The following is a 274,696-nucleotide window of genomic DNA, read 5'->3' as shown; positions in this document are numbered from 1 at the left end:
CTGGTGCGACGAGCAGGTAGGGCCAGCTGGAGCAACAAGATGACGCAATAAGATTTTGCAACAAGATGATGCAACAAGAGATGCCGGGAGGAAAAACACAATGAGAGACAAGCAAAGCAGGGAGCAGAGGCGGCTCAAGCAATTAAGTACCTCCCTCCCACATCAGAGGTCCTGGGTTCAGCTTCCAGGGCCTCCTAAAGAAGCAAGATTGATGAACAGACACAGAAAGTGAAAAACAACAAGGGGGTGGGGAGAAATAAATAAATAGAAAAAATCTTAAAAAAAAAATGCCCAGAGCCTCACCTCAGGAAATTCACCATCCAATAAAGAAGGGAGACATTCAGCCAAATCATAATAATGACAACAACAATAATAAAGCAAATCATATGAGGAATTAATTGTATTTAACTGTGATAATGTGATCAGAGGGAAAAGTCCAGAGTGCCATAAAAATACTCCCCATTAATCTGACAAACTGAAAATGTCCTCTCTAGTCATGGTGCTAACTCTGACCAATGCAGGGAGAAAGAAGGGGAAAGGATAGAGCACTTACTGAGCACTTGATATTTTCCAGGTAGTATATGCACTGACAATTCAACAGTGACCAAAATGCTAAAGTCCCTGCCTTCATGCAACTTACAGCCTAGTGAGGGATACAATGAATTAATAAAAATGCACTACATAGCATTTATACAGAATATGTAAATTATAATTTACACAGAATTTATAATTTCTATTATGATGACATATTATGAAGGAGACATACAGGGTGCTGTGATGGTATTTATCGGGGAGAACCAACCACATCAGAGGAGTTAAAAAAGCCTTCCCCAAGGAAGTGACGTTTCAGCTATGATCTGAAGGAGTCTAGGTGTGTTGGGAATGAAGACATTGGAGAGAAGGGGCAATGTTTCAGGATATTGAAAAAGCAATGGCAAAGGTTCTGAGGCTGGAAGTAGCTTGGAAAATTGCATGAAATGAAGAGTAGGTAGGCCAGTGTTTTGCAAGTAAGAGTGTGGACGGAATCCATGAACTAGGAGTAGGACAGGTAGGGGCAAGTGGCATGCTGGCAAATGTTTAACAGTCTGCTCTCTGGGGAGGGCTTGCGGGGGAGGGATTACACACAGTTTATTTTAAATTTTACTGCTATACCAAATGTGTAAGATATGTTTTATAATAATAAAACATACAATTTTGTCTATTGTAAATTCCATATAGCCAATTAACTTTTACAAAATGCTTTCATTGAGTTTTGCTGAACTCTTGTATTGGGAACCAACTTATGGCTGCAGTTCAACCATGATGTGACAAATGGAATTGCATTCCAATTCATTTCCCCATAAACGTATCCTCATTTAATTTTATATGGGATCTATTGTTAAACTGTTATTTATCTGCATACAAATTATATTCATTAAAGTGAACCATCTTTCATCTCTAACGCTATGTATGTTGAAAATTCACTCATCTATCAGTGAAGAAAGCAGCTTCTTTGCCAAATCAAATCATGGTTTTTGAAAACAAGAGGAATATTTCTTCAATTATATTGTACTCTTCACAAACAACACAAACAATACATGCTTTTTAAGTTTAATCTGCATAATTCAAATTTTCTCCATCACTTAGACCAGGGACCAGCAAACTTTTTCTCTAAAGGGCTGAACTGCAAATATTTTAGGTTTTGTGGGCCACATCTGATCTGTATGACATAAATACAGATGTAGATAGATAAATAGAAAGATATCATCTATCTCTCCATTCATCCATCCATACATCCATCTCTCTCTATTTATATCTCTTTTAAAATGCAAAAACTATTCTTAGATTGCAGACCACATACAGAAATATCCATGGGCCAAATTTAACCATCCAGTCTTAGTTTGCCAACCCCTTAGACCAGTATTTCTCAGGGGGGACAGGGGAGTGGTTTTGCTCACTGGGTGACATTTAGTAATGTTGGGAGCTAGTTATTATAGCTCTCATGGTTGGGGAGGAGAGTGCTGCTGGTATCGAGAGGGTAAAGGCAAGGAATGCCACTAAGCTTCCTATAATGCACAAAACATCACTCCACAACAAAGAATTATCTGGTCCAAAATGTAGTAATGCCAAGGCCTGAGAAACCCTGTCTTAGACAATAAAATAATAGATCAAGCGCTGATTTGTAGAGCTTGCTAATTTCCATTGATGAAATATTCCCATCAAGGCCAATTTCAAGCTACCAAAGTGATGCCACTGAACACAGAGTTGGAAAAGTTTGCAGTGGCACACTATTACATTGTAGTTTCACCATATAGATACAACAGCTATAAATAACCTCAAAAACAGAGATCACTGTAAAATGTAAAATAAGCAGCATATAATGAATTTTGAGTACTTGTTATCTTTGTTTTTAAAATGTATTTATTATAAATTACTATAATTTAATTTCTAATAATGGTTGTGTTAAACAACTAGCTCAGAAATTCCTGAAATTTTAGCAATTGGTTCTCATGGGCCAGGACAAGCTGGCTCCAGGACACCGCTGGGAGCATGGAAGCTTCTTCCATTCAGTCCTTACAAGCCGGGAGCGAGGTAGTATTATCTCCATTTTACAAATGAAGAAACTAAACCTGAGATATTCAGTGACTTGTCAAAATGACAAAGCTGGACTTTAAATTCAGGTTTATTTTTCCTCCAATGCTGATACATCTTCTCTATATTTTACACTAGTAACAATCTGGGCAAAGTAGAATCAAAATTTCATTCTTGTGAAATGCTTATCAGGAATGGGATATTTTAATTAATTGCTGAATAGAAATTAAGATGAAGGTAGTTATTAATATCTTGCTAGTGATCAATGCCAGTATAATATTAGATTCTTTGCAGAAAAGTCTTCCTTCCAATAAATGTCTCCTTCTCTAGAAATGTGTGTGTGATTTCTGTTTGTTCGTTTGCTTTGTTTTTGAGGTACTAGGGCTGGCACTCAACCACTGAGCCACATTAGCTCTCCTGAGTGGGTTTTTTCATTTGTTTGCTTTTTGTTTTTTGTTTCTTAGGAGGCGTAGGGAACTGAAACTGGGACCTCCCAAGTGGGAAGCAGAGGCTCAACTGCTTGAGCCACATCCGCTCCTCTGTGTGTGATTATTGTTTTGACTTTAACTCCTCCAGATTTCCCCTTTGAACTGAAAATTCTGCCCCCCTCATCCTAATGAATTAGCTCATTACTGATTAGAGGCCATAAAAGATGCTGAAATAATTGATAACCTTTGAATAGTAGTCTGGGGCAGGAGCCTGGGTGATTCACTACTAATGGGGGCAGGTCAGTGCACTTGACTTCATCAGAGGGTGACCACAAGTAGACAATGAAATAGACAAAGGGAAGGAAGAAAGGAGGACATGGATAATCAAGCTGGCCTCTTTCCTCATTGGTGCAAACCTGGGTGTGAGCATAAATCTCTATCACAATAGCAAATTAATCTATCAGAAAGTAATATCTGCAGTTTTGAATAACTCCTTTCTTCTGATTAGATGTCACAACCCTCAAGAAGCTTCATTCCCAGAACCAGAAAGAACTTCCAGGATCTTCAGGCAATAGGCCTTCAAGTCAGGGGGCCAAGGCTTCCATCCTGACTCTGGTTTTATCATGTGAATTTGGGCACATCAATCTTTGACCTTTAGTTTTCTCATAAAAAAAAAAAAAAAATCACAATAGGAAAAGGACGACTACCTCATTGTTATTGTGAAGTTCAACATGAAATACCATATGAAAATGCAGTTGTTTAAAAAAAAAACAACCAACCAAAAACGGCAAAGGAAGCATCTGCTGGGCTCACCTAATATCTGAGCCAGACCCATATCCAGGCCCCGCCCAACTCTCTGTAATCAGTCGTTGTGAGTGAGTCACCAAAGTCCCTGGGCCACACCGTGGAGATAATCCTCTCCAAGAGCGGTGAAGAACCCAGCCAAACCGTCATCTGAGTCCCGATTGGCCAGACCTAACACCAGAACCTTTTTAAAAGAAAGTATTCACAACTTGCTTTTTTGAATAGGGATCCATGAGGAAAAAACTTTACTACATTGTATGTAGGAAATCTCAAATGCATTTCTTCACTTGTCCTAGATTGAATGCACTTTGCTTTCTTTTTCTTCCTCTCCCCTATCTTTGGGATTTTGAAGGAATCCTTTATTATTATTATTATTATTATTTTAATTCTCAAATAGTACATGGTCATTGTTGGAAAATGCAAATAATCAAAAAGAAGAATGTAAAATTCACCTATAATCTCACAACCCATAAATTCACCAGAACACACTATGAATAGTTTGAGGTCTCTTTCCCAAAACTTTTTAATGCCAGTAGATATATCCATGTCTTCTTTCTTCATAAAAAATCATATCATACTGGTGTCGGATTTTCTCTAGGTTCTTGGCTAAGCCATAAGAAATGAATTTCCAGGGAAGTAGACGTGGCTCAACTGATAGAGTGTTCGTCTACCATATTGAGGGTCCAGGGTTTGATCCCCAGGGCCTCCTGACCTGTGTGGTGAGCTGGCCCACGTGCAGTGGTGCTGCACGCAAGGAGTGCCCTGCCAGGCAGGGGCACCCCTGTGTAGGGGTGTCCCACACAAGGAGTGTGCCCCACAAGGAGAGCCACCCCACGTGAAAAAACACAGCCTGCCCAGAGTGGTGCCACACACACAGAGAGTTGGTGCAGCAAGATGACAAAACAGAAAAGAGATACAGTTTCTGAGTGCTGCCATATAATGTGAGTGGACGCAGAAGAACACACAGCGAAAGGACACAGAGAGAAGACAATGGTGGGGAAGGGGAGAGAAATAAATAAAATAAATCTTTAAAAAAAAAAGAAAGAAATTTCCAGAGCAAGCTGGGTTAGTCTAATAATTTATTAAGGAAGGGAGGGAAGAGAAATGGGAGAAAATAACAGCTCCTGGGTCCCATGTAGAGAGGAAGGGGCTGGAAAGTGATAAAGAGGGCTGATTTACAGACTATAGTTCCCCGTTACAGATCACAAATGCCCAGATCTACTTGTGTGCTCATCATCACAGGAGGGGGAAGGTTAAGGTAAGAGCAAAGGGAAAAGGGAAGAATGGGGCCGGTTTGATTTCTCGCTTGCCCTTTAAACCATTAATTATTCCGCCTCTTTGATAATGACAGGGGAAGAATGTCAGCTGTTTGTTGTTTTGATTGATTACCCCACCCATCTATCCCCCAGGAGGGCCCAATGGTAAGACCCCTGGAGAATATCCAGGGCTTCTCCTGGCTTCCAGAGGAAATCTCGTTCTGAATGGCGGAATCTTGCATGTTCTTCCAGCAGCCATCTTGGGGGTACCAAAAGCCATGTGTTTAATGGTGGCGGTTTTTCTGCCAGGTTCCAGGTTTGTCTATTAATTCCCTAACTAGCCTGCTTCAATGCAGTCTATACTGTATTGTGACTGCTTTCCTCATTAATATATCATAAAGACACTATAGGCAGGGCAGACAATCTCAGGAATTTGGCACCCTGTCAGCGGGCCTTCCTTTGGAATATATGCTCCAAATAACATAATAACAGAGTTAGAATCATTTACAATCTCTGTGCACATGGTTCTTCTGCCTCTTTTATTTGAACCTATAATTAGAACTATACTCATTAAATATATGCTCCAAAGACTTAAATCTTTGGTCTTTTCGTGTGCTGGTTGAGCCTTGAGTCTTGGCAGAGTTGGAACACTACTCTCTAGTTCACTGGACTCACCCAGGACAACCAACAAAAGGATGATGAAGGACAACACCCATCCCAAAAAAGCAGAGTATCTACAGCTGCAAGCAAGACAGTTCCATCCATCTGCCCCACGGGATCTAAGCCCCTCTCAACAGAAACAGTGTGAACATCACCATCCCCACATCCTCAAGACTGAAGAATGAACAAACGTAAGGGGGAAATGCAATTATGTACTTAAGTGGTCTTATGATTATTCTAGCAATGGAAGAACCTATATTATTGATATAAAGGCAGTGGCCACCAGAGGTTCTAAGGAGGAGAGGAAAGAATTGGTATAACATGGGGTACTATGGGGACACTGTAATTGTTATGAATGACATTGTAATGACAGATGCAGGCCATCATACATTTTGTCAAAACCTATAAAACTGTGCAGTGCAAAGGGTAAACTACAATGTAAACTGTCACCCACAGTCAGTAGCAATGCTTTAATATGTGTTCATGAATTGTAACATATGTACCACAATAATGAAAGATGTTGTTAATGGGGGAAAGTGTAGGAAGGAGAGGCAGTGGGGTATATGGGAATGCCTTATATTTTTTATGTAACATTTATGTAATCTAAATCTTCTTTAAAAATAAAAAATCTATTCAAAAATATCATAAACATTTTATTATTAAATCTTTGATTACATATGACATAAGTTAATGATCGTGTAATATTCCAATTCACTATGCGCATGTGTATGTATATACACACGCATCACTTGACCAATCCCTTACAGTTGAACATTTAACTTGTTTTCAATTTTTCTCCATTATAAATGATATTGCAGTGATTGTTTTTAGTTTGCCAAAGGGGTGTTGATGCAAAGTACCAGAAATGGACTGGCTTTTATAAAGAAGATTTATTTGGGGTAAAGCTGACAGTTCCAAGGCCATGAAATATCCAAATTAAGGCATCATCAGAGGTGCTTTCTCAACACAGTCAGCTACCGTCGATTTGTTGTCTGGCCATGCGGCAAATCAAGATGGCCACCGACACTGCAAAGGTCTCTGCCTTGCCCTCCAGGGCCGCTTCCCTCAGAGCCCAGCTCCTGGAGCTCAGCTGTGAGCAACCAGGCATAGGGCGTGTCTCGTTCCTGGCCTCCTCTGTCAGTCTTGGCTGCTCCACTTTCTTCCTGAGTTCAGCTGCTAGCTAACAGGCATATGGCGTGTCTCTCCTTGGGCCTCAGCTCCTTGAACCTCCCAGGCTCCTCTTCTCGCAGCTCAGTGATGGGCGAAACTGGAGTCCTTTCTCTCACATGGCGGGATCAAACATGCTGGCTCCCTTTGCCTGTGTCTCCGTTTTTACCAGACCCAGCAAGAGGGCAGAGACTCAACCCGAGTCACGCCTCACTGACTAGTCCAATTAACAGGGTCTCATACCCACAAGAATGGATTAGTTCACAAGCATAATCTTTCTCTTTTCGGGATTCATAAAATAATTTCAAACTGCACAGTGATCATCCTTTGTAGCTAGATCTTTGCCTACATGTTTGATTCCTCGGCCTGATTTTCTAGAGGTGGAATTGCTGGATTACAGTGAATACATTTTTAAGACTCTACAGGGAACATTTGGAAACTGCTTCAGAAATGTGGTGCCAGTCTGTATTCCCCCAATAGGGTATAAATGTATCTGTTTCATGCCCCTTCAGCAGCATGCCAGGGATTGGAGGATTCTTCTTTCTTCAAGGGAGCCTTCCTGTGAGATGCCCCGAGTCCTCACCCTACACCCCCCAACAAAGAGGCAGCACAGAAACTCAAATATTGTTGATTGAACTGTAGGACATGACCTATTAGTGGTCCATAAAATCAATTTAGTGGGTAGTCGACAGAATTTGTTTGCATTTATTGAAATAGTCTATAAAAGAGTAGCAGCATTTGGGATTTGGGAATTGTCCTGAAGGATGTTGCAGTGAGGGATACAAGCCATTATATACATATAAAAAATATATATATATTTATAACTTACAAAAATGTGTGGGAGAGAGTTTAACCTTTACTGTAAATTATAATCCACACTTAGTGGCAATGATCCAATGTGTGTTCAGCAATTGTAACAAATGTGCTGCTCTAATGAAAGAAGTTGTTAATGTGAGAAAGGGTGGGAGGGGTAGGGAGTGAGCATATGAGAATCCCCTACATTTTTTATATAACATTTGTGTAATCTAAGCATCTTTAAAAAAAATAGCAGTAAATATTTCCATTGCAAGTAGAAAAGTAAGTACTGACTAATGGAGCTCTTTGTTTCACTTGTACATGTGGGTGTCAGTGAGCCCTGGATTTCAACATAAGTTTACACTTTTAAAAAGTTGAAATGCACTTGGTTTGTCCAAAATTCATTGAAGTGAATCCCAAGAGACTTGGATCCTGGACATAATTTGGTGGGTAAGAAAGCCAGAGGTACAGGTAAAGAGCATGCCTTCCCTGGTGGAAAAGTGTTGTTGATGGAAATGAGATAGAATTCTTAAAGGTTCACAAAATTAGGTACTAAAAGAAAATACATAACCATATGTCATGGTTTTATAATAGAGGAAATGATAAATTTCAGGGTGTAACTCCCTTCACATACTTTGGTCTTACTATATCTATGGTCGTAAGCTTGACTCTTACTCTTCACAGCTGTTGTGTTTTTGGTTTTGGTTTTGGCTCTTTTCTGGGGGGGGCGGGGTAGAGGTAGGCAAACTAATCCCACTAAGCTTCAGTTTCCCCACCTGCAAGATGAGGCTATTCAACTGGGATGAAACCCAAGGTCCGTTCCACATCAGTGAACCTGGGAGTGTGGTGGAGGGATGGTAGGATTGCGTGTGCAGTACTGATCCCTTGCAGACTCCTGCAATCCATTAATAGGGCCACTTCATGAGTGTGTGAACTTTGTGCTTGTACAGGAGCCTGTACTTAGAAGGCCCTGGCCCTTCTTTTAATGCTCTATTATTGTCCTGAAATTTTAAATTTTGAATAAAGGGTCCTGTGTGTTCATTTTGCACTGGGCCCTGCAAATTAGGTAGCCAGTCCTGTTCACTAATTCAGATAACTTAAAGTCTTCATGACAGGTAAGTGGGATTCTTTTTTTTTTTTTGGCATTGCTGAATGCTGAAGCAGTAACTCTCAATTGTGGTGGATAAGAAACCACCTGCTTAGAGGGTGTATTACATTCACGATTTCAAAGTGTCAGCTCAGTACATAAGGGAATCCCTACCTGTTTAAAACTTTTGTTCTGCCCAAGTCTTGTATTCCATTGTTCTGGCTCCAGCTGGAATAGACTGTCTAAACTGCACTCAAGTCTTGCAAAAAAATAGTCTCAAAATAGGATGACCCACTTAATGCCATGTGCTGCTGTAATGGGTTAATTGGATATGAAACATTTCACAGCAGGTTCTCAATAAAAAATATAATAAAAAGATGAAGTTTTTGTTGTTCCTGAGTCCAATCTGCATTTAAACCTCAAAGGTTGCTTAAAGATTATGAAGAGGTAGAACAAAGGATCATATTTGGGGACATGCCCCATTTTATGTTTGGAAAGAACCCAGACTATTTGGGAAATTTAGCTGATAGCTCATTGGTAAACTCTCTTTCTTTAACTGAGTTAGAGCGACTTGTCATCAGAAAATTATGTGTTTAGAGCTTGGCAGTTGTCGTGGATGTCTTCACACTATGCCCTTTGTGTTTCTGTGAGACTTGTCAGGGATAGGTCTAAGCTGACCATGGATCGGAATCAGTTATGATGAAAATCATCATGCCTTAGACAGAGGAATCAATCTGGTTCTTTTTTTTTTTTTTTTAAAGATTTATTTATTTCTCTCCCCTTCCCCCCCACCCCGGTTGTCTGCTCTCTCTATTTGCCGCGTCTTCTTTGTCCGCTTCTGATGTTGTCAGCGGCACGGGAATCTGTGTTTCTTTTAGTTGCATCATCTTGCTGTGTCAGCTCTCCATGTGTGCGGCGCCATTCCTGGGCAGGCTGCACTTTCTTTCGCGCTGGACGGCTCTCCTTACTGAGCGCACTCCTTGTGCATGGGGCTTCCCTACGCGGGGGACAACCCTGCGTGGCAGGGCACTCCTTGCGCGCATCAGCACTGCGCATGGGCCAGCTCCGCATGGGTCGAGGAGGCCCGGGGTTTGAACCGAGGACCTCCCTTGTGGTAGACGGACGCCCTAACCACTGGGCCAAGTCCACTGCCCTCAATCTGGTTCTTAAAACATCAGTCTTTACATATAGACTAGGCATTTATTAAGCATCTACTACTCAAAGGCATTGTATATCCTTTACAGAATTCACCAATCAGATATGTCCACATAAATGTTCTCTCTTCTCTGAGCTCTCGAAGCACACCATGCTCAGGGTTTCTCAAAGCACTTTTCATTCTTTATTGCAATTGCTGCTCTTCTTAATTGTCTCTTTTACTAGTTTGTAGGTTCCTTGAAGGTAGGTACTATGTTGTTGTTTTTTAAACTCCCTGCCCTCAAACTCATTGTCGGTGCTCAATAAATCTCAATAGTTAAGAATGAATGGCATGTAATATATGGCGAACACTGAAAAATTAATAAGAAAAAGCCCAACAACCCAAAAGGAGAATAGGTAAAGCAAACAAAAAGACAGTTCACAGAAAAAGAAGTATATGTTAAACATATGAAGAAACATTCAAACAATCACAATAAGAAGTATAATAAGCAACAGAAAAGAAAGTATAAATATCTGGTAAACACATAAAAAGATATTCAAACTCAATCACAGTAAGAGAAATGCAAGTTAAAACCATACTGAGATATAATTTTTCACCTCTCAGAAGGGCAAAGAAAAAAAATTTGTTAACATAGCGTGCTAGCGAGAGTGAAGAAATAGACATTTCACATATTGCTGGTCCTTCTAAGGAGGACAATTTGTTGATCTGTATCCAAATTGCAAATGTACGTGCCCTTTGAGTTATCAGTTCCACTTCCAGGAATTTATCCTAAAAGATATATGTACATATATTTGAAATGATGTTTCAACACAGAGCTAAATTCACCTGGTATGCTCCAGAATTGCTGTCCTGGTTGTTAAAATATTGAAATGCTTACTTATTTGTTGGTAAAGACTACTGTCCCAACTCCACCCAAAATCCCATTGCCATCCTGCCATCTCGCCCCTCCTGAAGCATCTCCAGACCTTGTGACAACCCAGTAGCTCAAGAGGTATGCTGAATCCTACAGGGGGTCTCCAGACCAGCAGCATTCTGACGGTTTGGTACCCATGCATCATGGTTGTTAGATTTTTGGATATCACTCCTATATTCAAGGTTTTTCACTGCAGCACCGAATGCCATGCAAAACTTGGGAAACAACCTGATCAAGGGCTAACACTACTTGGCAGCTTGCTACGTGCTCTAAATACTTTACATATTAACATAGGTCATCCCCACACCAACTCTGTGAAGGAGGTATGACTGTAATTCCCATTTTACAGAAGAGAAAACTGAGGCACAGAGAAGGTAGCTAAGTTTCCCAAATTTATGCTGCTAATAAGTGGTTGATTCAAAATTCTATCAAATAGTCAGATTCCAAAGCTTCTATTCTTAATACCAAATTTCCTTCAGTAGGGGATTTTTAAAATAAAGTGGGTTATGGCCACAGAACGGAATGTTATACAGCCATAAATAAGAGTGAAGAAGCTCTTTATAAACTCATCTATTGTCTAAACTATTCTACTAATCAAAAAGAAAAGTAGAGGGAAAATGTATGAAGTAGTTATCAGTTACCCAATTTGTGAGATACACACACATATAATCTCACAAATTGGATGTGTATACATAGGATATATTTGTAAGTTTATATAACAAACTAGAAAACATTTATTGCCTGCCTCTGGAAGACAGAGTATTAAGAAAAAAATTTGCCATATGTGCCTTTTATACTTTAAACATTTTATACCATGTGTAAATATTACTTATTTTTTTTAAAACGAACTACATTTTTTTTAGATTGGCATGGCATGTTTACAAAAACTCTGAGGCAGAAGTAAAAAGAGCTTAGACACAGAAAATCCTTGAAACTTGTCAGAGGTGGTGAAGATTCAATGTTTCTCATCATTAGGAAGAACTGAACACTTGAGCAGAGCCTTAAAGATGGGGAAGTTGTGAGGATATTTGAAGAGCAGGGAGGAGTTAAGGAGGCTGTGACAAATTTTTAAAATTGTGAGCCACAAATGAGATGAAGGTCACTGGAATATGTGTGTCCTGTTTAAGTAGACTCTTAAAAACTAAAATCTGAGTGTGGAGGGTTCCAGGAAGATGTACGAGGTCCCCAAAGCTGAATGCAGATTGGAAATGAGCCCAGTAGCAGCCATTAGAGAACTTCAGAGGAATATAAATCAGACGCACCCGAATCTCATCCTATATCCCCAGGTCCAGGACTGATAAGAATTTAATCTGTAGAGCCATCACCAAAGAACTGGGCAAGAAACAAAGAAATAATTGAAGGGTTGGGGGAAAAGAGGGCTGGGGAAAAATGGTTCAAGGAGTTGAGATTGTTGGTTCTGAAGGAGGACAATTACTGTCCCCTGCTTGATGATGTATCATTGTCAGGGGGATGAGGACCAGCTGTTCTCTGCCACCACAAAGGAGACAAAGAGAGAAAAGGCTTCAACTTCAGCATGAGCAATTAAATGAGATTCAGAGAACATATTTCTGTCAGAGAAAATCAAGTTGTTAAATAGCGAGGGAACAGATGCTGAGGAAAGATGTGGAGTCGCTCTCTTCCTCTAGATAGACTTACAGAAACAGACCTAGGTCTGAATTTCCACTCAGCTAGGCACATCATTCACCTTTTCGGTATTGCCGTGTCTTCATCCAAAACCAATCTCATAACGTTGTTATAAAGATTAAAAAAGAGATCCTGCATGAAAAGCATTTAGATCAGAGCCTAACCCGGAGTAAAGTCTCATTAAATAGCAGCTGTTGTCTGTTGTAGTAAAGGAGATAGTGTCAATTAACCATGATTATCTTAGGATTTATATGGTTACTTAGGTAGATGGTTCAGAAAAGTCTTTTTGATTCAAGAAAATATCCCAAGTGGCTTCATCACTTCATTTTATATACACAGTACTGCTCTAAAATTTTAACTTTTCTGAAGTAGTTAAATCTGAGATCTTTCATATCATCTCCTTGGAGTCAGCCTTTTTCCCAGAAATCAAATTTCTGACAAACTCGCCCTCTAGAGATGTACAGTGCAGGGCAGGGTTTTTAAGATCAGTTTGGACTGTGACCCCACTATAATGAATAAATTTCATCCACAATGCAATATGTATACACATGAATATTCATAAATGTGTAAATGTGTAACTGAAAGTTCACAAGCACTTACATAGGCTTTCTATGTCATCTCTTCTATTTTCTACTCTGTTTTACTTTATTTCGTTTTTTTAAAAACACTGGTCAAGACCCACTAGACTGCTTTCATGGCCCACCAATGGAATATATGGAAAACTTGGATAAAGTCTAAGAGCTGTGACTTCTGTCTACACTGGGCAAAATTAGGCAAGTTTCTTAACCAAAAGGAGATTAAATTACCTGTATTTTAGTTTCTCTTCAAGTTTACTTTAGGATATCAAGTGCATTGTACCTGACGTTTATTTAATAGACCCTCTTCAATAAAAGTTAGTTAGAAGTAAATGAGAGAAGTCTTCCATCATTAAAATAGCTGCCACAAAGCCCCTGCCCTGAAGTTTGACTTAGAGCTCAGTTCGGAGCCTGGTTAGCTGTAATTAGTAGATGTCCTCATCAGTCTTGGTGCTTGGTTTCCCCATCAGAGTCATGTGATCATCAGCAAGCCAGCAATGCTGATGAGAACTTCAGAGCAAAGCAAGATGTGGCCATATTGGAAGAGATCAAGGGTTCAAGAGCTGCAGCAAGAAGGCAAAAGGTGTTCTTAGTGTCCATTTAAAATGCAAGGTAGAATAGAATGTATTTTAGAAAAAAATCCATTTCAAGTGGTAAAACTATAAAAAATAGCTCCATATTTTTTTCTTAAAAGAATACATCTTGGGGAAGAGGATGTGGCTCAACTCATAGTGTGTCCACCTACCATATAGGAGGGTTCAATACCCAGGGCTTCCCGACCTGTGTGGTGAGCTGGCCCACACACAGTGCTACTGCGTACAAGGAGTGCTGCACCACACAGGGCTGCCCCCCAGACAAGGGTGCCCCCCATGCAAGGGAGTGCCCCTTGCAAGGAGAGTTGCTCTATGCAAAAGAGCAGTCTGCCCAGGAGTGATGCTGCACAAGCGGAGAGCTGATGCAGCAAGATGATGCAACAAAAAAGAGACACAGATTCCCGATGCTGCCTGATGAGAATGTAAGTGGACACGGAAGAACACACAGTGAATGGACGCAGACAGCAGACAATGGGGGCAGGGGGAGAAATAAATAAATCTTTTTTAAAAAAATACATCTTAGATGTTAAAAAAAATTAATGTGAAAGATTTCTTTCTCTAGGACAAATGAAATAAATTCTCAGACATGATTAGCAGCACTGAGTTATATATTTGCATGTGGCTAGAAGGGGATATTTTAGATTGTATATGTGTTACCAGAATAAAAATTAAAGAAAAAAGAGCTGCCATAGGCCTCTACAACACTAACAGTGAAGCCTAATGTAAACCATGGGCTGGAGTTAATAGTACAATTTTAATATATTTTCATCAATAGTAACAAATGCACCACACTGCTAATCATGGGGGGGTATATGAGAACTCTCTATTTTCTGCATGGTTTTTCTGTAAACTTACTTCTCTAATAATAATAATAATAAATAATAAAAATGACATCGTTAGAAAAAAGAGTTGGGCACTTCACTTATAAGAATACATTGTACAGGTCGTCTTTAACCTTGGCAGCCTTAATTTCTAGCTTTGGTCCCAAATGACCTAAATACAGACACTTTACAGTTTGCTTCCCATCATGTTTATGACGTCTAACCATGATCACTGAAGCAAGATGTTAATGGAATGATAACTTGCATGTGTTATTTTCCCTCTTCTCTCCAGGCTCCCCCCAAAAGGGCCACCACCCTAACGCAGGTAGACAGATTGTTTGTATTTCCTTTTCTCAGCCACACACACTCAGATGTGACATGCATACCCCAATTGAGAAGAATGAAGAAGCTACTGGAAGATAGTCCTCTTAGAAGAGATTGTACTGGAAACCCGAGAGTAGGGAGGGAGGGAAGTGCCTTCCAGGTGAGAGTAAGACTTTTAGAGACCCTCTAGAAAATAATATGGTACTTAACACCACTGCCTTCCATACATAATTCAAAATAGAAACAATACTAATTCATAGCATAAGTAAAAAGAAATCCAATTAAATTTAAATTTTTTTATTTTAATACGTAAAATTAGTTTTTGGAATATCAATTTTTTTTCCAAAAGCTTCTCTGAGTGTTCGAGTATATGCATTCATACCTTTATTGCTAGTGCCCTAATTGACTTTTTCTTTTCTTTAGGAAGTGCTGGGGATTGAACCCAGGACCTTGTACATTGGAAGCAGGTGCTCAACCACTGAGCTACATATACTCCCCAATGAGAGTTGGTTTTTTCATTTGTTTGTTTTTAGGAGGTACCAGAGGACTCGACTCTGGAAACTTGTACATGGAAAGCAGGCACTCAACCACTTGAGCTACATCTGCTCCTCCCTAATTGAATTTTATTCTGCCTTTGGGTTCATCTAGTATTTAGTGCTTAAGCAGCTACAGAAAGAGGGAAGATAGTCGTAGACCTGGGAAGTAGAATAAAATGAGTGAGAACTCCTGCCCCGTTCTGCCTTTGATAGTGGGGAAGATTTCAGAAGGAATGGCTCCAAGGTGTTTCTGGGAGGATTGCGCTCTAGACCTGTGGATTCTAAGTCTTGCCCATTGAGCTGCAAGGCCCACTCAGGCTGGGACGAGAGGCACTCCATCGTGAATCCTGTGAGTGGTGTCCCTTGGTTGGCAAAGCTTTGGCTTTGTGTGAGATCTTGACCCAAACCTGGAGCAGAACCCTAATAATGACCAAGATTAATTTCTTGCCACTTTGGCAGAAAGACAAATAGGATTATTCTTCACTGAGTTGAGTTTCTTGCCTGAGAGTTCAACCTGCTCACTCCTTGGACCCAACACCTTGGTGGCACTTCTTCAGTTATGACAGACTTTTCCTTCCTGGACCAGGCTGTGGTCTTTGAGAGCCTTCCTTCTCCCACATCAGGTTAATGTCTCCCCTAGTCCAGCCTAGCCAAGAATGTCTATATCTTGGGTATAGGCCCCGAGGTTGGTGTCTCACAAGCAGGACTGAAACAATAGGCGAAAGTTTAGTTGAATATCCATGTTGATATCTGGGGTTTTATGTTTCAGAAATAAACAATTACTGGGTTTAGTTTTGTTTAATGCCTCCTCCTTTAATTTTCTTTCTCAAAAGAAAATTCTTGGAAGTTTCTCCCACCCTCCCTGATTTATTATTGTTATTGATCTCTGCATATCAAATACCTGGTTTTCTCACATTTTTTCTTAATTAATTTTTCAAATTCAGTTCTAAACACCAGCCTCGAAGAATCATTCTGGCAATAACGTCTCTGTGAATCCATAGCCATGATCAAATACAACTAGTCATGAGCTTTTTCATTAATAGATAGTCTGTTAAAGTATTGCTTTTATAGCATAATTATTACACCACCTATCAGCACATGTGGGTTTCCCTGAGCTTCATTGATGAGGGTACTATATTGAAAAAGCAAAGCCATTATCTACATGACAAAATGGGCAGAAAGTGTCGACAGCAACCACATATGAAGTTGAAAGTTATAATCAGTCCAGGAGTTCATCTTCTGCCACTTGAAGTATAAAAGAAAATAAGGTAGAAAAGGGATTATGAAACCAAACTCTCAGCAATAGCTGGAAAAGGGGCCTGTGAATAATGATCAGGTTTTAGATCCCTATGGGTTTAGATCCCTCAGTCCATTCAAAAACAGAAGCTCCCACGCTCAGGTACAATATCAGAAGGACTGTTCGTTTTTTTATAAAGATTTATTTTTTATTTATTTCTCCCCCTTGCTCCCCCCATTGTCTGCTCTCTGTGTCCATTTGCTGTGTGTTTTTCTGTGTCTGCTTGTATTCTCATTAGCCAGCTTTAGGAAACCGATCCTGGGAACTTCCGAAGTGGGAGAGGCGATTACTCCCTTGTGCCTCCTCAGCTCCCTGTTCTGGTATGTCTTCTTATTTTCTCTCGTCTGTGTCTCTTGTTGCATCAGCTTGCCGTGCCAGCTCTCTGTGTTGGCCAGCACTCCTGCACAGGGCAGCTTTCCCATGCTTGGCGGCGTTTCCACACAGGGTGGCACTCCTGCATGGTGTGACGTTCCCATGTGGGCCAGCTCACCACGTGGGCCAGCTTGCCCTCACCAGGGGACCCTGGGCATTGAGCCCTGGACCTTCCATATGGTAGATGGGAGCCCAATTGGTTGAGCCACATCCGTTTCCAAGAAGGACTGTTTTTACAATGAAAAACTGGGATGGGTAATGTGGTAAGGAGGAGGGTCCTCGCCACATCACTGTAATTCACTCATGCACACAGTCACTGAATTATCCTTTTGATACCTACTTACTGAGCCCCTGAATTGGGCATGCAATAGTGCACAAGACTGGTACATTTCTTATTTTCAGAAAGTTTTTTGTTTAGTAAATGATAAACCTACTTTACAAGAACAAAGCACAAGAAAACATAGAGGCAAGTAGAAAATAGCTCAAGAGAAGTGAGGTAAGTTTATATTTAAGCCTCCATGGTTGGAAATAGAGGAGTCAAAGAAACAAAGAAAATGAGATAATAATCATCATACCTACCACTTTTCATATAATTACTCTAATAAAACTGGCAGATCTTGCTCCCTTCTTCATAGCCGAGGAAGCTGAAGGCTACAAAGTCCAAATAGTGGGGTTGGAACCAAGCTCCCAAGGCCATCATCTTGCAACACTGCACTCTTTCCCTACACAGCGAAGTCTTCTCTGGGTAGAGGGCTTTTTCTCTATGAGGAATCACTGAGTGTTCTAGAGTGGCTACTGGGCTTGAGGACACGGCTATTCTCTAGCAGTTTAGGCACAAGAACCACAGTTAATACACACAAGACAGTGCCCCTCACCACGTACTGGGCTGCAGCATCTACAATGGTCCCATCTGTCTGTCCGCCATGAAGGCATCTCTTAATGGCCCATCTGAGTAGGTCCCATCCACTTTCCCTGTCACACACAGAAAAGCTGGTGTGGTAGCTGGGTTGTGAGAAGGCATGAGCATTTCCTTCTTTACTAGGTGGCAGAGATGAGTATAAGCTCCTCAGGCACAAGAGCCCTTCTCAGTGATCCTGGTATCTGTCCCTGGGTTTAGCATCTTTGTGCACAGCCCAGATGCTCAAGTAAATAGAAGATGAGGGGGTAGAAGAAGAGAAGGGGAAAGCAAATAGAAGTGCAAAGTGCGAGTAGGTCTGGAACTTGGTCATGGATCAACCCACCCACGAGTCTCTCATGGCAGGTTCCACCACTCATGGGCAGCAGGTCTTTGGGAGTTTCTATTTTCTGTCTCTCAAATCTCATGCTTCTATGATCTCTGGGCTCAACGGTTGTTTCAAATTAACAAAACAAAAGGAGGCACACGCAGAGCCTATTAACTTAGAAATACTTCATGAAGTTAAAGTGTAAGGATTTACCATCAGCTTTTTAATGGCCCTAGGAAAAAATTTGTACAAATAAGTCATTTCTGTATCTTCTGAAATACTGCTGCTGATGACATCATCATTTTTGTTTCCCCTGTTATTAAAGTCTGCACTATAAATTGTTCAGCTAAGGTTATAGGCTTCCTTAAATTAGATATATGACCCATTAAGTTTCTCCTTTTCTTTTAAAGATTTCATTTATTTATTTATTTATTTCTCCCCCCCCTGCCCCCTGCCACCCCTCATTGTTTTGCACTCACTGTCTGCTCTCTGTGTCTGTTTATTGCATGCTCATCTTCCTCTTAGGAGGCACCAGGAATCGAACCCAGGACCTCCCATGTGGGAGGGAGGTGCCCAATCAATAGCCTGAGCCACCTCCACTCCCTATGTTTGTCCTTTTGCTCTAGCTTTTAGGAACATCCAAGTTTAAAATCTCTAATTTTAGTTTAATTTATTCATTTGTTCATTCAAAAAACATTCATTGAGAATAGTTTGATTACTTTGCACCTGTCTCAAAAATGGCACTTTTAAAAAAACTTTTTATTGTAGAAACATATCTACATTTCAAACTTCCCATCTTAACCACTTTCAGGTATACAGTTCAGTGATACTGGCTATATTCACAATATTGTTCTACCATCATCACTAGCCAATCACCACCAACCATTAACCGCACTCTTTCATCATCCCAAACAGAAACTCAATCCATTAAGCAATAGCTCCTTATCTCCCCTCCCTTTTCCTTTATATTTTTATTGTACTGCTTTTTAAAATACATATTGTTATTATAATCTACTTTCTTACATATGTTTTTTAAAGGTAGTCAGGAGGGTAAAAATGTAAATAATAAATAATAAATTAGTTTTAACTGATAGAATCTGGGACACAATGTATCATGGTGACTAAGTGCATAGGGCTTGGAAATCTCATAGACAATGGGTTCAAATCCTAGTTCTGCTCCACTAGCAATGAAAACTAAGACAAATTATGCTCTCTGAGCCTCAGTTTACCCTTCTGCAAATGGGGTTAAGAATTCTACCCCCATGAGGTGTTTATAAATATTAAATAAGGAGAAGTGGATTTGGCTCAATGGATAGAATGTCTGTCTACTACATGGGAGGTCCAGGGTTCAAACCCAGGGCCTCCTGACCCATGTGGTGAGCTGGCCCACACTCAGTGCTGATGCGTGCAAGGAGTGCCGTGCCACACAGGGGTGTCCCCCGTGTAGGGGAGCCCATGTGCAAGGAGTGCGCCCCATAAAGAGAGCTGCCCAGCGTGAAAAAAATGCAGCCTGCCCAGGAGTGGCGCTGCACACATGGAGAACTGACACAGCAAGATGCTGCAACAAAAAAAGACAGATTCCCGGTGCCACTGACAAGAATATAAGCAGACAAAGAAGAACACACAGCGAATGGACACAGAGAGCAGACCACTGGGAGGTAGGGTGGGAAAGGGGAGAGAAATTAAAAATAAATAAATAAATAAATCTTTAAAAAAAAGATTAAATAAGATAATGTATTTGAAGCACCTAACACTGCCTGACACAAAGTAAGTGTTTAATAGTCACTACTTATGATTAAGTGGGTAAATATTGAACAAGTAATTCCATCTGTCAATATCCAGTCTCTGAGGTGGAGTTAGGTTGCCATGGGCAATAAATATATATATATTTTAACCCTCAAATTTAAATTAATTTTGAACAGTTTCCCTTTGGTTTTCTCCAAGATTCTTGGCAATATTTCATCACCCCTTGTTGTTAAGCGCTCTTGTCTAATTATAAACTAAATTCTGGCTTGTTAGCAGGGAAGATTTTTCTCAGGCTCTGTCCTGTAAACAATACCAGAGAAGTCACAGATACTTTAAAAAGTGGGAGGACTCTCCCAGTCCTGCAGTTGCTTTTTTGCTTTGTTTTGTTTTATTTTGTTTTGTTTTCATTTTAAGGACCCCACAAATGACCCTGGCTTTAATGGTTGTGGTTTTGCCATGAATAAGCAAAGCACTTTAAGCCGTCCTCTTCTATAATAGGCATCATGCTATGTTGTAAAATTGTTTATTTCCGTGTCTGCTCACCCATAGTAAACTCCCTGGTGACTGGCAGCAGATCTCATTCCACCTTCATCCCCATTCCCAGTGGCAGGCACATAGAAAGTGCTCAATAAATATCTGTTGAATTGATGAATGAACCAATCAATTAATGAAAAGGTACATGAAAGCAGGGACCATATCCTATGCATAGTGTTATCCTTCACAGCAGTTATCCTAGTGAATGAATGAATGAATGAATACCGTTTAGCTAAGTCCACTGGGAAAACAAATACCTTTTTAAATAATAGCAAATGAAACAATTTTCTATCTTGACCCACAAAATAATAACTTTTAACAAGATTGGAGTCTATTTTTAGAGAACTTTCAAAACCATGCCCAGTATTTAAGAGTTTGAACTTTTCCAGAACTATTAGTCACCAAAATTCTCAAACAAATTTTGTTACATTCTCAGTGTTCTGTTTGGTGTCTTGATGTTGTGCTTTCTCTTTTAGTGATAAGGGAAGCTTGGCAAGAGAGAGGTGAATGGATTCCCCCAAGATCACACTAAGTTTAACAAAACCCACAGCTGGACCCTGGGTTGTGTTCTTGGGACTTAGGCATATTAAGAAAATAGATGATGAAGGCCTTCCAGGCGTTCACTCTCTACGAAACTCAGGAGACGCTTGGGAAAGAACTCTTCCAAAATTGTGTTCAAGGACAGTGAGCCAGAGTGAGGCTAAGGGCTATTTCTGAGTCCTTCCATTTGCAGATAATTCACTTTTTCGAATTGCTCTCCCTGTCATAAATTATATTGGCTCATACATGAAACCCAACCCCTTTCCTGGATTTCTACACACAAACCCCTGCATAAAACCCAATCTTGGGAAGCAGATGTGGCTCAAGAAGTTGGGCACCTGCTTAGCACATGGGAGGTCCCTGGTTCAGGTCCCAGTGCCTCCCAAAGAAGATGAGCAGTCAGCAAGCTGATGCAACAAGATGACACCATGAGATGATGCAATGAGGAGACACAATGAGAGAACACAATGAGAGACACAACAAGCAGGGAGAGGAGATGGGTCAAGTGATTGGGTGCCTTCCTCCCACATGGGAGGTCCTAGGTTTGGTTCCCAGTTCCTCCTAAAAAGAAGATGAGCACACAGTGAACAGACACAGAGAACAGACAACAAGTGCAAACAACGATGAGGGGAGAGAAATAAATAAATAAAATACATCTTTTAAAAACTCACAAAGCCTTTCTTTCTGATTTTGATAAAAGTTTGTGGGAGTCAGACTACTGTCATGTAACTTGGTGCCCCTCTTTGTAGAAAAAAGTCCAAATACTTTCATTTACCCATGCAAAGAAATATTCAGACTCCTTTTGTGCTACTTCTCTTTCTAGTTTTTGCTTTGCTGTTTATAGTTTCAATGACTCATAAAGATCTTTCCCTAAACAAAAGATATCTCCTTTCCTGCGAGGAATTCCATGCTGTTGTTAAATAATTATTTTTACACTTGAACAGAGATTCCTAATTATTTCCCAGTCTCCATTCTCTTTTGTTGGCTTAGAAATAGAAATTTTAGCTGAGTATATGAACATTCAGAATAAAAACTGTCTTTCTTAGTTTTGCAATTAGATGTAGTCATGCACTAAATTCTGGCCAATGGTATATTAGCAGCACCAATGTGAGCAACTTTCTAGACATATCTTTACAGGGAAGAGCTTGTCCTCCACTTTCTTTTGACCTCCTTCTTGCTGGACGAAATGTAAACATTATGGTTGAAGCAGTCTGATATCGTTATGAATTCCAAAAATAGGTATTGGATTATGTTTGTAAACTGATCTGTACCTGGGTGTGATTAAATTATGATTAGGGCCTTGACTGGGCTACTTCAGTCGGTCAGGTGTTGAGTCCCTGCCCCTTGGGCGGGGGGGGGGGGGGGCGGTTGGGAACTCACAAATAAAAAACATGGCAAAGGACAGAGTTGGAGTTTTTGATGTTGGAGTCTTGAGCTCGAACCCTGGGAAGCAAGCACACAGAGGAGCTTGGTTGTGAGGAAAGAGAAACAAGTCCTGGGAAGAGAAGAACCCTGAGCCTGGAATGAAGCAAGCCACAGGAAGAGAGGAACCCAAAAAGCCTGAACTCTTGGCAGATGTCAGCAGCCATCTTGCCCCATAACATGGCAATAGACTTTGGTGAGAAAAGTAGCTTATGCTTTATGGCCTGGTAAGTGTAAGCTTCTACCCCAAATAAATAACCTTTATAAAAACCAGCAGATTTCTGGTATTTTACATCAGCACCCCTTTGGTTGACTAATACAATGGTGAAAACTGGATCTACCATCCTAAACCATGAGATGGAGGCTACATGTTGAGAGTGACAAAGCAACAGCTTGGAAGGAGTCTTGACCCCTAACATTGTAGAGCTGCCATTTCAGTCCTAGGCTGTTATGCTAAGACTATTATGTGTGAGAAAAATAGACTCTTCTCCAACCTACTTTTAATTTGGTTCTTTGTGACAGCTACTTTAAAGATATTGTGGCAAATACATACCCTCCAGTTCATTGGACTCGCTCAAGACAACAAAATGATGATAGACAACCTCCATCCCCAAAACAGAGTATTTACAACTGAAAACAAAACAGCTTCTTCCATCTGTCCTACATGATCTAAGCCTGTTCTCAATCTGAGGCAGAACAGGCATCACCACCCCCAAATCCTCAAGGTTGAGGAATGACCAAACATGGGGAGGTGGGGGTGTGGGTGGAAATGCAACCATGGACAAAGTAAACTTATTAATATTATAGTAATGAAAGAACATATAACAATGATATAAATATAGTGGTTACCAGGGGTTCTGAGGGGAGGGGAAGGGAAGAATAGGTGGAACAGGGGGCATTTTTAAGGCATTGGAATTAAGTGTAAACCACAATGTAAACTATAGACCTTGGTTAGTAGCAGTGCTTCAATATTTATTCATCAATTGTAACAAATGTACCACACTATTGTAAGATGTTATTAATAGGGGAAGATGTGGGAGGGAGAGGGGTAGATTATATGGGAATCCCTTATACTTTCAATGTGACTTTTCTGCAATCTAAAACCTCTTTAAAAATAGTTTATTATTAAAAAAAAAAAGAATATTTGGACCATGCAAAAAAATTATATCCTAATATACCACCTTACACAGATATTGGCAAACATCAGCAGCATCAGTGAATACTGTGACAGGCATTCTAATCAGATAATCCATTAGAGTAAGTAGGCCCTGCTCATTTCCTCCCTATTGCATTTTTTATTTTCCTCTTTCATGTAAAATCATTCTGCCGACTGTCAACAAGTCAACAGAACTCCATTGTCTTTTATTATAAATCAAAATTTTAGCATTTTATATGTGATGGAATTTTTTCAACCAATTCTAGTTGAAATTGTATGTTTCTAAATTTAATTTTAGTTTATACTTAAATTTAAACTTTCTATTTAAATTTCTTTAAGTTTATAATTCTGATTTCTTTTTTGTTTGTTTCTTTTTGAAATGTTTTTAGTATGAAGTCTTCAAAATACAGAAAAACATAGAGGATATTTAAGTATATATATATATCCTCTTTTAGTGATTAGGGACGCTATATATAGATATAGATTACAAATATCTTAAAAACCCTTTCATATAGTTGAGCCCTGTATAGCCTTCCATGATTCCATTATTCTTCCTTCCTCCCTAAAAGTAGCCACTTAACTATAATAGAGTGGTGTGTTTTCATTCCCCTGCATATTTTTATACTTTTACTGCATATACCTAATCATAAACCATGTATAATATTCTTCTGTGAGTTTCAAATGTTAAATAAATTATATATATAATTCTACAACTTGATTTTTTTAAATTCAATGAGAGATTCTAGAACATTTGTTTTAATTCCATTTTAGAATTCTTCTTCATTGTATCTGCTCTCCCATTGATAAACATTTGCTTTGTTTAGTTTTTCTTATCCCTACTACTTCAAACAGTGCTGCAATGAACATTCTCAGTCTGTATCCAGGTGCACAGATTTGAGTGTTTTCTGGGATATGTGCCTAGAAATGAAAATTGCACTATTGTAATGTACACACATTTTCAACTTTATTATATTTTGCTAAATTGTTCTCCAATTTATTCATTTTTCCATATCTTCATCAAGATATGATATTGCCAGACTTTTTTGTTTTTGCCTTTCTAATGGATGTGAAAAGGTATCTCATTATCATTTTCACTTGTATTTCCCTTATTACTGGTTAGATTTATTTGCCATTCAATTTTCCTATTCTGTGAGTTTCCTCTTGATATTCTTTGCTAATTTTATTATCTGGTTTTTGGGCTTTTTTATTGATCTGAAGCCATTCTTTATATATTTTGGATCTTAGATATTTTCCAGGTATACACACTGCAAACATCCTCTCCCACTCTCTAGTCTGACTTCTAACTGTCATGTACAGAATTTAAACATTTTAATATCAAAACTTTCTCTAGGGAAATGGACTTTGGCCCAGTGGTTAGGGCGCCCGTCTACCACATGGGAGGTCCGCGGTTCAAGCCCCGGGCCTCCTTGACCCGTCTGGAGCTGGCCTATGTGCAGTGCTGATGTGCGCAAGGAGTGCCATGCCACACAGGGGTGTCCCCCGCGTAGGAGAGCCCCACGTGCAAGGAGTGCGCCCATAAGGAGAGCCGCCCAGCGCGAAAGAAAAGTGCAGCCTGCCCAGGAATGGCGCTGCCCACACTTCCCATGCCGCTGACGACAACAGAAGCGGACAAAGAAACAAGACGCAGCAAAAAGACACAGAAAACAGACAACCGGGGGAGGGGAGGGGAATTAAATAAATAAAAAATAAATCTTAAAAAAAAAAAAACTTTCTCTATGCACTGTGATTTTGTTTTCTAATTAATAAATATTTTCCTATCAAAAATCATAAAAAATATTCTCCTATTCTTACTATAATAAACATAAAGTTTTACTTTTCCAATATAGGTCTTCAATCTATGTAGAAGTGAATAAAAATTTAAATTTAAATGTTTTAATTCTGGGAATACCAAATTTTGCTTTTGTGTCAGAGGGATTGCTAGAAGAAAAAAGAAAGTGATCGAAGTTTTAAAAAGCAGAAATAACATTCAGAAGTATCCAGAAAAATATCAGAAGTAACCGAAAGAATTCTGTCACATATATTTTCCTTTTGTCAGTTTTTAAGTACTTTGAAGATCTTTCCACCAATTTCTCATGCAGCATATGATCCTTAGTTTATGAAACAAGCCCTGTTTTTGCACTGTTCCAGACCGCTCATTCTCATACACCCTCCAGCCTTGGCCACTTGCCTTTCTTCCCAGGCTGGAGCAGTTCCAGAGATGGCACACATCCCAGCTGCTGCCACCATCACCTCATATGCTAACATCTCTGATTTTCTCAGTTTCCCCAGGGATGAAGACTGGGCTTAGGCATGGACTCCTCTGTGCCAGCTTCATGGGAGTTGCTGCAGAGCCAGTGTGCAGATCCAACCTGACTGAATCCCATGGAGTCTCTGATTTTCCCAGCCAGTGATTGCCCAAAGGAGCTGGGCAATAAAACCTGCAAGTGAAGGAGACTCAATGCCCTGTAGGGCAGGCTTCATCAATGAGACAGAAGATGGAAATAAGCTTGCAAATAAACTGCTCACCTTCCTTCTTCCATAATGGAATTTTCTGAGAAGCAGAACCACTCAGGAAATAACTCCCATGGGCTAATAACCAGTTGTATTTTCTTGACAAGGTATGCCTAATCTTGGCAACATACTGACTTGCTATTGCTTTCCCACCTTCTATGCCTTATTTCCTGTGGTGGTTTGAAGCTTGTATGTACCCCAGTAAAATATGTTCTTGAACCTAATCTATTCCTGTGGTCGTGAACCCATTGTAAGTGGGAATTTTTGATCAGGTTACTTCAGTTAATCAGGATGGGTCTTAATCCTACTACTGGAGTCCTTCATAAGCAGAATAAAATTCAGACAGAGAGAGAGAGAAAGCCACAGAGGGAGCAGTCAGAAGCTGAACATCAACATAACCCAGAACAGAAGGGAGCGTTAGGAGGTGCCGCCATGTGCCTTGCTAAGAACAAACTAAGAACCAAGGATAACCAGCAGCCAGCCCCAGAATGCCAGTCTTTGGGGAGAAAGCACAGCCCTGATGTCGCCTTGATTTAGACTTTTTTACAGCTTCAAACTATGAGAGAATAGTTTAACCTGACCCATTGACTCACTTCTGTGGAAGGAAAGATTAAGAGAAGTGCAAAGTTCTGAGTGGTATTTAGAAGCTACAATGAATAGGAATTTGTTATTGACTGAATGTGAGGGTTGAGGAGAGGCAATGTTAAGGATTACACCTAGGTTTCTGTTTTGGGCAACTGGTAAATGACAATACCATTCATTTCATTAAGGCTGAAGGAAATGTTTGTGAATGGTAGACAGAGCCCAGAGATTTAGGCAGAGGACAGGCAGGGGAGACAATGAGTTGATGGATACTGAGGAGCCTTCAATATTTTGTAGGTATTTACATAAATGGATCTAGCCCTCATAATGTAGATCTGGGTTGGAGTCTTTAATGTTTGCGTGTTTTAGTTAGCACTACTGATTGAGAATCCAACAACATTACTCCCCTCTTCCTTGCTAACTACAGTTTTGTTCAGGCAGTGATATGAGAAGTCAATTCACCTAGGGGATGAATAAAAACTGGTGAGGTCAACCACACTAACCCCATTTTTCTGTGTCTCTGGTTGAGGTTGCACACCTGACCCATTTCCAACCAATGAGATGGGGGCGAAGTTTACGGGGGAACTTGTAGGAAATGTATTACTCCCTGATAAAACAGAGAGCAGCATGAGGAGAAAGCTCTCTTCTGCCTTCAAAGCCCCCTTTCATCCCATGTTAAATGTATTATGTCAGAACCTGAGGCTTGGAGTTTTAACCACCACTTTGAAACTATGAGGAGGCTCTGAGAATGGCAGAACTGAGAGGTAGAAAGGTGGGACCTGATGATATCTCTGAGCCCCTGGACAAGGCTGAAACAGACTATCCCCAGACTTCTTGTTATGTGAGATAATTAGGCATCATTATTTTTGGCCATTATTAGGTACTCTGATATTTGCAGCTGAAGTCTCCTTAAACAACAGACAGCATTTGCACATCCCTGGGTAATTGGAGCCATAGTTGTATATGAGACCAACCAAAAGAGACCAGCAGAGAAGGCCTTGGATAGAATTTTGAGAAATGCCAATGTTAGATGTGAGGGCAGACAGAGGAGAGAGGACTTTACCAAGGGGTCTGAGAAGGACTAGCCTAGGAGATGTTAATAATCTCTTACATAAAAGGAGAAGAGTAGTGATAATCTAGCAGCACCACAGGGGAAAAAAATAAAAAGCAATGTTAGCCAAAACCATCAATTTATCTCTTTATTTACTTGCAAATCTGTTCAAATACTATGCAAAATATAAGGAGGAAAACACAATTCAAAGGTTTTAACTAAAGGTTTTTAAAAATTCTGAGCTTCTTGTTCTTTTTTTCACCATATTATTCCAATCAATATTAGTTTAGATTCATCCATTGATAGATATAGTGAACATATCTTCAAATCCCATACTTTAGAGTTTCTATGGGTTTGGGTCATGAAATTCACTTGGCCCTGGAGAAATAATTGCTTGTCAGCATGAAGCTAGGCTGATGAATAATTTTGACAACACCGCACACCAAATTAATGAACTGGCCAACTTCAAATTTCTCTCTAACGACAGTTTTGCAAGTGTTTAATCATGAATGGACTTTCCTAAGGCTATCCCTTCACTCAGAATAAATATTTGTAGAATCACTGGCATGACACTATCCCTACAATACATCTATCCTTTCATTGTGTTATTGGTGTGTATTAGTCAGCAAAAGGGGTGCTGATGCAAAATACCAGAACTCTGTTGACTTTTATAAGGGCTATTTATTTGAGACAGAAGCTTACATTCATAAAGCCATAAAGTGTAAGTTACTTCTGTTGCCACATGTTGGAGCAAGATGGCTGCCAACATCTACAAGGGTTCAGGCCTCCTCTTCCTCTTCAGGCTCCGTGGTCCCAGCTTCTTTCAATATCAGCTGTGGGCTAGAATAAGACTCGTGTCTTCCCTGGGGCTCATTTCTTTCTGGGCTCAGCTGCTCTGTTCTCTCCACAAGGCCAACTATAAACTATCAGGTGAACAACTAGTCTCTCTTTCTGGGGCCTCTGCCATGTCTAATGGAGCCTTCTGTCTTTTCTCACATATCTGCTTCTCCAGATATTTACTTCCTGGGGTTCCAGCATTAAAACTTCAACTGTCTTCTCTGCCTTGTCATTTTCTCTGTGAGTCTCTGCCCACCAAAGGGACAGGGAGTTGACATCCTACTAACAAGGTCCAATCAAAGGCCTAGTCATAATTTAATCAAGTAAAAGTGAAACCTCTGGATTCAATATAATCTAAGGGCATCACTAACCCAGAGGAATATACCAGTTTACAAACATAATCAGTATTTCTTTCTGGAATTCCAGAATTCATCAATAATATCAAACTGCCATACTCTACCCTCTGAATTCCAAAAAGACATTACAATATTCAAAAAATCCTAAATCAGTAACAATGCTAAGTCCAAAATCATATCTCAATCAGTTTAAAGAAATACAACATGTCTTGGGGCAAAGTCCCATCTGGCTGTAGACCTCTGAAACTTACAAAACAATTTATCTGCTTCCAATACACAAATGAGCAGACAAAAATAAACGTTTCACTACCAAAAGGAGAAATTGGGAGGGAAACATGAGTCATGGGTCCTCTATAGTTCAGTAAACCTGCAGGTCATACGCCATTTGACTTCAAAGTCTGAGAGTCATTCTTAAGACGATGATGTCTTCTCCCTGGGCCTTATGAGGACACACTCTTTCCACAGGCTTGCCTAACAGCCATTTTCTTAGTTCATCCTCATCAAGCATCTGGGTGGCGATCAAGCTCCAGACCTCACCCACCAGTTGTCTTGGGCTGATGGCCACACCTTCCCTGACCTCTGGGGTAAAGTCTTAGCCCACCTCCTACAGTGAAGTAAAGACAACATCCTCCTAACCTTTGACATACAGGCCCAACCTTCCATGAGCAACAAGTTTGTGACCTGGCCTTCCCTAATCCATGGGGACAGGCACACCCCTCTGAGACCTACGGGGTGAGGACTTTAACCTCCCTAATCTTGGGGAATGTGCTCTACCCTCTCTGTAATGTGGGGTGACAAAACTCTTCCCGAACAGTGGACAGGAACATCCATCCTTTTCAACTGCTGGGGAAATTCACCCTCTCTGTATACATGTGTGGGGTTCCTCTCTTGGCCCAAGGAGATGTCTTAATTCCATATCTCAGCTTCCATGGTTTTCCTCTCAGAGCAGTTTCCCCTTTAATCTCTCCCTTCCATGTCCCTTTGATTCCAGGATGACAGTAATTTTGTTTATATGACTCTCTCAAAAAGTTTGTTGGTTTAGTATGCAGGAAGTAAGGGTCCAAACCATCAGACAGTAAGACCTTCCACAAGTCTTTCCTAGATAACTGCATTTTCAATCCTGATGTATAAGTTCCAAGTTTAGTTAAGTCCTCAAATGGGGCACTATCTTCTAGGGGCTTGATTTCCAGAGGCTTAGAATTTCTGGAATAAGTTTCTGGTTTCTTTGTGCCCAACAATTCAGTCCTCAGCTTATCTCTCATGTAGCATTTTGCCATAAGCTACAAGGAGAAGCCAAGCTGCATTCTCCAAGTTTACTTAGGAAAGTTCTTAAATTAAATGCCTAGGCTCACCATTTTCAAATTCTACCTTCCATAAAACATCAGGAGTTAATCTTGCTAAGTTCTCTGCAACTTTAAAACATGAATACCTGTCCTCCAGTTTCCAATAATAGTTTGATCGTTTACTTCTAAGTCATCATAAAGTCTCTTCAAAGCACTCTAGGCCTCTTCCATCAAACATCTCACAATTCCTCCAAAAAGTACCCCTTACCCATTTATAAAACCATTCCAGCATTTCGGTAATTCCAAAAGCATGACCCTACTCTCTGGTACCAAATTCTGTATTAGGCAGCCAAAGGGGTGCTGATGCAAAATACCAGAACTCTGTTGACTTTTTTTTCTTGCTCCTTCCTATCAGTTTTATTTTATTTTTTATTTTTAAAGTAGCTTTGGATTACATAAATGTTACAAAAAGAATATAAGAGATTCCCATATGCCCCCACCCCCTCTCCCTCCCATACTTTCCCACATCAACAACATCCTCATTAGTGTAGTACATTATTTACAATTGATGAACACATATTGAGGCATTGCTACTAATAGAGTGTAAACTATCAGATTTGACATGTCATATTGTAATTATTAGTACTATATCTTTCTTTCTATTTTTTGTCTTTATTTTTTTAATGTTACATTCAAAAAATATGAGGTCCCCATATACCCCCTACCCCCCTCACCCCACTCCTCTGCCCATAACAACAACCTCCTCAATCATCATGAGACATTCATTGCACTTGGTGAATACATCTCTGAGCACCACTGCACCTCATGGTCAATGGTCCACACCATAGCACACACTCTTCCACAGTCCACCCAGTGGGCCATGGGAGGACATACGATGTCCGGTAACTGTCCCTGCAGCACCACCCAGGACAACTCCAACCCCAAAAAATGGCCCCACATCACATCTCTTCCTCCCACTCCCTACCCCCAGCAGCCACCATGGCCATTTTCTCCACACCAATGTCACATTTTCTTTGATTACTAATCACAATAGTTCATGAATAGAATATCAGTAAGTCCACTCTAATCCATACTCTATTCCTCCATCCTGTGGACCTTAGAATGGTTGTGTCCACTCCACATCTATATCAAGAGGGGGCTTAGATTCCACATGGATGCTGGATGCAATTCTCCTGCTTTCAGTTGTAGGTACTCTTGGCTTCCTGGTGTGGTGGTTGACCTTCTTCACCTCCATGTTAGCTGAGTGGGGTAAGTCCAATAAACCAGAGTGTAGGAGTTGCAAGTCTGTTGAGGTTCAGGGCCTGGCTATCACATGGTCAGTCCAGTCTGTTGACTTTTATAAAGGGTTTTATTTGAGGTAGAAACTTACATTCACAAGGCCGTAAAGCATAAGTTACTTCCCTCACCAAAGTCTGTTGCCATGTGTTGGAGCAAGATGGCTGCTGATATCTACAAGGGTTCAGGCTTCCTTCTCTTAAGGCTCCATGGTCCCAGCTTCTTCCAATATCAGCTAAAGGCTGGGATAAGTCTCATCTCTCTCCTGGGGTTCATTTCTTTCCAGGTTCACCTGCTCTGCTCTCTTCACAAGGTCAGGTATAAACTATCAGGTGAACAGCTTGTCTCTCTTCCTGGGGCCTCTGCCATGTCTAATGGAGCCCTCTGTCTTTCCTCACATATCTACTTCTCCATGTATTTACTTCCTGCGGCTCCAGCATTAAAACTCCATTTTCTCTATGAGTCCACATCCACCAAGGGGGCAGGGTCTTGATGTTCTACTGACGTGGCCCAATCAAAATCATTTAATAATTTAATGAAGTAAAAGTGAAACCTCTGAATTCAATACAATCTAAGGGTATCACTAGTACAGAGAAATGGACCAGTTTATAAACATAATCAGTATTTCTTTTTGGAATTCATCAATAATGTCAAACTGCCACATGGTGGTTTCAGGACATAATATCCTGCAGTACCAGAGCATAGAGGAGGTCAGGGAATGTTTCATGTGAGATAATAGTTCAGTTTTAGAAATGCTCAAGATAAATTAATGTAGCAAAAGGAAGAGGAAAGAGCATGGTAAAGAGTGCTAAATTCAGACAGATTTGGTATTGAATTTTGGCTCCACCACTTATAAATTGTGAGAAATTAAGGAAGCTGCTTAAACTTTCTGAGTCTCAGTTTTTCATCTGCCAGTTGGAAATAATAATAACCTGTTAGAGTTGTTTTGAGCACTAAATCACATCTGCAAAGAATACAGTGCCTGGCTCATAGAAAACATTATTGACAAGTAACTAAAAGTTCTTTTTCAATACATTTAGGGAATGTTTTTAACATTGGAAAAGGTTGTTGGGTTAAATATCAGTTAAAATATTCTCCCAAACAATCATGTATTATAGTATCTTTCTCTGGGCAAAAATTTCCCATTTTTGTGCTGTGACGTCTGTCCTTTTTTCTCTTTATGTCTTGCTCAGGAAAGTCTTTCTCATTTGAAGATTTAAATAAAATTATCCTGTATTTTTTCCTAATATTTTCTTAAATATATGATATTAATCAAAACCTTGATGTTAGATTATGATTGAACTTTATCTTATTTCCTAATAGCCAATAATCATTGTTTTCCACCCACTATTGAAATTACACCCTTATCAAAGATTAAATGCCAGAAGCACATACCTTTGTTTCTAAATTGTCTTCTGTTTCATTGATTGATTTTTCTATCTACATAAGTATCATATTGCTTTAACTAATATTGCCTTTGATATCTAAGAAGGCAAGTGTCCCATCAATTTTCTTTCTTAAAACATTTTTATTCTAGCTCATTTTTTTCAAGTGAATTTTGCAATCAGTTTATGGGAGTTTTCCTTATAAATTCCATCTGTAATTGTTATTGACATGAGATGGAATTTATAAAGTAATTGGGGTAGAATTGATATTTATGAAAATATTTATCAAAAATATCAATTCTTCCTCAATTACTTTACAAATTCCTTTATAAATTGATAAAAGAAGTCTTCTGATTTGGATCTATTCATTTACAACTTCTTTTATGTCCTTTATAAAGAAAGCTGTCTGTACATTTGTTAGGTTTATTCTTAAATATTTAATAGTTTTTATTACTAACATGAATAGGAGTTTTATATTTCTTTTTTTTTTAAAGATTTGTTTTTGTTTATTTCTCCCCACCCCCTCATTGTTTGCACTTGCTGTGTCTGTTCATCTTCTCTGCTTCTTTAGGAAGCACTGGGAAGTGAACCTGGGACCTTTGATGTGGAGGGAGGTGCCTAATCACTTGAGCCACCTCTGTTCCCTGCTTTGTGGTGTCTCTCATTATGTTCTTCCTCTTGTGTCTCTTGTAGAGCATCTTGTTGTGTTAGGTTGCCATGCCTACCTGTTGCACCAGCTTGCTGTCTTCTTTAGGAGGCACCAGAACCAAACCATGGAATTATGCGGGAACTCAATCACTGGCACCACATCCGCTTCCTTATATTTCTTATTTGGACACCCCCTAATATAGGAAAATTATGGTTTCTGTATTGATCATTATGTGTCCTGAATTTTTATATTAGTTTCACTAGTTGTCAACTCTTTTTCTTGGAGTTTTAAAAATAGTTTCACACTTTTGCCAAAAAAAAGTGGCAATATTATCTCTGTTACTCAAATATTTATTCTTTCTTTTTCTTGTTAAGTTTATTTTTAAGCCCTCTAGTATAATGTTGAATAGTAGCAATGACAATAGGCATCCTTGTCTTGTTTCTAACAGTTATAGGAAATTTTCTGGCGTTTCACCATTAAGTACAATTTTTTTTCTAACTCTCGTTTCGCTAAGAGGTTTTCCTGCCACCCGCGCTCGGGCGATAATATGTTCCCCTGAAGGACAGAGAACGGCAGCCGGCCCTGGACCAGGAGCCGAGATGTTTGCACCCGGCAGGGGTGCGCCGCCTTCCTGGACCCGCGAGGAATTGGCTGAAATTCAATGAGTATGTCACCACCTTTGCAGGAGGAGGATCAATACTTGAACCATAGGATGCTGGTAGTTTAATAACATTTGGGAACACAGAGGTGACTTAAGGAATGCCCATTAGGTTTTTGAAAATATGATCTACTAAGTAAATTTCCTGGATTTGAAATTTTCAGGAGCCTGAGAAATATTGAAATAATTGCCATTGGATAATCATAAAGTAGATATCTAAAACAAAGAGGATACTAATACATATTTTGTTTAATGTAAAAACAAAACAAAAAGAATAGGCATTGAATTTCACCAAATATTTTTCCAATATCTATTTCCATCTCTTAATGTACTGGATCACATAAATAGCTTTCTGAATGCTGAAGCATCCTTGTATTCCTGGAATAAAGTCTACTTTGCTGTAATATTTTTAACACTGCTGATTCAATTTGTTAATGCTTCTTTTAATGGGATGGTCATAAATATTCCTTTGTGTGAACTCTCCTTGCCAGTTATTAAGTCATTGTGTCTCAGCTCCAAACCCATCCTTCTCTGCTTTGATTTGTGATGCTAGAGCTGGAACTCTGCAAACCACATTTCTGCTTTTCCAACCGGCTTCTTAGTCCACTCTTCCTAACCAAGGAGACTACAGAGCTAGAAGGGAAGATGAGTGTTGCTCCTTCCCGCCTGCTTGCTGTGATCTGTTTCCTTTTTCTGTGTGCAATATCTCAGCAACATGTTTTCACCCTGGCAGCAGCAGTTCCTTTCCATAGCAACAGCTCAATCTGGTTGGTGAGTTTCCCAGCACTTGTAGGACCAGTCTCCTCATGCCCCCCACTCAGAGAACCAGCACTGGCCAGGCAGCATCCCCTCCTCAGCAATCTGAATTTCAGCTCCATGGGGCCCCTCCTTCAAACTTCTTTATTTTAATAATTCCAACTTCTTTCCTTTATCCTTCAGCCTAGAGATAGAAGTTACGTTTTGCAGCTGCTATGATTGTGATACTTTAGAGTTCTCTTTCTGCCTTTTCAGTTATCTGGTTAACATCTCCATTTTCATGTAACTATTCTTTTTATTATTTTATCTTTGTTCAATAACTGGTATAGTTTCTGTTTCCTGACTGGATTAACACTGGCACACTATCCTTGACTAGGCTCAGTAATAGGATTCACTAACCTCTTTGAATGAGTTAGAGAGTTTTCTACATTTTTCTGTCTATTCCTTGAAGTTCAATAAAACTGTCGTATAGATACTTCTTTGTCTTGTGCATTTTTACTTGATAGATATTTAAATTAGTTTTCAATGTCTATGTCTACTTAATTTCTCTATCATCTTGAGTCAATTTTAGTAGTTTATGTTTTCCAAGAAAATCACCTATTTCAAGTTTATTTTCAAATGCGTTGCTATTAAGCTGTTCATAGCATTCTCCTACATTTTTAATATGACTCAGTCTATTCTATTTTCATATTCAGGTTCAAAATCAAATTCTTTCAGGTCTTTAAAACTTTGTTCCATTGTCTTTTAGCATTCTGCCAATGAGAAGTCTGTTACTATTCATCTTCGCTTTTTTTTTGTAGAGAAAGCTACACTTTCTCTTGTAGATTCGTCTCTACAGAAGCTCTCTACATTTTTTTCTTCGTTCTTAGATTTAAGAATTTTACTAGGTGGATTTTGTTTCTTTCACTCTGCATAAAACTCTCTATACCCTTCCTTTCATTCTAAAGCTATATATCTTTTCAGCATTAAATTTTTTTCCTATTACTTTGATAATCTTTGATTATTTCCTGTCTCTGGAACTCTTATGAAATGAATATTGGACCAACTTCCACTTTCTCCTATAATAGAGTACCAGGACTGGATTTATGCATTTGCCTTAAAAATGATGAAACTGGACAGAACATATGAAAAAATGGTTTGTAGATAATGGATGATAGGTGTATTAGTCAGCCAAAGGGGTGCTGATGCAAACTACCAGAAATCTGTTGGCTTTTATAAAGGGTATTTGTTTGGGGTAGACACTTACAGTTACCAGGCCCTAAGGAGTCCAACTCTAGGTTACTTCCTTACCAAACTCTGTTGTCATGTGTTGAAACAAGATGGTGGCTGATATCTGTGAGGGTTCAGCCTTCCTTCTTCCTATTAAGGCTCCATGGTCCCAGCTTCTTCTGTTCTCAGCCATAGGCTAGCATAAGTCTTGCTTCTCTCCCCAGAACTCGTTTCTTTCTGGGCTCAGCTGCTCTGTTTTCTTCACAAGGCCAGTTGTAAACTATCAGGCGAAGAGCTCATCTCTCTTCCCAGGGCCTCTACCATGTCTATGGAGCTGTCTCTCTTCCACTACATATCTTCTGTGTATCTAAGTCTGTGTTCTTGATTGAGCATCTGTTTACATATCCCATCAAGGGAGTGGAGACTCAACACTGCGTGCCCTAATGACATGGTCGAATCAAAGCTCTAATCTTGATTTGATCAAACAAACTTAAAGCCTTTGAATTTAAATAAATCAAAGGGTGTCATGCCCAGAGGAAAAGACCAGTTTACAAACATAATCATTAGAAAAAGAAAATAAATTAGAAGTTATCAGGGGCCAGGAGAAGACAGGTGGAAAATTATTGCCTAATGGGTATAGAGTTTCTGTTGGGAATGATGAAAAAGGTTTTGGTAATGAATGGTAATGAAAGTTTTGGTAATGAATGATTGTAACACAAAATTGTGAATGTAATTAATACCACTGAATAGTACATTTGAAATGTTTAAAATTAGAAATTTTACTCAGAGGGGATCTCTTTTCACAAGACTTGCATGCTACTTTATTGAAATTGTAGTTGGTGCTGAGTTTAAGATATATGTAGGGGATTTGAATCTCTGGACTGATAATATGACAACCAGGCCCAGAGCCTCAACAGACTTCAGCTCCTACACTTTGACTTATTGGACTTACTCCACTCAGCTAACATGGAGTTGAAGAAGGTCAACCACCACAACATGGAGCCTAGAGTGTCTACAACTAGAAGCGGGAAGAGTGCATCCAGTACCCATGTGGAATCTAAGCCCTCACTTGACATAGGTGTGCAATGGACACAACCAATCCAATGTCCACAGAGAAAATGTGGAATGGGTGTGGGAACGGTAGCCATGGGGGCTGCTGGGTGTGGGGAACGGGAGGAAGAGATGAGATGTGGAGGCGTTTTCGGGACGTGGAGTTGTCCTGGATAGTGCTTCACGGACAATTACGGGACACTGTAGATCCCCCCAGGGCCCACTGGATGGAATGTGAGAGAGTCTGGGCTATGATGTGGACCATTGACTATGGGGTGCAGTGATGCTCAGAGATGAACTTACCAGGTGCAATGGATGTATCACGATGATGGGAGAGAGTGTTGCTGTGGGGGGAGTGGGGGGCGGGGGCGGTGGGGTTGAATGGGACCTCATATATTTTTTTAATGTAATTAAAAAATAATAATAAATAAATTTTTTTTTAAAAATTAGAAATTTTATGTTATATATATGTCACCATAATAACAATTTTTAATATTGTCTTTTCTCTTGAATGGATAAATAAATTGTGATATACATATACAATGGAATATTATTCTACCACACACATGCATAAAAGAATGATAATGCTTGATACAATGTGGATGAACCTCAAAAACTTTAGAGTGAGTGAAAGAAGCCAGACTCAAAAAGTCACATATTGTATGTTTCCACTTATTTAACATATCCAGAAAAGGAAAGTCCATAGAACAGAAAGCAGATTGGTGGTTGCCAGAGGCTTGGGGGAGGGGGAAATGGGAAGTGACTGCTTAATGGGCTTGGGGTTTTATTTTGGAGTGATGGAAATGTTTTGAAGCTAGATAGGTAGAGTAGTTACACAACATTGCAAATGCACTAAATGCCACTAAACTGTTCACTTTAAAATGGTTAATGTTATGTGAATTTCACCTCAATTAATTAAAATATGTACATTTATATTTTTCAAATCCATTCAGTGGCATGGGGACATTCTCAGAATATTAGAAAATAATGCAACAGGGAAGTTTGACTGTGTTATGCTGCCAGCTAACTGAAAATGTTGATATCAATAGTACAGAGGTATTTTCATTATAAGTTAGAAACAAGCAAGATCAATATGTAGCCTGCACAGCTAAAGCAATATAGATATACATATTACATATATGCACAAAAGAAAAGAAAAATGACTAAAAGGAAACACACCCAAATATTAACAATGATTATTTCTAGGGTATGAGAATGGTGGGCAATTATTATTTTCATTATTTTCTAGATATTCTGTATTAAACATATGTTACTTTTACTGATTCTTTACTTCCTATTGCTCAGGCAGAAATCTTGGACCCATTCATTCTTCACCTCCTTGGTTTCTCTAAGGCCCTATATCCAATCCATCAGCAAACCTATCACCTCTGCCTTCAGAAATATCCTGCTCATCCACCTCCTTCTCACTACTTCCATTTACCACCGTGGTCCAAATCACTGCTAATGGTTGCCTGGATTTCAACTACAGCCTCCTTACTGGGCTGTTTGCTTCCAAACTTGCCTCCCACCACCTAGTTTCTAGAAGGACACAGAAGAAGGGATTTTAAGTGAAAATTATGAGAAGTAAAAAGTAGTCCCATTTAGAGAGCAAGAAGCCAAAGCCTAAACAGGACACCTATAGTAGGGGAATTGGAATGGGTTGAAACATTTCAAAGGATACTGAAGTCTGGCATTGCCTAGGAAGTTGTTTCCTGCTTTGTACTTTAATTGCCTACTCCATGTCCTGTTACCCACACAAAACACATGGTAGAAATCTCTTATCCTTAGGAACCTTGGGTTAGTGGTGGTTTGGGGTTGCTTGTGGCAAATTTAGACAGATCACAGAGAAAGTCAGAGATGATGACAAATGAAGAGCAACTGGAACGCTCAGAAATCTTAGACGGGAGGCACTGAATTTCCCACAGTACATAAACAGAGGCCAGAGCCATTCTATTTGGAAATGAAGAGAAAAGGTCAACACAGAAGTCTGGGGAAGTTAATGACATCCACCCAGGCATTTATGTTACATGAATATAATATCAAGAAACAATGGGTTGGATAGATGCCACTGCCACATTGTTTTCTAACCAGTTTCATGCGAACATCTCATGAGCAGGGGCAATATCTCATTCCTCATCTTATCTCCTGACCTACTACAGGACCTGGCACAAAACAGGTATGAGCAAACATTACTAAAATTAGTGGATTAGGGAAGGAAGAGAGGAAGGGAGGGAGGGAAGGAAGAAGGGAAGGGGGAGGGAAGAAGGGAAGGAGGGAGGAAGGAGGAAAGGAAGGAAGGAAAGAGGAAAGGAGGAAGAATGGGAAAAAGAGGAAGAAGGAAGGGAGGGAGAAAAAGTAGGAGGGAGGGGAGGAAAGAGAAGAACAATAAACATACAGGTAATTATAAGACTATCTCCTACTCCTTGAGCAATTACTATAGCTAGACGCTGTTCTAAGTGCCTTCATGTATCAACTCATTCACCTGAAATTAGAATTCAGTTTCTCCTGACATTGTGTATCTTTTATATGTTCATTGTCAGCTTTGCCAGTGATCAGATTCATGGTGCAAAGAAAATCTCTAATTAGAATGATAAGGAAAAAAGCAGATGTCCTTAATTGAAAATAGGAAGATCATCAAAGCTGTTTTCACGTAAGTTGTCCAGTGTGCGATTGGCTTATGAAAATGCTTGTGAGCACCAGAGGCTAGGAGCTCTGCGGGGATGTCCTCATTATTCCATTGAACGAACAACCAGAAATGCCAGGCTGAGTCAAAGCAGAGTAATTATCCTATGGAGTTAGACGGCCCCCAAAACTGGTTCTCTCAGCAGTTGCCTTCATTTGCTAATAATAAACCCAACATCGATTTATGTATTTTTCCCAAGGGTCTTTGAGATACATTCTCTTTCATTTAGTCATCCAACAACTATTTATTGAGCACCTACTGGTACTGGGCACCGTACCAGGAATTCCAAACAAAGTTATTGCTCTCGTGAAATTCCATACTCCACAACTGAGGCAGCAGCACAGTAACCGCCATTCTATGGAAAAGGAAATTGAGGTTTAGAGAGGTTAAGTGACTTGCATGGGTCAAAAGGAGAGATAACGGTACTAGATTTTGATTCTTGTTACTTCATATTTTAAAAAACTAGAACCTTATACAGTCATCATTTTAATGAAATAGTTTACACTATTTTTACGTTTTGAGATGTAAAATATTAGCGTGTGCTCTCTCTTTCCCTCTCTCTCCTCTCTCTTTCTCTCTCTCACACACACAAACACACACACACACACACACACATATACCATGAAGGTTTTTGAATCCTCTGTTCCCTTGTGGCAGGGTGGCTTAGAGGATTCAATGGGGAGAGAGGTAGAACCCTTGTAGGAAACTTAGAGTCATCCTTGAATCCTCTCTCTCCCAAACCCCCACTCACTCTCAGCAAATCTTATTGGCTGTACTCTCAAAATTTATCCAGAACCTGATCACCTCCATTGCTATCACCCTGGTCAAGCCGTCATCATCTCTCATCTAAATTATTGCATAGACGGTCTGCCCGTCCTCTCCTCCTTCTCTTCCAGCAACATAGCAGCCCGAGGAGTCCTCTTAACATGTAAGTCAGATCCTGTCACTCCTCTGCCCAAAACCCACCAAACACTCCCCCACTGCACTCAGAGTGAAAGCAAAGGGCTTTACAATGGCCCCCAGGGCCCTGCACAATCTGACCCCTCATTTTACCCAATCCCATCTCCTAACATTCTCCTCTTTCTTTTTTTTTTCCTTTCTAGTCACACTGAGGTTCTTGCTGTTCTTTAACCCACAGGGCCTGTTCCCACGCTCGGCCTTCTTGCACTAGTCCTTCTTTCTGCCTCACACATTTTGCCCCCGTTGCTACATCCTCACATCCTTCAAGTCTTTGCTCGAGTGTTACCGTCTTAGCGAAGCCTGTCCCAACCACCCTATTTGAATTTGCCACATCCTCAGACACTTCCAATCTCCCCATCCTACTCTATTTATTTTCCTCATTGCACTTCTCACCCTGTATCAATTGCTTATATATTGTGTTGTCTTTCTTCCCCCACAAGGGCATGAATTTTTCTCTTTTTCACATAGGTATTCCCAGAGCCTAGAATAATGACTGGTATTTAGTAGGCACCCAGTAAGTATGTGTTATCTTTCTCATTATTATTATCATCATCATTATTATTTGTAAATGTCAAGGGGCAGAAACTATTAGACCTTTGTAAAAGGAGATTTTCCCATGGGGAAACATCTGACTTCACAGAAAGAGATAAAAAAATTCTGTAGTCAAAGGGAACTGGATTTGAATCCCAGCTCTGCTATTTATTTGGAACCTTGGGAAAGTTACTTAGCCTCTGTGAATAGCAGGTCTCCTGCATGTAAGATGAGAAAAACAATACTTGCCTTATAAAGCAACAGTACTAATGGAGGTGACTGGTATTAATATAATCAGAGCATAATTAAAATTAGCCCTCTCAAATTAGTAGTCGTGTTTTAGTGTGGTTGGATTCTTATTTACCAGTGAGGTTTTGAAGACCTCCCTTCCCCTCTTTGGGCCTCAGTTCACACGGCTATACAATGAAAGGGTTGCTTGGGATGTCACTCTCCATAGGAGGCCCTGACCCTGGCCTGGAGATTCCAAGGGGGCTGGAGGGAACCTTAAGACATTGCTTCACCCTTGCCAGTGTGTTAGCTAATCTGTTACTTGTCATTACTGAGTCCTTTAAAAGTCAACAGATAATGAGAGGAGATAAATAAAACCTTTGTCACTTACGGCTGCCTCAGTTTTACACAAGCGCTGGCAAAATGAGTTGCAACAAGAACCTTTGAACAGAAAGACCAGTTGAATGGTATGTGCTGATAAACGTTTGTTTAGAATGCAGCGTTTCTTTTTTTTCCTGGAATTTCTCAGTAATTAACCAAATGCACTAACCAAAACTCTCTTATTCAGCTGTTTAGAGTAATTATTCCCAAACTTCCAATCACCAGGCATTCTCTTCCCCCCCCCAATCCTCTCACATATATCCCAAATTTTGAAAAATTTTCCTACCAAATTAACTGCATGCATCAAGTGGAAATTCCTGTTTTTGGCTTCTTTTTCTCTTTAGGAGGTACTGGAGATTGAACCCAGGACGTCGTACATGGGAAGCAGGTGCTCAACCACTGAGCTACATCTGTTCCCCAATGAGAGTTGGTTTTTCTGTTTCTTTGTTTAGTGTTTAGGAGGGACCAGGGATTGAACCTGGGACCTCGTATACGGGAAGCAGGTGCTCAACCACTTGAGGTACATCTGCCCCCCTGTATTTTTTTTTAGTTAGCCAAACTAATGAGCTTTGGCAAAGACTCATGCTCATTGAAATCTCTGATCAGCATGTCAGGCAGACTTACACTTGGTTTCATTTCCAACCCAAAGTAGAGAAATTAGATGTTTCAGATAGTCTAGGAAGCCTAATTTAAAGCATATTCATTCATTCATTCATTCATTCATTCATCTACTCATCATATATTTAATGAACATCTCTCATCTGCCAGGAACTATTCTGAGTTCTGGGGGAATAGCAGTGAAAAAAAGACAGACAAAAATTCCTACCTTCATAGAGCTTGCATGCTAGTGGAGAAGACAGATAAATAAATAAAATATAGAGATAGAATAAGTTCTAAGGGAAGCAGTAAAGCAGGAAGGGAGATGGGATATGCAAAGCACAGTAAGGGTGGAGGGCTATTTTTGTAAAATTGTGAGGTCAGAAAAGGTCTGACGGAGAAGGTGATATTTGGGCAAAGCCCCAAAGGAGCTGAGGAAACAGTCTGTGGCGATCCCGAGAGGAAGAGAGACAGAGAGTACAAAGGCCCTGCAGAGGGAGCATGCCCAGAGTGTCCGAGATCAACCAGAAGGCCAGCGTGGCTGAAACAGGGGATGCAGTTAGGGGAGTAAGAGCGGAAACAGCCCAAATGACTAGATAAACAAAATGTGAGCTATCCAGACAATGCACTATTAGTCATAAAAAGGAATGAAGTACCAATATATGGATGAACCCAGAAAACGTTATGCTAAGTGAAAGGAGTCATATACAAAAAACCACTTACTGTATGGTTTTATTTCTATGAAATGTCCAGAATAGGCAAACCTACAGCGACGGAAAGTACATTAGTGATTGCCAGCAGCCAGGGGGAGGAGGGGATGAGGAGTGACTGCTTCATAGGTATGGGACTTCTTTTGCAGGGAGGAAAATGTTCTGGATTAGATAGTTATGGTGGTCGCACAACCTTGTGAATATACCAATAACCACTAAATTGTGCACTTTAAAAAGTTGAATTTTATAGTATGTGAATTATATTAAACAAATGCAGGGCATAGGCCAATGGAAACTAGTGCCAGAAAAAACAGCTCTTTCTCTCTGCTCTTTGCCCTGTCACTCTCCTCTCCTCAGGTAACACACAGCACTATGTGAAACGAATTCCGTTAAATCGATCAATGTAAATATCAATATCAAGCAGAACAATTTGACCCCAAAGGATAAGCACGTCCTTCTCTTATAGCCATGACACAACTGACCCATCATCATGGGCTTTGACAGCTTCTTTCCTCCAAAGACCTCTCATACCTGCCCTTGACTTTATGTCCCTGTCACCGTGACCCTTACCCCCATCACCTGGATAAATGCATCAGCCTGGCTGGGTACCTACCTCTTTCCTTTTCTCACCTCTAATCCCTAACCCGTTCTAACAGAACAATCACTATATACCACACTCATCACTTCTGTGTCTAACTTAAAAATCTAAAGTGGCTCCCTTGAGACATTTCCCATATCAGGGACCATATTTTCTGAAAGAAAAAAGCTTTGTTTCATTTGGTTTTTAGGTTGCATCTGCCTTTGAAATTGAGCTTGGATGCTGACATATTAAAAGGCATTTATGTTGAGTTATGAAAAAAAAACAAAGTATTTCAAATCAGAGCTAGCTTGGAAAATTTAGGAATAATAGTTGATGAGCATATTTTAAATATAAAATAATTTCAGATGATGATAATTAAAATAGATAATGATTTGTGGTAATAAAATAAAGAGCAAATAAAGTGAGGAGGGCATTTTAACCAGAGCAACTTTAAATATTCTGAGGTAGTGACATTTTAATTAAAACCTGATGGATGAGAAGGAGCCAAGATGTGAGGAGTGAGCACTTCCGACCGAGGGAACAGCGAGGTAGGTAGGTTTGAGGAACAAAGAAACCCAGTCAGCAAGGGAAGCCAGACTGGAAAGGGAAGCAGGCATCAGATGAGGTAGGGTCTTGTAGTCCATGGAAAAAATTTTATTTTTATTCTAATTGAGGTGAGAAACTGTGGTTGATGGTTTGCAAAGATGACTACAACAATTCCTCTCATCCTTTATAGAAGTTCCTTTGCGATGTAACTTTGCTTCCCCTCCCATCAAGAGGCGAATTCTATTTTCTTTCCCCTTGATTCAGTCCTGGCCCTGAAACCGAGAGGATGTGGAAAAAGGGACATTGTGGGACCTCTGAGACTTGGCCTCAAGAGGCTGTGTGGCTTCCATTCGCTCCCCTTTACAATGTGGCCCTGAGACTGCCATGTAAAGAAGCCCCATCTGGCAGACTGGAGGATGAGAGGGCACGTGGTGGAGAACCAGGGCACCCTACTCTACAACTACCAACTGTCAGTGAGGCCATCAGACCACCCAGCACCAGACAAGCCACAAGGAGGCTGCAGCCACATGAGTGACCCCAGGTGAGACCAGTGGAAGAACCACTTGGCTGGGCCCAACCCAAATTGCTGACCCATAGAATTGTGAGAAATAAATTATTTCACATTTTTAAAACATAAAAATTTAGGGTGGTTTGTTATGCAGGAGTGGACAAGTAATACAGAAACCTTTAGAGTTTTAAATAAGGAATGAAATAAACATTTTTTATGTTTTAAAGACTGCTTTAGTCCCAAAACATTGGTCAATCCATTGAAAAGAACTATGGTCTTCAATCTTCTTTAAAAAGATAAAAATATTATGACCTTCATCATAGAGGAAGTGCAACTCAGAGGGCTAAGCTGGATACTGAAGCCTTAAACTCTTCTCTTCAAAATGAAATTTTATCTTCAGGCATATTAAAACTGTCTGAAGCCACAAACAATAACCAAAAAAGAGCCAAAAGTCGTTTGATTCTTTACCCCTATTTCAGCTAAGAATATAATTTTTAAAATTCTGATGAAAACCAGTATCACATTTTAGGCCAGAATTCATTATGAAATGTGTTCCTAAAGAAGATTAAAAAGGAAGTAACTGTGAACTCTAAACTGTGGTTTTTCGATTCTGTTATGCTGAAATAATCAAGAAAGCATTACATCATCCTTAAAAATGTGGAAGATAATCTTTGAGCATGCAATCTTGGAAACATCTAGCACTCTTAAAAATTTTTTTAAAGAACTGTTTTGTAAAAAACTCTGTAATTAGTAAAGCCAGGATGCTTGCTCTTGCTGTGTTAATGATTTGATTGGCAGAGAAAAGGGATTCATTTGGTTCTATAAATAGAACCATTTTTAAATGGTTCTTTAAAAAAAAATATTTAGCCAGGCTTTATGACTATTTATTCACAGTACCTCATAGTATTTTCCATTGATTTCTCAAGGATATTAACATTATCTTCTTGGGGTGTTCGTTATCATGCTTTATCACATATTATGGTAAAATGTTAGATGGCTTGGGAGGAAACTATGCAAGTATTTTCAAAATTAGTAATCTATTTAATTCTAATATAGTCACTACTGTAAGATATTATAGTAGTGGGAAAATATAGTAGAGAAATAAACTGGAGATGTCCTACCTACCCATCCTACCACCATAAGCCAATTTCTTTCAATTCATTATCATGTTAGAAAAAAGAAGGGAGGTGTATTAGTTAGCCAAAGGGGTGCTGATGCAAAATACCAGAAATTGGTTGGTTTTTATAAAGGATATTTATTTGGGGTAGGAGCTTACAGATACCAGGCCATAAAGCATAAGTTACTTCCCTCACCAAAGTCTATTTGGAGCAAGATGGCTGATGACGTATGTGAGGGTTCAGGCTTCCTGGGTTCCTCTGGCCTCAGCTCCTCTGTTTTCTCCACAAGGACAGCTATAGAATATGAGGCTCTATAGGCTTTGCCTCTCTCCACAAGTCAGCTGTAGACTATCAGGCCAACGGCTCTGTCTCTTTCCCTGGGGCTCCAGCTTTAGACTTCAGCATCAAAACTCCAACATTAAGAAACTTCGCGTTGGGAAACCGACTTTGGCCCAGTGGTTAGGGCGTCGGTCTACCACATGGGAGGGCCGCGGTTCAAGCCCCGGGCCTCCTTGACCCGTGTGGAGCTGGCCCATGCGCAGTGCTGATGCGCGCAAGGAGTGCCCTGCTACACAGGGGTGTCCCCCGCGTAGGGGAGCCCCACGCGCAAGGAGTGCACCCATAAGGAGAGCCGCCCAGCGCGAAGGAGGGAGCAGCCTGCCGAGGAATGGCGCCGCCCACACTTCCCGTGCCGCTGACGACAACAGAAGTGGACAAAGAAACAAGACGCAGCAAAAAGACACAGAAAACAGACCCCCGGGGGAGGGGAGGGGAATTAAATAAATGAAAATAAAAATCTTTAAAAAAACTTCGCGTCAAAAGCGCCAACTCTGTTTTGCCTTGCTTTTTATCTATGAGTCCCCACCAACCAAGATCAGATTACAAGCATAATCCAATATCTATTTTTGGAATTCATTACCATACCAAACTGCTACAGGAGGTATGGAAAGGGATAAGGAATTGAAAGAATCCAAGTAAACAAAGAAGTTAAGATGGGGGAAATGTTGAAGATGAGATGCTTGATTCTGAGTAGTTTGTCCTTGATCCCCCAAAATGAAGAGGAACAGGCTTCCTTCCACAACGGGCAGAGCTAGAAGTCACCCACTGTCTTCTTTCCTTTCTCATCACAGACAGTGACTTCAAAGGCACTGTAAGATTATTAGGTTTTCTTCAACTTTACACATAATCTGTAGTCCACTCTGGGTAAACCTTAACCTCTTTTGAGTCATGGACATTTGAGAAAATGATGACTGCTATAGAAGATAGAGATAGACCCTCTCTGCAGGAAAAAGTCAACATATACACACACTATTAAGTTCATAGTTTCTGAGGGTGTTCCATAAACCCCTTGAAGTCTACCCTTAGATTCCAAATTAAGAAGTCTAAGGATTTCAGCTCAACACATTTGGGAAGCTACTTCCACTCCACACCAACCCTATCCAGAACAACAGCGCTTTGCTCCGATTCCAGATCTGACTCTAATCACCCTTCTTCCTTGTGATATTCTTTCTATATAAAAATTGTGGCAAAGTGGGAGCTCCACCAGAAAAGTTCTGACCTCCCTCTCCCAACCCAGTCTGCATAAAAGGTTGATTCTGTTCTGCCAGAAATCCTGGCTGGAAGATGGTGACACCAACCCCATTGGGCAAAAGTTAAAGAGGAGAGGCAAATGGATCCACCCGGCAGCTCTTCTAAAGCCAGAATGCCATGTTTCTACAAATGCTACCATCCAGATGGCTGAAAGCGCTGAAATCGGATTGGTATATCTAACTTTTTTGACATTTGACTTAACTCAACCTTTATTTCAGAATCCAGACATTATGAGTGTAAATGTGTGTGTGTGTGGAGAGAGAGAAAGGGAGAGGGAGAGGGAGAGGGAGAGGGAGAGGGAGAGGGAGAGGGAGAGGGAGAGGGAGAGGGAGAGGGAGAGGGAGAGGGAGAGGGAGAGGGAGAGGGAGAGGGAGAGGGAGAGGGAGAGGGAGAGGGAGAGGGAGAGGGAGAGGGAGAGGGAGAGGGAGAGGGAGAGGGAGAGGGAGAGGGAGAGGGAGAGGGAGAGGGAGAGGGAGAGGGAGAGGGAGAGGGAGAGGGAGAGGGAGAGGAGGAAAGGGGGATAATATTAACTTGTGATATTCCAGTGTTTGAAATGCTTCCAAGCCCTGGAATTTCTATCATCTATCCACTTTAAATGTAATAACTAAAGAAATTCATTTCAAAGCCACCTAAGAATTGTTTTCTAGACAGCCACACTTGTTCATTAACTATTTTTTATTGTTGCTAATAAATTTAACCAGTTATTTATTGAATGATAGACACTATAGAAATGAAAAGGCTGTTTAATTCTCCCTTGAAAATATCTCTTGCAGATGAAAAAAAAAAACTTACAATCAAGACTTCATCACTATTATTTTAATAGTGAAAATTAAAAACTGCCTAAACATAATAAGTGAGAAATGGCCATGGTACATAATATCAAATAATGCCATTCAGCCAATAAAAATCACATTCTCATGCAGTAATTTGAACTTGCTTTCATAAGATGGTAGGAAAATAAAATGGTACAAACACTATGGAAAAGTTTTGAATATACACTTAGTGTTACAACCCAGCAATTTCACTCCTAGAGAAATGTAAAGATATGTCCACAAAAAAAGAAAAGAATGTTTATAGCAGCTTTGTTCATAATAACCACATACACACAAAAATGACCATCAGTAGCAGAATGAATAAACAAAATTTGGAAAATCCATACAATCTAATCCTGCACAGCAATAAAAAAGTACTACATATAACAATATAGACCAATTTTTAAAAACATTATTTTGAGCAAAAAAGCCAGATTCAAAAGATTAGATTCTATAAGTTTCCATTCATATGAAGTTAAAGAAGAGACAAAGTTAATCTGGGGAGTGGTTAAACAGGGCTGTGCATATGTAAGTAAAAATCTAGTTGCAATCTTAAGATTTGTGCATTGTACTGTATACAAATTATACCTCAATGAATTTTTTAAAAATTATGTTCTCAAACACTATTTAAAGGCATGGGAATTCATTACATAAGCTTAAGTGCAAAAAACTGATAGGGAAGTGGACTTGGCCCAATGGATAGGGCATCCACCTACCACATGGGAGGTCCACAGTTCAAACCCCGGGCCTCCTTGACCCTTGTGGAGCTGGCCCATGCGCAGTGCTAATGTGCGCAAGACGTGCCCTGCCATGCAGGGGTGTCCCCCGCGTAGGGAAACCCCATGCACAAGGAGTGCTCCCATAAGGAGAGCCCAGGGTGAAAGTGCAGCCTGCCCAAGAATGGCGCCACATACACTGAGAGCTGACACAGCAAGATGACACAACAAAGAGAAACAGATTCCCAGTGCCGCCGATAAGGATAGAAGCGGCCACAGAAGAACACACAGTGAGTGGACACAGAAACGGGGGGCGGGGGGTACATTAAAAAAAAAACTTGATATAAAACTGTATATACAGGGAAACGGACTTTGGCCCAGTGGTTAGGGCGTCCGTCTACCACATGGGAGGTCCGCGGTTCAAACCCCGGGCCTCCTTGACCCGTGTGGAGCTGGCCATGCGCAGTGCTGATGCGCGCAAGGAGTGCCGCGCCACGCAAGGGTGTCCCCCGCGTGGGGGAGCCCCACGCGCAAGGAGTGCGCCCGTGAGGAAAGCCGCCCAGCGTGAAAAGAAAGTGCAGCCTGCCCAGGAATGGCGCCGCCCACACTTCCCGTGCCGCTGACGACAACAGAAGCGGACAAAGAAACAAGACGCAGCAAATGGACACCAAGAACAGACAACCAGGGGAGGGGGGGAAATTAAATAAATAAATAAATCTTTAAAAAAAAAAAAAAAAAGAAGAACTGTATATACAGTTTTCAAAACTTGTTCAAAATTTCATTTAAAAAACATGTATAAAAAAAGGACTGGAAAGATATTTGCCTGAATGTTAAGAATAATTAAATATGTTGTAATATTATAGGTAACTTTTATTCCCTTCAATACCTTTTTATATATTTTAAAATGTTTCTACAAAGATCATGTATGACATTTTTTTTTTAATATTTTTTAAAACTTTTCTTTAACTACCCTCTCTTCTCTGTTTCTATTTCCTCAATCACTGGTCTAGGCCATTATTTCTAAATTATTGTAATAGACTCCTAACTGACCTCCTAGTCTCAGTTTCTTTCCATCTAGCCCCATCTGCTTATTCTCCGGATAGTTCTTCTTGTTTGAAAACCATATAATTCTATTTTTGTCTCACACATGCTATATCTTCTCTTCTCTTTTGAACTGAGGTTTACTCCACTCCTTGCATTGTCTGGATTTCAAAAAGTGCCTTTCTTCTTGTTTGGTGGCCTCTGTCTTTTGTGTTGGAAACTTTCCTCAACTCTCTCACAACCCTTGACTATCTGTTTATATGTAAAAGGAAGGTGATCGAAAGCCCACTATTTATTGAACACACTTCGTTTGGGGTTTGGTCACCACCACTATATCAGAACTGCTCTTGTCAAGGTCTCCAATGACTCCATGCTGCTAAACCCAAAGATCTCCTCATCTTTCTTGACCTAGCAGCAGCTTTGACACAATTGATCATGCTCTCCTCCACACTTGGCCACAGGATGCCATTGCCTCTAGGTTCTCCTCCCACCTCTCCAGCTGCTCCTTTTCCATCTCTTCTGCTGGTTCTTTCTTTTCTTCCTGATCACTCTATATTGGAATGACCCAGGGCTCAGTCATATTCCCCTTCTTTACACTCATTCCTTGAAGATTTCATCTAGTCTCATGGCTTTAAATTTCATCTATGTAATGATGACACATAAATGTACAGCTCCAGCTGACCTCTGCCCTGAACTGCAGACTTGTATTTCAACTGCCCATCTAATTTCATCACTTTAGAGAACAGTAGGCAAGTAAAAAACTCCAAAATCAAATATATCCAAAGTTCCTGTTTCTTTCCCCCACCTATCCTGATACTCCCCAGTCTTCTGCCTCTCATTAAAGGTTGGATTTTCCTTCACAATAGATCCAGAACTGCATGTTCTTTAAATATGCCAAACATGTTCCCACTTTGGAGCCTTCGTACTTGCTTTTCCTTCTGCTTGAAATCCTTTGCCCAATATGCTCCTGACTTGTTCCCTCATTGCCTTTAATTCTCTGCTCAAAGATCACTTTAACCCTGAAGAATGCAACATAAATACCGACACCCACCCTCCCTAAGACCCCTTATCCTATTTTATGTTTGTTCTTAGCACTTATCACCCTCCAGCATGCTATCTACTGCTTATTTTATGGGTCTGCCCTCTGGAATGTAAGCTCCATTTAAGAGCTGGACTTATATTGTTCACTTATTTTGTATCCCTAGTGCCTGGAACATTACAAGGGCTCAATAATTGAGGTGCTCATTATAGATGCTAAATAATTGTTGAATGAATGCATGAATGGGTGAATGAATGAATGGAATTCCTACTCTTATGAGCAGGGTTTGATAGGTGGATCTCACAGGGAGTGGTTGGACAGGGATCCACTTAATTTGAAACCCCAAATATCAATTGTTTTAAGCCCTTTCCCTTAGAGTTCCCACCCCTCAGCCCCCTAATCCTACAATCTTCTGTCTAGAAGATATATGCCTGAACACTAGCACTTTGGAAGTCCAGCCCAAGAAAGTGACTGGAAGTTTTCTGTGTTCAGTATGCAGACTTTTAATTAATTTCACTGTGTTCAGCAAAGTTCCTTCCTTCCTTCCTTCCTTCCTTTAACAAATATTTACTGAGTAACTATTAAATTGTTCTAGGTACTTTGGGGTATGTCAGGGGCTAAATAGACTAAATTCTCATCCTTTGGGGGTTTATATTTAGTTATACCAAGTCCCCTTGAGTCCAGAGTATCTCTAATTAAACCTGTCCAGAAAATAAATCTCCCATCTTCCTCTATGTATGGGGAGGGGCAGTTTCCTGGTTGAGCTGGTAGAAGAGAAATTCTTGAATTATTAACTATGTCTTATCTCCGCTTTCAGCAGGGTTGCTAAATCTCACAGCCCTAACTTGCCACCAGTTCCCTTGTTTTGGCCCCCCTTTTCTAATCCCCCATTGCACACCCCCTCTCCCTGACATTTAGAGATACCTTGTGCTGATACCTTCAATTTTACAGCTTTCCTGGGTGCTGCAACACGAAACAACGTACTTTCTTTTTCATTCAGATCTGCTAAAGCCACTAATACTCATTCATGTCCATTCTCACCTTCCTAAATCAAACTTTTCTCTCCTTTTCCCTCCGTCCTTGCAGGCTTATGTGTTCTTTGATTCCTTTATTATCATTTTAGAAAACAAAGAAAATTACCTGCATTTAATCTGCCATATTTAATTACTCAACCTGAATATCATCACCAGCATAATCTTCCTTAAATACCACATCAGATTTTTAAGAATGTATCCACTTAGCACTTATTCTATGCAGGTCATCTAGTGGGAGACTCGGCAGTGCTTTTTTGTTCCCATACCAGGGATGCCTGGGAAAAATTCAGTCCTTTGGCACACTCTCCCCATCCCCAAAGCACAACCAGTAATCATTGGGTTTAATAGTCCTATCTTACCTATAGGTATGGCCAGAGAATTGGGGAAAATACAATTGCCTTACTTCTTAGTCTCACTCTAGTCCATCAGTTGGTGACAAGAAGGATCTCACCTAATGTATTAGTCAGCCAAAGGGGTGCTGATGCAAAATACAGGAAATCAAGTGCTTTTTTGGGGTAGAAGCTTACAGTCACAAGGCCCTAAAGTTCCAACCCAAGGTACCATAAGAGGTACTTTCTCACCCAAAGTCTGTTGCCCACCATCTTATGTCAACACATGGCATTAGACTTTGGTGAGGGGAAGTATCTTATACTTTATGGCCTTGTGATTGTAAGCATCTACCCCAATAATTACTGGTTATGTACTGGGGAGTGGGGAGAGGGTGCCAAAGGACTGAATTTTTCCCAGGCATCCCTGGTGCCAAAAACACTGTCCAAATTCCAAGACGGCAGGTGATGTCTGCAAGGGTTCAATCTTCTTCATGCTCCCCAGACTCCATGGTTCCAGCTTCTTCCAATCTAAGCCTGGGACAGAGCTTGTCTTTCTCCTGGGCTCATTTGTCTCTGGGTTCAGCTGCTCTACTCTCTCCACAGGGCCAGCTGTAAACTGCCAGGTGAACAGCTCATCTCTCTTCCCAGAGCCTCTGCAGTATCTAGTGGAGCCTTCACTCTTTCCTCATGCATCTGCTTCTCTGTGTGCTTATTTTCAGGGTTCCAGGATCAAAAACTCCAACTGTCTCTCCTCTGCCATGTCATTGTCTCTGTGAGTCCCTGCTTACCAATGGGGTGGGGACTCAACATCCTGCTGATATGGCCCAATCAAAGCCTTAAACATAATTACAATCAAATAAGAACGAAACCTCTGAATCCAATATAATCTAATGTGCCCCAGAGGAACAGGTCAATTTACAAACATAATCGAATATCTCTTTTTAGAATTCATAAATATCAAACTACTACACCTACTTATTTGATTTTTAACCTGTCTTTAAATTTGGGTATGGACTAAACTTCCAGGGCTAATTCCATGAGTTTGAACATACCTCCCTGATATAACTGGTATACTCTTCTGATTTTGAGAATCAACATCGTCTGAAATCACTGCAGCCAGAAGAAGCCATAGAGAACAGATTAAGAACTAAGATCAAGATTTAATTAAGGGAAGCGAACTTGGCCCAATGGATAGGGCATCCACCTACCACACGGGAGGTCCGTGGTTCAAACCCCGGGCCTCCTTGACCCGTGTGGAACTGGTCCACGCGCAGTGCTGATGCGCGCAAGGAGTGCCATGCCTCGCAGGGGTGTCCCCCGCATAGGGGAGCCCCATGCACAAGGAATGCGCTCCATAAGGAGAGCCGCTCAGCGCGAAAGAAAGTGCAGCCTACCCAGGAATGGTGCCACACACATGGAGAGCTGACACAACAAGATGATGCAACAAAAAGAGACACGGATTCCCAGTGCCACTGACAAGAATAGAAACGGACACAGAAGAACACACAGCAAATGGACACAGAGAGCAGACAATGGGATGGGGGGGTGGGAATAAGTAAATAAATAAATAAATAAATAAGATTTAATTAAAAATTAAGATTAATAATATGGCCTTTAGAGTCTAGAGTTTTAGTTCTGGTCCAAAATACCACTTATTTATTAAATATTTGGGTATAAATAATTGAACTTTCTTCACTGGGTTGCCATGAAAATTCAATGAGATTAAGTCTGGAAAGTGTTTAGCACTTAATAAATGTAATCTAAGGAAAAGTTCAACTTCCCTGCCTCTTCACATTGATTCATGTGGTTAGTAACTCAAGTTTGAATCAAGCCACAATCAGTTCTACACTAATGAATTGATATCTTTGTGCTGTGGGCCACTGTTCTTTCCTGGAGCAAATACAAATCTCTGTGTCATACATGATTTGCTCCCTACAACCTAATTCAGATCTTCCAGAATGCCAGATGGCAAGGTCATTTCATTTATGACATTTGTTTGACCTGCCAACTGAGAGTTCATAAGACTCTGAGCCAAGGCTAGAGTAGAGTGGCAAATCAAATTTTTGCCCACTCAATAACCCATGTGCTTCCCTTTATTCCCCAACCATTCTTGCAGTTAGATTGGGACTATGGGCTACTGTAGGTCAATGGACTAGGAGAAATGAAGATGTCATTTTCAAGTGAAGCAGTGAAAAGCCAGTGTGCCTCCTACTCCCCTCCCTTTTCATGGTGATATCAGAGGTTATATGTTCCAAGTGGGGAGCGACATAGTGGTGAGTGGAGAAGAAAAGTCTGAATCCCTGAATGACTGTGTGGACCCAAACCATATTCAACTTATAACACAAGAGAAAAATAAACATTTGTAGTGTTAAGTCACTGCAATCTGAGGTTTAATTTATTACCACATCAAGAAACTGAAAAATAGGTCAAAATAAATCTAAAATGACATGTGATGAGGTAAAAGCCTGGAAAATAAAAAAGCAATGATGAGAGGCATGTACATAGTCTAGTTTAACTGGACTCCTAGAAGAAAAGTAGAAAGGGGATAAAGCAGAAGCAATATCTTAAGAGATAATGGCCAAGAATTTTCCAAAACTGCTGTAGACATTTATTCACAGAATGAAAATAAATAAAATACTCTTGGTAGGAAGAGAGAGAGAGAGTTTTGGTTGTTTGTTTGTTTGTTTAAATCAAAGATGACTCCAACATTTTTAGCTTGATGTCATTAACTGAGATAGGAAACAGAGTAGAAAGATCAGGTTTACTGGGGTTGGGAAAGCAGTGTGAAATATAAATGGTAGGTTCCAATATTCACTTTTGAGTTTAACATCCAGGCAGAGGGGGTTTTTGAATAATCGTTTTTCTTGTCATATTCAGTAGTCTCCAAAACTTTCGTTCTTTGGAAAGGATTAGTCAAACTTTTATTGTCTGAAGAATCCACCACTTTCAGGGCACCTTCCCTTCCTACTAGAACATACTGTTTGTTTCAAAAGGTTGCTCTACAAATGAGCATTTGCAGCAAAATGTGTGCTGGCTTGCAAATTATATCTGCCTAGTGCTCAAATGTAATTATCTGTCTGACAAACATTCAGAGAGCAAAACACATAACAACAGAATAATGTATTTTCTAGATTTTAATGTCAGGACCCAGGGCTCCATTTTTTTTTTTTAATACTATGAGAACAAGGTATAGGTACCCTAAGTCTGCATACAACACTGATTTTAAATGATGTAGTAAACTACAATTTGTGTCACAATCTACAATATTACCCTAAGGATTATTGTGAAGTTTCTGAAAATAGTTATTTGACATTAATACTTTATTAAAAATGAAACATGAGCAATCATAAATATCCCATATTTTTCCAGGAAAACAGCATGATTTTCACAATAAACTCTTCCTGTGGTTAATGGATGAAAATGACATATGCTTTCTTTTCAACTGAAAAGCTCACCCAGAAGTTTGGAAGATGGTAATGATGATGATGGCTAATATTTATAGAGCACTTTCTACATGCCAGGAACTGTTCTAAGGAACTTACATGGATCCACTTATTAAAGATACTTAAAGATGTCTGACAACATAAATTATATACCAGTGTTATAAAGAGTATTTTTTAATGGAGAACTAGACAATTTTTCTGAAAATTATTCTCTTTAAAAAATATACTAAAACTCTTCTGGTACAACCAGGGACCAGAAATAATATATGACAGATATTAGAAAAAACACCTTACTACAATAAACTACAAGCAAACATAAATTTTTATCCATGATACTATATTTTTCTTCTGAAAGTAGAAATAAATTTTCAAAAACAATGAACAGGAAAATAATTTTATTTTCTTAACTCTACATGCCAACATTAAATTTTTAAACATATCTGGAAAGTATCCATGTTATTGCCTTATACAATCAAAGATGAAGTTTTCAACACTTTGGTTCTAGTTGTCCAGATATTTTTCATTCTAGCAGCAGTTACCTATATAACTATTGCTATATTATTGTGATTTCCCTGAAAATCACTCTAGATAGAGTCATTAGGAATATTTCAATCATAATTGTATATTTTGATCATATTTCCTAATGTAATCACCAGCAGAAAGACTAATGACATTTTTTTAACAGAACACTCTTTCAGGAGATTTTTACCTAATGTAATTCATGAATCTACTTCTTAAATTATTAAATGTTTTAAAGTTTATAAGCAATTTGGACATTGTTTGATCACATTCATGATATTAGGAAAAAGTTGAAATTTAATAACCATACCCTTGTTTACTTCTTTCAGGCCATTTAGACCATCAGATTCCTGGAAATGAGGTTATGTTAATTAACATTTTGCTTTTTTTTTTAAGCAATTTGAATCTCATACAATCTGTGACACTTATTATTTTAAAAGTTATGAATTCACAGAATCAATTGACTCTTTGGATCATATAAAATTCTAAGGGTCTTTGAATCCAGACCCTCATACAATGTCTGAATCTCCTCAAGCCTTGTCATCACCACCTCTGCCAAAATAAGGACTTACTCACAAGACAACCCATTCCGCTTCCAGACAACTTCATTTTTAGAAAGTTCTTCCCTACTCTGAGCTGAAATCATCTGCCAAACTGCCAACTACCATGGGAACCATCAAAGCCAGCACTGCCCCTGAGAGGATGACCTTACGCAAGTTCATCTCTTGTTGTTGCCCGCCTCTCACCTGGGAAGTCCCAGGTTCAGTTCAGGTGCTTCCTGGAAAAATAAAAGCAAACAACAAGCAAAACAAATGGAACACCAACTCAGGGAAGATGACAGGACACAGTGGTTGACTGCTGGCTTCCCACATATGCCAGCTGAACTTTTCCTGGGTTCAATCCCAGCCCTCAGTACCTCAAAAACAAAACAAACAAACAAACAAAAATCCTCACATCTTTCAGGTGTGTAAAGATTAAATGATACTGTTTATAAAGCTCCTGGTCCAACCCAGGGCCTCCATGAGCAGCAGCCTTTATTCGAAATGGGAAACCCTGAAATGCATAGCTCCCTTTAGAGATACCAAGGCAACTAAGTTTACATTTCTCCAGGCCAAATATCCCATTTCCTTCCAAGTTTCTTTGAACATCATGGTATTGTTTCCCTTGTTCTTCTAATCAGTCCTTTCTGAATGAGTTCATTTTTTAAAGAAAAAGGCCAGCTGCCAATCAAAAAAAGCAACAACAAAAAAATCAAAACATATATTCCTATCACATCAATTGAGATGAAACACCATACCCGTAAGTGTAAGGGCAAGATAATATTTCTCTTTTCTCCATTGTTGACTGAATCTCCTCCCTTCCTTAACTACCTCCAGTTGTCCTTATATTTAGCCCTCTGGCAAGCCAAGCTATGGGGAAGGCAATAGATATGGATACTTTCTGGTTTTACAGTAAGGAGAAGATGGGGGGAGTTGCCCTTCAGATACTAAGATGGATCTGGGAAGTTTCCTTCTTCACTCTGGTAGGAGGTCAGCTCTTCCTCAAAGAGGGTTGCTCCTCTCTGCCCTCTCCATTCCTTCTTCCGTACTTCACAATTCTGGGTGGTGGCCCCATAAGATATCTTCTTTTTGGGACTTGCAAAATTCTCATTGTTGAGTTCTGTCTCCTCAGCTAATTCATCTTGGTCAATAATTCCACATTTCTCCTCAGAGAGATTCTCGGGGTCAGCCCAATCTTGTTTCTCCCCAGAAGCAAAGACTCCATAGAAAATCACGCCACTGTAGTGAACCAAGGCAGCTATGAGGAACACATTCTGCCATTCCTCGCGGGTCTAAACAAGGAAATAAAGCACCAATTAAGGCTTTAACCAAAACCAGAGATTAACACTATGTTCTAGAGGACAAAAGTACCCATCCACCTCTAAGACAATGATCTGCTTCATGTCAGAAGGAGCATCTAGGATCCATAAATGGGTGAACAGAATATGAGTATTTTAAAAATGAAAACTTGGGAGACATCAACAAATATGCATTTTTTTTATTTAAAAATTATGTTTAAAAATAAACAACATGTAAAAACACATGCAGCATCACCTCCAAGATGTTCTATATATAAAAATGGAGTTTCTTCTCGCATAGTAGGCTAAGTTAAATTTGCTTTAGGAACCCACCATTTTAAAGATCAGAAGTCTCCTTGCTTTCCATTAGATGCATATTTGTACCCTTAAAATGGTTATCCTTGACTGCCAATAACTCATTTATAAACTTAATTTCTGTGTAAGATACAATAAATAAAAAATAATTGGAATTTGTGTTAAAAGTTGCCACCTTCCTTTTCTATCAAAAAGGTAGAAAAGTCACTCCACGTCTTCTTCTCCAAGAAGCTAAAAGAATTTATGAAGTCTTATTTGTAGTAAACAATCCAACTAAGAAAACAGTATTGGAGTAAACGTTCTTATTTACAGAAAGTCTTAAAACTTTTCCAATGACAAAGATAAAGGAACCTTGTGAGCCTTGATTGGCTACTGGCTGGATCACGGCTTGTCCTCATTACCCACCCTAGTTCTCATACACAGAGGTTCAGTGACTATTGGAGGCCACACCCTTGTAGGCTCTGAGACGGGTTCTAACGCCTTTCTTATTTCCTTCAGAGCAAGGAAGTATAAGAGCACTAATGATTTTTGGCTAGAATATGCTAAGCAACTAAATGGAAATGGGCTTATAAAGTTTTGCTACTTAGAATTATAAACCGTCTTGAGAAATTCCCTTATCCTCAGTTGATTACTTGAGTTTCTTCTAACAGTCTCTATAGCATTCACCCTCCCCTAAATTTTATTCCTTGGCAGAGGAAACTGTGGTTTCAAATAATAATCAGCCCTGTTGCCGTCATCAAACATTCAACAATAATTTTTAAAATGGAAAGAAAGAAAAAAAAAAGAAGAGTTTCAACCAATGCAGCCAGTGTCAAAGACACACACTCCACCTACTAGCAGGCTGACATGGGTCCCCGAGATTGCAAGTTGTGGGTCCAGCACTTCAGTCCTCTGACCCTGTAGCCCACAATCCCAAAGGTAACCATTACCTTGTGCTTGGTCATTGCACCGACAATGAGCGGGCAGACCATGCCGGAGAGGGTTCCCACTCCGTTTGAGATCCCCATGAGAATGCTGGCATAGCGGGGGGCAATGTCCAGGTGGTTGACATTAAAACCTGTGGCAAAACAAAAATAACAGAATGAATAAATAAATAAATAAACAAATCCTACAACAAAGCCAAAACCTCAAAGTCAAAGTCAAGAACAGAATTCCAGTTACACTTTGGAAAAGGTTTCGCTTCCCCAACTTCCATTCATCTATTTGGCTTCTTCTTGCTTATGACTAAATGGGTACCTCTACCCAGGAGGCTGGGTTGAGAATCATCAGGCTGTGTCCGGACATGGCAGGAAAATGTTCTGTGATTGACCATCATGGGTTCTCCATGGGGAGAATTCCTGTGGTTTGTAGGTTCAGAACCCAAATATGGTGTTTGAGACAATAGTGAACAGCCCTACTGCCTGAACCAGATTTCTTCCAAGTAAACAAACACACAATCACATGTAGTGTGATTAGAAGCAAAGCCTGCCTCATAATGCCCTCCCTACAAGTCCTCTACTCATTCCTGTAAAAACCAATATAAGTAAGTCATGCCTTAGTGTCCACATGGCATGATGGTGAAAATGCTTTTTTTTTTTAAGTAATAAACATTTGCACTAATATTGGCAGAACCTTCTGAAATTTACAAAACACTTCCACATGCCTACTTGATTTGGAGCCTGTAAATCTGTAAACCAAATAAGAGTTGAATTTTATTTCCATCATTTAAGTAATTTTTAGGCCTTTGTTTTGTAATCTGTAATGGGGTAATATTGCAAATTACCTCATAAAGATGCTGTGTTATGAGGCTCAGGAAATATATAAGTGAGCCTTTGCCAAATAGCTAAGCTATACTAACTACTGCTGCTGCTACAATAGCACTGCTCTTAGCAGTCATCTAGCAAAAGAAAATCTCACTGGGAATAGTAAAATAGTAATACATCACCTACACCTCACTGTTAATCTGTTTATCAGTAGGGAAGAGCAAGTGGAATGAATGGGAGAAGAGAGGGCAGAGAGAGGGCGAGGCTATGAAAGAGGAGGCTAAGGGTGCTGGAAACCAACTTTGCCAATATCGCCCAGGATTGCATGTTTGAGTCCGACAGCTGGCAGCTCTGCAGCTTAAGTGAGATGCAAACCTAGACAAAAGATTTAAGTATTTTTACATCTCAGTTTTTTCATCTGTAAACTGAAGATGGTCATTCTTATAAAATTGTTGTAAGAATTAAGTTAAATAATGTATGTTAATTACATGGGACATAGAGGTGAAAAGCAAGAGGTATGCTCTTTACAAGGAGAGGAGGACATCTTATTTGTCTTGTTTTCTCCTTTCTTCCCTGAACTGGCTAAGTGTCTGGCACAGAGTAAGTGCTCAATAAATATTTGATTAATTAATTACCAACTTGAGTTCTTTAAATTATAGCAGGAGGGGGTATAGGTTTTTGTTTTGTTTTAGTTTGCTTTTTAAAACTCTAGTCCAGGCAATGAACCTGAAAATAGGATTGAAAAATTCTTTTATTAATCTGGAATATTGGCCAGTGGTTTTTGCTACCTCCTTTCAAAGTTCTTGAGAAAACCTCTTTTTATTTTATTTTATTTTATTTTATTTTATTTTATTTTATTTTTTTAGATTCAACAATTTTAATACCTTGCTATAAGTATATGTGTGTGAGTATTTTGCTGGACCATGGCACTTTATTAGTAAATACTTTAGCATATGTCTCTTAAAAATAAAGGTATTCTTTTATATTTATAAAATAGCATTATAACAATGAGGAATATGAGGAAAAAATATCTACTAACGAAAACCTCTTTTTAAATAGGCATACCTTCTCTTTCAGAACCAAGTGATAATCAGAATATAAAGCATCTGGTAGATTAATCTTACTGCTGATTTGAACATGATAAATACTTTATTAGAAAAGAACCCAAAGATAAGAAGCAATTAACAGGATTGTCAAGTATTATGCTCTGATACAAAGCTTAGGCCCATGTGCTTATTCAGCTAGACTTGATGTAAGAAAAGCCACTCAGGTTTCTAGCTGCACAATCCTGGCACTCAGGGTGTGGGTGGGGAAATCACAGAGAAACTGCAATATTGATAGATTTTTGCAGCAGATGCAAAAAACAAAAAAATCGCCCATAAATTGGGAGGGTCTGTCTACTCTTCACCAGACATTTCCCAAAGCAGGCATCCTTCATATCTCTTGAACTTGGCCTACCTGGCAATAATCAACTTGCCTGTCTTCTAAATAATCAACTCCTAAACTGTACCAGCCAGTCTTCCTGAGCATCCCCATTTGCTTGCTATAAATTGGCAGACAGCAAATCCTGAGGAATCATTGCCCAGTGGCCACAAGTCTCTCCCATGGTGTTACTGTTGGGTCAGAGAGACCTCTGTTCCAATCCCAGCCACTTACTGTGTAGCCTTGAGCAAATTAAGTCACCTCTCTGAGCCTCAGTTTCCTCATCAGTAAAATGAACAGAGCAATACCCACCTCATCTGGTAACCCCCGGGAGTTAAATGAGCTTGTGCTTGGAAAGTACTGAATAAATGGCAGCTGCTGTGGTTTGAACTATTGGGCTTCTCTCCTCATTGTTCGGTGACTTAATTGGCAATTGGGGGACAGGAAGCAATAGAAACCTGAACATTTCGATATCTCTGGGCACAGGATATGAATCTCTTTTGCATCACAGAGTTATAAAGAAAAGATGTTCCTCAGTATCCTTCTAGAGACAAGTCATGATTGCTCTATCCTTGCTATTCAAAGATGAATCAGCAGCATGGGTATCACAGGGGAGCTTGCTAGAAATGCCGAATCTCAGTCCCCACTTTGGACCTGCTGAATCAGAACCTGCATTTTAACAAGATCCTCAGGTAATTTAAATGCACATTAAAGTTTGAAAAGCCCTGGGCTAGAGTGAATAATATAAGAACAATAACAGAAAATACTTAACTGGTTTGGTCATGCATCTGACCCTGTGCTAAGTGCTTGGAATGCTTCTGTCTCTATTGGAATGTAAGCTCTGAAATATTGTCAGTGCCAAGAACTTTGCCAGGTCAATGGTGTGAGTGGGTGCAAGAATTTTCTCAGTTTATTTTCCCAAAACACCACGCGCTTGTGGTTAATCTCTCCAATCCCTGTACGAGGAAACTGAGACTTAAGAATTTTTAGAACTTAGCAAAATTTTCTTTTATAAATAGTAAGTAGTAAAGTGGGACTCAAACCCAGGTCTATACACCTCCAAATTCAAGTTGTTAGCTGCAAGCTACTTTTAAAGTAGATTTTTAAAAAAATTTAACTATTCATCAGCTCTATTTATTTTGAAAGATCAAGCCCCTATTTTAGAATGACTTAGACCAGAGATTCCATATTTTTCTTTTGCAGGACATTATCATCTGTCTGGTCTCGAAGGCAGCCTGGAAGAGTGGAAAGAGCAGAGGTTTGGAGAACTGTGCTTTAAAACTTCCTTTGCCACTAACTGTGTGAATTTAGGAAATTACTCATTTTTTCTGAGCTTTATGTTCCTTATCAGCAATACAGTGATATTACTATTTGATCCACAGTGTTGTAGGGAAGATGCAATATATGTAAAACATTCCATAACTGACAATTATTATTATTATTATACAATATTTTTTTGAAGGTAGAAAAACAACTGAATTTTACATTTGCATCCAGTTTTACATAGAGAACTTCTGAAGACTTAATGACAGCTCTCTGGCCTCTCACACACAGTAGTCTGGCTTCTACTCCTGTAAAATGGGGAACCTAAGAGCACCAATAACCCCTGGGGTAGTTGTAAGAATTACAAGGGTCAGTACAAAGAGAGGGCTTTGAACAGGTCCTGACACACAGTCCACGCTTGATAAACATTATTATTACCACTATTATTATTATTATTGCTACTACTACTATTGCCTGCTCTCCCCTGCTCAGCAAGTCACTTCGCCTCTCTGGACCTCCGTGCCCTTGCTTGGGATGAAGGCAACGGAATAGGCGAAAGCTAGAGAAGCCTTCCATTCTTAAAAACTTCCGTTTCTATGACTAAATACATGGAGCTAAAAATCAGCAGTTGTCTAGTAGGGGCGGAGGATTGAAAAGATCACAAGAGCCTCCATTAGGTAGGGTGACCTGCTGACAAGGTACTAAAGTGCCATCTGACCCAGGACTTGGGCTTGGCCCCTGCCCTCCGCCTCAGGGGCATCGCCCACACTTCGCATCTTTTTTTGTGATGAGAAAATAGGGACAATTCCACCTTGGCCAGGTCCCTAAGCCCCTTCTCAGTGATTTTTACAAAGTCACCCCCAGCAGATAGAATTCTCTGGTCAGTGGCCCAGCTCCTTGGGGATGGCCGGGCAACTGAAAAAAGGGCTACAATGCCCTTGCCCTTCCTTCCTCCCAAGACTTGCTGAATCTGTGGACAAGATTTGGAAGCACAAAGGACACTTTACCTGAAATAGCAAAGCCGCTAAATCCGACTGCAAGCACAAGAAAGGAGATAGCCACCCCTTTGGTATGGGAAAAGCCAACTACCAGGAGTAAGGTTGCCTCCATGCCAAAACCTGCAAATGGAAACAGCAGGGAAAATGTCATTTTCATGTCAGCCTCATTTATCATAAGAATTTATTTACTCATATTTCCCCAGGCCTAAGTTTTCAGGGCATAAATTCTGGCACAGTGCTTACAATAACACCCATGTTATGCTCACATAACCCAGGCATTTGGTGAACCTTCTAATCTTATCCTGGTACAACACCTAATGGTCCCAGTACAGACCAGTGACACTCCTGAGGTGAGGGGTGCTTATTATCAGGTGCTTTCATTGGTAGTTAGCCCTGCCATTTCTAAATATTAAAGCTTTCCTGTAGACTTTGAACGACTCCCCTTTGACCACCTACGTTATGACTTTTCACACCAAAATGAAATGAGGAGACTAATAATAACTACAGAGTGACTTGAAAGCTGTATGTAGTGAATATCTGACACAAAACGCAACATCTTGCGGCTTATAAAGCACAAAGGTAAAATGCTTCTCTTTCAGAAGTTTTCCAACTCTTGGGTCTCTTTATAAAATCCCTGAGCTATTTTCTCAGAAAAGTCAGCAGGACAAAAGTACTTTCTGTTACTTTCTTTCAGGAAAAGTGAGTCCAATACAATGAAAAAGGATGAGGAAATTATGAAGTTCCTTCTCACCAAACAAGCCCAGCAAACAGCAGACAGAAAGATGATGCAATCCTTTTCTGCTCTCTCTAACTCTTCCTCCTTGGATCCATTCTCCATAGTACTCTCTTTCCAAACCACAAATCTATCAGTTGCTCTTTTGGCTTAAAACTTTTGTCAAGGGTCCCACATCATCAAGACAGAATTATACAGTAAGTGTCTCCTGCTTTTCCAAGTTCATTGCCTGCCATGCCCTCACCTCCCTGCCCACAGCCCATCCTATACATATAATCCTCTATGTCACAGTCACATGGATCTATTAGCTATTTTCAAATCATGCAACACTGTTTCATGCCTGTACATATTTTCATGCTGGACCTTTGTCTGGGATACTCTTCTCCCACCACCTTCTCTTTTTCTGGAAAGATCTTACCATTCTTCAAAGTCTCGCTCAAATACTGCTTCCTGTAGGAAGCTTCCCTTACAACCCTCCTCCCTGCCACCAGTGACGGTAGCATCTCCTTTTTCTTATTTATTTTCTAGAACTTTTCAACTTGTCTCACAACTTTTTATTTGTGCTTTTGCCTCCCCTACAAACTCTATTATCCTGGGAAAGTACCATGCATCTAGCACAGAACTTAGCTAGCATGTAGTAGGCTCTTAATAAATGACACTTAGTGAATTAATGCAAAGGGAAGAATATGGGACCCAGACTGAAGGCAAATGGGTTGAAGTACACACTAAAGCACTTATTGTAAGACCTCGGTTAAGTTGCTCTACTGTTTAAGCCCATAGCCTCAAAATTAACAGGGCAAGCATTAAAAATTATTTTACATGGTCATCATGAGGATCAAAGGAAATTATGGAAGCAGCAGTGATTTTTAAACTGCAGGATTTTATTCCATTGCTACTTGTTATTAATTTCATTTCAACATTTTATATTATACATTGGGGAAATTTGCTAGTGATTTGCATACTAACTAGATGTGTTTTAGAAGTGGCCTATCTTACTAATGACTATGCTTGTTAGCCTATATGCCTGAAATAAGAACAAGGTCTAGAGCAGCACTGTGCCTAGGAGTTTCCTCCTGACAGCCTTCATGTTACTCAAATGTGGCCAGTCTCAAAGCCAAACTCAGCATGTAAATGCAATGCCTTCCCCCCAGCATGGGACATGACACCCGGGGATGAGCCTCCCTGGCACCGAGGGATCACTGCCAAGTACCAACTGATGATGCAACTAGAAAATGACTTTGAATTAAAGGTTCAATGCGGACCAGCAGAATATTCCTGTCTACATATAATAACAGGAGTTAAAAATGCTGTTTGACCTAAATTAAGGGGGAAATGGAAAGGACAAATGAGTTTATATGGCTATGAGTCTCTAAAAAAGAGTCTGGAGGATGTCAGAAGGATGCCCTTAAGCACACCTGAGCAGAGTCTCAGAGACAGATAAAGTATATACAACCCCAGGTATTGGTTCTTTTGAGGGCTAAAGAGACCCACAGGTTCTATGGTCATGGCAGATGGGGTTCATTGCCATGTCAGTTGGCCCTTCTTTGGAGCTGGTGTTTCTGTGTGATGGAGCTGGACACAGATGGGATCTCTTTTCACAAGGCTTTCATGCTACTTTACTGGAATTGTAGTTGGTGCTGGGGTTTAAGATATATCTAGGAGATTTGAATCTCTGGACTGACAATATGATAGCCAGGCCCAGAGCCTCAACAGACTTCAACTCCTACACTCTGATTTATTGGACTTACCCCACTCAACTAACATGGAGTTGAAGATTGTCAACCACCACACCATGGAGCCTAGAGTGCCTACAACTGAAAGCAGGAGGATTGCATCAAGTATCAATGTGGAATCTAAGCCTCCTCTTAACATAGATGTGCAATGGACACAACCAATCCAAGGTCCACAGAGAAAATGTGGCATTGGTGTGGGAAAAGTGGCCATGATGGCTGATGGGTGCAGGGAATGGGAGGAAGAGATGAGATGTGGAGGCGTTTTCGGGACTTGGAGTTGTCCTGGGTGGTGCTTCAGGGACAATTACCGGACATTGTAGATCCTCCCAGGGCCCACTGGATGGAACGTGGGAGAGTATGGGCTATGATGTGGACCATTGACCATGAGGTGCAGCGATGCCCAGAGATATACTTGCCAAATGCAATGGATATGTCATGATGATGGGAGAGAGTGTTGCTGGGGGCGGGGGGGGAGTGGTGGGGTGGGGGTGGTGGGGTTGAATGGGACCTCATATTTTTTGAATGTAATATTTTTACAAAATGAATTTAAAAATTGAAAAAAAAAAAAAAGAAGTGGCCTATCTTAAATAAAAAGGTAACTAACTGAAATCTCTCTCTATCTCTCTCTTTGGTAATACTCTCAACAAAGGTTGTACCAAAAAGTCAATTCCCCCAAACTATTATGTTCTGGTGAATCTCAGACATGGGGAAAATGCATTTTTTTGTGCTCTTATTCCTCCATGTTCAGAAACAAGATTTCTTCAACAAGTCATTCCCAGATGAAGACATTCTATGAAGAATAAAATTTACAGATGGAAAGAAATTGTAATTCTTGTACATTCTTGGTGGATTATAAAATGGTGCAGCCCTGGAAATTAGTTTGACATTTTCTCAGGAAATTGAACATAGAATTGACATATGACTTGGAAATCCCACTGCTTGGTATAAACACCAAAAAATTGAAATCAGGGACTTGTACAGATATTTTATACCAATGTTCATAGCAGCTTTAGTCACAATAGCCAACAAGTGGCAGTAACCCAAGGGTCCATGAACAGATAATTGAGTAAACAAAATGTGGTATATATACACAATGGAATATATTATTCTGCCATCAAAAAAGGAATAAAGTTCTATACAGCTACAACATGGATGAAACTTGAAGACATCATGCTGAGTGAAATAAGCCAATCTCAAAAATACAAATATTAAATGACCTTACTTATAAGAAACGTCCAGAATAAGGAAATTCATAGATAGAATACAATAAATTACCGGGGCCTTGGTGATAAGGGTAAGAGGCAGTTTTTGTGTATTGGGTAGAGGTACTGCTTGAGGTAATGAAAAGTTGGGGTAATGGATGTGGTGATAGTAACACAATATTGTGACTGTAATTAATACCATTGAATTGAATGCGGTTAAAGTGGGAAATTTTCAGTTGCGTATATGTTACTATAAAATTTTTTTTTAAAACGTCAACTCATATAACTGTTAAAATGTGCATGTAAATGACAAGGTCAAATGGAATTATTTCATAAATAGTTAAAAAAGAAAAAAACTTACAAATGATACATCATTTTATATTGAAAAAAAAGAGCCTATATAGTCAGCAGATTTGCAAAGAAAGAAAAAATATTTAAGGGCTAAAATGATCCCTATCTACAGTTAAAATGCTAAAAAGAGAACTGTAGGTTTCAGGAAAATAAGGATAAAATTTTAACCTCAGGCATAACCAAGAGATCCTTAAAATTGAACTATTCAGTTTCAACAAGAGAACCAGAATCAGGATTTAAAGCCCTGAGAAAATTTTCATTTCATATTAAAACAATCTGAGGTTCACCCAGACAACCGATTCAGTCAGATCTGATTTTTTTTAACTGTCACACTTTATAAGAACTATAGAAGGTAGCACAAGAATTTGAGGATTTCTGTCTTTGAGAATGTTGGAAATTATGATTCAGCATGAACTAGAACAGAACGTATGTCTTAAGGTGATCTGTTTCTTTCAAATGATTTTAGCAGCACATATTCCTAACCTATGGAAAGAAAAAAAGGTGACAGATTCTGAGATATGCGTGATCCTTCTCAAATGAGAAATGTCCTCTATAATTCTTTTTAGGAAACATGAAACAAACTAAAATTCTCTCTAAGGTCATGTTTAAGTGCCTCATCACATCCAAATCAATCTGGATTATTCAGTGATGGGATGAAACTGTTTTCATATATTTATCTCTAGTCTAACATTTATTTAAGCAGGCAAAGGGGATAACTGTAGTCTTTCTTTTTAAATAAAAAAATTTCCATGTAGAACTCACTGGTTCTGCTATATAAAAATGATATGAGAGGGGAAAAAAATTTTTTAGATGACTTGAAGACATGTGAAGAGATATTAAAAGAAGCTCCAAAATGTATTCAACATATGCAGTGAATGTGCCACAATGATGAAAGAGGTTGTTGATATGGGAGGAGTGAGGGGTATGCAGTGTGGGGTATATGGGAACCTCTTATATTTTTTAATGTAACATTTTTTGTGATCTATGTTTTTTTTTTAAAGACAATTAAAAAAATAAAATAAAAAAAGAAGATGGAAGAGAGGCTGGGGAGATTCCATACATGCATTCTAGTATCTGTAGAAAAAAGAATTTACTCTCAAGAGGTACTTTGTTAACACTTAAAAATCTTTTGAGTTATCAGCACTACCACCCAAGGCCATCACTATCAATGACAGAGAAACCACAGCAGCGGTGACTGGGGCAGAATTAAATATGAACAAGACATTCCCACCATGTATGTTCAGTGTCTTCAAGGCATCTGGCTTTAGAAGAGATTGTACAAGTAGAGTTTAAGCCCAAAACTTTCTTTCAAATTCTAAGTTTAGAGGATGCATATTTTTGGAATGGAACTGTGATTGAATAGTAGATATTTAATGGTGCCTCCATTAAAAAAAGTTCTGTATTGTCTGTGTCTTGAACAGATGAGAAGACAAAGGCACTGTTTGTTAACAATTTTCTATAAACTGAACACCATGCTAGGTGAATTTTATACATTGTCTCACTTAACCCTTGTAAAAATCATCTGAGGTAAATATTATTAACCAAATTTTAAAGATAAGAAAATTTAGGCTCAGAGAATTTAAACATTCACCGACCTCTCTCCACTTCCATTGCCACTGCTTTACTTAGCTCAAGCCACCATCTTCTCTTGCCAGGATGCTGAAATTGCTTCCCAACTGCTCTCTCCTCTTTTATTCCCATGGCCTATGTATTAGTCAGCCAAAGAGGTGCTGATGCAAAGAACCAGAAATCTGTTGGCTTTTATAAAGCATATTTATTTGGGGTAAAAGCTTACAGTTACAAGGCCCAAAAGAGTCTAACTCAAGCTTACTTTTCCAACCAAAGTCTGTTGCCACATGTTGAAGAAAGATGGCAGGCAATGTCTGCATGGGTTCAGCCTTCCTCTCTTTCTCTTAAGGCTCCATGGGCCTAGGTTCTTCCAATCTCAGGTATAGGCTAGAGGGCTTGTTTCTTTCTGGGTTTTCTTAGCCACTCAGGGCTCTGGTCTCAGCAACTGCAAACTATCAGGCGAATAGCTTATCCTTCTCTGGGGCCCCAGGATCAAGTTCTCTCTGCCATGTCTATGGAGCTCCCTCTATTTCCGTGTATCTTTTTTTATGTTCTCCTTGAGTGAGTGTCTGTTTATATAGCCTACTAAGGGGGTGGGGACTCAACTCTGCATGTCCTAATGAAGTGGTCGAATCAAAGTCCTAATCTTAACATAGTAAGTAAATGTAAAGCCTTTGAATTTAAATCAATCAAAGGGTATCATGCCCAGAGGAACAGACCAGCTTACAAACATAATGAATACCTCTTTTTGGAATTCATAAATAATAGCAAACTGTCACACTCTACCCTCTGATTTCCAAAAAGACATTACAATATTCAAAAAACCTTATTTCAGTAGCAATGCTAAGTACAAAATTATATCACAATCAGTTTATCGAAGTACAGTTTGTCTTAGGGCAAAGTCCCCTCTGGCTGTAGACCTGTGAAACCCACAGAAAATTCATCAGTTTTCAATATACAAAGGAACAGACAAAGAAAAGCATTTGCATTACTATAAGGAGAATTCAGGAAGTAAAATGAGCCACTGGTCCCCTACAGTTCCAAAAACCTGCAGGACATACTTCATTAGATTTCAAAGATGGGGAGTCATTCTCAAGATGATGGTTTCTTCTTATCCTTGGGTCTCATGGGGACCCACCCTTTCCACAGGTGATTTTCTTGGTTCCACCTTCATCAAGCTCTGGGTGACAACCCAGATCTAACTTCACTCTCCAAGAATGTTGCAGTGTACACTTCACCCAATCTCAGGGATAGAGTTTCAACCCTTAGTAGAGTGAAGTGGGGGAAACATTCTTCCTAATCTCTTGTGTACAGGCTCAACCCTCTCAGAACAATGAGTTGGCAATCTGGCCTTCCCTAATCTCTGGGGACAGGCCCACCCCTCTCAGACATATAAAGTATCAACCTCACTCTCCCCAACCCTTGGGGAGTGTGTTCCACCCTCTCTGTATCCTGGGACAGCAAAAACTCTCCCTGAAGAGTGGACTAGAACATCTATCCTCTTCAACTGCTGGGACAAACTCACCCTCTTTGTACACATAGGTGGGGTCCTCTCTTGACCCAAAGAGATGTCTAAATTCCAGACCTCAGCTTCCATGGTTTTCCTCTTAAAGTTGTTTTCCCTTTCATCTCTCCCCTCCATGTCCCTTATAGTCCAGGCTGACAATGGTTTTGTTCATACAGTTCTCTCAAAAAGCTTGTTGGTTTAGCATGCCAGAAACAGGGGTCCAAACCACTGGACAGTAAAACTTCACAAGTCTTTCCTAGGTAGCTGCATTTTCAATCCTGACTTACAAGTTCCAAGTTTAGCTAATCCTCAAATGGTTCACGATCATCTGGGGGCTTGATTTCCAGAGGCTTGGAATTTCTGGAATCAATTTCTGTTTTCTTTGTGCCCAACAGTTTAATTCAGTTATCAGCTTATCTCTTTCCTTTAGCAGTTTTCTCTAAGCTGCAAGGAGAAGCCAGGCTGCATTTTTCACATTTAGTTTGGAAATCTCCTTGGCTAAATGTTTTCAAATTCTTGTAGTTTTCTAATTCTGCTTTCCATAAAACATCAGGAGTCAATATTGCTAATATCTCTATGACTTGAAAACATGGCTAACCCTTCCTCCAGTTTCCAATAATAGTTTCATCATTCACTTCTAAGGCCTCATCAAAAGTCTCTTCAGTGTCCATATTCCTACCAACAGTCTCTTCAAAGCAATCTAGGCCTTTTCAATCCAGCGTCTCACAATTCCTCCAAAAAATACCTCTTACCCATTTATAAAGCCATTCCAGCATTTTGGTAATTGCAAAAGCACCACCCCACTCCTGTTACCAAATTCTATATTCCATTTTCCAGATTTGAAAACATTAATCAGATCATGTCACTTCCCTGCTTTCAACCCACCATGTGCATCACAATGCACTTCAGATAAAGCATAAACCCTGTGCCATGCCTGCTCGGTCTCCTATCATCTTGTCTAGCTGAGCATAATAATCTCATCTCTCATAAACTCTCCACCACATTTACTAGGGTCCCAGAAATCAGACCTTCCTTTCTTCTGTTCTCAAACATGCCACATTCAAGCCTAACTCAGGGCCATTGCATATGTTATCCTCTCTCACTAAAATATTTTCCTCCCAAGGTGTAATAAGACTGTACATAATGAATCATTATCCAAGTGATATTGACAGTACTGGAGGCTGACATGGAATTAATAAAACACATTTTTTTAAGTGAACATGGAAGGATGTGTAGTGAAACTTTGGGCAAGAGGTGAAGGTGAGCAGAACTCACAGTTAAGGGAAAGGAAGTGAGCAAAGTCAGAGACAGAAGTGTCCAGGGCCTGATGTGGAGGTCTGTTTAGCAGGAATAATTTGATAGAGAAGTGAGACATTGACTACAGTATTAGTTTCCAGTTGCTGCTGCAAGAAATTACCACAAACTTAGTGGTTTAAAGCCATGCACATTTGCTGTTGTAACTTCCTGGGAGTAAGAAGTCTAAATGGGTCTTAGCAGGCTAACATCAAGATGTCAGCAGAGCTGCATTCAGTCTGGAAGTGCTGGAAGAGAATCCATTCCTTGCCTTTTCCAGCTTGTGGCCACCTCACTCTGACCTCTGCTTTCACAGTCACATCTCCTTTTTTGACTCTCACCTTCCTGTCTGCCTCTTATAAGGACCTGTGTGATTTCACACAGGGTCTGACAAATATTCCAGGGTAATGTCTCCATGTCAAGATTAATAATTTAATCACAGCTGCAAAGTCTCTTTTGCCATGTAAGGCAATATTCCCAGGTTTAGGGAATTAGGATCTTTGGAGGGCTGTTATTTTGGCTTGCACCATCACCTTGGGGAGGACCGTGAATATGATGTCCTAGACATGAAGCCTCAAGCCAAAGGCAGGTCCAAACCTTCCCACCTGGCACGAGCAGTTAAACTGCTGTTAGAGTAGATGCTGACTGTTCCCAATCTCCCTGGTCAGACTCTATTCACTGGATGTTGGGGGACAGATCAGGCTGAGCCCTCATCTTCCTTATATTCTTCACTTCTAAATGGCCTACTAATCTGGAGTCAGAGTATACCTACTGCCTCCTTTTCAATTTAATATCCCATCTGTGGCCTCTTGACTATAGATGGCGCTATCCCCTTTCTCCCACCCCACCTGTCTAGCTTCCTGTCCCTAGAGAGGTAGCAGCCAAGAGTAACTAAGCACATTGACAATGGGCTTAGACAGATCTGGGACCTCCGCAAGTTTCTCTATTTTACCTGCTACCTCATTGAAAATTGCATACTATAGTAGTACCTGCTCCACAAGGCAGCTATGAGGATTAATTAAGATAATGTATGTAAAGGGCCTAGCTTAGTGTCTGGCCGAGAAAGCAATCATTAAATGCTAATTTTAAAAACAAGAAAGTGGAGAGGTTTTTAAAAAGAGGTAAACTGTCATGAAAGTTGTAGGGATTCAAGATTACCTTCACCAACTCCTGTTGGGATATCACCCAACTTTCCTTTTGTCTTTGCAAAATCAGGACATAAACAGGGAAATAAAGTAGGAAAAAAGTTGGTGTGTGTGTGCACCCAGGCAAAGGCATATGTGGGGAGGAAAGAAGACTATTCAGAGAAAATTCTTTCTTAGTTTTCTTACCAAAACATATATATGTGTAGAAAAAGATAAAGGAAATTAGGGAATAAACTACTTAAGCAAACAATAAATGTGGAAGGAGGTGAGGCAAGGATAAACAGCTATGTAATGAAATCCATGCTGCTTTGGCTGAAGAGTAGATGAAAGAAGCATTCCTGTAGTTAGATGCATATTGACTGATCAGCCACCAACTAAGATGTCTTAGGTTGTGCAAGTACCAGCTGGGTGACCACTTGGCAGGAGTGTAATGGACAACACTCCACGATCTGGGGGGATGGCCTTAGGACCTTCCAGGTCTATTCCCTTGATTAGAATCACTTCCAAAATGTGCTCTGCAGTTGAATTTACTCTTATTTTACAATAACTGCGTCAACCACTTATGAAATTCACAGTACCTCCACAGTTCATGATTTTTCTGACAGCAGTTGTGGTCAAAATTTCTCTGCTTCTTAAATAATCAGCCAATTGTCCTCCAATAGGCACAATGATTGTCATAACCATGTGTGGAACTGCAGACAAGAGACCCACCTGTAATGAAAAGAAACAATGAATTCTTTTTAGCTATTTCTAAGAAATGTCCTTCCCTACTCATCACACCCCCTGCCACCCCACCACCACATAATTTAGTCATCTAATTATTCAGGATCAAAGTAGGCTTGCATTTTGTAATTCATGAATAATTAATAATTTGTTAATGAGTTTCAGTGTAGAGCTATCTGTCTTCTCCACCAGACTGGAAACTCTTTGAGCACAGAGATAACTTCAGTTCATCACAGAAACCCCAGCAACCAGCATTGGGCCTGGCACATAGTATGTGATGGTTCATGTTATGCATCAGCTTGGCTGAGTTATGGTATCCAGTCATTTGGTCAAACACGGGTCTGTAATGCTGTGAAGGTGTTTTGCTGATCTGATTAGCATTTACAATCAGTTAACTATAATGTGGGTGGGCCTCTCCCAATCAGTTGAAGGTCTTGAGAGGAAGAACTGTGGTTTCCAGGAGAAGAAATTCTGCCTCAAGGACTACACCCTCTGCGCCTCTCTGAGTTCCGGCCTGCTGGGCTCCCTATGGATTATGGACTCAAGACTTCAACATCATCTTACCATAATTTCCAGCCTGCCTGACAGAATACAGACTTGCCAGTCCCTATAATCATGTGGGCCAATTCCTTACAACAAATCTGTTTATATGTTATGTGTACAAATGTGTATAGATACACACATGTATATATTGTGTGTAAATATTAATATATGAATGTGTGCACCTATACACACACACATTTGATACATACACATACATCCTGTTGGTTCTGTTTCTCTGGAGAACCCTGACTCATATAGCAGCAAGTCAAGCACTTGGCCCAGAGTGAGTGCTCCTTGGTGGCAGCCACTGCTACCTCCCTGGGCTAGCTCTTCCACAGTCATTTCTGACACTGCCTCTAGATACGCGGGCATCAGCTTCTGTTAGGAGCTGCTCTCTCCCTTGCAGAAAGAAGCCTTAGTTCTTTTATGATGATGGTTGTCAGTCTGTCATCTACACTCTTCCTCCCCTAAGCACAGACTTATGGTTATGATTCAGACTTGGGAACATTGAGAGAGGTTCTTTATAAACCTTCCCAAGCAGTGATAGTCATTTCTATAACCACTATTATGGAATTAGGGCTGTCTTCAAATTGAGTATTACAGTTCTTATTGTTACTCACTGAGTAGTTTATAGGAAGAAAAAAATCCTGTACCTCAAATCTTTTTACCCTTGCCGAATATGCAACCCCTGAGTTAGCTTCAAAAACACTTTAAGACTGGGTAGAATAAAAATCTTAAAAAGCAGCTTAATGCAGCTCTGATCCTTTCTAAAGACAAATAAATAAGTATGTATATTATGCATAGAACTGATAACTTGTCTGCTCCAAACTATTAGGTGTCAGTGTTAGGAAAGTTATGAATTATGATCAGTAATTTAATTATTTTATCCTGCAAAACTATTTTCAGTGGAATCAAGAGATTTAAAGTTCAGGAATAGGGAAACGGACTTGGCCCAGTGATTAGGGCATCCGTCAACCAAATGGTAGGTCTGTGGTTCAAATCCTGGGCCTCCTAGACCCTTGTGGAGCTGGCCCATGCGCAGTGTTGATGTGCGCAAGGAGTACCCTGCCACGCAGGGGTGTCCCCCACATAGGGGAGCCCCATGCCCAAAGAGTGTGCCCAGTAAGGAGAGCCGCCCAGCACGAAAGAAAGTGCAGCCTGCCCAGGAATGGAGCCACACACACGGAGAGCTGACACAACAAGATGACGCAACTAAAAGAAACACAGATTCCCGTGCCGCCGACAACAACAGAAGCAGACAAAGACGACGCAGCAAATAGACATAGAGAACAGACAACTGGGGTGGGGGGAGGGGAGAGAAATAAATAAATAAATAAATCTTTTTAAAAATAAATAAAGTTCAGGAATATTTGAAGCATCTATGTGTTTACCTTACTTATTGCAAATCCAAAGACCTCTTCAAAATAAGCAGGCTGGCTTATTAACAGCAAATAAAAGGTCCAGCTTCGACAAAAATTTGCCACAATGATTGCATAAACTGGCAACGATGTGAAAAATTTTTTCCACGGTGTATTAAATTTCTAGGGTGTAAAAATACCACAGGATTTTTCATGAGGATATTAACATCTTATTTTTCTTAAGAGGACAACACAATCATTAAAAGATACTCGTAGAAAAGAGGAAAGTCTTCATCTGTCCATTTATACTTACACTCAGACTAGCTAAGTTGACTCCTTCTCCTATACTTGTCTCTATATAGGTCCTCTCCTCATTGGATATTGTTGGGTGAGCTGCTGGGCACTCATAGGCCTGCAACAGCCAAAATATGTACCAAATAATTCCAAACATACCTGCAGTCAGATTAAAAAAAAAAAAGAAGGCTTGATGATAATGGTATTGTTTTCGTCCAACTCTAAATTTTTCAGTTTTCAAACTCTTCCCAAATGGTGCTATATTCAGGTAGGAGAAAATAGATTGCTGACTTTTCAGTTGTGATTGTCAACTGGTATATAAAGAAAGATAATGTTCTGTCCATTACAAAAAGTCAACTTTAATATAAAGTTTAAATGAATCATAGGTAGACAGGTATTCCATTGACATGATATACTTTTGTGAGTGATCTCTATTTTCATATAGTAAAATCTTAGCCAAACCCGTGATACAGTAAAATACCATCTGGAGAAGCCGCCCGTGTAAACTCATGAAGTCAGACCACTCACCATAAATATAAAAGACGGAGGACCACCCGATGTACTGCACCAACACCCCAGCCAGGGGCATGGCCACCACGGCCCCTGCATAGGAACCTGAGGAGGAGAAAAGACTGAGAGAAACGCACCCATCAGGCAAGTCCTTTCAACCCACTTAGAGCTCACGAGGTAAAACTGGGGCCAAGCAGACTGAACAGGGTCAGACCACCTCCGTGTGGAGGCTGAGGCAGTGCCCCAGGATGACTTCCAATAGGGCTTCCGGGAGAGGAAGGTCACCAGGTTGTCCTGTAGCATCATGCAGGAACCACACAGGCAGAGGCAAAAATTGCACAGGCACCATGACTTGGATTACATGAGTGCAATCAGAAGATGAGAAAACTCCAAGAGGAATTTTAAAAATTCAACCTGGGACACTATACGTGCTGAAGACATCGAGAGAAGGAGCATGTGGAATCTGTCAGAACTCATGGTTGGGAAGGATTATCATCTGGATCTTTAAATGAAGGACAATGAACCATTAAGAGGATCATGCTTTTTATCTTCTAGATTCAGGGGCTCTTAACCTTTTTTTGTTCCACGGACCCCCTTGCCAGTCAAGTGAAAAACCACAGACCGCTTACTAAGTTCACACTCTACTGTGTATTATTTAATAAATATCATACCTGCACCAACACGTCCCCACAAGAATGTTTTTTTGAAGTTCAATGCAAGCTCACAGACCCCTTGTTAAGAACCCCTGTTCTAGATTAAAAAAAAAAAAAAATCAGGAAACAGTTAAACTCCAGGATGGCAGTAGGGGCTGCTATCTCCACCTTGTAAATTCCTACCTATGTGTGGATGTTTATCTTGTCTAGACAAGGTAATGAGGACTGGAGACTGACCTGGCACCACTATCTTCTTCAACCTCATGATATCTGGTAAGGAAACACGGGCCCTATGAACTCCCAATAAACATTAACTGAATTGAAAAGTTACTTTCTGAAGTTCCCCCTGGACTGTGCGTGGAAAAAATTACTGGCTTCAGAAAAAGCAAGCAGCAAGAGGAAATTCTAAAGGAATTTCTAAAGGAAATTCAAAAGGAAACGGGAGCATAGAGATCTTCCAAATAAATGGATGGAATCACATCTTTCCCCAAGCTGGGCCCGATCTGCCTCACCTGGGAGCACAAAGCTGAACATCATGACACCCAAGGAAAACTCTCAGTCTCTCCAGGCCTCATTTTTTTTTTGCAAATACAAGATGGGAATGAAATATCGATCTGGGGGAGCAGATATAGCCCAATGGTTGAGCACCTGCTTCCCAAGTACAAGGTCCTGGGCTCAATCCCCAGTACCTCCTAAAAAATAAATTAATTTAATTTAATATTTGAAAAAGAACTATAGATCTGACAGGGTTGTTGTGAAGATCAAATAAAACTGTAGAAGTGAAGATGCTTTGTAAGCTATAAAATGAAACACAAAGACCAACTAGTACTGCTATTATCATGCACAGAATAACAAAGCACCTTTTTTTTTTAACCTCAGAGTTCCTCAAACCAATAAGGCAAGCAGATCATGGGCATATAGTTTTAAAAGGGCTGCATGTCTGACTGCAGAGAAAGTGGTCTTTTTCTCCCTTAGGGGTAGGTTCTGGCTTAGGAGTCGTAAAGGAATGGTTGGGGCAGGGAAGGTTAAGGACGTGGAATAATGCCCCTACCTTTAAGGTGTATTGAGGGCTCTCTGTGTGCCAGGTACTGTGCTAAGTATTCTGTCCTATGGTTTTATTTAATCCTCTTTTCGAACTGATTGGGTGGTTACCAATATTATCCCCACTTTACCGGAGAAAAGCTAGCCTGGGGAAGGGGGTGTAAATTGCCTGAGGTCACACAGGGGTAAGTGACAGGGCCTGCAGAGGAACGCAGGGCAGTGGAAGTCCAAGGCCCTTGTTCTTAACTATTTGATCATTCAGTCCTGCCTCCACTCAAAACGTCCAATGATGTCCCATAGTACGAAGCAGTCCTTTGATAAGGAAATTTTACAACTCGGCTTAAACTGCCGTTCTTCCCTAGTTGTCATTAGACAAACCCTTCCTCGTCCTTCCAGACATGGCACAAATGGAAGATCCTATTGTACCCACAGCCCCTGAAACATATCTCTGGCCGGGCATCCAGCCCAGATGGCGAGTTGGCTGCCATCAGCTGCCCTTGGGAGCGGAATGAGTCTGAGTCCTTTTCGTGTGCTCACAACCAAGCAGAAGTACTTGCTTAGGGGTGGAGGTGGGGAGAGCCTCCAGTTCTCTTCTCACTTGCTACAAGAATTTCAGTCTTTTCTTCCTCCTTGAGCCTCGGTTTCCCCAACTATAAAACAAGGCAGTGTGACTAGCTGTTTTCTAAAGTCCATTCCAACCCTGACATATTTTGAGTTAAAGAATTGATTAGACCCAAACCTGGGTTTCCTTGCCTTGACTTTCTGCTGAAATCAAGACCACACCTTAGCTGGTAAATGAAATAAGACCTGTGTCCTTCATCAAGTAGCTTCTTGAGAGTCAAACCCTTGGAATTCTTAGATCAGCCCTTCCAAGACTTTAAAGACACACTAAGAATGAGGACAGGCTGCATTCTCATTTTGCTAGCAAATCAAAATGAAAGACCTTACAAATAAACCATCCAAAGAAAATAATGCCAATGATATAACAATCCACATTGTTGGCCAGAGCAGAGTCTTACATTTGCCAGAGTTGATGTAAGGACAGTAGTGGAGGGAGAGATAATCTTGAACTACAAACGAGAGGACAAAAATGGTCTCTAAGGATAACAAAGGATAAAGACACAAAAACACCCTAACTGTGCATGTACTTCTACACACAAAATAGGCACATCTGTGAATATTTTACACAAGATTCTCAGGAATGCTTTATTGTTATTATTATTATTTAAAAGAGGTAAAGGGAGAGCAACAGAGATAAATAAAAACCTTCATAAAGTGAATGGATGTAGCTTAAGTGGTTGAACGCCTTATTCCCATGTACAAGGTCCCGGGTTCTATCCCTGGTACCGCCTAAAAAATAAACAAAACAAACAAACAAAAACCCAACTCTCATTGGGGAGTGGATGTATTAATAGCTCAGTGGTTGAGCACCTGCTTAGCATGTACAAGGTCCTGGGTTCAATCCCCAGTACTTCCTAAAAAAAAAAAAATCTTCACAGAAATAAAGAGGAAACTTTTCTCCCCTTCGCTAAGAAGCACAAGTTAGCTTCTCTTAGAAAGGTGAACAACATAGTGCTCAGCCAAACCAGCTTGAAAAATCAGACAGACCTAAGCTCCAATCTCTGCCTGGGCAAGCAACAGTAATGGCTGGAGGTACTTTTGCCTTCACGGGCCCCTTCCTCCATTAAAGGAAAAGATTTTAAAAATACATTTTACAACTGTGTTGATACAGCAGCTGGTATTGTTTTCCTATTGTTGATTGGTACATAGCAGAACCTTCAGGACACTTTTACTCCCAGAAATACATCGAGGGGCCGGTTTCAAAGGAATGGCTTGGAGTGAGTGAAATTTGGAAAATCAGGGAGTAAAGTCACATCACCACTTCAGGGCCACTAATTTACTTCCAGGTAAGAGGGATGATGGTCTCCACCTATTTTTATCTGGAATATAGTGGGGGCGGGGAAAAGCACATTAAAATGTCTTTATAACAATGTGTATGTGGTAGAAGTATGTAATGAGGAAAGATCTGGATCAAGAATCAGGTGATCTAGCTCCAGCTCCACAGTTTAGTGTTCGTGCAACCTTGGGCAAGTCAGTGAACTTCATTTTCAGTTTCTTTGTCTGTAAAAAGAAGAGTGAGCTTGAGAATCACATCTCTTTCACTTTTGACCTCAGCAAATATCATTTGTTGGCTAATCCAACAACTATTTCCAACTCCTTCCCTCTTACCCCCCTCTACTGGAGAGACTGGAAAAGCTGGGCACTTGCCTTGCCCACCTTCTCTGCAGTTAATAAAGTATATGACGCAATCATGGGCAAGGAGTGGTAAGGGAAAGTCTGCCAGAGGTCTATGAGAAAGGTTTTGCCTTGCTGATGAAAGGGAAAGATGTGGTTAAGACCCCCTCCCCATTCCTTCCTGCCTTGACTGTGGTCTTGATACCTGGAGCTATGGCAGCTATCTTGTGAAACTTGAAGACGTATGATAGTAAAAAGCTATCACTCTGACGATGATGGAGTGGAAAGTCAGAACATGCCTAGGTTCTTGATGGATTATTAAGCAGCAGAAATAACACCAGCAGCCATTACCTTTGGACTTCTGTTACGTGGGGGGAAAAAATGCTAATTTTGGCTTGTGGTTATTTAAAGGCAAAAACATTCCTAAATGAAACCTGTATGATTCTAATACACTCACCACAAAAAGAGGTTGTGGCCAGTCGACTTCTCTCCAAAGGTGGTGCCCACTTACTCCACATCCCATGGCAGGCTGGGTAGGTCACACCCTGGCAAAAGGGTTGAAAATAGACTATTTGCTTGGACTCCAGTTTCTGTTTAAAATGTGGCTTCTGCTTCTTCTACACAATTTATAGACACTAGATAGTGTGATTCAATATTTTAACTCACAAGACAGATACTGAAATTCTAATACAATTCAAATATTAGCATGGTAGGGAATGGGGAGGGGAGTCCATATTTCATATTCTTATAGAATATCAGTGCAGGGAGGCACTTCCAGATCAGCTGGTCCAGACCCTGAATTCAAGATATTGAACCTGAAGCTCAGATCCATCAACCGACTGCACCCTGGCCTTGATGACTGTCAATACCCTGTCCTTTCCAACACATCAGTATTTCCCAAAGTGTGGTCTGTGCCCCTCTTGGGGCTTTAGAGTTAGATTTGAGGTAGTACAACAATAATGACAATTGTAATTATCTAATATGGTTTAGCATATTAATGTAATATGGTTTAGAAAAATATAACTTCAAACCCATGATTTTCAAAGGTATTGCTGTTAAGTATGGGTTTTGTTTTTTTTAAGTGAATTGCTCTTAGGGAAAACAATAGGTAAATAACTGTACAAACTGTACATGGATATGTCAAAGGTCACGAAGGTGAGAGGTGAACGACCGAAGCTTGGGAAGCACTGCTGTGCCTAAACGCTTGACCTGTGCTTCAAATGTGATACATAGACTACAGTCAGCCTGCTGTCTGTTTTGTACAATTCACGGACTAAGAACGGTTTTTACATTTTTAAATGGCTGGGGAAAACTTTTTTTTTTAAGAATAATATTTTTTTGGCATGTGAAAGTGATGAGAAATTCACATTTCAACACCCATAATTAAAGTTTTACTAACCCAGCCACACCCAATCATTTACTACTGCGCCTGACAGCATTTGCCCTGCAACAGCAGAGCCGAGGAGTAGCCACGGAGACCTTCCAGCCTGCAGGCCCCAAATCGTTACTACCTGGCTCTACACCGTGCTGCCTTCTTCACAGGGTTAAATCTCTGCGTCAGCTCTGCCCTTGGACATTTACAGATCTGTTAGTAAAGCCATCTACATGTTTCAGCGGGAAGAGCCTGTGCTGCGTGAACTTTGGGTTTGGGGGCTTCAAGTTTCATTGTCTATTAAAATGAAGGGATTGAATTAGATTATCTCTAAGATGATTTCTGGCTTTGAAGTTCTATGCTTCTATGAAATGATTCTTTATTGTGTGTCAATTTGGGATCACACAAGGCATTTTAATTAAAATATGCATAACTGTAGCCATAACCTGAGTGTCAAGATAGCAGGACAAGGTGGAAGAGAAAATTGAGTAAAGGGTAGTTTTTTCCCCTAAGAAACTAAATTTTCTAAAGGACTTCTGTGGTGGTCTGGGGCTTTATACCCCAGGAAAACATGTTCTTCAACTTAATCCATTCCTGTGCTGTATGTACCCATTGGAAGAAGGACGTTTTGAGGAAGTTACTTCAGTTAAGTGTGGCCCAACCAAACCAGGATCTGTCTTAATCCTATTACTGAAGGTCTTAGACCAGGGGTTCTTAACCTTTTTTGTTCCACAGACCCCTTTGCCGGTAGGTGAAAACCACAGACCCTTACTAAGTCCACACTATACTCTGTATTATTTAATAGATATATCACGCCTGCACCGACACATCCCCACAGAATAATGTTTTTTTTTAATTTCAGTTCAAGCTCACGGACTCCTTGTTATGAACCCCTGCTTACAGGGAAGGCCACAGACAGAAAAAGTCATGGGCTGGAAGTCAGTGAAACCCAGAGAAGTCAGGAGAGGCTGGCGAGTGCATTGCCATGTGACAGAGGAGCCAAGGCCCAAAGATCACAGAAGCCAGCCCCACAATGCCAGTCTTCAGGAAGAAAGCACTGCCTTACTGACACCTCAATTTTGGACTTCTCTTAGCCTCAAAACTGTGAGTCAATAAATTCCTGTTGTTTAGGCCGACCCATTGCATGGTATTTGTTTTGGCAGCTGGGAAACTGAAACAACTATGTTGTCTCCTGAAATCCTGAAATCTGTAAAGAAAGCATTTCCTACCTCCACTAGACCTTGCAAAATCCTCACACACATGACACAACCGTAATGGACTCTGGCCGCAGAAGGAATGAACATGTTCAAAGTCGAAGTTAAGAAAATGGCTGCTCCAAAGACCCTGAGGGACCAAAACATGGTGTTATTGGGTAAGCCCACTGATGGATGTGACACTTGCATTAAACCTAATGAACCCCAAGTTCATGGACAACCACTACGGAAATTAACAGAAATAAATTCAGAGACATAGATGTGTTCAGGTCTGGTATGCACCAAGTTAAGTCAGGCCTGCTTTGATTTCTGAGCACCAGTCGCTAGGCCAATTATGGGCACCTTTTTAGCAGCACGGGGATTTCCTGCCTGGATGAGGTCCTGGAAAGCTAGAGATGGGCCACCATGATGTAAGCTTCCTGGGGAACCGCTGTCTGCTCCTACCCAATGCCAGGCTCCATTCTGACTCTGACCCGAGGGCTTCTGCGTGATTAGCATTGTGTCTCCTCCTTCCCCACTCTGTTCTAACTTTACCAGAGCCAGTACTGACTGTCTGGGAAGTTGCTTGGTCCTGGGACCAGCCAAGCCCAGGACAGGTGGGGTATCTGCCTTAGCCCCCCACTTCCTGCCCAGGGCCCTTTTCCTCTCCTCCCTGCCTGCCTGGGTATCGTGGGAAAAGGGAGCATCCAGCACATTTTAATGATGTTTCAGTCCTTTTTATATGTTGGGAAATATTATATGTGTGATTTTTTTTTTTTTAAGTCAGAGGTGTAAGAAGTAACCCAGGAGATTGGAAAGCAACCCTTATTTTATCACTTTTTTATGAAGAATACAATAGATAAGTAACAAATAAAGGGCACAAATTAGGCAAGAACATTAGTAACAACAATCAGGCTTATACATATTTAGAACTTATGGTGGTGTCTTTTAAATCTTTTGACCTTGACCCATAAAATGAAAATTTTATATTGCAATCTAGTACACTGTCATACACACATATGTAACCGAAACAAGTTTCATGAACCAATACTCACCCTTACGTTTGCAGTTCCCTTGGATGTTCTCTATTTTATTTGATTAGCCTCTATTGTCTCTCTTTCTCTTTTAAAAAATGCTCCTTAGGAAATCACTATATTGATTTCACAACCCATTGCACGGTATTTGTTGTGGCAAATTTGTGTTGGAAGTATAAAATGTAATGTACTTCATAAAATCCATTAATGTAAAGTCATACAAGAAATACAATTGGAAGGATCTGAGGGTATTTAATGCATTTCTTTCTGGTACATGAATTCATTCTACAATGTCTCCCCCAAGTGGCCAGCCTCTTCTACTTGAATACCTCTATTGATAGAGAACTCACTGCTTCTTTAGGCAGCTCATTCTGTTCTTGGACACTTGCAATTGCTCAAATACCTACAATAGAATTACAAGTGTATTAAAGACATATCATGCAATCCATAGGTGAGTGAGACCTTACTACTTGTATAATGAAAGTTTTATGGTATTGGATGATATTAAGGTTAAGTGCATAGGATTACAGAATGCCACTGGTGAAAGGGAACAGAAATGAAGCCAATGCTTCATTTCACAGATGAGGAAACTGAGGCCCAGAAAGGGAAAGTGACTTCACAGAGCTCACAGTGAGTCAGTCGGGGACCAGGAACTATGTCCCAACCCAGAGCCAATGGCTCTTTTTACTACCTAATCTCTTAAAGTGTGGCCAGATAAATTAGATTGCATAGAAAAGTAAATTAAAAAGAGACTTTCAAGAACAGGATCATGTGGGATCATTAGCTGTGAGTCTCATCTATCCGGATGGCCCCTGCCCTTCATCTTCCACCTCCAAGTTGAGAGTCAACTGTACCGATGTTGTAAAAGCACGAAGCCATGCTGTAATCTGTGCAGCACTCGAGTTCAACCAGTTTATCTTACCTGTTAGCAGCAAATTTGTTGGAAATGAAACCACCTGGAATTTGTGTCACAATATAACCCCAGAAAAAAGATCCATGGATAAGGCCCACCGTCTCTGGATCCCAGTTAAATGGTGCTGCCTGGAAACAAGAAATCAAATAGCTGTGTTTGTAAAAACAAAAAACTTCACCACCTTTTGTCACTGATGATTCTACACAATAATTCCACGAAGTCCTTCCTTGCTTCCTTTATTCACTAAATAATTATGGAGCACGTACTAAGTGCTCAGGATATAGCAGTGAACAAAGCAAACTCCTTGCCTCCATGGAGTTCCCATTCTAGTAGGAGAATAAGAGGTTATGTACAATTGTGGTGCACCAAATAGTTATGAATGCTAAGGAGAAAACAAAGCAGCATGGAAGAAAAGAAAAACTAAGTTCTGGTTTTATTAGGTTGTTTATTAGGTTATTCAGTTACAATTTAATCAGAGAACAGAATGGTCCTCAGAGCCATAAATCTCTCATTTCTCAATAAGGATGATAAAACTCATTCTACCTATGTATAGGATGTGTGAAGATAAACAGCATGTATGTTCATAATATGTTATTCCTCTGCTTAGAGATTTGGTGTATGGCACATTAGCCTCGTGTCTGGAACATACTGTGGACTCAATCAAGGTTAGCAACCATCACTGGTATGACAATGACAAAAACAACAACACACAGTTCCACAACTCTTGGGCCATTGAAAATGTGATTCTCTATGCTGGAGTTCCTTTCCTCACTCTCTTCCCCTGGCAAAATGGCTCATCTTCTCAGAATCGTTGCCAATATCCCTTCCTCTGGAGAAACTTCCCAACTTCCCCATGTTGAACTGGTCACTTTGTCCTGGGCTGGCCCCAAAGACTTCTGGCCTTATAGTCATAACATCCATACTATGTGCAGTAGGTCGAGTTATGTACCCCAAGGGGGGAAAAAAGTTCTTAAACTTAATCCAAATTCTTGTGGATATGAACCCACTAGAAACAGGACCTCTTGAAGGTGACATTTTTTGGTTAAGGTGTGGTCCAACTGCATGAGGGCGGGTCTTAATTTGGCTTAATTGAAGATTTATAAAGAGGAGCTGGAAATTGCAGAAGTACAAAAGGAGAGGACATGAGAGAGAAAAGCCAAGGAGAGCAATGGCCAGCACCAGAATGCTCCGGTCTTCGGGGAGAAGGCACACCTTATGATATCTTGATTTTAGATGTCTTCTAGCCTCAAAACCATGGATCAAAAAATTCCTGTTGTTTAAACCAAGCCATTGCATGGTATTTGTGATAGCAGCTCTGCAACACTAAGACATTTCCCATACTAGACAGCGAGCAACTCTAAGGCAAGGCCATGTCTCATATGTCTCTATAGCCTCAGGACCTAAAGCAAACCTGGGAACATACAAGGTGCAAGTAAATATTTACCAAACGAATGATTAAATATTTTGGATTTGTAAAGCATTGATATAAAAACGCAAGGGGTTACTATTACTGAGCAAATGTTTCTAATTATCATCACACTATGTTTCAAACTTTCATCACAGTTTATTTTCCTATCACAAACTGTTACGCATTTATTTGCTTATTTATTCAACATTCCCTGAGTGCCTCCTGCCTGTCTGATCAGGTGCTAGACAGTGTAAATACTAACTCTAAGAAATCGTCCTTGCCTCTGAGGAGATCTCAGTCCAGGTAATACTGGCCTCTCTATTATGTAACCATAATTACTCTATTATGGTTCCCCTTTCACAGAGTAAGAAGTTGAAGCTCAAGGGTAAAATGAACTAACAATCATTCATTCAAATCAGCTCACCAAATTTTTATTTTGTGCCTATTATGTGTCACGCATTATTCTACATACTAGGGATACAGCAGTAAACAAAGATAGCAGTTCCTACTTTCATGAAGATTATTGTGGGGTTGGCAAATAAACAAGTATATACTATGATAGATGGTGACCAGTGATGAGAAGAAAAAATAAAGCAGGAAAGGGGATATGAAGTGTTGGGGAGGAGGAATTATGGCATGAAATATCATATAGAAAGGGCATATAAGGCCTCACTGAGAAGGTGATTTTTTAGTAAATACTTGAAGGATGAGAGGGAGCAAGTCCTGTGGTATTCTGAGAGGAGAGCTTTCCAGGCAGAGAAATAGCAAGTGCAAAGGTCCTGAGGTAGGGGCATATCTTGTATATCAGAGGAACTACAGGAGGTCAGTATAACTACAGGGTATTGAGTAAATGGGAGAGGAGTAGGATTTAAAGTAAAAGAGGTAGTTAGGGATATAAATAAGACAAATTCTCAGTTGTCAGGACCTAGGCTTGTACTCAAAGACAGGTAGAAACGATTGGAAGTTTTGAGCAGAAGATACGATTTCATTAGGGCACTTTCCATATATTTCCTCCCTTAATCCTCCAACCCTCTGAGGTAATACCTATTGGTTCTATTTTTCAAGTAAGGAAACAGAGGCTTGGAGAGGCTAATTTACTTGTCCAAGGTCAAATAACCAGTTGCAAGAAAAGCTGAGATCAAAACCCATCATCTATTTAACCCCAAAAAATACATAATTTCTACTGCTTGTAGAGACTTGTCTTTCTCACTAAGACCAAATGTCTTGCTCTAAACCACACAATAACCCCAGGATCCAACAGCAAAGGGAGACCCAGACTCAGTCTCTAAGTCCCACTTCATCCAGCTGCTAATTGTCAGTTGCATCAGAACTTGTCCACGGTTTTCTCTCCAAGGGGACGGTGCTTCCACCAGTTTCCTAACAGCAGTGATCCATGAAGACACTTAGGCCTGCTGAGGATTAACTTTCACCATCATGTGAGCCCCAATAAAGTCATAATGGCCTGTCTGTGCATATGTGGTTCAGTTAAGGCTGTTTTGGTAAGATAGGCTGGATTGTTCTGGTCATCCCTAAATCCAATGGCAAGGGTCCTTACAAGAGAAAGGCAGAGGGAGATTTGAGACAGTCGGAGGTAAAAAAGACAGGCAGGGCGAAGACGGCCACATGAAGATGGAGGCAGAGTTATGTAGCCACAAACCAAGGAATGCCAGGAGCCCTCAGAAGCTGGAAGAAGCAAGGAAGGAGTCTCCCCTAGGGCCTTTCAGGGAGCATGGCTCTGCTGCCACCTTGGTTTCAAACTTCTGGCCCCCAGAACTGTGAGAGAATCATTTCTGCAGTAATTTGTTAGAGCAGCCCTAGGAAATTAATACAGGTACTTAATATAAATTATTTCATCTGATCTGCACAGCCACCCCGTTATCACCATCTCAGAATAAGGACACTGAGGGTCAGCAAAAAAAAAAAAAAAGCTAGAAATGTCAGTTACTGCCTGACTGCTCACTCTTCCTGCTAAGAGTATTTTTGCCCAGCCACAGAATCTGGTTCCCTGTTTGTGCCATGGGTCTCTGCCCTGCTGGAACTCATCCACCCCAGCTGACTGGACACCTACATAGAGAGCTTAGCCAGTCAGCCTCTGTGTGTGTGTGTGCCTCTCTCTGTCTCAGGAACTTGAATCCAGAGATTCCAGTTGGACAACAGTGGGCACTTGAACTAAAACAAGTCCGATGGAGTCAGGGTAAAGTAAATCAGCTGTGAAGGGTAGAGAAAAGCCATGGAAAAGGAAAGAAAGTAGTCTTTGGAGAAGCACCAGAAGATAGAGCAGACTCAGAGAATCTGACACACTGAATAGGATTTTTGTCATCAGCTTGAACAAGCTCAGCTGATATCTAAGCCATGTTCTATTTGGACAAGAAAGAAATGACCCACTATAAATTGTGCTAGAGCTTCTGAAATGCTACTAAATTCCTGATCTTGAGGCCAGAGAAGATGATGTAAAGCATATTTTAGATTTTAATCAGTTTCTGCAAGACTCTAGAGGGCAAAACCATGGAAACACAGACCTCACACCAGCATTGTTTCTTGGGTTTATCAAAAATGTCTTTTCCATATGCCTCAAAGCAGACTCTATTGACCCAGACCTATCTTTTCAGGCAACAAACAAACGCAAAACAGCATCTCATTTTGATCTAAGCCTCAGCAGACAAGTTTTAATTAGCAAGCCTTGCTCACAAAAGGCTGAAAGAACGCATGTGATACACATCTGAAACTTGCTATATACATCATTCTTTATTTAAAAATGCATGACATACTGTCCCCCCACCCAACACACACACACACAACCAACCAACCAACCATGATATCCTCTAAGGACAGATTCATCTATGGCATCAAAAACAGACTGTTTAGGAGAATCTCCATGGTGCTATTTTCCTGTAACAGAATAATCTCTTGGTTTTAAAAAAACAAAACCAAACAAAAACCCTGTAAGCCAACTAAAGACTTCTGTTTAATGGATTGAAATGAAATTTTCCCAAACCAGTGCTTGGCAGGAGGCTGTTGCAGGTGCTGCTAATAGATGTGGCATGAAAGAAAATGTTCTTAAAATACCATGACTTTAAAATGCTGTTTGACCTAAAGTAAGGGGGAAATGAAAAGGAGAAATGAGTTTATATGGCTACGAGTTTCTAAAAAAGAGTCTGGAGGCTGGCAGAAGGATTGCCCTCATGCACAACTGAGCAGAGTCAGAGAGACAGATAAAGCAGATACAACCCCCAGATATTGGTTCCTTTGAGGGCTAAAGAGACCCATGGGAGTTATGGTCATGGCCGATGGGGTTAACTACCAGGGCAGATGGCCCCTCTTTGGAAATGGTGTTTATGTGTGATGAATCTGGACTCAGATGGGATCTTCCTTCATAAGACTTTCATGCTAATGTGCTGGAGGTGCAGTTAATGTTGGGGTTTAAGATATATTTAGGGGATTTGAATCTCTGGACTGACAATGTGATAGCCAGGTCCTGAGCCTCAACAGACTCCAGCACCTACAATCTGATCTATTGGACTTACCACACTCAGCTAAGATGGAGTTGAAGAAGGACAACCACCACACAATGGAGCCTAGAGTGATTACAACTGAAAATGGGAGGATTGCATCCAGCATCCATGTGGAATCTGAGCCTCCTCTTGACATAGAGGTGCAATGGACACAACCAATCCAATGTCCACATAGAAGAGGTGGCATTGGATTGGGAAAAGTGGACATGGTGGACGATGGGTATGGGGAAAGGCAGGAAGAGATGAGAGGTGGAGGCGTCTTTGGGACATGGAGCTGCCCTGGATGGTGCTTCAGAGGTAATCACCGGACATTGTAAATCCTCACAGGGCCCACTGGATGGAATGGAGGAGAGTATGGGCCATGATGTGAACCATTGTCTATGAGGTGCAGAGGTGCCCAAAGATGTACTTACCAAATCCAATGGATATGTCATGATGATGGGAACGAGTGTTGTTGGGGGGGGGGAGAGGGGGGGGTGGGGGGGTGGGGTTGAATGGGACCTCACATATATATTTTTAATGTAATATTATTACAAAGTCAATAAAATAAATAAATAAATAAATAAATAAATAAATAAAAAGAAAGAAAATGTTCTATGATCAAGTCAGTCCAGGAAATATTGCATACCATGTGTTTTGTTTTGTTTTTTGGAGAATCAATGGACTCCACCAAGAAAAGGTTCTAGAGATGCTGAAGAAAAAATACTCAGTTAATTTATATGATCCATTTCATAAAACACCTTCTTCATAGCACAGCCTATAGAACAGTGATTTCCCAGATACCAGCATGTGAAATTCTGATCTAAATAATTCTCCAAACGTAAGCAGGGTCCAAGGAACTATTCAAGATGCCTCTCTGCAAATGGATGAATTTCCACATGAGCTGTTCCATTGCATGGGTTCAGTTCAATGAAATGGGTCTTGATTGGGTGTCCACTGGGCATACATTTCAGTTTTTTTTTCTCTCTCCATAACCTCAATACTTCTCCAGTTCTGCCATTTAAAAAACAAACTAGATATGATCATTCCAGTGATTCATAAAACCTATACCACTTAAGCCACATCAGAAGAATGCTTGTTTTATGACTATAACAGCCTCTGGATTGGACCTCCTGCCTCCACTCTTATCCAAATCCAATCTGGCCTCCTTCCCATTGGGCAGCCATCATTCTGGAGCACAGATGTGATCATATATCCTATCTGCTTAAAGCCCATCTGTGGCTCCCTACATGACTCACCAGCTGTTACACAATCTGGCCTGTTTACCTTGCTGACTCCAACTCTTGATATTCGCTCCCACACTCCACCCTCCTAACTGGGGGGTCTCTTGATGGAAACTTGTGGATCTGAAAATTTGGATATAAAAATATTGGTGTCTTATTTTTCATTGCTAACTGAAATGTGTGCAGGTCTCTCTCTCTCTCTCTCTCTCTCTCTCTCTCTCTCTCTCTCTCTCTCTCTCCCCCCCCCCACCCCTCTCTCTCTCCCTCTCTCCCTCTCTCTCTCTCTCTTTCTCTCTTTCTCTCTCCTACAGTCCTGTACATATGTTGATTCCTTCTTCTTCATTCTTTGCTCCCCATCAAAACCCTCTCCCTGGAAAATACCTCCTCATCCTTCATCCAGTCATTGCTTTCTCTGGGAATCGTTCACAGTATCAGTCAGGTTAGGTCCCCTGCTCTATGACTCTGAGCATACTATACACCCCGCCAGAGCACCTAAATCCCAATTCGTTGTAAGTGCTTACTCATACATCTCTGAAGACAGCGGCCTGGTCTATGTGGTTCGCCATCCTATTCCCATTTCCTTGCACGTTGCCTGGCACATGGCAGTCGCTCTACCTTTTTATCACATCAGTGAATGAATTACAGTGTTTTCTTTCACATGGTGAAGGACACAGCTGTGGCTAAAAGAGCTTCCACCATAGACTGGCACTGACCTGAATTTCTGGTTTTCCATCAACATAAACAGTGCTGTTGTTGACCATTTCCACTATGGCAACTCCAAGATTGCACCGAATCCCAAAGGAAATGCAGAACCCCAGTCCGCTCATGATAGCAATAATGTAACGCTTGGGGACCCCACAGCAGTGGCAGTCGCAGAGTGGGGGGCGTGGCCTGGATGCCTGCACTGGCCTTCCTTCTTCATTCAGCTCAAGGTTATCTTCTTCCTCATTGGTCCCATCAACTTTTCTACATTGGAATAAGAATGGACAGAGAAGAAAGGCCAGGATTAAGAAAAAGAAAAAAAAGGGGGAGGGAGGGGGAAGGAAAACCACCCAAAATAGGATGCAACCTGAATTTTAAAAATTATTCTTTATTTCTTGTTATTATTTATTATTATTCTCTAAATAAATCATAATGGCTAACATTACTGATGTTCTGGATATTGTGTTGAACTTTTATAGGCACTAAATCATTTAAATCTCATAATATCCACATGAAGTTTTTATCATGACCATTTTAAGTCACTTGAGGTAGGATTCAAGCTCAAATCCAGAGTGTGTGTCTTTAATAGTATACTGTACCGAATTTCCTGGTGAAAGAATGTTGATAGACTTCATCCACATTATATAACTCAGTACTTCCAATGGTTGGCCTTACTTTTGGCATCCCCAGGAGCTTGCCAAAAGGATATACAGAATATTCACCCATTGGAAAATTATTTTCTCTCTCTTTTTCTCTAAGTATTAATAAAATGCTAGGTGGAGGCGGGGGTACATTTTCTATCACAGCACACACTCTGTATTCTTTTCTCCTTAGGTTCCTTTGAGGAGTTGATCTGCAGGCACATTTTATCCAGATGGAAGAACTTTTCACTGAGCTCTATAGGTTCAAATTACAGCATGTCCATTACAATGAATCTACTTCTTTAAAAAAAGAATTAATCAAACTGAACACTCTGACTGTTATAAAAGGAGTTGTTTGCATCTTCTCATATATTGTTACCCTTCTAAGGATGCTGCTATGGCCCAATAAAAGCTGAAGTCTTTGTAAAAATCAGCAAAACTGATGAGATTTCATGAACATTAAGTTCAGTCATAAATAGCTAATACAGTGGTTAACAGAATAGATTGAAACACAAATAATTTGTCAATCAACCTATAAAGAGCATATTCTTGGCAGCTCCTCACGCTTCAAGCAAAATCAGGTTTAAAGCATAAGGATAGAGAAACAAATACACTGGATCCAATTCAGTTCACCAGATATATATTGAATTCTTACTGTGTGTGTCAGGTAGTGTTAAGAGTGGGGGAAGAGGGAAGCGGATGTGGCTCAACTGATACAGCGTATGACTACCATATGGGAGGATCCAGGGTTCAATACGCAGGGCCTCCTGACCCATGTGGTGAGCTGGCCCATGTGCAGAGCTGTGGCATGCAAGGAGTGCTGTGCCACGCAGGGGCGCCCCGGTGTGGGGGTGCCCCACAAGCAAGCAGTACACCCTGCAAGGAGTGCGCCCTGAAAGTAGAGTACCCTGCAAGAAGAGCTGCCCTGTGTGAAAAAGAGCGCAGCCCACCCAGGAGTGGCACCACACACATGGAGAGCTGACGCAACAAGATGATGCAACAAAAAGAGAAGCAGTTTCCCTGTGCCGCCGAGGATGCAAGCAGACAAGAAGAACACATGGAATGGACACAGAGAGCAGACATGGGGGGAAGGGGGAGAGAAACAAATAAAATAAATCTTAAAAAAAAAAGTGGGGGAAGAGAAAAGAATTCTCCGCCCTCCTCCATCTCATAGGCTGGTAGGGTAGAAATACACTTATACAAGCTGCTATAATTACTGGATGAAGCAGGCTTTGTTGAAACAGTGAAGAGCAATGGTGAAACAGAGGAAGGAGCTTTCAATTTCAGCTTGTGGGCTCAGTGAAAGCTTAATAAATGTTCAAGAACACTGATGTAATCAGAAGAGAGCTTCAACACTCTCCCACCATAGCCTGCCTGCATTGAGGCAGATGTATTATACTTTCTCTTCTAAATTGTCCATGCTTCTAGCCAAGGCTAACATCCTACCTGGACACTAATTTCTATCCCCTCTCATCTATGCATGGAATTTTTTCCAGAATGTCCCCCCTCCCCCATACCTAATTTTCAATTATTTTCAACTCTCTACTAGAGCATTACCATTATTCTATTCTTTTGCCCATATTAAAATAAAATTTAAAAATCTACTTTGTCCTCCAGCCAATCCCCCTAATTCTCATTTTCCCTTTTTGGAAAAACTCCTTGAAAGAGGTGTCTGAAGTTGCTATCTTCAATTCTGCTCCTTCCATCTTCTCTTGGACCCACTCCAATCAGATGTTCTCCTGCCACCACACCCAACCCTCCCACCTTTCCTCTACCCTCACCCTGCCATCAAGTCCTACCCCACCAGCCCCACCCACCCAAACTGCTCTTCTTAGGACATCAATATCCTCCACAACACTTAATCTGAAGGTCATTTTCTGCCTCATCCATTTGACCTATCAGCAGCATTTGTTCCAGGTGATCCCTTGGCCTTCTTTGACCATTTTATTTTCATCCAGGAAACCACACTCACCTGGTTTTTCTGCTGCTTGTCATTTCTTCTGTTTTGTCTCTTTTGCTGATTTCTTATTTTCCCAACCTGTAAATACTGGAATGCCCCATCATTCAGTTCTCAGACTTCTTTTATTATCTTTCTGTACTCTCTAGGCATTGTTGTCCAGTCTCTGGGCTTTAAATAGCGTGCATGTGCTAAAAGGCCCCAAATTGCACATCCAGACTATTTGACGTCTCCTTGGACACAAATACACATCTCAAACTTAACATTCCCAAATTGAGTTCCTCCTAAAAAAATAATAATAATAAACTCCTGAAGTCTTTCCCAACCCAAGTAACAATAATTCCATTATTTCCATTACTTCTATTACTCAGATAAAAATCTTGAAGTCATCCTAGATGCTTTGTTTCTTCTCCAAGTCTATGTCCAATTTAGGAGCCCACGTGCCTGGGTTTGAATGCTGACTCTTCCACTTAGTTGTGTGACTCTGACCTAATTATTTAACCTCCCTGAGCTTCGGTTTCTTCATCTTTAAAATAGGAATTATAATAATAGTTTCTTCCTAATGGGGTTGGTCTGAGGATTATCAAATAAATTATTATATTTAGATGATTTAGAACAGCACTTGACACATAGTAAAAACTCAGTCTACGCCAGCTTTTTTAATCCCCCCTTGTCGCTTTTTTTTGCTTGCTGTCTGCTCTCTGTGTCCATTTGCTGTGCATTCTTATGTGTCTTGTATTTATTTATTCCCCTCCCCCTTGCCGCTTGCTTGTTGTCTGCTCTCTGTGTCCATTCGCTATGCACTCTTCTGTGATTTTGCTTGTCTCCCTTTTTGTTGCATCACCTTGCTGAGTCGGCTCTCTGCGGCACTTGCGGGCCAGATGGCGCTCCGTGCCGCTGGTGGGTCGGGTGGCACTCCGCATATGCCAGCTACTTTTAATACATCAGTCCTCACATATTTCAGTGAGTCCCCTCTGCTAGACTGAGCACTGATGTTGTTGGCCTACTCATTTGGATGGCAGGCCTTTTATACTGTGCAGCCCCAGGGGTCTCCAGGAATTAATGGCATGAAAACATATGTAATTTGAATAGCATGGAAAACTGATGTTCTAATATTGAAACATCTTCATAATAGCGTTATTAGTATTCACTAAAATATGGATAATTTACAACAACCACACTAATGTTTGTAGGATGTAAATTCAGTTCTTTCCTTCCACCCTTCCCTCTCTCCACACTTTCACGTAATTTTCTTATCCGATTGTCATAACAGCTCAGTGAGACATAAGAAATCTAGTGCTCCCAGGTGACGTGGAATATTGCTGTAATTCCCAGAGCAAGAAGGTATTACCCAACATTACACAGCCTAGACAGTAGAGGGAAGGTGTGAAATCTTTTTCCTTGTTGTCCAGACTCCTGATTCCCTTTGATACATGTTTTTCAATAGGCAAGTTTGTGTTCTTTCTCAATTAAATTCGAGTCACTTTGTCATCTGCACCTGTTACTTTATAACCCTTGCCCAGACATCATGGAAGACCCAATACAGGTGAATGTTTAAGGGAATGGACTCTGGAGTCAGAGATATTGAAAGTTTCTTTTACCGTGTGCTAACTCCATGAATTTGGCTGAGTAATTTGAATTTTCCAAGTTGTAATATACCTCTCTCTAAACTGGGACTAATAATAATAATAGCTATCACACAAGGCTGGTTAATGATTAAATAGTATGATGCATTTAAATGATTTAGTGCTATGGCTGATACTTAAAAGAGTGTTACATTAACAAACAGTGAGAACTATTATTATTGTTATCAATAAAATTACATTGCTAATCACAAATTTACCATCTCTCTATGCACATGGAAATGCTTTAAACGAATAAGAACAATACAGACTAATATTTTGGGGGCACAGTGAGGCCTCAGCTCTCCTTCTTTGAGGAGCTTAATTGAAGACAGCCTCAGCTGCTGTGCTCTGAATCCGCAATGGCTTTGGCCATGCTTCTCGCAAGCTGTTCCCAACCAAGGACTGAGCACAGGAGGGATATAAGGCAGGCCTGTTTCTCAAGATGCAGGACTTCTTTGACATTGGCTCCAGTTGACATTGACAATGCCCCAGTGATCTTGCAGAAACTTCCAAGTGCTGCAGTATAGTCTGAGACTCTTCCTACTCAAACTTTCTTCCTTCACTCTCTCCTCCAAAGACAGCGTCATGGTGAGGATGCTCTCCCAGCCTCTTCCAGCATCTTCCCCAATCAACATCTTGTGTGTCTGAGAAGAAGTCTTGGAGTCTGCTTCTCTGACAACTCCAACCAACACAAACCCCCTCTGCATCCAGAGATATCCAGAGAATTCCCAGAGGGTGGGCACAACAGCATGGATGGTGAGGAGGGAGGAAGAGGTATTGTTAAAGGGGAAACATTCCCAAAGAAAGGAGGTCTGAGCTCCCCAGGTAGCAGGACCAATTGCTGCCTGACCTGAAGCCACCCCCGTACAGCACCCCTCCCCCATTGGAGACATGATTTAAGGCAGATGTGGGGAAGAGGGCTGGGTACTGGGTCTCTGGCTTTGGCAAGTTTCCCTTGCCCAAGGTGACAGCTTGAGTCACCCACCAGATTTCAAGGGACACAGGACCAGTTTTTAAAAACTGAGAAGTAGATTTGGCTCAAGCAATTGGGTGCCTGACTACCACATGGGAGGTCCTGGGTTCAGTTCCCAGTGCCTTTTTTTTTTTTTCAAGATTTATTTATATAGTCACCCCCTCCCCCCATTGTCTGCTCTCTGTGTCCATTTGCTCTGTGTTCTTCTGTGTCTGCTTGTATTCTCATCAGGCAGCACTGGGGATCTGTGTCTCTTTTTGTTGCATCATCTTGCTGTGGGGCAGCTCTCCTCGCACAGGGGCCACTCCTTTCATGGGGGACACCCTTATGCCAGGCCATCCCTGCATGGGTTGGCACTCCTTGTACACAGCAGCCCTGCGTGTGGGCCAGCTCACCACACAAGCCAGGAAGTCCTGGGTATCGAACCCTTGGACCTCCTATATGGCAGGCAGACGCTCTATCTGTTGAGCCATATCTGCTTCCCCCCTGTGCCTCTTAAAGAAGATAAGCAAGACAGTGAGCTGACATGATGGGCTAACGCTGTGAGCTGACACAATGAGATGACGCAATGAAGAGACACAAGGAAATACAATGAGAGACACAACAAGCAGAGATCCCGGTGCTTCCTAAAAAAGAAGACAAGCACACAATAAACAGACAGCAAGTGCAACAATGGGGCAGGAAGAAATAAATAAATCTTTAAAAAAAATACATATACACTAAAATAACAAGACATTTCTGGCATCGTCAAGCTCAGAGATAAAGACTCAGGACTGTAGGATGAAACACATCAGACTTTGCCGCAGTCAAATAACCAGGTTTGGGAGGACATTATGCTGGGTGAAGCAAGCCAGACACAAAAGAACAAGTACTGTATGATTGCATTACTATGAATCAATATTCATATCACAATATATTGTGTAATATATTGTATGATTCAAAAAAAATTTATATGTATCCAGTACAAAAACAAAACAACAACAGCAACAAATAACCAGGTTTGATCTTATTTACCAGCTGTGTGATTTGGCCACATAACTAGGCATTTCTGAACTTCAGATTTCCTTAACTGCAAAATGAATATAGCATTCATCTCCCAGAGCTGTTGCTAAGATTAAATGAGCCTTCACAAGAAAGAGTAAAATATTACCACCATTTAATGAGGAGCCCTATACCATCCCTGGTGTTTTCTTAAGCATTTTATACATTTCTCTGGTACAGCGCTTATCACACTGAATTATAGTTATTTGTTTTCATCAGCACAGTAGGTGTTGAATAACTATTTGATTTGAGTACATGAGTGAAGGCAGTTCTTCCCAGTAGATTGAGGGAACTTGAGAGCAGGAGTCATTTCTTATTCATCTTTCCTGCCAGAGGCCAGCTTAGTGCCTGGCACACAGGAAGGACACAATGAATCCTTAATTTTACTGAATGGAGTTGGTGGATCAATTCCAGACATCACTCCCCACTTGGAGCACTTTACAGACAGGAGTTAAGATCTATCATCCCTGCCCAGAAACCAGTTTTTGTGTTTTGTTTTGTTTTAAGAAGAAAATAAGCCATAGAAGAATAAAGGAGGAAAAAAGAACCCCTTTTCCTAAGAAGTAAAAGACTTTAATTATCTGAAACATTTGTTTATTCTGCTCCATTTTCTTTAGGTGCATGACTGCAGTTGGTCTTTTAAATCTAAGAATCTTCATTCTCTCCAGGGTGACAGCCCAACACTGTTGTTTCTCCAAATATAGGTAGCTGCAGACTATGGACCACTTTTACTTGCTACAAGTGTAAATGCCCATTGTTCACAGACACAATTATCTGGTCAAACATGCGAGCCCCAGGGGCTAATTGCTTAAAATATGCTAACTAGCCTTCAGTCGCTTCTTGAACTATTTACTTCCAGTTCAAATGTCCCCAGTAATAGTAGAGAAAGTTTTGTTTTGTTTTGTTAGGCAATAGCACCAACTTTAGAATTACAAAGTGAGAAAGGAGAATTACAGATAATTTTATGATCTTTTTTTTTTTGATTACTTATAATGGATGTTCTAATTTACCTCCCCAGAAAGGGTCACGTTTAGCTCAGATTGCTTTTTAAGCAATCATTGTATTGTTTTTCTCCTGGAAGAAGGAAGGAAATTGAAGTTCATTGACTACCTCATACTCCAGGGGGCTGTATGAGGCTTTATATATATATATATACATTCTGTCTCTTAATCCTCAAAACAATCTTTTTTTACATCCACAAATGATCCCTTTATTACTTGTGCAGAATAAAGAATCCAGAAAAGGTAAATAATCTCCTCGCTTATACATCACAAAGAGCAGAGGAAGAAATCCCGTCATGGATGGTCTCCCAGGGTGGCCAAAACTGTCCTAGGCTGAGAGATGGCAGCTCCGTGTACCCCACTTTGCACTGGAGAAGAGAGACCAATCTATTCTGTTTGAGTGTGGGTTTTATCCACCTCAGGAACAGGGAGCCCCACCACTGAGAATTCCTGCTCTGATACGCCTCTGGACTACTTCTTCCCACTTCCAGGTTTAAGGTCTGGTGGGGCCTTTTTATTAGACTTAACATTCACCCCAGCTCCTCAAAACAGTCTTGAGAAGAAGAAGGACTTATCTCCATTTTACAGCCTGAGAGACTGAGCCTCAGAACAGTTCAGAAATTTGCCCAAGAGCTACCCAGCTGCAATGACGTGAGGACACAACCCGGATTTGCTCAAGCCTGCTCCTACCAGTACCCACAGGAACTAATTAGAAAGCCCCTTAAATACCAAGAACTTCACCTAAAAAGGTTAAGGGGAGACAATGCTGAAGAGGGATTAAGATAACATATTCTGGAGTCAGACAGTTCTGGAATCAAAATCTTACTTTGGCATTTATTAGCTCTGTGATCTCTAGCAAGTTATTTAACCTCTCTGAACCTCAGTTTCTTCACTTTTGAAAAGAGGATAGGACTATTTAGCATGAACATTAAATGGGATAAAGTTTGTAAAGCACTTTGCACAATTCCTGGCACTTGATAAATAATCAATAAATGGCAATTTTGAAAGAAAAGGGAGGGAACTTAAAATCTGACCCCCAGAGCTCTTTTGGAATTTAAAATAGTGCACCAGACCCAAAGGATCTCAATAAAATGCATCTGGCCAACTCTCACCCAGTCAGTGCTCTTACCCATAGATATATACTTTGTTAAGGTAATATTTGTCTCCTCCAGTCGACTACAATCTCCATGAAGTCTGGAACCAAATAGCCCTAGCATCCAGCACAGTTTCACATATTTTGAGGGGTTAACCTGTGCTGTTTTGTTTTCTTCCTAGTAATTTCACCCTTTCTCCTCTCATTCAAGCAGTGAGTCAGTACTAGTTGCCTCAGAGGGGAATGACAAGATGGACAGCAGAAGGCAAAAAAAAAAAAGACTTACTCTCTATAGGGCTTTTTTATTCCATAAACTTAAGCCAGAAGTGACAAACTGATGACCTAAGGACCACAGAAGCCCATAGACAGGTCTAAATTGTATGGTATGATGTGTGTGTATGTATGTTCAATACAGACGCATTTTCTGAATTTAAAAATCAGGACATTGCTGAACACATACACACAAAATAACTTAGATTTCTGGCTTCTTTTGAAAACAGTGAAGATCTGGCGTTATTATGCTCACATTCTCTCATGGCTGCAATTGACTCTCAAGTTTACTACAGTCCCCACCACTCCCTATTCATCTCCAATGTCAAAATCTATTGCCATTGAACATTATACTTGCACTGTTGTTGTTCTTATAGTTAAGAGGAAAGAAAAATGTTTCATACCATGTCTCTATCAAAAGTAGAATAATAATAATCACATTAGGAGCAAACATTTACAGCCAACAGCATATACAGTAGATAACCACAATTTGGGCTGCCTTACCATAATTTGGTGGCAGTTATGTTTTATCTAAAACAGTCTAATCATACAGTATAATATTTTATTTGCTGCTTTTCTTCTGGATGAAGAGCATCCATACCTGGTTCCCTGTTCTTCCGAGAGAGTCTGAGAGATTCCTAACATGCTTTACTAAATCTCCTTCCCCTTAAATGAGCTAGAGTTTAAACGCCATCAATGCTTTGAAGACTAAAAAAAGACAGGATCTAGGCAACCAACCACCAGTTTAAAGGACATTTAAAGAACGCTCCGTATCCTGCCCTTGGAGGGAGGAATGGTCACAGCGCAGAGGAGACCACATGATGATAAAATGCAATGTGGTATCCTGGATTGGATCCTGCAACAGAAAAAGGACATTAGTGGAAAACTAGTGAAATAGTAATAAAGTGGGGAGTTTAGTTTATAATACAGTAAAGTACCATGTTGTTGCCTTACTTTTAATAAATGTACCATGGTAATTTAAGAGGGTAACATTAGAGGAAACTGGAAATACACAGGATCTCTTTGTACTATCCTCGTAACTTTTCTGTAAATCTAAAATTATTCCAAAATCAGACGATTATTTTAAAAAATAGGAGAGGGAGGGCGGCGGACTTGGCCCAGTGGTTAGGGCGTCCGTCTACCACATGGGAGGTCCGCGGTTCAAACCCCGGGCCTCCTTGACCCGTGTGCAGCTGGCCCATGTGCAGTGCTGATGTGCGCAAGGAGTGCCCTGCCACGCAGGGGTGTCCCCCACGTAGGGGAGCCCCACGTACAAGGAGTGCGCCCTGTAAGGAGAGCCGCCCAGCGCAAAAGAAAGTGCAACCTGCCCAGGAATGGTGTTGCACACACGGAGAACTGACACAACAAGATGACACAACAAAAAGAAACACAGATTCCTGTGCCGCTGACAACAGAAGCGGACAAAGAAGAAGACTCAGCAAACAGACACAGAGAACAGACAACTGGGGCCAGGGGGGCGGGGGGAGAGAAATAAAAAAATAAATAAATAAATCTTTTAAAAAAAATAGGAGAGGGATGGCTCAAGAGATTGAGCCCCTGCCTACCAAATGGGAGGCCTGTGGTTTGGTTCCCAGTTCTCCTAAAGAGGACAGTGAGCTGGCATGACAGGAAGGCCTGGCAAGCTGATGCAACAAGGTGATGCAATAAGAGCCACAAGAAGAAAAACATAATGAAACAAAACAAAGCAGGAAGTGGAAGTGGTTCAAGCAATGAGGCACCTCCTTCCCACATTAGTGGTCCTGGGTTCAGTTCTCAGTGCTTCCTAAAGAAACAAGGAAGACGAACAGACAGAGCAAGTGCAATCAATGAGGAGGTAGGGAGAAGTAAATAAATAAATAAAATATATCTTAAAAAAAAATAGCAGAACTCAGAGATGAGATTCTGAGTTTAGGTAGGTCTCATATACCAGCCAGAGCCCTGATCGTGAAGGAATAGACCTGAGGCCTCAGAATAAGGGATAGAAACACTTGAACATGCTAAATTAGCCCCAGATTTTGCTAAACCCTCTGGGTGTGCAGAAGTGGCCTGTGCCCCCATGTTGGAAGACAGATGTCCTTTCTCCCCTTACTTGGAAACTACACAAAGGTCTCAAATAAGGCAGGTGACTTACAAGAAAATGCTGACCCTCCTCAGGATGTTCTCCCACCTCCCTCTCTGACCACCAGACCAACAGCTAGAATGAAAGCCCAGCATGAACCAGACTGGGCAAGTGTCCATCCTCCCAACTGATCAGTATTTACCAGCAGGAAGCAAGGAAGTATGCTTGGGAATGGCATCCAAATATGCTGGGTTTGTGGAGGGCAGGGGGAATAATAAAGCTGGATAAGAGGTGTTTGTCAATATGAAGGGTATTCTCCCATGACATTGGACTTAACATCCTGGCAAAAGCCTAGGGAAATGACTCTATGAGCTGCTGTGGTGGCTCTTGGAAGCTTACACAAAGTAGAGATGCCAAGTGGAAACTGATGACTCCTTTTTTTATATAACTGTGTACTAATTTCTAATCATTATTCCATTGTGGGCAGAGATTATGACCACTATGACTTTTTTTTTTTCAATAACTTGAGAGTTTCTTGTGGTTCAGTAATTGAGCCAAGTACATCCTCAAAATGGATTTGACTATCAGTAACTTTAGCCTTTGAACCTTGTCATCAGTACTTTCTCCCTTTGAATAAACACCTGACGATAGATACATGATGAAGTCAGGCCATGGCCTAATAGGCGGGTCCAACATCATCCCTCTTGCTGTTTCTATTCATTCCAAGAGAGAACACTCAAGGTCATAAGAATATCCTTTCTTTGGTCCAGGAGTTTACTTCCTCTTTTTTCCTTCATTGCCCAATAAACCTAATTTATAGCCTATTTCATTTTTTAATGCCTGATATATAGATCATTCAATTTGGGAAGCAATTTGGCTCAATTGATAAGAGAGTCTGCCTACCACATGGGAGTTCCGGTTTCAAACCCCGGGCCTCCTGACCCATGTGGTGAGCTCGTCCATGCTTAGTGCTGATGCGTACAAGGAGTGCCGTGCCACTCAGGAGTGTGTCCCACGTAGGGGAGCCCACGTGAAAGGAGTGCAGCCTGCCCAGGAGTGGCACCACACACATGGAGAGCTGACACAGCAAGATGACACAACAAAAAGAAACACAGGTTCCTGGTGCCACTAACAAGGATGCAAAAGAAACAGAAGAACACACAGTGAATGGACACAGAGAGCAGACAATGGGGGGAAGGGGACAGAAAGGGGGAAGAAATAAATAAAATTTGAGCTATCCCCAATAGTGATGATTAAATTGGCTATCTTCTATTCCTTTAACTAAAGTTTTGATCTCTGTTGTTTCAGTTATAAAAATTTGTGACATTTCCAAAGTGGATCATATTCTTAATTAATAAAAAGGTCCCTCTTTAATAATTTTTTAAAGAGAGATGCCAGAACTGTTATGACAGTTGGTAGGGAAAGGGATTAAAAGGGTCAAAGAAATAGTTACGGTATAATGGCTTTACTGTATAAGACTAGAAAGCCCACAAGCTAACTATATTCCTCAGGAGCCATAAGGATTTTCCCTTTACCAAGGATATAAAGAATGCAGTTGTGAAGGTACCACTAGCACCATTGAAAGTAAGAAATGCTGTTATGGAAATAGCCTCCATAACGGCATAGGATGCTAGATTTCTAGGTTAGCAGAGGCCAGTGGCAGAAATTAACCATCAGAGGAAAGAGCAGCAAATTCAGAATGGCATTTGGGGGAATCTGAATCACAGGAATATACAGAGGTCACTGACAGAATGTGGTTTTCTTAGGGGCAAAGTAAATGGGAAGCCAACGAGGGTACTGCTTAATATATATAGTTAGATGAGATCAAGAATGGATGAGCTTGTTTGGTTTTTATTTATTATTACTATTGAAATAATGAAAACGCTTCTAATGATGATTGAGGTGATAAATGCACAACTCTGTGATTATACCAAATACCACTCTTTGTACACTTTGGATGAATATTGTATGCTTTATTAATTTGTATCAATAAAATTGATTTGTTAAAAAAAAAAAGTGGATAAGCATCAGGTTGTCAGCCATCCAAATGGAATATCACAATCTCTCATCCAGTTTCTAGACCAGAATTCAATGACTAAAGGAAAATTTGGGTCTCCATGAAAAAAAACCTTACAATTCCACAGTTAGAAAATACAGTAGGGGTTCCCCCAGTCTTTCCCCAAAGGAACTTAAAGCTATTTATTTGTGTATAAACACACACTGAAGAAAGGAGAATGTCTAAGCTTTTTAGCTTTGATGGAAAAAGGTGAGCTGATGGTGATCGTCAGGGACCTACAATGCCATCATGGCTCTCCTATTAAAGACAATAATACGTGGAGTCCTGCTGTAGGTCCATCACATGGTGGGTCCGCTGGGTCCTTGATCTCTGTAGTAATTTGAGTCTTTTATATGGACCCCAGAAAATTATGTTCTTAAATTGAAACTATTGTGATTCTTTAATTAGATGAGATCAGTTAAGGGCTATTTGATTAGATTAATCCAGCAAGGCGTAGACCAGGGTAGAACTTAATCCTCTGACTGGGGTCCTTCATAAAAAGAGGAATAGTCACAGTGACAGAAAGCAGGCCACAGTGACAGAGAGAAGCCTCCAGAGGTTGAAATCAGTGAAACCAGGAGACAGAAAAGCCCCAGAATGAAGCCCAAAACAGAACTAGCAACAAAGACAGGAGAAGAGAGGAGAGACAAATGAATGCCACCATTATGCCCTGCCATGTGCCTGATTGCCCACAGCTGAGCTCAGAGACAACATAAGCCTGGAGGAGAAGGCACAGACTGGCAAAGCCACCATTGTGCCTTGCCAGGAGATAGGAGTCCAAGATGGCCAGCAGCCGACCTTCAAGGAGAGATCTTCACCTGATGCCTTTCTTTGGATGTTTTCCCCAGCCTTGGAACTGTAAGTGTTTAACTTAATAATTTCCACTGTAAAAAACCAACCCATTTCTTGTATACTGCATTGGCTGCCTTAAGCAATTTAAAACAGACCCATCCAGTAGTCATTTCTAGAAAGAAATAGCCATAATTGGACCCATCCAGCTATGATTATATATAGCACTTGTGAAGATCTTTAGACTGCACATGAACACGCACTAAAGAGCATCCTCTTGGAAAAGGAACTATACAATCAATGGACAAAATGACACTGATGTTAGTCAGTTTTTGTCCTCAGTCACACAGTGAACTTATGAATGGTGTAACCATTGTAGAAGAAATAGAAGTTGTGTGTGGGCTCCCATTCATCAAGGCTGGCTATTTCTGCTGTAAGCAAGAAAACCATGTTGAGTTCCCAACAACTACACAATCCCTCCAGGAGACAAACCAGCCTCTTGACAGAAAATTTTATCACATCTCTTCCATCCTTGAAAGCGTAGTAAACCCTCCTGACTGGGTTTGACACATATTCCACTTGAGTTTGTCTTTTAAGCTAGTATCACTATCCAAGGACTTGGATTAACATACCTGATCATGGTAAAGGAAGTGCAGCAGTAGCACATGAAGATGGGACCCATTGGCCATACCACCTGCCACATTATCTAGGAGCTGATAGCCAGCAGGGGGTAAGATAGCCATACAAAGATACAGCTGAGGAGATGAACCCCTGTGAGGAGAGGGTGCTGGCCTTCAGGAATCTACAACTGGATTATATGGTACTATGTCTCCAACAGGTAGAATGCATGGTTGTGAGAAACAAGGGGTGGAAGTAGAAATGGCCCCACTCACCATCATTCCCACAGACCCCCATCACTGTAACTTTGGACTAGAAGTCCTGATTCCCAAGGAAGAGAGGCTTCCATTAGGGAGCACAGTACGAATCCCACTAAATATAAAAATGATTGCTGCCTTGTCACTTCAGGGTCTTCATGCTAAGACAAGAAATCAAGTCAAGGATTCACCATAGCGGCAAATGTAATTGATCTTGATCTTCAGAAAGAAGTAAGAAATACAATGGGAGAAGGAAGAAATATGTTTGGCACTTGGGTGATCCACAGATCATCTGTGGATACTGTCGTGCACAGTTTTTAGCTGTGAATGGGCCAATACAGCAACTATGATTTGATAAGGGTGTGTTAACCCAAGGTTCAAAACTCTCAAGGGTGAAGGACTGGCTCAACCCACCAGGCAGGCCAGAGGAAGTCCTAGCTGAGAGTGAGGGGAGTCGAGAATGGGTGGAGAAGGGGGGCCAGCTGTAGGGGTAGAGCTAGAGTCCCTTCCACTAACTCTTCTCTTAAAGATTTCTCAGGAACTGTGACCACAGAATCTTGGAGCTGCTCTACATGGATGGAACGAATTTATGTGAGAAGCAAGGAGATCTGAGTGTGCAATGAATGGGCAGACTATGGTAGGCACTGTGGTACCGCCCAGATCCATTTTATCAGGCCAGCATTTTTGGAGCTGCTTCTTTCTTGGGAGAAGTGGCCTCTGTTGTATACCCCTCAATTCTTCTAGGGCAGTGCACAGGCAATGACTGACTGATGCAAAGATATCAAAGGGATGGCTCAGAGCAGTTTCTATTCCACAGCCCAGCACTGTGGATTTGACTCCTGTAGATTACCAGAAAGCACATCCTGGGTCCCTCTCCCTCACAATTTTTTGGGAAGTGCTCCCCCTTAATACATCACATCCTAGACTTACTCACATCCCTCTCCCAGGCTTTGCCTTTAGGTAGCTCCACACAAGATGGAGGTGGAGTGAAATAAAGCCATGGAACCAAATAAAGCAGGGATGATGAATAGGGAGGTAAGGAAGAGGAAAGAGGGTGAGCTTAATCTTTAAATAGAATGGTTGGGAAAGTCCTCTCTGGGAAGGTGACCTTTGAAAGGAGACTCGAAGAAAGTGAGGGAATGAGCTATCATGGTGTTTGGGATAAAAGTGCTTGGGCAGAGGGAACAGCTAGGGCATAAGTAGAGACAGGAGTAGGTCTGGGTTGTTCCAATAACATCAAGAAGTCCCAAGTGGTTGGAAATGTGTAAGGCAAGAAAAGAAAGGCAGAGACCTCTTAGATCATGCACAGGGTTGATGGCCATCAGAAGGATGTTGGCTTTGATTCTGAATGAGGTAGGAAATCACGGGGATGTTTTGAGCAGGGGAGAGATCTGATCTGATTTTGTTTGAATAGAATCACCCCTGTTGCAAGGGCAGAAGTAAGTTGCCTGAGGTCATGTAGGAAAGAAGTAAATGATGGTGCAGCAATTAGAACCAGGGCTTACCTGATCTCAGAGCTGCCTTCTAACACACCTGCCTTCGTCTATGAAACAGGAAGTACATATCTGGTACATATGTTCAGTAAACAACCACTGTGTGCTGGGAATGGACAGATTGCAGGGATGGTTCCATCTCTCTAGGGCGAAGACATAAATACCTCTAAGGAGACCAGACTCACCCCTCAGCCTGCCTTGGAAAGGGCCTCAGTATTACAACTGATTAGGAGAAAGCCCATACTTGCTATAAAGTTCAGAGTTGCTTGCTATATTACAGCCCAAGTAACTCCCTTGGTTACTCCAATAATGCTCCAATAATGGACTATAAGTGAACACATCTTCTTTCTTCCTACACATCTAAAATATTGTACCTTTACCTGATTAATGGTTCAGCAGCTTTTTATCAATGACTATTCTGCAGGAAGGCTAATAATGCCTGATTTGTAATTGGCTCCACGTGAGGGCTCTCAAATGCTTCCTCATGAACTTGCCACTCCCCTAACCATGAAGAACACCCTGTGATTAAAAAGCACCTGAAGAATTCCATTTAGATAATGTCTTCATTCTCAAGCATTATTAGACACATCACATCCAGTCATTCATTATGGCATTTATGCTTTAAGCTGCCAGCTAAGTTAGATTTCTAACTTCTAACTTCTGGATGCTTTTGTTTCTTACAAAACGGAAAACAGTACTTTGTGATTTTTTTTTCATTGCATTCTATCAAGTATTTTTATGTGGAAATCAACAAAGTGAGGGAATGCCCTTTATGGGCCATACTCAGGGCAAGGCATTTTACATCCAATTATCACATTTGATCCTTGCCCGATGAAATGTGTGCCATTATGCCCATTATTGACTTGAGGTTAACACCGAGTCAGTGATAAAGCTGGCTCCCCTGGCAGAACCACAATTACAGAACTCTGTGCAAAGACAACTAGAGCCGAGGATGAACTTGGATTTCAGTCAAGTAATTCCTTTATTTCCTTCCTCTGCTAATAACTCTCTCTAATGATTACTAAAAGGAGGGGTTTGAGTTTGGACTTGGTTTTTCTAATGCCATTCTACAATTATGGCAACAACAACAATTACCTCATAGTATTTATTTAGTGTGTTCTATACTTCAAATATTATGTTCATAATTTTCCTAGTGCTCTGTGATGCAATTCAAGGAAACTGTTCAAAGAATCCTATAAACATAGCTCAATTTTTGTTTAAGGTTACAAAATTTGGAAATTACTAATTTCGTTAAATCCCTAAACAAGCCAATCTTTTGCAAACAAAAGGAACTTCAAGTGGTTCATCCATTCAAACATAGCAATACCCGCTCTTAGGATGCCTCCTATTGAAAAAGAGCATTTAAGCCTCAAACAAAGCAATTAAGCTTAAGTTTTGAAAATAAAATTCCCAAGTTTTTCTGGTTGAATCTTTTACAAAATAAGGCAGAGTTTGCTGCTTATATGGGTGGCTGTGGTCCAAAGTCATGCTTTCATTCCTGATTCTGTCAGATTCCTTTGTCAACACTTAAATAAACCAATTAAGCTATTGTGCCTTCTTTTTGCATTTTTAATCAGATGAACAACATTACAATATGACATTACCTGGGGAGTGTTCAACAGGACAAAACGCTCTTAAAAGAAAACGTTATTATAATCGTTTCCTATGTTTATCTTGCAGTCGCGGCACTAGGTGTTCGTCTATATATGATAATTAAATGTAGGTCTGATTGAAATTTTTTGTTTTTAATTACTAAATTAATAAGGTATTTAACCCAATTCTCTTATTAGGAAAGCTCATCAAAAGCGACACAACGGAAAATTCAAAGCTGACCGGAGTATGTGTGCCATAAAACATAAGAAATGGAATGGGTCCATTTGCCTTTTAGTCTTTCCACCGCAAAAGTGTTTAAATTTAAGAGATGACATAGACAGAAAAGTTAAAAGGAGACACCAGGTGGCATTTCAATCACAAGTATTAGAAATAATCATCCAAAAACATAAAAAGCTTATCAATGGTATTCACATTTATTTTTATCAGAAAGATAAAGGAGTCATTTTACCTTGTACACAAAGACCACTTATTCATTTATCTATAAAACCTAAAAAGGTATTTATTGTGTCTATAAAAATTCACAAATTTAAATGTCACACCATTCATTTATGGCAAACTCTCCTTCCAATAAAAATATAACTTACTTTTAAAAGATTTATTTTTTGGCTTGGGCATAAACCTTAATATCATCAATTCAATGATATTATTTAACATTTTCCTACTGTAACCATGTGAGATTTTCTCCTATAAAGATTACTGACTTTTTTAAGTTACCTTCCTTAAACTACCGTGTAAGGATAAACTACCTTCTCTTTGAAAAGTGTACAGCCAGGAATCACTTACATAGTTTATACATAAAGCTAAACATTTCTCAGAAATTTAATTATCATTTGTAGTGGAAAATAAAGTGGAAAGTCTTAAGTATGTTTGCTCAAAGCATAGCCATATTTGTCATTAGTATTTAATTAAAATAAAATATTATCTCCCTAAACCTTTTCTAGTTCAGAGTCAGACATATTCTATACAATACGACCATCACCAGGGAGTGCTAATCCTGCAACATAAGCAGAACATTCCTCTTGGTATTTTCCTAATTCACCCTCTACTTTTGATACATTTTATTTTCCTCCAGGCACAAACTGTCAGAGCTGGCAGGTGCTTTAGAGGCCACATAATCTGACTCATGCCCTCTTCATTAAAATGTGGTTTTTCAAAAGTAACACAAAGTCTCTCAAACTGAGGATGTGAAGCTACTCAGAAATAAAGCAAAAGTTTGCATTCAAACTTTACCTTTGTAAAATCCCCAACGAATCTCCCACGGCATTCTTCACTCCTTCTTTTCCAGGTTTCAAAAAGTTCTCTTTGAAGGCATTGATCGCTTTAAGAGGCATTTTGAATGGTGGTCACCTCCACGCTGTTAACAGTCAGTCTCGGAAACTGTCCTCCTTTCTCATTCCCAGCATGGGGACCACTCTGTTTCCTCTGACAAACACCCTAAGTCCGTTCTCACGGAGGTAACTACTTATTATCAAAAAGGAGATGAAATCCTGTTTAGATCTTTCAAGATGAGAAACCCCCCCACCCCAACCCCCCCAAAAAAGCAAGGTCAAGGTTGTCTGTCGGGGAACCCAGCTCCTCCAGCAGCTTCCAGTTCAGCAGAGCCTCAGACCGAGCGCAGCCTCTCTCCCTCCCCGGGGCTGCCGCTGGAGAAGCTGAAGGGAGCTCCAGCCCACGGGGAGTGCCGAGACCAGCAGCCGCCTCTGCGGCCTGCCTCCAGCCCCTCCTGCCGCTTCTGACCGCAGCCCCTTCCTGCCTTCCCGGAGCTCAGCTGTGGCTTCGCACAGTGATGCTTTCCAAGGTGATGCTATAGTAACGGGCACAATACCTGCCCTCTGCCACCCGGCTTATTAATGGGCTCTCACCCAGAGTGAAGTTGATTAAACATTTACAGGTCCTCTGCTTTCCTGAGGTCTGTTCCTGCAGATAGGCTCTCAGCCACCACTTTATGCCTTTTTATCCTCTCTCGGGAGCCATGAAACCGTTTTTCAGCTACATTGCTAGTGTGGATGAGGTCCCTGGCGGAGCACTTGCACGGGAGTAGGCTGAATGCAAACCCCAGACTACAAACATCTAGGAGAGCATCTCTTTGCTCATGATCAACAGAGCAGGATGTCTCAAGGTGGGTGCATGAGAGCCACTGGGCCCATCTAACTGAAGATTAACTGACTGGTCATTGAACTGGCCCTCAGGAGAAATCCAAGTTCTTTATCACAGTCCACAACCTCCCCCACCACCCCACCTAACCTGGAGCCTTACTTCTCGTCATTCTGCTCTCTACATCGGCAGTTCACTCCACTCAGCATGCTCCCTGTTTCCTCCAGCACTTTACTCAAGCTGCACCCTCTGCCAGGGAAACACTTCTCATTCACTTCACCTGGGTAACTTCTAGGGATCCTTAAACTTCAGAGACAATCACTTTAGAAAAACTCATAGACAAGATTAAGTATCCCTCTTCCATGCCTTTGCTCTGATGCCCCTCTCCTCAGAGCCTATCCCCAAACCTTTCGCTATGCCACCCCCCCAACCACAGCCAGACTCCCAAGCCGATCCAGCTCAGCTTTCTGCATTCCTGATCCCAGAAAGTGCTGAAGGGTCTTTCTTGTGGGTTGGAAAAAAAAAACCGGTCCCTATGTCAGAAAGACTTTAGGATGGCATGCAAGCAGGAGACACCCAGGACCCAAAGGGATAAACATTCTTAGGAAAGATTTTAAAGGGATGCCTTTAAATGGTAAACACACATGTGTCTCTTTTACTATCATCTGTTTTGGAAAATTAAGCTTAAGAAGTCTTACACAATTAATGCAAAACATTTGAGTTGATCTGAAAAATGTTTGGAGTTTAAAAAGAAACTCAAGAAAAGGCAATGAACTTGACTTTGCTGGATTACAAAAGAGTGACAGCTTACTGTTAGGATCTTACTAAGGGAATTTGGGAGTGCATTATGTCAGATGGCAGATTGTGGAACCTCTCTGAACCTCAGTTCCTTCCTCTGTAGAATGGGGAGGATTGGCCACATGAAGTGATTAGCTCTGTGCTCTGCATCTCAAGCATGCTTGGCAGAAAGCAGTGATGTTGGTGATGATAGAATTATGAGAAGGATATGTCTATCATTATGCCAGTACCACATTGTCTTGATGACTATAGCTTTAGCTTTAGAGTAAAGTGGGTTTTTTCTGTTGTTTGTTTGTTTGTTTGGGGAGATACTAATGAACTCAGGACCTTGTACATGGGAAGCAGGTGCTCAACCACTTGAGCTACATCTGCTCCCCTGGAGCAAGGTTTGAAATTTGGAAGTGAAAGTCCAAATTTGGACTTTGTTCTTTTTCAAAATTGTTTTGATCTTTTCATTTCCTTATTTAGATCGATAAAAGCTTCTTGGTTGTGATTTAGATCATTGATAATAATAATAATAATAAACAACATTGATTGAGCACTTGCTAGGTACCAGGCTTTAGGCACTTAACCTTTTTCAATGCACTTAATCCCTACAGCAATCCTCTTAAGTAGGCCTCATCATGATACCATCTACAGATAAGGAAATTGAGGCACGAAGAGGCTACATAAACATGCTTAAGATCACAAAAACAGTGAACTGAACAGAGATTGGATATGAACTCAGAAATCTGGAATCAGAGCCTGTTCTCTTCCACACTATAGCTATTGATAACAGAGACAAGAAAATATGAAGGCAAACTTTCTAACATTGAGACTCACTTCATTTTTCTTTTCATTCATTCCAGTTCTTGAGTGTCTTTTATGTGGCAGTCCCTATTGTGGCACTGGTGACACAGGATTAAACTGTGATATTCCCTTTGAAGAAACAAACCAGAAAATGAATGAGTCCATCAGTGTAGTGAGTGCCACAATAAGGGGTTATGGGACGACAGTCAAGGCCGCCTAAGTTAGCCTACTGATGGAGAGAGCTTCCTGGATGAAGAGATGGTAGTGTAAGCCTTTAGGGACAAGAAAGAGAGACGCAAACAAAAGAAGTAAAAAATGTGAGAGCAAAGATACGCATGAGAGAGTATGGCACCTGGGGGAACCTTACATAGTTTCAAACAGTTGGATACACCCATGTGGTGAGAGACAAGGCTGGAGAGGTGATCTCAAGTTCTGTAGAATTCAGTTGTTATGAAAGAACATAAAAATATTTTTTGCTCCTCACCTCAAAATATCAAATGCAGCAAAAACAGAAGAAACCATGTGTAGTTCAGAACCCCTTGAGGACCCTGAAACAAAAGTTTTGGTCCATTGGGAAGTGGATTTGGCACAATGGTTAGAGCGTCTGCCTACTACATGGGAGGACCAGGGTTCAAACCTGACTCATGTGGTGAACTGACCCAAGCGCAGCGCTGATGCATGCAAGGAGTGCCGTGACACGCAGGGGTGTCCCCTGCATAAGGGAGCCTCACACGCAAGGAGTACGCCCTGTAAGGAGAGCTGCCCAGAGTGGAAAAAGTGCAGCCTGCCAAGGAGTGGTGCTGCACACACAGAGAGCTGACGCAGCAAGATGATGCAACAAAAAGAGACACAGATTCCCGGTGCTGCTGACAAGAATACAAGTGGACACAGAAGAACACACGGCAAATGGACACGGAGAGCAGGCAAATGGGGGCAGGGGGAAGGGGAGAGAAATTTAAAAATTTAAAAATCTAAAAGAGAAAAAAGAAAAGTTTAAGTCCATGCTGGTGATAGGCAGACCGCATGTACAGATATATAAAGATAAGCATCCAATCATTGGCAAATATTTGAAGACTTTGTTTGCTACTAAATAAGCCTCTACCCTTAGAGAAAATAATATTAACTAACCACTTTAGAAGTGCTTGCCCACATCACAGCAATTCATCATTCTCAGGGAACTTCCAGTGCCCCCAACCCTCTTTCCAGTTCCTGTCTCTTAGATTCAGTTATCCTTCTAACTTTTGGTTCCATGAAATACCCTCAACTGTATAACAAATTGCCCTCTTCTTGTTTACTCTTGCTAAGATGGTTTGTCCTACCACAAAAAAAGAATTTTCATTAATACAATTATTTAAAAACCAAATCTTGTAATGCCGAAACTGCCTATACCTGAAACCAAGTGGGCCAGCCTGACTGTCCAGTTCAACAATAGGTAGACTCTAGTGCTCAACAGTGAAACAAGTGCAGTTCACAGGCTGGTTGTGGGCCTGGTAATGAGTCAAGATGCTAGAAGCTGCCACCTAGAAAAAAAATGAAATCAAATCCCAGAAAACCCTAAGATGATATTTATTCAAGAAAATAATTGCATCAAATTCAACCTAATTATTAGGAAGAGAATTTGAACCAGGCTCAGAGGTAAGGATCAAATTATTCATTTGATTGGATAAGAGGCTTCTTAAAGGAAATAAAGGTTAAGGAAAGAACTAATAATTTTGGAGTTCCATCTTTCCTGAATTCCACAGCAGCCTTTCCAGCCAATTCCATCCCCCATCCCAATTCCATACTCCTATACACCCCATAACATACCAAGACTAAGATAAAAATTCCCATTTATCTAGGACTTCTCTCAATCCTTTAAAATTTGTACAGGCCATTATATATTTTGTCATAACTTATAAAATTGTGCAGGACAAAGTGTAAATTATAATGTAAACTGTAGCTATGGTGAAGAAAGGCACAATGTCAAAAATATTTTTAATTTTTTAATTTTTAAATTTTATTTAGTTTTCTGGCTTTGTTTTTGGGGCAGTTTTGGATTGCAGAAGAGTTGCAACTGTGGCTGGGGAGGATAACTGGTGTGGGGAGTCAGTGGTGGGAGGATATATGGGAAGGGGTGCACCTGGGGCATGCCTCTATGGAAGATAAAGGTGTTCATGTGGTCACAGGGTATTGTCTCAGTAGTGGAGACCCACACAATAACCAAGAGAAAGTTGAATTTCCATCCTGGGGGCTTCTGACACATTCTCTAATAAAGTGGGAAGAATCTCTAGAGTACATGGGTAATGCCTAGTGAAGGAGGACAAACCAACATGCCAGGCCTTTGATATTGATGGTTATACTTATGAACTTTGTTCTTATGAAATGGAAACTTAGCCTAGTAATATATATTGCCTAAGAGTTACCTCCTGAAAACCTCCATGTTGCTCAAATTGGGCTTTCTCTATGTCAAATTCAGCCTATAAACTCATTACCTTCCCCCTGACATGGGACATAACTCCCAGGACTGAGCCTCCCTGGCACCAAGGGATTATTACCAAGTGTCAACTAGCAATGCATTTGGAAAAAAGACCTTGACCAAAATGGGGAAAGAATTAAGATAAATGAGTTTATATGGCTAAGAGACTTCAAAGTGAATCAGGAGGTCATTCCAGAGGTTGCACTTAAGCACATCTCAGGAGGATCTCATTGACTGCCACAGTAAACAGTGCCTCAAGCAAGGATACTTCTAGAGACATCTAGACATAATTGGCAGAACATACCACCCCAGGAAATAAGCACTCTGTCAGTGGGTCTTACAGTGAAATATATGAAGCCTATCTCCCCAATGTATCAGAGTTAGACTCTTTATAATTTTCCTACAAATTGTTCTTCTGCCCCTTTTATCTGAACCTATAATTAGCAATATACTCATTAAACGTATGTTCCAGAGACTTAAATCTTCTCTGTTCATATGCCAGTCGAACCCTGTATCTTAGCAGAGTTGCAGCCAACACATACTCTCCTGTTCATCAGACTCACCCAGGATAACTAACAAAAGGATTATGATGGATGACACCCATTCAAAAAACTGAGAATATCTACAACTGCATGCAATCAACAGTTCCATCCATCTGTTCCATGGGATGTAAGCCCTCTCTCAATCAGAAGCAGAGTGGGCATTACCATTCCCAAATCCTCAAGATTGAGGAAAAAGCAAACATAGGGTGGAAATGCAACTATGGACTAAAGTAGACTAGTAATGGAAGAACTTGTAAAATTGATATAAAGACAGTAGTCACCAGAGGCTCTGAGGGAAGAGATAGGGAAGAATAAGTGTAACATGGGGCATTTTGGGGACATTGAAATTGTTCTGCATTATATTACAATGATGGATACAAGCCATTATACATTTTGTCAAAACCCATAAAATTGTGCAGTGCAAGGTGTTAAACCATGATGTAAACTATAGACCATGGTTAATATCAATGCTTCAATACATGTTCATCAGTTCTAAGAAACACACCACACTAATGAAAAGATGTTGTTAATGGGGGAAAGTGTGGTAGGGGAAGGGGTGGGGTATATGGGGATCCCCTATATTTTTTATGTGACATTTATGTGATCTAGGACTTCTTTAAAAATAAAGAAAAAATGGTCAAATAATCCAAATACACATATTAATGATATCTTTAAATACACAGTATAAAATCATTCTGTTAAATATTTCATGCTTATCATAGAAGTTCAGAATTTACTTATGACACAGATTCCTTATATTTATGAAACACTTTTAAACTTCATTCTTCACTGCCCCTATGAGTCTTCTCATTACCTGGAGAGTTAGGTTGGTCTGACTACTTCACCTTAGTCAAAGGCATGGAGAAGACCATGGTTCTTTTGAGGTATGAGGAATGCTGGGGCTAGAAATCAACCTATATGCCTGCCATTACTGCTAACCTATAACAAATTATCATTTCATCTTGAGGATTCCACTGCACACCACCCCCAAAGTAAGACACTTACTGTCAAAATTAGAGTCTATTTTCTGGCTGTACAGACAATAGATTTATTTTTCTTTAACATATGTTACTACCTGAATGCTCTGATAATGTAACATTTAAGATTTAGTCTGAAGTCCCTCTTTGTGAAAGACTCTTCTTAACATTTTTGTAAGGAATTGGGAGAATATTGGCTCCTTTCATCCAGCGTGGAAACACTTCAGTTTTGCTTTCTGGTGACTTGAAAAATGATTCAAGGCTTACTGAGGTTGTGTCCAAGACCAAAATATCATAGAAAATGTGATGATTTAGTAAATGCAGTTGTATCATAATAATGCAACCTGAGAATGTGGGAGGAAGTCAAGATCAGAGAGGATATTTGGAGTATTTCTAACTACCTTCACTTTCTTCAAAGTGCAGATGAGACCATGAGAGACCAAATAATTTCATTATATGGGGTAGTGAACAGGGTTTATATTTAGCACAAAGATGGAAAAAACCCACAAACCTTCAGCAAGTATTTCTTGTGAGGCCACATAATTTTCACAGATTTAATACCACAAGCTAGAAATTCTTATTCTATGTTTCACAGTTGTATTTTTAAAATGTACCTTTAATAAAGGCAGCGTAATGGATGGTTACTTGGAAGACAGTGACATCTTCTGGTAGTTTATAGACTAAGTACAGTACTTTTATGCCAGGTAGTCCCCCCCACAGAAACTAGTCACTGTTTTAACAGAATGGAATTACCCATTCGATATATATGTATTGAATCCTTAAGTGGAGATTCTTAAATTTTTTAAATGTTCAATAAACTAAAGTATAAATTATTAGCTAAAATAACATTATACCACACTTATTTTGCTCCTTGCTTTGTAGTTGTCTCTGGCTCTAACAGAAAATGTTTTAAGCGGCTGTTATTGTAATTCCACTTTTTTTCCTGGTTGTCAAGTTATTTGACCAAACTTTCTTTAATCTGGGCAGTTTTCATATACCCTCAGAATTAAAAAGACCTTGGAATTTATCTGCAGTAACCCTCTCCCCAGTGTGTCCAGCTTAATTTGGGAAAACATGTTTCCAAAGCAATCATCTGATAGTAACAAAAAACATTTTCAAAAGGCTCTATGCCTCTTCTAAGGTCCCACCTCCTCCAAGCAGGCTTCCTGACTCTCGGTCTCATTTGGGCACCCCTCATATATATATCTCTATATAGTATATGTTTTACTGTTTTGTAATTGGCTACTTACTTAGTGCTCTTTATAAGAAGAGTGCAAATGTCTTGAGGGCAAGATCTGTATCTCATTCTTATTTGTGCCCCAAGACTTTCACATTGCAAAGCCCATAACATATTTTCTGAGGAATGAATGTATTCAAATCATGCTAGGTGAGGTATCTGTTCTTCATCCATGCAGGCTATTTCAGAGATCTTGGTTCATTGTAAGGAAAACGGAAATATCTGTTGAGCACCTGCCATGTGTCAGGAGCTTTGTCCAGTACTTTTCAGACTTTAACGCTATTTAATCCTAATAAACCTGGAAGGCATGATCCATATTTCATAGCTGGGAAAAGTTGTTCTGATTACAAAGCTAGTTGGTAAAGAAATAATATTCAGATTCATTCATTTCAAATGTTTATTAATACTCTGCCTCATTGCAAAATGAGATGAGAGATTCTAAGAACATGGGAGAAAAAAAATTTCTTTTGAGGTACAAAGGTCAGGAATTCAACTCAGGACCTTGTATGTGGGATGCCAAAGCTCAACCACTGAGCCACATGGGCTCCCCTGAATTTGTTTTTTTCATTTGTTTTCTTGTTTGTTTTTTTAATTGTTGTTGTTGTTTAGGAGACACTGGGAACTGAACCCAGGATCTCCCATGTAGGAAGCAGGCATACAACTGCTTGAGCCACATCCACTCCCAGAAAAATTTTTTAAAGGAAAAAAAGAAAGGAATTCAAATGATCAATAAGGATAAATTTTAAAATCAGATAAAGCTAGAAGGTAAGTAAAATACCACACAGTGCATACCATTAACTTCCTATACTCTGTTACAAGTAGACCACAAATTTGTCTGAACTTCCTATGTGTCAATATATGATTATTACAGAGACCTTAAAAGATAAGAGCCAACTTCCAGGAAAACGGCACCAAAGTAGGTAGGCAGAGTCTCACAAAAAAAGTGGAGAAAAGGGAGGAACCTATCTAAAGGAGCTGCTTTAGATATATATTTAGAAGGGGACGGTGTTTTGAGTCATCTAGGAGAGTACTGGAAAGATAAAGAAGCCAAAGGAAAACCATGCGTTGCTCACCCCTTTGGCTGGAAGAGCACATACAACCTGCCCTTAGGGCAAGTAACCTCAGTGGAACCCCTGGCTCGATGCTGCCAATGGACAGGGAGGGAATGTTCCCTGGGAGGAAGAGGGGTCTCACAGGGAGTGGAGAATGGTTTCTCTGCAGTGAGTTTGGCCAGCTGAGCCCCCTTTGAAACTCGGAAGGGACCCAAGCCCGTCAGGGAGAGGGGAGGGGGATCTACTCAGGCAAGCTGTCATGCCCAGCCGCCTGGGGGGAGAGAGGAACCAGATTAGAGAGGGGGCAGGAACAGGTGCCTAATCAGCAGGACTCTAGCAAATTGTAGGAGACTAAAACACCAGGGGAAATGGGGCAGACAGCTTTCTGAAGCCTAATTAACCTAAGGAGACAATTTAGCTCAGTGGAGGAATTCCCACATTGCACATACAAGGCCCCTGGTTCAATTCCTGGGTCTCCTTAGAGAAGTGATCACTGGGTTATCAGGCATCCAGCTGATACCTTATGAGAGGGAATGTATAGAGACATTCTTTTTGTTTTAGGCTTTCTTGGATCTGTTTTGTTGTTGTTGTTGTTGTTAAGTTCCCTCCCTCTTCCCCCTTATTTTACTCACAGAAGCCAGGTGCCTCACCTGAAGAGGGCAGGCTGCAGGGTGAGTGATTGATGAACACAGCCAGCCCTGAGGAGATGCTGTTTTGTTTGTTTTTGGTGTTTTTTTGTTTTGTTTTGGGTTTTGTTTTTTGGTTTTTTTTAGTTGCTGTTGTTTTGTTTCTTGATTGTTGTGTTTCCCCTTTTTTCATTTACCTATTTTTTCTACCTATGTTACTTTTCTTTCCTTCATTTTCCTATCTTCTGTTTTCTGCTTTATTTCTTTCATTCCACCTGTTTTTGTTTGGTCTTCAATTTTTTTTTGTTTTTGTTTTTATTTCTCTCATTCTTTTTTCTCTCTTCTTTCTTTTTTACTTTTTTCTTTTCTGTTGGTTTTTTCTCTTTCTTTTCCTCTCTTCTTATCATTTCAGCCTTTTAATTCATTCTATACATTTTTCTCTATTTTGTTTCTCATTTCATTTTTTTCTCCTTCATGTTTTTATTCTTATTTCTCCATACTTCTTATGATTTTTTACTCATGATAATTATGTATTTCCCTAGGCATTCTATGGCTCCTCTTCTACATTTTAAAAAATTATTATTACTATTATTTTTTTTCTCTCCTTATCTCTTTCCTTTTCTCTGATCCTAATTTTTTCCCCAAGGAAACATAGGCATTTGCAAGGAAATAGAACAAGAGGAAAAAAGTGTCAAAGTGAAACCTTACCACACACACAAAAACAACAACAAAATAAAACCTTAGAGTAGAAAGAGAAGCTAACCAACTGAATGAATCCATCAAAGTAGACAGATGCCTAGACACCAAAAAAAATTACAAGCCATACTTAGAAACAGGAAGAAATGGCCCAGTCAAATGAATAAACAAGAAAAACAAAAGAAGATGCAGAACATGAAACAACTAATCAGAGATGTCAAACAAATATCATGAATCAACTTAATGAAGTGAAGGAAGAGTTTAAGGACATTAAGAAGACACTAGGAGAACAGACCAAAAAATTGTAAACATACATAAAAAGATAACAGATATAATGGTGATGAATGGCACAATGCAATAAATCAAAAATACACTGGAAGCACATAACAGCAGATTTGAACAGGCAGAGGAAAGAATCAGTGACATGGAAGACAGAACATCTGAAATCAGACAGTAGAAGAGATAGATAAAAAGGTTGAAAAAATTCAGCAGGGACTTAGGGACTTGAATGACAACACAAAATGCACAAACATAAGCATTATAGTAATCCCAGAGGGAGAAGAGAAGGGAAAGGAGGAAGAAGGAGTGCTGGAGGAAATAAAGGCTGAAAATTTCCCAACTCTATTGAGGAACATCAACGTACATGTCCAGTAAGCACAGAGCACTCCAACCAGTATAAATCCTAACAGGTCTACCCCAAGACACATACTTCTCAAATTGTCCAATGCTCAAGACAAGGAGAATACTGAGCGCAGCAGGAGAAAAGAGATCCATCAGATACAAGGGAAGTTTGATAAGATTAAATGCTGATTTCCCATCTGAAACCATGGAGGCAAGAAGGCAGTGGTATGACATAGTTAAGGTGCTAGAAGAAAAACTCTTCCAGCCAAGAATTCTCTATCCAGTAAACCTGGCATTCAAAAATGAGGGAGAGTTCAAAATATGCACAAATAAACAGAAATTAAGACAGTTTATCAAAAAGAAACCTGTCCTTCAAAAAATACTAAAGGGAGTTCTGTAGGTTGAAAGGAAAAAACAGGAGAGAGAGAGTTGGAGGAGAGTGTAGGACTAAATAAAAAGATAAAAAGGGAAATAAAAACAAGATCTGACATATATAAACCTAAAGAAAATATGGCTACTGTAATTCCTTGACTGGAATAACAGTGAATGTTAATGGATTAAACTCTCCAATCAAGAGACACAGATTGGCAGAATAGATAAGGAAATATGACCCATCTATATGCTGTCTACAAGAAACTCACCTTAGACCCAGGGATGCAGTGAGACTAAAAGTGAAAGGTTGGAAAACAGTTTTATATGCAAACCATAAACCAAAAAGGTGGGAGTAGCTATACTAATAATGGACAAAATAGACTTTAAATGCAAAACTATTGTATGAGACAAAGAAGGACACTATATATTAATAAAAGGGGTAATCTATCAAGAACAAAGAACAATCATGAACAGTTATGCACCTAACCAGGGTGCCTCAAAATACATGAGGTAGGAACTGTGGGAACATGACATTGCATTAGGCATTTAAGGCTCAGCCTTCACAAAAACAATGGAGAAAGAGCCAAAGGCTGCCCAAAGGACCTGCTTTGGGGATCAGGAGACCAGGACAGTGCTTCTCACTCCCAGAAGAGTGAGGGACAGAGAGACTAAGAAGCCAAAACAACAAACTGTCAGTTACTAAACCTCCTGGCTGCCAGGAAGGGCTCCCTCCCCCACCCCCAAGATATTCATGGGGAGAAACCCCTGTCTCATTTCAGCTGACTGAAAGGAGAGCAGATGTCTTCCTCCCTGCCAGCTGTTACAAGAGAAAGGGGAGGAGTGTTGGGGACTTTTCTTCAGTGAATTCAGACAGTGGAGCCCACTTTGAGCCTCAGCTCTGGTCAAATGAAGACAAAGTAAAACCAAGAGAGATACACCTCTGTGGTGTATCTGCTGACCCATCTGGAAATTCCATGGCTAGAAACTGCTTTTAGAGGTCTCTTTACCCCACCCCTGGGAGAAAGTCTATGCCCCATTAGTGAGTCCCTGGCATGATTTTGATAACTTAAGCTGGGTTATTTTAAAGACTTAGGAGAAGTTGAATCAAATATTAAAGAGCTGTGAGAGAATAATAACAATAGGTAAGAGAGAGAAATTGAACATCAGAGTAAATTCACTAGCATATCAAATGCCTAGACATCAGCAAAAAAATTACAAGCCATGCAAGGAAACAGGGAAGAGATGGCTCAGCCAAAGGAGCAAACCTAATATCATGAGGAGATTCAGAATTTAAGACAATTAGTCAATGATGATCACACAACTCTCCTAAATCATTTTAAAGAATTAAAAGAAAATATGACTAAAGATAAAGGATATTAAGAAGACACTGGGTGAGCATAAAGGACAATTTGAAAGTCTGCACAGAAAAGTAAGAGACCTTATGGCTATGAAAGACATGATGGATGAAAAAATCCATTAGAGGAAGCAGGTTTTGCTCAATGGATAGAGTGTCTACCTACCACATGGGAGGTTCAGGGTTCAAACCCAGGGCCTCCTGACCTGTGTGGTGAGCTGGCCCATGTGCAGTGCTGATGTGTGCAAGGAGTGCTTTGCCACACAGGAGTGTCCCCCATGTAGGGGAAACCCACACACAAGGAGTGTGCCCCATAAGGAGAGCCACCCTGCGTGAAAGAAAGTCCAACCTGCCCAGGAGTGGCACCACACACATAGAGAGCTGACACAGCAAGATGATGCAACAAAAAGAGACACAGAATCCCCATGCCTCTGACAAGAATACAAGCAGATACAGAAGAACACACAGCTAATGGACACAGAGAGCAGACAACTTGGGGGGAGGGGCAAGGGGAGAGGAATAAAAAAATAAAATAAAAATACATTAGAGACACATAAGAGCAGATCTGAACTGCTTAAAGACAAAATTAGTGATTTTGCAGGAGAACAGAAAGAGAAGAGAATGGAAAAAATGGAACAGGGTCTCAGGGAATTGCATGACAATGCAAAATGCAAAAACAGGCACATTATTGGCATTATTGGTATCTCACAAGAAGAAAATGGAAAAGGGGCAGAAAGAATACTTGAGGAAATAATGACTGAACACTTCCCTACACTTATGAAAGACATAGATATCAATATCCAAGAAGGACAATGCACCCCAAACAGAATAAACACGAACAGACCTACCCGAGACACCTACTATTCAGAATGACAAATATCAGAGATAAAGAGAAGATTTTGAAAGCTGCAAGAGAAAAGCAAAGCATCACATACAAGGGAAACTCAATAAGGTTAAGTGCCAACCTCTCATCAGAAACCATAAAGGAGAGAAGAAAGTGGTATGATGTATCTAAAGTATTGAAAGAGAAAAACTTCCAGTCAAGAATTCTGTATCTGGCAAAGCTGTCCTTCAAAAATGAAAAGAAGGGAAGTGGATGTGGCTCAAGTGATTGAGGTCCTACCTACCACATGGGAAGTCCTAGGTTCAGTTCCCAGTGCCTCCTGAAGAAGACAAGCAACAGAGCAAGCTGGTGTGATGGGCTGGTGTGGTGAGCTGATGCAACAAGATAACACAGCAAGGAGACACAAAGAGGAAACACAACAAGAGACACAACCAAGCAGGGAGTAGAGGTGGCTTAAGCAATCGAGTGCCTTTCTCCTACATGGGAGGTCCCAGGTTTGGTTTCTGGTGTCTCTTAAAGAGAAGATGAGCAGACACAGATCACAGCAAATGGATACAGAGAGAAGACAGCAAGTGTGAAACAACAAGGGAGGGGGGAATAAATACATAAAATAAATCTTAAAAACAATGAAGGGGAGTTCAAAGTCTTCACAGACAAACAAAAACTGATAGAATGTTACCAAAAGACCAGAATTACAAAAGATACTAAAGGGAGTACTGCAGCCTGAATGGAAAAATAAAAAGGGTGAGAGGCTTGGAGAAGCATGTAGAATGAAGAATATTAGAAAGGGTAAAAAGATAAAATATAGTATGATATGACAAAAGAAAGCCAAAAGTCAAAATGGATGAAGTAAGTAATGCCTTTACAGTTATAACATTGATTGTTTTTGTTTGTTTGTTTTGTAAAGATTCATTTTTTATTTCTCTCCCCTTCCCCTGCCCCTGCCTCCCATTGTCTGCTCTCTGTGTCCATTCTCTGTGTGTTCTCTGTGTCCGCTTGCATTCTTGTCAGCGGCACCAGGAATCTGTGTCTCTTTTTGTTTTGTCATCTTGCTGTGTCAGCTCTCCATGTGTGTGGCACCATTCATAGGTGGGCTGTGCTTTTTTCTCATGGGATGGCTCTCTTTGCAGGGTGTACTCCTTGTGCATGGGGCTTCCCTTTGTGGGGGACAACCCTGCATGGCATGGCACTCCTTGTGTGCATCAGCACTGCACGTGGGTCAGCTCACCACATGGGTCAGGAGGCCCTGGGTTTGAACCCTGGACCTCCCATATGGGAGGTCTATCAGTCATATGCTCTATCAGTTGAGCCAAACCCGCTTTCCACATTGATTGTTAGTGGCTTGAACTCCCCAATCAAAAGACACAGACTGATAGAAAGGAATTAACAGTATGAGCCTTCTATATGTTGTCTACAAGAGAATCACCTCAGACATAAGGACACAACCCAGTTAAAATTGAAGGATTGGAAAAAGATAGTCCATGCAAATAGTAACCAAAAAAGAGTTCAAATAGTGATACTAATATCAAACAAAATAGATTTTAAGTGAAAAATTGTTACAAGGAATGAAGAAGGTCATTATATATTAATAAAAGGAGAAATTCAATAAGAAGAAATAACTTGAGAGTCTGGGCTATGATGTGGACCATTGACTATGGGGTGCAGTGATGCTCAGAGATGAACTTACCAGGTGCAATGGATGTGTCATGATGATGGAAGAGAGTGTTGCTGTGGGGGGAGTGGGGGGCGGGGGCGGTGGGGTTGAATGGGACCTCATTTTTTTTTAATGTAATTTAAAAAAATAATAATAAATAAATAATTTTTTTAAAAAAGAAGAAATAACTATACTAAATATTTATGCACCTAACCTTAGTGCCCCAAGATACATGAGGCACACACTGGCAAAAGTGAAGGGAAAAATAGATGTCTCTACAATAATAGCTGAAGACTTCAGTACATAACTCTCAGTATTGGATAGAACACATGGACAGAGGATAAATAAATAAACAGAGAACTTGAATAACATGATAAATGAACTAGATGTAACAGACATCTATAGAGATGTCTATAGACATCTTTTTTTTTTTTTTTTTTTTTTTTTAAAGATTTATTTATTTATTTAATTCCCCCCCCTCCCCTGGTTGTCTGTTCTTGGTGTCTATTTGCTGCGTCTTGTTTCTTTGTCCGCTTCTGTTGTCGTCAGCGGCATGGGAAGTGTGGGCGGCGCCATTCCTGGGCAGGCTGCTCTCTCCTTTCACGCTGGGCGGCTTTCCTCATGGGCGCACTCCTTGCGCGTGGGGCTCCCCCACGCGGGGGACACCCCTGCGTGGCACAGCACTCCTTGCGCGCATCAGCACCGCGCATGGCCAGCTCCACACGGGTCAAGGAGGCCCGGGGTTTGAACCGCGGACCTCCCATATGGTAGACGGACGCCCTAACCACTGGGCCAAAGTCCGTTTCCCTATAGACATCTTTATACTCTATAGAGTATAAAGGATCTACTCTTTTAAAGTGCTCATGGATCCTTCTCCAAGATAGATCATATGTTGTATCACAAGACAAGTCTCAATAAATTTTAAAAGATTGAAATTATACAAAACACTTTCTCTGATCATAACAGATTGAAGCTGGAAATCAATAGTGGACAAAAAAAGGAAAATTCATAAATATGAGATTAACAACACACTCTTAAAAAATCAGTGTGTCAAAGAAGAAATTGCAAAAGAATTCAGCAAAAATCTTCAGACAACTGAAAATGAGAGTTAACATCTCAAAACATGTGGGACACCACAAAGGCAGTACTGAGAAAGAAATTTATAGCCCTCAATGCTTACATTAAAAAAGAAGAAAGCTAAAATTGATTATCTAACTGTACACCAGGAAGAACTAGAAAAAGAAATGCAAACTAATCCCAAACCAAGCCAAAGGAAAGAAAGAGTAAAGATCAGAGCAGAAATAAATGAAATCAAGAACAAAAAACAACACTAGAGAGAATCAACAAAATAAAAATTTGGATAAACAAATTGTGGAATGTACATATGATGGAATATTGTGCAGCATTAAGGAGAAATGAAGTCATGAAACATAAGACAATATGGATGAACCTGGAGGGCATTATGTTAAATGCAGCAAGCCTGACACAAAAAGACAAATACTGTATGATTGCCCTATTATGAATGAAATATATTATGAGAAATATAAATATATTATGTGAAATATGAATATGGGTAGAATTGCATATATGACTTTTTCTTTGAAATCGAACAAATTTTGAGTTAATTGTATAAAATGTAATATCAGACAACAACAACAACAAAAAAATTTATACTCAGTAAAGGAGACCAGACCCAGAGGACTACATATTGTATGATTCCATTTATATAAAATGTAAATAAAAATCAGTTTATAAAGATGAAAGGAGATTAATGGTTACTTAGGCCTGAGGAAGGAATGCTAAAGGGTGTGGATTCTTTCTTTTTGGAGTAATGAAATTGTTCAAAAATTTTTGAGATGATGAATATAAAACATTGTAATTATACAAAAAGCCATTGATTATGTACTTAGCATAATATAGCCAGAAACAGCAGCTATGTACAGTGGCAGAAGCATAGAGAGATTGTGAGGTAAGGGACTTTCTTGTTTGTCTGTTTTCTATTTATTATTATTATTATTGAAATAATGAAAATTCTCTAATAATGATTGAAGTGATGAAAACACAACTATGTGATTATAGCAAATAACATTGATTGTACTCTTTGAATGAATTTTATGTTTATTAATATGTATCAATAAAATCTATTTGTTAAAAATAGTGGCAAAATAGAAAAAACTAAGTGGAGAAATCAATGCCTCTACAATTATAGTGTGGTCTTTAATGCACCACTATCACCATTAGACAGAACATCTTGACAGAGAATCAACAAAGAAAGAGAGACCTTGAGTTATACATTAGAGGATCTGAACCTAATAGACATATACAAAACATTACACCCAAAATACAGTGGGATATACATGCTTCTCAAGTGCACATTGAACATTCTCCTGGTTAGACCACATGCTAGACCACAGAATAACTCTCAATGAAATCAGAATGATTGAAATTATACAAAGTAATTTCTCTGACCACAATGGAATGAAGTTGGAAATCAGTAAGGGGCAGAAAACAAGATTAGGCACAAAGATATGGAAGTTAAACAACACACTCTTAGACAATCAGAGTGTAAAGGAGGAAATTACAAGATAAATCAGTAACTACCTTGAAATGAATGAAAAGACAACAGAATGTATCAAAACCTATGGGATGCAGCAAAAGCCATACTGAGAGGGAAATTCATAGCCATAAATGCCTATATTAAAAAAAGAAGAAAATCAAAAATCTAAATGAACACCTGAAGAAATTAGAAAAAGAACAACAAACTCATCTCAAAGCAAATAGAAAGAAGTAAATAACAAAAATTAGAGAGGAGCTAAATGAAATTGAAAATAAGAAAGCACTAGAAAAAATTAACAAAACCATAAACTGGTTCTTTGAGAAGATTAATAAAATCAACAAACCCTTAGCTAGGTGAACAAAGAAAAAAGGGAGAAGATGTAAATACATAAAATAAGAAACAAGGAAGGGGATATCACCACTTACCCCACAGAAATAAAGAGTATCATATAAAAGGATACTTTGAGTGTTTAAAACTGCTTTTTCACCTTAAATAAAAGGGGGAAATGGCAAAGACAAATGAGTTCATATGGCTAAGAGTCTTCCAAAAAGAGTCAGGAGGTCATCAGAGAGGTCGTGCTTACGCACACCTCAGCAGGACCCCAGAAAAATTCAAAGTGGTTATAACCCTAGGTACTGGTTCTCCTAAAGGCTATGGAGATCCACAGGGTATATGGTCATGGCAGATGGATTTGGAGTTCTGTGCCATGTCTGAGGGTCCTACTTTGGAATTCGTGCTCCTGAGTGTGATGGAGCTGGACTCAGGTGTGACTTTTCTACACATGCCTCTTCTGTCACTTTTACTGAACCTGTGGTTGGTGCTAGGGATGGTGCATACTCAGGAGACTTGAATCTCTGGACTGCCCATGTGCCAGCTGGGCCCTGAGTCTCAGCAGAGTGGTGATTCCTACTCTCTGGTTCGTTGGTCTTACCCAGGTCATCTAAGAAGGAGGAGAAGATGGTCAACCACCACACCAGGCAATCAAGAGTGCCAATAACAAAAGCAGAAGAATTGCATCCATCATCCATGTGGAATCTAAGCCCCTCTTGATCTAGAGGTGGAGAGGGCATCACCATACCAGGGTCCACAGAATGAAGGAATAAAATATGGACTAGAGTGGACTTACAGATATTCTACTATAAAACTATTGTTAGCAGTAATAGAAGAAATTTTAACATCAAGGTGGAGAAAATGGCCACAGTATTTGCTGAGGGCAGGGAGAGGGAAGAAGAGATGTGATGTGGGGGCATATTTGGGATTTTAAGTTGTTCTAAATGATATTTCAGGGTCAGATGCTGGACTTTACATATTCTGCCATAACCCACTGAATGTACTGGGGGAGAGTGTGAACTACAGGATAAACTATTATCTATGTAGTGCCCCAGTGCCCCAAAATGTGTTCACCGATGGCAGTGGAGTTGGCCCAGTGTTAGGGCATCTGTCTACCACATGGGAGGTCCACGGTTCAAACCCCGGGCCTCCTTGACCAGTGTGGAGCTGGCCCATGCACAGTGCTGATGCGCGCAAGGAGTGCCGTGCCACGCAGGGGTGTCCCCTGCATAAGGAAGCCCCACACACAAGGAGTGCACCCCGTAAGGAGAGCCGCCCAGCATGAAAGAAAGTGCAGCCTGCCCAGGAACGGTGCCGCACACACGGAGAGCTGACCAAACAAGATGACACAACAGAAAGAAACACAGATTCCCGTGCCGCTGACAACAGCAGAAGCGGACAAAGAAGATGCAGCAAATAGACACAGAGAACAGACAACCGGGGTGGGGGGGAAGAGGAGAGAAATAAATAAATAAATAAATAAATCTTTTTTTAAAAAATGTGTTCACCGAGTGCGATGAGCATGCCACAGTGATGGGGGAGGTTGTTGGTGTGGGAGGAGTGGGGTGGGGGTTTGGGGGGTATACAGGAACCTCTTATATTTTTTAATGTAACTTTTTTTGTGTGATATATATATCTTCCAAAAAATACAATTTACAAAAATGATGAAGGTGGGAGAATGGGGAGTGGGTTATATGGGAACCTCTTATGTTTTTTGTGTGTTTTTTTAAATGTTTTTTAATGTAACATTCTTTGTGATCTATTAACTTTAACTAAAAAAATAACATAGAAAAAAAGGATACTTTGAAAAATTGTATGCCAATAAGATGGATAAGTTGGAAGAAATGCACAAATTCCTAGAAACACACAAGCAGCCTACATAGACAAAAGAAGAAATTGATTAATTCAACAGACCAATCATGAAGAATAAGATTGAATTAGTCATCAAAAACCTCCCAACTAAGATTGCTTCACAGGTGAATTCTATCAAACATTCCAGAAAGAACTAACACCAATCTTGCTCAAACTCTTCCAAAAAAATAGAAGTGGAGGGAACATTGCCTAACTCATTTGGTGATGCCAACATCACCCTAAAACCAAAGCCAAACAAAGATGCCAGGGGAAAGGAAAACTACAGATCAATCTCTCTAATGAAACTTGATGCTAAAATCCTCAACAAAATACTTGCTACTTGTATTCAACCACACATCAAATGAATTACACCCCATGACCAAGTAGGTTTCATCCCTGGTATGCAAGGATGGTTCAGACTTAAGAAAATTAATCAGGGAAATGGACTTTGGCCCAGTGGTTAGGGCGTCCGTCTACCACATGGGAGGTCCGCGGTTCAAGCCCCGGGCCTCCTTGACCCGTGTGGAGCTGGCCCATGCGCAGTGCTGATGCGCGCAAGGAGTGCCGTGCTACACAGGGGTGTCCCCCGCATATGGGAGCCCCACGCGCAAGGAGTGCACCCGTAAGGAGAGCCGCCCAGCGGGAAGGAGGGAGCAGCCTGCCGAGGAATGGCGCTGCCCACACTTCCCGTGCTGCTGACGACAACAGAAGTGGACAAAGAAACAAGACGCAGCAAAAAAGACACAGAAAACAGACAACGAGGGGAGGGGAATTAAATAAATAAAAATAAATCTTTAAAGAAAAAAAGAAAGAAAATCAATCAGTGTAATACACCACATAAACAGATCAAAAGAAAAAAAATCACATGAAAATCTCTATAGATACAGAAAAAGCATTTGACAAAATACAGCACCCTTTCCTGATAAAAAACACTTCAAAAGATAGGAATAGAAGGAAACTTCCTCAACAAGATAAAGGGTATACATGAAAAACCCAGTTAACATCCTAGTCATTGGTAAAATCCTAAAAGTTTTCCCTCTAAGATTTGGAACAAGAAAAGGATGCCCACTGTCACTGCTCTTATTTGACACTGTGTTAGAAGTACTTGCACTAGCACTTAGGGAAGAAAAAGATATAAAACACATCCAAACTGGAAAGGAAGAATTAAAATTTCACTATTTGCAGATGACATGATCCTATACAAAGAAAGCCCTGAGAAATCGACAACAAAGTATCTATAGCTTATAAATGAGTTCAGTAAAGTAGCAGGTAATAAGATTAATGGGAAAGATCAGTATCATTTCTGTACACCCATAATGAACAATCTGAGGAGGAAATCAAGAAAAAAATCCCATTTACAATAGCAATTCAAAGAATCGAATACCTAGAAATAAATTTATTGATGTAAATGACTTGTATGCAGAAATCTACACAACACTCTCAAAGAAGAACTAAATAAATGGAGGAATATTTCCTGTTCATGGACAGGAATACTAAACATCATTAAGATGCCTATTCTACCCAAACTGATTTACAGAGTTAATGCAATCCCAATAAAAACATTTTTTTAATATATATATATTTATTTATTTCTCTCCCCTTCCCCCCACCCCGGTTGTCTGTTCTCTGTGTCTATTTGCTGCATCTTCTTTGTCCACTTCTGTTGTTCTCAGCAGCACGGGAATCTGTGTTTCTTTTTGTTGCATCATCTTGTTTGGTCAGCTCTCCGTGTGTGCGGCACTGTTCCTGGGCAGGCTGCACTTTCTTTCGCACTGGGCAGCTCTCCTTATGGGGTGCATTCCTTGTGCGTGGGGGTCCCCTATGCGGGGGACACCCCTGCGTGGCACAGCACTCCTTGCACGCATCAGCACTGTGCATGGGCCAGCTCCACACGGGTCAAGGAGGCCCGGGGTTTGAACCGCGGACCTCCCATGTGGTAGACAGATGCCCTAACCACTGGGCCAAGTCCACTGCCCCCAATAAAAATTACCACAGCATTTTTTACTGAATTGGAAAAGCTAACTATGAAATTTATTTTGAAGGGAAAGCGGCCCTGAATAGTCAAAGACGTATTGAAAAAGAAAAATGAAATCAGAGAAATCATACTACCAGACTTTAAAACATACTACAAAGCTACGGTGGTCAAAACTGCATAGTATTGGCAAAAAGATCAACTTACTGACCGATGGAACCAAACTGAGACTTCTGATACAGATCCTCACTTATACAATCATATGATATTCAAACAGGCCACCAAACCCACTCAATTGAGAGAGAATAGCTTCTTCAACAAGTAGTGCTTGGAGAACTGGATATCCATATCCAAAAGATTGAGAGAGGGAAACAATCTCACACCTTATACAAAAATTAACTCGAGATGGATCAAAGATCTAAATATAAGAGCCAAGACCATAAATCTCCTGGAAGATAAAGTAGGGAAGCATCTACAAATTCTTGTAGTAGGAAATCATTTCATAAACTTTACACCCAATACATGAGCAACAAAAGAAAAAGTAGATAAATGGGCTCTCCTCAAAATTAAAAATTTTGCACCTCAAAGGAGTTTGTCAAGAAAGTGAAAATGAAAAGCCTACTCAATGGGAGAAAATATTTGGTACCCATGTATCTGATAGGGGCCTAATATCCGGCATATACAAAGAAATCCTGCATCTTGAATATAAAAAGACAAACAACCCATTTAAAAAATGGGCAAGTCATTTGAATAGACACTTGTCCAAAGAAGAAATAGAAATGGCTAAAACGCACATGAAAATGTGCTCAACTTTACTAGTTGTTAGGGAAAGGCAAATCAAAGTTACAATGAGGGAAGTGGAAGTGACTCAACTGATAGAGCATCAGTCAACCATATGGAGGGTCCAGGGTTCAATCCCCAGGGCTCCTGACCCATGTGGTAAGCTGGCCCACACACAGTGCTGCCATGTGCAAGGAGTGCTGTGCCACACAGGGGTGCTCCCACGTAAGGGTGCCCCCATGCAAGGCATGCACCCTGCAAGGAGAACCACCCTGCATGAAAAAAAGAGCAGCCCACCCAGGAGTGGTGCCGCATACATGGAGAACAGATGCAGCAAGATGAAACAACAAAAAAAAGAGACACAATTTCCCAGTGCTGCCTGATAATGCAAGTGGACACAGAAGAACATGCCAGTGAATGGACACAGAAAGCAGACAAAGGGGGGAAAGGGGAGAGAAATAAATAAATCTTTTTAAAAAACCTACAATGAGATAATCATCTTACACCCATTAGCAGTGGCTATTAAAACAGAGAACTAAAACTGTTGGAGAGGATGTAGGAGGAATGGGAACCCTTATCTCCTGCTGGTGGGAATGCAGAATGGTGCAACCATTATGGAGGCCAGTCTAGCAGCTCCTCAGGAAGCTAATATATAGAACTACCATATGATCCAACAATCCCCCTATTGCGTATATATCCAGAATTGAAAACAGGAGCACAAGCAAATATATGCACACCGATGTTAATATGACATTATTCAGTCTTGCCAAAATTTGGAAACAACCCAAACTCTCCGTCAACAGATAAATGGATAAGCAAACTCTGGTATATACATACAATGGAATATTACTCAGCTGTAAGAAGGAATGCAATATTAGCACATGGGATAACATAGATGAAACTTGAAGACCTTATGTTGAGTGAAGCAAGCCAGGTACTGAAGGACTAATATTACATGACCTCACTGATATGAATTAAGCAAATTGAGCAGACTCACCAAGCTAGATAGATCTCTGGATAGATCTAGAGTCTCCTAGAGTCTAGAAGATAGGTTTACAGGAGACAGAAAGGAAGTAGAGGGGTGTGAGTCAATGCCCATATGGGCAAAATTTACGATAAGGGGGAAGGATGTAGTTGTGCAGTGGATGGGTATGACAGTGGTGCAGTGTGCTTTTGGGTTGGGCAGTGCTGGGCTATGAGGGTGGTATGGTTGGGCGGTTGCACTGTCCATGGAACTGGGAAGAGGAAACAGATGAACTCAGGGGATTTGTGGGTATGTGGTTGAAAATACAATGTCGGGAATGTTTTTTTGGCAAATACAGCAGGGGAGGGTTACTGGTTTAGGGTGTTGGATGTCGGGGCATGCAGGACAGGGTGCACCTGGGGCAAGCTTCCAGGGAGTATGTGAGCATTCATCCTGTCATAGTACATTGTATCAGTGGATTTAGACCCACACAATGAATGGGAATGTGTTGAACTCCCATTCTGGGCAGTCTTGCTATGTTCTCAAATAGAGGAGTGGGAGTCTCTCAAGAGCATAGGCAGTGCCTTAAAGGGGAGGACAGGCCAATTTGTCAAGGCCTCAATGCTGTTGCAAGGAACTATGAATCTTGTTCTTCAAGGAGTGAAGCTTGATGGTTGCTGTGGGCCCTGAGGGGAGGGGGAGGGAGGAATAGAATAGATGGAACATGGGGCATTTTTGGGGTGTTGGAACTGCTCTACGTGATCTTGCAATGGTGGATACAGGCCATGTTAAATGTTGTCAAAATTTATAAAAGTGTATGGTCTAAAATCTGAACCATAATGTAAATCATTGGCCATGGTTAGTATTAATAGCAATGCTTCAGTATTTGTACAATAATTGTAGCAAATGTACCACCCACATGTAAAATGTTATTAATAGCAGACAGGGAAAGGATGTTGGGTATATGGGAATCCCCTATATTCTGTATGTGACTTTTCTGTAACCTAAAGCTTCTTTGAAGAGAAAAAAAAAAAAAAGACACGGGGAATAAATGGAAGAAAACTTCACTGTATATACAAGACAACAGATCTTACAGTGATGAAAGACATAATACCAAATTTTATTTCAAATTCTTTTTAATTTTTATATTTTGTCATTTTTAAAACTATTGTTATTCCATTTTCTTAATAATTTTATTCAGTTATTTTGTTGGCTTCATTTTTGAAGAAGTTTTGGATCACAGAAGGGTTACAACTGTAGCAGAGGAGGATCATTGGTGTGGGGTGTCAGTGATGGGGGATGCATGGGAGGAGGTTCACCCAGGGCATACCTGTAACACATATGAAAGAGTTCAGGTGTTCATGCTGCATTGTCATGGGGGTGGAGATAGACACGATAACCAAAAGAATATCCAATTCCCATCCTGGGGAGTTCTGCCTCATTCTCTAATAGGCAGCAAGAACACCCTGAGTACAGGAGCAATAACTAATGGAGGATGAACCATTGACAGGCCCTTGATAATGATGACTGTACTTATGAACCTTTCCTTTGATATTGAAACTTAGCCTAGTATACTATAGGTTGCCTAATAGTTATCTCCTGAGAACCTCCTTGTTGCTCACATGTGGCCTCTTCTAAGCCAAACTCAGCTTATAAGTGCATTAACTTCCCCCCGGCATGGGACATGATACCTGGGGATGAGTCTCCCTGGTACCAAGGGATTACACCAAGCACCAACTAGCAATGCAACTGGAAAAAGACCTTGACCAAAAGGGGGAAAGGGTTAAGACAAGTGAGTTTTAATGGTTAAGAGATTTCAAAGTGAGTTGGAAGGTCATTCCAGAGGTTACACTTATGCACATTTCAGCAGGACCTCATTGACTGCCACAATAAATATTGCCTCAAATAGTGGGGCTCCTGAGGACTCTGGAGACATCCAGACACTATTGGCAGGGCTGAGAACTCAGGCATTTGGCACCATGTCAATGGGCCCTACTTTCGAATTTATGCTCCCCAGTGTGACAGAGTTGGACTCACTTGTGGTTTCCCTACACATGGCTCTTCTGCCCCTTATATGTGAATCTATAGTTAGTACTAGAGTTGATAGGTTCATGTCCAAGAGATTTACATCTTTGGGCTTTCCATGTGCCAGTCAGGCCCTGAATCTCAACAGAGCTGCAACACCTACTCTGCAGTTCATTGGACTCACCCAGGACAACAAGGACATGATGATGGACATTGACCATCCCAAGAAATAGAGTCTACAACTACGAACAAGATAATTCCATCCACCTGCCCCATGGGATATAAGCCCCCTCTCAATTAGAGGCAGAGTGGGCATCACCATCCCAGAATCCTCAGGACTGGGGAATGAATGATGGATTAGAGTACTTACTGTTATTCTACAATAGACTTATTGTTATTCTAGTAATGGAAGAACTTCTATCATTGGTATTGAGGCAGTGGCCACTGGAGGTTCTGAGGGGAGGGAAAGGGGAAAAATAGGTGTAATATGGGGGCATTTTCAGGACATTGGAATTTTCCTGAATGATGTTGTAATGGCAGGCACAGGCCATTATATATCTTGTCATAACTTACAAAATTGTGTGGGACAGAGTTTAAACTATAATGTAAACTATAATCCATACTTAGTGACAGTGCTCCAATATGTGTTCATCAATTATAACAAATGTAACACACTCATGAAGGTTGTTGTTAATGTGGGAAAGTGTGTGTGGGGGGGTAGAGTATATGGGAATTCCCTGCATTTTTTATGTATAATTTATGTAATCTAAGTATCTTTTTTAAAAAAAGATAAGGGCAAATCTGTGGCTGAGAAGCACATTTATTCTTGAACTAAAACCTGAAAATTCTCCTGTGGGTCCTTAAAGAAGTTATTGTAGGGAGCAGGTGTAGCTCAGTGGTTGAGTGCCTGCTTCCCATTGTACAAAGTCCTGGGTTCAATCACTGGTACTTTCTAAAAAAGGCAAAAAACAAACAAACAAAAGAAACTATTGTATGTTAGAGTGAACCAATGTCATCCCTAGTATGACTATAGCTTTCATAGCACAGTCCAAATCTAAGGAAACTCTGTGTGGGGCAAAAACAAGACAATCCAAACACAGTTTTCTAGAGTGGACTTAAGAATCTAATTTAGAATTTCTAGAGAAATTGATGGATTACTTATCTTTTGGCACTCCCCCTAAACATTTCTGAAAAAGGAAATTTTTAACGTGTTGGGCAATAGAGAATTTAAGGTGGTTCTCTAACAAGTAACTGGCATTTCACTGCAGATTAAGGGCAGATCACATAATTACTGAAGCTGACGATAGAGATGTCATCCCTTCTTGAAATTTGAGCAATCTAGTAAGGATACATGCTTCACTGAGACACCAAGACCAAATGTGTAAAGCACCCCCAACCAAGCCCCATAGAGCATATATGCCAAATTTTGGCCTGAAATTTTTTTTAAAACAACTTAAACACAGGCTGTGGCTCAAGCAGCTGAGCTCCCGTTTACCATATGGAGGTCCCAGACCGTGCAGTGAGGCACAGGTCCCTGCATTGCAAAGCAACGCACCAAGAGACAATGACACAACCAGAGAGAGGAAAAAAAAACCTTAAGACATTCTTTACAAAAAAATACAAAATTATATTAGTTTCCAGGTGATTTGATGCTAGACCCAGAATATCACAGCAACCCAGAAAATCACTACAATTAATACGTGAGCATTTAAAGGTGACTGGGGTTCTTTTTCTTATTTTTTAAAATTTATTTTGGATTCAAAAAACAACAGACAAAAGGTAGCTTAACAAATTATGGAAGCATTACTTTTTAAAAATCCTGTCCAGGCACATTTATTTTATTTAATCCTAAAAACAAACTCAATTGTTCCTAAAGTATTTCAAAAGATGACTAAATGCGCACAGATTGGTTAAATGACATAACCAAGATCTCCTTGCTAACGAAATAAAAAGTATCATATTCACATCTCAAAAACGAAATCCCATATTCTTTTTTTTACCCTTAGCATTGATATAGCACCTTCTTTACCTTTGTATAAAATTCAAAATTATATTACTGTAAACTATACTGTTATATTAGTTGTATTTTTCCCATGCTGTAATTTTAGCCTGAAAAATGTTTTCAAACTTCATTTAGTCCCAAAGTCCGTGCATCTCTATATGCTTCTAATATGCCCCATGGAAATACCCCATATTTTACTTTTATTTCATCATTGTATTTAGAAAGACTGGAAGGCTTAGGAACAGACTTAGAAGAGACCTGCATAAATGTTGATTCCTACATCCAAACTCTAGACAGTCTCTTCCTTATTTGTCCTTATATGAAAGTCAAACAGTTTTTACTGGCAGCACAGGCTATCACACAAACATATTCAGAAAGAGGGGTGAGGTGGAGGTGGGAGGAGATAAAATGGGAATTGCATCAAAGTTATAATAAAAGTAGCTAAATCGTATTTCCACTATAAGCATGTGTCAAAAAATCCTCTAAAATAGGAGTTCTTAACAAGGGGTCAATGGCTTGAATTGAAATTCAAAAAAAACATTCTTGTGGGGACATGTTGGTGCGGGTATGATATATTTATTAAATAATACACAGTACAGTGTGGACTTAGTAAGGGGTCCATGGTTTTCACCTGACTGGCAAAGAGGTCTGTGGAACAAAAAATGTTAGGAACCTCTGCTCTAAAGGGAAAGTTTTAACATAGAATAGGTATATACAATTCTATAAGGCTCTGTTAACATACGTCATATGGCCCCATTTTTAGATGGCTTAACAGATTCAGAAATCTGTCAGTGAAGATCCAGTCAGGAGACAGAAACCAAGTATGTGAACATGGTCATTTTTCTTTTTTTAAATTACTGAATTAAAAATGGGTTTATTCAAAGATTAAGGTATCAGGGAAAAACATTTGGAACTAGCCTATCCTTATTGTCCCAGGAACAGGGTCATCTTAATATAGTAATAGCTAACTAGTAATAATTAGCTATTAAAAAGAATAAAACATGAAGGGGTACACAAGTAGCAGATGTCAAAAAAGCACCTGCAATTTGTAGGTTGAGAGAAAGTAAAAAAGGAAATAAAGACTGAGAGAGGCTCCCATACCCAAACAACTGAATTAAAAGTTCTATGAAAAGGAAGTGGTTTCCACAGGAAAATGCAGCCTGGCACTGGTAACAAAACTTGGACCACGGATTGCTTGAGGGCTGGCAAAAGTTGCCAGGGTGGCATTATTTTTGGAAACTTTTGTTTCAGCTGTATATACACTGGTTTGCAGTGTAATAATTTATTTCTTACTGTCACAGTTGGTTTGAAAGGCACTGACAATCTCTTAAAATCCTATACGGTATAAACTCTTATGGATTTTTTTTTCTAAAATGATGTCAAGACGAGTAAATGACAAAGCATGAAATAACAACATGAAAAAGTTTATCAAAGCTAAAATTTATTTGGAACGGCTCCCAAGTGGCCATGAAGGTTTGAGTGTGGCCTGAGGCACAGCCAAAACTCCCAGCATGGGCACCTGCCATGGATGCAAATGGAGAACCACAACGCAGAAGGGAAGGGTCTTCCTGCAACTATTGCCTTACAGCGCCACTCCAGTGCCCTGTATTGATGAAGGCTAACACTTTGCCACTGGCAAGAGAGAAAAGTTTAGAGGGTCCAGCTCCATTATCATGACGCTGGACAAAGAAGGATGGATTTGGAGGTGCGAGACAATAAATTGTCCACTCCTTTTTGGCTACTCAGCGTCTACATACTCCTGTGCTGTTCAATACCAGCCAGTGGGATTACTGAGTACTTGAAGCGTGTGGCTTGTCTGAATTGAGATGTGCTAAATATAAAAGATACACTGGATTTTAAATATTTAGCACCAAAAATATATATATATCATTATGAACAAAATATCTCAATAATGTTTTTATATTAATTACATGTTGAAATGACATTTTGGATAAGCTAAATAAAACATTTTTAAAGTTAATTTTATCTATTTCTGTTGGCCTTTTCATATGGCTACTAGAAAATTTAAAAATATATATGAGGCTTGCATTTTTGGTTTGCAACCCAGGTAGTCACAGCCTGAGAGGTTGGAGTAACCTGGGGTGCTTTGGAAGGGGAAAAAATTCTAATATAAAACAAGCTCCACCTTGGCTTCCCAAGTTGCATGTCCAGGCACTAGGAGTACTGTTAACCTGGCTCCCCCAGCTCTCACCTCCTATAATTTGCAGAAGTAACCCAAAGGCTGATTTTGGTATGGACATTTCTGCTCTGTCATCTTCCTTACTTTGTCCCTTCAACACCATTTTTTTTTTCCAATATAAATACATTCATGGTAAACAATAAGTACTAAACATATATTTGCTACATAAACAGTCTCAACAAAAGCACCTCCAGAATTCATAAAAGAAGGGTTGCAATTTAGTAAAGAACACTGGACAGCAGATTAGAAGACCTAGTTTGTATTCCTGGATCTGACTTCCTCTTGTCCTTGGGTTAGGCCATATAAGGTGGCCCTCTGTTTCTATATCTGCCTAGGGAGAGACAGGGCTCAATTATTTCAGTTCTATTCAAAATAAGACATGACATCATTTATGGAATATAATTAGCTTTCCCCCACCACCCATCCCAATTGAATAGGATGAGAAATACCAGAATATATTCCACGTATTAAAGACATTATTTTTAGAAACTTTTGTTTCAGGTATATAATTTATATACTGGTTTGCATTATAAAATATATTTCTGTCACAATAAGCTTGAAAGGTAATGACACAGGTAATCTCTTAAAATCCTATATAATTTAAATACTTACAGATCTTTGTTCTAATATTATTTCAAGACCAGTAAATGACAAAGCATGAAATCACAACTTAGTATGACAAGTTTTATCAAAGCTAAAATTTATTTGGTGCACAATCTGTGCTTGCTATCAGCTACTTTCACATTTAATTTTTTAATACGTAAAAGCAAATATGTGAAGTATTTTATAGATTAAAAAAAAAATACTTCCTTAACTTATTCAGGTGAAAAGAATGGTTACAAGCATTCCAAAAAAACAAACAAAACAGACAAACTAAACCCCAGCCAACTACATAGTCTGTTTCCATTTCCTTCAACACATTTTCTAATACATCACACACTTTATTTAGCACTAGGACAAAAGAGAAAGTTTTGTAATTTGTCTAATAGGTGCTTTTTAATCTACCAATTTCTACTCTAAGCCCTAGAAACTTGAATGATCTCAATATCTGGATAATTTTAAGGTCATGTAGTATTTTGTTCATATAGAACTACTTAAGCCTAAAAATAGCACAGTCTATCTTTCAGAGGCAATTTCTCAGCAGAAAAAGGCAATGGTAATAATTCAACTGATAGAAATGATTTAAGTAAAATGCCTTCAAGAAAGGAGAAAATAAGTGTAGGAGAAATTTATAAAAATGAAGCACTATTACTCCAACTGAATGAGCAAATTTCAATACCTAAGAATTACATATATCTTTTCAAATAATAAATTTTTTACATTTAGAAGTTCAAATTACACAAATGATATTAAGCTTTCCTTCTAATTGGGACTTCAACAATGAAATCAAATTATTTTACAAAATTAAAACAGAAACAATTTTATTCCATAAGTAAACTGGTTTTCAAAAGAAGTATTATATTATAAACAAGACAGATAATCTGGTCAAGCTGTGAATGTATTTGGCAAAAACATTTAGATCTTCCTAATATTTTTTCATTTCTTGGATAAGTTTCTTCAGCATTCCTACCTGTTTTTTTCTAAAAAAAAAAAACAAAACCATGTAACAAAGTACAGCTCATACAGAAACCAGAAGTGAAAGTTGACTTTTTATTGTTTAGAGCATCCTCTTACTGAATGCTGACCAGCAATATCACCATCAAATTACATTTTAGAATTAAATTATTAAGTACTATATATTCAATATATAGTATGCATATACATATTCAATGAATATTCATATTCAATGAATAAACTTAATGTCAGCACGCTAAAATTCATATGATTGTAAATGAATGCTGTTTCCAGATAATTTTTTTAAAAAAGCACAAACTCTATGGCAGCAACTATAATACATACATAGTTCTTTGAAAGATAGTTTTAAACTTATCACATAATAGTGGAATATAATTTAACAAAACACAAATGACATAGTATAAAGCTCTGTGGTTGAATAAGCAGCAAATTAAAGAAAAATATCATCACAGATAGGCTTTGAAAATTAAAAATGTTTTCTATTAGAACAATTTATTCTTTCCTTCCTAAAAATGACTAACTCTGGACATTAAAATGTTAGAACAAAGGGTTCCTGAAATTCCTAGAAAAGAACGAAGCTCCAGTAGCAGTACTGAAGAGAACAGATTTTATCATGGCAAGGTGAAAATTAATTGTGGGTAGCCAAGGATACAATGCTCATTTTTAAAGAAGTAAAGCATATTACATTTAAAACAATACAGCAAACATCTTAAAAGTTTAGTCATTAAATATAGTTTAATTCTTACAAATCTTTTTTTGAAAATGCAATTCATATATACTGCAATCTCAGAAGTTTGAATTCAAAATGAAATAAGAAGGCAGTAGTCAGGGAAATTACAGCAGAGTGTTTTGTCAAATATCTGTACAAACCAGGATGTACTTCTTCTGTCTGTGATACAGAAGGAAAAAAGTGATTCTAAATTTATCCAGGTAAATGCAGAAAAATACTTTGCCAATTGAGGCAGACCATGCTAAAATATAATTTAAAATGATTAGTTTGCATTTAAAATGGTTAGTAATGCTTTTAGTTTGAACCAATGAAACCAAGGTCAGTTGAATTTTGCAGTATGTGACCAGTCTTTTGTACTAAACAATAGCTTATCTGAGAAGTAAATGAGACTGGAAAAAGCAAATGATCTGATCCTTGGCTTTATGATTATCATTTTCTCACTCAGTCATAGTAATTCAAACAAATCAATACAGCATTGAGATTTTTCACATATTAAAATGCAGATAATGAGCTGTGAAGGTAGTGTACCATGTACTACTTAACAGATAAAACTTGGCAATTACCATCAACTCTTTTTTTTTTAATAACACCAAGATTGCAAGCCAAAATAAACATCTGATTAAAAAATTCCGCTTTTCAAGATACTCAGTTATCTTTTTTATCCTTTGAGGGTGGTAAGGGTTGGGTCTTTAAAAACCTGAAGAAGAGCTGATAAGAGGAAAAAAATCCTCAATATTTTAAAAACTGTTTAGGAGTCCATACAACTACTATGCTGGCATGAAAACAGGTGTTTTCTGTCACAGAACCATTCAAATTCCCAAAGAAATAGTTCCTCCAAGCCAACTACATCTCTTGATCTACATTTGTGTAAATCAGCTCACCCATGATTAAAACTGAAGCAATCCTTCAAAAATAGGAGCGAGACACCTCACCCAAAAAGATCTTTTAAATCATTGCTAGCTGAACTGGTACTGGTCATAGTAGTTGGTGGCTGCGCAAAGTTCTGTGGGTTAAAGAAAGGATTACCCTGAATACCAAAGGCAGATTGTCCTATCATGTTCATTTGTGTTCCCACTGCTGAACTCCCCATACCTGGAGACCCCTGAGGAGGTACAAACTGATTAAGCCACTGATTTGAGCTTTGTTGTGATAACTGGTTCATGCTAACTTTGGGTTTCTGAGGGCCAAAGAGATTATTAAGGGCAGACATATCTGTGGGTCTTTGTTGGGTCTGCTTTGCACCAGCAGGAGAAGCACTCAGAGCATTGAAGTTTGGCAAAGTAGAAGGTGTCCCCAGGGTCATCTTGGTTACTCCAGGTGTGCTTGGGCTACTGAAGAAGTTCTGGTTTGTATTAACTGGCATGTTGAATCCTGAAGTCTGAAAGCCTGTGTTGGCATTTAAGCCATTTGTCAAATTTCTCTTTGTATTATCAATTGGTGTAGAAAACATCATGCCAAGGCCCATGGAAGGAACAGAAGTGAAGGTACTTGAAGCAGAAATTTTAGGGGTACTAACAGAAAAGCTGGTCAAAGATGACATATTATCCATCAATGTATCTGTCAGGTCCTTAGTCTGCAAAATATAAGGAAATTACATTATCTCTAAGAAATGCAAATTGTTTTATTAATTTACTAAACAACTGAGAGATGAAATTCTAAAGGACAAATTAAAATTAAGCTCAACATTCTACACTAAGAATTGGCAAGCCATGGCCTGCGTGGCGAAATTCAGCCTGCCACTTATTTTTGTACGGTTTTTACAGATGAACATTTGCAATCAATTTGATGAAAAATACCACTAATTTTGAACTCCAATTAAGCAAAATGATATCCCCCCAATAACTCCATTCTTTTCATTAGTAGATTTGTATTAGAAAAGTTATACTCTACTAATTTTTGAAATTCATAAATTTCTCTATTCTTTTGTGTACCCACAAAATATCCTCAGTTTTGCCTCTTGGCTTGCAAAGACATTTTTTTCAGAGGAAGAATTTTAGTGATTAAGAGGTAACAAAAAATAATTTAAGAAAATCTTTTAAATTAAAAGTTATTTCTGAAACCAAAAAGAATGTAAGTTCTCTACAAGCAAAGACCTTATCCACTTGCCATAGCACCAGCACCCTAGAACAGTGCCTGGAACAGAGTAAGAAATAAATAAAAGGTCATACAGGTTAGTCTTTTAATTCAAGTTATAAACCTGACTATAACTGAAAAGAAAAAAAAAAAACAGAAAATTACTTTTAGCTCAACCCTATCTTTCTCCTTAAGAGTAGTATGCTTGAAATTATGCAAAAGAAATTAATTCTGACCTGTTTGACTGGAGCAGCAGGTATGTGCACTTGGGGTTTAAGAGGCTGCTGGCTTTTCAACTTCTGTGCCTGCTCTTGTTCTTTTGCTAATTTTTGTTTTTCTTCAAGTGTAAGCGATCCCTTAAAACAAGATAGAAAAATAAACAAGCAATTTCATAATTCCATTGTAAAACAAAATATTTTTTTGTTAAACTATATCTTAGTACATTAGGCAAGGCTCATTTGATACTTAACTGAAAAGCAAACAACTCCTATATTGGATTGTCACAGGTAAGTTAAATTTTGAGTTATTACTAGATTTAACTTGAGGAAGCAATTCACAGGATCTGTGCTTAAACATTATTTCCAGTATGATAACAATTATTCAAAAACCATTCATTAGAATTTTTCCAGACGATGAAAATATGATTAAGTGATTTCAGTCTATAAAATTAAGAGATATTGTTCAACTCTAATCTCTCTCACTCCAAAAATATTTTTAAGGGGAGTAGCTGCATTCAGTGGTTGAGTACCTGCTTCCCATGTACAAGGTCCCTGGCTCAATGCCCAGACCCTCCTTAAAAAAATTTTTAAAAATTAAATTTAATTTTTTAAATTTAAAAAACTAAGGAAGAACCAACCAAACAGGTTCTTTCACTCCTAATGTCACACTAAATTTGACCTCTGTCTTTTTCTTTTAACAGCCTTGCTAAACTACACATTAATAGTATGTTCTTTTATAATTTTGTAAACTACAATGTCCAGTAGTCCTTTGGCTTTGCACACAGGTATTCATATTTGCTGAATGAATAAAAGAAAATCACTCTCAGGTGATTTTCATGCATACCATTCCTGTATGGTATGCATGATTATTTTGTTAACTCATAACTTCTCAAATAAAAAATAATAGATTAAAAAAATAAAATCACCCTCAGGAGAAGACCAAAACTGATTTAAATTTGTTTTTTTTTTTTTTATATTGGGTACCAAACAGAATTTCAATAGGAAAGTACCATTATATAGTTTATTATTCAAAATTGGAGGAGAAATCAGATTTTTAATGATGAACAAAAAAGAAAAAAATGTACCCAGATATTTTTTAAGATCAATTTGTTACATGAATTAAATCCATTTTAAAAATATTTAAAATATTGCTGCTTCACTGCTAACAAGTCATCTCAACATCATGTACCTCTGATATGATCAACCAAGAAGGGTACATCATCATTTCTGGGGTATTCTTGCCAAAAGAAATGTATAACCGTAATCTAATAATGAGAAAATAGAAACCAACCCAAATTGAGGGTCATTATATAAAATAACTACACAGTACTCTTTAAAAGTAAGAATCTTGGAATGAAAGGAAAGAAGAGAGTTGAGGTTGTTGGGCTCAACTCAAAAAGAATGGAAAACATTTGGAATTTAAACCTTAGGAATATGATGAGTAGGAAAGAAAATAAAATACTAAATAACAATAATCAAGCAGAGCCTAAGGTAGATGGACAGCACAAACTCTTCAGACACCAGACCAACACAGGTGCAGAATCAGAGACAAAAGAGTAATAAGTTTTACCATGGGGTGTAACGGGCAGTAGTAAGAACAAAACAGTCAGGCAATCTAGAAATGTTGCTAGGTGGGAGGTTCATAATAAGATCAAAATATTGAGCATGTTTATTCTCAACATGGGTCATGTTCCATTCACTGTTAAATTTCATAAAGATAAAGAATGTTTCTAGTTAAGATGCTAAACACCATTTGCCAACACAAATTTGTGGTTTATGGAAAGTCTTACAACATAAATAAGAATACTAAATGAATAAGGAAACTTACTCTTTTATGTTTATTCTGTAATCCATCCTCTTTATTGTCTGATTCACCACCAGTCAGAAGGTCTGCTCCAATGCTGGTAAACGTCTGCTGAAATACAAAAAAAAGTGAACTGTTTTTTAATGGACTGTAATAAAAATGTGATTTTACTGCTTAAAGATTAAAAGTCTTAAAAATAAAGCACACTGTCAAGGACTTCCTATAAAAATTAAAATAATCTAACTCCTCTCTTACCTGATTCCCAACATTTTTAACTTTTGTCTCTTCAGATGCATTTACTGGATTTCCTATGTCCAAAGATCTACAGGAGAAAGGTAAATTATAACAAAATAAGCAACAAAAAAGTATACTTTTAAAATATTCATACCAAAAATAGTATAGGCACATGGAATCTGCTAGAACCTAAACAAACTGTGACTTCATTCTTTAAGGAATGTCAAAACCACTTCCATCATTTTCTACTATTAATGTCTGCTTATCCAAAAAATTAGCATTTGTGGGGAAGCAGCTGTGGCTCAATCAGTTGGGCTCCTGTCTACTATATGGGAGGCCCTGGGTTCATGTCCCAGGGTTTCCTTGTGAAGGCAGGCTCGCTTGCTGGCCCACAAGCGCCGTGGAGTAATGCCTAGCCTGCAAGCACCAGGGAAAGCCGACTCAGCAAAGCGATGCAACAAAAAGGGAGACAAGTGAAAACACAGAAGAGGGTGCAGTGAATGGACACAGAGAGCAAACAACAAGCAAGCTGCAAGGGGGGGCAGTAAATTAAAAAATAAAATACAGACACACAGAAGAATGCAAAGTGAATGGACACAGACAGCAGACAACAAGGAGGCCTCAAGGGGGGGGGGGGGACAGGGATAAAAAAATTAGCATTTGTATATAAACTTTTTTAAAAAAACCTAACAGTTTGAGATTTAGTTTTTGTGCCATAAAACCAGGCAAGTATGGTCCTTGCCTTCAAAGAGCAGTCTCACTGAAAGATATGATGTAGGGAACAGTTTCAAAAGCTATGATATTAATAATAAATATTGTAATTACCGCCATGTGGCCAGATTAGGCCTTGAAAATCAGGAAAGATTTGGACAGGCAGAAGAAAATGAGAAGCTTCATTCCCCATCAAGTTAAATATTAGATAGTAAAATGTGTTTCTGTTATAAATTTTTTTAAAAATAATTTTTCAGGTAACCTATGTTAATACAGTCAATCCACCTAACATTATATACTTACATGTCACAGCATACTTGAAGCATACAAAGGGTTATTTCACCTCATTCTAAACCATGTGTGTTTACTTCCAAGCCTTTATCTTATACTTGGGCAGAAGCTAAAGAATTTGTATTTGGGGGCCTTGCTCATGATTGATACCAATTTACTGATTTTCAGAAACCTTTTAGTTCAGAAAAATTTTAACAGGCATCCTATCATGTCTTTGGCTTTGGTGCAAAGAATACAGTGGAGCTTTAATTTTAATAAAGTGGCATTCTCTGGTGAATAATTTCTACCTTTCTCTTCTCTCTGAATACTAACGTTTTGCAAGTAATTTAGAAAATCCTCCCTAAAAATATAAACAGGCAGACTGTGGTGTACTACAGAGAAAATGAATTCTTTATATGAGTTTCTGGGGTTAGAGAAAAGAGAAAGGAAGAAATCAAAACAATAGGGTTTCAAAGATTTGAAAAACATTTATTGGTGATGCTTGTGGAAATCAGCAACCTAAGATTAGAATGCCAGTGGCTAATGCTGACAAGGGAATTTCTCAGAAATATACTTTTCATTATGTAAAGAAAATGCAAGATTATGCCCTATTATGCTTTTGTACCTAGGAGTGTGAATAGATTTTCAATGCCATCCCATTGTAACTCAGTGCAACTTAGTAATATGTTGGAAGAACACGTTTCACATATGACCAAATTAAAATCCAGCAATTTTTCCATTCCATAGTCCAGAAAATAATCATAAAGTAATTTTAATCTAACTCCTAGACCAAATGTGATTAACAACCTACTTACTTCTGCTGTTCTTGCATTACATGAAGTTGCTCCAGTTTAGTCTTATGTTCTGCCTCCAATCTATTCAGCATCTCTTTTATGACGGAGATGAAAGAATTAAACTGGTATAATGAGAAATTGATATGTTTATAGTGTTTCAAGTTAGTAGCAAATGTAATCAGTTAAGATAATTCAATGAGTTAATAATATTCTCCATTTTTACCAGAATAAGATCCACATATACTCATGGTGTTATCACAACAAGAATATCTTTATTTATTTAAGCCCAGCATATCACAGCAAGCATTTTTACAATGTTTTTGTGTGGTGGTGATATGATAGTTGATAAGGCTTTTAACTTTCAGAAAACTCCCAGTTGTTTGCTTTCTTCATTGCTCGAGCTCAGTTTCAGTCATTAATGTTTAAGTCTTGCCTGCCTATCCATCTCTGACAGGCTAAAACAATAACCCTTCTCAGTCTTTTCCATCATTTTTCATTAAGCACCAGTTTTATTGTGAACAAAATGCCCAGTCTTTACTCTGTACCTCAAGTTTTCTTTCAATTCAATACATGTTTTTCTTTCTGGCACTTCTCTAGCAGCTGGAGATAAAATGAATAAGCTATATATAGTACCAGCCTTTGAGGAGGTTTTAATCTCAAAGAAGTACCAGATACATAGGTAGAGAGATGTGATAACTACAGTGATAGAGGTAGGCAGAGAGATAATTCTATAATAATCTGAATATATTACCCTTCTGCTCAAACATTTACCACTTCTTGAAAGTTCAAATACCTAAACCAGACAGGCACTAAAAAGTTTACCTATTCTGGTCTCAATCTATCTTTTCTCCCAATATTCCTCTATTGTATAATATATATCCAATTGGATTATTTATTCCCTTGGCAGAGAGACTCTAAGAAGGTCCCCAATTCTCCCTTCATTCTGGTATTCGTGCTTTGTGTGTGTGGGACCTGTGACTGTTTCTGAAAAATGGAGCAAAGGCAATGTGGTATCACTTTCTTGAATGCATTACATGAGACTGTAACTTCTGTCTTTCCTTGTAGACTCTCTCCCATGATGGTTTTATTTGGTTTGGTTTTTTCTTTTTTTAGGAGGTACCAGGGATTGAACTCAGGTCTTGTACTTGGGAAGGAGGCCCTCAACCAACTACTGAGCTACATCTACTCCCCACCCCAGGATGGTTTTGAGGAAGCAGTTGCTATGTTGGAGAGGCTCGTGTGGCAGGAAACTGAGTGCAGCACCCAGCCAACAAACAGATAGGAACTGAGACCCTCAGTCCAATAGTCCAAAAGGATCTGAATCCTACCAACAACAAAGACTTCCCCAGTTGAGCTTTCAAAGGAAACCCTAGTCCTTAAATGCAGCCTAGTGAGAGACTCTGAGCAGAGTACCCAGCTAAGCCATGTCCAGTTTCCTGATCCTCAGAATCTTAATAATAAATGTATGTTGTTGTTGTTGTTGTTGTGTGTGAGATTTTTGTTTTTTTAGTTAGGCCAGTAAAAGGAATTTATCGGGAAATGAGGGAAAAGAACAGAGTTTGCTGAGAAATGGGAGAAAAGGACTGAAATATGCACCGAGATTTGGTGCTGGCTCCTCTAGGCAGCCATAGTCAACCACAGACAACTAATAAGCTCTCCAAATATATTCCAAGACTTTGTCAATTCCCAAGCCCCAAATTTGAAGTAGCTCCAAATCTTACATACACATCTTTCAAAATCTGCTCATCCTCTATCTCTCAATAAGGCTTCTAATAATCCATACTTCCAGTTCACATACCCCTAACTGAAATACTTTACTTTGAACCCACAAACTTTCTTCATTTAACTCTTGTGGCATATTTTTCCTTTTCTACCAAACTTTATTTGTGCCACCTTTTTATATTTAATGTCAAGAAAACAGTAAGCTAAAGAAATTGAAACACAAATAATATTCTTACCTGATTGAGATTAAGATTGTTTTCAATACTCAGGGGAATCAAATGAGGCAATACTTTTCCAGCCAACTGTTCTTTGGTGATTCCCAACTTCTTATGAGTAAAAGTACATTTGTAAATACCTGATAGGTAAGAATAACACACATTTTGTACTTTAACACCAAAAATTAATACAAATCATGAAAGCAGTATATTTACATGAAATCCCTTGATTATCAGTATAGTTACAAGTTTTTTCCAATCAGTGCTTAGAATGATAATGCTCTTATGTATATGGGTCAGAATAATTTTTGTCTTTATCATCAGTCTAGATTTAAACAACATGACAGTTATCCTGTATTCTTTTGATTCAAGAACACATTTAATGATAATACAACATTTAAAGCATATCCAGTACAGATTTTACATTATAGGAGTAAGGTTACAGATGTCCCTCTATCCTGAAAACACCTAAATATACAGTTCAGACCTCTCACTCAAACTTGAAGCATCTATTTCACAGTGTGTGAGTATATGCAAAGGGACGCTATATTTTATGCCTTTATTCATTTCTACAGCAAATCAGACTCAATACTTTTGAAACCTGATGATTTAATTCAACCCCACACAACCCTTTCCTATTGCATCACCTACTTATTCAACCATCAAAGCCCTGCTTTTTACTCTTCTTCCACAGTGTCTCACTTGGCAAACTGAGCACATTTGCTCCTTAGTCTCTAAATCCATTTTTGTTCTGAGTGTTGGGTTCAGAATCCAAAGCTTTAGAACTCCTATTATTCTGTTAATTTATACATGACTTATATACCCAAAGAAAAACTTTGAGAATCTATAAAATGCTTGTTTGCTGAGCACTAGCCTCAGTACTTTCCCTTCAGTTGTCTCACTGAATTGCCACAAGAGTCCTATTAATGATGTTATTTTGATCCTCATTTTATAAGATATTCAAAGTCGTTCTAGGAACTGAAAGAACCAGAATTTGAGCAAGGCTCTTTCTACTACACCAAACTCCTTCTCAAGAAAATTAACTTCTGTGAGCACAAAAGTCTCATATCATATCACACAAGGACTTATTACAGAAGTCCACAATAAATACTTTCTGATCACTTATACAAATATTTACTATAGTAGCACTACAGTAGGTGTTAAGAATATACAGCTGAGTAATATGATCTTTTTAAAAAATTAAACAAGAACTTTACATTTAGTAAAAAATAAGTCTGTTAATGTTTTATTAGTTCTATAGCTATGTCTTGTTTCTATTAGTACAGCAGTTCCATGGCGTTTTTGTAGCTTTAACTATTTCTAAGCAATTTCAGAGTTAAATGAAAGAGCAACTTGTAGTTATAGAACAATATGGCTTCATCAGCCTTCATACAGCTTTAAACATATCTAAATTAAAAAACCAGTCTACAGCTTATCAGTTGTGTCACCTTGAATAGCTTAACTTCTCTAAGCCTCATATTCCTTGCAAAAGAGAAATATTAGTACTTATTTTATTGGATTTGGGGAAGGACAAAATAAGATAATGCGAAGAAAAGATGTACCACAGTGCCTCTTAAAAAAGAGTACTAAATAGCTATCAGGTATTATTATTAAGACTGGCATCAGCCTTTGAAGTAGTTTTGTTCTCCTCTCTTACTATGCATTTTTTATAGGGAAAATGTAGGTCTATCATGATATTTGTAAAGCTAGGATTCCCTAACGTCTTTTCTCCTTGTAAATATCAAGGTTCTATTGTTTTTGCTAAAATTAACACAAAGAGAAGTTTATTACAGTATTTACGCCATCATTCATTAATTACTGAATGCTATACACATGAAAGAAGAGCACTATAATTTTATAGATTAGAAAATTTGCATGACTGTAAAATGATCAAGTAGCATAAAATAACATTATGTTTTCACCTACCTAAAATTCCCATGAGGACTGCAGGCTCCTTGGATGGAATTTGTTGTAGGAAAGGTAGAATATCATCAAGTACAAACCACTTATCCAAGTATTCCAAAATCTTTCCTAAGCACACTAATGAGTTTACACGAACCTATTAAAAGAAGTTGCTCTTAGTCATTTAAAGTCTCTGTAAACTAGAACAAAATATTTAAGTGCAAATTTAATCTTAATTTAGATATACATTTAAAATATCAAGAATAAAATCTCTTACACTTTATTAATATAGGAAGTTTACTTATTTACTAATTTCTCTGACTTGTTCCAGAAAGAATTTATGTTTGCTTGACCAAGACACTAAAGACAAGAAATGACTTCAATTTTGCAACACTTTAAATATAGTAATTGGGATCTAAGGAGCATTTACTATATATGTGTTTACTAAGAACATTCCCTTGAGGACATTGGAGTTATAAAAAGGACTACCAAGTGATCAATTTCACTGAAAATAATTTGGTTACCAAAAATTCCCACTTCTGCAAGAAAAATGAAAAAATACTTTCCATTTTTGAAAAACAGTGCACAACTGTTTTCTGAAATTCAAACAAAGGACATGATAAATTTTAAAAGACATCTAAAGATGTAAAACTTATTCTTAGATTCAGTTTTATAAAAGGAATTGCTACCAAAATTTATAACTAAAATGGATTAGTCATTTAAATTATCTTTGCCTACATTTCTATTAAGCTAATATTTATTTTTATTTAAATTTATAGTCCACTTTTAAAAGTAGGTGAGATATCAAAAGAATGGTCTTTACAAAATGAAAATTAAATAATATGCCCATTATCAAGCATCAATACAAGAACTGATCAAAAGAACAGTTCTCCCTCTTTCCTAAAGCTACTATTTAAAGAGATTATTCAATGTCCCTTCTATAATGAAATATCAATTCTGGTAAATTCTTCTTACAATTCAGTGTTAGGGAAAAGGTTAGGCATGTTCAATGCCCCTGATATAAGATAATGAAACTATTGTGTTTATTTTATCTTCCTTAACTACTACATAACTTAAGGCTTTAAATTTTGTATTCAAAGAAGGTGACTATATTTGGACTAGATTTGTGAGCACAAGTATTTCCCCTATTTGCATTCATATTAACTTATTATTTTATTGTACCCTTTACTTTTTTTTTGAAACTAGGCAATTAATTGGGAGATAAAAAAATTTATAGATGAATGACCAAAAACAAAGGCAGTTTATAAAAGGAAGCCATTCAAAAAGTTTTAGGCTTAGGGAACAGAGATGGCTCAAGCAATTAGGCATCTCCCTCCCATATCAGATGTCCCAGGTTCAGTTCCTGGTACCTCCTAAAGAAACAAGTACAAATGCAAACATTGAGGGGGTGGGGAGAAATAAATAAATCTTTAAAAAACAAGACTCTGCTTTAAAAAGTTTTAGGGTTATATATATAAAGTTGAACTCCTTTTATTTTAAAACTACCAACAAAAGAAATTATGAGTTAAAGCAAAAAAGGATTAAGAAAAAAATCACTCAAATTTTCTATTGAAGCATTCAAAGTCAGGGGATAGGAAGTAAACTTAGAAATGCAATGTTGTAAATTACACATCAGGGAAAATTACAGTTATTGCTTAATTTTATAAAATATTATACATATAAAAGTTAACTATAGCCAAGGTAAAATACACAAACTATAAAAGGGCTATTAAACAAAAAGGAAATAATTTAAACCACTGAGAAGTGAAAAAAAATTAATATGGAATTACTTACAGCAAGGGAAGAGGTTTGTAGACATGCATTTTTAATTCTTGGTATCAAAGCATTTTTCATGGAGGGGTAGTCTATAAGATTTGCAAAGGTTGGAATGATGTTTAAACAGAGTTCCTATTAAGAAAATAAATCTTGGATTAATCTTAGGGAAAGCCTCTCTCATCCTTTCTCTCACATATTAAAAATATTGTGCATTTTTATGGGTCATTTGCTATACTGTTTGAAGTAAACTTTTATGTATGTTATATCATTTGGTCCTCTCCACAACTCTTTGAAAAAAGAATAGATATTATCTGTAACAGTTTGATATGGTTCATGAATTAGATTATGTTTGTAAACTGGGCTATACCTCTGGGTATGATTAAATTATGATCAGGGCTTTGACTGGGCCATGTCAGTAAGGTGTTGAGTCCCCGCTCCTTGGTGGATGTGGACTCACAGACAAAAGACATGGCAAAGGACAGAGTTGGAGTTTTTATGCTGGAGTCTTGAGCTGGAGCCCCGGGAAGTAAGCACACAGAGGAGCTTGGTTGTAAGGAAAGAAAAGCAAGCCCCAGGAAGAGAAGAACCCTGAGCTCAGAGAGAAGCAAGCTCCAGGAAGAGAAACCCTGAGCCCGGAGAGCAGCAAGCCCCGGGAAAAGAGGAGCCCAGGAAGTCTGAACCCTGGCAGACATTGGCAGCCATCTTGCTCCAACTCGTGGCAAAAGACTTTGGTGAGGGAAGTAACTTGTGCTTTACGGCCTGGTAACTGTAAGCTTCTACCCCAAATAAATATCCTTTATAGAAACCAACTGATTTCTAGTATTTTGCATCAACACCCCTTTGGCTGACTAATACATTATCATTTCTCAATTTTGCAGATAAGGACAGGGTTAGAAAACCTTATTAAAAGACATACTAGGGTCACATAGCTAGCTTCTGGCATCAAAATTCTAAATGTTAACGGCAGTCATCTCAGAGAAAGAATTTTTGTTTTTTTATATTTTAAAGTATGTCCAAATTCTTAATGTTAAGCAAGTGTAACTCTAAGAAGCAGAAAGTTATTAAAAATACTCTTATTAGCTAATGTGGTGCCATACTGCAAATGTTTGGCACTGGGAAAGCTGAAGGAGGATATCAGAGGAAAAGAGGAGATGATTGTGGAAGGGGGATTAAATGAAATAAGAAAAAGCAAAAGAAATGAGTTGAGAACTAACTAGTTAAAAAATATACTCTGTGGGAAGCAGATGTGGCTCAAGTGATAGAGCATCCGCCTACCATATAGGAGGTCCAGGGTTCAACCCCAGGGCCTCCCAGCCCGTGAGGTGAGCTGGCCCATGAACAATACTGCCATGCACAAAGGAGTGCCATGCCATGCAGGGGTGTCCCCCACGTAGGGGAGCCCCACGCACAAGAAGTGAGCCCCGCAAGGATAGCAGTCCCACATGAAAAAAGCGCAGTCCGCCCAGGAGTGGCGCCACACACACGGAGAGCTGACACAGCAAGACGATTAACAAAAAGAGCCACAGATTCCTGGTGGCGCTGAGAACATGACTGGACACAGAAGAACACACAGCAAATGGACAGCAGACAATGGGGGGAGGGAAGGGGAGAGAAATAAATAAAATGAATCTTTTTTAAAAAAAACATATATTCTGCCCTTGTAAAGGTAGAATGATCCTTGTAACAAAACCCAGAAAATGGAATTACTGAGGAAAATGGAAGGTGTTATTGACAATATTGGGTAAACTCAGAGTCATTCATTTATAGTTAGCATACAGAAATGAATTAACTACTAAGAATCTGCTATCAAGCAAAAACCTCTTTTGGCACTGCTCTGCACTAATGCTACTTTAGCTCAATAAACTTACTTTACCCCCCCCAAAAAAAAAAGAAAAAAAAAAAAAGAATCAAAATACTGACAGATATTTTATTTGCGCTGACTTATTCCCAGAGTTCCAAAAGCCAGATATAAGCACATTATAGGTTTTTATCTACCCAGACTATATTAATAAGGTGGATGATAAATTTTGAGAATATGAAATGCAAGCTATGTGTAAGGGACCATTTTCCACAGATGGGAAAAAAGAATGGCCAAGGTTGAGCAGTCAATGAGACACTGGGTTCCTATTACCATAGGGTACTTCCTTGGGGGATAAGCCATTAATTAATCACTCAGATAACAAGAGAGGGAGATTTCCTGCAAAGAAATCCTAATACCTGTATTATATCATAGCAAATTTTATTCACATGCTAATTACTCATTTAGGAAGAAGCAGAAAGAGAAAGGTACATTAGCAATCTAAACTACAATAATACAGTCACAGTAAGCTATTGTTATAGAAGGGCAAAAAGACCTACAATCTATACTACAAACCATTTTCCATAGTAATATATTTCTGATAAATAAAATGTACAAATCATTTTACTTCACTATACACACATTTGCCCACAGATCCTTTAAACTAGTTAGAAGTAGATTCATTTTAGCAACAGTATATCAATAATGTAATTAGATAAATATATACTACTGCTAAGTCTTATATAAAAGACTTTATGACTTAAATCCAAAATGTACTTTCTTCCTTTTTTTTCTTCTGCTTCTTTAAAAATCAAAATTACCATAAAAGAAAAACCAAACATTATACCTGGATCTGAATGGAAGGAGCTTCTAGCGCTCTGTAAACCATTGGAAGGACACTGTTCTTTATCTCATCAGGAGGGGTTTTGGTTAGTAGCAAATCCATTTTTTGTAGGAAAATTAACAAAATCTGTTTTAGAAAAAAAGAGAACATATTAAAGTGTAGAATCTTTAAAAGAGTCTATATATAGCGAAATTCAAAGTTCTTTCAAAAGAATAAACTATATATTATTTTGATACTTACCATGTTGCTAGCCTGAAGGCATGGAAGATAAAAACATACAAATCAAGTCTTTTACATTTCAGCAAGCACAAAATAAACACAATTTCCTAACCCTCCCATATCTACAGTAATATATCACTCACCCAAAAGTACCAGCTAGCTAGAAAGCTATTGAGTAAAAAAATAAAAGGCTGATGGCAGCAAAAACAGATCTCCCAAAGATGTAAATTTCATCATTTGGTTTCTGGAATTTCTTAAGTGAAGTGAAGTTCTTAAGGGAAAGCCCATTTACCCTTAGGTCAGAGATAAGTCTACTATGACTGGTTATCAGATAGTCTAGGGCATAGCAGATGACATACAAATTAAAGATCGATTTTTAGGCAAATCATGCTATCAATAAGAAGGAGGTATCTGTAACAGCAAGAGAAGAAATAAACAGAAGTCACACAGAGTAGATCACCAAAAAACACTGCAGTTAGAATCATTTGGTGTAGGAAAAAAGACACCCATGTAATTCATTATTTTCTAAAGAGATCATTGAAAGATTACTGAAGTGCTTAATGAATACCCTCCACATTCTACTCAGAGTAACTAAAAATTATAGAGTAACTAAAAATTTTGGAAATGTAACCACATCAAGTGAAAAACTGATCCTTTTAATACCATAAATGAAGATGTCATTTACATAAAAACATCAGAATAGTATATATGCAGTCCTCACTTTGCACAGTTCAGAGAAGAATGACTTTCCATTACTATAGTTTGGATTCAACTAGTTTCCCAATAACACAAATCAAATGTCAGTTACTATGATATATTAACTGTGAATGATCATATAAAGTACAGATTTCCCTGTTAAATTCTTCAGTCCACAAATCACTATGTAAGTAATTGACATACACCATGACCAGTGACTGACCAATCACATCACTTCTTCTTTTGCTGACTGGTCACAGAGTCACTATTACTCAGTTCATGCAAAGACTATAAAGCAAGTAGTTGTGCTGTCTCTTTGTCTCCCTGTGATAAACCCATGCAACATTTTGTTAGCTTTATGCAAAAGGAATTACTGTTTTGGACCATGAATTTTAAATCATTATAACTAGGCTCAAATATATCTTTATTAATCAAAATAGGAACCATTACAATCAACACATTTTTTTGCCAACGAGAAAGAAGTTTGTTTATTCCTATAGCATAAAAATCTGTTCTTTGAGATTTGATGAACTCTTGGAAAGCATTTTCTGCATCCTGCTGGTTGAGGAAGCATTTTCCCTGCAAAAAGTTGTCGAGATGCTGGAGTGGTAGTTGGTTGGTGAGAGATTAGGTGAATATGGCAGATGAGGCAAAACTTCGTAGCCCAATTTGTTCAACTTTTGAAGAGTTGGTTGTGCAACATGCAGTTGAGCGTTGTCGTGGAGAAGAATTGGGCCCTTTCTGTTGATGAATGCCGGCTGCAGGTGCTGCAGTTTTCAATGTATCTCATCTATTTGCTGAACATACTTCTTAGATGTAATGGTTTCACCAGGATTCAGAAAGCTATAGTTCATCAGACCACCAAAGAATGACCAGGACCTTTTTTCTGGTGCAATTTCTGCTTTGGTAAGTGCCTTGGAGCTTTTTCTCAGTCCAACCATTGAGCTGGTCATTGCCAGTTGCATAAAATCTACTTTTTGTCGCATGTCATAATCTAATCGAGAAAAAGCTCATTGTTGCGTAGAATAAGATGACACTTCAAATCTATTTTTTTGATGTTCAGTCAGCTCATGAGACGCCCACTTATCGAGCTTTTTCACCTTTCCAATTTACTTTAAATGCCAAATGACCACAGAATGGTCAACACTGAGTTCTTTGGCAATTTCTCCTGTAGTTTAGAAGGATCAGTTTTGATGATTGTTCTCAATTGGTCATTGTTAACCTCTGATGTCCAGCCACTACACTTCCTTTCTTCAAGGCTTTGTCTCCTTTGCAAAATTTCTTGAACCACCACTGCACTGTACGTTCATCAGCAGTTCCTGGCCCAAATGCATTGCTGATGCTGCGAGTTGTCTCTATTGCTTTACAACCTATTTTGAACTCAAATAAGAAAATGACTCAAATTTGCTTTTTTGTCTAACATCATTTCCATAGTCTAAAATAAATATAAACGCAAGTAGTAAGTCATTAGCAAAAACACATAAAGCAAGAAATGCCCATTAAAATGATGTATAACATAACTACATTTTTTTTTTTTAATTTATTTTATTTATTTCTCTCCCCTTTTCCCCTGTTGGCTGCTTTCTGTGTCCATTCGCTGTGTGTTCTTCTGCATCTGCTTGCACTGTCAGGCAGCACTGGGAAATTGCATCTCTTTTTTGCTGCGTCACCTTGCTGCATCAGCTCTCCATTGTGTGCAGTGCCACTCCTTGGGGGGGCTATGCTTTTTTCACGCGGGGCGGCTCTCCTTGCGGATCGCACTCCTTGCATGTGGTGCTCCCCTATATGAGGGTGCCCCTGCATGGCACAGTACTCCTTGTGTGCAGCAGCACTGCACGTGGGCCAGCTTACCACACAGGTCAGGAGGCCCTGGGTATCGAACCCTGGACTCTCCATATGGTAGGTGGATGCTCTATCAGTTGAGCCATGTCTGCTTCCCAATAACCACATTTATTTAAGAATGTATGCCAATATCAAACAGCAAATTTCAACAGTGCAAAACCACAATTACTTTTGCACCAACCTAATACAAAAAATGGAAAATCAAAGAGGGAATTGGCCAAGAAAGATGAAAGTGTAGCAAAGAAACAAAAAGTGCTAACACTGGAATTCAAATGAAACATAAATGGAATTATAGAAGAAACAGCCACCATTTGAATCTCTAGATATGCAGCAAGGAGCTTTGTGAAGATGAGCTCACCAAAATAAATAAGTGATTGTGACAAAAGGATAAGGATATTCCAGAAAAAGTAATACAAGCAATAAACTTCCCATTAAAGGAAATCTTGGACATATTTCACAACATTGAAAGTGTAAATGATAAAAGTTTAGGAAGCTGATCCAAACTTAACAAAAGCATATGATAATTTGCCAAGTATAGAAAACATGCTTGCTCTGTACAGCAAGTTACACAGCAAGAAGATGGCAAGCACTGTTCTCAAACTAATGCTGGTTTTTCTTGTTTGTTTTTAACAAAGAAATAAAACATTTTAATTCTCAATGTTTCTAATGGTTTAAATTATAGTGTACTAAATAGTTTTACTATTTCTTTCATTTTCATATACATTTATAAATGACATTAAAGGTCACAGAACCATTATAATTTTTCAATTGATTATTAAGGTTTCTTTGCATGGTTTCAGTTTGGACAGTTATCTTTATAGTCTACTTCAACTGTGCAAAATGAGGAATGCCCATATAGTATTTAATTGATGCTTAACTAACACAGCCACACATAGATATTACTTTGTTTGCCTATCAAATACAAACATGAGAATTAGCAGTGTTAAGATACATCAACTCATGACTTTATTTTGCCATAAAAGAATATTTAAAGTGGGAAACAGATATGGCTCAACTGCTAGAGCGTCTGCCTACCACACGGGAAGTGTGGTTCAAACCCAGGGCCTCCTGACCCGTGTGGTGAGCTGGCCCACATGCAGTGCTAATGTGTGTAAGGAGTGCCGTGCCACAAAGGGGTGTCCCCCATGCAGGGGAGCCCCACGCGCAAGGAGTGCACCCCATAAGGGTAGCTGCCCTGCGTGAAAAAAAGTACAGCCTGCCCAGGAGTGGGGTCACAGACACGGAGAGCTGATGCAGTAAGATGATACAACAAAAAGAGACACAGATTCCCAGTGCCACTGACAAGAATACAAGTGGACACAGAAGACCACACAGCAAATGGACACAGAGAACAGACAACTGGGGGTAGGGGGGAAGGGGAGAGAAATAAATAAATAATAAATCTTAAAAAAAAAGTATATTAAGTGATTCTCTTTAGCAGATATAAATTATAAAAGAAATTAGTTTATATAGGTTTTTATGAACTGTGCTAGAATCCCAAGCAACATGTATTGAAAACACATCCTTAGTTTCACAGTGGCTTACGAGAACTTCTCAGATTATGCAAATTAGATAGATGGAACTCTTGTCACAAATTTCTTGTTGCACTGAAAGGAAGTTTTATAAATGGGATCATGTAATAAAAACAAACAGCAAAAGCAAGATGAAGAAACAGATATACACTTTTATTCATTAAAGAATTATTTTGTGGGAAGCGGACTTGGCCCAGTGGTTAGGGCGTCCGTCTACCACATGGGAGGTCTGCGGTTCAAACCCCGGGCCTCCTTGACCCATGTGGAGCTGGCCCACGCGCAGTACTGATGCGCACAAAGAGTGCCATGCCACTCAGGGGTGTCCCCCGCATAGGGAAGCCCCACGCGCAAGGAGTGCGCCCCGTAAGGAGAGCCGCCCAACACGAAAGAAAGTGCAGCCTGCCCAGGAATAGCGCTACACACACGGAGAGCTGACACAAGATGACGCAACAAAAAGAAACACAGATTCCTGTGCCGCTGACAACAACAGAAGCGGACAAATAAGAACATGCAGCAAATGGACACAGAGAATAGACAACTGGGGTGTGGGGGAAGGAGGAGAAATAAAATAAATCTTTAAAAAAAAAAAGAATTATCTTGTGATACACTCTTACAGTTTCTGCTTTATAGATTTGCATGTTAAGGATTTTAAAGGAGGGTATGCTATGTGTTAAGTCAACAATTTCAACTACCAAGTCAAATTTTCTAATAGTTAAGAACACTCCATCGTTTAACATGTAAATATTTTCTATCAAAAATGTTATTTACTATTACTTACTTATTAAAGTATAATTGGTCTTTCCTAACATAATTGGGCTTCCTTAACACAACCCCAAAATTAGATATCACCAAATATAAAATATTAATATACAAAATATTAATAGAACCTTATTAGAACTTTGCAGTTTAGTTTAAGACTCGTCTGCCTTGGAACCAGTGTTAATGTGCAATTATTTAAGCAATAAATAATTTAGATAGACCTAATCATAAATCCATTTTATCAATAATACTGCCTTATGTCATGAAAATGTTACAGTAAAATTCACAGAAACTCATATTCACAGAAACATATTGAAGTATTCTGTAGGAATAGAAAGGTATCAGCACTTGGCCCATATTATTCACATGCACATTATGTATTATTCTATAAAATAACCAAATCCAAATAAAAAGGAAAAACAGACTGGCAATGCAAGTTTGTAACAACCATAACAGACATTGTGACCTTATTCATGCAGATAAGAAAACATGTGAGGGAAGAAGATGTGGCTTAAATGTCTGAGCTCCTCCTGCCTACCACATGTGAGGTCCCTGGTTGAGTTCCTGGTACCTCCTAGAGAAGACAGCAAGCTGGCATGATGGGTAGGTGTGGCAAGCTGACACAACAAAATAATGCAACAAGAGACACAAGAAGAAAAAGCATAACGAGAGACACAACAGAGCAGGGTATGGAGGTGGCTCAAGCGATTAGGAGCCTCCCTCCCACATTGGAAGTCCTGGGTTCGGGTTCCAGTGCCTCCCAAAGAAGCAAGGAAGGCAAACAGACACAGCAAGTGCAAAAACAACTAATAGTTGGGGAGAAATAAATAAATAAAATAAATCTTTAAAAAAACAAAAAACACATGAGTCCCTAAAAGGACTCTAGGGAAATAGCAGAATCCATCCCTGCTATACTTCTTCCCCAATTCTGGCATTCCATCTAAGCAAAGGAGCTGCCAGAGCAAGTGGAGTCTGGAGGACATAAGGCAGTCCTACAGCTATGCCAGAATTCTGAAGCAAAAAGGTGGTACAGGATTTTTTTCTTCTAGCCTGAATAAGAGCCTGAGGACAAGGAATGTAGAGTCCCCCAAGAAGATCAGAATGGTAATGAAAAGAGTCAGTCAGTGGAGATCTGTGGACAACCAAGAATACAGCAAGCCCATGTAAGTAGTCCTGAAATGCTCTAGAGGTCTCGGGCTAAGATTTCTCTACACTGAGCCCAGAAGTGAAAGGGAATCAAAGAAGATCCATCTTGGTACTTCTGATAGTCAAGTGACCACAAACCTTCAGGCAAAGGCAAAATGGTGCCTTCCTCAACACTCTCAGGATTACTGCTGCTTCAAAAATAAGTAAGCAACAAGGCTTGGATTTGCAGAGCATAAAACATTCATTATATTCTTCAATCTAACAATATTGTTCCTGGAAATCTATCTCACAAAAACAAAAGTTCTGGGACATCATGTTGTAAGTACAAAACATCATGCGTAATAAGCAAAAGTTGAGAAATAAAAGCGGACAGTTGAATAAGCTGGCACAACAATACCACAGAACATTATCCAATCATTAAAAAAGAATGAGTTAAATTTCTACTAGTTGATATATAGGATAGAAAATATATATAAGATATAAGAAATGTATGAGCCCATTTCCATAAAACTAACAATAACCACTGCTCCAATATTTGAATATGTGTGAGTTTATGATTATAAAAATGAAGAACAGGATACATTTCTTGTAAAGATGATGTAGGATGGGTGGGAAGAGGAGGAAAAAGCCATATACACACAAACAAATGTACATGTGTGTATAAATATAGAGGAAATCAAGTCTGTTTACCATTTAAACAGTATTTGTGATTGAGATGACCTATTTACACATAATTATGTGTATAAGTGTGCATGTATAAGGGAACTTATGAAACAATAGTTACCGAAACGTTAATGGTGGTGGGACATCAGGTAATTTTTACTTCCCTCTTTATATTTTTCAGTACTATTGAAGTTTTTATAATATATGTGTATTATTCACATAATTTGAAAAATGTTATTTTCATTGTGAAAAAATAATTAAAAGAATGCGATAAGTAAGCAAAATTTATTTATCAAAGAGAAGTTAGGTATCTTCTTAGCAGTCCAAGAACCATAAATTAACGTAACATTGAAGTACCATTTTATTATCTACTAACCAAAATAAATTTCAAACCCTACCATACAATACCAGCCTGGCTGTAACGAAACTAGTAGGCTCATGCATAGTTCATCTAGGCAAATATTTCATCAGTTAACATCTATTAGAAATAGGTAAATAAGTCTATATAAGGGGTTTACTATGCCTGGAAAATGTTCACTAAATTCAGTTATTAATATCTCTATATGTAATAATTATTTGGGAACAAAAAAGAGAAAAAGTAGGCAAAAAATAATGTCCATTTCACAGGTTTTATCTTTTTAGTGTTAACATTTCCCTTTAAAGTCCTTAGCAGTTTGAACAAAAAAAGAGAAGGGTCTCTGCAATTCTTATTTCTTTCTAAAACCTGTTCATAGTGGAAAGTTGGGGCAATTTAAAATAAGCTAATGTAATTATTTTAAATGTTTAGATCTACCTTACGAGAGAGAAACTACAGCTTTATTGAAGTTGCAAAACCAAATGAAAGAAAATATAATTATTTTGACTTCTCCATGTTCTTAATTACAATGCTTAATCCTACATATTTTGATAAGTCAGATACTGTTTGATTACTTATTACAAATAAATGATGTCTCTATAAGAAACTAATTTTATGAAAATTAAGACTATGAAAATATCAGATTGTATACATTCTGAATAATAGTTAACTAGTCTTTATAATCTCTTTTGCTGATTACACCTTTAACCTTGGGACATAATAAAGTTCTTTAAGTCAGGTATACTAAGAATGCCACTTAAGGGCATCAACTAAATGATTTTTCTTCAACACAATAGAAATTGAAAGAAATAACAACTCATTCAATTTTAATAATTTGCTAATATCATTTGTCTTTATCAAGAGAAAAGAGAGTTCTATATAGAAAAACTCTAAGAAGAAATAATTTCAATTGTCCCTAATCTCTCATTCATTTTTCACTTAGCTGGTACCAAATAACTGAATTATAAGGAACACACAGTTCCTTTTATCCAAGCAGAATACTTACTTTTACCAAGGCTTAATTGAAAGTTATCAGAATGAATTTTTAACTGGACAACTAAGGGAAAGAGAAAAACCACAGAACGTAGGCAAATAGGAATTCAGATTATAGCTTCCTTAGGATACTACCTTGACTGACGCATAGCTTAGTGAACATGTGGCTCCACAACCCTTTTTCTCTTGACACTTTGACTATGTTTAGAGGATCCTGATTAAGACCATTAAATCAGATAGTTGATGGTTTACCAATAAGCTATTGCTGTATAGTGGCAGAAACACGTACTAATATTTACTATGTGTCAGAAAATTTGATATAATTCCAAAAACCCATTTCATTTTAGTAATGTGGAAATGGAAGCTTTAAGAAGATAAATGACTTGTCTAAATCATGCTTCTACTAATGAGATTTTAAAAAGCCCAGAATCAAACACGTTATGTATGACCCTACTGCTCTCAAGTCCTACACTACCTTGAATCTAAAAATACTGTAATTAAGTCTACATCAGAGGCCAATTACCTTTTTTCACTTATAATACACACACGCATAATTTCCATGTTCTTGAAAGTACTTTCCCTCTTCTAATGAAAGTGTTTACTAGCAATAAAATAAAAAGAAACAACTGGCACAAATTATCTACAAATTAAAGACCTTGAATAACGAAACAAAAATACTCAAAGGATTAAAGTACAGGAGAAAAACTAATACTTGATTTTCCAAACCCATAATTTTCAAGAAAGTCAATGGAAACAGTACAGCATTACATTTATAAAATCCCATTACAACTTATTTTTTGAGATGGTAAACTCATAGAGAGCTATAGACATTTACTTGTAAAGTCCATTCATAATTTTAAGAATGGTTCACTTCAACCATATGCAAAATACCTTTGTGACTAATGGAAAAGAAAGTGTAATACACTTTAGCTCAATTTTTAAAAGGTCACATATCCATTCCTTCTGTTTTCAATGATAGTCATCATCATGAAGAATACCAATGGATAAATAAGCAAAAATAACTACAAACATACCTGGATTGGCTCCTGCTGTTTAAAGACAGGACCAAGTTCAGGTAGAATTAATTTGACATATTCTTCTTTGGTACATTCTTCAGCAATCAGTAGAACATTAGGTAAAACAAATGGTACCATGTCAGGGTTTACAAACTCTGATGTCAAACAAGGCAAAATTCTCTGCACAATGACACGCTGAAAAGCAAAAATGTTTTTACCAAATGATTTACTTCAGACCTTTAGTGTTAACATTTAACTATGAACATTATATTCTAAAATCTCCAATCTCTTTAGGTAAGGCAACCATATAATACATGTTGAAATTGGGACATTTTTTCAGAGTGAAATGCGGTGATATTACTAATTATATCAAGACAAAGTATATAATCTGGGAATGTCCCAGATACATAGGGACATCTTGGACACTATGCCTTTAGGACACCTTCCTTAATTCATCTTCTCTAATGTCTCTCCTCTTAATCCTTCCATACTTATGATTCATTCCACGCATACAGTGTACGCACTTGTTAATTGTTGGATTATGCATGTTACCTTTTCTACACTGCAAGGGCCTTGAGGACAATAGTTTGTTTCCTCTTTATCCTCTGCAGCATCTAAGTAAAGGACTAGGCAAACAGTAGGCATGCTTCTACCTGATAAACATTGAAGAAATTTTTGCAACTAGGAATTACTCATTTTCAACATTCACGAACATTTTTTAGACAATACACTCATGTTTTAATACACCAGAGAGAGAGATTAGAATAATCAGAAAGGCTAGCATTGATACAAAAGTATTCCCTTAATTGCTGGTGGGACAGTGATGCTCCACAATGACAGTTCATGGACCTCTCCTTTCACATTTAATATCCAATTTTAGTGGACCATGCAAAAAGCTCCACTAAACGTCTGGTTTCAGTTTGTAGCCTTTTATATTCATTTATGCACTAAAGGAAAAAGTCATTTTTATTTCTTTGGAAGAGTTATTAGAGTAAGCCAAACTTTAAATTTTAAAATCATGACTATAATAAGAAACTGATCAACAACAAACCTTGGGCAGTTTTGGTAGAACCTTTGGCAGTCCTTTGAAAAACTGTGATTTCTGAAGATTATCTCTTTGGAACAAGGTATCAAAATACTGCAGTGTTACTGCACCAACATCATCAAAGAAGGGAATCTAAAAATAGGGAAATAAAATTATTTTTGATAAATATTAAGCTTAAAGTACTTCTCATATCTGAAACTGTCAGTTTGGTAGGAAAAAAAAATTAGTGAAATGCTAATATCTACTTTAAGAGAAACTCTAGTTATAAAACCTAGAATAAGAAAGTAATAAACACATTATTTTTCTTTTCAAGTTCAAATTTTCAGGATCAGTACCTGTGAGTTGTCTGGGTAGTAACATTTTCTTTAAGTAACTATTAAAATATTGAAAGACGAAGTAAAATAACGTGAGGGAATAAAGAATACCATTTATCTATTAAAAATCCATGCTAATATGAATGCATTAGAGGGCTATGAACTCTCAGGGAGTCCAGAAACTTCTGCACACCTAGTCCTGTTGTCTATTTAAAATCTTAAATTTATATTATGGCAATTATATACATAGATTATTTTATTATTATTATTATATTAAAATAACTTGATAAGCTAGTATGCCCAAGAATATAGATGTTATCTGGGGACTATATCTGGATAAATCTTGTTTTAGAAACATTTATTACTCATCTTTTGTCCCTCCACATTAGGCAGAAATTTGTGTGTACTCACCTTTGTCATTTGGTCTGCATCTGGTCTTACAGTTGGAGTTACATTTAACAGTAGTTTTACATGTTCACGGACTTCCTCGGGTATATTTGTAAGTGAACTAGACCCTAAACGACTCAACTATTCAAAAGAATGATAATGATAAATATAAATATAAAATATTCAAAATATATTGCATTTATATTAACAATAGTCTAAGAATGCTTTTTGAAATGTATTCAAAAATGTATTTTTAAATTGAACAGATTGTTTATTCTGTGGTAAGAGAATTAACATATTTAATTTATATAAATTTATATAAATATAATTTAAAATATAATCTTTAATACCTGAAGTTGTTTCAGTTCCTAAAACAAAATGCCCCATATTTTAGAACCATATTTCAATATTCACTGTAGTAAATAAATGTCATGACTAAAGCTGTAGTAACAAACTTTAGTATGGTCCATATTATTTATAGAACAACTTCTATTATATTAATTATATGCAAATTTAACATGAGACACATTTAATTTTAGAGAGTTTTCTGAACACATTTTAGAAAAGTCAAGGAAATAGCTAATCAAATATTTAATTCAAATAAATAATCATGGGCAAATACCTGATCCAACTGCCTACTGAAACTCTTGTAAATATCTTGCTTGTTGACTTCAAACATAGGTTTCCCTTTATTAAAAACAGCATACATAACAGTTCCTAAAGAGTACATATCACTGGCTGTTTCACAGCTCACAGAAAGTATGTATTCCGGAGCCAAATATTCAGGATTTGGAAGACATAACGATGGCAAATTTGGGTCCCATTCTTTACAAGGAAATTTAGGCTATAATAAGAGAGAACACCGATTACATAAATTAAATATTTCAACTTAAAGCAAGCCACTCTCAAGCTCAGTCATGCAAATAAAAATGCCACCATTACTTTCAATTCTAAAATTTCAAATCCCCAAATCTCAAGAGTGCATGCAACAAAATTGAGAGAGAAAAATAACAACTCTTAGCTCTCTCTCTTCCAGAACAGAAATCATCTCTATACGGATGTGATATGAAAATGGAAAGGACTAGCCTATCTTTTGTGATACAGAGGCTTCAAGTTTTGTGGGTTCAGAGACTGCTGTTTGAGACCTTGTTCTTCCACTAATTATCCACATGATTTAGTTAACAGGTTCAAAAGGATGTTGTTAGGATTAAACAAATGTGCAGAGGACAGACCTAACACAGCCTAACCCATAATATGTACGCAACCAATTCTAATTCATTTTGCTTCCCTTAAAAATGGTTGCTTAAATTACAAATCTTAGGTCAAAACATGGTCCTTTTAACAACTACATATAATAAAACCTGAAACATAAGGTGACATATCACAAAGGGCTTTCTATGTCATAAGGAACCAATCAACACAAAATATAACTGATCTAATACAGTATATTTTAATCACTAAAAACAGGTGCTTTGGTACCAGAAAGACTAGGTTCAAATCCTGGCTCTGCCACTTATCAGTTGCTAAACATAGGCAGGTTATTTTAATCTGTGAGTCTCAAAAGTTACTCATGTGTATTCTTTCTATACCTTAGTTGTTATGAGACTTAAATAGTATATGAAAAGTATTTAGAAAAGTGCTTCAATAAATGTTAGCTATTATCATTGTTACTGCTATTATTATATTTCCTAAGTAAGATTCTGTGGTCCAATAAGTTGGGGAAACACTACTAGAGAAGGACTATGTGTGTTGCTGCTAGCATATTTGACAATCTGAGGGGAAAAAAAAACTATTTAACCCAACAGTCCTCAAAATAATTTAACTCTGATATCTTTTTGTCAGGTAACCTTAGCTGCTATGGAATACTGAGCTGAAGAATACTCCTAGTGAAAGGTCCAATGAATGATAGAAATTATCTATTAAAAGTAAATTTTCTACCTAGCCTATTTCTACACATTTATCAGGCTTATAAATTCTCTAGTCCAGTCCAGATGTAATAATAAATTTCCATAGCTGTAAAAAGTTTGCATTACCTCTTGTTCAGAAGGATTGGTCGATGACACACAAAAATCAAAGCCCATTATTTTCCAGGCTCCACTTTTATTCAAAATTATATTTTCAGGAGTAATATTTCCATGAACCATTTTCACACTGCTATGCAAAAATGACAACCCTTCAGAAACCTGTAAAAAGAAAAAAAAAACCAACACATTTTTAGATTAAATAAAACTCCTTTCAATTACAATAATAAAATATTTATAAAAATTACAATGATCATTGCTGCTTCTTCCAATAAGTTTTACATGTCAGTTAACAACCATATTTCATCATAAATGAAAAAGCATGGATATTACCAGTTGTTTGGATAATGTAAGCATGATGGGGGAAAAAAACACTAATGAAACCATAGAACAACTACTTATTAAGTTCCTTTCTCTATTCACATAAATAGAAGAAGAAACAGTATCAAAGTACCCTTTGCTGTCCCAATTATTCAGTGCCTGAGTTTGAAAATTGAGGGAATCTCTGATTCCAGAGTTAGAAAGTAAATATCAAGACATATATTTGCTACTTTGATTCTAATTCTTAATATTTTTATAAACTTATACTTCCTATTGAAATCCAGTTCTTCTGCATAGTACTGTATTCAGTTTTCAAATAGTCAAGTGACCATTCACTCATTCTCACATTAATCTGTGTCTGAGATTACCATGGAATCTGTTACCCAAAAATGAAGGCTGAATCTGTTTCCAGACGTAAACTGTGGCAAACTGATGTTCCCTGACTTAGGACACTGTTCTCCCTGATTTTCTTTCAGCTTCACTGGTTACTGCTCTTCAGTATATTTTGCTGTTTCCTCCTAATCTCTCCAATTTCCTGGACTCAATGCTTTGCACTCCTGCAATTTTATATCTGCTCTCACTATCTCAGTATTCCCATGGTTTTAAATGCCATCTCCATGGTGATTACTCAAAAATATTTCCAGCCTCTGTTCTACAGTCCAGACTCCACTATATGGTTGCTTTCTTAACATTTCTCCACTTCAATGTCTTAATAGTATTTCAATATTCAGAGTCCAAAACTGAGCTTTCCCCACAATTCAATTCTCTCCTCCTGCAGACCCTCATTTCAGTTAATAGCTACTCCATTTTTCCAGTTGTGTAGGACAAAAATTATTGCATCATCTGCAAATCATGACACCTCTACCCTCAAAATATACTTAAGAATCTGATCATATCTTACTACCTTCTCTACTCGAGACCATGTCATCATAATTTCTGGCTGGATTATTGCAGCAGCTACCTACCCCTCATCTCCTTGCTTCTGATCTTGCCCTTCTACGTAGTTTAGTATTCAATACAGCAGCTAGAGAGATTCTGCTAAAAAGATAACGCAGATGGTATCACTTTCCTGCTCAAAACCGTCCAAAGGCTTCCCCTTTCAGAGGAAACTGAAGTTTCTCCAGTCCTCAAGGCCTAGCAGAACCTAGTCCCCTTATTAGCTCCAAAGTTTCCTCCTACTATTCATCTTCCTGCTTGCTCTCTCCACTACACTAGGTATTTTACAATTCCTTAAACATGGCAGGCACGATCTTGTCTCAAGGACTTTAAACTTGCTGTTTTTTCTGCCTAGATAATACTTTCTGTAGATATCTATATGACTTGCATCTTTGACTTTTACAGGTCTTTACTCAAAAAACTCATTTTAAACAAGATCTTTCCTAACTATCCATTTAAAAGTGCAAATCCTCTTACCCCACATGCAAATTGATTGTCCCTCCTCACTTCTCACCTTTTTTTACATCTATTACACTTAACAAAATATAATATAATATTTACTTATTTATTGTCTGTCTTCTCCCATGAGAATCTAAGCTCCAAAGGGAAGAGGCTTTTGTCCATTTTGTTCACTACAGTATCCAGAACTGTGCCAGACATTTGTGTTCAATAATTATTTCCTTCATGAATGAACAAATATGGGAATGAATTCTCTAGTTTTATCAAAAAATAGAACCACATATATGTACATATATGCTTACAGATTTCAACATCAAGCCAAGTCAACATCAAAGAGCAAAAAAAGTACTATGTTAGAAGACATCTGGGTTCCAATCCATCCTTCAGCACTTACTAGCCTTGCAACTTTGAGCAGGTTACTGAATCTGTATACGTTTCAGCTGGTGAGATTTCAAAAGATGTTATATTCACTTCTTAATAAATGTGGGAAATCATATTAGATTCCATATTATTCCCAAACTCCAGCCCCAAAAGTCAGCATCGGGGCCTATTCACCTCTACATAACTTTACTCAGTTTCTGCAGAAAGTACAATGTGGAAAGCAGTACGGCAGTTCTTAAATAATTTACCACATAACCCAGCAATTCCATTCCTAGGTATGTACCCAATGATATTGAAAACAAAAACTCAAACAGATTCAGGTACAACAATGTTCACAGCAACATTGTTCACAATAGCCAAAAGGTGGAAATAATCTAGGTATACTCGATAAATGGCTAAACAAAATGTGGTGAATACATATAGTGGAGTGTTGTTCTGCTATAGGAATAAAGTTCTGAGATATGTTGCAACATGGATAAACTTTGAAAACATGATGTTGAGTGAAACAAGAAAGGCACATAAGGCCTAATAATGCATGATTCTATACACAAAATATCTAGAAATAGCAAATTCAATGAGGCAGAAAGTAGATTAGAGATTACAAGGGAATAAGCAGACAGGGGAAGGAGTTGACGATGTTTGGTAGCAATATAGTGCTTATAAATTTTGCAAAAAATTTAATTATTGATGTGTTATAAAAGCCAAAAGCTACAAATTACACAAACATCCTTCTTCAATGGAATGGCCAGATTAAATTTGTGATATATTCATGAAATGGAATATTACAATTACACCCAGCAATATTGATGAATTTCACAAAGTTGGGCTTGTGAGATGCTGAATAATGTTTCTTTCTTGGTATTGGTGACTGTTACATGAATGTGTTAACATAATTCACTGAGCTCTACGTTTGTGATTTCTGCACTATTTTTTTGTTTTAAACTTCAACAAAATATTTTTAAAACAAAAATGAATGATCTTAACTTCCGACTAAGATTACCCTCCCACGTGAAATAACCAAAGCAGGACAAAACAAATGAAACAAGACTTTCAAGACACTGTACAATTAGGTAACCAAAGATAGTGATACCTGGGAAATAGGAAACAAACTAGGTAAGTCCTTCATTTGCTTAGGGCAATATAGAACATATTCTGGGCCATAAAATAAGACTTCTAAATTTAAAAAAAAAAAAATCAAGTCATGTAAAGTATGTTCTCTAACCACAATGGAATTATATTTGAAAAATAATTTGTTTTTTTAAGCCATCAAATTTGAAATAGTTTGTTACAGCAGCCACAGGAAACTTCCTTTGAAAAATCAGTAAAACTGATAAGACTCTAGTCATACCAACAGAAAAAAAGACACAAATTAACAATATTAAGAATGAAAAAGGGAGAGCAGATGTGTTTCAAGCAGTTGAGTGCCTGCTTCCCACATGGGAGGTCTGGGTTTCAGTTCCCCGTGTCTCCTAAAAACAAGCAAACAAAAATAATCAACTAAGGGGGGGCTAATTTTCCTATGTACAAGGTCCTGAGGTCCAATCCCTAGATCCCAGTACCTCAAAAAAAAAAGAAAAAAAAAAGTGAAATCAATATAGATTCTACAAATATTAAGGATATGAAGAAAATACTATGAAAAATTTTATATCAGTATTTCAACAACTTAGATAAAATGGACCATATGCAAAATTAAGTCAAAATGGATCATAAGCCTAACAGTAAAACCTAAAATTATAAAACTCCTAGAAGAAAATCAAAGAGGACACCTTTTTATCCTTGAATTAGACAAAGATTTCTTAGATATGACACCATAAACACAGTCCATGCAAGAATACATAAATTAAATTTCAATGAAGATTAAAACTGCTCTTCAAAAGACACTTAAAAGAATGACAAGGTAAGCCATATTTTAGTAAAAAAAAATTTTGCAAATCTAGTATGTGACAAAGGACTTCTAGCTATAAGAAAAGAAACAACTCTTTAAAAAAAAAAGGGCAAAGGATTATACAGGCACTTAGCCAAAAAAGATATTCAGATGGCATTGTTCACCAGGGAAATGCAAATTAAAACCACAATGAGATACCAATGAACACCTACTGGAATGGCTAAAATTTAAAAAGCCAAGCACTCCAAGTTTTGGTAAAGGTGTGAAAAAAAATGAACTCTCATAAACCACAGATGGGAATGTAAAATAGTATAATCACTTTGGAAGCTTTTTGGTTTCTTAAAAAGTTATACATATGGGAGAACCAGGATGATGGTGGTAGAGTAAGGAGCTCCTAGAGTCAGCTCCTGCTACAGGGCAGTTAGCAAACACCTAGAGCTCTCTGGAGTTAGCTGAAGCACCTGTTTGGGTGCTCCAGGAGGCCAGAAGAGCATTCTGCAATGTCCTTGGGGGAGAGGAAGAAGGACACTGCCCGTCTACAGAGAAGACTCGTAAGTAGAGCTCTCCAGGCCGCTGAGGCTGGTGCCCATCCTCCACTGGAGGCACAAGCCACCTCGGGAGCTGTTCCGCAGCTGGAATTGAAAGCTCCACTTCCCCAAAACCGGGGAGGAAGAGATGGTTGGGTACCAATTTCAGCTATGATGAGGAAATTCAGTGGGCTACAGTATGATCCTGAGAACAGCTAAGGTTTGAGCATGTCAGGTCAGAAAGAAGCCAGAAGCCACCATCTTAACTCCGCATCTGGCACGAGGGGAAGCGGGGCGGACTGAAAACCCCAGGTGCTGGTGGGGACCAGCTTCTTCCCATCAAGATCACATTGCAGGTCTAGCCTAGGCTCCAGTGCCACCTCCAGCAGGGAGGAAATGTGGGGACCTGCACCAGCATCTCTGGGAAATTACCAGCCAAGCCGGGGAGGCCGGTGATCATCCTACTCTGGCGACTCCCAGGAGCTGCTCTGTGACAGGAATTGGAAGCTCCATTTCCCAGAAACAGGGGAGGAGGAGACTGTTGGCTGCTGATTTCAGCTACTGATTGGGAGACTTGGCTGGCTAAGAAATAATCCCAGGAACAGCTGGGGTGTGAACTAGCCCAAGTAAGAAAAAGGCCAGTAGCCACCGTTCTGACCCCACCCCCAGCCTGAGGGGAAGGCGGGCTGACAGTTTCTTTCAAGAAGATCAGCCTGCAGCCTGCCTCTGGCAGGGAGGGGGCTGAGGAGTTGTGCACCAGCCTATATAGGTAACTGCAGGGAACTTTAGCTGGCATAGACTAAAAATCAGAAGTCTACCAGGGCAACTGTGGTCATCTTAGGACCTGCACTGCAGACTGCTGCCCACACCTGCAGCTCCATCCTTGCCCCAGGTTAGGGGAGAAAGGGACGTGAAGCTTCATCAGCCTCTCTGGGCAACTACAGTCTAGGCCTGCACATGGATTACACCACAGAGCTGTGACTCTGTCCCTAACCCTGGCAAAGGAGAAAGATGGAAGAAGCTTCACTGGTCCCTGGTGCAACGAGGGCAGCTTGAGCCTCCACAGCTTACAGCACCAACTACATGCTTGTCTCCTACTGCAAAACCAGCAAGGGAGAAATGACAGGAAGCCCTAAACTAGAGAGAAAAACTGCACCCAAAAAAATACTCTACTAAGCCAGATGCTAAGACACTAACAAAAAATTACAACCCACACCGAGAAACAGGAAGCTATGGTCCAGTTAAAGGAACAAGATAAGCCCCCAGATGACATAAAGGAGTTGAGACAACTAATTACAGATGTTCAAACAAATCTCCTTAATAAATTCAATGAGATGGATAAAGAGATTAGGGATATTAGGAAGACACTGGATGAGCACAAAGAAGACTTTGAAAGCATACACAGAAAAATAGCAGATCTTATGGGAATGAAAGGTGCAATCAATGAAATTTTTTAAAAAATTGGAATCATATAATAGCAGATTTGAGGAAGCAGAAGAAAAGATTGGTGAGCTTGAAGAAATGGCCTCTGAAAGTGAACATACAAAAGAAGAGATGAAGAAAAGAATGGAAAAAATTGAACAAGGTGTCAGGGTGAAGGACATAGATATAATATCCCTGTCCAAGAAGCACAACCTACTCCCATCCGAAAAAATCCACATAGACCAACTCCAAGACATGTATTCATTAGAATGTCAAAGGCCAAAGACAAAGAGAGAATTCTGAGAGCAGCAAGAGAAAAGTTACACATAACATATAAGGGATATCCAATAAGATTAAGTTAAGATTAAGTGCTGATTTTTCACCAGAAACCATGGAGACAAGACGACAGTGGTCTGATACATTTAAGATACTACAAGAGAAAAATTTCCAACCAAGAATCTTATATCCAGCAAGACTGTCTTTCAAAAATGAGGGCAAAATTAGAATATTCACAGATAAACAGAAACTGAGAGAATTTCTAAACAAGAAACGAGAATTTCAGGAAATACTAAAGGGTGTGCTAGAGCCCGAAATAAAAGACAGGAGAGAGGGGACTGGAAGAGAGTCTAGAAATGAAGATTATATCGATAAAAGTAACTACAAGTGTCAAAAGAGTGGTGAAACTAAAATATGACGATAAAACTCAAATAAGAATAAATTTAACCAATGATGTAAAGCACTTGTATTCAGAAAACTGCAACTCAAAGTTAATTCAAAAAAAGTCCTAAATAACTGGAAGAACACTTCATGCTCATAGATTGGAAGACTAAATATCATTAAGAAATCAATTCTATTCAAACTGATATACCGATTTAATGCAATACCTATAAAAATTCCACCAGCATTAAAGAAAAAATTGAAAACACGATCATTAAATTTATTTGGAAGGGTAAGGAGTCCTGAATAGCCAAAAACATCATAAAAAGGAAAAGTGACCCCTCATCTCCAGACTTTAAATCATAATACCTACCTATAGTGGTAGAAATAACATGGTACTGGCCTAAAGACAGACACAATAGACCAATGTAACCAAATTTCTGGTTCACAAACAGACCCTCACAGGTATGGTGAAGTGATTTTTCACTAGCCTGTCAAACTCACACTGCTCAGAGAGAACAATCCATTCCACAAATGGTGCTGAAAGAATTGGACATCCACAGCTGAATGAAGGAAAGAGGACCCCTATCGCACACTTTATCCAAAAACTAACTCAAAATGGATCAAAAAAATAAAAATAAAAGCAAGACCCATAAAACTTCTAGAAGAAATTATTGGAAAATATCTTCAAGACCTGGTGGTAGGTGGTGGATTCTTAAAGGAGATAAGAGAAGGACTGAGTGGACTATGGATGTTTAATGCACGTAGAAGTTTTAATTTGCTTTACTGTAAAATTGTGGAAATACATAGAATGGATGATAACACACAGTGAGTAACAGCTAGTTTATAAATGGGGATGTGACTGAAAATGGTAGTCTAGTTATGTAAATGCCAACTGACAGAATGGTTGAGAATAATCTAGGAACTGGATAGCACAGTAAACCAAGAGGTGGGTGAGAATTGTGGTTGATGGTACAGATGCCAAGAGTGTCCTTTGTGAGCTAGAACAAATGTATATCACTACTGCAGGGTGTTGGGAATGTGGAGATGCATGGAAAAAATACAGCTGGAGTGACCTATGGACTGTGGTTAGCAGTAATAATATAATATTCTTGCATCTATGCAAAAGATGTACTGTGTTGATACTGAGGCAGTATGGAAAATGTGAGCCAAATGTACACTATGGACATGGCAATAATCAGATGATATTATTTTATCTGTAGCAAAGGACACACCACATTGTGGTGTGTTGATGGAGGAGTGTTGTTTGGGAATTCTTCACATGTGCATGATTGTTTTATAAGTTTACAACTTCTGTCATAAAAGAATATATATTTAAAAAATAATAATAGGGTGGGTTGGGGGAAAAACACATCAAATGAAGATAAGAACTACGATTAGTAGTAAGATCTTGACAGTGTTCTTCCATAGTTTATAACAAATGTCTCATGACAATGCAAGGTGTTAGTGGAAGGTTGATGTATGGGACCCCTGTATGATGTTATGCATGTTTGCTTTGTAAGTTCACAACTCTTATATACACTTAATCGTTTATGTACGTTCATACATAAATGATATAAAAATAATAATAATCAGATTGGTTAGGGGGAAAATACTTCGTTTAGTAGTAATATTTTGACAATACTCTTTAATTATTAGTTAAAAAGGTTTAAAAACAATGCAAGTTAGTGGTGGTAGGGTGAGATGTTATATATGTTTGATGTTATATATGTTAATTTTGTAAGTTCACAACTATTATATACTTACTGTTTATGTATGTTTATGTATAAGTGATATATTTCAATTTAAAAAAAAGTTATACATATGTCTACCATACAACCTAGCCATTCTACCCCGAATTATTTACCCAAAAGAAATGAAAGCATGTCCATCAAAAACTTGTACATGAACGTTCACAGCAGTTTTCTTTGCAATAGCCAAAAACTGGAAACAACCCAAGTGAATATAAACAAACTGCGGTATGTTCATAAAATGAAATACTGCTCAGCAATTAAAAAAAGATCAACTATTGAAAGGCACAATATGGATCAATCTCAAAACAATTATGTTGGCTGAAAGAAGTCAGACAAAAAGAATACATATTATATGATTCCTTTTATAAAATTCTACAAAATGCAAACCAATCCATAGTGACAGAAAGCAGATCAGTGGTTTCCTGGAAAGAGAAGAAGGGATAGATCAGGGTGAGGGAGAGGAGGAGGGTGGGATTATTAGGGGCATAAGGAAACTTTTGGGGGTGACCATTATCTTGGTAGTGCTGATGGTGTCACAGGCATACATGTTAAAACTCAAAAAATCATACACTTTGAATATGTGTGCCAATTATACCTCAATAAAGATTTTATAAAATAATAAAATGATATCTGTTTCCAAGGAACTTAGATTCTATTACATAAACTTACTCTAGAAAACTGAAGGCATTTCAATAAGCAGGAAAAGGAAAGTCAGAAAAAGTAGACATAAATTAAGAAGGCTAACAATACTCTTAATACCTACTAAATAATTTCCTTAAAGATTTAATTTAAAATTTGTATTACTTTTTTTTACTTCAATTTAATATTGTGATTATGGAAAGTATTCACATGGTTAAAATTCATAAAGAAAGGAAACCATCTCTTTGTAAAGCCACGAAGTTCCCCTACCCCAAAGTACCAATGTTCCACATATTTAAAATATATTTAAGTCCAACACCTGAACTGTAGAAAAAAATTCTAGACACAGAAATAATTTTTAAATTATCCCAAAGGTTTACATAAAGTAGTTATTTGAAGATCCCAAAGGTTTAACTAAAGTAGTTTATATGGCTAATAAGTTTGAAATAGCCAAACAATTTTAAAGAAAAATACTCTTTTCATCACATGTTGAATAAAAATACATACCTGAAGCAAACCATATTTGGTTTCTACATCATAAAGTTTATAATCCTTAATGTCTGCAGATATGGGGGAAGGTAGGTTTTCCCAGTTACCAAGAACATTTGCTAAACTGGCAAAAACTGGTTCTGTACAAAATGCCAAGCAATCCCTGTTTTAAAAAAGAAAAATAGCTATTTACTATCATTTTTTCCCCACATTATCAAATCAAATATATATAAAATATCAATATCTTATTCAACTATCAAAAAGAAGGTAGACTAATTTGGATTTAATTTCATTAAAAATACAATACACTTAAACCAGTAGAGAAAAGTCAGGAAGCTTTGTATATGAATATACTGAATAAATCATTCAATCTTTTAAATTATATACTGCGATATTCTGATACTTTTTTTTTAATTCAAGAAGGGGGAAATTAGATATTATTTTCTTTTCCATATGCTTTTCAAATGATTGACATCCTTTATGGAAAATCACTGAACTAACTGGAAATATTGTTACATCACACCTATGATATTTCCCTACTTCCAAGACTAATTTTTAGAACACACTCAAAGGAACATTCAAATTTCCCATGATGCCTCCAAAACAAGTCAGGAAGAAGCCAAAAGGGCATAGCTCCAAGTACCACTTCCACTACTACCAGAGCAGCTTTGCTTTTATCTATTTTTATATGTATATCATTTTTAAAGGTGCCACAGTTTTTTTTTAATTATTGCTCTTTGATATATAAAATACATAAATTCAGCAAATGATAGATGTTAAAATTCCATAACTTACAGTGATCAAGAGCTCAGTTCCTGTATAGGAGGAAAACTGCTCAAATACTCTTAAATCTTTTCTAAGGTTTCCTATGATTCCCAGAATTGATTTATTTTAACAACCCTCTTATTATTTTTTTTCTCTTTGTCCTTATCCACAAATAATTCTTGGGCAAGTCAACATCCATATAATTATGTCTCAATTGTAAGGCCTTTGATCTTTCCTGGATATTCATTTCCATCATCATTACATCACATTCCAGCAGGAATATATCCTCTCCAAGACCCCATCACAGCTACTCACCAGTCATTTACTTCCTATCCTTTCATTATTTCCACCAGACTCAGCTTCCTATTACTTTTATTCAACAAATTCAACTATATTATACTCCACATTCCTTTTTCTCCCCAAACCAACTCAACAATAAACTTAACTGAGCAAGTTTCTTTTACTCTCCTGCTTAAGTCATAGAATACAGTTGAAGGAAAAAGTAGGACGCCGAATTTCTTTGTAAACTTAGTGTAAAGTCATACAGACTTTAATATTGCTTTTTTTATTTTTCAACATTCAAGAACATTTGTTCAAAGCCCTCATTTAATTTTATGGCCTCCTATATCTACTGTTCACCTATTATCCACATTCTACTTCATTCATCTAACATGAATGATCTAATTGCCTTAAACTTCACCTTAGAATATTATTGATTCCTTAAATATCCTCCTAAATTTTCCTTTGAGTTTTTATCATTTGACAGCAATCCCTCCTGTTTCTTTCCCTGGTTCTTCTTTCTTCTCTGCATTTCAAGGTTCAGTCCTCAGTACTCTGCTCTTTTGATACACACAGTTGAAAAACTCATTTTTTCATGGTTTTAACTATTGCCTCTATATTACTCACTCCCATTATATTTCACTAACTCAGGACTTTTATCTGGATTACTTTTTCTACAGTACATATCTTTTGGGTAATTCCAGCGTCATCTCAACATTAGTAATTCATTACAGGAAATTATTTTTTCATTTCCTAAAATATCCCAAACTATTCCCATTTTTATCAATGTTATTAAAAATTTTACAATTAAACAATGAACATGCCTTAAAGTAACCCCTGAATTACCAATTCGTAATTGCCAATAAATTCCTAGTCCTAAAATGTTTAAGCTACAGGGATAGAAAAAGTATAAAACATTGGCCCTGCTCCCCTCAAGAGACCTAAAATGTAATTATGAGATAAAAGATATCTCGATAAAAGTTAAAACAACAGGATGGGTAAGATGTAGAAACCACTGCACAGGAAATACCACAAAAAGGAATCAACAAAGCTCAGAACAAGTATGGCAAACAAGACTTAGTCTGCTCTGGGATACAGGGTTCACCACAGCAAGTGTTACAGAAGAGACAATAAATAGAGCATTCTTCTGAATTTATTCATAAAAAGAGGAGTAATAAAAACCTAATGAAAAGGGGATAAGAAATTCTAGAAACCAGCAAGGACAACTACTTTAAGGTAAGAATTGTATTCTACACATCCCTTCTGTCTTCCATTTTGACCATCACAGTGCTGAACATACTGTAGGTATTTAAATACAAATTCATGGCAAATATGAAAAAAGCCTTTAATATTTCAATGAAACATACATATATATATAGACAATGCAAATAAATTTTAGAAAGCACTAATTTTCCACAAGAATTCAACACTTAGTTTATAAGAATTTTTCACTGTCATTTTACTGTATAGACAGATTTCAAATATACAGTTAATTTTAACCACGCATAAAGTTTTTTCAGTAAAGTTTTATAAAAATTTACCTGGATTCTTCTAAAGGATGTTGGACAGTAAGAAGTCGAGGGTGTCGTAGCCGAGTTAGCTGTTGAACTCCTCGTTTTAGACAATCGATTATTTGATCCTTCTCAAATTTCTGATATTTGTCAATCAGCTTTTTATCAAAGACAAAAACAGCTACTTCCTAATAAAAGAATTGTTACTAATTTTAATCAAGAAATACATAAAAATAAATTTAATGAGTGTCACAAAAGTCTACAAATAGAAATAACTAAAAACTAATGCCATGAAAACTTTAGCACCAATTAATACTTTTCTGATATCTAAGTTAGTTTCCTCATAGTTAGTATATGTGAGTATTTTTAAAGGCATAAGACCAAAAGCCTTCATTTAAAGAATATAGAAAATCTCCAAATCTGAACTCTGGTATCAGAGGTATGTAATATCACAACCTCCTTCCTCCAAATAGTAAGCTCTTATTTAATCAGAATTCAAATAAAAGTTCAAATGTTTTAAAAATTCAAAATTCTATTTATAGAGTACACTACAAAATCTTGAAGTATTTTTTTGAAAGAAAGGTTGTCAGGAAATGTCTGTCTATTTAAAAACAACTAATTTTAATGCATCTTTTAAATGAGTTAATCTATACTCTCATTCCGTTCTGTCCCCCATCATCTGACTTGTTAAGGGCTGTAAGTGAAGCTAGTTACCAGTACAGGAAGCTATAGCCCCACCATCACCCTTGGAAGTCATTCACAGTTTATACATATCCCTTTTAACATGTTCTTTTTTTAATTCTCTCAGTTACTCAAGAAAAAAGAGTTCTCATCCAGTTATCCATTCTTAATATAACAGCCAAAAAAATAGTTCTATTATTATCTCACATGTACAGTACATCAATTATACTAGGTCTCCTTAATAATGCAAAGAAAACTGATAAAGTCAGAAATAAAATTGGAAATGAATCAACACTAGTTTTCCAAAATTCTTTGAAAGGTTTTTTAATGACTTTCTCAGGTTTTTATAAATCTCTAAATCTACTGGCATTCAACTCTAATATCCAGTATAGTAGCCTTCCATGTTATTGCTTTGTTCTTCTAATTTTCTTCTTCTTCTTTTTTTTTTTTTCTACATTAGAATTATAGTTCTCACAAGTTAGGCTGGCAACCTAATCACCTAACAGATTTATTACAGAATTCCAAACCAACATAATTCTCAAACACAACTCAAGTTGGAGGTTTCCTAGGTACTCTCTAAGTTAAGGATTTTAGAGGATTGAGTTGCTGAAAAATAAAGGTACTATTTAGTAAACATAATTAATTCAAACAATCCATTCCAAGCTTCATGAATAAAATGGCATTTACTATTAATATAATAGAAGTGTATATGCACAGCACTCAAAACACCAGCATTAGACAGACTACAGCAGAGTTTGAGTCAATTTCCCTAAAACTGACCACCTGACCTTGGATAAGTTTTCTCATCAGTAAAATGGGGATACATTACAGTAAGAATGCTTCATAGGATCACTGAAGAGTAAATGAGGACTTACAGGAAGACAGACAAAAGGCAGAGAGATCACTTGTCTCCCAGAAAAAATAGCTAGAGGTTAGGTAGAGACTGTCTGGAGAGCCGCTCTTGGGCTCAGGACATCAGAGGAAGGCCAGACACCACCAAGAAGCCAGAGGGGTGAAAGCAAGGGAATCTCAGCTGGCTAAAAACTCCTTTGAGTAGAGCTGCAAAAGCAGCAGTGGAACAGTATGGAACAAATAGCAGTGTGCACACTGCAGCAGCTGTGGACTGCCATGGCTAGGGACTGAGGAGGTTGCAGGGGTCTTCTTCCCCAAGAAAGGGGAGAAGGAATATAGCCTACGGCAAATTCAGATTTTGGCTAAGGAAATTGGTCTGCTACATACGGGGGTCCTACACTTCCAGGTCTAATGGGGGACAACATTGTTTGCCCTGAGAGTCTGTAGGGAGCTAAAGATAATTAACTTTCTCAAACACACACCAAGGGAGGGTGTGGCCTGCCAAAGGTGGAGAACAGCCTGAGGACATTGCTTCTGTACCACCCACCTGCCTGAGAAGTTACACTGAATGCATCCCCGCTTAGCACCTGTGGTCTGAGCTGAGAGGCCTGCCAAAAGGCGCCACCTGCTGGCCAGACCACAAAAGTGCACAAAAAGGAAAAATAATAATAAAAGAGCAAGCAAATGATTTCACTTCTACCATCTCCAAGGCCCTTGGAAACTGGCCTGCACCCCATTACCAGGTCATTAGCCTTAGTATGAGCAGTTAAATAGGGACAATCCTAAATATCTAGAACAAATTGAACCAAGAGCCAAAGAACAGTTGTAGCACATAGCTACTTAACAGTAAATCCCTAGGCAAGAGAGAGAAACTGAACATCAGTAAACTCAGCATCAGAATCAGATGCCTCGGGAAGCAGATGTGGCTCAACTGATAAAACATCCACCTACCATATAGGAGGTCCAGGGTTCAAACCCAGGGCCTCCTGGCCTGTGTGGTGAGCTGGCCCACGCACAGTGCTGCTGAGTGCAAGGAGTGCCATGTCACACAGGGGTGTCCCCTGCGTAAGGGAGCCCCACACTCAATGAGAGTCGCCCCGTGCAAAAAAAAGCATAGCCACCCAGGAGTGGCGCACACACGGAGAGATGACACAGCAAGATAATGCAACAAAAAGAAACTCAGATTCCCAGGGCCACCAAGAATACAAACGGACACAAAAGAACACACAGCAAATGAACACGAGAGCAGACAACATGGGGGAAGGGGAGAGAAAGAAATAAAATCTTAAAAAAAAAAAAAAACAGATGCCTCAACATCAGCTGCAAGCCATATAAAGAAAAAGGAAGATATGACTCAGGCAAAGCTTCAATGGGACACAGGAATTAAAAGAGCTAATCAATGAGGGTCATACAAATCTCTTAAATCAAATCATGGAGTTGAGGGACAACATGGTTAAAGAATAAAAGACATTAAGAAGACAGTGAGTGAGCATGAAGAAAATTTTGAAATGTTGGATAAAAAAAATAAGACTATGGGAATGAAAGAACCAATAAGCGAGACTGAAAATACAATAGAGGCACACAACAGCAGATTTGAAATCATGGAAGAAAGAATCAATGACATAGAGGAAAGAACTGAAATTGAAGCGAAAGAAGAACAGAGAGACAAAAGACTGGAAAAAAATGAGCAGGGGCTCAGAGAGTTGAAGGGTAACACAAAGGGCAACAACATACATGTTATGGGAGTTCCAGAAGTAAATGAGAAGGGAAAAGGGGCAGAAAGTATTTGAGGAAACAATAGTTCTCTCATGAAAAACATGAATATAAGTCTCCAGGAAGCACAGCATATTCAATTAGAATAAATCCAATTAGACCTACCCGAAGACACATAATATGCAGAATGCCAAATGCCAAAGATGAAAAGAAAATTCTAAAAGCATCAGGGGAAAAGCAAAACATCACATACAAGGGATGTCCAATAAGACCTACTGCAGATTTCTCCTCAGAAACCATGCAGGTAAGAAGGCAGTGGTACTGAAAGATAAAGACTACCAGTCAAGAATTCTTTATCAGGCAAACTGTCCTTCCAATACGACAGTGAGCTTAAAATAGTCACAAATAAACAGAAACTAAGAGTTTATAAACAACAAACCAGCTCTGCAGGAAACACTAAAGTGAGTTCTGCAGTTAGAAAAGTCAGTAATGAGAGGTTTGGAGGAATGTAGGAAGGAATACTAGCAAAAAGGATAACCAAAAGAGTAAAAAGACAGACGAAAATAAGATATGACAAATCAAAGCCAAAGGATAAAATGGCTTAAGTAATGCCTATAAAGTAATAAAATTGAATGCTAATGGATTAAACTCCCCAAACAAAAGACATAGGCTGATGGAATGGATAAGATAACATAAGCCATTCATACGCTGTTTACAGAAGACTCACCTTAGACCCAAGGAGGCAAACAGACTGAAAGTAAAAGGTTAGAAAAAGGTATTTCATGCAAATAGTAAGCAAAGGAGAGCAGGAGTAGCTATACTGGTGTCAGACAAAACTGACTTTAAATGAAAAAAGGTGATGAGACAAAGAAAGCCTTTATATATTAATAAAAGGGACACTCCACCAGGAAGGAATAACAGTCATAAATATCTATGCACCTATCCAGGGTGCCCCAAAATACATGAGGCAAACTCGGGCAAAATTGAAAGGAGAAAAAGACATCTCTACAATAACAGTTGGAGACTACAACATGCCAGTCACATCAATAGAGAGAATAACTAGACAGAAGATCAACAAGGAAACAGAGAACTTGAACAATATAATAAACAAGCTGGACCTGACATATACAGAACACTGTACCCCAAATCAGCAGGTTACACATTCTTTTCAAGTGCTCATGGTAAGCAGGGGTGGTACAACATAAGAAAATCAATTAATGTAATACATCACACTAAAAAATTGCAGGGAAAAAAACACAAGATCATTTCGATTGATACAGAAAAGGCATCTGACAAAATCCAGCATCCTTACTTGATAAAAACCTTTCAAAAGACAGGTAAAGAAGGAAAGTTCCTCAACATAATAAAATGCATATACGAAAGTCCCACAGTCCCACAGCCAACTTCGTACTCAATGGGGAGAGCTTGAAAGCTTTATCTCTAAGATCAGGAACAGGGAAATGGACTTTGGCCCAGTGGTTAGGGCGCCCGTCTACCATATGGGAGGTCCGCAGTTCAAACCCCGGGCCTCCTTGACTGGTGTGGAGCTGGCCATGTGCAGCGCTGATACGCGCAAGGAGTGCTGTGCCACGCAAGGGTGTCCCCCGCGTGGGGGAGCCCCACGCACAAGGAGTGCGCCTGTGAGGAAAAGCCGCCCAGCGTGAAAAGAAAGAGCAGCCTGCCCAGGTATGGTGCTGCCCACACTTCCCGTGCTGCTGACGACAACAGAAGCGGACAAAGAAACAAGACGCAGCAAATAGACACCAAGAACAGACAACCAGGGGAGGAGGGGAAATTAAATAAATAAATCTTTAAAAAAAAAAAAAAAGATCAGGAACAAGACAAGGATGCCCACTGTCACCACTGTTATTTGACATTGTGCTAGAAGTTCTAGCAAGAGTAATTAGCCAAGAAAAAGAAATAAAAGACATCCAAATTGGAAAAGAGGAAGTGAAATCCTGAAATATGTACAACAAAGCCACTTGAGCTAATAAATGAGTTCAGAAAAAAAGCAGGATACAAGATCAACATGCAAATATCAGTAGCATTTTTATGAGCAAGCTGAGGAGATAATACAGAAAAAAATTCCATTTACAATAATAACAAAAGACTGAAATATCTAGGAATTAACTGAACCAGGAATGGAAAGGATCTGTATTCAGAAAACTACAAAACATTGCTAAAAGAAATCAAAGACATAAAAAAAATGGAAGGATATTCTGTATTCATGGACTGGAAGACTAAACATTGTGAAGACTAAACATTGCGAAGATATCAATTCTACTCAAATTGAGTTATAGAGTCAATGCAATACCCATCAAAATTCCAACAACCTACTTTATAGAAATAGAAAAGTTTTTGGAAGGGAAAGGGATTCCAAATACCCAAATACCCAAATCATCCTTAAAAGAAGATCAAATGACTCACATTCCCTGACCTTGAAGTATGTTATAAAGCTACAGTGGTAAAAACAACATGGTATTGGCATAAATACAGACATATTAATCAATGATATTGAATAGATTCCAGATCAGACCCTCACCTCTATGGTCAACTGATTTCTCATTAGCTTAACCAAGTCTACTTTTCCAGGACAGAACATTCTCTTCAATAAATGGTGCTGGGAGAACTGGATATCCATTGCCAAAAGAATGAAAGAGGAACCCTATCTCACTCCATATATAAGAATCAACTCAAAATGGATCAAAGACCTAAACATAAAAGCCAGGACCACAAAACTACTACAAGAAAATGTAGGGAAACATTTACAAGACCCTGTAAATGTTGGGTGTAAGGTCTCTTAAACCTTGCACCCAATGAATGAGAAACAGAAGAAAATAATGGATAAATGGGACCGCCTCAAAATCAAATACTTCGAGAACTCAAAGAATTTTGTGAAGAGGGTAATGCAGCTGACTCAATGGGAGAAAATACTTGGAAATCACATATCCAACAAGGGTCTAATATCCATAATAAGTAAAAAGATTCTACAGCTCAACGATAAAAAGACAAATGACCTGATTAAAAAATGGGCAAAGGACCTGAATAGAGATTTTTCTAAAGAAGAAATACAAATGGTAAAAAAACACATGAAAAAATGTTCAGCATCACTGACTGTTACAAATCAAAGCTACAATGAGATATCATTTAAAACCTACAAGAATGGCCTCTCTTAACAAAACAGAAAACTACAAGTATTGGAAAGGATGATGAAACAGGAATGCTTATTCGTTGCTGCTGCGAATATAGAACAGTACAGCCACTGCGGAAGTCTGTTTAACAGTTCCTAAGGAAGTTAGATATAGATCTATCATACACACACACACACACATCCCAGAAGAACCAATGTTCATAGTGACATCATTCACAATTGCCAAAAGATGGAAACAACTCAGGTGTCCATCAACCGATAAATGGATAACAAACTGTGGATTATGCACACAAAGGACTGTTATTCAGCTGTAAGAAGAAATGAAGTCATAAAGCATATGACAATGTGGATGAACCTGGAGGACACTGTTGAGTGAACCAAGCCAGGCACACAAGGAAAAATACTGTATGGCTTCACAATTATGAACTAATTATAATGAGCAAACTCATGGAGTTAATAGCTAGAATATAAGTCACCAGAGAAAACGATGAGGTTAGAGAATGGAGAGCCGAGGTTTGTAAATGAATAGAAATGGTGAAAGAATATCAGAGGATTTGTAATTAGCAGCCCTAATATACGGGTATGATAGTGGTTTTGTTTTGTTTTAGTAAGGAAAATGCTATTCTCTAATATTGATTGAAGTGATGGATGTATAACTCCCTGATTGTACCAGAAGACATTAATTATACACTTTAGATAAATTGTATGGTTTATGAACAAAAAAATATAATAGAGTGGGTTGGGGGGAAAATACACTAAAAGTAAGATAGGGACTACAGGTAGTAGTAATACTTTGAGGATGATCTTTCAGAATTTGTTACAAATGTTCCACAAAAATGCAAGGTATTTTTAGTGGGGTGATGTATGGGAGCCCTGTATGATGTTATGCATGTTTGTTTTGTAAGTTCACAACTTTTACTATACACTTACTGTTTATGAATGATATATTTCGATAAATTGTTTTTAAAATAAAAAAAAAAGATTAAATGGCATAACGGTTAAAAAAAAACTGTATCGCAATGCTCAGCATATTATAAACACTAAATGAATGCTAGCTGTTATACTACTGTTATATCACTAACCAACATTAAGACCTGTATTTTTATTTTTCTATTACCAGTGACAGTTTTCAGTTGATTCAGTGACACATATGATCAATGATATGCACATTAATGATCAATGGTCAGGAAACACCTTTGAAACATAAATATAGACCTACCACCCTTCATAAGGAACATTAATACCTTAGGCTAAACAAAGAATGAGATACAAACTTAATATCATTTCTATGTCACAGAGACACAAACATTCAGTGTGTAAGAGTATTAGCATGCTGGTTAAGAACACAGTGCCTAGAACCAAACAAAGCTAAATTGGAATCCTACTGTTGCAACATTGGTCACTGATATTTTCAGACCAGGGTCATAAAAGGAATGAGATAAAGAATGCAAATATTATAATACACTCTATAGCTAAAATCTGAGGTATTTATTCTCCTAGACAATCTTGAAAATAAAGGCGTTTCCAAATCACTTGCCTATTTACAGCAATAACAACAGATAATTTTTGCACTGTTATTATATATCAAGCATCATGTTAGTATTTTTCAGGGATCATTCCATTCCTTACAGCACCCTATGAAACAAGGTATCATTATCCTCGCTTCACAGATACGGACTTTGTAGAAAGGATAAATGTTTTATCTAAGATTTCATAATGGGTAAGATGAAAAGACAATATTTCAGCACCAGAAGTCTAATTCTAGGGGTCACCTTATTAGGCAATACATTATTCTGTCTCTCCAAAAAATATACTTTGTCAATAAATATGGAGCACCTGAGTAAACAATGATATATGCCTTCAGTAAAGGAATCATTTGAGTGTAATTTCGAAAGAGCACTCAAACATAAATACGTAATCTTAGTACTTTTGATTATTATGAAACACAGGATAATCAGATGGTAAGGGCTTTATATAATAGTAATTTGGACTAAAAACAAATGGCCTATAAGTTAAAGTTCCTATCACACCATTCATGTGAACAATCTTATTTTAGTAAGTTTCTGCTATAACACATTTTATAAATGTATCTAATTTAAAAGTGTTTATTTTTTTCAAGATGTTTTAATTCTAAAAATAAAGATCACATGGAATGATTCTCCTGAAATCTTGCAGTTTCACTCCTGAGGAACACTTAAGTTCATAAAGGAAAAATAAACAGCAAAACATTCTCTCAGACACTAATAGTTTCAGATCAAAGATGTCAGATTACTATTTAATTCAGAATAGGTTGTCAATTATCTTAAAAAATATTTCTCTTTGTTTCAGTTAACTAAAATTAATTTCAACAAATTTGTGACTAGTTAGCTAACATTTTAGGCCTCTGACTAGCTTCTAAGATAAAATAAAACTATCTTGTACTTCAAAACCTTTTATTAGAATATATCAACATCTAATTTCTAACTTATGTTTCACTTCTACTACTACCCGCTGTTAATACATCTCACTTTTGTAAAATCCTGTCCCCTTAAGATATAAGTTTCTTGAAAAAAGAAGTACATCTTGTAGGTCTCTGTACCCTCCACAGACTAACAATATCTTACACCTAAAAGACACTCAGATGTTTATTGTTACTGGTGGTCAATAAAGATTAGCACTTAATAGGTTTTCATTATCACCTTGAGTTAAAATCTTTTTAACTTTTTCATTAGGAAAACTTTCAAAAATACAGAAAAAAATAAAATACATTAAAGACTAAATAATGCTATCATCCAACATATCTTCCACTTATGATTCAAAAATTGTCAGGTTTAATTAAAATTTGATGCCCTTTTTATATAAAATTAGAAGAAAATGTAAGCAATTTTTGTCCTGTTATTATGTATTTATTCAATGCATATTCTTTAAAATATACTGGCAAAGAAAGTTACCCATTAAAAAGTATTTTTTTGATGTGATGAGGGGGCATTTTTGGGACTTGGCGTTGTCTTAAATGATATTGCAGGGTGAGATATTGGACATTATATATCCTTCCATAACACACTGAATGTACTGGGGGAGAGTGTGAACTACAGGGTAAACTATTATCCACGTGGTTGCAGTGGTGCTCCAAAATGTATTCGCCGAGTGCGATGAGTGTGCCACAATGATGGGGGAGGTTGTTGGTGTGGGAGGAGAGGGGTGGGAGGATGGGAGGTGTACGGGGAATTTATGTTTTTTATAATGTAACATTTTTTTGTGATGTATGTATCTTCAAAAAAATACAATTTACAAAAATGATGGGGGTGGGGGGCGGGGAGTGGGTTATACGGGAACCTCAGGTTTTTTTAAGTAACGTTCTATGTGATCTATTAACTTTAATTTTAAAAAATGTGTTAATAAAAAAATAAGTGGAACACTGAAAAAAATATTTTTTCAATACCCAACTTTAAACAAAATAGGCTTTGTAATTATCTACTTCAAAAATTGTAGCATTTGTCACAATAGAGCCTATACCTATTAACAGTCCTAGTTTATCATTTTTAAAAGCTACTTTGCTTTCTACAAAGTTGATCTATGATGAAAACAAGATAATTTGAGTAATAAAACCTAAGATAATGTACCCAATACATTTAAGATTACCTAACAGCAATTGTACTTTCCTTTAACCTTTCCCTCAGAGCTCCCAGATGTTTTTCTAAAACAGATAGTTTCCCTGAAATCTCTATTTTATGGATCCTTCATGACTGGCCAGTAGTAGAATGTCAGCATCATACTCTTCATTTTTCATCTAACTCTGGGATAATGTTCCTTCTTCATAATGGTAAAAACAAAATTTAAATTTTTATTTAGATTAACTTAAAATTAAGCTAATTTTCTGAGACTAAGAAGTAATAAAACATACACCAATTACTAGAGATAGGCTATGATCATTTTTGATCTAGCAACTTGTACATTCAAGTACATTCAACCTGACACAATAGTTTCCTTTACTTAAAAAACTTTTCACATATAATTTAATTATGCTTTTGCCTACATAGTATCAGCAGACCTCACTCATGAATACTAGAATTCTGGATAAAACAACGTAGACTGTGCATTAAGGAAAGGACCATATCCAATCCTACATTTGGTAGCATGGATAATATATGAACAATCAAATGTTTTATTACTGTGGCAGTGTGGGATTATTTATGAATTCCAAAAAGAGAGATTATGTTTGTAAACTGGTCTTTTCCTCTGGGCGTGATTGTATTAGAGTCAGCTTAGACGTCTGATTAAATTATGGGTTAAGATTAGGGCTTTGATTCAACTACATCATTAAGAGTACAACTCAGTGTTGAGACCTAGCCCCTTTGGGCTGATAAAAATAGACTCTCACACAGAAGTAGACACATAGGAGATAGGCAGTAAGAGAGAGTGTGCCATAGACACAGTCCTGGGAAAAGAGATGAACCTGATAGTCTACAGATGACCTTGTAAAGAGAACAGAGCCTGGAAAGAAATGAGCCCCAGGGAGAGAGATGAGCCTTATACCAGCCTACAGCTGAGATCAGAAGAAGCTAGGACCAAAGATCCTTAAGAGGAAGGAGAAAGGCTGAACCCTTGCACACATCACCCACCATCTTGCATCAACATGTGGCAAAAGATTTTGGGTGAGAAAGTACCTCTTACAGTACCTTGAGTTGGACTCTTTAGGGCCTGGTAATTGCAAGCTTCTACCCCAAATAAATACCCTTTATAAAAGCCAACAGACTTCTGGTACTTTGCATTAGTACCCATTTGGTTGACTAACATAATTACATAACTTTAAAAATCGATCAATCCTCATTATCTTCATAGAAAGAAACAGGTATATAACTGAAGGTGTGACAAAGCTCCTAATGCAGTCAGGGAAAAAATCATATACAAATATGAATGTTAAACCAAAACAAAACTGAAGCTATCCTTTTTAAAAAATAAAAACAACAACAACAAAAAAACAATTTTACTCCAAAACCAGAGAGAAAAAGCCATAATAAAAGTGGGAGGCTCTAAGACTACTGAAAATATATATTAAATCTATTTGGGAGCAATCACCTGGCAAAGTAGTATCTTGTATCAGGAAAAATAGAAAAACTTTCTTAAAAAGCCCAAGAAAAGGCAAATTTTATACACACACACATTCATATTTATATACATAGATATATTTTTCAAACATCTACCCCCAAAATGAATCTCTTGAGAAAAATACTTTCACTTGTGTGTGTGTGTGTGTGTGTGTGTGTGTGTGTGTGTACACCGGAAGCAGGGATTAAACCAGGACCTCTTATGTGGGAAGCTGGCATTCAACTACTGAGCCACATCAGCTCCCCTGAGTTGGTTTTTTCATTTGTTGCTTGTTGTTTGTTTGTTTTTATATTTAGGAGGTAACAGGGATGGAACCTGGAACCTCCCATGTTGAAAGAAGGTGCTCACCTGCTTGAGCCATGTCTGCTCCCCTAATTTCACTTTTACTAACTTGTTTAAATAAAGTATAATTTTAAAATTAGGAGTGGACATGGCTCAAGCAGTTGAGCATCTTCTTCCAACATGGAGATTCCAGGTTCAGTCCCAGTGCCTCCTAAAGGAGACAAACGAAACAAGCAAACAACTAGCAGACAACAAGCACAAACAACAAGTAAAAGAACAACAAGTAAAAAAACAACAAGCAAACAGATAAGGGAGCCATGAGGGGTGGGGAGAGGAGGGGGTTAGAAAAGACAATGACATCCAGTCAAGGGCATTTGTCTCAAAACTACCTCTCAAAAAAGATTTTTTAAAAAGGAAATAAGTTTATGTTCAGATAAACATTTTAATCCTAAACATGCTACTCTACAGAAAGACTTAACTCAGACACAAAATTATAACAGAAACAAATGGCATTAACTCTATGTTCAGCAATTACCTATCAGACATTTAAAAGTTTCAGCAAGGAAGGGAGAGGGAAATATCTCACTGAATATTCAAAAACTAAACAGACTCCCCAGAATGTCTAAAATTAAAAAGAGTAATTATAACAAGGTCTGGCAGGGATGTGGATGTGGAGAAACCATAATTGCTGATGGAAGTATACACTGGTACAACCACTCTGGAAAACTGTTTAGCACTGAACAAATGCATTCACTATAACTTAGCAATTTGATTTCTAAGTAATGTGTCATATATACCAAAGGCACACACAAGAAAAAATATTCAAAGCTGTACTCTACATATCAATGAAAAAAATAACTGCTCTATGTCCAACAACATAGCTGTACTCATGAGCATAACACTGAGGAAAAGGAGCCAAAAATAAGAGTACACACCATATGATTCTATTTAAACAGAGTTCAAAAGCTGGCAAAATTATTCTGAGGTGTTAAAGGACAGGATACTGATTACTCCTCGAGAGACAAGAGTGGGGTAATGACTGAGTAGGGACACAGGTCTTAGTGATGCTTTATTTTTTTATCTGGGTGCTAGTTACATTGGTATGTCCACTATGACAACCTGAATATAAAACAAAAGTCTTTATATTTAATTTTTTGGCAATTATGGTCATCTTTCTTTTTAATTCACGGTATTATTAAATAGGCATGTCTACAGACTATATTATAGATATCTATACAAGCCAGATTGGGCACAACTTATGAAAAGCTCCAACAAGTATAAGAAAGTTTTAAGAAAGTTTTTAAAAAGTATACAAAAGTTTTTAAAAATAAGTTTATATTTTTAAATATTAAAAAGAGCACAATTTTTATTCTTTAAATATAACTTTTCCATTATGTTTTTCCCCAGTTCTCTAGGTCAGTGCTGTCCAATAGAACTTTCTATGATGATAGAATGTCCTATATCTGCACCATCTAATATGGTAGTACTAGACACAAGTGGCTATTTAACCACCTTAAATGTGACTAGGGCAACTAAAGAAGTGAATTTAATTTTAATTAACTGAAATTTAAATAGCCATATATAGCTAGAGGCTATGATATTTAATAGCACAGCTCTAGATTATCTATTTTCGATGGTTCCTTTTCAATAAAAATGAGACAATTTGAAAAAGAAATAAAAATTTGAATAAGGAATTCCTTAAGCAATTAGCCAGTAGTCAAGATAGTATACTCAGTTCTGACTCTTACAGTTTGACAGAAGCAAAGAAATAAAATCCAAAACCATAGCCACAGAGAATTCTAATGTATTCCAAAACTATCTTTTTCCCCATAAAATAAAAGTTGAAAAGATAAAATGAAGTGAAGGTTCTCACACAGTTCTGGCATTTAGTAGCTGACAACAGGACTCTATCATGTATCATGTATGCCTGGTTTTCATATTCTATAGTTCTCATGAGCAGCACAGAAGACCCAACATTATCAGAAGATTCAATAAACATATGACTCAGCATAAGAACTACTGATATCAACACGAGCCCCTAAGACCCTTGTGGTTATAGCACAAAGACACCATTACGCTACCCATCCTTAATAAGAAACACAGAATTTAGCAAATTTGGTGTTCTGTTTTCTCAAGTAAATGATTGTGAAAGCATTGTGCTAGTGTTGGAGGTTGTTTATGCTATTTACTTATAACTTCATGAGCTCATTGATGGCTTTTTAAGTAGTCAATAGTCAATAACTGCTTATTTTTTATAAGTTCTTAGTGAACTGAAAAGCAAAACAATGTTCAAAAATAACAAATCACTCAGCACTTAAGATAGAGAACATAAAATGTCCCATTAGAACATCTTCAATTCTGGACCTCATCAATGACTTCCAACAAAATTTACAGACCAGGTACAAACCACATACCACATACCAGCAACCTACCAATGATGCTACTTCATAAAAGAATAACCAAAGTCAATCTGGTCTTTAATATACTTGTGTGTGAAATAAGCAGACTCTAGGAAAGTACCAAATAATGCATACCCACAACTGTATGATTATGGTAGTCATTAGCAGTAAAAGAGATAAATCTCATACTTCTTATAATCTATTAGTTTCACTTGCGGGGAAGTCAAAATACTTTGGAAACAGCAATTCCTTTTTTCCAAGAATTATATTTCTACAGAATTTTTAAGCCTGGAGATTTTTCTATTCTTTAATAGCTCCAACAGAAAGCTATTGGAGGGAAGCAGATGTGGCTCAACTGATAAGAGTGTCTGTCTACCATAAAGAAGGTCCAGGGTTTAAACACAGGGCCTCCTGGCGTGAAGTGAGCTGGCCCAAGCGCAGTGCTGATGTGCACAAGGAATGCCATGCCACGCAGGGGTGTCCCATGTGTAGGGGAGCCCCACATGCAAGGAATGCGCCCCACAAGAATAGCTACCCCACACAAAAAAAGAAAAAAAAAAGAAGGCTGTTGGTAAAATTTAACACCAACAGTCCTCCACATTTCTATGAACCATGTGTTGGTCTGTCAAGCCAAAAAAAAAAAGACAACTCATTCAAACTTCAAACTACTCATCTTATCCAAAAGAACAGTTTTAAAATAACAAATAATTATATCCTGACACACACCATTGATTAAAACTTATAAGTATCCGTTCTTCTAGTGTTTAAAAAAAAAAAAAGGTTAAACATGAATATTACAAAGTCTATTTTCTGCAAGGCTATAGAAAAAAAAAGAGGGAATAAAGAATGCACTAAGTAAAAGATACAATGTTGGAAAAATTTAACTGGGTATTTGCCAACAACTTATTGAGAAATTTGAAGAGAAACTTTAAGGAATATGACAAATTTATCCTAAATGTTTGCTAGATATTATAATCTAATAACTCTTTTGCTCAAGTGACATGCTAATTTTATTAAGGAAGCTAAATTAAATTATAAGATGAAATGATATGTCAAGCAATAAATTTGTAGCTAGGAGATCCAGGGAATGCATAAAAGCATTTGTTTTCTATGACTTCATAAGACAAAACAAAAAGACTAAAGTACCCACTATTTTTGACATTTCTTAGAAAAATGCAAACATATTTTGTGGTACTTCGAATGTGTGTTTTTTCCAATCTGACTCTGAATTAAGGCTTACCTGCTTTGTTGACTTTTTTGTGCCATTAAAAATCTTCCAAGCTAGCCCATTGCCACCACTAGCAATGTGTCGACCAACATCGAATTCTCTGGTGACAGGATTTCCCATTACAGCACTAGTGACATCAGCTGTTACTTTTGTAACAGTACTCTTCAACTTATTAAGCATGGACTCCATGGCTGCAATACTGAGCAGTTATATTACCTAAAAACACAAAGGAATAGGGGAAAACTGATCATTTGTTTTTACATGTTTAAGCATTTAACATTCATTATTTAGTCTGAAAGCTTAATCTCCCAAAACAATGAGCAAAACAATCCTACACAGATAAAAGCTATACCTGGTTTTGTCATCAGACAGAGAACCTAACACATGGGGTGCAATTGTCTAGGAGATAAACTGTTCTATTCAACCACAGCTCTCACAAAGTAGGAAGAGATATATTCACATTTGACGCTTTCATTAAAAAAAGAGAATGAAGACTATTCAATTATATATCATGGACCCTTTAAGACTTAAGTGGAAAAAAAGATAAAAGTTTTATACAGCTTTGTTATTAATAATTAATATTGGTTATTTATTTTTATTAATAATCAGTAATTGATCAGTAATTGTCATTGATGATCAGTAACTATTAAATCTAACTTTTCTCATTAGGGGAGCAGGAATTTTTATGGATTAAAACAGGAAAAGGTAGAGTGGTTACCATGACAATTGCAAGTATACACAAGGGTGAGCCTAGTTTTGAAATAACCATAAACAAAGGTAAATTCAGTTTAGAACAACCAACACAATAGTAAGTATAAACAAGGATGAGACTATTTTTGAAATAACCAAAAACAAAGATAAGGTGAGTTCAGTGAATTTTAGTAATTTCAGGTACTAACTTTTGGCTATTCTTAATATACTGGAAAAATAAGAAAAAGGTTTATATAGTATTTCAGTAATCATAATTATAGCTATTTTATAATTAACTCAGTTACAGTTTTAGGCTTTTTTTTCAATTCAAAACAACCTGGACACCTTTACTGATCAACTAAACAACTAAAACTATTTTAACATTAGGTTATGGAAGAAAGGACTGCCTCAGTCAAGACCCTGGTGTTCACAGAATCAATAATTATCACATATGCCAAAGAGCAAGAAAATGTGACCATGAGATCAAAAGAAATATCAGTCAATAAAAGCAGATCCCAAAAGATAAACTGTGGAGTTACCAATCAAATTTAAAGGAAAACATGACCATAATAAAAAATAATTCTAGAGATAAAAAATATCTCAAAAAAAAATTCAGTGGATGTGAATAGATTGCATATTGTTGAAGAAAAAAATAATAAGTAATACCTCAAAGAGTATAAAGCTGAAAAAGATGAAAAATCTCAGTGATCTGCAGAACATCATAGGTCTCCAGGGATTCACCACCCCAGGAAAGGTGAGAGAGAGGGACACAGCCTAAGGCTGACTCATGTTTGGCCCACACATTTGGTCTGCTGTGTCCCACTAGCTCATCCAGACATGGTGGGACCACACCAGAGTTTGCCCTGGGAGCTGGTACAGGACTGGAGAAATCCAACCCTCTCAGTCTCCCTCTCTTCTAGCAGTGACTGATTGTTGCGGACATACCTCCAAAGGAAAGGAGTGAGAGGGGGACACAGCCTAAGCCTGACTCAGCTACTGACCCATATTTTTGGTCTGCTGTGTCCCAGGAGCCCTTCCAGGCCAGGCCGGGTGGGGCTGTACCACTGTTTGCCATGGAGCCTGCAAGAAGCTAAAGATACATGATCCTCCCAATCTCCTCCTCTACTTACAGGGACTGATTATTGAGGACTAGAAGGAGAGTGGAAATATTTCCCACCTAGGAAAAGGGAGGAGGCTGCCAGAGAAGGTTGGAGAAATGTCTCAGAGAAAGTTTTAATTACAAGGCTCATAGCCTACAGACAGGAAGCTCTATCACATTGATCCTGTCTGTGTTGCAACAAATACACTCCAATTAGCATTGAACTGAGAGCTCCCAAAGAGTGCCATCTGCCAGCAGACCAAGGAAGTGCACATGAGAAAATTAAAAATAAGTAGGAGAGGATTTTTCCAGCCTCTGTAGTCTCCCTCCCCAAGGTCCTAGGAAATGACTCTACAACCAATGACTGGGTCCAGTTTTGAGCAACCAGCAAGACCATCCTAATGGTTCAGGTCTAGTCAGGAATCAAAGAGCAGTGGTAACACACAGTCTCCCTACAGAAGAGAAAGAAATTGAACATCTGAGTAAACTACATCCTAATCAGACGCCTAGACATCGGCAAAAAATTAGGAGCTGTACTAAGAAAAGAGAAGACATGACCCAAGAAAAGAAATATATCAAAGCCCAGAAGACATGCAGGATTTGAGAGAACTAATCAGCACAATGAACACAAATTTCCAAAATCAAATTAATGAGTTGACAATATGGTCAAAAAGATAAATGACATCAAGAAGACATTGAGCGAGTGCAAAGAAGAATTTGAAATCCTGCACAGAAAAGTAACAGAGCTCATTGAAATGAAAGACACAATAGGTGAGATCAAAAACACGTTTGAAGCATACAACAGCAGACTCGAAATGATAGAAGAAAGAAGTGATACTGAAGACAGAGGAGCTAAAATTGAGAGAAAAGAATGGAAAAAACTGAGCAGGAGCTCAGAAAGTTGAATGACAACAAAAAATGCAACAACATACGTGCCATGGGAGTTCTAGAAGGAGAAGAGAAAAGGGGAAGAAAGAGTATTTGAGGAAATCATAGCTGAAAACTTCCCAATTCTCAGGAAAGAAATGAACATACTTGTCCAAGAAGCACATGGTACCCCAATCAGAATAAGTATGAATAGACCTACTTCAAGACACATAACAGTCAGAATGTCAAATGTCAAAAACAAAGAGAAAATTTCAGAGTAGCAAGTGAGAAGCAAACCATCATGTACAAGGGACAACCAGTAAGACTTAGTGCAGATTTCTCTTCAGAAACCAGGGAGATGAGAAGATAGTGGTATGATACAATTAGGATACTGAAAGAGAAAAACTGCCAGCTGAGAATTCTTTATCAAGAGAACTGTCCATCAGATATGAAGGTGAGTATAATATACTCACAAACAAACAGAAACAAACAGAGTTAGCAACAAAAAAAAAAAAAAAAAAAAACCACCTTTGCAGGAAATATTAAAGGAAGCCTTACAACCTCAAAGAAAAAGACCTCAAAGAAAAAGACAAGAGAGACAGGCTTGGAGGAAAGTACACAAGGAAGAATAACAGAAAAGACAACCAAGAGAGTAAAAAGACAGACAAAAATAAGATATAAGAAAATCAAATAATAAAATGTTGGAAGTAAATAGTACATTTATAGTAATAACACTGAAAGTGATTAAACTCCCCAATCAAAAGATACAGCTGCTTACAAGAAACTCACCTTAGACCCAGAGATACAAAACCGGTTGAAAGTGAAAGGATGGAAATAGATATTCCACACGAATAGTAACCAGAAAAGTGCAGGGGTAGCTATACTAATATCAGACAAAACAGACATTAAATGCAAAAAAGTTACAAGAGATACAGAAGGTCCTTATATATTAATAAAAGGGACAATCCACCAGGAATATATAACAGTCATAAATATCTATACACCTAACCAGGGTGCCCCAAAATATGAGACAAACTCTGGGAAAACTGAAGAGAGAAACAAACATCTCTACAATAATCATTGGAGACTTCAACAATCCATTCACATCATTAGATAGAACTAAACAGAAGATCAACAAGGAAACAGAGAACTTGAACAATATGATAAACGAGTTAAAACTAACAGACATACACAGAACACTGCATCCAAACTCAGCGGTTATACATTCTTCTCAAGTGCACATGGGTCTTTCTCCAGGACAGACCACATGTTAGGGTACAATGCAGCTCTCAACAAATATAAAAAGACTGAAATTATACAAAGCACCTTCTCAGATCATAATGGAATGAAACTGGAAATCAACAGTAGATAGGAAAAACAAATTCACAAATGTGTGGAGGCTGAACAACACACTATTAAATAATCCACGGGTGAAAAAAAAATTGCAAGTGAAATAGTAAATATATTGAGACAAATGAAAGCAAGAACACAATGTATCAAAATCTACGGGATACAGCGAAGGCAGACGTGAGAGAGAAATTATAGCCCTAAAAGCCTATATTAAAAAAGAAGTGCTAAACTCAAAAAGATTTAACCGAACAACTAGGGAAACTAGAAAAAGAACAACAAACCAATCCCAAAGCAAGCAGAAGGAAGGAAATAACAAAGTTTAGAGCATAAATAAATTAAGCTGAAAAAAATAAAGAAAATCAACTAAACCAAAAAAGCTGGTTCTTTGAGAAGATCAATAAAGTTGGCAAACCCCTAACTAGACTACCAAAGAAAAAAAGATGATGCAAATAAATACAATCAGAAATGAAAGGGGGGAAGTTACAACTGATCCCACAGAAATAAAAAGGATCATAATAGGATATTATGAGAAACTGTATGCCAACAAACAAGACAACCTAAGTAAAATGCACAGAGTCCTAGAAATACACAACCAACCTACATTAACACTACAAGAAATAAAAGAAATTGGAGGCGGGGCAAGATGGCGTCTGAGTGAGTGCACATCATAATATCTCCTGAAAAGAAGCAGGTGAGTAGGGTTGGAGTCCTGCTGGACTGGGCTGTTTCGGGTGCTTGTAGGGCAGGACGTGTCTGGACATTGATTTAGTGGGACGGTGACAGAGGAGATTCTTCCAAGAGGTAGAATTTTGGGTCTCTTTCACGGAGGTCGGGGTTGTGGGCGGGACCCTTCCCCCTGGGGCTGGCGGCCCGGTAGTGGGGATTCCTGAAGGCTTTGCTGTGCTGGGAAGTTCTCAAGCCCTGAGCGGGCTGTTTCAGGGACTTGCAGGGCGGGAGGTGTCTGGAAGTCGATTTGGTGAGACAGTGATGGAGGAGATTCTTGCGAGAGGTGAAATTTTGGGTTTCTGAATGGAGGTCAGAGGTTCTGGGTGGAGCCCCTCCCCCTAGGGCTGGCGGCCAAGCCGTGGCGATCCCTGCAATCTTTGTTGTGTGGGGTGTTCCCAAACCCTGAGCGGGTTGTTTCAGGGTCTTGCAGGGCAGGAAGTGTCTGGATGTCAATTTGGTGAGACAGTGACAGAAGAGATTCTTGCAAGAGGTGGAACTTTCAGTTTGACATGAAGGTCAGAAGTTGTAGGTGGAACCCTCCCCCTAGCGCTGGCGGCCCGTCCATGGCGGTCCCTGAAATCGTTGTTGTACAGCGATGCTCCCAAAACCTGAGCGGGTTGTTTCGGGGGCTTGCAGGGCAGGTGTCTGGATGTCAATTTGGTGAGACAGTGACAGAAGAGATTCTTGTGAGAGATGGAATTTTGGGTTTCTGACACTGAGGTCAGAGGTTGCTGGTGGGACCCCTCCCCTTAGGACTGGTACCCAGCTGCGGGGATCCCTGAAGGCTGTGTTGTGCTGCGGTGCTCCCAGGCCCCCTGTTAACTGGATGCATGGTTCCCAGCTCTGTGTCCACTAAACCCTGGGGGCCCATGCTCCAGAGACTCACACACCTTGAGTCTGCAATATCACAGACTTCCCATCCTTGAATCAACCCCACCCTGAGTTCCATCTGAGGTCCTTGATTACCCTAGCCCTTGGCATTTGTGTTGTTGTTTTTTTTCTCTCTATCTCCTTAAACTTGGAGGAGTATACCAGCTGTCTTGGGGAGAGTCTAGGAAGAAAGGAGAGGTCAATCTGCTGAGAAAGCCCAATTTAACTAAACGTCCTGGGATAGGAAACTTGGTCTGGGAGAAGGTGGAGTCAGAAAATCAATTAGACCTCTCCTAGCACACCTAAGGGGGAGGGACTGTAAGAGGTGCTATCCAAGCTTCCAGTAGCATATTTGGGGTTTCTGGTGAGGTGTAGGTGATCTCACGCTAGAAATAAAGACCACAGTCTTCTGTGTTGAGTTGGTTCAACAAGGACCTACTTGAATCTCCTACCGGACCTCTCAGGCAGCTTTCCTGCTGCCCTGGGAGAGAGAAGTGAGGAAAGGAGAAAGGGGGAAGGTCAGATCCCTAAGTGTATTATTTAACTGCAAAGAGGATTCCTAGCTTAAAACGTTGGTTCTTCTTTTTTTTTTTTTTTTTGTCTTGGTTGCTAATATTGCTTTGTCTCCTGGTCTTTTCTCCCGTTTTATCCCCCAAGGCCCTTTTTCATTTATTTCGTTTTTTTCTCTTTTTCTTTTTCTTGCTTGATACCCCCCCTTTTCTTTGCCTACCCCCTTTTCTCTTCTCTTTTTTTTTTTTCTTTTCTCTCTTTTTCTTCTTATTTTCTTTATATAAAGGTGCTGCAGGGAGCGCTTCACACTTGTTGTGCTTCCTCATCCTCCATTTCCTCTTTTCTATGTGTATTGATTTTGGCAACCTACACTAAACCCTTTCCCCCATATCTTTCTATCCTACATCATCTACTGTTTCTCTTACATTCCACCTCCCTTTCAGTGGCCCCCAAATTGTCTGACTTTTAATTTCTAATACCTTTGTTCTGTTTTCTATCTTTTATCCACTCTTGACATTATTGTCTTTCTTTTCTCTTTCCCTCTCTCATGAAAACACTGGCTTTTTAATTCATACTATATTCCTCCCCATATTCAGTTGACTGTCTCATTATAGGTACTCTACTTACTGCTATAACTCTACACAACTTACATGAGTCTAATATTAATTCTCCCATATCTCACACTGTTGCTCTGTTAACATTTATTACCAATACTACTTTATACATTTTCTTTTCTTACTCATTTTCCTTTCCCTGGCCCTAATATTTTCCTTCAAAGTGAACTTAGCCACCAACAAGAAAACAGAGTAAGAACAAAGTGACAAAGAGAACACATAACATGCAGGAACAACAACTAATTAATCCCCAAGACTAGACGAAGAAGCTAAGGAACTGATTAAACCCATAAAGATAAAATGATGACCAGACAGCAACAAAAAACTACAAACCAAATCAATAATCAGGAAAACACGGCTGAATCCAATGAACAAACTAAAAACCAGGAAGGGGAGCAGAACATCGGACAAGTAATTACAGATCACAAAGGAAGAGATTAAAGTTATTAAGAAAACAGTTGGAAAGAATATAGAAGAAATTGCAGGCATACACAAAAAGGTAACAGATATGATGGTGATGAACACCACAGTTCAGGAAATCAAAAATACACTCTCAGCAAATAGCAGCAGATTAGAAGAAGCACAGGAGAGAATTAGCGACATGGAAGACAGTATATCTGAAATCAAACAGATAGTAGAACTGATCAATAAAAAGATAGAAAAATCCAGCTAGGACTTAGGAACCTGAGTGACAATGCAAAATGCACAAACATCCATATTATAGGCATCCCAGAAGGAGAAGAGAAGGGAAAGGGGACAAAAGGGGTGTTGAAGGAAATAATGGCTGAAAATTTCCCAAATATACTGAGAGAGATGGATGTACATATCCAGAAAGGACAATGCACTCCAAACACCATAAATCCCAATAGGCCCACCCCAAGACATATACTTGTCAAATTATCCAATGCTAAAGACAAAGAGAAAATTGTAAAAGCAGCAAGAGAAAAGAGAACCATCACATACAAGGGAGGCTCCATAAGATTAAGTGATGATTTCTCATCTGAAACCATGGAGGCAAGAAGGCAGTGGTATGATATAGTCAAGGTACTAAAAGAAAAAAATTTCCAACTAAGGATACTCTACCCAGCTAAACTAGCATTCAAAAATAATAGAGTCCAAAATATTCGCAGATAAACAGAAATTAAAAGAGTATATCAACAAGAACCCTGCCCATCAAGAAATACTAAAAGGAGTTCTGCAGGAAGAAAGAAAAAAACAGGAGAGGCAGAGTTGCAGGAGAATGTAAGAGCAAAAAAAAAAAAAAAAGGACAAAAAGGAAAAAAAAAACAAAATATGATAAACACAAGTCCAAACAAAATATGGCTAACATAAATAATTCCTTGAAAGTAATAACACTGAATGTCAATGGATTAAACTCACCTGCCAAAAGATTCAGACTGGGATACTGGATAAGGAAATATGACCCATCTATATGCTGTCTACAAGAAACACATCTTAGACCCAGGGATTCATGGAGGTTGAAAGTGAGTGGCTGGAAAACAATCGTACAAGCAAACAATAACCAAAAAAAGGCAGGAGTAGCTATATTAATATCAGACAAAATAGACTTTAAATGCGAAACAATTATGAGAGACGAAGAATGATATTACATATTAGTGAAAGGGATAATCTTTCGAGAAGAATGAACAATCATAAATATTTATGCTCCTAAAAAAGGTGCCTCCAAATACGTGAGGCAAACACTGGAAAACTAAGTGAAAGAATAAATGCCTCTACAATTATAGTGGGAGACTTTAATACACCACTATCAACTTTGGACAGAACATCTCAAAAGAGAATCAATAAAGAAACAAAAACTTTGAACAGTATATTAGAGGAGCTGGATGTAATAGACATATACAGATCATTACACCTGAATACAGCAGGATATACATTTTTCTCAAGTGCACATGGATCATTCTCCAAGATAGACCATATTCTAGGCCACAAAGAAAGGCTAAATGAATTCATAAAGATCAAAATCATATAAAATAATATCTCTGACCACATTGGAGTGAAACTGGAAATTTGCAAGGGCCAGAAGGCCAGATTTCACACCAAGATATGGAAATTAAACAGCACACTCTTAGAAAAACAGTGGGTAAAACAGGAAATCTCAAAAGAAATTAATAACTACCTTGAAACTAATGAATATGATAACACAACAAACCAAAACGTATGGGATGCAGCAAAAGCAGTACTGCGAGGGAAATTTATAGCCATAAATTCATACATCAAAAAAGAACATGGGAAACGGACTTTGGCCCAGTGGTTAGGGCGACCATCTACCATATGGGAGGTCCGCGGTTCAAATCCCGGGCCTCCTTGACCCGTGTGGAGCTGGCCATGCGCAGCGCTGATGTGCACAAGGAGTGCTGTGCCACGCAAGGGTGTCCCCCGCGTGGGGGAGCCCCATGCGCAAGGAGTGCACCCGTGAGGAAAGCCGCCCAGCGTGAAAAAGAAAGAGCAGCCTGCCCAGGAATGGCGCTGCCCACACTTCCCGTGCCACTGACGACAACAGAAGCGGACAAAGAAACAAGACACAGCAAATAAACACCAAGAACAGACAACCAGGGGAGGGGGGGAAATTAAATAAATAAATAAATCTTTAAAAAAAAAAAAAAAGAGCAGCAAAAATTGAAGAACTGCACATTTGGAGGAATTAGTAAAAAAACAACAAAGTAACCCCACAGGAAGAAGAAAGAAACAAAGAACAAAGATAAGAGCAGAACTAAATGAAATAGAAAATAAGAAAGCACTTGGAAAGATAAACAACTAAGAGCTGGTTCTTTGAGAAGATCAATAAAATTGACAAACTCTTAGCTAGATGAACAAAGAAAAAAAAAGAGAAGATGCAAATATACAAAATAAGAAATGAGAAAGGAGATATCACCACTGACCCCATAGAAATAAAGACTATCATAAGAGGATACTTTGAAAAACTATATTCCAAAAAAATGACAACTCAGAGGAAATGGACAAATTCCTAGAAACACATAAGCAGCCTATATTGACGAAAGAAGAAATTGATGATCTCAACAAACCAATCACAAGTAAAGAGAATTAGTCATTAAAAATCTCCCAAATAAGAAGAGCCCAGGGCCAGATGGCTTCAAAGGTGAATTCTATAAAACATTCCAGAAAGAACTAACACCAATCCTGATGAAACTCCTCCAAAAATATCGAAACAGAAGGAACATTACCTAACTCATTCTATGATGCCAAAATTACTCTAGTACCAAAGCCAAAAACAAAGACACCACACAAAAAAATTACAGACCAATTTCTCTAATGAACTTAGACGCAAAAATCCTCAACAAAATACTTGCTAACCATATTCAACAACGCATTAAACGAATTATACACCATGACCAAGTGGGATTCATTCCAGGTATGCAAGGATGGTTCAACATAAGAAAATCAATCAATGTAATACACCATATAAACAGATTGAAGGAAAAAAAATCACACAGTGTAATCACATGATTATATCATATAGATGCAGAAAAAGCATTTAACAAAATACAGCACCCTTTCTTGATAAAAACACTGCAAAAGAGCGGAATAGAAGGAAATTTTCTGAACATGATAAAGAGTATATATGAAAAACCCACAGCCAACATCGTTTACAGTGGTGAAATCCTAAAATCCTTCCCTCTAAGATCAGGAACAAGACAAGGATGCCCACTATCACCTCTTCTATTTAACATTGTCTTAGAAGTACTTGCTTGAGCACTGAGGCAAGAACCAGATATAAAAGGCATTCAAATTGAAAAGGAAGAAGTCAAAATTTCATTATTTGCAGATGACATGATCCTATACATAGAAAACCCTGAGAGGTCTACAACAAAACTTCTAGAACTCATAAATGAGTTTAGTAAAGTCGCAGGTTAGAAGATCAATGCGCAAAAATCAGTAGCATTTCTGTACACCAATAATGAGCAAGCTCAGGAGGAAATCAAGAAACAAATACCATTTACAATAGTAAATAAAAAAATCAAATACCTAGGAATAAACTTAACTAAAGATGTAAAAAACTTATACACAGGGAACTACAAAACACTGTTCAAGGAAATCATAGAAGACCTAAATAAATGGAAGAATATTCCCTATTCATGGACAGAAAGACTAAATTTTATTAAGATGTCTATCCTACCAAAACTGATCTACACATTCAATGCAATCCCAATAAAAATCAACACAGCCTTCTTTAAGGAACTAGAAAAACTATGAAATTTATTTGGAAAGGAAAGAGGCCCCGAATAGCCAAAGACATATTGAAAAAGAAAAATGAAATTGGAGGAATCACACTACCTGACTTCAAAACATACTACAAAGCTACAGTAGTGAAAACAGCATGGTATTTGCACAAGGAGAGACACACAGACCAATGGAACCGAACTGAGAGTTCTGATATAGATCCTCATATATATAGCCATATTATATTCGATAACCAAACCCTCTCAACTGGGAGAGAATGGCCTATTCAACAAATGATGCCTGGAGAACTGGATATCCATATGTAAAAGAATGAAAGAGGATTACCATCTCACACCTTATACAAAATCAACTCAAGATGGATCAAAGACCTAAATATAAGAGCCAAGACCATAAAAACTTTGGAAAGCAGTGTGGGGAAGCATATACAAGACCTTGTAATAAGAAATGGCTTCATGAACTTCACACCAAAAGCACAAGCAGCAAAAGAACAAGTAGATACATGGGACTTCCTCAAAATTAAAGCCTTCTGCTGCACCTCAAAGGAGTTTGTCAAGAAAGTGAAAAGAGAGCATACACAATGGGAGAAAATATTTAACTATATACCTGATAGGAGACTTATAACCTGCATATATAAAGAACTCCTATATCTTGAAAATAAAAAGACAAACAACCCATTTAAAAAATGGGAAAAAGATTTAAACAGACGCTTCTCCAAAGAAGAAATACAAATGGCTAAAAAGCACATGAAAAAATGCTCCAAATCTCTAGCTATCAGGGAAATGCAAATCAGAACTACAATGAGATACCATCTTACTCCCATAAGATTGGCAGCTATTAAAAAAACAAGACTACAAATGCTGGAGAGGATGTGGAGGAATGGAAACAATCATCCACTGCTGTTGGGAATGCAGAAGGATCCAGCCATTCTGGAGGACAGTTGGGCAGTTTCTCAAAAAACTAGCCATATTTGCTATATGACCCAGCAATTCCACTGCTGTGTATATACCCAGTAGAACTGAAAACAAGGACACAAACCGATATACGCAACACCAATGTCCATAGCAGCATTGTTCACTATTGCCAAAAGTTGGAATCAACCCAAATGCCCATCAACAGATGAATGGATAAATAAAATGTGGTATATACATACAATGGAATACTACTCAGCTTTAAGAATGAATACACTAAAAACACATGTGATATCATGGATGAATCTTGAGAACCTAATGTTGAGTGAAGCAACCCAGGCATTAAAGGACAAATACTACATGACCTCAATGATATGAAATAAGTAAACCAAGCTGCCTCAGAGAGCTAGACACTGCATGATAGGCTTAAAGGAAATTAGGGGGTAGAGGAAGGATGTAAGCTGACACCTACATAAGTGAAATCTATGATAAGTTGGAGGTATTTGTACAAGGAAGGGATAAAATGGGGGCATAGGGTTACCTTTGGGTGGGGCTTTGCGGGCTTGAGAGTGGCTAGGGATGGGAGGATGGGTAATATTGCCCAAGAAATTGGGGGGAGGGTGGGGCAACATATGAACATAGGAGATTGTCAGGTGTTTGGTTGAGAGTATAATGCTGAGAAAACTTTTTCAAAAATATAATAAGGAACGTTACCCGTTTAAGATGCTTAATAATCTGATGCAGGACAGGCTCCTAGAGAATATGTGAATGCTCCTTTTGCCATAGTGGGTTATATCATTGGATAGAGACCCATATAATGAGAGTGAAGGTATACCCACACTCTGGGGAGGACTGATGCCCTCATATAGAGGGAATTGTATCTCTCAAGAGAAATGGTGGCTCCAGGTGCATTAGGGTAATTGAACATGTCAAGCCCTCAACACTGTTGCAAGTATCTCTGAACATGGCCCTTCAAGCAATGAAGATTGACTGTCACTGTGGGTCCTAAGGGGAGGGGGAAAGAGGTATTAAATAGATGGAACCAGTGTAACTGTGTGGGCAATAGAAGTGTTCTACAAGAGTACGCAAGGATGGATATAAGACATGGAAAATTACACCAAAAATATATAGGGGCTGATAGGCTAAAATGTAAATCATTATGTAAAACATAAGATAACTAAAAATTTAGAAAATTGTATAGTCTAAAATATAAACCACAATGTAAACACAAATGTTACCTTGTTTGAAAGCTATTGTCTCAATATCTGTACATTAGTTTCAGTAAATATAGTATGAATATGTAAAAAGATTATTGCTGTGGAAGGGAAAAGGTTTTATGTTGGATATGTGGGAGTACTGTATACTGTATATATGAATTACTGTGATCTAAAACTTTTGTGGAGATAAGCTTAATAATTACAAAAAAGAAGAGAAAAGGATAGGACGTAGACACTGAGGAAAAGACGGAGGTAGTTGCCTTGCCAACTTGCATACAAGGCAACACTTATTGCAGTGATGGAAGGCAAAACATCAAAAACAAAGTTTTTGCATTTTAAAATTTTTTGATACCCCAATTTATTTTTACCTTAATTTCTCTAAATTAATATGTATTCTATTTCTAATCTTTAAACTCATCACTATATTCCATTTTACTACTAATGGAACCTGGCAATATATTGGGTTTCACTTTTCAAGAAGTTTTGGATCACAGAGAGGTTCAACAATGGCAGGGGAAGAATACTGGTGTGGAATGTTATTGACAGGGGACGCATGGTTGGCAGGGAGTTCTACAGGGCATATATCCATAAAAATGTTTGGATGTTTTTACAGTGGTTTCAGTTAAAAACGACAATTGAGGGAGTGCTGAGTTCCTACCCAGGGGAGTTCTATCACATTCCCCAATGGAACAGCAACAATCCCCCAAGTGCAATGGCAAAGACCAGTAAAGACGGATGGTCCAACAATCAGCCCTTGGTACTGATGGCTACGATTATGAGCCTGAGTGCCTGAAATATGAATTAGGCCTAGAGCTACAGGGTGCCTAAGTGTTACCTCTTGAGAGCTTCCGCGTTGCTCAAATATGGCCAGTCTTGAAGCCAAACTCAGCATGTAAATGCGTTGCCTTCCCCCCAGCGTGGGACATGACTCCTGGGGATGAGCCTCCCTGGCGCCGAGGGATTACGACCAAGTACCAGCTGATGATGTAACTAGAAAATGACCTTGAATAAAAGGGTCAACTTGGACCAGCAGAATATTCCAATCTACATATAATAACAGGAGTTAAAATGCTTTTTGACCTGAATAAAAGGGGGAAATGGAAAGGTCAAATGAGTTTATATGGCTATGAGTCTCCAAAAAGAGCCAGGAGGTTATCAGAGGGGTTGCCCTTATGCACACCTCAGCAGAGTCCCAGAGACAGATAAAGTAGATACAACCCCAGGTATTGGTTCTTCTGAGGGCTACAGAGACCCACAGGTTCTAGGGTCATGGCAGATGGAGTTCAGTGCCATGTCAGTTGGTTCTACTTTGGAGTTTGTGTTTCTGTGTGATGGAGCTGGACTCAGACGTTTTCTTTGTTCACAAGCCTCTCCTGGTATTTTTACCAGAACTGTAGTTGGTGCTGGGGTTTAATATATACCCAGGGAATCTGAGTCTCTGGACTGACCATGTGATAGCCAGGCCCTGAGCCTCAACAGACTTCAGCTCCTACACTCTGGTTTATTGGACTTACACTCAGCTAACATGGAGTTGAAGTAGGTCAACCACCACACCAGGAAGCCAAAAGTGCCTACAATTGAAAGCAGGAGGATTGCATCCAGCATCCATGTGGAATCTAAGCCCCCTCTTTATATAGATGTGGAGTGGACACAACCATTCAAAGGTCCACAGGATGGAGGAATAGAGTATGGATTAGAGTGGACTTACTGATATTCTACTCATGAACTATTGTGATTAGTAATCAAAGAAAATGTGGCATTGGTGTGGAGAAAGTGGCCATGGTGGCTGCTGGGGGTAAGGAATGGGAGGAAGAGATGAGATGTGGGGGTGTTTTCAGGACTTGGAGTTGTCCTGGGTGGTGATGCAGGGACAGTTACTGGACATTTTATGCCCACCCATGGCCCACTGGATGGACTGTGGGAGAGTGTGGGCTACGATGTGGACCACTGACCATGAGGTGCAACGGTGCTCAGAGATGTATTCACCAAATGCAATGAATGTCTCGTGATGATAGAGGAGATTGTTGTTATGGGGGGAGGAGTGGGGTATGGGGCTGGGGAGTATATGGGGACCTCGTATTTTTTTAATGTAATATTAAAAAAATAAAGACCAAAAAAATAGCAAAAAAAAAAAAGAAATATAAGAAACTAACAAACCAGTCACATTTAAGAAGACTGAATCCATCATCAACAATCTCCCAGCAAAGAAAAGTTCAGGACCAGATGGCTCAATAGGTGAAGTCTACCAAGCAGTCTAAAAAAAATTAACAGCAATCCTGTTTAAGTCCTTCCAAAAAATTGAAGAGGAGGGAAAATTACCCAACACATTTTATGAAGCCAACATCACTCTAATACCAAAGCCAGATAAAGATACAATAAGGAAAGAAAATTATAGGCCAATCTCTCTAATGAACATAGATGCAAAGATTCTCAACGAAATACTTGCAAATCAAATCCAACCACATATCAAAAGATGTATACATCACGACCAGGTGGGATTAATTCCTGGCATGCAAGGCCAGTTCAACATAAGAAAATCAATCAACGTAATATACCACATTAACAAATTGAAGGGAAAAAATCACATAATCATCTCAATGGATGCAGAAAGGACATCTGACAAAATTTAGCTTTTTTTTTTTGATAAAAACACTTCAAAAGATAGGAATAGAATGAAAATTCTTCAATATGATAAAGGCATGTATGAAAAACCCACAGCCAACATCATACTCAATGGGGAAGGGTTGAAAGCTTTCCCTCTAAGATTGGGACCAAGGAAAAGATGCCCACTGTCACCACTGTTATTCAATGTTGTATGGGAAATTCTAGCTAGGGCAATTAGACAAGAAAAAAAAATTTAAAGGTACCTGTAGCAGTTTTGATATTATTGATGAATTCCAAAAAGAAATATTAGAGTATGTTTGTAAACTGATCTTTTCCTCTGGGCATATTAGATTATATTGGATTCAGAGGTTTACTTGATTAAGTAATTATGTAAACCTCTTGTGCCAGTAGGGCATTGAGTCCCTACCCTTTGGTGGGTGGTGACTCACAGATAAAAGGTATGGCAAAGGACAGAGTTGGAGGGGTTTTGATGTTGAAGTTTTGACGTTGGAGATTGATGCTGAAACCTTAAGCTGGAGCCCCGGGAAGAGAGGAACCTAGGAAGCCTGAACAATCACAGACATCAGCAGCCATCTTGCTCGAACACGTGAAAAGAGACTTAGGTGAGGGAAGTAACTTATGCTTTATGGCCTGGTATCTGTAAGCTCCAACCCCAAATAAATACCCTTTATAAAAACCAACCAATTTCTGGTATTTTGCATCAGCACCCCTTTGGCTGGCTAATATAAATAGCATCCAAATAGGAAAAGAGAAAGTAAAACCCTCACTATTTGCAGATGGTATGATCCTGTATTTAGAAAATTCTGAAGTATCCACAGCAAAGATACTTGAGCTAGTAAAAGAGTTCAGCAAAAAGGCAGGATACATGATCAACTCGCAAAAATCAGTAATGTTTTGGTACAAGAGTACTGAACAATCTGAGGAGGAAATCAGGGGAAATTTTCCATTTACAATAGCAACAAAAAGACTCAAATACCTAGGATTAATTTAACCAAAGAAGTACAGGACCTATATGCAGAAAACTACAAAACAGTGCTAAAAGAAATCAACAAAGACCTAAACAAATGGAAAGACATTCTGTGTTCATGGATTCGAAGACTAAATATCGTGACAATGTCAATCCTATCCAAACTGATTTATAGATTCAATGCAATACCAACCAAATTCCAATAGCTTACTTTACAGAATTAGATAAGGCGATTACCAAATTCATTTGGAAGGTAAAGTGCACCAAAATAGCCAAAAGCATACTAAAAAAGAGTGAAAAAAAGAAAAAACAAAAATACAAAAAACAAAACAATAAAAAATAAAGACAAGGAAAAAAGAAGAAAAGCAACATGGGAAGAATTTCACTGTCTGACCTTGAAACATTTTACACAGCTACAGTGGTCAAAACAGCATGGTACTGGTATAAAGATAGACACATCCATCAGTGGAATAGAATTGAAAACCCAGAAATAAATGCTCACCCAGAAGGTGAACTGCTTTTGGACAAATCTACCAAGTCCATGTTAACGGGAGAAAACAGTCTCTTCAACAAATGGTGGGGAGAACTGGGTAAGTATAACCAAAAGAATGAAAGAGGAACCCTATCTCACTCCCTATATAAGAATCAATTCAAAATGGATCAAAGACCTAAATATAAAAGCTAGGACCATAAAACTACTAGAAGAAAATGTAGGGAAACATCTTCAAGACCTTGTAGCAGGTGGTAGTTTCTTGGACCTTATACCCAAAGCACATGCAAAATATAAAATAGATAAGAGACCTCCTTAAAAGTAAACACTTTTGTACCTCACAGGACTTTGTCAAAAGGGTGAAAAGACAGCCCACTCAATAGGAGAAAGTATTTTGAAATTACATGTCCAATAAGGGTGGGTTTTTTTTTTTAAGATTTATTTTATTTCTTTCTCTCCCCCAACCCCCTTGCCTGCTGTGTCCATTCACTGTGCGTTCTTCTGTGTCTACTTATCTTCTCTGTAGGCAGCACCAGGAACTGGTCCTGGGACCTTCCAGAATGGAAGAGAGGCGCTCAATCTCTTGTGCCACCTCAGTCCCTGGTCTGCTGCATCTCTCATTGTCTCTCCTTTTTGTCTTTTTTTGTTGTGTCATCTTGCTGTGCCAGTTCTCTGCATGGGCCAGCACTCCTTGCACAGCCCAGCATTCCTGCATGGGACACCACTCCTGCATGGGCCGGCTCGCTGCTTGGGCCGGCCTGCCTTCACAGGAGGCCCCGGAAATTGAACCCTGGACCTCCTTATGGTAGATGGGAACCCAATCGTTTGAGCCCCAATAAGCATTTAATACCCCAATAAGCATTTAATATCCAGGATCTATAAAGAGATGTTACAACTCAACAAGACAAATGACACAATCAAAAAATGGGCAAAAGACTTGAATAGACATTTTTTCAAAGAAGAAATACAAACAAACAAAAAAAAAAACACAGGAAAAAATGCTCAACATCATAATGATTTGGGAAATGAAAATCAAAACTACAATGAGATATCATTTCACACCTTTCAGAATGGCCACTATTAAAAAGACAGAGAACTACAAGTGTTGGAGAGTATGTGGAGAGATAGGAAGGCTTATTCACTATTGGTGGGAATGCAGAATTGTATAGCTACTGTGCAGGACTGTTTGGCAGTTCCAAAAGGTGAATATAGACTTGCCATGTGACCCTGCAATACCACTACTGGGTATATACCCAGAAGAACTGAGAGCAGTGACACGAACAGACATCTGTACACCGATGTTCATAGTCGCATTATTCATGATTGCCAAAAGCTGGAAACAACCTAGGTGCTCATCAACTGATGAATGGATAAACAAACTGTGGTATATTCACATGATGGAATATTAAGCACCTGTAAGAAGAAATGACATCATAAAGCATATGATAACATGGATGAACCTGGTGGACATAATGTTGAGTGAAGCAAGCCAGACCAGACACAAAAGGACAAATACTGTATGATTATGTTACTATGGACCACATACATTGTGTAACATATTGTATGATTAAAAAAAAAAGTATACATATCCAGTACATTTTTTTTTTTTTTGGTTTTGGGGTTTTTTTTTAATTTGTTTTTTTGCTTTTGGTTTTTTTTGCAAAAGAAAAAGAAAGTCTTTATTGCAATAAATTAATCTAATGAGCATGTCTGAGACAGCACAAATCAATTGGTCAGGGCAATAAGAGCCTCTACTACATTGCCCATGTGCTCCCGCAAGCTTCACTCTGCTGCTGTTCTTGAGACCTCCATCTGTCATTATCAGCTCCAGATCTTCCTTCTTGATTCTGACTTTTGTCAGTTCCTTCTCCCGCTCATGTTTGACTTTCTGATCCTGGGACCGTCAGTCTCCAATCACTGACATGGCCATCTCCAGATTGGAAGCCTGAATCTCCTTTTCGTTCGCATGTTCCATGACCCACTCCAGATTCACTATCATGTTTCTGGCTTCTCCAGAGGCCACTCCAGACCCCAAAACCAGTACATTTAATTGAGAAATATTTTTACTCAACTGAGTTTTATTTTTATTTTTTAATTATTTATATTTTCAATTATTAAATGTACAAAATAAAGTTTTAAAAATTACATTAAATATAAATGATTGAAAATTCCAATTAAAGGGCAGAGGCTGTCAAACTTGATAAAAAAGCAAAAGCCAACTATATGCTGCCTACAAGTAGCCCAAATACAAAGACACAGAAGACTTAAGTAAAAGAATAGGAAAATAAACCAAGCTAGAGTGGCTATATTACTAGCAGATAGAATGGGTTTCAAGATAAAAGAGGGGCATTCATAAAGATAAAATTATCAATTCATCAAGAAGATATAACAATCCCTAAAGTATACACATCTAATAAGACAGTTTTAAAATAAATGCAACAAAGACTTACAGAACTGAAAGAATAAATAAATCCACAATTACAGTTGGAGACTGTGATTATTTTGTGTGTCAACTTGACCCACACTACACAGACTTGCCAGCTTCAATCCATGGCAGGATTGTGTGAGCCAACTCCTCATAATTAATCACTTAGTACACAGACACACATACATACACAGACATACATAAGTATGTATCCATCTATGCCCTGGTGATTCTGTTTCTCTGGAGAATACCACCTAATACAGAGGCATAAGTATTTCTCTTTCAGTACCAGATAGGCCAAATGGACAGAAAATGAGCAAGGATATAGATGACCTGAACAAAACTGTCAAACAACCTAACCTAAAACACTCAAGTCAACAATGGCAGAATGCGTATTTTTTTCATTTGCATATGGAACACTCACTAAGATAAACTATATGTTGGGCCATAAAACAAGTCTCAAAATATTTAAAAGTACTGAAATTATATAAAATATGTTCTTCGACCACAATGATATTAAACTAGAAATCATTAATAGACAAATATTTGGAAAAACTGAAAATCCTTGGAAACAATTCTAAATAATCCAAGGACCAAAGGAAAAAAAATCATGACGATACTTTTAAAATAATTTGAAGTGAATGAAAATGAAAATTTTGAGGGATGCAGGTAAAACAGTGTACAGTGGGAAATTTATAGCTTTAAATGTTTAAATTAGAAAAAAAGGAAAAGTCCAAAATCAATGATCCAAACTTCCATCTTATGAAGCTAAAGGGGGGGAAGAGCAAAGAAAATTAAACTCAAAATAAGCAGAAGAAACGAAATTAAAATAAGAATAGAAATAATTACTCATTAACACTCAATTTAATATAATTTAATATTCATTTAATAGAGAATGAAAAAATAAAATCAAAATGTTTTTTGAAAAGATAAATAAAACTGGTAAACCTCTACACTTATCAAGAAAATAAAGAAGACACAAATGAACAACATGAGAAATAAAATAGAAGAAACACCTATAAATTGTAGAGATTCTAAAAGAATTATAAGGCAATATTATGAACAACATTATGCCAATGAATCCAACAGCTTCTATGAAATGGACAAATTCTTTGAAAGCCACCAACTACTAAAATTGACTTAAGAAGAAAAATAAAGTCAGAATAGTTCTGTATCTATTAAAGAAATTTCATTCATATAATTACAACCTTATCACAAAGAAAACTCCAGGCTCAGACGGGTACACTGACAAATTCCATCAAAAATGTAAATAAGAATAATACCAAGTCTATACAAGCTCTTCCAGAAAATGGAAATGGATAGGACACTATCTCATGTTATACAGTTAGCAATTACTCTGATGCCAACACCAGATAAAGACAAAACAAGAAAACTACATACCAATATTCCTCATTAATGTGTAAAAATCTTTAACAAAATATTGGTATATCAAATTAACAATTTCAACCTCACAGCCAAGTGAGATTTATTTCAGGAATGCAAGGGTGATTTAATATTTGAAAACCAATCCACATAATTTACCATTTTACCTGAACAATGAAAAAATACCTGTATGATCATCTCAGTAGGGGCGGAAAAGAATTTGACAAAAATTCAACACCCATTTATGATATAAATGCTCAGCAAACTAACAGAAGTGAACTGCCTCAACCTGATAAATAACATTTTCAAATGCCTATAGCTAATATAATATTTAAAGATAGAAGACTGATTAATTTCTGCCTAAGTCTGGGAACAAGGCAAGGATGTCATCCACTTCTACCATTTCTATTCAATATTCTAATGGTGGTTATTAGCCAAAGCAAGAGAACAAAAGCAAGGCCATCTGGACTTGGAATGCAGAAATAAAATTATTTCCCAAATGACAGATTATGTACATAGAAAATCAGAATGAATCTACAAAAAAGTTACTAAGTTTAGCAAGATTACAGAATACAATACATATAAAAATTGTTTTATTTTTATATACTAAAAATGGACAGCTGAACATTGAAATTTTAAAAACAAAAAAAATAAGAAAATTTTAAAAACCTAAAAATACTGTTTACAAGAGAATGAAATACCTATGGATACTTTAACAAGATATGCAAGACCTGTACAATGAAAACAACAAAAACATTGCTGAGAGAAACTGAAGATCTCAATAAATGGAAAAAGATAGTCCTTCATGGATTGGAAGACTCAATATTATTAAGATGTCAATCTTCCCAAATTAATTCAATGCAACCAAATCAGAATGACAGGACTCTTTTTGGAGAAACTGACAGTGATTCTAAAATATTACTCTGAGAAGGGGTCCACAGGTTTTATTAGGTGGTCAAAAGGGTCTAGAGCACAAAACTCCTATTGTTTTCCAAATCTTCAACTTTCACATATACTCTTTATAAAAATAGATTTGCCTGAACAAGTCTGTCATTTACAGATTCTCCTTAACCACAATTTTTCCCACTTGACCAAAGAGAAGCCTATCTTTCAACCACCCCAGTCTCCTTATAGGGCATTTTCTTTTCTTTATAGGACATTTCCCTAGATATAAAAAATTTTGAGGTTGGGGGAGTGTGTGTGAAGGTGGGGGAAGGGAGGGTGGAATGTGGTAGAAAGGAGCAATTTGAGAATTCATTAATCCTGAGAGAAAGTTTCTTAAGAATAAAGCAAAAGAGAGTTTGGCAAGAAATACTCACTGAAGGGAGAAGTACTTTATGTCTTCCAGATCAGAAGTTAACAGCAAGACCAATGCCTTATCTATCAAAGAATTACAATTAAGAAGGTTGTTCCAAGGACATGTATGAATACATCCAAATGAATTTTAATTGATAAGCATAAACACCAAGGTTTAAAGAAAGTAAAGCAAAATTACAATCAATAACAATCTAAAATTAGACCCCTTGCAACTACATAAACTCTTGATGAAACTTTTAGATGACATCATCTTAAAGATATGCAAAGGGATACCTGATTTTTAAATTTTATTTAGAGGATACATAAACAAAAACATCTGAAGACCACTAGCCTAATTTAGCACTAGTTTGTTTCCCATTTTCTCTATTGATTATATTTATGTAACTATAACCTACTTCCTTCCATTAAAGATTTGAACTATCTGTAAATGGAAATGAAGACTCATTTTCCCTTTTTAATTTAATGCTGCATTTCTGTAAGCAGCTAGGAAATGTTGCTATTGGCATTATGAAAACATTTCTTTGCTATGCCAAGTTGCTTTCCATGAACATCTGCTACTGTTTTGTTGGGGGAGGTGAAGAGACACAAAAACTCTACTTAAAACCTACACATCCATTCCTTTAACTCTTCCTAACTAGCTACATACAACATGTTATGCATCTTATTATATACTGTGGACACATATATAAAGTGAACACATTTTTGCCTTATTAGGGACTCAGTCCAAATGCAGACTAAGAGTGCAAAGAGTTATAGCAATTAACTAGTGTTATGAATGTACTGCTTATAGGAACATGAAAATGGGCTCAAAAATGAATTGTGATGATGGAGGAGGTTGTTGTTAAGGGGGGAGGAGTGGGGTGAGGGGGGTGGGGGGTATATGGGACCTCATATTTTTTGAATGTAACATTAAAAAAATAAAGACCAAAAAAATGAATTGTTTTTCAGGTAGGAAAAAAAGTGAAGGAGCATTTGAGAAAGAGGGCTTACCGTGTGCTAAGACATGGAGGGGAGGAAGATTATGATATGATCAGTACAAATAGATCAATATGAAAACAAAGGATATTTTCATAGTAGGCATTTCAAATTTGAGATGCCTATGGGTGATGCAAATTGAGTCAACGCTGGTATACATAAGGTAGAGAACAGATTCAGAAAGTCATTTGGTAATTTATTTAATATTTATTGAGTACTCAATATGTACTTTAAGAAAGGGGAGGAGGTAAAGGAAAATAAGTCATCTCAGCATGCAAGGGAAAAGAAAATTAAGCCAACCTCAGCATTAGTCTACAGTGTGATAAAATGCCATAGCAGATACAGGACACAGTGTATAGAGAGAAGCATAAAGAACAGACGAATGCTTCCCAAAAGAGTAATGCTAGAGATGTCTTTAAAGTGAGCAGAAGAGTTAAGTAAATAGACAATGGGAGAAGTGCAGGAGTAATAAAAAAGTAATAACAAGGCAGTTCAGATAAAAGTTGGTGGAAAAGAAGGATGTATGGCAAATTAGACAAGATGGACCAGATCATAAAGGGCATTGAATAAAAGAATCACACTAAGAGAAGCTACAGAAGGGTTTTAGGCCTGAGTAAGATGCTCAATCACTCCATTAAGCAGAGTGAAAGAGATATTAGGAGTGAAGGTGGGGAATATGGCAGGATTAAAGAGAACTTTAATATGTAGTTCAGGGATGTATACAAAGCAAGGAAATAAATACCGAAAGAATCAAGATACTGGTTACCTCTGGAGGAAAGTACAATTGGAAATAGGGAAAGGAAAGACAGAGAAGAGATGGTAGGAGGGAGGGAGTGTTTCAAAGATACTAGTTACATGGATATTTCTTTTATAATACCATATTAAATTATTTTAAGCACTTTTTTATGTTATATTTCACAGTTTAAACAAAATTTAAAGGCGGAGGGTTGCTGAATTAGGGAAGTAGCAAGAGAAGAAAGGCCAAAATGAACAAGTATGAGGTAGAACTAACACAATTTAGTGACCTATTACATAGTGAAAAGTACAAATTTAGGAATCTCTCTCCAGGTCTCCAATTTCAGTCTAGGTGGGGATGTGAAGCCATTTGCCAAGGCAGGGCATACAAGAGATAACTGTTTGCTTTGTGGGAAGAAGAACTCAATTTTAGACATGTTGAATTTGGATTGCCTTAATAACACTCAGATGAAGCTATCTAGTAAGTTTTCAAGACATGCAGGTAAGAAAAAATGTCTAGACTGATGAAAAAATTTGGGCACCATGACCTTACTGGCAGTACAGTACTTAAGAAAAGGGGCTTGAAAACCTTTACCCAAGGAGACCCAAAAGGAATAAATGTATCATGAAAATAAAAGAAGGCTTGGGGGCAGATGTAGCTCAGTGATTGAGTTCCTGCTTCCCATGCATGATGAGGTCCTGGGTTCAATCTCCACTACTTCCTAAGGAAGTAGAAAAAAAAAAAAAAAAGACCAAGGACACAATAATGTCGATGAGCTCGCAAAACAACAAATGAACTTAAATGAGATTTTTGAACTATTAGCAATAGCTATTTGACATGTAAGATGTAAGAACCCTAGAGTCCAAGTAGCTTTTCTTAAAATGATAGATCTTCACATTTTCATGTGATTAAATGAAGAAATAGTCTATTTTTTCCAAAGACTAAAACATGTTATAAAAGTTATAAAAGATAGAAATGCTTATTCATATAAGTCATTTCCCCTAATATACCATTTATTTGAATTCTCTTGAAATTCAACCATCTTCTCCTCCTAAATTTCAGTCAAAATAAGATTTGGGGAAGCTTCTGTATGATCCCAAGATAGTATCTCTCTACCAGCTGGCTCAGCCATCACTTAGCATTCAGTAGAACTAGTACAGGGATTCCTAAGATTTCAGGGGGTCCTAAGCTTGAATTGAAAAAAAATCAATCTATTATGTTTATTTTCTCTGACCCTAATTGAAATCCAGCATTTCCTTCATTTATGAATTTATTCAATAATAAATTACAGTAGTATTCATTTCACCTGACTGGCAAAGGGGTCCGTGGAACAAAAAAGGTTAAGAACCTCTGAACTAGCAGGTGAATCTGTTGTAATACTGGATTTTACATGCACCTTATAGAAGGTGGGTTGAGAGTTAAAGCACTGGATGGCGGCAGTGGCAGAATTGGCAATTCTTTCAGTTCTGCCTGCTCATGATAGCAGAAATCTAAAGGACGTAAAATTATATTTATGCTAAAAAAATTTTCCTGAATTTTGGAAATAATTTTTTTAAAAGCCTCTACTTCCCCAAAAGAATATTAAAAAGCAAAATTAGCTTGTTTTTTGGTTACAAATATTGCAATGTAAAAAGGTTACTTTAGGTCAAGAGTTCTTTCTTGATTTTCAGAAAGTATGAAATCTAAAAGACATTATAGTATAATGTGTGAAAACTTAAACTCATAAATACTAAAGTACTGTGTAAAACAATGGTTTTCAAACTTTGGTGAACATCTAACCTGGATAACCTATTAAATATAAAAATGCCTATATAGTATTCCAAACCTCTGGAATCAGAATCGATAAAGGTGCATTTAGGGCACTTGGAGTTTGAATAAGTTCTCAGGTGATTCTGATGCACAGCAAGTGTGATGATAGTGTTACACAGTTAAGTACACAATCCTCAGTGGCAAGGAAACCTGGGTTCAAATGCCAATTCTAATATTTACTAGCTCTGTGACCACCAACTAGCCTTCTAAATGCTATTTCTAAGCTATAAAAAAGGAAAAGTGGTACTCATATGTCAAGTGATGGTTGTGAGGATTTAAGATGACGACATACATAAAATGCTTAGTACAATGCCTGGCACATTTAGTAGGCTTTCAATGAATTTATTCATTTAACACTTATTAAGCTTTTAGTTTGAACAGATAAGGAACACCTCATTACTATTAAGTATTAATAATATGGCAACCCTGCAATGATGCTATGAGAAAATAATCAGGAAACACTTCCCTGAAGTGAGATGAAGACAAGTAGGCATTAACTAGGTGAAAAGGAAAGAGTTCCTGAAACAGGAGACCCCAAAGTACAGGATGGGTTGAAGAGAAAGTGAATGCCAGAAAGCACCAAGACATGCCGCTGGAAAAGCAATTAGTTGGGCCCAACCATGGAACCCTCATAGAGCAAGTTAAAAGAGTTTACCGATTTTCTTAAAAACAATTAAGTTACTGAAGTGTTTTAAACATGGAAACATTGTGATTAAATCTGCATTACAGTTTTCTGTGGAAAACTATACAGGAGGCCAGAGTAGATGAGGGTAGGCCATAATTAAAAGGCTACTAAGTAGTCCAGATGAGAGACAAGGGTGGCTGGAACTAAGGTAGTAGGGGTGAAGATGAAGAGTAGACAGATTCAAGAGGTAAAAATAACAGGGCTGTGCCATGGATTAAGAGGCACCGAGAGAGAGGAAGTTGTCAAATTTCTACTCCTATAGAAAGGAATGGATAGTGATACTAATTAATGTCTTATATACAATGAGAGGACCAACTATTTTAAATTATAGGCTTGATTTTTACAGAAATATTCCACTGGATGGAAGCACAATGTGCATTCCTTAATTTTATTGGGTGTTTATGGATCTTAGAAACAAACAAAAAAAAAAAAAGTAAGTTTCTGCAAGTGTGTAGGTAAAGTGGTTCCAAACATGAAGGCCTTTACCTTCCATTAGTTTCCTTTTCTTTACATAATGCCCCAAAAGCTTCCTTTATAACTATAATGTCTCAAAGCAGCAATTCTATTTATACACATAGCTAATTAAATCACTTTCAAACTTTTTAAAAAAGATATGACAGGATACCAACCAAAGAAGCTTGCAAAGTCCAAAAGGAAGCCTCAAACACCTGCCTTTCCAGCGATCACCCTTACGTGATTCGGTTTACAAATCACATGCTGATTTGGAGCATTTTTATCAAACCATTAATTTTCCAGAATAGGTAGACATACTACTTAGAAAACTTCCTACTTATAGATCCAAATTCAAGAGAAAAAAAAGTCACAGAAATAATTCCTAAATTTGAACTACAAAAAAACTAGTTTGCAACTTATAAGTTACTAGTGACTTTAAGTCGCTTGAGTCTGGAGTCTCAAGACTATTAGAGGGGTATAATCTGCTGATATTGGTCTCCTTAATTACTGATCATTGGTACGTGTTCAGTCGGATCCAAGAAGTTTGTGCAATCTTTACCAATCTAAACCTTCCTCCACCCTTTTGTCCCCGCTTAGGAAAACAAGAGAGCAAGAGCTATCAAGGGGATTTTTAGTTTTAACAAAACACCCGCCCTACCTACCTAACACACAATAACCTTCCAGTCCAGAACTGCAGCTACAGTAAGAGAAGGACGCCGGGCGGTAGGGCCCTAGCAGGTGACCCAGGTTATCAGAGTGAACCTCGAAACCAAGAAAGCTGTCTCACCCAGTTCCAGAGTTGTACCCAATTTCCCAAAAAGCAACCAAGATCTCCAACACGGAAACCCGAGCTCCCGAGCCAGCGCGGGGGACTCCCCTCCGGCAGAGGACTCCAGCCCGGGGTCTTCCGTCGCCTCAAGGCCTCTTCGGGGGGGCTCCAGCTTCTCGGATCCGCTCCCCCGAGCCTGTCGATCCCCAGGCCGGCTTCGCACCGGCTCACCGCCTCGCGGCTCCGGTCCGCAGCCGACAGGCCCGTCACCAAGCAACAGTCGCCAGCTGGGACGGCTCGGGAGGCCTACCCCGGGCGCGGGTCCTGCCCCATGCCCTCCTCTCTGGTCTCGGGAGCCGAGGCGAGAGAGCGGCGATTAAGGGGAGGTCGCTCGGTACCTGCGGACCGCCACCCACCTCTTTTACCTCTCCTCCCGGGAGGGGCGGTGCTGGGGTTCGCTCCCCCCGCCCCTCCCAAACGCTGCTTAGCTGATCCTGCTCAGCCTCGGCTCCTGGCCATTGTCGCCGGCTTACTCCATAGTCTCCTCCACCCGCGCGGTTCTGAAGGCAGCAGCTGGAGTAGGGAAAGGGGAAGGGAGGGGAGGGGCTGGGGAGGAAGAGTAAGGAAAGGGGAAGACCGAAAGGCCGGCCCACCGGGTATGACGTCACTTCCGGACGGTTAGGAAGGGGCGGGGCCCGAGCTCCCCTCGGTCTCCGCCCCCCGGAGCCAGGTGGGGGCGGGGTTATGGAGCTGGGGAGAAAGTCCTGTGCGAGGGCCGGTCGGCTCATTTGATTGCCTTGTTGCGTAGCCTCAGCCGCCAGAACGAGCTTCGTGGCTTAGAAGGGAGCAGGCCGACTTTCTTGAACCCTAGAGGTAACGTCTGCCGGAAAAGGAGAACAGGTAGCCCAATAGTATACCGTAGCCAAATCTGTAGAAGATCGGGGGTCAGCTGAAGGAAGGGGGCTGGTGATTTCCTTTCTGGTCCTGGGGGTTCTGGGTTCCGCCCCCTTCTTGGCCCACCTGCTCCCCAGGTCGTAAAGCAGGGATTCTTCACCAGGAACCCTTTGGGGGTCTGTGGAAAGATTTTAGGAGGTCCTTGAGTTTGAATTGAAAAAAAGTCAACTTATCTTTATTTCTCTGACCTCTACCAAATCTAGTATTTACTTCACTTATGAGTGTATGTAATAAATTACAGTAGTAGTCATTTCATATCACATTACAGTTGTTGCATATCTCAAAAAACCACTTACGCTCATCTGGTAGTTGTTAGATCTGAGGCTAGTTGACACTACAGTCTGTTTATTTTGTGTTTCAGGAAGCACCTGGAACAGAACCTGGGACCTCCCATGTGGGAGGTGGGAGTCCAACCGCTTGAGCCACTCAGCTCCTGAAACGAGTGGTTTTAAACTTTAATATGTTTATGAGCCGCTTGGGGACCTTGTTAAAATGGAGATTATGAGTCGCAAATAGGATCCAATATTCTGGTTTTCTAATAAGTAGGTGCTGGGGGTCTCCAGGCTACATTTTCAGCAACTAGGGTAAAATACTAAACGTCCAGTTCATTGAACCCTAGGACCATTTTTTTAACTTAGCCTATTTGTTTAATGAAGGTGAGAGAGGCAGGTAGTTCATGGAAAATATCCTTGTTTCCACGGCTCGCCCTGTCGTCCCCCACCCATCTCCGTAATGTCCACAGAGTCTCTGGCTAATATCTCAAGAATTTGAGGCTGATAGGTTTTTATTTCATTTTTGTCATAAATATCAGGTTCTATAAAAGTGGGTGTTCTGGGAAGTGGATGTAGCTCAAGTGATTGGGCTCCCACCCCATATGGAGGGTTCCGGGTTTGGTTCTGGGGTCTCCTGGTGAAGGCGAGCTGGAATAAATCTTAAAAAAAAAAGTGGGCATTCCATTTTCAATTATCCATTGTCAATAGAGGAGAGAAATCTTGGATTCCACCACAAAATCTAGATTCTAGATGTTTCAATATATCCCCTTATCATTCTTAAAAATTTTTTAATTAAAAATTTACTGTGTGTATGGTATGTGAATATACCTCAATAAAACTGCTTTAAAAATGTTATGGGGGCAGGGAGGAATGGGAAGTGACTGCTAATGGGTAGGATGTTTCTTTTTGGAGTAGTGAAATGTTCTGGAATTAAATAAATGGTTATGGTTGCACAATTTTATGAATGTACTAAAAACCTCTGAACAGTACGCTTTACAAGGGTGAATTTTGTACTACATGAATTATATCCTAAAATATTTGATGAAAAATGTATACATATATGCTATAAAAATTCAGAAATATATAGAATATATATTCTATATGTGAACATCCTCTTTCATCAACCACCATTACAATCCTTCTTCACAGTGGTTAAAGTTTACCTTCCACATTTCTATTTATTTACATATATTTGTATGTAGAGAAGGAATTCATGTATAGGTGAATCATAGTATACAAATTGCTCAGCCCAGCTCTTTAGTTTGTTTCTTTTTCCCCCTACTTCTTGATATCCTTTTATGCTATAAACATTGATCTACCTCATTCTTCCTAATGGCTGCCTAGTATTCCAGAGTAAGGTTATACCATAATTAATTTATTCCCCAGCTGATGGACATTTTGATTGTTCCTAGATTTTCCTTATCTCAGCAAACTTTTTTCTAAACAAGGACAGCTGACAGACAAATTGGTTAGTTTTTATTTCATTTCTTTGCCCTCAGTATTTTGGTGAAGAGCTGGCCTTTGGTCGAAATGACACAAAGAAGGAATAAGCCTAGTGAAGCTTCAGTTCTATAATAATCAAGACTAAATATGTGGGTGGCTCCCAGTGCATTAGGGCAGTTGAGCATGTCAAGCCCTCAACACTGTTGCAAGTGTCTCTGAACATGGCCCCTCAAGCAATGAAGATTGACTGTTACTCTGGGCCCTAAGGGCAGGGGGAAAGAGGTATTGAATAGATGAAACCAATGTAACTGTGTGGGCAATAGAAGTGTTCCACAAGAGTACGTAAGGATGGATATAAGACATGGAAAATTACACCAAAAATATATAGGGGCTGATAGGCTAAAATGTAAATCATTATGTAAAACATAAGATAACTAAAAATTTAGAAAATTGTATACTCTAAAATATAAACCACAATGTAAACACAAATGTTACCTTGTTTGAAAGCTATTGTCTCAATATCTGTACACCAGTTTCAGTAAATATGTGAATATGTAAAAAGATTATTGCTGTGGAAGGGAAAAGGTTTTATGTTGGATATGTGGGAGTACTGTATATTGTATATATGAATTACTGTGATCTAAAACTTTCATGAAGATAAACTTAATAATTAGGAAAAAAGAAAGAAAAAGATAGGACGTAGACACTGAGGAAAAGAAGGAAGTAGTTGCCTTGCCAATTTGCATACAGGGCAATACTTATTGCAGTGATGGAAGGCAAAATATTAAAAACAAAGCTTTTCCATTTTTAAATTTTTTGATACCCCAATTTATTTTTATCTTAATTCTTCTAAATTAACATGTATTCTATATCTAACCTTTAAACTCATCACTGTATTCCATTTTACTATTAATGGAACCCAGCAATATATTGGGTTTCACTTTTCAAGAAGTTTTGGAGCACAGAGAGGTTCAACAATGGCAGGGGAGGAATACTGGTGTGGGATGTTATTGATAGGGGACACATGGTTGGCAGGGAGTCCTACAGGGCATATATCCAGGGTACATAAAAATGTTTGGATACTTTCATAGTGGTTACAATGAAGAACAACAACTGAGGGAATGCTGAGTTCCTAGCCAGGGGAGCTCTATCACAGTCCCTAAAGGAACAGCAATAATTCCCCAAGTGCAACGGCAAAGACCAAAAAAGAATGAAGGTCCAATAATGAGCCTTTGATACTAATGACTATGCTTGTGAGCCTGTGCACCTGAAATAAGAACAAGGCCTAGAGCCACAGGGTGCCTAAGGGTTACCTCCTGAGAGCCTCCATGTTGCTCAAATGTGGCCAGTCTCGAAACCAAACTCAGCATGTTAATGTGTTGCCTTCCCCCTAGCCTGGGACATGACTCCTGGGGATGAGCCTCTCTGGTGCCGAGGCATTACTACCAAGTACCAGCTGATGATGTAACTTGAAAATGACCTTGAATAAAAGGATCAACTCGGACCAGCAGAATATCTCAGTCTACATATAATAGCAGGAGGTAAAAATGCTTTTTGACCTAAAGAAGAGGGGGAAATGGAAAGGTCAAATGAGTTTATATGGCTATGAGTCTCCAAAAAGAGCCAGGAGGTTATCAGAGGGGTTGCCCTTATGCACACCTCAGCAGAGTCCCAGAGACAGATAAAGTAGATACAACCCCAGGTATTGGTTCTTCTGAGGGCTACAGAGACCCACAGGTTCTAGGGTCATGGCAGATGGAGTTCAGTGCCATGTCAGTTGGCCCTACTTTGGAGTTTGTGTTTCTGTGCAATGGAGCTGGACTTAGATGTGGTCTTTGTCCACAAGTCTCTCCTTTTACTTTTACTGGAACTGTAGTTGGTGCTGGGGTTTAATGTATACCCAGGGGACCTGAATCTCTGGACTGACCATGTGATAGCCAGGCCCTGGGCCTCAACAGACTTGCAACTCCTACACTCTGGTTTATTGGACTTACCCCACTCAGCTAAAATGGAGGTGAAGAAGGTCAACCACCACACCAGGGACCCAAGACTGCCTGCAACTGAAAGCAGGAGAGTTGCATCCAGCATTCATGTGGAATCTAGGCCCCCTCTTGATATGGATGTGGAGTGGACACAGCCATTCTAGGGACCACTGGATGGAAGAATGGAGTGTGGATTGGAGTGGACTTATTGATATTCTATTCATGAACTAATGGGATTAGTAATCGAAGAAAATGTGGCCTTGGTGTGGAGAAAGTGGCCATGGTGGCTGCTGGGGGTAGGGAGTGGGAGGAAGAGATGAGATATGGGGGCATTTTTGGGACTTGGAGTTGTCCTGGGTGGTGCTGTGGGGACAGTTACTGGACATTGTATGTCCTCCCATGGCCCACTGGGTGGAATGTGGGAGAGTGTAGGCTATGATGTGGACCATTGGCCATGAAGTGCACCGGTGCTCAGAGATGTATTCACCAAATGCAATGAATGTCTCGTGATGATGGAGGAGATTGTTGTTATGGGGGGGAGTGGGATGAGGGGGATGGGGGGTATGTGGGGACTTCATATTTTTTTAATGTAATATTAAAAAAATAAAGACAAAAAAAAGACTAAAAATGTGTGTATTCCTTTTTTTTTTTCTTTTTTTAGTATCAGGACCAAGAATTGAACACTGGACACCTCATATGCGGAAGATGTGAGGGCAGCACTCAACCACTGAGCCACATCAACTCCCTGAGTTGGTTCCCTCATCTGTTTTTGCTCATGTGTTTACTCATTGTCTGTTTTCTTTAGGAGGCACGAGAAACCCAAACTGGGACCTCCCGTGTGAGAGGCAGGTGCTCAATTGCTTGAGCCACTTCCCCTCCTGTGTATTACTTTTATTTATTTATTTTTTTAAATTTCTCTCCCCTTCCCTCCCCCCGCAGTTGTCTGCTCTCTGTGTCCATTCACTTTATGTTCTTCTGTGACCACGTCTATCCTGATTTTCAGCGGCACCGGGAATCTGTGTTTCTTTTTGTTGCATCATCTTGCTGTGTCAGCTCTCCGTGTGTGTGGCGCCATTCTTGGGCAGGCTGCACTTTCTTTCGCGCTGGGCGGCTCTCCTCATGGGATGCTCTCCTTGCACGTGGGGCTCCCCTACCCAGGGGTCACCCCTGCGTGGCAGGGCACTCCTTCTGCGCATCAGCACTGCTCACGAGCCAGCTCCACATGCGTCAAGGAGGCCTGGGGTTTGAACCGCGGACCTCCCATGTGGTAGGCGGATGCCCCAACCACTGTGCCAAGTCCACTTCCTTATATTCCTTTTAAATGTGTCCTGAAATAATACTCTTCATGAGTAAGTATGGTTGGTAGTTAATGATGTAATGTTGAGTATGTAAGTTAACATAATATAGTTCACATTGGTAAAGCAAGTTCCTAGGTTTACTTGTTTTATTGGCAGACAAATACTGTGTTACAAGTTTAGTAAATATATTATGGTTTACATAAGGTGAGAGATGAGGAAAGAAACTGGCAGCAGATATACTGCCAAAAAAGCACGCTGTTGTTAAAGCTGAAAACCTACATATATTTGTGCAATCTAAATTTGTTAGAAACATGTTTGATTTTTTTTAAAAGAATGCTCTCATCCTGTTCAAGCCACTAAATTATGGGATGGTGGTATTCACTCCCTTCAGACCCAAGTGGAAATAAAAAGATGGTGGCATCAATTACAAACATACAAAGAACGCTTTACTGGTCTGATGCTGTTGAAGTAGTATTAAGTCTGCTTTAATATTTTTTCATCTATTGTAACAAATGTACCATACTCATGCAAGATGTTATTAATAGGGAAACATGTGAGAGGGGTAGGGGTGGGGTATGTGAGAATCCCTTATATTTTCGATGCGACTTTTCTGTTACCTAAAGCTACTTTGAAAATACAGTGAAAAAAATATGAAAAAAAAAAAGAAGTAGTATTAAGTCATCTTATGCAAAATATGTGCCTAAGTATCAGTGACATTTCTTGTCTTAAAAGAGTTCACCTTTGCCAAGTTCTAATGAATCACAGAGTATTAGAACCTGTAGGAATGAAGCTATTCAAAAAATGAAAAGGAATTGGAGTTTGAAGATTCAAAGAGTAGTCTCTACAGATTTATAGGCAGTAAATCATCTCATGTTTTTTTGCAAAAGAAAAAGGATCCTAAGGATGGGTTAAATGATGAAATAAAAGCAAAGGAAACTTCAAGGTTAGTGTTAACCAATGCTGTGGTTAGACCCTAACAGAACTGCCCTCATTGAGCTACACCTTAATGTTATGCTTTCAGTTTTTTTTCAGAAGTCAATAAAAGAAATAGCTGTGTAAAAGTTAAATCCACTTCTGCATTTGCTCTAAAACTGTTGTGGAAAACACTTTCATATATGAAATTTTTCATAATTTATAAAACCAAGAAACACTTTGACCTCCTCCAAGGAATTGCTATGCTTCCTAATTTCAAAAAATGCCTTAGCCAATGTTAAAACGAAAGCCAAAGTTATCTGAAAACTCAGAGCAAAAATTTTTTACCCCATAATAGCAACTATGTTAACCTTAGAATATTTCTCCTTTTTTAGAATCCTAATTTGTCCTCTTTTGGTGATACTCTATTAAATATATTACTGTGTCTTTTATTATAAGCCTGAAATCCTTTCTGGAAACAGATAATGCATAAATAAATTTTAATAAATAATTAAAATGCATATTTGAAATTTCAGTCCTTATGTAATAAAAATTAACACTTTTGTAACATTTTTATGCCTATCATGTTTAATAATGTCATAATTCTTCAAAGAATTGAACTAGCTAATTGCAGGTATTTCACCATCTGTCAGGGTGATTGTCAAGGAACATATTTATTTTTATGTCCAAATTAGAAAAATAATTTGTATCATGAAGAATTTGTAATATTAATTGATAATCAAAATAATGTGTCCTAATATTGTACAATTCTAAATTTTCTGCACACAACTGCAATGATATAAGTAATTTTCGATATTACATTTGATATTTAGAATATATAATGCAAAGTAATTTTAAGTTGTGAAGGCATCCACCAAAATTTAAAGTTAGTCTCAAAGCCAACTTAGAATAAATGTACAAAATTAATTTGTCTAAAAGAAGAGTGCCTGGAAAAAGGTGCAAGCATAAGCACAGATAATGGAGTGGTTAGTTATCTTGTATATTAGAGAAAAAAAGGAAACCTAGGTTGAGTGAGCTAACAATAAGAGTATTAACATGGCATTATTGATATTTATAGTAATTCTGTCAAACTGCTCGCCTTATAAATTTAGTTTCCTTAAAATTTTAATATAGGTTATTCCTGGAATTTATACATTATAAAACTTCTTACTATCACCCAAATGTCACATAGACCAGATGAGTTGGGTTAGAGGGGTGGGGGTCCATTGTCATGGACCAGTTCTGCACTATCAGTACTTGGGCAGAGCTATGATAACCACCTAATTAAACATCTTGATGGCTGGTTTTAAAAGTTCTTCAAGGTGGCAGACTTGGCCCAGTGGTTAGGGTGTCCATCTACCACATGGGAGGTCTGTGGTTCAAACCCCTGGCCTTGACCCCTGTGGAGCTGGCCCATGTGCAGTGCTCATGTGCACAGCATTTTTCAAAATCTTATGATCTTATTTCGGCCTCCTTCCCCCATATCTCTATGAGGTAAAAAGGACGGGCAGTATTATTTTCAGAAAATAATAATAATAACACAGGCCCAGTGGGCCTTAGTGATTTGATTATCAGGACTATAACACAAATTTCTTCAATCTTAATTCGGTCAACTTTTTTCCCTTTTACTCCGTGAAATGGCAGAGTTTCCTTATAATTTCCTTAGTTTGAGACTGCAACTATACTTTCCAAAATAGATATTTTTTATAGTCACTAGCTCACTCATTCATTCACTCATTTACTCAGCCATTCAAATTTTCATTGAAGACATACAGTATGTGTCATTGAGTGCTATGTACTTGGTGCAGCTCATTTCAGTTTCCCATATAAATTTAGGGCTTCCTGGGTAAGAAATTTGAAGGAGTGGTTGTGATATATGTTTTAGAGGGTTAGTATATTATTGTTGAGATTGTAAAAATTGATAGATGGGACTAAAATGTTCTTAAAAAAAAAAAAACAAACAAACAAGAAATTACTGTTGTAATTTGTTGTGTTGTTGTTGTTTTTTAAGGTACCAGGGCCGGGGATTGAATCCAGGACCTTGTATGGGGGAAGCTGGTCTGAACACTGAGCCAGTCAGCTCCCCTGAGTTCTTTTGTTTTGTTTTGTGTGTTTTTTTCTCCTTTGATTGTTGTTTATGTTTTTGTTTATTTGTTTGTTTTTAGGAGGCACTGGGGACCTAATCTTGGACCTCCAATGTGGGAAGCAGGCACTCAACACCTTGAACCACATCTACTCCACCTATAGATTTTTTTTTTAAGATTTTATTTATTGGGAAGCAGATTTGGCCCAACGGATAGGATGTCCGCCTACCACATGGGAGGTCCAGGGTTCAAACCCAGGGCCTCCTGACCTGTGTGATGAGCTGGCCCACGCATGGTGCTGATGTGTGCAAGGAGTGCCGTGCCACACAGGGGTGTCCCCCACATAGAGGAGCCCCACGTGCAAGGAGTGCACCCCGTAAGGAGAGCCACCCAGTGCGAAAAAAAGTGCAGCCCACCTAGGAGTGGCACTGCACACACAGAGAGCTGATGCAGCAAGATGCCGCAACAAAAAACGAGACACAGATTCCAGGTGCTGCTGACAAGAATACAAGCAGACAGAGAAGAACACACAGTGAATGGACACAGAAAGCAGACAACTGGCAGGGGTGGGGAAGGGGAGAGAAATAAAATAAAAAATAAATCTTTGGGGAAAAAAAGATTTTATTTATTTATTTCTCTCCACCGCCCTCATTGTCTGCTCTCTGTGTCCATTTGCTGTGTGTTCTTCTCTGTCTGCTTGTCTTCTCTTTAGGTGGCACTGGGAACTGATCCCAGGACCTTCCGGGGTGGGAGAGAGGTGGGTGGGAGAGCAGTGCTCAATCTCTTGTGCCACCTCAGCTCTCTGGTCTGCTGAGTCTCTTACTGTCTATCCCCTCTGTCTCTCTTTGTTGCAGCATCTTGCTGCACCAGCTCTCCGCTTGGGCCAGCTTGCCGCCTGAGCCAGCACTCCTGCATGGGCCAGCACTCTGTCCAGGCCAGTTTGCCTTCACCAGGAGTCCCTAAGAACCGAACCCTGGACCTCCAATGTGGTAGATGGGAGCCCAATTGCTTAAGCCACATCCACTATCCCCCCTATACATTTTTTTAAATAAAATATTTTCCTTGTAAAAATATATACACATAAACCAGCAGACATGTTGAGATAATTTGGTGGGGTTTTTTTCCTGCAGATGAGAAGGGCTGGTGTGGATGACCAGTTGCAGGACCTCTCCTCTCTCCTTCTCCACACACCCAGTCCTTGCCCACAATCCCTCCTCTACCCCATAGTCTTCCACCTTTCCCTGGTCCCCACCCAGGTCAGGTCCATCACCTGCCAGCTGGTTTGAGGTTTGGTGGGGCAAGATTGAAGGCAATCTCAGCAAGACAGATGGAGGTCGCCCTAGGAGAGGCGGAGGAGCTGGAGATGATGACTTTGATCAGTTTGATAGATCAGTCTGATAAACCTGGTGCTGAAAGATGCAGTGAGGACTCGGACATGAACTGGAAGATGATTTACTTGGAGAAGAATTGCTATCTGGCAAAATGAATCAGACTTGTCAGATGAACTAAATGATCATTTTACAAGGTGATAATGAAAATGAGGAAAATTTCCACTTTCAGGTTGTCACAATTAGTCTTAATACCACATCTGGCATGGTGGCATGATTTGAACTGCCTGAAAGCATTAATGACCAATCTGGAGAACAAGAATCCAAATATGAACAAGAAGAGGATGAAATAGTTTATCACAAATCTAGTGACTCTGAATTGTGTACTCAAGAAAAACAGTTTGAAGTCCAGGGTGCTGAGCTGACAGAAGACCACATAGAATATGTGGAAGAGCCAGAGAAGGCACAGCTGTAGAATGGTGAAGTGCTAGACATTGAAATCAACAAACCTTCAGGTGAATTCTGCTGAGTCCTTTTTTGCTTTACATGCAAGGTTTTTTGACTAATTTGAAATCTATTTACCTGCCTAGGGAGGGAGTGAAATTAGGCTTTATCACTGTCTGCCAGTTTCTTTATCTGAGCTATGACAAAGTTTGTGTTCACAGCTTGTTTAGCAGAGGTCATGCTGGAAGGCTGCAAAGTATCATGACCTTGAAGATTGCACCCTAAGGAAGAAAACTGCTTGGTGTGGTGGAGATACACTGTCAATTGTCAGATACACATGATGCAAAAGCTTTAATCCAGGCTTTAGATAAGATCTGATAAAGTCCTTCTGAGGTGAAAGATGCTAAAGGCATCCTTAAGGTGCTAATATTCCAAAGTAATTGATGTCTGTTCATTCATCCTTTGTTTTGTTTTGTTTTTATTAGTCATCCTTTTTATAACTGAGACCTATCTAAACCTAAAGAAAGAGATTGGAGGTTAGTTTAGGAAATGTCACATATTGTAGCTGAGCGAGAGGGTTTCGTCCTCGCTCAGGCCCAAGAGTCGGGGGGGCTTGCTCCTGCCGAACCACCGGCGGGGGGTGCCCCAAGAGGGAGCACCGGTTCTCCAGGCGTGGGGGACGCGCGGTTGGGGAAAAACCACGGAGACCGCTTGAGCGCAAGAACAGGTCTGCTTTATTACGGAAGTACACTTAGCTATATAGGGTTGGGTAGAGGGAGGGGCGTGATGAAGGGAGGGTTGGCTAAGGGGCGGCTGTGGACAGGCTGAAGCTGATGGATAGACCTGAGGTAACCAGTTACTGGGGAAGAGGGCAGATTGTAGGTTGGCAATATGGGCGGGACTGGCGGGAAGGGCGGCGGGGGCTGAAAGGGGAGGAGGGGCGGAGAAAGGCGGCAGCAACATATAATTTATCTTTAATCAGAAAGCTAAGTTTGTGCTGATTTTTATTTCAGAAAGATGGTTTTACTAGTTTTTTTAAAGTTGAAATGTTAGAAAAGAAAACAGTACTAGTGAATGATATATTATCAAAAAAGATTTGTTCTTTTTAAATTGGCTTTTAATGAAATTCATACGGGGAGGAAGTGATCTTAGTAGTTGCAATAGAAACAGGTTTTTCAGGAACACTAGGGTTCCACTGAAGTGAAATACAAGCAATAGGGACTGCTGAAATGGGCATGGAAGTATAAAGAGTTAAGGGCCTTAAAAAGCCTAATCTTTATTGGAGTAGGTCTGATTTTGTCTGTTTTATGGCTTTGTTCAGAGTAAGCTTTCTTTGAGGGGGAAAAAACGTGAAAATTCCTGAATTTTGATCATTGTGAGTAATTTTGAAAGGATTAATTGTTTAAATGGAATCTAAGACTTTTATTTCCTGTCATGATTGTTTCCAGTTGTCTCAATAGGTATTTTTAAGATTTTATTTTCTTTTGAATGCTTGATTTTCATTAAATATAATAATGAAAAAAATTATTTTAAGTGTAGTTTTGTTACCAGATTTTATTTAAGCTCTTGACTATACTGCAGAAATGAATTTCATGAGCATGTAAGGTGAATTAGGCCAGTAATATATTCAGGTAAGGAGGGAAGAGAAATGGGAAAAAAGTAATAGATCAACAGTCCCAGGTAGAGAGGAAGGAGCTTAAAAGTAATAAAAAGGACTGATTTACAGGCTACAATTTCCCTTTATATGTTATAAATGCCCAGGTTTTACTTGCGTGGCCACTTGGCAGAGGAAGAACAGCGAGAGCGGTGCACAGAGGGCAGGAATGGGTCCACAGGTGAGAGAGTGCATGAGAGAGAGAGAGCTTAGGCCTTGTACTGGCCTTCTTGAACTACCATTATCTCACCCATTTGCTAATGGCAGGGGAGGAGTTCCAGCTGTTTACCATTTTGATTGCTTATTTCTCCCATCAATCTCCCAGGGCCCAATAATAAAGTCCTTGAGGAATATCTGGGCTTCTCCTGGCTTCTGGAGGAAGTCTTCTGAGTGGCAGAATCTTGGGGAGGGTCTCCCAGCAGCCATCTTGGGGGTTATTGATGTCCACATGGACTCTGCCAGGTTCCAGATCCATCTATTCATTTCCTATTTTACTAGCCTGCTTCAGTTTTAGTAAATAGAATCATTTGAAAGGCATCATGGACTTGTTATTTAGATAAGCCTGTAGTGGTTTAGTTTTGTGGGTTTTTTTGTAATAAATACTTTAGTAGTGTGGATAGGTGCCTTCTGACTTATTGATGTATTTTGTTTATTTTCTTTAAGTGGGGATACTGTAATTTAAAATGCTATTTAAAAATTAAACCAAGATCTTAAAAAAAAAATATGCTGGTTATTTGCTAGTTATAGATGATGATCTCTGGGGTACTTTCCACTTGTAAATTCAATAAATGGAAACCTTTATACTGATCTCAAGCATTGAGGATATAATATTGATAAGAAATAAAACATGAAACATGGTCCCTGCCCTCAGTGAATTAGAGACAAATCACAAATGTGGAAAGTGCTTTATAGAGCAAGTATGCATTGTCATATAAGAGGTATCCATTGCTTTTGCATTCTTGCAAATTTTCTTATAAAGAGAATTTCTAGTAAGTCAGCAGTTTTCTTCTTTTGTATTCCATTGTCCAACTTGAGGTTACATTTAGGTCCCTGGTTGTAATAAATTCAATGTAATTATCCAACATTATGTGGTCTGAGATTCAGACATAGGAAAAAAAATGGCAGTGCAATATATGTGGCTCCAGCAGTTGGACTCCCATCTACCATATAGGAGGTCCAGGGCTCAATGTCCAGGACCTCCTGGTGAGGGCATGCTGGCCTTCAGGGCAAGCTGGCCCACACTGAGTCCAGGCCCACGCAGGAATGCCACCCCGTGCGAGAATGCCACCCCACGCAGGAGGGCCACCCTGCACAGGAATGCTGCCCTGTGCTGGAGTGCTGGCCGATGCAGAGAGCTAGCACAGCAAGATGACGCAAAGAGACACAAAGGAGAGAAAATAAGATGTAGCAGAACAGGTAGCTAAGGTGGTGCAAGAGAGTAATCACCTCTCTCCCACCCCAGAGGATCCCAGGATTGGTTCCCAGAGATGCCTAATGAGAATACAAGCAGACACAGAAGGACACACAGTGAATGGGCACAAGAGCAGACAAATGGGGTCGGGGCGGGGGGGAGGGGCAGAAATAAATAAATCTTTAAAAAAAAAAAAAAGATGAATGACTTTTTATTTTCCGGAATTAAACAGCCCTTAAAGTAAAAATATTTAGTTAGAAATACTGTGGACTAACGTTTTCACAGGGAGTTGTAAACTTTAAATATGAGAAGTAAAGGAAGCAGATGTGGCTCAGGTGACAGGGTTCCTGCCTACCATATGGGGGGGTCACTGGTTCAGATCCCAGTGCCTCCTAAAGAAGACAGCGAGCTGGCGTGATAGGCAGGTGCAGCAAGCTGACACAAAGATACAAGAAGAAAGCACATAATGAGAGACACAACAAAGCAGGGGGCAGAGATTCCTGGTGCCTCCTAAAGAAGACAGTGAACTGACACAATGGGCAGGCATGGTGAACTGACTCAAAAAAATGACTCAATAAGATATGCAGGGAGGAAAAAACATAATGAGAGACATAACAAAGCAGGGAGCAGAGATGGCTGAATCAATTAGACTCCTCCCTCCCACATCAGAGGTCCTGGGTTCAGCTCCTGCTGCCTCCTAAAGAAACAAGGAAGATGAACAGACATAGCAAGTGAAAAGCAACAAGGGGGTAGGGAGAAATAAATAAAACCTTTTTTAAAAAAATGTGAGAAGTGTCTTTTTATAAGCAGTCCCTGCACACCTTATTACTTGTAGTTGTAAAGCCACAGTCATTCTCTTCTTTTTTCCTTTTTCTTTAAGATAATTGATTTCTGTATTTATTCGAATGATAACTCTGAGATTACCTCTTCTTTAAATGGGAGGAGATACACAGAATTAAACTGTAAAATATTCTCTTCCTCGGTAGTGGAAGCCTCTGGTTATCTTCTTAGGTTGTTACTGATGAACAAATTAATTATTTATTCATTATTGTACTAATGAACACATTGGTATATTGTATCCCTGCTTGTATCCCAGTGGTACTTTAGTTTATTAAATGGTTTATGTTTTTAAAGATTTATTTTTTTATTTCTCCCCCCATCTCCCATTGTTTGTTTTCACTTTCTGCTCTCTGTGGCTGCCTGTCTTCTTTTTAGGAGGTACCAGGAAACAAACCTGGTGCCTCCCATGTGGGTCGGAGGTACACAATCACTTGAGCTACCTCCACTTCCTGCTTGTTGTGTCTCTCATTGTGTTTTGTTACATCATCTCATTGCATCATCTTGTTATGTCATCTTGTTGCATCAGCTCACCGCACCAACCTGTCACATCAGCTTGCTGTCTTGTTTATCATTTTGAGAAGGCACCAGGAACCGAACCCAGGGCCTTCCATGTGGTAGGTGGGCACCCAACTGCTTAAGCCATATCTGCTTCCCTAAATGGTTTATTTAACTGTGAAAAAAATATATATATACATACACACATACAGTCTAAGATTCCAAATGATCTCTCCCCTCATTTCTAGACTCCTCCATTTTACCTAGAATTAATCATTGTTATCAGTTTAGTATGTTTCCAAATTGTCATGTACTCATAGATAGTTTATAGCATTGTTTGTGTATATTCTTACAAAATTACATCCTACTATTGCTTTATAAATTGCTTTTAAAATTTAAACAATATGTTTTGGAAATTATTCATTTTGGATGATTGGCCTATCTCATTGTTTATCTGCTGCATAATCCACAGATTATGTAACTATTTCCCTTTTTTTTTGATACTGGGACGCAGGGATTGAACCTGGGACCTCATATGTAGGAAGCTGGTGTCCAACCACTGAGCCACATCAACTCCCCTGAGCTGGTTTTTTCATTTGTTTGCTTGTTTGTTTGTTTCTTTTTTAGGAGGCACCAGAGACCAAACACAGGACTTTCCATATGAGAAGCAGGTATTCAATCACTTGAACCACATCCACTCTCCCCTGTTTGCCTATGATGGACATTAAGGTCATCTTCAATTTCTTTTCTTGATAAACAATGCCTCCCTGCAAAATTTACATATACTCTGAAGTAGATACCAAGAAGCCTAATTGCTTAAAAAATTTTAATATATACTGAGAAAATTGCTCTCCAGATTTTTACATAGCGTGAGGCTATTTGTTAATCATACCTTCTCCCAAACTTGATATTATCTTTTCTTAAGATTTATTTTATTTATCTCCCCTTCCCCCTCTCCCCTTTCCCCTCCCCCCCCCAATTGTCTGCTCTCTGTGTCCATTCAGTGTGTGTTCTTCTGTGTCCACGTGCATTCTTGTCAGGCAGCACTGGGAACCTGTGTCTCTTTTTGTTGTGTCATCTTGCTGCGTCAGCTCTCTGTATGTGCGGCGCCACTCCTGGGCAGGTTGTGCTTTTCACACGGGGTGGCTCTCCTTGCAGGGCACACTCCTCGCTTGTGGGGCACCCCTATGCGGGGGCACCCCTGCATGGCAAACACTCCTTGTGCGCAGCAGCACTGTGTGTGAGTCAGTTCACCACATGGGCCAGGAGACCCTGGGTATTGAACCCTGGACCTCCTATATGGTAAGTGGATGCTCTATCAGTTGAGCCATGTCCACTTCCCTGATAGTTTTTTTTTTTTTTTGCCTCTCTAATAGGTGAAAAACAATATGTTATTTTTTTATTTTAAATTTCCATAGATTGTATTTTCAAGTTTATTGGCCTTTTGTATTTCCTTTTCTGTGAATTGCCTATTCATACTGCTCATCCATTTAAATAATAGGCTGTATATTTTACTTATTGATTCTGATAGATTTTAGTATTAATTATATTACACATTTTATTTTCCCATCTTACCTATTTGTGACATTTTTGTTCTATGGAAATTTTTCATTTTGATGTAGTCAAATTTATCAATCTTGGGAAGCAGACTTGACTCAATGGATAGAGCGTCCGCCTACCACATGGGAGGTCCACAGTTCAAACCCAGGGCCTCCTTGACCTGTGTGGAGCTGGTCCATATGCAGTGCTGATGTGCACAAGGAGTGCGGTGCCATGCAGGGGTGTCCCCATGTAGGGGAGCCCCATGCGCAAGGAGTGCTCCCTGTAAGGAGAGCCACCCAGCATGAAAGAAAGTTCAGCCTGCCCAGGAATGGCACCACACACACAGAGAGCTGATGCAGCAAGATTACGCAACAAAAAGAGACACAGATTCCCAGTGCCGCTGACAAGAATAGAAGCGGACACAGAAGAACACACAGCGAATGGACACAGAGCAGACAACTGAGGGGGGGGGAGGGGTAGGGGAGAGAAATAAATAAAAATAAATCTTTAAAAAAAATTTATCAATCTTTTCATTTGCCAATTTTTGCTTTTGTATTTTACTTACTCAAGTTCATAAATATACTCTCACATATGTGTAGTTTTTTTCCTTACTTTTCTGTCTTTAACATAAATAGACATTATTTTTTGTGTGCTGTAAGATAGGTATTTAGTTTTATTGTTTGAACCCTAATGATTTTTAAAAAAATAACCTTTTAATTTTGGAATAAGTTTAGATTTAGAGAAGTTTCAAAATTAGTACATATACACTTCATTCAGTTTCCTCTAATATCAACTTCATGCATGGTACAATTGTCAAAAACTAAGAAATTAACATTGGTATACTACTTTTAACTACAAGTTTCACCAGTTTATCCACTAATGCCCTTTTTATGTTCAGGATCTCATCTGGAATACCATATTGCACTTAGTATTCATGTCTCCTTAATCTCTGATCCATGATAGTTTTTCAGTCTCGTTTTTCATGACCCTTGACTCTTTTGAAGAGTATTTGTTAGGTATTTTGTAGAATGTGCATCAGTTTGTTTGTCTGATGTTTTTCCCATAACTAGATTGAGCTTCTATGTTTTGGGGAAGAACACAGCCAAAAGTGAAGTATCTTTCTCATTACATCATATTGGGTGGTACATGGTATCACTAGGACTTATCACTGGTGATGTTAACCTTGAGTACTTGGTTAACACATGTATATATTTTTTTAAGATTTATTTTTTATTTATTTCTCTCCCCGCCCTACCCCCCACCCCCTGGTTGTCTGCTCTCTGTGTCCATTCACTGTGTATTCTTCTGTGTCCGCTTCTATTCTTGTCAGTGGCACTAGCAATCTGTGTCTCTTTTTGTTGCATCATCTTGCTGCATCAGCTCTCCGTGTATGCGGTGCCAACCTGGGTAGGCTGCACTTATTTCACGCTGGGTGGCTCTCCTTACGGGGAGCACTCCTTGCACGTGGGGCTCCCCTATGCAAGGGATATCCCTGTGTGGCACAGCACTACTTGCACACATCCACACTGCGCGTGAGCCAGCTCTTCACATGGGTCAGGAGGCCCTGGGTTTGAACCTTGGACCTCCCATGTGGTAGGTGGATGCTCTATATCTGTTGAGCCAAATCCACTTCCCATATATAAATATATATATATATTTTTTAATAGGCCAAAAGATGAAATGATTTCAAATCCTCTAGCACAAGAGGTTGATGAGGAAAGAGTTGAAGAATTTATTCATACACTGAGTGGGAATCTAGCTCTCCCACCAAATAGTGCAGTTAACAAACCTGTTCTCCAGCTTCTAAAAACAGGTAATTTAGTTTTCAGTGTTTTTATAGAATTTTATAAGGAAAAACTGTTTAGATGTGAAGAAAGTAGTGTGTTTAGTGTGTAGACTCTTCACTGCTCTTCCCTCTAAACCGGTTTCCTTCTGCATAGTGATTATATTAGGCAAGACAGGTGAGGCAATGTGGACCCAATAAAATTCAGTTTATTTTTCAGTGACCATGACCAGATTAACAGGAAGTGCTCTAGTCCATAGTATCAGAGAAAATATGCAGACTCACTGCCAGTCCTACTATCTGTAATCCAAGACCATCTTCTTATGAGCACATCCTTTGTCCATTAAATAAACCCCTCCCAAACATCTCCCAGCACTTTTCTGTTCTCAGAACAAAGGAGGCTACCTGTTGTTCCATTTATCTTCCTTTTCTTGTGGTTTTCCTCCTTATAATACTACTAACATGAGAAGAACTCCATAATCAGGGCTGGTAGGTTGTGCCCTTTACTGCATACTATCTTTGGTCAAACCATGACAGAAGCAAGACAAGGATGATTTGCACACTGGAAGAGTGTCATTTAACCACAGAATAAAAGTAATAAGGGAAATACAGGGTGCTCTGGGAGTGCAGGGAAGAGGTACCCAACTTGCTAGAGGGAGTCAATGATGATTCTCAGAGGAAGTAACACTAAAGCTTATAATGTGGAAACGATTAAAGGGAGCAAAATAAGTGGTGGGGAAACCTTTAGGAGGAAACTGCAGGAATGCAGATGGAGGAAGACAGGTGCCTGAACTAGAGATGTGGCAGTGGAGACAGACAAATGGATAGACTGACGGATATTAAAGAGATGGGGTTAATCTCATCTTTGATTGGATGAGGCTGGGTGAGAGAAAAGATGGAGAGAAGGGTGATTCCCAGATATTTTGAAGAAAATATAATGGGTTCACTTTGAACCTGTTGAAGTTCATGAGACATGAATGAGACAAATTTCATGAGATTCAGTTAGAGATTTTCTAGTAAATAGTTAGATCTGTAGATCGAGAGAGAGGCCTAGTCTAGAGGTGAAGATTTAGGAGCCATCAGCATGGTAACGAGCAGTGGGAATGAATTACATTGCCCTGAGAAAGGGTGTAAAGGGAGAAGAGGAGAGGGAATAGAAGAGATCTCTGAGGAACACTAATATTTAGAGGATAGGCAGAAGAAGCAGAGACCACAAAGGTACAGTTTTGATATATTACAAATGAAAAATAACTTTCCCATCCTCATTTTCATTTATTTAAAGCAGTTTGCTATGTACTTTATATTTGTCTTCTATAACATCACAATAGACCTGTAAAGTGAGAGGTAAAACTCCCATTTTACAGAGAGAGAAAGGTTAAGAAAGAAAAGAAAGAAGAAAGAGAGGGAGGGAGAGAGACACAGTAGGGAGGAAAGCTAGCACATTTGTTACCGGATTTTATGTAGGTTCTTGACTAGCCTGCAGAAATAAATTTGAAGAGTATGTCAGGTGAGTTAGGCCAGTAATTTATTCAGGTAGGGAGGGAAGAGAAATGGGAGAGAATAACAGATCAGTGGTCCCAGGTGGAGAGGAAGGGGCTGAAAAGTGATAAAGAGGGCTGGTTTACAGGCTACAATTTCCCATTATAGGTGATATATCCCCAGATTTACTTGTGTGGCTACATGGCAGAGGAAAAATGGCAAGAGCTTTGCGCAGAGGGCAGAACCGAGGTCCACAGGTAGGAGAGTGCAAGAGCACCCATTCAGGCCTAGCGCCTGGTTTTTTGAACTGTTAATTATTCCACCCCTTCCACCCCTTTCTAATGGGAGGGGAGGAGTTCCAGCTATTTGCTGTTCTGATTGATTACCCCACCCATCAATTCCCTCTGAGGGCCCAATGATAAAATCCTTGGGGAATATCCGGGCTTCTTCTGGCTTCCAGAAGAAGTCTTCATTCTGTATGGCAGGATCTTGTGGGGTGGGGTCTTCCAGCAGTTGTCTTGGGGTTATTGATGTCCATGTGGACTCTCTGCCAGGTGCCAGATCCATCTATTGATTCCTTATTTTACTGACCGACTTCACGGTTAGGTACTTTTTAATACATTTTTATTTTTATCAATGTTATACAAGTATGTAATATAAAACATTCAAATAGTCCTATATGTTTTGTTACAAAAAATAGCAATTCCCACCCTTTTCCTCTGACCCATTTCCTCCTTTCAGAGACAACCATTTTCGACCATTTATAACTCTTAGCTCATATCTCTAAATAGCATGCTTATATTCCTGCTTAAGGATTTTTCCATTTTAGACAAATCTATTAATTTTCTACAATGGGACATAGGAATTTAAGCCTCTTTCCTTCCTTGCATCTTTGCCATAAGCACTTCCCCATTCCCCCATCTTCCCAATAGAATTAGAAAATTACTTTGATTAAAGCAATAGGTTGTGTTTACATTATTTTGGCCATAAAAGCTTTTCAGAGCTGAGGCATTTAGTAAATCATGATTCCTTTTTCCATGCAACATTTTGTTTTCATTACAGCAAATAATGTTTTGTTTTCTGTTTTGCTTAGATTTTTATGTTCATACATATTTCAACTTCAAACTCTCCAGCATTTATCTAAATTACCTGTTGTGATATTCAAATACCTCAGGTATTTTATCAATTTCATTTTCTTGGGGAAATCTTTTCCCATGATTTCTTATGTGTTTCAAAGGTTGTAGTATGTTATCCATTTGAGGATATTAGTGAGTTTTTTTATTGTTTTTCTCTGCATAGTTTCTGTTTTCTCTAAGTTGATTTGTTGTTTATTTTGGTCTCTTACTTTCATGTTAGCAGTATTTATCAGATACGTTGATTATTGTCTACTCATGTCTAAGAGTAGGGCAATAAGAAGCTGATTTAAAATTCTGGCTTTTGGGTAGGGCTTGTTCACTGTCATCTTCTCTATAGGGCAGGAGTTCTTAACCTTCTTTGTTCCACGGACTCCTTTGCCAATCAGGTGAAAACCACGGACCCCTTAATAGGTCCACATTATACTGTGTATATTTAATAAATATGCCACACCCACACCAACACATCCCCACAAAAGTAATGTTTTTTTATTTTAAATTCAAACTCACGGACCCCTTGTTAAGAACCCTTGCTAGAGGGTGACTTCATTTCACCAAGGAATGCTCAGTGTCAGTATCTCAAAGTCTATCTTCTGGGGCTGATCCCAGAGAATTCCCTTCAAACTCTGCCAGAGGGCTAATGGCCTATTTGATGACATTCTAGGAGTCGTTGGAGGATGAGGACTGAGACTGTCACAGCTTCCATTGTGCATACATTCACTTAATCTTCTTGTTTCAGTATGGTACCCCATCCTAAATTATGTCTGATACTCTCCTTACTTCAGAATAGACCCTCCAGTCTTCTGCCAGGGTGGGGCAGGGTTAATTGCCTGGTTGTGGGGGGGGGCGTGCAGTGATGGATGGGACACACCTGAGGATCATACTTCAACAGATGCTCTTTATATTAAGTCCCCCTTCCATCCTCAATTCCAGAGATACTTGTGTCATAATTACTGATGAGCCTTTGGGAAATTCTGTGAAGTCAATCAGGTTGGATTTTGGTCTTTTCCTCTGTTAACTTAGGACACCATGTTCTTGGGTTTGCTAAAATATTAGCCACTCCTACATCTTTCTAGCTTCCAAAATTTTCTTACTGTTATGGCCTTACAAGAAGTATATTTAACATCATATGTCAAGGGTTTCAGGAGACAAATGAGTAGATACTTATGCTAAACTCACCATCCTTCACAGAAGTCTCTAAGACACTTCTTTTTTGAGGTACTGGGGGCTGGGGATTGAACCCAGGACCTCGTATGTGAGAAGCCAGTGCTCAACCATGAAGCCACATCAGCTTCACTGAGATGTTTTTTTCATTTGTTTTGCTATTGTTCTTTTTTGTTTTTTCAGGAGGCACTGGGAACTGAACCCAGAACCTCCCATGTGGGAGGTGGGAGCTCAGTCACTTGTGCCACACCTGTTCCCTCTAGTACACTTTTGATGGGTAAATTGGTGTAAGTTATTTGACTCAGGAATTTCACTGCTAGTGATTTGTACTGTGGTTATACCCATACAAAGTAGCCATCATTTTCATTTCAGCATTTGTGGTGGCAAAATTGGAACCAACCAATTTGTGGAACCAAAATTGGAACCAACTAGTGTTTATCACTAGAGATGACTAATAAAATTATAAATATCCATATAATGGACAATTGTGCAGCTATAAGAATTAAGTACAGTTATATGTGCCAATATGAAAGATGTTGACTATATATGGTAATTTTTTTTAAAGAAGCAAGTTGTAGAGTAATTATTTGTTATTCCATTTGTGTATGAAAACAAAGAAATGGGAGGAAAGGAAAAAGAATGAAAGGGAAAGTTTTATAGTTTATCTGAAAGTTCCTCTGAACTCTAATGAATCAGGCCTGAACGGAGTTTTTGTTGTTGTTGTTATCCACAGAAATCTCATTTTTCTGTGATCCTCAAACACAAAAATAACCCCATCACACATATTAATAAATAGTAAATAATATAGACATGATCTGGTTTTATAAAATTGAATAATTAGCTGGCTATCATAAAATGTTAAGCAACTTTCTATTTGGAAAGAAATATGTGGTAACAGGAATGTAAATGGCATCATACCAACATAAATTTCAGCCAACAAATGAAAGTATGTGTTCCTCTGCCCGAGCTGGCGGGGGTGAGTCCAGGGACCTGTGGGAAGAAGCAGAGTGGGGCAGGGGACGAGAAGAATGGAGACAAGACAGGATTCTGATCAAGTCTCGTTTATTGGGGGTAAAACACGGGGATATACAGTGAGGGAAGGGAACGTGTACATAGGTGATAGGCTGGTCTTGTGGGTGGCAGACGTCCAAGGAGGGGATTGGCCGACAGTTCGCACCGGGTCTGCGACGTATTGCTGTGGTCACCTGAGTAGTGGCGGGAGGGGGAGAACAAAGAAGCAGGGAGGAGAAGAATAAGGAAATGATAGGGCAGATTTGTGAACTCCGCCATGTTGTGGGAGGTTGTAGATAGGTCTCACAGCAGGTGGCTCCCTACATTCCTCTATTGTTTAAAAATGGTCACTTTTTTTTAAGATTAAAAAAAAAATTTCTCCCCCACCCCTCGTTTGTGCTTGCTGTGTCTGTTTGTTGTGTGCTCATCTTCTTTCTGTGGAGGCATCTACTTCCCAAAGGTCACTTCTAATTCCCAAATAATCAAGAATTGTACTTAGCTTGAACTGAGCTTAAAATTCTACCAACATGGCAAAATGCAGCACTTTTGCACATCAAAGGACTTTGTCAGAAGGTTCAAAAGGCAGCTTACTCAATGAGAGAAAATATTTGTCAATCACATATCTGATAAGCATTAATATGCATGATATATAAGGAGTTCACATAACTCAACTATAAAAAGACAAAGTATCCAATTAAAAAATGGGCAAAAGGGAAGCAGATGTGTCTCAAGTAACTGGGCTACCTTCTACCAAATGAGAGGTCCAGGGTTCGATACCCAGGGCCTCCTGGTGAAGGCAAGCTGGCCCATGTGGTAAGCTGGCCCACGTGGAGTACTGGCCCACGTAGAGTGATGCCCCGTGCAGGAGTGCTGGCCCACACAGAGAGCTGATGCAGCAAGATGACACAACAATAAGAGATACAAAGGAAAGACATTAAGTGACACAGCAGATCAGGGAGTTGAGGTGGTGCAAGAAAACTATCACCTCTCTCCCACTCCAGAAGGTCCCAGGATCAGTTCCCAAAGCCACCCAATGAGAATACAAGCAGACACAGAAGAACACACAACAAATGGGCACAAAGAGCAGACAATGGAGGGAGTGGGGAGAAATAAATAAGGAAATCTTTAAAAAAAAAAAAAAAAGAGGACAGTGTTGGAAAAGGTAAAGAACAACTTCTTCACATCCCACAAAAAAAAAAAAGTGTGCAAAAGACTTGAAATGACAACTGTCCAAAGAAGAAATACAAATGGCAAGAAACAGGAAATAATGTTCAACATCAATAGTGATCAGGGAAATGTAAATCAAAACTACAATGAGATATCATTTCACACCTATTAGACTGGCTGCTATTAAAAAGTCAGAAAACTGTAAATATTGGAGAGGATGTGGAGAGATAGGAATGCTTATTCACTGTTGGTGAGAATGTAGAATGGTACAGTCACTGTGGAGGACTGTTTGGCAGTTCCTAAGGAAGTTGAATATAGACCTGCTATGAGACCTGGCAATACCATTGCTAGGTATATACCAGAAGAACTGAGAACAGTGATACGAATAGATAACTGCACTCTGATGTTCATAGCAATATTATTCACAATAGCACTCTGATGTTCATAGCAATATTATTCACAATAGCCAAAAGTTGGAAACAGCCCAGGTGTCCATCAACTGATAAATGGATAAAGAAATTTGGAGCATACACATGATGGAATATTATGCAGTAGAAAGAAACAATGAAGTCATGAAACATATGACAACATGGGTGTACCTGGAGGATATTACGTTGAGTGAAGCAAGCCAGACACAAAAGGGAAAATACTGTATGATTGCCCTGTTATGAACTAAGTATATTATGTGAAATATAAATATATTATGTGAAATATGAATATGGGTAGAATTGCACATATAAGACCATTTTTCCTTGAAGCTGAACAAATGTAAGTTAATACTACACAATGCTAATATCAGACAAAAATAAAACATTTTACTAAGTGAAGGAGACCAGGCTCAGAGAACTATATTTTGTATGATTTCATTTACATAAAATGTAAATATAAATCAATTATAACGATAAAAGGAGATTAGTTTTTATGTAGGTCTGAGGAAGGAATGCTAAGGGGTTTGGGGTCTTTCTTTTTGGAATAATGAAATTGTTCTAAAATTTTTGAGATGATGAATGTATAACATTGTGATTATACTAAAAGTCATTGATTATACACTCTGGATAGAATAGCCAGAAACAGCAGCTATATACAGTGGAGGAAGCATAGAGAGATTGAGAGATAAGGACTTTTCTTGTTTATTTGTCTGCTTTATTATTATTATTGAAATAATGAAAATGCTTTATTAATGACTGAAGTAATGAATGTACAACTATGTGATTATAACAAATACCATTGATTGTACATTTTGGATGAATTGTATGCTTTATTAATATGTATCAATAAAATTGATTTAAAAACAAATTCTACCAGTGATGGAAGCGGGTGTAGCTCAGTAGTTGAGTCCCAGCTTCACATGTTAGGAGGTCTCAGATTCAATCCTCCCTACCTCCAAAAAAAAAAAAAAAAAACCAAACTCTACCAGCAGTGGTAAAGCAATGCAATTACAGGACTATGGGCTTCATTGCAAATTTGCATTTGAAGAAAAAATTTTGAAGATGAACTACCTCTGCCACAATTTGTTTTTAAGATTTTATTGTTTCTTTCTTACTGATATCTTGACTAATATCATTTCAAAAAGATATGATTATGCATTGGTTTACACTTGTATGTATATGATTATATCTCAGGAAAACTGCTTTTAAAAATATAATGTGTATTAGTCAGCCAAAGGGGTGCTGATGCAAAATACCAGAAATCGGTTGGTTTTTATAGAGGATATTTACTGGGGATAGAAGCTTATAGTCACAAGGCCCTAAAGAATCCAACCCAAGGTACCGTAAGAGGTACTTTCTCACCCAGAGTCTGTTGCCGTGTGTTGATACAAGATGGTGGGCGATGCCTGCGGGGGTCCATCTTCCTCCCAAGGCTCCATGGTCCCAGCTTCTTCCAATCTCTGCCGCAGCCTGGGACAAGAGACAAGTCTCCTGGGGCTCATTACTCTCTGGGCTCAGCTGCTCTGCTCTCTCCACAAGGTCAGCTTTAAACTGTCAGGTGAATGGCTCATCTGTCTCCCTGGGCCCTTTGCTGTGCCTAAAGAGCCTTCTCACGTATCTGCTTCTCTGTGTGCTTACTTCCCAGGTTCCAGGATCAAAACTCTAACCTTCTCCTCTGCCATGTCATTTTTCTATGTGAGTCCCTGTCCACCAAGGGGGCAGGGACTCAATATCCAACTGACGTGGCCTAAAGCCTCAATTATTATTTAATCAAGTAAAAGTGAAACCTCTGAATCCAGTCCAATCTAATATGCCCAAAGGAACAGACTAGTTCACAAACATAATCCACTATCTATTTTGGAAATTCATAAAAAATATCAAACTGCTACAATATGATTATGTTGTTTTAGAAATTTTAGGGGTAAATTTTAAAAGTCCAGGAAACAACCTCTTCCTCACCTCTGGTGGGTAAGGACTCAGGGGAATGCTGGTATCAACTAGAGAAGTTCTACTAATCTGTTTTACTGGGCTTCTAGAGAAATATCTTTGTAGGAAATGTTCCTCAGTTATTAATAAAACAAAGTTTGAGCCCCACTGAATACACTGTATTTCTCTTATCATAACATTCACCACACTTAATGGAATTGTCTCTTTACTTGTCTGTATTTTGCACTAGAATGTGAGCTATTTGAACAGGGCCAGTCCTTATCCTGTTCACCATTGAAACCCCTCTGCATGGCACAGCACCTGGTGGTTGGTAGGTATGTATAGACATATAGTGGATGAATGACTCAAGTCCAAACTCTTCAGTTTTACTTTTTTATTAATATGTCCTATATATATGAAGCCTATCCTATATGCATTGAGCAGATTGTAAGCTCTTCAAATGCAGAGTCTATCCCCTTTGTACTACAATCACTCAATGATCTTTGAGTAGGAAATGTTTCATAAACTTTGACAGTGCTGATGGATGTGTTGCCACAATATCTCTTGCGTTTAATTTCCCTTCACAGAGCCAGCTATTCTATTTATAGTCTACATTTGGCTAGTATGTTCTACATATGCATAAGGCTCCATGCCCCCATTATCAGGACTTGGCTCAAATATTATCTTCCCAATAATAACTGTCACCCATATTATTTAAAATTGCAATATCATTCCCTGACACTACTTCTCCCCTTTTCTCCATAGAATTTCTTACTCTCATATACTATATATTTCACTGTTTGTTTGTTTGTTGTCTGCCTCCCCCCACTAGAATGTAAGCTCCATTACAGCAAGAATTTTTGTATGATTTGGTTACTGATACATCACCAGAACCTAGAGCAGTACCTAGCACAAAATAGATCTCAATAAATATTTGTTGAATGAATGATTCATTGAAATAACCAAATATTCTGTTTTTTAAATTTTTTTAAATTTACTTTAATTTTGTTATTTTTTCATTAATATTCTGTCTTGATGTTCTTGCAAATGAGTCTTCTACTTTCAAGCTTATTTATAATATATTTATTTTGGGTGACTTGGTAAAATTTGCCTTCAACCATTTCTTCCTTATCTGTCCTTGCCTCCTTGCTTTGGGTATGGCCACTTAAGGCCTACTTTTGTTGTTTATCTTTTTCCAGCACCTGGTTCTGTTCTTCCCAAATATAGGTATTGAGCAAATGAGGACTGATTTATCATATACAGTTTATGATCACAAGTTTTTACTAAAAGATTATTAATTCAGTCTAATTTTGGTCAATAATTCAGAAGTGGCAAACAGATCAGCGAGACAGGGAGTATTTAATTATCAAACATGTCAGAAAGAAACATACACTCTCATTTTTCTTGAAATATATGGCCCTCTTAGGCTATTTCTACTTTTTCCACATATTACAGAAATATAAGTACAGAAAAAATTTATTTTTACTGTAGCAGAAACAATAGGACAATACCAAGAAATGGCAGCTGATACTCAGCTTGACTGTTTAGGGTACAATAGGGGAATGGTGGGGTTTGTGGCACACTAGAAATGACATTCTAATCCAAAAGGGGTGACCACTAATGCATCATAGGAGATCTCTGTCAGACTTTAACTTAGGCCCAGTGTTGGGAGAACTTTCTGTTGTTTTTCTAAGATCACATGTTTTTATGAAACCTAGAATTTTACATGAAATCTCCCCATTTTTACTTTTTTTTTTTCAAAATACTTTATAACCAAACAATGGCTATAGGCCAAACTTAGTTTATATGCTACCTGCTTGGAAGTACTGCAGTAGATTTACTGTAGCTGTTGCTTTCATAATTTTGTTTCATATTGAAAGGAAAAACAAAACATTAATTATGATCTGATGGTTAGGATTATGAAAAATCTAATTAAGTCTTAACAGAAATGATCAGAAACCCAAGTTGAGAATCACCTAGTACTGTATTTTAATTTAAAAAACAATAGACTGCAATTCTCTGTGAGGTATAGAATAGATAAATAATTGTAATCTTTTCATATTCACTCAGATGTATAAAATAATGTATATGTATGACCAGTAGCTCCAGTAGCTTTTTACATTTGGAATTAACCCATTGTTGGCCTTAACAGCTAAGTAATATCACTTTATAATCAACATAGTGAAGTGGGTGTAGCTCAGTGGTTGAGTGACTGCTTTGCATGTATGAGGTCCCTGATTCAATCCCTGGTACCTCCTAAAAGAAAAAAGTATATAGGAACATAACTGGAAAATAAAATCAATATGGTTCATAATCTGATGTCTACATAAATGTCAATCTTGAAAAGAAAAATTGTACTATAACAAATTTAAATTATCTTAGCACTAAATTGATCCATTACTTAACATGGATTTTCTAAATATTGATTAAATGTGTGTATGCTATTTATCAGTTTATAATTGCATTAAATTTCTTTCTAAGCTGTGGAAGATGTTTGGAAACACCAAAAATTGTTACATATTCTTCAATTGTTTCATACTCCATTCTTGGAAAATACTTTGGAGACTCCAATTAAAACAAAAAATCTTCAGTTAAGTATAGAAGATCTTGTTATTGTTATTTCAAACATTTGTCTAGACAGAGAGGTTATTCCAAACTTATGTCTACCTCAGTAAGTGACCATTTTTATTGTCAAATAATTTATAACTACAAGTTCTTTCATATATTTTGTCCTTGGCATTTTAAGGTGTGAGAATATACATACATACATACATACATACATAGAGAGAGAGAGAGAAGGAGCGAGACTATTTCTGTTTTATAAATTAATCACTGTGAATTTTCATTTGACCTAACACAGTCATCAGTTATGACCTGTGAAATCCCTTGAAATCAAAGAGATTTCATTCAGATGAATTCATTTATTTGTCAATTGTCCTCTCTTGCACCAGCCCTGCTTGTCTTCACTTCTGTTTTATAACCTTAAAATAACATAACCATCATATTTTCTCCAGTTTTTTATTGCAGTCCTGAAAGAAACCATAATCTAGCTGGGGAGATATATGTAAACAAAACATTACAGTTCAATTAGATAAGCCCTATTATAAAATCACCTTCACTGGGGAGAAGAGGTTTGGAGGAATCCTATAGCTTAAATGACTAACTCACTCGCAACTGCAAGTTATCTATTGCTTTAACAAACTAGATGGTGGGAACTACAGGTATGAGACCTTGGGTTCTGTTGGGATTCCAGTAGAAAGAACTTATGTCATGCTTCTTCCCATGGGTGCCAAACAAGAAAAGAGCATCAGATTCCAAGGATAAGGACCAAAAAGCTTCATACTATGATGAGCTAGGTGCATGATCACAGACTGTGGACCACTAGTCAACTCTGGTCCTGCTTGTACCTTACAGGCTTCCCTAATTCACAATAGGCCAAGAGTGGACCTAAACAAAGGGCTGAGTCTTCCCAGTCCTTGAGGCAGGGGAAGACTACAAGGAGGCCAAAAAACAGAGAGGTTTTCTTTAGGTTCCTCTGCAGGCCAGCCTACCTTTCCAAACTTCCAAATGGAAAGAACAAGAGAAAACCAATCATACTGTCATTGGTCTTCTAAGATCTAGAAGATAGTCGAATCACACACACTACTATGGGAAAATCGAACTTAAACCTGAAGATCCTCTTGTTAGGCATGGTGTAACATTTACCTGTCAGGGGGAAAAAATACAAGAAAGAGGAGTGAGGGAGGGAAGGAAAAAGAAGATATTTGAGGATTACTAAGAATTCATAGGATATATCACTCAGGAACCCATCCAAAGAAAGTATTTGAGGAAAGATTTGAATCAGACTACACAGAAACAACTAAACCTGGAGATGAGGAAAAAGGAGGAGGGAAGACAGTGATGAGCAACGAACTTTGATTTTTGCTCTTAGGTTTTTTCTTCTTTCTTTCTGTACAACGAGAGAGATTAATGCCAGGTAAGACTTTCTGGGAATGTGGAAAATGAAAGTGCTAAATAAGAACTTGAAACAGAAGGGACATGCTATTCGGAGAAATTATGGTAAATACTAACTTATCTCAACAGAACCTGGGGGTTGAGAGAGCCGCAGATGCAGAGGAGAAGTAAAAGCCTTTCAAAGGAGTGGAGTCACTGGAGGAGGGGATAGTGAAAGTATACTAAATTTCATATCTTACAGGAGTTGGAAGATAAGGAAGAGGAAACAATGTGTGGTGGGATAAACAGTACATCTTTGTTGAAGAAATATTTTGTACCTTATCTTCAACTAATAGAATTATATGCATCTAAATTATTGGAGTAGGGAAAAGGGAGGGGGACCATTAATGGAGAACTGTACAGATCAACTCCTTTAAATAGGATCTAACAAAATTAGAAATAAATAACGAAAGGTAGCCAAAAATATTTTAACTCCTTGAAATTCAAGGTGTCTAAACGTGTGATAGTATTTGGTGAGGAAAAGAGCCCTTTTCTGCCACTAAATTTTTCACTCATCCAGCAAAATTTGTTGAAGTTATTCTCTCAGACAATAGTTTCTACTTTGGTTATATATAAGCAGTTTTTGCTTGTTTGTTCATTTGTTTTAATGCTTTTTCAACAGTGCTTTATGTAGTTACATAGAAATGCTAACCATTGATTTATTTGTTCTGCATTCTCCCTCCAGGATTGATCACTGGCTTAATGCAGCAATTGAATGTATGGACCATTCCGTGGTCAATTAATACTCACAGTTAGCAATTAGTGCAAAACAGAAATGAAGTGGCAAAATTGAATACTCAGAAGAAGATACTCTTTAATGTCATTGTAAAATATTATAAACAAGAGAAAGATTGCCCATTGAATGATGAGTATTTGATATCCATTCAGGAATTATTGAACTTCTCATTATGAAAGGATTTTAAACTTTAATTTTCTTCAAAAGAAGACATTCAGAATTCTGGGAAGACAACATTGAATATGCAGGCAGAGCTCAACTCTCTCACAAAAACAATGGAGAACCATCAAGATAGCAGTGGAGTAAGGAGCTCCTAGAGTCAGCTCCTGCTACAGGGCAGTTGGTGGACACCAGAGCTCTCTGGAGCTAGCTGAAGCACCTATTTGGGGACTCCAGGAGGCCAGAAGAGCATCCTGCAGCATCCTTGAAGGAATGGAAGGAGGAGACTACCCGTCTGCAGAGAAGACTCCTAAGTAGAGCGTTCCATGCCCCGGAGGCCAGTGCCCATCCTCCACTGGAGGCACAAGCCACTTCAGGAGCTTTTCTGCGGCTGGAATTGAAAGCTCCACTTCCCAGAAACGGGGGAGAAAGAGATGGTTGGGAACCAACTTCACCTACTGATGAGTAAATTCAGCAGGCTAAAGTATAATTCTGAAAACAGCTAAAGTTTGAGCCTGTCCAAGTTAGAAAGCGGCCAGGAGCCACCATCCTAACTCCATGCTTGGCACAGGGGGAAGCGGGGCGGACTGAAAAATCACAATGCTGGTGGGGACTGGCTTCTTTCCATCCAGGTCAGATTGCAGCTCTAGCCTAGGACCCAGGGCCACCTCCAGCAGGAAGGAAGCTGGGGGACGTGCACCAGCCTCTCTGGGAATTTACCAGCCAAGCTGTGGAGGCCAGTGATTATCCTCCTCTGGTGGCAAGAGTCACCCCAGGGGCTGTTCTGTGACTGGAATTGGAAGCTCCATTTCCCAAAGACAGGGGAGGAAGAGACGGTTGGCAGCTGATTTCAGCTACTGATTGATAGACCTCACTGGCTAAGATATAACTCTGGGAACAGCTGCAGTGTGAATCTGCCCAAGTCAGAAAGAGGCCGGTAGCAGCCATTTTGACTCTGCCCCAAGCCTGAGGGGAAGCCGGGCTGACCGAAGATCACAATGATGGTAGGAACCAGTTTTTTTCACCCAGATCAGACTGTAGTCCTGGCCTGGGCTTCAGCCCTGCCTCTGGCAGGGAGGAGGCTGGCGCGACCTGTACCAGCCTATCCAGGTAACTTTAGGTATCTTTGACTGGCATAGACTGAAAATCAGAAATCTACTGGGGCAACTGCAGTCATCTTGGACCCTCACTGCACAGATTCCTACCCATACCTGCAGCTCCATCCCCACCCCAGGCAGGGGAGAAAGGGGCGTGAAGCTTCATCAGTGTCTCTGGGCAACTATAGTCTAGGCCTGCATGACTTGGATTATTCCACACAGCTGTGACTCTGTCCATACCCCTGGCAAAGAAGAAAATTGGGAGATGCTTCATTGGTCCCTGGCACAGTGAGGGCAGCTTGAATCTCCACAGCTTATAGCACCAATTATAACCTTGGCTCCTACTCCACAACTAGCAAGGTAGAAAACACAGGAAGCCCTAAACTAAAGAGAAAAACTGCACCCAGAATAAATAGTCTAGTAACCGAGATGCCAAGACACTAACAAAAAATTATAATCCACACCAAGAAACAGGAAGCTATGGCCCAATTAAAGGAACAAGATAAGCTTCCAGATGACATAAAGGAGTTGAGACAACTAATCATAGATGTTCAAACAAATCTCCTTAATAAATTCAATGAGATGACCACAGAGATTAGGGATATTAAGAAGACACTGGATGAGCACAAAGAAGAATTTGAAAGCATACATAGAAAAAAAGCAAATCTTATGGGAATGAAAGGTGCAGTAAATGAATTAAAAAAACATCAGAGGGAAGCAGATTTGGTCAACTGCTAGAGCATCTGCTTACCACATGGGAGGTCCAGGATTCAAACCCAGGGCCTCCTGACCCATGTAGTAAGCTGACCCACACACAGTACTGATACAAGCAAGGAGTGCTGTGCCACACAGGGGTGTTCCCCGTATAGAGGAGCCCCATACCCCATAAGGAGAGCTGCCCTGTACAAAAAAAGCACAGCCTGCCTAGGTGTGGCACCACACACACAGAGAGCTGATGCAGCAAGATGAGGCAACAAAAAGAGACACAGATTCCCAGTGCCGCTGACAAGAATGCAAGTGGACACAGAAGAACCCACACAGCAAATGGACAAAGAGAGCAGACAATGGGGAGGGGGGGAGGGGAGAGAAATAAAAAATAAAAAAAGTAAAAAAAATTAAAAAACATTGGAATCATATAATAGCAGATTTGAGGAGGCAGAAGAAAGGATTAGTGAACTTGGAGAAATGGCTTCTGAACATGAACATACAAAAGAAGAGATGGAGAAAAAAATGGAAAAAATTGAACTATGTCTCAGGGAACTAAATATCCCAGAAGGAGAAGAGAGGGGAAAAGGGGCATAAGCAATATTTGAAGAAATAATGGTAGAAAATTTCCCAACCCTATTGAAGGACGTAGATATCCATGTCCAAGAAGCACAATGTACTCCCATCTGAAAAGATCTAAATAGACCAACTCTGAAACACATACTCATCAGAATGTCAAATGCCAAAGACAAAGAAAGAATTCTGAGAACAGTAAGAGAAAAGCAATGTATAACATATAAGGAATACCCAATAAGATTAAGTGCTGATTTCTCACCAGAAACCATGGAGGCAAGAAGACAGTGGTCTGATATATTTAAGATACTACAAGAGAAAAACTTCCAGCCAAGAATCTTATATCCAGCAAGATTGTCTTTCAAAAATGAGGGCGAGATTAGAATATTCACAGGTAAACTGAAACTGAGAGAATTTCTAAGCAAGAGACCAGATTTTCAGGAAATACTAAAGGGTGGGCTAGAGCCTCATAAGAAAAGACAGGGGAGAGAGGCTTGGAAGAGAGTCTAGAAATGAAGATTATATTGATAAAAGTAACTAAAAGTATAAAAAGAGTGGTGAAAATTAAATATGACAGATAAAACTCAAATAGACAGGAATAAACAGAACCAGTGATGTAAAGCACTTGTATTCAGAAAACTCCAACTCAATGTTAAAAGAAATTTTAAAAAGGCCTAAATAACAGGAAGAACATTCCATGCTCATGGATTGGGAAACTAAATATTATTAAGATGTCAATTCTACTCAAATTGATATACAGATTCAAAGCAATCCTGATAAAAATTCCACCAACATTTAAAAAAAAAATTGAAAACATGATCATCAAATTTATTTGGAAGGGTCAGGGGTCCTTAATAGCCAGGAATATCATAAAAAGGAAAAGCAAACCCTCATCTCCAGACTTTAAATCATATTGCCTAGCTATAGTGGTAAAAACAGCATGGTACTGGCATAAAGACAGACACATAGACCAATCGAACACAATTGTTCAGAAACAAACACTCACATATATGGTCAAGTGATTATTGACTAGCCTGTCAAACCCACACAGCTCAGGAAGAACAGTGTATTAAAAAAATGGTGCTGAAAGAATTGGCTATCCATAGCCGAAAGAAGGAAAGAGGACCCCAATCTCACGCCTTATCCAAAAATTAACTCAAAATGGATCAAAAACCTAAAAATAAAAGCAAAAACCTTAAAACTTCTGGAAGTAACTGTAGGAAAATATCTTCAAGACGTGGTGGAGGTTGTGGATTCTTAAAGGAGATAAGAGGAGGACTGAGATGGACTAGTGATGTTTAATGTATGAAGAAGTTTTAATTAACTTTACTGTAAAATTGTGGAATATATACAGTAGATGGTAAAGCATAGTGAGTAACAGCTAGTTTATAAATAGGAATGTGACTGAAAATGGTAGTCTAAGGATGTAAGTGCCAATTGATAGAATGCTAGAGAATAATCTAGGAATTGAATAGCACAGTAAACCAAGAGGTGGATGAGAATTGTGGTTGATGGTACAGATGCAAGAGTGTCCTTTGTGAGCTAGAGCAAATGTACGTCACTACTCCAGGGTGTTGGGAATGTGGAGAAGCATGGGAAAAATACAACTGGAGTGACCTATGGACTGTGTAATATTCTTTCATCTATGCAAAAGATGTACAGTGTTGATAATGAGACAGTATGGAAAATATAAGCCAAATGTACACTATGGACAATCAGATGATATTATCTCATCTGTAGCAAATGTTCCACCACAGTGTGGTAGTGTTGATGGAGATACGATGTTTGTGAATTCTGCATATGTGCATGATGGTTTCATAAGTTTACAACTTCTGTCATAAAAAAATGTATTTAAAAAATAATAATAGGGTGGGTTGGGGGAAAAACACACCTAATGTAAGATAAGGACTATGATTAGTAGTAAGATTTTGACAATTTCTTTCATAATTTGTAACAAACATCTCACAGTAACGGAAGGTTTTGGTGGAGGGTTGATGCATGGGACCCCTGTATGATGTTATGCATATTTGCTTTGTAAGTTCACAACTTTTACTATACACTTAATTGTTTATATATGTTCATATATAAATGCTATAAAGATAATAATAATAGGGTTGGTTGGGGGAAAAATACTTTGGTTAGTAGTAATATTTTGACCATGCTCTTTAATCATTAGTTAAGAAGGTTTAATAACATTGCAAGTTATTGGTGGTAGGGTGAGTTATGAGAGTCCTGCATGATGTTATATATGTTTGTTTTGTAAGTTCACAGCCATTATTATACACTTATTGTTTATGTATGTTTAAAGACAGTGCTGCACAAGGCCCAGGAGGTGGAGGCCAGAAACAACTAAAGTGGTTTGCTGACAAGGTTCACTGACAGGTGCCATCTGCTGGTCTGTCAGGAAAGTACATGGAGAAAATGCTTTCAGGTCTCAGCCCCCTGGGAGAAAAATCTGTGCCACATTAGGGAGTCCTTGGCCTGATTTTTATAACTTAAGCTGGGCGATTTTAAAGACTTAGAATAAATTGAACCAAAAATCAAAGAAGAGATGTAAAACACATATACCCTAGGCAACAGAGAGAAATTGACAATGAGTAAATTCATAAACATATTCAGATGCCTAGACATCAGCAAAAAATTACAAGCCATACTAGTAAACAGGAAAAGATGGTCCAGCCAGAGAAACAAACCAAATATCCTAAAGAGGTACAGGTTTTAAGATAATCAGTGATAATCATACAATTCTCCTAAACCAGTTCAAAGAATTAAAGGAGAATATGACTAAAGAGATAAAGGATTTTAAGAAGACACTGGATATGCCTAAAGAACAATTTGAAAGCCTTCAAAGTAAAGTAACAGAGCTTATGGGAATGAAAGATATGATGGATGAGATTAAAAATACATTATAGGTACATAACAGCATATTTGAATTGCTGAAAAACAGAATTAATGATTTTGAGGACAGAACTTCTGAACTGGAAAAGACAGGAGAATAGAAAGAGAAGAGAATGGAAAGATTGGAACAAGGTCTCGGAACTGAATGACAACTTGAAACACACAAACATACACATTATTGGTGTCCCAGAAGGAGAAGAGAATTGAAAAGGGGCAGAAAGAATATCTGAGGAAATAATGAGTGAGAACTTTCCAACCCTTAGGAAAGACAAATTTCAGTATCCAAGAAGGACAATGCACCCCAAACAGAATAAATCCGAACTGGCCCACCCTGAGGCATCTACTATTCAGAATGACAAATGTTAGAGATAAAGAGAGAACTCTGAAAGCAGCAAGAAAAAAGCATGGCATCACATACAAGGAAACCTCAATAAGGTTAAGTGCCAACCTCTCATCAGAAACCCTGGAGATGAGAAGACAGTGGTATGATCTATTTAAGGTACTTAAAGAGAAGATATTAAAACATCAAAGTTGAAATTAAAATTTTGATGCATTTTATTATTTTTCATTATGGTGTCAAGGTACTTCATCAAGTCTTTTTTAACTTCACTAATGTGAATTGCATGTAAATTGTACTATCAAATATAACTAATGCATTATAGGGCGTTAGATCTAAGGTACAGTACATCACAGGGACATTCTACAGAACTTTTTTTTTGAGAACCACTCCTTTCTTTCTTCACTTTTTTTAAAGGAGGTGCCGGGGATTGAAACTGGGACCTCATACATGGGAGGCAGGCACTCAACCACTGAGCTACATCTGCTCCTTCTACAGAACATTTTGATACAGTACAAAGATTAGAGAACTGAGATAACTGGAAATACTAATTTCTGATACACTAATTTGGTGATCTCTCAGAAAAATTTTAAAAATTTGAGTGACAATACCATGTCACTGTTTATAGCTATGAAAGAGGCCATATGACTTCATGTTAAAAAGTAAAATACTGTTTGATAATGCTGGGTGTAATCGAACAGGTGATTGGCATATTATCCAATAAAATAATTTTCTTTGTGTTTGAATTTTTAAATTTAATTTTATTTCTTTGTTTTGCACTTGCACTCACTGTCTGTTCTATGTGTCTGTCTTTTTTTTAGGAGGCATCAGGAGCTGAACCCAGGACCCTTCATGTGGGAAAGAGGTGCCCAGTCACTTGAGTCACCTCTGCTCCCTGCTCATTGTGCCTCTCATTGTGTTTCTTTATTGTGTCTCCTCATTGTGTCATCATCTTGTGTCAGTTTCCTGCTCCAGCCAGTCACATCAGCTCACTGTCTTGCTTGTCTTCTTTAGGAGGCACTGGGAATCGAACCTGGGACCTCCCATGTGGTAGGCAGGCACACAAGAGCCTGAGCCACATCCACTTCCCTGAAATATTTCATAATAAAAATTTTTAGTGAAAAAAAAAAAACCCCAAACCTAATGCAATATCATGAAATTTTAATTTTGGCTAATAAATAAATACTATAACTCTGCATTTCCTCCCATGCTTTTTCTTCTTTGTAACCCATGTAAAAGAAAACAGGAGAAAAACAGAAGCTCTAGAAGCAACAAAACTATATCTAAGATTGTTGTTACCCAAAATTAGAGAAGAATTACGATGACTACTTACTTTTATGGTTATTACATCAGAACCTAATGCCTACAAATTACAAAAACAGGTGGAAAAATTGCAGTAACAGTATTATTACAATTTTCTGCTATTTCTTCCTTTAAAAAACTTTCAATCTAATGTTAATCTTTTTATTTATAGTATGATAGTAAAACAGTAGTCCTGAAAACTCTTGCCAAAGCAGTTTTGCAAATCAACACCTTTTTAAAAAGTATGGGCAGAACAACTGGCTTCTACTGGAGCATCACTCTGAGCTCTTCAAGGTATCTCAGGCATTTTGCACAGGCACATTTATTACTGACCTATTTGAATCAAGCAGAAAGACAAATTCTTCACTTAATTAGTAATTTACTGAGTACTTATAATGTTCAATATTTGAGGGAATGTTTCTTATCCTCACCCACCAAAGAGGAGGAAGCAGCTTTAAAACAATTTTGGTGTTTCCAAGTATATTGATTGATTTCTTCAAACCATTTATTGAACATTACTGTGTGCCCGGCACTGTTCTAAGCACTTAGAGTAATCAGTGAACAAGTCACAATGAGGGTGGCAGACTTGGCCTAGTGGTTAGGGCGTCCATCTACCACATGGGAGGTCTGAGGTTCAAACCCCGGGCCTCTTTGACCCGTGTGGAGCTGGCCCATGTGCGGTGCTGATGTGCACAAGGAGTGCTGTGGCACACAGGGGTGCCCCCACATAGGGGAGCCCCATGTGCAAGGAGTGCGCCCCGTAAGGAGAGCCACCCAGCGCCAAAGAAAGTGCAGCCTGCCCAGGAGTGGTACCGCACACACGGAGAGCACACACGGAGAGTTGACACAACAAGATGACGCAACAAAAAAAGAAACAGATTCCTGTGCCGCTGACAACAACAGAAGCGGACAAAGAATAGACACAGAGAACAGACCACCAGGGTGGGGGGGGGGGGTTAAGGGAAGAGAAGTAAGTAAATAAATAAATCTTAAAAAAAAAAAAAGATACAGGAGCTTACATCCAAGTCAGGGAAGCCAGACAATAAAAAATATACACAGTACATCTTTTGCATAGATGCAAGAATATTATATTATTACTACTAACCACAACTTTTACTATACACTTAATTGTTTATGTATGTTCATATATAAATGATATAAAGATAATAATTGGTTAGGAGAAAAATACTTTGTTTAGTAGTAATATTTTGACAATGCTCTTTAATCATTAGTTAAAAAGGTTTAAAAACAATGCAAGTTTTTGGTGGTAGGGTGAGATGTTATATATGTTTGTTTGATGTTCTATGTTTGTTTTGTAAGTTCACAACTATTATACATTTGTTGTTTATGTATGTTTATGTATGAGTGATATATTTCAATTTTAAAAAGTTAAAAAATATATATACACAGTAAGTCATTAAATCATACACTTTGAGAGAAGGTAATAAATGCAATAGAAAAAGGAAAATTGAACAGGGTGAGAGGATTTCTGGTTACTGGGGGGATTTATGTTTACTAGGGTGGGAGTAGGGGCAGTTTGGGTATTAAATAGAACAGTCAACCTGGAGTTTACAGAGAAAGTGAGACCTGAGTGAAGAGTGGAAGGAGGAGGAGTGTCAGTTGAGGGACTTTGGGGTTAAGAGTAGTGGTTTCAGGCAGAGAAAATGGCTTGGTGGAGAAGAGGCCCTGGGGTAATGTATGCCTGCTTGTTGAGGAACAGGGAAGAAACATGAAGTAGAGTGAGCAAGGGGATGAGTGGTGTGAAATGAGGTCAGAGGAGGGCGTGGTTGCACAAATCGTGAGCCATTGGAAGGACTTTGCTCCTCCTCTGAATAAAATGGGTTACCATTGGAGTGTAACATGACCTGACTGACATTTTAAAAAGGTAACTCAGGCTCTTGTATTGAAAATAGGTTGTAGGTGTGGGAGAAGTGGAGTGGGGGCTATACAGGAACCTCTTATGTTTTTTTAATGTAACATTTTTTGTGATGCATGTATCTTCAAAAAAATAAAATTTACAAAAATGTTGGGGGTGGGGGTGTGTGGATTATTTGGGAACCTCATGTTTTTTTAAATATAATATTCTGTGTGATCTACTAACTTTAATTTAAAAATGTGTTTAAACAAGAAAGAAAGAAAGAAAATAGATTGTAGGGGATCCAGGATGGAACTAGAGAAATCTTTTAGGAAGATGTCATAATCTGGGCAAGAAATAACAGTGATTTGGAAAAGAGAAGTAGCAGTACGGTGGGTAAGATGTTAATATATTGAAATTAAGTGGTAAAATGGCAGACAGCTTCTTGATATATTTGAAACGTCTTAAAAATAGATTGTTTTTCAGCCTCAGTACTATATTTTAGCACCAGAGAGTAGTATAAACATTTTCGGTGGTATCATTTCCCCAAAAGACTCTGAAGAATCAATTCTATCAGTCCTTTTGCCTAAAAGTTTTCCTCACATCATAAAGAAACATTGGTTCAAATTTTATAGCAGGCCTGTCAAATTTAACTGCAGTTTATTTTTCCATTATTTAAGAGAAAGGGGGGATAGTAAGTATATATAGTAGAGGCAGTCCCCAATTTACGAATTTTGAATAAAGCATGTTCTGAAAGTGTTACTGGATTTTATCTAGGTTTTTGGCTATGCTACAGAAATGAATTTCAAGAGAATGCCAGGTGAGTTAGGTCAATAATTTATTCAGGTAGGGAGGGAAGAGAAAATAACAGATCAGGCATCCCAGATAGAGAGGAAATGGGTGAAAGGGATAAAGAGGGCTGATTTACAAGCTGCATTTCTCCATTATATATTATAAATCCCCAGGTTTACTTGCATGGCCACGTGGCAGAGGAAAAATGGTGTGAGCGGGGCACAGAGAGCAGGAACAGATCCAGAGGCAAGAGAGCAGGGTGAGAGTGTGCTCAGGCCTCACAGTTTGCTTTATAAACTATTAATTATTCCACCCCTTTGCTAATGGCAGGGGAGGGGTTCCAGCTCTTTGCTGTTTTGATTGATTACCCCACCCATCAATCCCCTAGTAAGGACCCAATGATAAAGTCCCTAGGGAACATCTGGGGTTTTTCCTTGCTCCCAGAAGAAGTCTTTGTTCTGGATAGCAGAATCTTAGGGGTGGGGGTCATCCAGCCCTTGGGGGTTACAGACGTCCACGTAGATGCTCTGCCAGGTTCTAGATCCGCCTATTAATTCCCTATCTTACTAGCCTGCTTCAAAAGCCTATTTGTTAAGTCAGAGTATTTGTTAATACTCTGCGCCTAGTTTTCCAATTTTAAAAAATGTAATAAATAGAAGTTAGGGCCCAGTTTACATAAATGTTTAGTTCTACAGTCACTAAACCAAAATTCTCATATATATGGTCTACCTACAGAAATGGATCCCTGATTCCAACCAGGAATTTAGAACATTTTCTTTCCCCTCCTCCTCCTAACCACTTAGCCTGTCCACCTTTTTCTTTTTCAGCATGCCTTCTCCCCAGAGTAAGTGACTGTGTCTTCCCTACACATGGCCCAGAAGCTAGAAAGGAACCTTTCATTTCTCAAATACCTCCCCGCCCCCCTTTATCAGAAGCAGCTGTGGCTCAGGCCACAAAGGGAGAAAAGGAAGTTGACCTGGGCTAGAGGAAGTGAGGCAGGGGGATTCAGGAAGCAGACAGGAGGGACTCTGATGACTGATCAATTGAGATTAGGGGATGAGGTGTTTCAGCGGAGCTAGGCTGCAGATATTTATGAAAGCACCTCTCAAACATGCCTAGCTCGTTCCTGCCTCAGGGCTTTGCCTATGCTGTCTACCGTCTGTCCACAACATTTCTTCCCCAAATCTTCCAATGGCTCAATCCTTTACACCTGTTCAGGCCTCTCATCAAACGTCACCCCCCTCAGAAGAAAGCAGCCTTCCCTAACTAAAACAGTGACCCCACCTTTTTCAGTCTAGCTCCTGCATTATTTTTCTTTATGGCATTTATCACTACCTAAAATTATGTATTTGCCGATTTTTTAGAAAACGTCCTTCTCTCCTGTGAGAATGAAAGTCCCATGAGTTCAAGAACTTTATCTGCTTATTCATCACCTAGAACAGTGCTTGGCACATAACAATCATTTACTAAATTTTCATTGAATAACAGAATGAATTAATGATGACAACTCCATGTGACTGGAATGCATCAGGGCAAATAGAAGCTAATGGAAAGGCAGCCTGAGGACTAGAGAAAAGGGACTGTCTTGACATGGATTTCCACATTGGCTGGGTAGCCATTGCTTTCTATAGCAGTCTTAGCTGAGGAATTATTTTATTTTATTTTTGAATTACAAAAATGTTACATAAAAATAGAGGATTCCCACATGCCCCACTCCCTTCCCCTCCCACACTTTCCCACGTTAACATCCTTCATTAGTGTGGTACATTTGTTACAATTGATGAACACATTGCTGCTAGCTGTGGACTATAGTTTACATTATGGTTTACACTCTGTCCCATACAATTTTAAAGGTTATGACAAAAGGTATAATGGCCTGTATCCATCACTGCAATGTTATGCAGGACAATTCCAATGTCCCCAAAAATGCCCCATGTTGCCTATTCCTCCCTCTCCCCTCAGAACCTCTGATGGCCACTGTCTTTATATTAATGACACAATTTTTCCATTGCTAGAATAATAATAAGTCTACTTTAGTCCATTGTTCATTCCCCAATCGTGAGGATTTGGGGATGGTGATGCCCACTCTGTTTCTAATTGAGAAGGGCTTAGATCCCAAGGGGCAGAGGGATGGGAATACCTTGCTTGCAGTGGTAGACACTGTTCCTTGGGATGGTGTTGTCCATTATCATCTCCTTGTTAGTTGTCCTGGGTGAGTCCAATGAACGGGAAAGTCGGTGTTGCAACTTCTGCTGAGATTCAGAGTTCAACCGGCACATGAACCAACCAAAGATTAAAGTCTCTGGGATATATATTTAACAAGTATAGTGCTAATTAGAGGTTCAAATAAAAGGGGCAGAAGAGCCAGGTGTAGGGAAACTATAAATGAGTCTCACTCTGTTACACTGGGAGCATAAATTCCAAAATAAGGACCACTGACAGGGTGCCAAATTCCTGAGATTGCCTGCCCTGCCTGCAGTGTCTAGATGTAGCTGAGTAATTATTTCCCCTGATAAATGTCATAATCTGGGATTACATCTTTGGTGTAACCTACCAATTTTAAGGGAACACTGTTTTTAGGTATTTTAGAGCCGCTATTTACATATGGCATGTAATTACAAGGTAAGGTTATTTAGACCAGTACTATTATGGAAGCACAAATGATTTTTATTATTTAGGAGAACATTTCATTAATGATTGGTTAATTCAGTTTCTGATATAATACATGAAAGTAGTAAATAGGACTTTAAAGGTATCTAAAAATTTTTCAAGTATTCATACTCTGTAATTCAGAGGCCTTCTTTTACCTCTAGCTCCGTTCTCCCATCTGCAATGCCCTTCCCTTACGCATCGGTTAAAATATAGAGATTTTTCTAAGTTGAACTCCTGATTAGGAAAAAAATTCATATTAAATATTTTCAAGTACTTGTTTCTGTATAGACAGTGGTTACTTTATTGGACCTGGTTAGTAAGAGCCTTCTACATGGAGAAGATCCAGATGCCGTATTACAAAATTCAGATGTGTTCCTTCTTTATCATTAAGCAACTCCTGTAATCATGTGAGTTAGGAATGGAGCCAAAGGTAGGCAATAAATATGTAATATTAAAATTTTGATTATATTAAAGTTATTTTTTACTATTTCCTGGGCAAGTTTTTCTCTAGTTCTTTTTGGAAAGCATATAAATCACTCAAAGTATGACAGGGATATATTTAAGCCAGAAGAAGCCTGGAGGAGTGTTGCCTGGCCTAGTCTGAGGGGATCAGGCTACGCTTGTAGGGGATATAATATTAGTAGGCATTTTAGAGAATTAATAGGAGTTAGCTAAACCAAAGGAGGGTAGGGGAGGGAGAAGAGAACTCCAAACAGAGGGGACAGTGTGAACAAAAATAGGGAAGTGCCAGAAACCATAGCCAAGGGGTGGCAGGAATTGAAACTAGAGATAGTTAGCTATCAATTCCTGTATAGGGTCTCATTTAGCAATCAAGTAGCTCATTAGGCAGTTTGAGAGGCATTGGAAGGATTTTTAAGAATGTGATATAGCTCAGTTTGTGTTTTAGATAGATCACCCTTTATGGAGGAGTTGGCCGGGCTGGGAGACCAAGGCAGGGTTTTAGTTAGGAGGCAACGACAAGAATAAAATGAGAAATGATGTATGCCCGTACTATGGCAGGGGCAAGAGGGATGGAGAGGAGAGAATAGGTTTGAGAAATACTTAGCAAGTAAAACTGACAACACTTTGATTGGAGCAGGGGTTAGAGAGAAAGGTGACTCAAGGACACTCAAGTTTCCAGGTGGAGTGACTGCTACCAATTCAGATGGAAAATATAGAAGAGGAACATATTTAGGGAGATGATCAGGTCTGTTTTGGGCTTTTGTACATGTGGGACATCTTGGTCAAGAGTTTCAGCAGGACAGATGGATGTGCAATTTTGAAGCTTAGCAGAAGGGTATGAACTAAAAAAAGTATCTGGGAGTCAGCATGTGGGTGGAAACTGAGGTAATTTAAAGTGCAAAGTAGTAAAATGAGACATTTGAGGTTAAAACTTTAAGGAATATCAATAGTCAAAGGATGGGTAAAGAAGAGAAACTATGGAGGAAACAGAGAAGAAATGCCAAGAGGTGGGTGAAGTTGTGCCCCCAAAGCCAAGGGAACGCAACATTTCAGAGAGTCAGGTTTCATGTAGCAGATCAGGACTGCCCCTGGATGTCAGAGGGCACTTAGCAAGCGATAATTTAGGAGTTTAAGGCAGGTTGCGGTGGGTTGGAAAGGGACGAATTGGTAAAGAAATGAAGAGCAGATATATGATGAGAAGGGAAAGAAAGAAACTGGACAATAACCAGGGCAATGCTAGGTCAAAGGAGAGATAGCATATGTATCTGCTGAGAAGAGGGCATAAGAAGAAAGGGGATATTAAATTAAAAAGAGTTAACTATGGAGCCAGGCCCTGGAGGAGGGCACAGGATCAAGGATTTGCCTAGACCTGGAGGAAGAAGATGACAGTGTGGGTAAATGCAAATAAATACATAGGTCCAAGGGTGGGACATTCAGGCAGATCATTCAGGATGAACCCATTTTTCTTGACAATGTAAGGAGACCATATTGCCTGAGGTGATGTGAGGGAAAGGAGTGACAGGGTGACATGAGAAGAAGTTTGAAATCGATGGTAAAGAAATGGGAAACAGAGTTCAGGAAAGCCAAATTAATGTATTGATTGAGGCATAATTCTGAGGATGTAGCCGAAGTAGAAGACCAAAAATGAGTGGTATCAGTTTGTACAGGGGATTTTTCTCAGCAGCACTTATTTACTGGAATGTTGGAGTGAAAATGGCAAATTAGAGCACTGATTAAGAGCTGGGATTTTACTTCATTAGGTGTTGCAGAAAGCAGGGAGTGCAAAAGGAGGGTACACGATGCGAGAGTGGTTCAAATGCCCAGCTATGCACATGCTCATTAGAGCACAGTGGTAAAGACCCTAAGTCCTGGGAGTGGACAGTCCTGGGTTCAGATCCTAGCTCAGCCACTTGCTAGATATGTGGCCGAATCTTTTATTTATTTATCAATAAGGTAGTGCTGATTATAATACCCACATACCTATACCTTAGGATACTGAAGTTGTAATGAGAAAAGGTATAAAAAGCTTGGCACATGGTAAGAACACATTGAATGTTAGCTACAAATAGGACAGTAGATTATGGAGAGAGAGTTGGATATAGGAATTTAAGTTTTGAGAGGTAGTGTAATTCCAGGGTATCACCATAAGTGTGTTTAGGTGAAGGCCATCATAGTGGAGAAAGGCAAAGTACCTGATATTAATTGGCTTCAGGATTTCAAATATTACTTTGAGAATTGCTTTGCTATGAAATGGAGGTTAAGGTGTCTTCTGTGTTGATGAGCCCAGGGAGAGGCCCCTCTGATTATACATGCTAAGACAGCTCACAAAGCAGTAAAAAAAACACTACAGTGGGAGACAAATTCTTTGTTCAAAACAGGCCTCTGATTTATTAGCCATGTCACTTGAATTGTTTGCGTATTCCTCTTGAAACTAGGATAGTAGTTCCTTGTTTCTCCTACTTCATAGAGTTATTTTGCAGATCAAATAAAATAATGTATGTAAATGTTTTGCTGAAGTAGAGAGCACTTTATAGATAAATGGTATTACTACTCTGAAACAAAGAAAATATGAGCATAATTAATATTGTCTGCTACATTTGGGAGAAAAATTAATTCATCATAAGGCTGGTTTTGATAATAAACACATTTTATTTATTAAAAATATTTTATTTTTAATTTTATTTTTACTTTATTATCAAATACATTTAAATAAAGAGCAATTAGATATTTAACAAGTTTGTTAAACTTGTTTTTCCAATTTTACTCCTTTTTTTAGGTTTTATATTCTGCCAACACTTGACAGATGAGGAGTTTGAAAAACCAAAGGAAATGACAATTCAGTATCTTTACCAGTTGGCTCATGAAATTAATAGTAACTCCAGCATCTCTTTGAAACAGAAAAAGAAATTAAGGAATTTCAGAAACACCATCCAGAAGCTTTGCACTAATATTTCTAGACAAGAAACTACAAATAATTTGTAAATATAAACAACTCTCTGGTGTTTTTCTCCAACAGCTATACTTATATTTCAGAGAAAGGAAAGCCTCCAAACATTTTAAATGTAATGATAGTTAAAATATATTAAGGAAATTTTTAACTTTAAAAGAGAATACGGGGACTGGATGTGGCTCAAGTTATTAGTGATCTCCATCCCACAAGAGAGGCCTGGAGTTCCGTTCCTGGTGCCTCCTAAAGAGAAGACAAACAGGTAGCAAGTGCAAACAATGAGGGCCGGGGGCGGGGGGGGGGGGGGGGGGGAGAGAAATAAATAAATAAAATAAAATAAAGAGAATACAAGTTAGTCTTTGTGTATGCTACTGATTCATTTATTATGCTGCTAAAACCACATATTAAATGTGTTGCTATCATTAAGGATCTGGTACAGTTAATTCCTTACTGTTTTTCGTTTTTTCCTCAGAAAAGGAACATTTCTTGCATGACCTATCTGCAGAAAGCAAGCACTTTTCTTAGTATATTATTCTCAAGCTACCCCTTTAGGCTGCTGTAACTTAAATGAATATGAATCATCTAAATTAGGTAAGAGATGAAAAGTAGACTTCAAAACCCACAACTTAAAAATTCACGAACATCTAAAACCACAATTTTGCCTTCTGTCTTCCTTAGTCCATAGAATATTATATGGTTTTCTTCTTGTTTTTTTCTGCCTTCCTTCCTTTTTCTCTCACTCACTCTCTTTCGCTCAGACTCACTCTCTTTTTTACTCTCTCTGCAATGACTAGTCCACTTCTATCATTTTCTTAATAGGGCAGAGGTTACAGATTCAATTCCCATTGAGAGTTACGAGGAAAACATTCTTTTGTGGCCTTAATTTATGCCATTGATCACAGCAAAAGAGTCAGAAATCATAAGAATTTGAAAAAAAATTGAACTAATGTCATTAGTTTATCTTTTTCTTCAAAGCTGTATCTGTTGTCTTGAACTTGAATGCTGATTTTTTTTAATCTCCTCCCCTTGCAGCTTTTTTTTCTTGCTGTCTGCTCTCTGTGTCCATTCTCTGTGCGTTCTTCTGTGTCTGTATTTACTTTTTATTTATTCCGCCCACCCCCCGCCCCCCCCCCCCCCGCCTTGTGGCTTGCTTGCTGTCTGCTCTCTGTGTCCATTCACTGCACACTCTTCTGCGTTTTTGCTTGTCCCCTTTTTGTTTTGTCACCTTGCTGAGTCGACTTGCTGCAGCCCTAACTTGAATGCTTATTTCCAGGGTTCTGAACTAAGAGTCTGCAAAAAGTCTTTAAAGGGTCAAAGCACAGTGTACTTTCTGAAATTATGAGCATTTTTTTTGAGTACATGCTTGTGGCATTTTCCAAGAAGAGGATCCTTAGCTTTTACCAGATTCTCAAAGGGGATAGTAACTCAAGTATATTAAAAACCACTGGGTGGAAAGCGATGTGGCTCAACAGGTAGAGCGTCCACCTACTATACAGGAGGTCCAAGGGCCTCCTGGCTCATGTGGTGAGCTGGCCCATGTGCAGTGCTGCTGCGTGCAAGGAGTGCAGGCCCACACAGGGATGCCCCCTGAAAGGGTGCTCCCCACACAAGGAGTGGCCCCTGCGCAAGAAGAGTTGCCCCGCACAAAACTGCAACCTACCCAGGAGTGGTGCCACACACATGGAGAGCTGACACAGCAAGATGACGCAACAAAAAGAGACACAGATCCCCAGTGCCGCCTGATGAGAATACAAGTGGACACAGAAAAACACACAGGGAATGGAAACAGAGAGCAGACAATGTGGGGGGTGGGAGGGGGGAAATAAATAAATCTTTAAAAAAAAAACACTGTTGATTCTCTATTTTCAGAGATTATACTAAAGTTCTTAATTGATGTATACTTAAATATTTTTAAAATTTTGCTTTTATTGTGTGGATAAACTACCAT

The 274,696-nt window shown here is 38.8% G+C and overlaps 3 protein-coding genes across 12 annotated transcripts; 1 reads left to right on the top strand and 2 right to left on the bottom strand.

The window, feature by feature from the left end:
- Positions 1–55,765: 55,765 nt before the first annotated feature.
- On the bottom strand, positions 55,766–112,241 carry SLC17A8 (solute carrier family 17 member 8). The gene is made up of 12 exons (XM_004469218.5): positions 111,150–112,241; positions 92,444–92,696; positions 85,597–85,715; positions 83,677–83,791; positions 81,533–81,620; positions 77,165–77,251; positions 76,656–76,795; positions 76,376–76,525; positions 74,297–74,429; positions 64,195–64,305; positions 59,690–59,817; positions 55,766–58,439 (listed from the first exon to the last, which is right to left on the bottom strand). Exons 1-12 carry the CDS (start codon positions 111,248–111,250, stop codon positions 58,095–58,097), a joined length of 1,770 nt encoding a protein of 589 aa, XP_004469275.1. The 5' UTR covers positions 111,251–112,241; the 3' UTR covers positions 55,766–58,094.
- Positions 112,242–141,394: 29,153 nt separating this feature from the next.
- SCYL2 (SCY1 like pseudokinase 2) lies at positions 141,395–226,166 on the bottom strand. Of its 10 annotated transcripts, none has more exons than XM_058308600.2 (18): positions 225,916–226,166; positions 197,797–198,000; positions 182,421–182,578; positions 179,854–179,998; positions 170,378–170,527; positions 168,967–169,188; positions 168,369–168,485; positions 167,650–167,775; positions 166,617–166,793; positions 157,381–157,503; positions 154,754–154,867; positions 152,984–153,116; positions 151,079–151,197; positions 149,142–149,242; positions 147,367–147,433; positions 147,136–147,219; positions 145,326–145,445; positions 141,395–144,589 (listed from the first exon to the last, which is right to left on the bottom strand). In XM_058308600.2, the coding sequence occupies exons 2-18, from the start codon at positions 197,971–197,973 to the stop codon at positions 143,945–143,947; spliced, it is 2,778 nt and encodes a 925-aa protein (XP_058164583.1). In that variant the 5' UTR covers positions 197,974–198,000; positions 225,916–226,166; the 3' UTR covers positions 141,395–143,944. The 10 variants fall into 10 exon arrangements, with proteins under 10 accessions (XP_058164583.1, XP_058164581.1, XP_012384738.1 ...); XM_058308598.1 differs by having other exon boundaries at positions 147,136–147,222; positions 225,916–226,156; XM_012529284.3 differs by having other exon boundaries at positions 147,136–147,222; positions 225,907–226,153.
- DEPDC4 (DEP domain containing 4) lies at positions 222,209–272,749 on the top strand. The gene is given in 19 exon segments (XM_058308597.2): positions 222,209–222,275; positions 225,406–226,146; positions 230,803–230,848; positions 231,764–231,891; positions 232,105–232,241; positions 232,243–232,382; positions 243,817–243,979; positions 245,526–245,547; positions 254,731–254,911; positions 256,919–256,960; positions 256,962–257,104; positions 257,107–257,137; positions 263,976–264,120; positions 264,213–264,285; positions 264,288–264,334; positions 269,628–269,690; positions 272,336–272,342; positions 272,578–272,706; positions 272,709–272,749. Coding segments are annotated over 19 exon segments (2,346 nt in total).
- Positions 272,750–274,696: the final 1,947 nt, after the last annotated feature.

Source organism: Dasypus novemcinctus, chromosome 12 (assembly GCF_030445035.2).
Source record: "Dasypus novemcinctus isolate mDasNov1 chromosome 12, mDasNov1.1.hap2, whole genome shotgun sequence".
In the NCBI taxonomy this organism is placed as follows: Eukaryota; Metazoa; Chordata; class Mammalia; order Cingulata; family Dasypodidae; genus Dasypus; species Dasypus novemcinctus.
Note: the sequence above shows the minus strand (reverse complement) of the source record. Positions and strands in the feature narration are given on the sequence as shown.

Bases quoted from the DNA above. Each gene is read 5' to 3' on its own strand.
- SLC17A8 (XM_004469218.5), bottom strand. From the start codon at position 111,250: ATGCCTCTTAAAGCGATCAATGCCTTCAAAGAGAACTTTTTGAAACCT. The intron at 77,252-81,532 runs GTGAGTGTATTA...TCTCCTCCTCAG, and splicing joins GGCCACAACCTCTTTTTGTG to GTTCCTATGCAGGGGCCGTG. The intron at 74,430-76,375 runs GTAAACACATAG...TTTTCATTACAG, and splicing joins TTGGATTTGCAATAAGTAAG to GTGGGTCTCTTGTCTGCAGT.
- SCYL2 (XM_058308598.1), bottom strand. From the start codon at position 197,973: ATGGAGTCCATGCTTAATAAGTTGAAGAGTACTGTTACAAAAGTAACA. The intron at 179,999-182,420 runs GTAAATTTTTAT...TTTTTAAAACAG, and splicing joins CATCCTTTAGAAGAATCCAG to GGATTGCTTGGCATTTTGTA. The intron at 147,434-149,141 runs GTAAGTAGGTTG...TTTCTCCTGTAG, and splicing joins GTAATGCAAGAACAGCAGAA to ATCTTTGGACATAGGAAATC.